The 288,358-nt window shown below is 40.1% G+C and overlaps 1 long non-coding RNA gene across 1 annotated transcript; it reads left to right on the forward strand.

The window, feature by feature from the left end:
* The first annotated feature begins 11,287 nt into the window (after positions 1 to 11,287).
* On the forward strand, positions 11,288 to 223,592 carry LOC116663773. Its single transcript, XR_004320102.1, has 7 exons — positions 11,288 to 11,464; positions 30,521 to 30,599; positions 73,830 to 73,941; positions 77,639 to 77,684; positions 122,405 to 122,502; positions 220,434 to 220,485; positions 222,714 to 223,592. It is a non-coding gene; the product is annotated as an uncharacterized LOC116663773 (long non-coding RNA).
* Positions 223,593 to 288,358: the final 64,766 nt, after the last annotated feature.

Raw genomic sequence — 288,358 nt, forward strand, 5'->3', positions numbered from 1 at the left:
GTCTTCAGTTTGTATCATTTCTACCAATATTTTTGGAAAATACTGCTTTAATGTGCATGAATTTATTAATGAAGTTGTGCCCTATTTTTTATTTGCTTATTAGCTATACAATTTCATGTGTTGTGTGAATTCTTGTTCATATTTTTTTGGCCATTTTTATATTGATTTTTTTTTATTATTCATTTGTAGGAATTTTTGTGCAGAGATATTAACCCAGATCATTATAGGTGTTACAAATACTTTTTGCGTATTCTGTCATTTGCCTTTCAACTTTGACCACAGAATCCATTTTCCTAGCAAAATTATTTTGTAAATGTCATCTCAAGAAAGAATATAATCTGTTATGAATGTTGGCCTGCTAATAACAGTATTAAATAAATATGTTTAATGCATGAAATAATAGTCACAGAACTAAATTATCCTCTGGAAAAAATACTGAGTTCAATATATGGGAGAGCTCACTCTAGAAGACATAACAATATAATTTTTCACCTGCCAGAAGTATAGCACTATATTATAAACAGCAAAATAATGTCTGGAGAAATATATCTCAAAATAGAATGAGATAAAGTAGTTCTGTACTTTAGAAGTACTTTAGAACTACTTTAGACAGTAATAGCAAAATATTCTTAGATTCTAAAGTTGATATATAAGAGGAAGTAATTTGAGTAGAAAGGAAAATCCTGCTTTAGTGGCTCAAAAAGCCCCATTCCAAGAAAATCTTCTTCCCTTTTGCTAAACAAACCTACAGGACAATTTCCGTTTGCATGACATGAGTTCTTCCACTGTTGTCTGTTATTTGTCACCGCTGGCCCAGGAGGGGTATTTACTAGGCAGTTTGACTGAGATGGCAGCAGTTGGGTAACAGGAAAAATCTTGGCTCTCTCACTTATTATCTGTATAGACTTGCACAGTTTACTGAGTTCCTTAGCCTCAGTTTCCCACTCTGTAAAATGGGAATAAGAATGCCTACTCACAGTGCCTACTCATGTGAAGATTAACATGAGAGAAGATGTATGAAATTGTTTTACAACCCATACATGGCTACAGATCATAAATTATTCCATTTGACTGTTCCTTCATAACAGTACTTTCCAATCATGAATATATTAATCAGTTCAGGTACCTTTTACTGAGGAAATGAGTTATGGGAAGAAAAGAAGACATGGCTTCTGCTTTAATCAGACTTCATATCTAATAATTATACTTTGCATTTATATAACACCTTTGGGTTTACAAAGTGCTTTTACTCACTGAATCGTTTACCCATTCATTCATTCAATCATGGAACTGGAGGATGGAGTCCTTGACCTCAGGGTTGGAGAAAACACAAGTACACAGAAGAGTAAATGAAATACGTACAAGTTAGCAAACTTGCTGTGGAAGAATGAAGTATAGGGCAGGATGGAGAATGACAGGTGTGGTGGGGGGATGACAGGTCTATTAGGAGGGAGGTTGGAGAACATCTCTGAGGCAGTCACAGTCAGGGCACACTGGGAGTTCCTGCAGCAGGAAAGGATTTAGTAAGATCAAAGAGCAGAACCAGCTGGGGGGTGTGTCCCCAAGACAGAAAGTGCCACGAGCTCAGAATGGAGAGACAGCGTGGGGCTGGATCCCGGAGGGCTCTCTAAGCCACACTAAGGAGTTTGGATTTTATTCTGAGTGCAGTGTGAAACCACTGGAGGCTTTTAAACCAGAGAATTTCCAAATGTGGAGAAGATCACTTTCCTGAGAATGGATTGTATGGGGTAAGAACGGAGGTGGGGAAACCACTAAGGAGGCTGTTGGATTAATGAGGGGAGAAAGAATCTTTGTGTAATGACGACCAGTGGAATTTGTGGAGACTAGAGCAGACACATAAGCTCTTCACCTACCTAACTTCGTCTCGTCCGTCGGAGGGGCTCAGGGGAGGAGATGGGATTTCACCCCGTTCTTAGGATAGCAGTGCTCTTTATTTCAGTGGTTCCGAGAGTTGAATGGAAATGATCGTGGCAAGCAAGTGATTGTACTGCGGGTTTATTTCAGCTGAATTGCCTTAGAGTTATCCATATCGAACATCTACAGTTGTAGATTCTGTGTTAATGTGTTAAGGCTACCATCGCAAAGTACCACAGACTGGTACTTAAACGACAGAAACTTATTTTCTCCCAAATCTGGAAGCTGTAAATCTGAGATCAGAATGTCAGCAGGGTAGTTTCTATCTGAGGCCTCGCTCCTTCCCTTGCAGTTGGCTGCCTTCTCCCGTTGTCTTCGCATGGTCTTCCCTCTGCTTGTGTCTGAGTCCGAATCTCTCCGTATGAGGAGACCAGTTATATGGGATTATGTCCACCCTAATGACCTCATTTTTATTAATTTACCTCTTTAAAGACCCTGTCTCCAAATACAGTTATATTTTGAGGTACTGCAGGTTGGGACTTCAACATATAAATTTTGGATGGAGACACAATTGAGCCCGTAACAGAGTCTAGGACGAAATTTGGGCAATCAGGCATGGTAATGAAAACCAGGATCTAGTTAGCTTATTTCTGGCATGTGCTGAAATGGCTGTGTTTCTGCTAAGTCTGAAAGAAAAAGACGTGGTTTCCTTTTATAATTGGTGCCAACTGTGATGACTTAAATACCTCCTCAAAGGATGGTTTAGCACATTCACTAAGCCTCAGTTATACCACCGGCTTACCTCTCATTAATATTTATGTGATTTGTGCTCTTTCTTTAAGAGTAATATTTTAACTTCTCTTCACCTAGGTACATTTTGAGGAAAAAATGCAGTAAGAACAAACATGAGCTATTGTTGATCCTCTGCATTTGGCAATTTTGTGCTTTCCCCACTTTCTGTGTGAAATCTAGCTGTGGGAGTCGATTTCCACGCACATTCGTAGCTGTGGTGTTTGGAGGCACCGCTTCCTTGGCTGAAGGGACCAGGGACCAAGCCACAAGCTGTTCAAAAGGGATTAGCACCGCTCTCCCTGGACACAGCTTGAGCTCAGGGAAAGATGAAATTGTGAGGAAAAGACAGTCAATGTGAGGGGTGGGTGAGGTTGGTAAAGGATGGGGAAACCCCAGTAGTCTCCCTGTGGGCACTCTCTGGCCCCATGGCTACATGATCACTCATAGGTAGCAGTTTGAACTTTTCTTTGCTAGGGGGAGAGATTGATTGCTATATAGAATTCAGTTGGCGTTTTGATATTAAAGTGCCTCAGGCAGATTTTGCATGAGCTGGTTACAAAGCTTTGAGACTAACAAGGTACATGAATGTTTACCACTTTGTGTGTAACATCGAGTCCCAACCTATGAAAAATCTCTCTGTCCTCTGTCTGAATTACCACGATCAGAACCGGGAATGACTACTGGAAGCTTCAGGAATCGAGTTCTGAATCCAGAGAGTTCTTTTTGGATCTTGGTGTTGGACCAGGACCTGTGGTTTTGGGAAGATGACGAGATGAAATGGCCTTGCCTTTTCATCAGAGAATTTCATCTGGTTCCTTAGAAAGTCCTTGGGGCCTTTGGCTTCCGTCACTCTAGGCTAAGCAGAAAGAAAGCTGGCTTTGGACTCAGACGTTGGCAGGACCACTATGAGTTGTGTGAACTCTCTGAGCCTTAGTTTTCACACTTGAAAATAGGAATAATAACTCTCAGATGGCTTGGGTCATAGAAGAGCTTGATCAATCCTTGTGGACTGAATTACTGTTTCCTTCCTTACCTCAGATCAGCCTTCCTCTGCCCCACTTCCTGATCCTCTTTATTACCATGTCTGTATCAGAAGCATTTCTTAGGGATGGTTTTTGATATTTTAATGTAGCTTCAAGTAAACTTAGGACGCTGCTACTGTCTTAGGGCTTCTTTAAACTTTGTTTCTAACCATGGAAAGGTCTATGACCTCTTAAAGGGGTTTTAAGTATTATTAAGTGGAAGTAGGTGGTGAGGCATTGGTAATACCATCCAAAGTACGCCCCATGGGTGACCATACAGCTGTGCCTTAACACGGGGATGGTTTGGGCTGCTATAATCCTGGCATCATTATAATTTTTATCATCATCCTCATCATCATTACCATCCTCACCATCGTCTCCTCCTCCTCCTCTTGGTTTTTCTTGATCATGATCATGATTTGCGATCATAAGTGTCCGAGTGGTTTTTCTGTTACTGGGTCACTTGGAACAATGAATGTTTCATAACGGTAACTGCTTTCATAACCTCCAAACTGTTGAGCTTAGGTGATTGTCATTGACACATTCCGTGTTATACCTATCAGTCTTCTGTCCCTATTGTCTGTACTGTCACTTAACCCTTGGGAAGAGCTCAGTTTTTGTATACAGACAAAAACTATTCAAACTCTGCTACTACTGTATGAATTTGTAAGCTGTGTGAACTTGGAAAAATTCCTTACCTTCTCTGAGCCTCAGTTTTCTCATCTGTAAAATAAAAACAATAAATAAATGACAACATTGAAGAAGTACTGAACTAAGTAAAAAGAGTATGTTTAGAGCACTTACAGTTCTGGGCACATGTAAGTGCTCAATTAATGGTTATTATTATTATTAATACTGATTCTAATAGAGTGTAAAAATCCCCCAAGATAACATCTAGCATAAAGTAATGTTCAGTAAGTGGTAGTAATGGTTGTTATTTTCATTATTTTTATTGTTACAAGAACCCATCAAAACTTAACATAAATCTTCCACCCATCCCTATACTTTCAAAGGAGCCTGACTTGACCCAGCCTGAGCAGGTGACATCCAATAAAAATGAGCCTTTAACTCACAGCTCCAACGTCGGCAGTTGCCATGGACTTACCATTTTCATCCTCCATTTTGCTCCTCCATCTCTGCTCTGGTCCTTGTCATCTGGATTCTGATTCCTCCGTTTGACCTTGCTCACCCAACTCTGTGCACATCCCTAAGACTCATGGCCTGCTGACCGTGCTTTTTAACTTGGAAACTGAACATGGCTCACCCCATCTTCTGCCTCCCCTGTGCCACCTCCCAGGTCTCTGCTTTTCCCTGGCTTCTGTTGGGCTCTGAGATTCCCAAGGGGGCCTTGGACAAAATCTACCGTGGTCTGGATTTGGTCATCAGGAAGTCTTTGATCAATCAAATTGCCTTCTTATTTATTATCACAAAACGTCTGTTTGTCATGAAATTCTATCTTGCATCCTGAAATCTGCTCCATAGATAATGTCTCATCTTCTCTACTAGTTTACTTGGCTTGTAAGAGGATCCTCAAGTTAATGCACCTTTCCACCATGGTGAGAAGGCTGCCAGCAATCTCCTATTCTTATAGTATTGGCAATATTTTGTCCATTCTGACTCTCACTCTCTGGCCCCTATTTTTATGAAGGTTGCTTTACAGGGCTCAGCCTAATTATGGGGAGGGTCATTAGTCCAATGGGTAGAGCACATTCAAACACATTTGGCAGAGCTGCTCTGGGTCTGTGCCAGAACGTCTAGAGAGGAGAGACCACAGTTCTTGCCAAAACCCTGAGTCCCACTGCTGGCCCATGAATCCCGCTACTTAAGGGTTTTGCCAGCCCTAATTTTAATTAAAAGTTTGGTCATACAGTTGCGTGATGCCTCCGCTCTTTTTTACCAGAATTCAACAGACTTCCATATCCTATTGCTATGGACTATTATATATATACACTTCAGCCAATTCTTACCAAAATAAGCTCAATAACTAAACAGGCAGGTTTAGCTTTCTGAACTGTGAACTTCTCCTACAGAGGCTTCCCAATAACAATTAGTCAACTGTGGTCATGCTGTTAATGTTTTGTTTTGTGGGATCTGATTTTCCATGCAGAGAAGCGGACAGGTAAAAAGCTTATGAAGAAAACAGACACACACACTTCAGTAAAACAACCCAACATTTATTTCAGGGTCGTTTCATCCGGTGAAAAAGGCTGCCTTTTAGCTGCTCCAATGCTTTCTGAAACCTTTCAAGCTACAAGGAGAGTGATTCTGGTTTGTGTGGCTAAAATGTGAGAGAGGATGATTGGTTTCATTAGCCAGGGAGGAGTGATAATATGCTGCAATACTTCTCCAGTTATTGGGCACTTTATATTAATAACTCATGATGGCTGGAGTGTTTAGGTGTATATTTCAAACTCAGTGTAAAATACCATGCCATTAAGAATTTAAACACATTCTAATTTAATTATGGCCAAGAGCTGGTTCCAAGTGATCCTGTGTTTTTGTTGGCTGGTTTCAACATTGCAAATTTTGAATATGGAAAGATTTATTTTCTTTTACTCTTTGCTTCTTTTATTCTGAATTGTGAAAAAAACTTAATCATTTAAAAGAGCACACATTTGGAAAATGAAGTGCCATTGAAGTTACGGAAAATTCTAGTTTTCTTCAATACTGTTTTGTTTTCCACGTTGAAATGTGCCAATTTTTTTCTCGCCCGTGATATATTGATTACTCACAAGTTCTTTTAACCTCTTTTTTTGTCCTTAAATGACTTTTCCATTCCTCAAATGGCAACACTCTTGTTACGTAATTTTTCCATCATGGACTAAAATGGGACCATCCAAGTCAACTTGGGATGTGCTCAGTTATCAGTGACATCTGGGGAACTAGGGGAAGATGTGACTCGAATGCCTATGGTCAGCTTATAGACCTGTCAGCCCCCTTGAGAGCCAATTCTCATTAATCCCCTGCCGTCTCCAGCCATGGGGATCTTGCAGTCTCCAGACATAGCAGGCTGTCATCTCCCTAAGTATAAATCTGGGGTCTCTGAGTTCTCTAGAACTTCTAATTGTTTAGGAAAGACAGGATGATAGGGTGGGGAAGTGTGTCCTAATGATTTTTGTATTATAAAAGTTAAGTTAGGAAATACATCCAATTTAATTTGGAAAAGGAACAAGCACACCAATCCAGTTTTCTTATATAAACTACAAAATGGAGAAAAAAAACAAGAATTGTTTGGTTGGGATAGGGTGCTGAAAGAATCCAAATGGCTCAGATATGATTTTCGGGGGACAGTGAAATTAGCTTTTTGGATTTATAATTTGAAAAAATACGTATGTCAACAGATACATGGTTTGAAGGTATCTTTCTTGCTTTGATGGTTCTGAGTGGCAGGGAATCATTTTCAGGAAGTGTGTAGCCAAAAGGACTGTCCCTTGGGAAAAGACTCTGGTCTCTACAGTCCTTTGCTGCCCTCTCGTTTCAGATGTTCCCCTCTGTCTTGCTCTTTCTAGGGAGATTAGAGCTGGCACTACACAAGTGGCAGGCCATCCAGGAGTGTGAAAAGATCTGTAACATTTTTGTCAAATAAAAAAAAAAAATCCAAAAATAATTAGACAAAAATACTAAATTTACATCTAAGAATTATTTATTGGCATGTCTCCTGGCCCCATTAGGCTGTGAAAGCCCTTCAAAGAGGCGTTATGAGCTAGTGCATGGCTCGGAGCAAGCTCACAATCAATATTGAATAAATGAATTAATAAACAACTTGGATTTAAAGGAAAGACATAAGAACCATATGAAACTGCCCACAAATGAAGTTACAGTGCTAGTGGAGAGAGGTCAGTACCTATGAGCAATGCAGGGGAGAACTGAACCAGGTGTATTCCTCTAGGATGACACCCATTAGTCACTTGCATTTTGCCTATTTGTATTATTAATGTATAGGATGATGCTTTATCTTCTGATTTTTTTCTGGTTAACCACTCAACTATCTTCCCATATGGCCTCAAAGTCCTTGTGTTTTATTTTTAATAGATGATTACTCTTCCACTGAGTTGCTGTAGGATGATTTTCTTAAATTTGATGTCCTGTTGAATTATTAGTGTGATTGTTGACTCAAAGGAAGTGGACATTGTGATGACTTTTGCTATTGATGGCCTTATTGTGACTTAAAAAAAAAAAAGCTAGCACAAATTGACATGGCAATCAGCACAGAGGAGTGAACCAATTTCCAGTCTGAGTCTACCAGCAACCTCTCCCAGACCCACTTTGAAAATACTACCTCCCACATTGTACACTCCCCTCACCACAAACACCCACAGCCACTTCCTGAGGCTTGCCTCTATAGGACACCAAAACATTCAGAGGGAAAGAAAAACGCTCCAAATGCTTCCCAGATGTCTGAATGTGTGGCATAATTTGGCATCGAAATGATCGGAGTTTTCATTTTTCAATGAGATATTTTGGCAACATGCAAACACAATCTTAATGTAGTAAGTAAATTTATCCTCCCAGCCCCTAAATAGACTTAAATTCATAAAGTTTTTAATGAGCAAGTATTATGTGCCAGGTACAGCAGTGGGGGTTAAGAGAATGTAAGGCTTTAGGAAGTTTGGGAGCCGATCTGAAGAAGTTTATACTTTTAGGAAGGGTAAGATAAATATGCGTATTGTCCGTTTGGGCAAATGTCTTATAGCAAATACTCACACTTTCAAGGGAGGAGGTTGTACTTCTCACACACGTCTTTAGTTTGGAAATTTAGTATAATAATTACACTCTGGACAATATGTCCCTTGTCTACCAAGATGTTTTTCACAAGTCAGAAGAGAGAAAATGGAGATGCACAGGGGTCTGCCTAAGTCCTGAGAAGAGGGTGAGACAGGGTACAGGGTACACTCTCCCTTCCCAGAACCTCATCCTTCATCCTCTGGGCTGAATGAATAGACTCTTGTCCTGCTGGTGTGGACGCAGGTGGAAGAGATACAGAAGAAAGTCATATTCACCAAATCTCCCGGTCAGGGTTGTCTGTAAGAATTCTGATTGTTTCAGTCACATGGACTCAGCGGTAGAAGCAGACCTAGCATAACTCAATCAATTATTTTTCAGTGTCTGTCTGAATAAGGCACGATTCCAGGTACTAGAGAAGACACCTGTTCTGTAAAGACACACACTTTAAGTAAGTGACCAATTAGGAAGGTCTACTGGGAAGGATCTGATTTGAATACAGGACCTCCAGGTGATAAGATGCTTTAAGATTAAGATAAGATACATCTTTTCTGGTCAACTCATCTTTGACAAAGGAGGCAAGAATATACATTGGAATAAAGACAGTCTCTTCAGCAAATGGTGTTGGGAAAACTGGACAGCAGCATGTAAAACAATGAAGCTAGAACACTCCCTTACACCATATACAAAAATCAACTCAAAATGGATTAAAGACTTAAACATAAGACAAGATACAATAAACCTCCTAGAGGAAAACATAGGCAAAACATTATCTGACATACATTTAAATAATTTTCTCCTAGAAGAAATAAAAGCAAGAATAAACAAATGGGACCTAATGAAACTTACAAGCTTCTGCACAGCAAAGGAAATCAGAAATAAAACAAGAAGAAAACCTATGGAATGGGAGAAAATTTTTGCAAGTGAAACTGACAAAGGCTTGATCTCCAGAATATATAAGCAGCTCATACGACTCAATAAGAAAAAAATAAACAACCCAATCCAAAAATGGGCAGAAGACCTAAACAAGCAATTCTCCAAGGAAGACATACAAATGATCAAAAAGCACATGAAAAAATGCTCAATATCACTAATTATCAGAGAAATGCAAATCAAAACTACAATGAGGTATCACCTCACACCAGTCAGAATGGCCGTCATTCAAAAATCCACAAATGACAAATGCTGGAGAGGCTGTGGAGAAAGGGGAACCCTCCTACACTGCTGGTGGGAATGCAGTTTGGTGCAGCCACTATGGAAAACAGTGTGGAGATTCCTCAAAAGACCAGGAATAGACTTACCATATGACCCAGGAATCCCACTCCTGGGCTTGTATCCAGAAGGAAATCTACTTCAGGATGACACCTGCACCCCAGTGTTCATAGCAGCACTATTTACAATAGCCAAAACATGGAAACAGCCTAAATGTCCATCAACAGGTGACTGGATAAAGAAGCTGTGGTATATTTATACAATGGAATACTACTCAGCCATAAAAACCGACAACATAATGCCATTTGCAGCAACATGGATGCTCCTGGAGAATGTCATTCTAAGTGAAGTAAGCCAGAAAGAGAAAGAAAAATACCATATGAGATCGCTCATATGTGGAATCTAAAAAACAAAAACAAAAACAAACAAAAACAAAGCATAAATAAAGGACAGAAATAGACTCACAGACAGAGAATACAGACTTGTGGTTACCAGGGGGGTGGAGGGTGGGAAGGGATAGACAGGGATTTCAAAATTGTAGAATAGACTACACTGTATAGCACAGGGAAATATACACAAAATGTTATGATAACTCACAGAGAAAAAAATGTGACAATGAGTGTGTATATGTCCATGAATAACTGAAAAATTGTGCTGAACACTGGAATTTGACACAACATTGTAAAATGATTATAAATCAATAAAAAATGTTAAAAAAAAAAGATACATCTTTTCTGGATGAGAAGTCAGTGATTCAAAGGAGGAAAGTGATTGACTCAATGTGACACAATTTATTGATGTCAGGATAACAGGCAAGACTCAACCCTTCCAGCTCATGGTCTCCTAGGCTCCTGTTTTCTTTTCTACTCTGTGTTCCATTTCATGTTCATTTCCTAGCTAGGAAAAGGCAGCAAATAGAGGAAAAGAAGTGAATAATTATCTGGAACACATTCATTATTGAGTGACCAGTCTTCCCCAGATTCTGCTCTGATGGTAGATCCCAGAAACGGCCACACTTCTTCACCCCTTCCTGTAGCTATATGATTTCCTATGCAACTTCACTGCTCCTCCCAGTGAGATGTGGAGTTCACTTCCACACTGCTGTAATTTGAACTGGCCCTGGGGCTGGTTTTGGCTAATAGAGGTGGCCTAAGTATCAGTGGGCCAGGACCAAACTTAAGCCTCCGAGGCTTAGGTGCTTCCGGTCTTTCTTGCAGACATCTTGAAAATTGCCCCGGGCTAGCTGTGGAAGATGCAGTCACCCCAGATGATGACTAGGCAACTGTCAGACCTGTGACTGAGGCTATCCTAGACTGTGGCCATCTCCCCACCTGCCACCTGGCTGGAGACCTATGAACCAGCCCAGAGGAAGTCAGCTACGTCTGCCCCAGGTCAGTTCAGTTGCCTGACTGGGCAATGCTAAATGCTCAGTTTTCAGCCAACAAGTTTTGGGAGTGGTTTGTTACTCAACAGTAATGATACAGCTGTGCTGGTTTCTATTTAGTCATGTGACTCTGTTTTGCTCTGGAATTCCCAGCTGCGTGTTTCCCAAGTCTCTACCACCTGAATGCCAGGAAGTATCTGGAATGTTTCCATCCTGACTCAGCCAGTCTGGATTTGTGCTGAGCCCAGAGCAAGCTCTCAAATGCCAAAGCCTATGGCACCAACATGGGAACTGTCCCAGTGTGGCCCCCTCAGAGGGCGTCATTGGAAGATGAGTTGTGCGGCAGTGGGCACTAGGAACGACCAGGGGCATGGAGTTTCTGGTGCTGTGATTCACTGAACCTTTGCCCAGGGCATCCCCCATGGACACCCAAGATCTGACCTACTTAATGCTAGAGGTAAATCTTGCTATGGACTGAATTGGGTCCCCTCAAAATTCATCTGTTGAAGCCCTAATTCTTTGTGTGACTGGAGCTGGGGACTTTGGAGAGTAATCAGGTTCAGGTGAGCTCATGAAGGTAGGATCCTCATAATAGGATGAGTGCTCGTATAAGTAGAGACAGCACGGCATGCTTTCTCTCTTTCTTTCTTTCTCTCTCTCTCTCCTTCCCTGCCACATGAAGATACAGCAAGAAAGCTGCTATCTGCAAGCCAGGAAGGTAGTTCTCACCTGGACCCGACCATGCTGGCACCCTGATCTAGGACTCCAGCCTTCAGAGCTCTGAGATAACACGTTTCTGTTGTTTAAGACCCCCAGTCTAGGGTGTTTGCATGGCAGCCCCAAAGTGATACACAGCTGTTTCTAGTTAGACAGATGTTTGGCATGGCTTCAGGGGAAAATAATCGGAATGATTAAATGCATTTTTCATTCCAGATGTTTTGGCAATGTGACGACCTGGCCCATCAGTGCTTGTGGGATGGCCCTGTGGCTGTCCCAGGGAGTAGCTTCTGGACAAAGGGGGAGATGCTGGGAGGGGCCAAGGGAAGCTCCCTTCTCTTCGTTCCAGGAAAGCACATGTTCCTTTTTGGAAGGAGGGTACGTGAGCCTTTCGTCCATGGAGATTTATGAGATACATACAAACCCTTCCCTTTAGTTGCAAACAGACTACGTTAAACAAGCCTGCCTGCTAGTATGTCTTTGTCCTCCTCCTCTGTTCGGTCTGCTAGCAGCCACTACTGAATTTGTGGTTGAAAATGGCAAGGAGTAAATTCATGGCAAGGTCAAATGAGTGACAAAAACATGTCAAAAGATGAAAGTAGGTGACTAGGACTTGTCCTGGAAAGGATTCCCAGTCCTGACTATACAATGATGAATAGCATGTCTTAGTGCATAAATATGAGGTGTGGATAACTGAGCTCTTATTTAAACTCCCCCCACCCCACTTCCCCAAACCAAGAATTCCATTAATAATGATTCTAACTTTCTCATGTGTGACTCGGAGAATCAGGTTTGCTGATCACATAGAGGGAAATTCTCCACTGCAAGGTGGGCAAACTTTCTATAAACACCAGGTAGTACGTATTTCCGACTTTGCTAGCCATCAATGCTGCAACTATCCAACTTTACTATTATTGTGTGAAAGCAGCCAGAGATAACATTTAAACGGATGTGTTTATCAAAAGAGGTGGCAGTCTGGATTTGGCCCACGGGCCAGGGTTTACCAGTGTCTTCTCTACCAGGTTCAAGGAGTCAATGTTTCTAAGGTGCTTTAAGCAGCACCTGGAATATGGTAATATGTTTGGAATTGTTGGCTACTGGTTTTCTTCACTTGGTCTGGAGCAAGGCTGCAGGAGCAAAGTACTGAGAAGAGGGTTAGAATATAGTGAGTCTGAGACTCAGTCAAATGAAAATAAAGACAGGGGCTTGGTTGAAGGGGAAGTACACAGAGCCCCAGCCCTTGGCAGAGAATTGCCTTAGAGATTGTGTGTCTTAGTACGTTCAGGCTGCTATAACAAAGTATCATAGATTGGCTGATTTATGAACAACAGAATTTTTTTTCTCACAGTTCTGGAGTCTGGAAGTCTGAGATCAGGGTGCCAGCATTGTCAGGTTCTGATGAGGGAGCCTCTTCCAGGTGGCAGACTGCTGCCCTCTCTCTGTATCCTCACATGCAGAAGGAGGGCCAGAGGGCTGTCTGGGGTCCCTTTTATAAGGGCACTAATCCCATTTAGGAGAGCTCCACCCTCATGACCTAAGTACCTCCCAAAGGCTTCACTTCTTAATACCATGACATCAGGGGTTAGGATTTCAACATTTGGATTTCAGGGGGACACAAACATTCAGTCCATTTTTGTGTGATTCTCTTGCCATGCCAGGAAACTAACATGTCGTGTTCCATCACAGAGCAGGCCCTCCTACCTTTCTCTTCTACATCAGCTTCATGAACTAACAGTCTATAGCTATTCTGCATGCATAAGCTACCTTGATATCCTGTACCCCACAGTATCCATCAGAATGTGAGGTTGTCACTGTGACAAGACAAAGCAAACAAAACTCTGAATGCCAAGTCAGAGTGTCATCTTGCATGATCCAGACTAAATGTCCACACTAACAATCTTCCTACAAGATTTACAAATCTTTTCACTCAATCCTGGGTACGTTGGCTTTTCCATTGCTATATTAGCTTGGTGCAGGTGTGGGAAAAGATTTGAGCATGATGAATTGTTTCTCCAAGAGCCAAAAGCTAAATGATGAAAGAATTGGATAGAAAACATGTTAACAAGATATTTTATATTAGCTCCAAGGAGCTAGACCAATTACTATGATGTGTTACATGTTCAGAAGTCAGGAAATTCTAAATTATGGTTCCCAGTATGAACGTAACTCAGACCCTTTGCACATGCAATATTTTATATGACTGTATATGGTGTTAACTTTAATGCTTTAACATCTATTCTTAATGTGGCAACTATAAATTTGAATTTCTTGACTTCAGAGGTTATAACATTTAACCATACAGCTGCATTGACATACTTATTGCCTTCAAGTATTTTTTGGTGTAATGTTTTGACAAATCAACTCTCTATATGGATAGGTCTGGTCTTTTTTGTTATCATACAAAAAAAAAAAAAAAAGACTGTGGCCTGTGGCCTGCCACTGTTTAGCTTCATGGCCTCTCTAGGTTATTTGAACTAAGTGGGATGTAACTAAACCATTTTCACTTTCTAGTGGTTTCTACATCAAGTCACATCTTGAGGAAGAAGGATTTTTCTGAACATTGTTGTAACATTTATTTCAAGAGGTTTGGTCACCCTAGAGATGGCATGGAAAATGAAAGAGAAGTGCAGAGTTTGATTCCAGGTTGCACTATGCACATTGTAATAACTGTGAATGGAATCCCCTTGAGTTTAAAATCTAACGTGAGAGTCCAATGGGAGATTTATAAAGGAAAGATTCTGCGCTCTGGGAGTATAAGCAATTTTTTCTTATTAAGAAACTGGCATCAGGGCCTCTTGTTCCTTCTCTCTATATTTCTTTACTCCTGTGTGCACATTGTTTTAGGCAAATGGGTTTCTCTAGTTTTGGAGACATCTATCTTCCTTTTTCCCCCATCCCTGTACTCAGGGCTACAGCTTTCTCTGGTCTTAACAAGTAGGTTGTGAAGCAGCTGTCCTGACCATGGCAGGCAAGAAGCTAGAAGGGCCAGGAGGTAGTCTGTGTTCTTAACCACTTTGCTGTTATAATTAGTCCCAAGTTCCTTGTTTTGGGGCCAGGTACTCACCACACACACACAGACCTCCCCCCCCCCCCACAACACCTATGTGTAGGTGCAGTGAATATGGATCTTTTCTCATAAGTTCAGGTGTGCAGGAAATCTACCTCTTTAAAATCTTTCTTTAAATTGACTTAGTTTTAACTCCTGGCATCCATCCTACCAGGCTGCATTATATGCTGTTCACAAGGGTCATACTTAAACTAGTATAAGGACATTGAAAGGTTGAAGGTAAAATATTGGAAGAAGATATACCACACTAACACTAACCAAAAGTAAGCTGGTATATCTATATGGACTCAGACAAAATAGATGTTAAGGGAAGAAGTATTACAAGAGACAAATGGGAACATTCAGTAATGTTTAAGGGGGTAATTCAATAGATGCATAATAATAACCAAGTAACTTAAACTTGCAAAATATAAAGCAAAATATAGCTGAAGGAGAAGGAGATATTGCCAGAGCTACAATTAATTGTGTTTGTTATAATAAGCAGCCAAAACTGTTAGAAGAAGCAGTTATTCTAATACAACTTACTCTAACAAAACTGTTAGAATCTGCGGACAAAAAATATGCGAGAATATGTGGAATCTAAAAAAAGGAAAAAGAAGACACTAATGAATTTATCTACAGAACAGAAACAGACTCATAGGCATAGTAAACAATTTTATGGTTATGAGGGGAAAGGGTGTGGAAAGGGATAAATTGGGAGTTTGAGATTTGCAAATAGTATGTGTAAAACAGATAAACAACAAGTTTCTTCTGTACAGCACAGAGAACTATATTAAATATCTTGTAGTAAGCTATAATGAAAAAAAATATGAAAAGGAATATATACATATGACTGAAACATTATGCTGTACACCAGAAATTGACTTAACATTGTAAACTGACTACACTTTAATTTTAAAAATTTGAGAATATAGAAGAGTAATTTTATCTACCAACTTGACCTAATTAAAATGTATAAAACTCTACACTCAACAACTGTATAAATAAATTCCTTTCAAGTATACCCACAACATTTGTTTATCAATGTAGACCCATATGCCAGGTCATAAAACAAGTCTCAAAAATTTCAAAAGATTGAAACTATGTGTAGTATATTCTCCTACCATAGTGGAATTGAGCTAGAAATAAATGCAAAAACATAACTAGGAACTCCTCAAATGTTTATAAATTAAGCAATACATTTTTTAAAATAACCCATGGGTCAAAGAAGAAATCACAATAAAAATTAAAAACATTTTTTCACTGAATGCTAATGAAAATACAACATAATAAAATTTGTAAAATAAAACTAAAGAAGTGCTTTGAGGAAAATATATGGCCTTAATTGAAAATGTCTGAAAAGAGGAAAGGCTGATAATCAAAGATCTTATCTTACATCTCAGGAAACTAAAGAAAAAAAAGACAAGCAAATTAAAAGGAAAGACAGTAGAAGGAAGGAAATAATACAGATAAGATCAGAAATTAATGAAATACAAAAAAAAAAAAAAACCCACAATAGAATCAACAAACCAAAAATGGGTTCTTTGACTATACTAGTGAAATTGAAAAACTCCTGAAAGTTTGTTTTGTTTTTCCCTTTCGAAGTCCTGAGTTAAAGTGTTCTCTGGATATGCTGCGTGTCAATATCTGAGCTAGCTAGAAAAAAAATTTAATTCTTCAGGTGTAAAGACAAAGTTTACAGTGACTGCTACAGTCTCCTATGGAAACCTAAACTGTAGACCAAGGGATCTTAACTTGGAGTGAATCTTCTTGGATGAGGTTTACAATACACGTTCACCACTGTTAGTTCACTGGGGTCATATCCTTTGCAAAAGTAAATGACAATGAAGGCTTGTGTATTCCAATGGACAAGTGTGTGACCCCAATGGTGAGTCTCAGGGAATCTGAGAAAAGCTCACTGTGGGCTAGAGAAGACTTTGTAAAGGAGAGGGACCTTGGCCAGGGACCTGAAGGGCAGGTGTCTTAGTCCATTCACGTAGACACTTTCTAGCCTGCATCTCAAAACTCTTGCAGCCCCTACCCACTACCCAATTCCAAAACCACTACCGCATTTCTAGGTGCTTGTTGCAGCAGCACCCCTACTTCTCAGTACCAATTTCTGTCACAGTCAGTTTGGACTGCTGTAACAAAAACACCACAGACTGGGTGGCTTATAAACAACACAAATGTATGACTCACGGCTCTGGAGACTGGGACGTCCAAGATCAAGGTGCCTGCAGATTTAGTGTCTGGGAGATCTTGCTTCTTGGTTCATACATGGCCAGCTTCTGTCTGTGTCCTCACATGATGAAAGGGGAAAATTCAGGTCTCTCCAGTCCCTTATAAGGGCACTCATGCCATTCATGAGGGCTTCCACCTTCAGTTTCCTAATTGCCATCGAAAGGGTCCACCTCCAAACACTATCACATTGGGGGTTAGATTTCAACATAAAGACTTTGGAGGGACACAAACATTTCAAACTCTAATGGGAGGTAAACCTTAGTTAAAAGGAAGGAGGGGAAGACATGATCATTAGAGGTAGCATCCTGGAGAAGGATGCAGGGAAGAGTATGGAGGACCCAAATTTGCCATTAGACACCTCTTGGAGTGCCTGCTCAGCTCCCCCAATTCTGTTTTCTTCTCAAATTGCCTTTGGAACAGAGGAATGGGTCCCCAACAATGAGGTCTAATACATGACCCTGACCCTCTGTCTAGGGCCGATTAGACTCAGAATGGAAAACTGAGAATCACAGGAAGTGGAAATGCTTGAGTTGACCCTCCATACTGATAGATGTACTAGAGCGATGAATGTTTCTCCACCTTTTAAGGGGCTTTTTTAGACATTTCCCCCAATGACTCCCACCCCTGTGAAATTTTAATACCACAAGTAAACTGTATATCTGTGCAAATATTTTATGTATAACTGTACTTTATATATAAAAGAATAAGATTTTTTGGTTTCGACCCACTCCAGGAATCAACCTTCATCCATATTGGAATATATTTTTCAGAGAGGAAACTCCTTAACTCTTCTAGATGGTCCCTACAATAGCACTATTTCCCAGCTTTTCTTAGTCTTGTTTGTTCACCTCTTCCTTGAAATTTTTAAGATCATTACTTAATCTTTTAAAAACATTCACTTTCTGTTAGTTGCAACCAAAATAACCTAAAAAGGAAAGCAAAAATATCAACTAATACATGCTTTAAAGACCATCTATCATGTTTATACCTCACAGAGGGCCATTTCAGGGACTTTATCCCAGGACACTCCTTATCAGATATGTTTTCATATCAGCACCTGCTTTTTGTATGGAAAAAGGCAGATACGGGTTTTTAATTCATAGTGAAGACACTCTGAATACCACATTGAAATCTACATGTGATAGAAAAGGCAACAGGAAATTGCTTTGAATAACAGAAAATACATCTGTGTCTGAAAAATTTAAAGACACTGAAGCTGCTTTCATTTGCATTTTACACATGTATGCCAGCCATCCCACGGAGAGCTGAACAAGTGGGAGAAATCGATAGCTGAATTTAATTTTGCACAGGAATTTGAAAGCTGGAGAAATAGAGGATTAGAAGAAGGATCTCGTCTCATCTCATGCACTGTTATACCATCACATCAAATCTGAAATCAGTGTGTGATTTGTTGTTCAAGAAACGTTTTTAAAAAGTATATGTTTTTCCTTGAAAATTTATTTTAAGTTCTCCTTGAGAGGACTCAAGTGGTGATTTTTGGATTAGATTTTTATTTCTGACCCTTGGTGTTTTTTTGTTTTTGGCTTTTTCTAATAGTGAAAATGAAAGACACTTTTTTTTTTAAAAAAACAATCTTTATACTTCACTAATATGGTTCTTGATTGTCTATATCAGTGTTCTCTTTAGGTTGTAATTCTGCTAGATTTCATGAATCTTTATTGCAACTTTTAATTCCTGTACCTTAAAAATGTGTGTATGTATATAGTCTTTATTGCTTCCACATTTTCAGTGATATTCTCTTGAAATCTTTAAGTTATTTACCCATTACTCTTGCTTTTAAGTATTTTTTTCTCAGTGTCAAGTGCTTCTTTATGTTACATTGTATTATTTTCTCTAATATGTAAATGCTAACAATCATAAAATAGAAAGTAGAATCAAACATCTCTGCTCTACATGCCCGTTTTACACAGCTTCTGTTGAAACTTCACAAATACTCTGCTTTCAGTGAAACAGATGGATTCCAATACTTTATTAACATACACATTTAAAGAAAATCTGACTGATTCTTCCTTTGTGATGAGGGGAGCCAATTTTAAAAATAATATTTAGTAATGTAATGGATTAAAATCAAAGTCTCAACAGACTCGCAGACATGGTCAACAATCATGGTTACCGGGAAAAGGGGCTAGGAAGGGATAAATTTGGGAGTTTTGAGATTTTCAAATGTTAGCCACTATGTATAAAAATAGATTTAAAAAAACCAAATTTCTTCTGTATAGCACAGGGAACTATATTCAATATCTTGTAATAACCTTTGAATATGAAAATGAATGTGTACACATACACATACATGCCTGGGACATTGTGCTGCACAGCAGAAATTGATACATTGTAACTGACTGTACTTCAATTTAAAAACTTTAAAAAATAAAATAAAATAAAAGCCTCCATTAATTGAGTACTTTCCTGGGTATAAAGTATTATGTAGGCTTTTCACATACGATCTAACTTAATCTCAATGCTAAGATGTAAAGTGATAATTCTGCCAGCTCACAGGGTTGCTTAAGGAAACTGAACCTTATAGAGGCTGGCAGTGAATAAATGTCATAGGGTTGGAGAATGGCTGAAAACAAAACAGTGCTTAAAATGAAAAAAAAAATTGAAATAAAATTCTAAGTCTATGTAATCCCAAGGCCTAAGCTCTTTCCACCCAGGGAAACATTTTTCAAAAGTTAAAAAATATTAACTTAAAGGATAACAGATCCATGCAGATTTATTAAAGAACCTGAGGTGTTTAGGGGATATACATGTGCCTGGAGCACACTGGGTACTCACTCCTTGTTTGCTTTTGAATAGATGATTGATGAATTAATTAATAAATCAGTGATTTAGAAGATACACTGTATCTTGGAGTTTTTGGAGCCAGACAACTAGTCAGGTGGCTTCTTTTTGTGACACACTTTGCATGTTTGTGCAACCGGTACTGCAGAGATATTTCAGTTGGGTAAGGAAATTTGTGGTTTAGTGTCAGTGACTGTGATTGACTGAGGAAACATTTTGCTCTTTCTTTTCTGTGTGTCTTGTTTTGGCTCCCACTCCAACCAAGCATGCTAATGGTCAGGGCACCTGCAGTCTGCAGGCTCAGAAATTGCCTTGGGGGCTGACAGCAGCTGTCAGCTGAGGGCCCAGGGGGCTCCTCTCTACCAGTGATCAGATGGTCTCATCATAAGGAGGGCATCGGAACTTTGTCTACTTCCTGGGCACAGAAGAGCTCTCTCCTGGCTAGGATGTAATCAGGCACCCTCTTCTAATCAGACCGTGCATGGCTGCTTCCAGTTACTGAGCTGGTGTCTCTGCACCCGTCAGCATAGTGACTGGATGCAGGCCCAAGGCAAGGGGCCTGCATTTCCCACTGAAGAGAGCAGACTTGGCTTCTCTGCAGCAAAGAGACAGTTTTCATTTTTACTTCACAGACCAAATGATTGGATTCTGCAGCAATGGGGAGGGTTGGCTAGAGAGGTCGGGAGGGAGGCCGGTGAACATCGTAGGTATCTGAGCAAGTATTGTAGGTCAGATGGGCAAGTTCTTGTTTGCTGGAGGCACAGGCAGGAACCACAGGTGTGCGTCCTGGCCTTCCAGCCAAATCCCTGGAGGGACGGAAGCTCCGCCGGCTTCCTGTGCTGTCCTTTCTGCTCTGTGTCCATTTGTGTTCAGATCAGTGATGTGTACACGACACCTACAAGTGGCCAGTCCCTGAGCTGGATAATGTTGTGGGCAATACAAGAGAAGAAAAATTCATGAACTTAGTGGAATGTATAGGCAGAAAAATCTTACATGCATAAAATTTTAGACATGTATGGCATCTGAATTATGTCAATTGAACTATTAGACCAGCCAAATAACCTAGCCAAGAAGAAGGGAAAACACTTACCCCCTGCAGCCTCCAGTTCTAACATCCCCACTGTGTTTGACCAAGATGGCCTTAATTTTTCCCTCAGCGTGACTAAATTTTGGTCAGGGTTCTTCTTGACTCTAGGGCCCTAATCAACCTTTTCTTACAGGATTTGCTAGAAAACTTGCAATTATAAATCCTTTCTCTGCCCCTTGACATGTAAATATTTTAAAAAACCTCTTGCCAGTTTTATAGCTTTGGCATGTCTTTCTCAAGGACCTGGGAAATCACTGCCATCACTTTGAAATGTAATCTACAAAGTTGATGACACTCCAGTCTCCCAATTTCCGTGGGAGGGTGGAAACCTAACTTCAGTGAGCACCTTGCTGCAAATTGCAGAACTGCCTTGGTCAGAAAGAAGAGACACCAACAAAACTCATGGTAATATAAGCTGGCAAAAGTGGAAATGATTGATATTTTTTAAACTGATGTATGGTTGATTTACAATGTTGTGTTAGTTTCAGGTGCACAGCAAAGTCATTCAGTTATACATATATTTTTTCATATTTTTTTCCATTATAGGTTATTACGAGATAATGAATATAGTTCCATGTGCTTCACAGTAGGTCCTTATTGCTTATCTATTTTCTATACAGTAGTGTGTATATGTTAATCCCAAACTCCTAATTTATCCCTCTCACCTTCTCCCCACCTCTTTCCCCTTTGGTAACCATAGTTTGTTTTCTGGGCCTGTGAGTCTATTTCTAGTTTGTAAATAGGTTCATTTGGATTATTTTTTTCTAGATTCCACACATAAGTGATATCATGTGATGTTTGTCTTTCTCTATTTGACTTACCTCAGTTTAATACAATAATCTCTAGGTCCACCCATGTTACTGCAAATGGCATTATTTCATTCTTTTTTATGGCCAAATAGTGTTCCATTGTGTATATATATACCATAAAACTTTTTTAGCCATTCATCTGTTGATGGACATTTAGGTTGCTTCCATGTCTTAGCTATTGTCAACAGTACTGCTGTGAACATTGGGGTGCATGTGTCTTGGAAATGATTGATCTTGATAACGTGCAGTCAGTGACAACTGTCATAGCCTGCAAGCTCTCTGAGGGCAGCCACTTTGGATCTTCACTGCTGTATCCCCAGCTCCCAGAACAGTGCAGGGCTTATAATACGGGGTTGCCCATTTGTTGAATGAATGAGTGAATCAGAGCGTGGAGGAAGGAGAAGCAGTATATGCTGGGCTTAGGATATTCCATCATGGGTCTGCTCCTCACTGGGTGACACTGGGCTGGTGTCTTAATCTCTCCAAGCCTCGGTGTCCTTATGTATAAAACAGGGTTAACGTGAACACCTAATGCATAGCATGGTTATGAGAATGAACTGAGATCACATATAAAAGGAGATTAGCATAGTGCCAGCCAGGTTTATAGTAAGGGCTCAGTACATCTGAGCGGTTTTTCATGTTAATGGCCCGAGTGTCAGTTGGGGTTGATTTTACTTGGAGATGAAATCGATGGATTAAGGGAAGATCTGGAGTCTATTCCCAGCTCTGCCACTAGCAAGATGTGTAGTTTGGGGCAAGTCACTTCCCTTCTCTGGATCTTCAATTCTTATTTATAGAAGGATGTTGTTGAAAAAGATGGTCTCTGAGATTGCATCTAGCTTCTTCAGTTTGAGGTGGAGTTGCAAAGTCAAATGCTTACAGGGGACAGCAGGTAATAGAACAAGCTAAGTAAATGTATCTGATCCAACCTCATAGCATCTGGAAGCAATGGAGATGACTAGAGGCAGTAAACGGAGCACTTCTGCTGAATGCAGCCTTGGGGAATATGCCTCCGCGATATTGTCTATTCTGAATTTTCCAGAAAAGCTGGGAATCCACACTTTCTATGAATCCTCATCATTTTTGAAAATTAGCAATTAATTCAATTTTATTTGTTGTTAATTAGTTTTAAATATTGTTTGGGCCACTGTTTTGTGAAGCAAACAAAGTACATCTGTGGGCCACTGGTTTGCTGCTTCTGGTTTGGGTCTAGGAAGATGAGAAGAAACCAGGATCTGAAAAACAAGAGTCTTCAGGACAAGTTTTCACAAAACCAGAATCACTTACTGACCCCGGGATGTTGTGGCTTGTCCTCTGTGTTGCTTATAAAGGATTCTAGGATGACCACCAACCCAGAACATTGCCTGCAGGTTGTCAGAGGACTCAAATTGAATCCTGTTCTGAATTGGGTCAGAAATACCACGGTCCTCCCTTTGATAACTGCAGCTACATCCAAGCTGTTTTCGTTTTTCTTTTTCTTTGTGTCCCTTCTCGGTTTTATTTTATTTTGCTTTTTTTAGTTGCTTAAGAGTGTTGAGCATGGCTTGGGACTCCTTAGAAGGACAGGAAGCTAAAATGTACCCAACGTGACACTTTTCATGGCCATTAAAGCTAACTCTAAATGGGGGATTCTGAATCTGGGAAGGGGGATGAGTTCTCAGAATTTCAGTCTCAGTAGAAGGCATAGCATGAAGATGTGTCTAGGGGGTTTTGATATGTCCTTTGCAGACTGGAAGCAGGAGCCGTGGGATTTCCTTACATTGCCGAGAATCACAGTTGTGAGTTTGAGGTCTTCGGAAAGACAATCTCACTCAGTCCATCAGTCCAGCCTGGGCCAGTCAGGGGTTGAGTGAGACCTGGGCCACTGGTCCAGTAAGAATGTCCCTCTGGATGGTTGGTGATCAATTTCTACAGATGGAAAGTCCGTGTTGATTGAACTGATTGGTTTCATGGAGGCATCAGCAGGAGTCTAACTGAGCACGATGCGGTCTTTTGATTATCCAGCAACTGACCAAATCAATTGATTTTTCTGTAACTGCAGCTTTTCATTTGACATCATAAAGACACAACCTAAATAAAGCATTAGCCTCTAGAATGTGTTTAAATTGAATTTCTGGATACTTTGGCATGTGTCCAGTTTTAAATAAGTTCTGATCTAACTGTATGTAATCCCTAATCAAAGATCCTAGTATATGGAACATTCTCGTTAATAATGATACCTTAGACATCCATTAAGTCTGGACATTAATTTTATGGAAATTCTCCAATACATCTCCATTAGAATTTTTTTCTGGGCAAAATTAGTAATAAAAGCTTTTAATAAATGTCATGAATATCTATGTTCAATCAGACCATTACCCAAATTAAAGCCAGACCAAAATAGAAAATAGTTACTTCTGCTAAAAGTTGTGACCTTCAGAGGACATTTTGAAGAATGAAATTATGTGTTCTGTTATTACTCAAAATGTGTTTGTTGCAGAGAATAATTAGCAAGAGGGAGCAGATTAGTAGTTATTTTACTACTGTGTGGATTCCCTGGTTTTACACACTTCGTGGCTCTTGCAATAAACTCTAAGGTCTATCCACATTATGTCAAGGTTTGAGTTCTGTGTTCCATGGCTAGTTCTGAGACCCTGAGCAAGTTAGTTACATTTCTTGAGTCTTGTTTTCATCATCTTTGAGATGGGTTAATAATTCCTCGTAGGCCTATGGTGAGAATCAAATGAATTTATGTATGGAGAGCATCTAGTACTACACTTGGCCCATAGGTGGCGCTAAAGAAGTGGAAGCCATTATTGTTAACATGGTGAGGGGTAAGTTGGGGCCACCTGCACAGGTTTTCAGAGGGTGGGGAAGAAGGGCAATAAGGACCAGTGCTGGCTTTTATTCTCATCAGTATATCTAAGTAAATAAAGACTCTTTCCTGCCCTTCTTTGGCACTTTCTTCCCCTCACTCTTGGTTATTACCTAAGTGAGAAGTGACAGTGAGATGGAAATATGTATGTGCTCTAGTCTTTTTCTGTCCATGTCAAGCTTAGAGAGTAGAGTAAAACTACACTCCAGTATTTGCCCCATTTGACCTGGCCTATAAAACCACAGTAAAGCAAACCCAGTGCTTGAGAAACATGGGCAGTAGGAGTTTACCTGGAGAAGTGGAAAGACAGGATGCAGAACCAGATTCCCTGGCTTCCAGCTTCCTAATGTGTGCTCAGTTGCATTTGTCCTGTGTTTCATGGCCAGTGCCTTTGTCCTCAAGCTGCAGGCATCTGGTCCTTGAATGCTGGGTTTCCTGACTTTTTGGCTACCACCTGAAGTCCTTCTAGGTGGATGGTTATAATGTGGACATGAGTGAGAAGTCATCTAGTCAAGGAACTTTCAAATGACTTTTTAAAGACAGTGGAAACCTTTCTTTAAATGAAATCTTATGAGGAAATGTAAATGAATAAAAGAGATAAAAATTATAATTGCCCTGGTTTTGAGCAAGAGTGGAAGAATGAGGATTTTTTCCATTTATCCCTTGCTTCAAACCCCTGCTGTTTCCAAGAATAATAGTTAAAGAACCATTAATTCTAGTCTGATCTTCTCTGAAAATAAATTCTGAGAGGATAACTGATCTGCTCAAGGTCACATAGTTAATTAATGGAATAGCAGGTCTAGGGCACAGGTGTCCTTACTTGAGGATCATGTTATTTGCAGGGCTTTTGTTGGACTACAGCATCAGGAAAATCTTTCCCCTTTATCCCCTGGGCCCCTGCTTATCATGTCCCTGATATAATCTTAGGTCAATGCTTTTGATGCAACTGAAGGTACTGTTTCTACATGTAAGTGCAGATGGGGAGAATGAATGCTAATATCAACAATGGCATGACACAGAGTAAGTATCAAGGCTTTTATTCAGAGACCCCTTTATTTTAGACACCTCTGTCCAACACTCAAGTTCTATCTGCACCCAACTCAGTATTTAAAAAATATTTTTTAGCCTTTTTGATTATCCAGAACCTCTCCAAGCTTTTCTCTGGCTCCTGCTTGCTTCTATGTCTGGCTTAAAAGTAGTTCTTGGACGCCTGAGAACAGGAAAGCTTTGCCTCCTTCCTGACCCTTCAGGTTCAAGAACCAGCTGGCTCACCTGAGGGCAGGCCTGGCCAGGCAGTGTCCTGAATGAACTTGCTCATTCCGTGTTGCAATGTCAAACCCACAATCGCTATAGGTAAACAAACAAGACTGGATTTGGCTTATTACAAAGTAGAAAACTGCAGAACATTTAGAATATAAGGCTAAGCAAATGGAAAAAACAATTACCCATAATTTACCATAATTCAACACTGTTAACATTTTGTTATGTTTCTTCTCTCTTTTCGTTGTCTTCCTTTTTTTATTTTTTTTACCAACAAATATAGGTTTGGTTTATTTGAAGAGTTTCCTACAGTAAAACAATTTGATTTTCACATTTTTTTTCCTTTTATCAACAATGCCATTATAAGCACCCACATAGCTGAGTCTTGGCGCGTATCCTTCAGGTGTACTCCTGGGTGTTTGCTATCTGGGTCATATGATCAATGCAGTTTTAAGGCTTTTTATATCTACTGCCTATTACATAATTTTGATCTTTCTTCTGAAAGGTATGATTCACTCAATCTCTTTTATTAGGCACTCTTTTAACCTATTACTAATGCTGTAAGTAATCCTTCTGTCTTATGACATAAACTTCTGTTCTGATCATAGCTTTAAAAAAATCAACTGGCATATTGTTTCAATATGATCATAAAGATGTCTTTCATGCATAGGCAATGGACAAATTAAAACAATTTCAATGATAAAACCCTTAGGCCCCTCGCATCGTTCTCTGCTATTGGTGTTTTGTGTCTGTTCTTAATACTATTGTGAGTGGCAATTGTGGAACACTTGCTCTGTGTGCGGGCCCTTGGCTGAGTACTCCGTAGTCATTATTTGATTTAATCCTCAAGATAACTAAAGATTCCCACTTGACAGATAAGGAAACTGAGGTCTATCAAGATTGCACCTTGCCAAATGTCATATAAGTAATGCAGCTGACAGAATAGTGGCCTCCAAAGATTGCCCAGGTCCTAATCCCTCGGACCTGTGAATATATGGCAAAGAGGATATGGCAGATATGATTAGATTAAGACTCGATTTGAGGAGACTGTCCTGGATACCTGGGTGGGCTTAATGTAATCACAGAAGTCCTCATAAGTAAAAGGAGGCAGGAGCGGCAGGGTAAGAGAAGAAGTTACAGTAGCAGAGGTCAGAGTGATGTGATTCCATAAGCCAGGGAATACAGCGGCCTCAAGTAGCCAGAAAAGCCAAGGAAACAGATGCTCCTTTGGAACCTCCAGGAAGTTAAGTAACTCTGTCCCAGGATCTTGTAACTTCATGCAACTGTCACCCAGATGGCCCCAACGCCTGTGTTCTTTTTATTTTCAGCATACTGCCTTCCCAGACCGTTTCAACTACTTATGGAGAACCAAGAATGGTTTTTGAGCCAAAGCTCCTGCTTCAGACAAAGCTTTGAACTCCGGGTTGCGTGAAACTGGTTTGGATAGAAAAGCTTTGCTACCCACACCTGTCGAGTTTGATCTGTTCCTTCGAGATGTGTTTTAATTGTCAACGAGAGTGGGTGCACAACTGTCAAGCTAGCTTGCTGAAGTGACACGTGGATAAGATTGGCATTCTATGCCTTTCTGGCTGAATTTAATTGTTCTTTTGGTTGGAGTGAATACAACTTTCGTTCTTAAGCTGATAATGAGAGCTTTCTTTCATTATTGCTCGTTTTATTTTCACGAGAGATATATCTACATTTTTTTTTAGTCCATTACATATACATCTGTGGTTACTTTCTTATTTTTTAAATGTAATTATCCAGCTAGGCTAAATTATGGAAAAGAAATTATAAAGATCTTTTCCTGCCAACAGTCTGAATCTGGCCAGCACATTCTTGCTGGTTTGAATGCTGGATATAGTTTCTCTCTATGCTTTCTTCACCCCAGTCTCCAGAAGCCCTTAAACTCCAAGGTGCTTTTTAGTGGAAGCGACATTTCTTAAAGTAGTTCCTCGAGCAAAGCACTATTGCCAAGTGGTGGATTTGTTCATACTTCATAGGGATAGGTATATTTTAGCTTTCATATTAATTTTGAGTTCTTGTTCTATAGAAAACAAAAATACACATGGTAGCTTTTATATATTATGAGATATACACAGAATGAAGTCATATTTCAAATCATAACTGGAATTTGGAATGTGGTCTTAACTAGCCAATGTAATACACAATCAATCTATTTTTAGTAAAAATAAAAATAATTACAACAATTCTTAAGAAAGTTGGCTTGAGCTAATAGGGGGTTAGGTAGAACTGTGGCACTTAAAGAATAAGAGACTCTAAATTCTGTTTAGTTATTCATTTTTGCTTGGTCACAAACCCTGTACAGCACTGTTCTTACTCAGGCACCACTGGTAAGAGTGTAAACTGGTCTACTGTTCCTGCAAAGTAAACTGTCAGTGGTTAATAAACTTAACCGTGTGATTGCCTTACATCTCAGAAGTTTCACTCCTGATTTGACACCCTAGAAACTCTTGCAAAAAATCGCAAGAGATAAATGCAAGGGCACTTCCTGTTTGCTATCTGTGGTAGCAAGTGATGGGGGTGATCTGCGTCTCCATCACGGGAGGCATGGCTTTGTAAAAACCCATTCTCTGCTTATGTCATCCAAACAGGAAGGAGGAGCCACAAAAACTGAGAAGTGTGTCTGGAGCAGTTAACTAGGGTCATGTGGTAGAAGATTCTACCAACTTTGGGATTGTCACTGAAGAGCAAGATATTAAAGCAAAGGTGTTAGCAACTTTCCTTTGATGGCATGGATAAGTTTAACATTGAGCAGAATACACAGCTCCGAGCTGGATTTTACCAGCTGGCTAGAATGCGTGGTAAAACGTTTCTCTGGGTTTCAGAGAAAATAGCAGCCGCCCGCGTCTGCCTCCTGGCTGCCTCCACACACCTGCTTCTCTGAAGTCAAGGCTTGTGTGCCACCAGGACTTTGCTCCCAGGTGTCTGGTACCCAAGGGAGGCATCCAGCAGTGTCAGCAAAGGCGGGTAGATGCTCGGGAGGACCCAGAAAAAGTGGAGAGGAATGTCCTAATCTCAGACGCTGTCTCAGACCCCAAAGAGGGTTTTGTGACTTGATCAGTTGCTATCTAAGTGGATTGAAATCATTTCTACTAGGGTGCTGAGAGACCCAGAGGCATCTCAGCATGTTCTTTTTTGTAGGCTTTGTGAGAAGGATTCACCCAACCCTACTCCACCCACAAGACTGACTATGGCATTGTGCACAAGCAAATTACAGCAGTAAATGGGCCTCTACTCAGATTGCAGAGGGTTCTTTTATCTTCTCCCTAGTTCTTGGGAGTGGCTACCTCTAAAAAGCCACTGGAGATCCGTCTGGATCCATTCCGACCAAGTAGAGGAATGAAATGTTTACTGACTTTAGTTTTCGTTTGTTTGTTTGTTCCTTCCTTTACCCAAAACCAGTGGTTCTGAAGTTTGTTGGCACATTGTAGTTAACTGTGGAGCTTTAAAAAGTACTGATGCTGGGTCCACCTGCAGAGATTTTGATTTAAATGGTCTGGGATGGGGCCTGGCATCAGGATTTTTTAACAGCCTTCTGGTGGTTCTGATATGCAGCGAAGTGTGGGAACCACTACTTGAAACAGTGACCCACGTGAGCTTCTCAGTGCAGGTGACTGTGGCCTCACATCCTAATTTAAAAGGAAATATGCGCTTGGATACACATCGTGCAGTAAAGGCAGCCATCATCCAAGAGCCCCAAGTTAACCCTCTGTATGAGCTTTGGCAATTTTCACAAAGTTCAGCCCCATCACTGGGGAACTGGGAAGACAGGATGAATCTTGGGGTTCCTTTTGAGGTACAAATAATAGTAATGGAACCTGAATCTTAAGAAATTCTAGCTGGTCCATAATTGCGTGATTTGTTCTTTCCACTAAAACTCTGTTCAGAGAAGGTCTTATGGGGGTTTTTCCTGAGAGGGGGAAATATTCTTTTGCTTTTTGTTAACAAATATTACAATGGGTGTAAGATTATAAACACATATGTGTAAACACACACTCACACACACACACACACACACATTCACACACACATATCCTAAATTGGAGACCAGGAACAAAGACCTGAAATGCTGAAATGGGTGGGGGCCAAGTACATTTCTATTTACTCCTTATAGTGCATATTTTAAGAAGCAAGTTTAAAAGAAAAGAGGGTTTTTCAGGATCTGTTGGAGTTGTGGAGGTGGTTGAACACATGAGGATCCTGTGTGATCCTCATGGGTTCTGATGAACTGTTGCAGGAAGTTCAGCTCATGTAGATTTCATTTAGTAAATTGCCTTTCTTTTATTGTTTTTATTTTCCTGATTGGGTATATTCAAATACTACTCCATCTGCCAAAGGTCATGGATCCACCCAGGCGCCGGCAAGACATCCCCTAGAGGAACCAAGTTATTGATGTGCTCTGCAGGGGGTGCCCTGCCTCTGATGCTGCCAAGTCAATTACTGGAACTAACACCAGAATCACTATTTTATCATTCTGCAGCCCATGAATACTGCTGCAACTTCCAAAAGTCGTTTGAGGGCCTCCTCGGATACTGGTAGCCCTGTGTGATATCTAATACCCATCCAGTTCCGAGCATACACCCCAAGAAATACAGAGATGTAAGATGAAGAGGCTGTATGCTTCACATGTGCTGTTTAAACACTTTAGTATTATCCAAACTTCTGTTTTACAGATGCTTACCAGAATGTGTAACCAATTAACCATTATGGACCGTGGATTTTAGCATCACCAAATAGACCTGCATGGGAAAGGTAAGTTTTTTCAATATAGGGACATTAAAACAAAACAAAACAAAACAGAGTACATGCTGTGTATGAGCAGATACACTATTTGAGAAATGGGACTTACTCTGTGAAACCAGAAAGATTTCATATCATCTGAAATGCATATTCTTCCCCCCTCTATAAACCTATTTTCTCCTAGAGGTTATTTTTATATTTTTGATGGCATTCCAAACGTCAATGGTAGTTCCCCTGATCCATACATAGGTTATCGAGAAATTGAATAGAATACATCATCTAATGGCTTAATCCCATTTTTAATACAGTGAACTACAAAATAAACCAAACTTGTTATTTTAAACACAAATCAGTTTTGTGCTTAAGAAAAAAAAAATTCCATTTGGAGGAAGGTTTCATAAAATTATAGAGCTGGGAAATACTTGAGATCTATGTCTGGCCCAGCTTAGTCTCTTCAAAAACCTGCCTTAGCAATGAACTGTAAAGGCCTGTGCATGAAGGGAGCAGCCTTGTGGATGCTCTGCATTCCAGGGTTAGTTCCACAGCTATCCTGTGTCACCTGCTCGTAAGTCTGTCTCCCCCCCCCCCCCCCAAGTCAATACCTCTTACTTGTTTTCTGGCTCATTTTCCTAGAGCTTTCACTTTATGGATTGACTCTCTGCCTTTCAATAGCTTCCAGCCTGGGGGCCTCCTTTCCTGGCTTCTGAGCTAATTGCTTATCCCTGGAGTTAATTATTTTCTTCATGGTGAGAAAGAAAAGTGTCGCCCCTGACTGCTGTCAGCTTGAAGCTGTCTGGCTCTAACAGCTAGACTGTGGAGTTCTGTTGGACATAAACAATTTCACAGAATATCAGTATCAGACAATACCACTCTCTGATCATGGATGGAGCAAGACAAAAACAAAACCGCCACGTAAAGTTGTCTGCACACAGTCAAAAACGAGACGTCTGTCCCAACCAACGTGGCCAACATTCCCCATTCTGGGCTGAGACGAGTGACGTGCTGCTGCTTTAGACTCACTCTGTTCCTCTTGTCTACCAGAAAAAAATTAAGATACTACCCAATGATAGAATTGCTTCTACTTTCTGACAGCATCCAATTTAAAACAAAATGATGCATCCTCGAGCCTTCTTTAACATTACCTGGAAGTTCAAATCCTAACACAAGCTCATCCTAAAACCTCTTCATTGAGATGCCCGTCTTATGCTTCTCCTTACAGTGGTGTCTCCTTCCTTGCCATGAGCCAGTAAACCTCACCCCGATGGATATAGGTGTATTTCTGGTAGTTTCAGGCTGGAGGACATTGGCAATGGACACTCCATCTCTGTGAAATATTCATTCAATGACAGCAGCCCTTCTTGACATGATCTGCAACCCCAGGAGGGTTCTGTCCTATAAGCAGACCTGGGAAATCTAACCTAATTCCTTCAATGTTCATATTTAAAAAAACAGGAACAAGCAAAGTTGTGATTTTCCCTCTCTAAGGGCATCAGGTAGTTAACGGCAGAGCCACGATTAGCACCCAGTTTTCTCATGCCGGTTTAGTGCTCTTCCTGCTCTACCAGGCTGACCATTTAAAGAAATACAGCTCCCAAGTATAATGCACCTTTGAGCACTAAATTCAATTTGCTATCCATCTCTACTTAATTGAGTTTGGTTTCCATTCTCTCCTTAGAAAACACTTTAACCTTCAAATGCTGGGCACTGTCCAGTGCATGGCTACCCGCAAGTCACTTTTAGCTTTAATTTTGAAAGCTCCTTAGGGTACTTCTGGTGAGGGCATTAGTTTCTTAGGTGCGAGAAGCTTATTTAGTTGCAAAGTCTTGTCAAAGCTGCTGTTTTCTTTTCTGCTAATATTTGGCAGTTAGCTCCTTAGAAAAGCTAGCCAAAGAGAGGTTTTTTTGCTTTTTATTGTTTTGTTTTGTTCTGTCTCTCACCTTCCATAGTTAACAGAGAGAAACCTTCATAAAGGGAAAATTGAAATGAAATTTTAAAATTCTCTCCCCTGGATTCCCTGTGGCCTTCTCTTTGTTGTGGAAATGGTTATCAGTAAGCCAGACTTCTCCCAGGTGCTGTTCCTCCCTGTAGCCTAGTCATTCCCTTTTATTTCTTAATCTCTAAATTGTCCACACAAAAAGAAAACTCTTTAAATACATGGTCATTTTACCATCTGGGTTTACGTCAGAGCCACTTTGACTCTTGAAAGGATTTTCTTAAAAAAGTACACATTTGAGGAGACACAATAGCTTATTTGCTTATTAGGATCACAAAAATTAAATCAAGGCATTTTTAAGCAAGGAAAAATCTGAACCCCACTATCAGAATGAAGCTATTTTTATTATTTTCATGTTGCAAGCAAACATTTTCAACACTTACCACACCGGGTAGGTACTAAAAATGGATATCCTATTTTTCCATTTAGCATAACCCCATATTTTCAGATGGTTTGTGTTATGTGTAATTTCAAAGAAGCAGAATATTCCATTATGTTAATGAATCATAAACCTATTTTGGACATGTAGTTGTTTCTAATTTTTGAGTTTTTTGTGTTTGGTTTGGTGGTATAGACAATATGTAAATATGTTTGTGCACATAACTATTTGCTTTTCCTGAATTCTTTTTTTAAGGTTAATTCTCAGAACTTGGATGGTAGTGTTGCTGCTCAGAGGACTGGGGACACCTCTGTGGCTCTGGTTCTGTAGCACCTTGTTGCTTACCAAAGCCTTGTAGGCTGCCAGCAGAGAGTGTACTAGCATCCCTGGAACCTCATCAGAATTGCATATTATCATCAAAAATATTTGCCCCTCAATTTTGAAACTATAAAGTAACACCTCCATTTTACTTTTTTTGGTATTTTTTTCCATTACAAGGGAAAATATCTTTTTTCATGTGTTTGTTATTTTTTTTTTACAATGTTAATTTTCGGTTTTCTGACCTAAGGCAAATAGGAGATTTATTATTATTATTATTATTATTATTATTATTATTATTATTATTATTATTATTATTATTATTATTACTCTATCTCTAGATTTGTGCATGGCAGTAACTTAGTAGACTTCTTCCCAGGTTGGAAAAAAGCCAGACTTCTCTGGAAGTGGGGGAAAATTTGAGGTGTGTGAAGTAGAGATGGTATAATATTTGTCTGAAAAGGAATGGGGCCCTCAAATATATTTCTTTGTGCCCTGAATTATCATATGAAGACCTATTCTCTTCTCCTTGCTTTTAAGGGCATTTTAATTTTTGATCCTAGAATAATTTTCTCTCTTTCTGGTTTTCTTTGGCTGTAATATTTATATTGGGCCTTTGCCTTCCCTTTATAAGCTGGGACTAGTGTATATGCAGTAAAGCGGATTTTCTTTTTATTTGAAAGGAGGCCAAAAGGAAACCTGCCTTCCTCCAAAGCAAGTGGGAGTCACCTTTTGTTGGAAGAGAGATTTCAGTTACTGTGGGAAGCCTGCATTATATTTTCTACATATTTATCAATGTTTCCTTTTAGTTGCGAGGAATGTGATGATTATTTTCTTTAAAAAATTAATCATTTCTGAAATGGTCATGTTCTCTGGATAATAGTCATCATTTTCTAAATGAAAATCAAGATTATGAGGACAATGGAATAGACTATTTGTAAGTAACACTGGCTGCCTCTGAAAATCTAGATACGCTGCCATTATAACTCTGGGCTATCTACATGCAGTGTTTCAGCTAGAGAGGTTCCAAAATGTGATTTTATTTTTCATAGTTAACTTCATCCTCAGCTTCATTGATGGCGGAATGGGGAACTTAATCTCATCATTTGAAGATGACTCAACCTATGGCATTTCTAATCGTTCTTTCAAATAGTTATTCAAACTCCCAATCAGAGGTATTTGTCTTTCTTGTAAGCGATCTCCTCTTCCTCTCCTTCTTCCCAGTGGTGCTTAGTGCTGCTGGGTCCTTGCTGCATTCCTCTGAGAGGTCCTTCATTCCCTCTGATAGTTGGTATCCACCTCTAGTGCCTCCTGGGTGTGACTGGACTCACCTGGTTTTGGGGTGTCACGTTGGCTCTTGTTGCTGAAGACCAGTCCATGCCATGGTTTACAGATGCTCTTAGTAATCCCATGCTGGTCCACTGTCCCCATAGCAACCGTCCCCACCAGGGCTTGCTGAGATCTCTGCACTCCCAGATGCCCACTTAGCCGCTGACAACTGCGTGGATGCCCACCTCATCTGTTTGGCTTTATGCCCATATCTTTTCTTCTCCGAGAAGCTAGTCTTTCTGGAGTGTGTGAAAAACAAGGAGCAGACCTCTTCCTGGGATCACTTGATCCAGTCTGTGAGTTTCCACCACTTCTCTCCACGCCATGGTGTGGGGAAGAGCAATGCCCCTTACCTGGGTCTGACTGCTTGCTTCCTTCCTCTCTCTCCTCTCATGATCTTCTACCAGCACTGAAAGAGCTCTATATTTTCCGGTCTCTTCTGATAAGAGCTGTCCCCACATTGTAGCCTTCACTTTTTCTGGGAGGTTTGTGCCCTCCTCTTTCTTTAGGCAAGAACAATTAGGAGTAAGGAGAGGGGAGTCAGATTATTGAAAAGGCAAATATATCAGAAGACATGTCCAAAATATCACTCCTGCTTTAGAGTTTTAGAATAAGAGGAGAACATAGAAGAGTTAGGTAAAGATTAGAATGAATGGAAGAAATGAACAGATGAATTGTATGATATACATTTTGGAGAAAACAGAAAACTGCCTATAATATTTAAAAAGGCTGTTTTTATAGTTGTCTATAGGACCAGTTTATCTATCTGTCTGTCTATCTATCTATCTATCTATCTTATTAAACTGAGGTATAATTGACATATAACACTGTGTTTGTTTCAAGTGTACAACATAAAGATTCACTATTTGTATACATTGTAAAATGATCACCACAATAAATCTAGTTAACACCCATCACTATACATAGTTAAATTTTTTTCTTGTGATGAGAACTTTTAAGATTTATTCCCTTAGCAACTTTCAAGTATGCAATACAGTCGTATTAGCTATAGTCACCATACTCTACATTACATCCCCAGGACTTATTTATTTTATAACTAGAAGTTTGTACCTTTTGACCCTCTTACCCATTTTCACCCATTCCTTATCCCTTTGCCTCTGGCAACCACCAATCTGTTCTCTGTATCTATGAGCTTGGTTCTTTTTTTTCAGTTTGATATAGTTTCACTTTATTTATTTATTTATTTATTTTGCTTTTCTTGCCTTTGCTTTTGGTGTCAAATCCAAAAAATAATCTCCAAGACTGATGTCAAGGATCTTACCCCCTATGTTTTCTTCTAGGAGTTTTATGGCTTCAAGTCTTTAATCTGTCTTGAGTTATTTTTTTGTGTATGGTATAAGATACTGATGTAGTTTCATTCTTTTACATATGGCTGTCCTTTCCTCATTGGATACTCTTGCCTCTTTTGTCTTATATTCGTTGACCATGTGGGTTTATTTCTGGGCTCTCTATTCTGTTCCATTGATCTATATGCCTGTGTTTAACAAGTACCATGCCCATTTGATTACTGTAGCTTTGTAATGTAGTTTGAAATTAGGGAGCAAGATGACTCCTGCTTTGTTCTTCTTTCTTAGGATTGCTTTGGCTATTTTGGATCTTTTGTCATTTCATACAAATTTTAGCATTGTTTGTTCTATTTCTGTTAAAAATGCAATTGGAGCTTTGATAGGAATTGCACTGAATCTGTAGATTGTTTTGGGTAGTATGGACATTTTAACTATATTAATTCTTCCAATCCATGAGCAGGAAATATTTGTCCATTTATTTGTGTCTTCTTCAATTTCTTTCATCAGTGTCTTATAGTTTTCAGTGTATAGTTTTTTGACCTCCTTGGTTTAATTTTTATCTAGTTTTTTAATTCTTTTTGATTCAACTGTAGGTGGGATTGTTTTCTTGATTTCAATTTCTGATAGTTCATTATTAGTGTATAAAAACACAACAGACTTTAGAATATTGATTTTGTATCCTGCAACTTTACTGAATTTCTTTATTAGCTGTAGCAGTTTTGAGTGTGTATGTATGTGTGTGTGGTCTTTAGGGTTTTCTCTATATAATATCATACTATCTACAAGTAGTGACAGTTTCACTTTTTCCTTTTCAATTTGTATGCCTTTTATTTCTTTGTCTTGCCTAATTGCTCTGGCCAGGACTTCCAATACTGTCTTGAATGAAAGTAGTGAGAATGGACACCCTTCTCATTTTCTTGATCTTAAAGGAAAAGCTTTAACTTTTCACCACTGAGTGTGATGTTAGCTCTGGGCTTGTCATATGCAGCCTTTATTATTTTGAGATATTTCCTCTCTATACCCATTTTGTTGAAAGCTTTTATCCTAAAGGGATGCTGAACTTTGTCAGATACTTTTCCTGCATCTATTGAGATAATCATATGATTTTTATCCTTCATCTTCTTAATGTGGCATATCACATTTATTGATTTGTGGATGTTAAACCATCCTTGGATCCCTGGAATTAATCCCACTTGATCATGGTGTATCATCCTTTTAATGTCTTGTTGAACTTGGATTGCTAATATTCTGAGAAGTTTTTTGCATCTGTGTTCATCAGAGATATTGGTACAGGCCTGTTTTAAGAAGTTGGCATTCACACACATATAAGCACATGCTCAAATACATACACACATGGTATATGCCAGTCTATAAAACTAGGAGGGCATGGCCACATTTTTTTTTAACATTTTTTATTGATTTATATTCATTTTACAATGTTGTGTCAAATTCCAGTGTAGGGCAAAATTTTTTAGTTATACATGAACATATATATATTCATTGTCACATTTTTTTCTCTGTGAGCTACCATAAGATCTTGTGTATATTTCCCTGTGCTATACAGTATAATCTTGTTTATCTATTCTACAATTTTGAAATCCCGTCTACCCCTTCCCACCCTCCGCCCCCTTGGCAACCACAAGTTTGTATTCTATGTCTATGAGTCTATTTCTGTTTTGTATTTATGCTTTTTTTGTTTTTGTTTTTGTTTTTGTTTTTGTTTTGTTTTTTAGATTCCACAAATCTAAAAAATCTTATATGGTATTTTTCTTTCTCTTTCTGGCTTACTTCACTTAGAATGACATTCTCCAGGAACATCCATGTTGCTGCAAATGGCCACATTGTTTTTATAACTGAGTTTTTAAATATTGGTATTTTACAGTCAATTGCACACTTCCTCCGTGTTTCAGGTCAGTCAGTGAACTGATTTTCTCATTCTCTCCTTGTTTCTAGGAATTTGAAAGGCAATTTTATGATATCTTTGGAGAGACTACTGGTACTCCAACTACCACTAGTACTTACATGATGCTTTCTGTGTAGCAGGCAGTTCCAATCCCTGTCATTTATTAACTCACGAATCTTCCCAATAACCTCATGGGATAGTGCTGTGGTCTGAATATCTGTGTTCTCTCCCAAATTCATATACTGAAATCCTGATCTGGGGAGGTGCAGGTACTAGTGGGTGTGGCCTTGGAGGTGATTAGGGCATGAGGGCAGGGCCCACATGAATGGGATCGGTGCCCTTATGAAAGGGACACACAGAGCTCCCTCACCCCTTCTACCTTGGAAGGACACAGGGAGAAGGCCCTGGCTATGAACCAAGAAGAGGAACTTCACCAGAGCAAAGTCATGTTTGCACCTTGATCCTGGACTTTCCAACCTCCAGACTATGAGAGAGAAATGTCTACTGTTTATTAGCTACCCAGCCTGTGGCATTTTCTTATAGCAGAATGAACTAAGACAGGTACATAATAGTCAGTGGCCAGAGATGATTTGAGTGGCAGGTTTTTGGTTCTTCAGAAACTCTGTGAGCCTAGCACAGGCTAAGAAGCTGGAGCAGTCTATAGGAAGGGGAGCTGGAGACCCTTCTGTCGGCTCTCATCGGGGCGTCGGCTCTCATCTGGGGCATCGGCTCTGAGCTCTCCTTTGCCTGCCCAGAACACATTCGGGTGGTGTACGGCGGGGCTGACACCCCTTCAGGCTGGGTCTCATCTCTGCCCATGCAGAGACTCTTCTTGCCATAATGAGTGTTCCTTTTGATGAGTAATTTTAAATACAGGAATTCTTGATTTAGGATTGCTGCTTTTGCTTATGGCAAATCCTTGAGTTTGAAAAACAATTGGATGTGGTTTGGGAGGGATGGTGGGAACAGCTCATGTATAAAGATGTAGACTAACCCTTAGTCTTCCATCACCACGATACCAAATTAGATTCATGCTGCAACAACTTGTTATTCTTTTGAGGCTAGAGTCTCAGGATGACCAAAATGTCTCCTCTTGGTTCTCACCTTAGATGGACTTCTTTCCCAACTTAAAATATAAACTGTTCCAAAGAATGGACACATTGAGCGCATTAAGCAGTGATTCCCAATGTTCATTTACAGTACTTAGCACTTGGGAAGCACTCAAAATATTTGTTGAATAGATGAATTTAAAAAAGATCTTTCCTCCTAATGCTAGAATTCAGTGTTCTTAGCTTTTATATTGATTCTTTTTGTCAGTGTTTCCACCATGTGTCTGAATTTCCTAAATAATGGAGTTTCTTGAGGACAGAGACCTGTCTCTTATCAATTTCTGTCCTTATTCGCTTAAGTCCAGTACTTTGTCCAGTGCCCAGGATAGAGTGAGCCACCCAATGTAAGTCTGTTGAAATTAGATGAAACGAAGGCATCCTGATCTGATGCTTTGGCTGGCTTTCAGAGAAATCCTCCAGTGTAGGGAGAGAAAAAATAAATAAAGGGATCGAGGTTTACACTCCCCGAGAGTGATAAACTGAGAAGTAAAACATGCCTGCATTACATTTCAAAGCAAATTGGTAAGACCCGTGGGCCACAAGCACACATCTCAAGGTCTGTGTCATTCCTTGGTGAAATTTTCAGAGGCTGCCCGAGCCTACAGTGGTCCCTTCCTTCCCTGAACTCCTGTTCGTGTATTAACTTATTTTGTTTGGTATCGGTTTCCTGTCCTATGCTATTTACTGTGTCTTCAAGTGTTCCTAGTTTATCCTTCCAGCTTAATCAGGAGCTCTTTGAGGGAGCTTATTTCTTGGGCTTCCTTTGTCTTCCTTTCCTGCAGAGCTAGGAGCCGGCTGAGCCCCTTTACTTAACATCCCTCTCTCACCCTTAGGGGAGGCTGTGGGTGCTTTACCATGAGCTGCAGGGAAAGCCCTCATCCTCCAGCTCCCTCTTCCCTGACATTCTTCTTGGGGCCTCTGGCTTCTGTCTTGTTACTCTCTGGTTTCTTCCTGCCTTTTCTCCTTCTTCAGGCTGAAACTTTGGTTCCATACCCTGTTCTCCTCTAGTCTCCAGCCTTAGCCTTGCTCTGGATTCCTTTGCATTCTTTGCTCCTAAAACTTTTGTCACAGGCCAGTCCTGCTTCTTTGCTGTACTCCATCTGGTGCAATTCCAATGACTTTTTCCAGCTTCATGGGCCCTGGCTTGTGTTGGAGAGAGTTTACACAAAGCAAAGTACTGAGTAAATATTTGTTAACTAAGGAAAAAGATTCTCTTCATGACTCTATCTTATTAAAAAAGCTGTTTTATTATTATTATTATTATTATTATTATTATTATTATTAATTACTATTATTTTAATCAGAGGACTGTCATCATTATCCTTAAAATGACTTATGTTTATTATTTGATTCAGTCCATATGTTAGGAGGACGTGGGTTACTAACATTTATACGTGGGTGCAAATATTTTGCTGCCTTTTTATCAAACATGACTTGGAAAAATAAATGTATAGAGTCAGCAGGATGACCGTGACTGTTATCTTGGACAAGTCATTTCCCTCTCTGAGCTTGGTCCTTTTCTGTAAAATGAGAATAGAAACAGAGGTTGTTGATTTGGTATAGAGGTTTGTTTGTTTTCTTTAAGCATAGAAGTTTCGATTTAACATTTGTGAAAAAAAATAGAGAAGCAGGAGTATCATGCACATGTAAATTATAGCATTATTACTATAACATGTGACTTAACCTGTAGCCAGGTGCTCTAAGGGGAAGATTTACTACTTGCTTGAGATATCAAAATTGAAAACAGTGCTTTTTTACAGCTACCTAAAACCATTGAAGAACTATGAACCCGAGTGACTCCCTTATACCAGTCCTTCTTGAACCTATCTGAAAACTCTTTTTTTTAACTCACAAATAGCAGGTCATGTTTGAACAACTGTGTACACTGCACCAATCTACCGACTCCTGCAGCCCTGCCCAGAGAGCTAGTTTAACATAACCACTATTAACATCTTTTTTAGAGCTTAAAACTGCCCGACTTTGAACCTCTCTGCTAATTTGGTGCATTTCTTCACTGGTGGGTGTTCTCTTGCCTGCAGCTAAATAGACTTGTGGTATATACATATCTATATATAATTATTTAATTTCAATGGACTTTTTCCAAAAATTCAGTGTTTAATTTTTGGATAGTAATATTCACCCCTCCTGTCCTCACCTCTTCGTGCTTTAGTCTTGGGTTTCATCTTGCTTTTACACACTCACCATCTAATTCAGTGCTGTAAATCCTACTGGACCAATCTCAAGTCCCACCTTTTCCATGATTCTTCATGGATTCATGTCCAGGGATTTCCCCCTATGCTGAATTCCTTTCATAGGAATTGTTGGCAAAGCTCATTTGCCATCCTGTGGTGGCCCTTCCTCCCTCCTGATAGCACCTCAGTGCCTGTTTTTGGGACAGGCTCATTGGGTGACTCATTGGGTGACTCACTGGGTGGAGTCACAGAAGAATGATCAAAGGACTCTGCCCTCCTACAAGAGAGGCTGAGAGACCCTGAGGGGCTTTTTCTACCACACTCTTCTGATTATTAGTTCAGTATGGCAAAGGGGACAGGATTAGTCTAAGCTCAGCCAATGGGGCTCCCTCATCTGGGACTTTGAATTTCAAACAGAATCAGGGAAAGATAGAAATGGCTGGCAATTGTTCATTCATTCCAGCCGTGGTGGTTGGGCTAAGCTTTCAAGAAGCTCCTTTCACTAAGGTGCTTTGGGCTTCCTGCTTGTGCAGCTTTCTTTCCCAACCTCTGACTCTCCCTGTGCTCGCATTGTATGTCTTTTCTGCTCTGTCCCTGTTGCGTGCAGCAAAAGATTCCTAAATGCTGCATTATTTCTTCCACTCGGTGACACCTGCAATTTAATGCTGTGTTGGGACTTCAGTGTTTCCTCATTGTTTGTCTTATGCCCTCAAGTAGATTCTTCCATGAAATAGGGACCATACCTTATTTTCCTTTGCATACCTCTCCCTGTCAAGTCCTAGATGGTGCTCAAACTCCATGAGCATGTGTTGCTTGGTGGATTATAGACAGCTGGTGATTTTTTTTAAGTTTTTTTTTTAATTGAAGTATAGTCACTTTACAACATTGTATTAATTCCTGGTGTATAACATAGTGATTCAGTTATACAAATATATATATATATATATATACATATATATATATATATATATATTCCTTTTCATATTCTTTTTCATTATAAGCTATTACAGGGTATTGAATATAGTTCCCTGTGCTATACAGTAGGACCTTGTTGTTTACCTATTTTATATATAGTAGTTAGTATCTGCAAATCCTGAACTCCCAATTTATCCCTCCATCTCCCACCTACCCCCTGGTAACCATAAGTTTGTTTTCTATGTCTGTGAATCTGTTTCTGTTTTGTAAATAAGTTCATTTGTGCCTTTTTTTAAAAAAATCAATTTTCCACATATAAGTGAAACTATATGGTATTTTTCTTTCTTTGTCTGACTTACTTCACTTAGTATGACAATCTCCAGTTCCATCCATGTTGCTGCAAATCTGATAATTTTATTCTTTTTTATGGCTGAGTAATACTCCATTGTATATACCACAACTTCTTTATCCATTCGTCTATTGATGGGTATTTAGGTTGCTCCATGTCTTGGCTATTGTAAATAGTGCTGCTATGAACATTGGGTTGCATGTATCTTTTTGAATTAGAGTTCCCTCTGGATATATGCCCAGGAGTGGGATTTCTGGATCATAGGGTAAGTCTCTTTTCAGTTTTTTAAGGAATCTCCATACTGTTTTCCATAAAGGCTGCACCAAATTGCATTCCCAAGAGCTGGTGACTCTTAATGCCAGACTTGCCCATCTAAACCTTCTGAGCCATGTGCTCTTAGAGCTGGGGAGAGGACACTGGATCCACAGCTACATCTTTGTGTGCCTCTGGGCAAATCATTAGATGCTTTCCTTTAATTTGCCTTTGCTTCCTCCAAGGGGAAAATGAGATGAATAAGTGGCCTCCATCAACCACGTAGGGGTAGTCTGAGGTAAAATTTAATGTGCTAACTTTGGTTATGCTTTGAGCTTCTTATAGGTATGTGCCCTATAATACCATATGAGTGTAACCAGGAACATTTCTTTTTAATATTATGGGGGTTTATTTGTGAAAAAATATACTCTTTATCCCCGTCATAAACCTTTGTTAAAGCATGTACTTATTAATCTTCCCCAAGGACATGTTTCAATGCGAAGAATGAAGCTGTAGTTTGTCACACCCGCTATTTCTTCTCTCTTCTCTCTCTCTCTCTCACATACAACGTTTCTCTTTACTGCATACAGACACATTGCCTAGTAAAGTCGATTTATCTGCCCAACATCTCTTTACTGAGTGCCTACACTCTGTGAGGGACTGTACCGGCTCTGAGGACACAGTGAATAAAAATAGTGTCCATGGTCACTAGGGGAGACAGACAGACAGGTATTCATTTATTAATTCAGCAAGTATTTTTAGAGTTGACGATGAGCCAGGCACTCTTCTAGATTCTGGGACGCAGTCTTGAATAAATAATACAAACAAGTCTTTTCATTCCCTGGGACAGATGCTGTGATGCAGGCATGTGCAGGGTTCAGTGAGAACGATCTCCCAGGGGAGCAGTGCTAGGGCTGAGTCTCAAAGGACATGCATGACAGCAAATAATAGAAGTGGAGGAAAACGCAGACAAACTTGTGTGGGTCACAGGGACTCGAGTTCCATGTCATTCCAAGGGAGCAGAGGGATTCAAAAAGGAACAGACTAAAGACCAGGAGTCCGCAGGCAGGATGGATTGATTATTTTATGAACAGAAAACGCATCCCTGATAATCTGAAAAAAACATTTATCTGGTTGAAGCTTTCTCCTTAGAGATTTGACCCACTGTTGGGTGGAAGAAAATTTCCCCTGCTCGGTTTGCAAGAGGCATTGGATATTTATTATCCAGTGTTTCTGTGTGAGCAACCATTGCAGGATTGGAAACACTTTGCATTAAAAGCAGCAGCTGCATGGTGTGGTATTCCTGCATTTCTCTCGTAGGCAGCAGCAGATGCACACCAAGTAGGATCAGAAGGCACAGGAACTGGGCAGTTACCAAAATTTCTAATGATTCACAAGCAGACTGTTACAGACTGTGACATCTTGATTTAACACTCCCCTGGCTAAGAAACAAACCCAAGAATTGAAAAGAAACTGTGCCCATGACTATACCGGGGTCACTTTTAAACCATTTGTGTGTAATGTAGGATTTATTAGATTTTTTTTGAACATTCATATGTAATTCCAGGCTTAACAGTTGCTCTATAAATAATAAAATATTTATATTGTTTTTTTCCAAATGTATTTATTATTTACTGTACAGGCTATGAAATATTTACACCGATTTTTAAGAAAAGATATACATTATTTACATTTCCTTGAAGTTTCCCTTGATGCAGGTAAAATGACAACACAGAAGGCTGAAAGACTCTGAAGTTTGTCAGTAACCACACGGAGGCTCTGTCTCTCAGGGAAACACCTGGAAATAGAATTATGTAATTAAAACCTATGTGAGGGACTACCCGGATTTCCTTGGAGCCCCAACTTCCTCTTAGCTCTTGAGTCTCAATTGGCAGGAGGGAAAGTTGGAAGAGTTCCAAGCAAAGTCTCCCCTCATTGTCCCAGGTTTCCAGGTGCCTTTCTCTGTAGGATGGGCAGCACCTTAATTTTCTCTCTGGGATCCAGACCATTTCAAGCTACAGAAGGGATGGTTCTTTTCTAGGAAAACAGAATAGAGTTGAGGTCCCTAGATCCAACGAATCATCAAAGTCTACTCGGCGATATTGTTAATAATATGTGTTCTCAGCCTCCTCCTTATCCTGTGAGATTCTGCCTGGTAATCTGTATTCTTCCAAAGGTGCTTATTGATTCTGATTATTGGTAAAGTGTGGGGACCTTTAGATGAGAACCTGATTTATGTGTTTTTTTCATTTGAAATATACTTGGATGCTCCTCAATCACGTGTCTGTCCACCCTCTTTTACCTTGTTTGCCAATGTCTGATATCCATCCACTAAGTCTTGGCATGACTTCTTGTCCCCATTCAAGATTGGTTCTTGATAAATTTGGACATTTCCAGGCTTACCATTGGCACATAATTCAGCAGAACAAAGTGGATTTGTTCTCTGGGTTATATGAAATACTCTAATTTTCCTACAAGTTGTCACATGATTTTTTCCAGGAGAGCTATGATCTCTTTGGGCCACACAAATTTATCTTGTAGGAATCTGAATGGCATCAGAAATGTCATTGGAAGAACAAGCAAATAGTCACCTTCTTGGGCAGATGGCCTGATGACTAACTGATTTCACATTATGATTCTTACTAGTCTTATCCTCAAAACTACTCCTGAATCTTCTTTCCTGACAACAAGGTCTTAAGTCTATGCTTCCCTGAGTCACATGATCTACAGCAGCCTTATTTATAGCTGCTGACCCTGGTTTCTGGGATTTTTCATCAGATACTCTTAGGGTCTACTTTGAAAGAAACTGATAAATGGCTTTAGGGTCCCACTCTAGTATGTGTTTTTTGGATGACTGTTTAGTTTAACACACTTTCACTTTAATAACTAGGAATCAGTGTTAGGGAGCATTCTTCTTTTTATCTCAGCTGTAATAGTGAAACTACTAGGCTGGCCCCAAGTCAAGTAGAAGATATTTACTGGGTCCAGGTCTTTTGTGACTGGTGCTGTAGGGTACAGAGAAGGGTAAGACTTTAGCTTCTTCTCCTTATAGAGTTTACATTCTAGACAAGAAGGTAAAACCTATATATATGTATTTATCACGAAGCCATTTTTGATGTTTCCTTTCAGTTTTTACAAGTATGACCTGGTAAACTAATATTTAGAGATGAACAAAAATGCTAGTCACAAGTCAATAAAATAGAATAAATACAACTCTGTCAATTTGGTCCATGTAGTCTTAGCTAATGAATTGTTTTCTTGTTGAGCAGTTTACTTGTTTACTTACACTTCTGGGCTAAAATCTAGGGTGTTCATATATATGTGTACATGTCAGGGTATCTGCAGTAACAAACAGCCTTCCTTCCCAGCCTCAGAAACTTAAAATGCAAAGATGTCTCATGAAACTACAGACACAGTATGGATGTCAACAGATTCTGCTTATTGTAGTTAACATCACTCAGATCTAGGTTGATCGGACCTTATCTCAACAAATGCTTCCAGGACCTACAACGAGGGTTGAGGAGAAGAGCTGTAGATGGTCTGTCACCAGCGATTAAATGCCATGACCTGAAAGTGGTATGTCACTTACATTCACGACTCATTGGTCGGAGCTTCTCATGCGGGCCCCCCCGTACGGAACAGCAAGGGAGGGGGTGTGTGTAATCCTCTGTGCCTAAAAGGAGAACTGAGTATTGGCATACACCTCAGTATGAAGAGTACTAAATGTGCGTGTGTATCTGTATATTTATACCAAGTCCTAACTGATGTTCATTTTATATTTGTTATATTATTTATGTATTTTATATTTGTTATATAGTATATATTTAATTTATTGTTTTATTATTTATTTTATAATTTTAAATATTATGTGATAATCTCTATATACAAACACACTGTGGTGTTTGTATATATGTATATTATAGATAGTATATGTTATATAATTAATAATGTGCTATATAGATCATATGCAATCATGTATCATGGTATGAAGAGTGCTGACCAGAGTACAATCATGTGAAGAGTGAACCCCATACAAAAGATGGAACAGTGACTGGAGAAACTCTCCGGGAAAGACAGAGGGTGAACTGGTCCTTTAATGATGGGTGGGTGGGACAGACAGCGTAACAGCAGCAACAGCGTCTAGTTGTCATGAAGTATATGCCATGTTAATGCCGGAAATCGGGCCAAAGAATTAAGTCATCGTCTCATTGAATTATTATAACAACTCTTGGAGGTGCATACTATTTATGTCCCCATTTTATAGATGAGGGAAAGTTAAGTAAATTTTTCAAAGTTTCTGAGCTAATGAACAGCAGAGCCAGGGTCTGAAGCAAGAGAGCAGTGGGTTGTTACAGAGGAAGGAGAAAGTGTGAGTCAAAGCAGGAAGATGGAAATGAGCATGGCATATTTGTGGTGCAAGGAGGAGACCGCCCTGCCTCGAGCGCCAGGGTGCTCTGCAATTAGGAGAGTGCTAAAGTGAACATTATTTCCAAGTTTACTTACCTACAAGCAAATCTCCAAGACCTTTAGGGAAGTAAGCATGTTTGTGGGCTTAACAGAAATCAAATAAGATTTCTGCCCTTGGAAGAGAACTTTTGACTTTTGGAGACTTGACCTTTAGTTTTTAACGTGCTTTAAGGCATTGCTGACCTATGGGATGATGCAGAATTTACTCCTGTCACCAAATTGTAAACCTCCCCTTCTCTTGCTGAAGCTTGTTGGGAGTTGAGAATGACTGAAACTGATGGATGTAGAAATTGAGAATCACGGTTCCTTTTTTTCAAGAAGAACATCATGAAGCTTGTTTGTGAATGGAGACAGCGTTGAGTGATGGACACATGGAGGAATCTGGAAGAGTGAAAACAGCCATGTCCATCAATTTTTGAAATATTTACAGAGGATGAAGTCTGCTGATGTGGTTTTAAATTGGAGTCCCTGCTGACTCGACATGTGTGTGAGTCACCCAGCCCTGAATTACTGGGCACCTGAACTACTGGCCATTTCTTTTCACACAGAGAGAAGAAAAATTGAGGAAAAGATCAGCATAATTCAGAGAAAAGAGTAACACAACACCATACAGAGGCCTCCAAAGGAGGCCAAAAAGCTCCCCGCTAAGAGCAAACACCAAGTAATTCTGAAAATGCAACTCTTGAAAAATATAAATATTAGAAGTCGAAGAATTGACTTCACTTTAATTGTTTAGTTAATCGTAACACCTAACATTCATTTAATTCTGATTATATGTCAGGAACTTGGCTAAGCCACTTTCTAGGCATTTCCTTATGTAATTGTCACACATTACTCCCATTGTGAAGGTGAGGAAATTAGGACGTTGATGGAAAAGTAACTTGGCTCAAGGTAACAGAGCAAAGAGAGTTAGGTTGATTTTATGTTTCAGTTTCTCTCTTCCAAGATAAGCCTTTCAAGGTACTTCATTTAGTCAGCCTATATTTATTAAGCTCCTAGTATGTGCCGAAGGCTATGCAGGGCTTCAGGGTGGATAGAGAAATAAGGCACAGTCTCATACTTTGAAGACCTCACCGTGCTTCAGGGAAAGGCATAAATAAACAGGAGAAGATAGTAACAACCTAACTAGAATGAGAGACCTATAGGCAAGAAATTACGGGAGCGAAGAGAAGGAGAGGAAGTCTTCTGGAGGACAGGTAGTTCAGGATTAGATGTTAGCCTGGGGAGGGCGGGGAAGGGGGCCCCAGGCAGATGGGTGTCCCCAAGCCAAGGTCCAGGAGTGAAAACAACTTGGGGGTATGTGGGGTCCCCGAAGAGCTTACTTTTGCTTTGATGCACAAAGGGTCAAGGAGTGACAAGAAGCACTGGGCTGAGCCCGGGGCACAGATGCCCTCATGTGCCATATGAAGCCCTTGGCACTTAATCCTGGGGTGAGAGAACCTTGTTACCGGGGCCAAACTTACTCTACTCACTGCACAACAGGCCAATAAATCGGGAGATGAGATTTGGGGACAAGAAATAATGACTTTATTCAGAAAGCCAGCTGACCAAGAAGATGGGGGACTGACGTCCTAGAGAATCATCTTCCCCAAGTCAGAATTCAGGCTCCTTTATCCTAAAAGGGGAGGGAGTGTGGTTGGTTGCTGCCAACTTCTTGGTGTTGGAGAATCCTTTGTTCTTGCAGCTGTCCAGATAGGTCAGGTCATAATATTCCTGTAAACCTCTAACAAGACAAATGTTACTCTCTGTTCTGCAACTTTTCATCTCTATATAAGTGGAAAAGTGTGATAGCCTTAAAGGTCAGAGCCTTGAGAATGGGCTGTCCTGTATATTTGAGGCTATTAGGCAACGTTCTTTTACAAAAGGTGCGGAACCAGCATGACTGAGCCCAGGAAACAGAGCACAGGGTTAGAGCTAGAGGAACAGATCTAATATGGAGTCAGATTTGTTCTTCCCTATTACAGCCTTTAAGGCACTTTCAACAGGGGTTTTGTGAGAATGACCTCAGCGTTCAGGGGCTACTGAGTTTAAGTTGAAGAGGGACAATATTTGGAATTTCCTGATTGCTGTCTTCAACAATCTGCCCTTTGTCACATTCGATGATGTTTGAACAATTTCAGTATTGACACTCCCTCCTTTCCTTACTCAAAAACAGGGTGTGTGTCATCTTCCTTTTGTGCTTTCTTGCCCTAGCCCATGGGAACATGACTGTGGGAACACACCGCATTTGCTTATAACGCCGGGTGGGAGTGGGAGTTGAGCAGTTAAGGGGCAGGGTGAGGAAGGAGGAAGCTCGGTCGTGTTGATGCCATCCGACCTGGCAATCCCTACCTTGTCCTGAGAGCAAGGTGCCCATTGTCTATGGCAATGAAATTCAGCCAAGGATTGACAGCAGGATTGATGAGAAGGGACCATTTCTCAAGCCAAAATACATTCTACAAAGTCACACATGTATGTTACCATGAAAAATAAGTGTAGTAACACTTTCTGTCAGGATTCAAGGGCTATGCAGTATGTCCAAGAAAGAGGGAACCATTGATGTGTTTAATAGCATTATCTAAAGTAGGAACCTCGTATCTTTTCCCGGAGAGGACATAGTTTTTAATCCCTAAATGAGCATTCCCCCACACCCTCATACAAGTATAATAAAAGGTTTAGTGAGTTTGCAAAGAAAAGTCATTGTCCTATATTTGCTTCCACAAGGTCACACAAAGTGTCTCTGGGAACTGGTCCTGAATGAGCTTAGGATAATCAGCTGCAAATTTGCTAAAATGTAGACTAGCCTCACACAATAAAAAATGTACAGCAAAGCTGTCCAGAAGAAATAAATTCAGCAAACTGGAAAGAGACATCAGACACACAGTCACAAAGAGTTGTGGGCACTTCAGATTTTAGCTGAGACAAAATCCCAGTGTAAATACTGTGATGTTGAAGTGAGATTTTATATTTCAAGCTCACACATTTGCAACTGCAAAAAGTCATCATTTAGTCAAGCATTGGATACAAGGTCTTGTAAATGATCATAAAACAGTTTCCTGTTTTGTGAATAGAAGGCATACACACACACCCCCACACCCGCACACCCCTTCTTCTTTTCTTTTCATACAAAGTCAGTTGTTCTGGTAATCATGCTGCATGCTATTCACAGAGCAAACACCTGTCCTGTTGTCCTTGCATGCTGAGTTGGTCCAAATTCTCCTGAGTGCAGTGGTCATGTGAAGGGGAACGCAGGTGCTGTGTGCTGAAAAGCTGGACTCTGAATACAGGAGAGACTGCCTGGCAGACCCACAGTTTTGCATTTTAAGGCCATGAATCCACTGGACTAAATTAGGAGTCACAAAATTGTTGATAGCAATCACCACCACAGCCACGTAATTCTTGAGGAGGCCTAAAATTGTGCTGCTACGGCACCGGCGCCATATGTTTTTCCCTGCTCTGCTGCCTTGAAACAGAGAGAGAGTTCAAGGGCAATCATTTCATTTAATCAAACTGCAGCAGTAATGACTTAACAGAGGCAAAATGAAACCCAGAAAGATGAACACACACACACACACACACATTTTTTGTTAAAGTGGAAATATATCATAGAAAGTTAAAAAAATGTAAATTAATTTTATCTATGCTACAGAAGCCGCCATTTGTGTTCCATAGAGAGCTAGTCTGTGTCTTTGGGGCATATGTATGTTTCTGAGCAGTTTTGCTCTTTACAAGTGTTGTCACCTGAATTTACCGGCATGAATTTTGGGGATAGAGAGGACTTAAATCATGCCTCAGCCTTTTTACCAAATGTGTGAGCTTGGATAAATTGCATTATCTCTTGAAGCCCCTCAAGTTTTCCTGTTTGCAAAATGGGAGAAATAATAATTGCAGTGTCCTGGAGTTGGGAGGACTAAATGAGACAGGGCACTTCTATGGGCTAACATGTAGCGTAGACCGACTGATGCTCTGATACTGTATATCCATTGATACTACAAAATATATCCCAATTGGTAATGAGTAGCAGCTGGCTTGAACATGCCTTAAATGCTTATTTTTAAAAAAGTAACCAGTCATGATCCTTTTATAATTGTGAGGTCAGTCAATTTTAACCAACTAATTATGTGATGAGAATCCACCTATTTCTAGAATGTTCTTCCAATACTAGACTGTAAACTCCATGAGAGCTCTTAGCTCACCTTTAAATTCCCTAAGTTGGAACTCAGTGAAAATATATATATTTATTTATTTTTTATTCTATTAACCATTTTTCTTTGATTATATATGTTTTCCCGACAGATTTATAAGGACTTTTAAAGTATTAAAGCATATTAACCCCTTTGACTATCATATTGTTGCAGATGCTTCTTCATATTTTTCTTGGCTTTTATAATATTTAGAAAATCCTTCCCCAACTATCAATTAAATAATTCTTTACAGTTTTTTTCCAGTTTTGTTTTAATTTTTATGTTTATCTTTCATCTGTCTGGAATTTATTTTTATATTAGATGTAATATGTAACTTTATTTTTTCCCCTTTTTTCCTGGCAAACCTTATTGGCTAAGTATATTATTCCTTTGGTTCATGTTGCTTCCTTAACTATACACAGGTGTCTGTTGGGGTCTTCTAAGAAATATGTATATATGCATATGTATGTAATTATATGTATATATTATACATATATATGAATATACATATACATTTTCTTGAACTAGTTTTATTTTATTTTTGTCAAAGTGCTAATGATTGTACAAAAGGAAATAAAAAGAAAAGGTAGTGTTCTTCAACTCTACACCACCAGTCTTCCACCCAAGAAAGAAATGTCACTATTAACACTTTCTTCTGCAAAACTCTCCCTACCTAAATGAGTATTTGTGTGTGTGTTGAGAGTGTGTGTGTTTACAATGAACATCTTTATGTATGTAAGTGGAAAAATCCTGTGCACTCTATTTGACAGCTTATTTTTTTCCTTTACTACATACCTGAGAGTTTGTTTCAACAAAAGCTCTATCTCATTGTTTAAATAATTGTATACTATTCCTTTATGTGGATATTTCAAAAGTTAATTTAAGCAGCTCCCTTTTGACAGCCAATTTCTTTTGTCTCCTGCTATTATAAACTATACTTCTGGTATTTTTATTTTTAATGCTCATTTGTTCATTTCTTTTACATCTCTTATTATTTGGTCTGTACTGGTTTATTTTATTTTTAATATTGATTTTCTTCTATGATTTAAAATATTTTATAACTTGCATTTATTATCTTTTAGTATTTTTATTATCTATAATAGATGAGAAAATTAATATTGATAATCCTTCCTATCTTTCTTCCTTCCCTTCCACCACCCAATTCCTGTTGTTTATATAACTGTTCTTAGTTTTCCTAGAGGTTATTTTGTATTTTAACATATTATATGTAAGCCTGTATTATCTGCTTTAAACTGCGTCTTCAGACCCCCAACTCTGAAAGAAGAGATCAGCAAGTTTACACTCTCTTTCCTGTCTCCTCCTTTCCTTACCTCTCACTTTTTTAGGCATAATATTTCTATATTGCCATAGTTTATAACATTTATACTCTCTGCTCCAAGTTATTTAGCCTTGATTCTATATTTAAACTTACTACATGCTCAGACTCAGTCTTTTCACTGTGGTTTCTTCATTTACGTCTTAATTGGCTGGGACTCACCTTCAAGTCATTATTTCCCCCAAGCAGTGTCTGTGGGTCCTGTGTTACCTGAATTTTGGAATATATGAGAATGTATATCTTTGACCTTTCTAGTTTCACAATACCTTGGCCAAGTATAAAGTTATTGGATCATACTTCCTTTCTCTCAGAACTTTGTAGACAGCTTACCACTGTCTTCTAGCATTGAGCGTGGCTCTAGGAAAACCTGAGGTAGACCGGATAATTTTCTGTGCTCATAGTTGGTTTGATGTTCTTGACACAATGCCCACAAGAGTCTGGTAACTTAATCAGGGCAAGTCTGCATTGTTCATTTAGTATTATCCCTCCCTGAACATCATGTGGCCTTTTCATCTATAGATTTTGGTCCTATTTTATTTCAGGAGTATTTTCTTCTCTTAAGCCATTGGAAAAATTATTTCAGTTTCAGATTTTCTAATCAGTTCAAACACCAATTATATATACGTTGGATCTTTGCGTGTCTTCCAAATTTGTCATTTTCTATCTAATTCCATTTTAATAATCCTCATTTTCTTTTCCATTTCACTTTGCTTCATTTTTCTTATTTTCTCATTGATTGTCCTCCATGTCCTTACTCTTTCTAGCAGGATTCCTTAAAAGTTTGAAGGAATTTGCTTGAAAGACTTCTTGATCTCTGTTTTGTTTTTAGTAGTCACTGCATTTTGGTGTCTACTGAGTACCATTTGAATCTGTGAAGTAGGGGGAGGGGAACACCTGAAATGCTTGGCTCTGCTCTTTCCTCCATTTAGAGTTTATTCTTTTACAAACACCTCTGCTTTCCACGTAGCACCTATTAAATTTCAGCAAAAGTCTTAAATATATATATCATGAAAATGATCAAGTGATGTCAGTGATATCTTTCTCCTCCTTTCCCAGGATGTAGAAAATTTATGTTCACTTAATATTAATGAAAGGAGATGTACATTCTCTCTATCCTAAATGATTAAACACTAATTAAAAATGACCAATTAAACAGTGCAGGTTCTCATTTACTTAACATCAGGGCAGCTAGGTCGCCTCTTGTCATTGCCCCTGGATGTCATTTAATAGAACTTACAAAGCCTCAGTCCCTTTGAAAGCCATTCTATTTAGTTATGTTAGCATTTCTTGTCCTTGTGTATACTATCAACTAAAAGAAAAGCTGCAAATTTTTCTTTGAAATAATGGGTTTTTTTTTTAATTATTTAAAACAAACATTCTCAAGGATGCTTAAGTTCATTTAGGTGGCAGATTTCGCATGCAGCTTTTGATTTAAGAAGTGGTAATTGGACTATTTATCAGCATAATTTTTTCACTATTAGAGTAGCTAAGCCAATCAACAAATCATTACTGAATGGTCACTTTGTAAAATATATTGTACCATGCAGCATAACTAAAACTTGTTTTCCAGAATATGTCGTCTGTATCCCTGAAAGGGGTCATCAGCTCATTTTTAAACAATTGATTGGTTGTGTGCTTGACCTGATTTAGTCAATAAGACAACAGAAAAGTCAAGCAATGACATATGAATGAATCTGACATACAAAGGCTCACACAATCTCCCCAGATTATAGTTAGGTTTTGCTATTTCTTGTATTGTTTTCTTTTTGTTTGGATTAATTTTAGAACTAGACTTCTGTCTTTACTTCTTCCATCTTTCTCTCTTTCTTTCTTTCTTTCTTACTTTCTTTCATCCTTTGCTTTTATTTGATTTGCTATGTAAATCTAGGTTGTGTATTACAATGTTTTCACATTGGTAAAATACATAAATAAATACTCTAGTTCAATGGGACTGATGAGTTAATTTTGCTAACTGAAAAATACTAATGTCAATGTGCTTTTTATTTAATGAAATTATGATCTTTATCTGGCCTTTCTCTGCTGAACTTCATGCCTGTCAGGTATATTTTATCAAGTTATTTTCAATGAGGAGCCAGAAGTCAGGTGGTCATATAACTCACTAAACTGTTGAATATATTCTGGCTTGAGTTTGGTTGAAATCTGTGGCTGTGGGTTGATGCTGCCAAATTGTGAAGACATCTGTGTGGGATATAGCACTCTGGTCAGGGTTGAGACTTAGGCTTTGGCCCAGCATTCCCAGGGTTATAGCAAGGCCACTGGTGGAGCCAAACCCTCAGGGAAACTCTGTGAATGACTCAGTTGCATTTAGCACCTGGAATGTCTTGGATTATGTGGAAAACTCCAAGAGTGGCTATGACTGATGGAAACACTCTTCCTGGGATTCAGGATGGTACCTCTCTTAATAAGACCTAATTTTTGGACATGACAAAATTATGTATACAAGCTACATTTAGCCTCCCCAAATTGAGTCTCCAGTTGCATTCCTTCTGGACCATATTAAAGAAGGTACTTATATAGGTACAAATTAAATATGAACCATAAATAAACATAGAAGTGAGAGTGAAACCAAGCAATAGTATAAGATAGTAGAAGCTGGTCTTTTATTCATTTGTCTTTCCCTTGCTCTATCCTTTATTTATCCCTTTGTTCTCCTTCCTTCCATCAAGTACTCTTTGTAAATTGTCTATCTTGAATAAATTGATGAGTAGGTAGAAGTTATTTATGGGGCTATGAATGCAAACTGGTGTATTATCATCCTCCTTTTACACTATAAAAGCAGTTTTGACATTAGGAAGTAATATTTACTTGTTTTGTAGGCAAAGTTTCTCTTCTCCTCTGTATCTCCAGAAATCACTCCACCTTGTCCAGTCTGCTTCTGGCCACATGGGTGTGTGGTAGATTCTGCAGAGGAAATAGCCTCTCCCACCACCAGGTGCATAATTCACATCATATCAGCAAATCTTGGTTGCATGTTCACTCTGTCATAGGCACTATAACATGTGTTTCATGTTGGTTATTTCATTTAATCTTAGTACCTGTATGAGAAATCGGAACAATTGTTATCTCTATGTAATAGACGAAGAAACTGAGACAGAGATGGCTTAGGTAGCTTGACCGAAGGCACACGGCTAGTGAGTAGCAGAGGTGAGCCTGAACATGGGCAGTGCGATAGGAGACTCTTACTGCTCTTACTATTAATAGGAGACTCATACTCTTAGCTACCACCATTTCTCTCGCATAACAAACCCACCACACATTAACAATGGCCCCAAACCACTTCCTAGGAAAGGGGATACACATTTGAGAAGAATGAAGAGTCTGAAGGTCAGAGTGGAAGAGACCTCAGTGATTATCTAACGCAGTCCCTTCATGTTATACCAGAAGCAAAAGAGAATGAGGAATGCTCACTTATCTGCTCAAGTCTACCCAGCCTTCATGGGTGATTAGGCTCTGTTTCTGCAAGTCTTTATCTACTGTAAGAGTTATAGGAATGAAGTCTCATTAAGATTCATGTTCTACAGATAAATTTCCCTTCAGTCGTTTATTTAATTTGGCCAAGTGCATCTAGGGAATTGACTAATGTCACTGTAAACATTAGAAGGCTTAAGATACCAATTATGGGAAAGAAGGAAATCATTATTGATGAGAAGTTGGAAAAACTGAGCCCTGAATTGCATAGTAAACCCCAGTGTCTCCAACTTCTGTATTTCAGCTGAATTTGTGATACTCTTTATAAGCAAAAGGCACCCTGGATGAAGATGCAGATTTCCTGGGTTGAGTTATAAAAGCAGTTAATAGTCTGGGTGCCAGAATACAGCCACCGATGTGAATACGGCAGTTCAGTTGAGCCCCAAGCCCAGCCTTTTCTCTGAGATCTCTTGTACTGCAGAGAAGTGGGCTTTCCTTTTTACTTTCCTCCCAAAAGGCTCTTATGATGGGCATTTTTAATTAGGACACTTCTGATGCACGAACGGGATGTACTCCTGACAGCTTCCTTCTCAACACATGTTTTCCCTCTCATTCATCCATCTTACTTGTCAGCCTCGTTTTTCCTCTGTGACTATGTTTGAAATGCTGTCCCACACATCCTTCCATTACAGAAAGGAAATTTGACACCTGGGGAGGCAATATTTCCTCTTACTCTCTAGCTGTGTGGAGGGCACGCTAGCTAGTTCTCAAAACAGCACAGTCAGCAGTACTGAGGACATTAGTGCTTTTCAGAGGAAACCAAGGAATTTTTTCATTTTCTGATGAGATGCAAATTGTACATTCTATATCTCCCATCAGGAAGAACATCATTTTGCCTTGAATAGTTACAAAGTACCTTCAAATCAATTAAGGGGCTGTGATGACACTGCTTTGACATCCCATTAGCCCTTGCCTTTAGTTATGTGTCTATTAAAAGCAGAAATAAAAGGGATTTTGCTAGCCAGAGGTAGAATTTCAAATATCCTGGCGTTCCAAGTCAGATAAAGAATTATGAATTTAGGTGCTGTGTTCTCCATGGCTGTTTGTCCTAACAGCTAACATTGGGTTAAATGTTGAATTCTGTGAGGGCCAGAACCATACCTTAGTCATTACTGCAACACCATGGTGCCTAGGGTAAGTCTTAGTCATAGTAGAATCAAATATATAGATATATAATATTATATTATGTATATTTTATATAATGTTACATATAATAAATAATAATAGTATATGTATACTGTTTCAGTTATTTATTCATGTGTACAGAAAATATGCAGTGAATGGTAGTCACACACAGGCCGTGGGCAAGGTGCTCTCCTAAGAGAAGGACTTTGGGGTTGACCTAACATAAGCTCTTTGCCACGGAGCCATTTATTCAACAGAAAAATGATGGAGTGCTTAGTATGTGCCACATGGTGTGCAGAGATCAAAAAGACCTAGTTTCTGGCTTCAGGGGGCTTCTAGTCTAGAGGAAGAAGCTGCATGAAATGTCCAGTGTCACGTCTAAAGTTGCATCCTTACTACACAGATAGCTACTAGACTTGGGATCCTTGCTCAGATACTTAATGCTTATCTGAAACTTAGCATTATAGAAACATGGGACTCAAAGGTCATCCCGCTCATCTGGGATTCAAACTTTTCAACAATTGATGTGATAACTTATTTGTCAAATTGAACATTCATGGTGTATTGGACAAGGGCTAGATTGGTTCCATTTACCCTTATAAATATTTATCAGATAAGTTGGTCTTAATTTTCTGCTTATTAAAGAGAATTGGACCTATTTTAGTGTGGTTTAAGTATAGTAGAGATCTTAAGTAATAGCAGAATTGGATAGTTTATGTGATGTAATTTGAGAGCTATGGAAAGGTCCCTGAGTCTGAAAAAAAAAATCTCCTTACTGCTATACCGTGCCTAAAATTCTACTATGGATGTATTGCTTTGGTTGTCGGCATGAGGAGGACAGGGCTGAAGGTAAGTGTTAATGTAGGGGAAATAGATCGGGAAAAGATAGTGGAGGAAGGCTGGACACTGCCCACATTTAGAACATAGCAGACACTCAATAACTGTTGCCCAGGTGATTGAGTATCTTAAGTGTAAGTCAAGGTACAGTCAAAGTACTACAGAAGCACGGAAAAAGAAGGAATTCTTATTAGAGATGGAGGAGAGTCTCTAAAAAGTGACACTTTGAACATTGTTGAGTTTTAATAAGAAGAAATTGAGGGGGAAGAGCACTCTAAAGAGAAGAAATGTCACAAGGGTAGGATGAACTTGTGTAAAAGCAAGATGTAATTTACGTCAAGCAGTGGTTCTCATAGTGTGGTCCAGGGACCCCCTGGGTGTTCCCACAATCTTCTCATGATAATGCTAAAATGTTATTTACCGTTTTTGCTTTCATTCTCTCATGAAGATACAGTGGAGTTTTCTGGAAGCCCATATGATGTATGGTATTTCAAGAGCTTAGGTGCAAAAGCAGATATGAGAATCTACCTGTCCTCCATGAAACTAGCTGTTAGAGAGATTTGTCAAAGTGTAAAACAAAAACACTCTTTTCACTCAATATATTTTTATTTCAGAAAATATAGGTTTTTTAGTAATGTGTTATTTATATTAGCATATAGCAAATTCATTTTTATTTAAACACTAATGCTACAGTGTTTTAAAATTTTCTGTTTGATTTTTAACATGGTAAGTACACAATCCACTGAACCACTAACTCTGGGGAGGGTGTGCTGGGCTGTTTCTCAAAATAGCACTGTCAACAATATTGAGAACAGTGTGATTTGAAAAGGAAAGCAAAAACTTGAGGGTCTTTGATAGTTTTCACATGTTAAAAGGGGTCCTGAGACTGAAACATCTGAGAATTACTGATCTATTCTGAGTGCAGGGTAAGGTGTGTAGTGTAGAGGAAGATAAACCTGGAAAGGTAGGTTAGGGTCTTGAATGCCGTTAGCAAAGTGTGGATTTTATTTTGTAAGCAAAGAGGAGTTCTAAAAGGTTTGTGTGGAAGAGATTGGCGTGATCAGAGTTGTGCTTTGGAGGACAATTCTAGCAAGGGTACAAAGGCTGGATTGGAGGAAGGGAGGAAGTAAAGACCAAAAACACCCAGTAAGAAGCCCTGGCCGTGTCCTGGAGCAGGAGCAGTGAGAGGGTAAGGAAGTAAGAGAACTATTCAAGGCATTTATGAACTTGGTGATTACCTGAATATAAGGTGGGAGGAGGGATCAAAGATAACTCCAGATTTTCTTGCTATATTAACAAAATTATCAGACACATTATTTGGGGTCCTATGGACAAAGCCCTGGGCGAGGTGCTGTAGTTAAAATGCCAGGCTGCCTGGTTTAAAACCACGGCTCCTGTGGCCCCTAGCTGTGATAGGCAAGTCACCTCTTTTGTGCTTTACCCTCCTCATCGGTAACATGGTGATGACATTAGAACCTACTATACAGGGTTGATGTGAAGAGGATCATTACTAATCCAGTGCTTGGAAAGGTGGCTGGCTCACAGTAAGTCCTTTATAAATGTTTGTTAAGGAAAAGATGGAGTGTAGGAGAAAGGAAGGTGCAGACACGAGGCATGAGAGGCGTCCTGCCTGGGCGTGGGAGCCCAGGAAGGTAAGTGACTACTGCGTTGTATCATTGAACAGGGGTAGGGTCCCCTAAAGCCCAATCTCCAGTTCCCATAATGAATGTTTATTTGACAGAGGGTGAGGTTGGAGAGAGCGGCTGTTGGAAATCTTAGGTGAATCTTTCAGAAGAAGTTTGTTTTTGTTGTTTTAAGTTTTTGCTGGCAGGTTAGCTAGGTGCTTTAATTAACCTAGGGTTTCAAAGAGCAGAGAAGAGTGTCCATCAGTGGGCTGGGGGTGTGTGGGGAGGGCGTGGGGAGTCACAGGAAATACAGGGAGTAATGGTAGCTTACTTGAGGTGGCTTTATGTTCTATCTTTAAATTCATGTGAATTCTGCATTTCATTCTGTAATATATATGCATTTATTTTGGTATATAGAGATGTTTTAAATTACTTACAATTAAGAAAAAATGATGCTTCAGAAGGAGGCTCCACGTTTATGGAGTACCCCCAGCACACTGCCTCTACCAGCAGCGCTACACTGAATTGAGTAGCACTGATTTAACCCAATTATACAACCCCAGTAGGGGAAAAAAAAAATTCAACTCTGTATATGCCTTAGTTCTTTGCAGGCGAAAACAATGAATCATAAAGATTAATTGTGTCTTTTCTTGTGAGTTTCATAAATAATACCAGTTTTCAGGAAGGATGAAAAGTTGATATATGTAATTAATGCTGAGTGAAAAATGCTGTAAAGATTTGTACAAAATGCTGTCTCTTAAAATATATGGAGGGGATGCTTTTATTTCAAAATTCATGGAGACTTGATTTTAAGCTAAGCAACATTTTCTGCAAAGGTAATTGAAGACTCCCTCCCACCCGACCCCATGCAGTCATCCTCCCTCTAAAAGGAAAGGAATAAAGAAGTTCTACAAATAAACTAGCTTTTTGAATAGTAAATCCCATAGAAAGGAATTTAACTCGGATTTCAATTATAAATACATTTTTAAAAATTTGCTTGGATGAGTTCCTGCTCATACAAGGGGGAAAATACACACCAATATATAATAGACTGATCAGACAGTCATAATCTTGATCACATGGTTAATCCTGGCACTCCAAATGGTGAACATGCTAAAATGTGTGTGTCCCCGATAAGATGCAATATGACCTAAGAAGCATCGCCTATCAGTTATTCTCAGAAAATAAGTTTAACCTAATCTAATCAAACTTTAAAGCCTGACTTCTAGTTTTCAGGCTATAAGGGACCTGGAGGAACAAGTTAAATGAACCAAAAGGAAACAAGCAGACAAGTCCAGAATATAGAACATTCTACAAAACAATTGGATTAGTTCTTTAAGACCTCAGATATTAAAAACACAAATTGTAATATGTGTGTGTGTGTGTGTGTGTGTTTATGTCTCTCTGTGTGTGTGTGTGTGTGTGTGTTTAGAAGTGTTTCCAGAATCTCGACTAGATACTGGTTAATAAAATAAAACAGCTTTAAATATCAGGATATTTTAGTATCTGCAAATCAATCAATGTGATACACCGTATTAACACACTGAAAAATAAAAACCTTATGATCATCTCAATAGATGCAGAAAAAGCTCTTGATAAAATCCAACATCCACTTATGATAAAAACTCTCCAGAAAGCAGGTACATAGGGACTGTACCTCAACATAATAAAGGCCACATGACAAACCCACAGCTAACATCAGTCAGTGGTAAAAAGCTGAGGCATTTCCTCTAAGATCAGGAACAAGACAAGGATGCTTTACTCATGTCACTTTAATTCAACATAGTTTTGGAAAAATATTAACAATTGAATTTAGGTAGTTCATATATGGCTGTGTATGGTACAGTTTTCAATGTTTCTGTGTGTGGGGGCTTTTTCATAATTAAAAGTTGGTAAAATTTTGCTGTAGAGAAAACTTGGTGATAAGTATAATGTTTACTCAAACATTCACAGACTATAATTTGTAAACCCATCACGTGTTAAGCACTGTGTTAAATGCTGAGGGGATAATGGTGACAACAAGAAATAGGACCTCCTTGCTCTCATAGAATTTTAATATGAGTGAGAACAATGTTAGACAGTGAGACATGCAAGCAAATGAATAATCATGTGTTACAATATATTACGAAGGAGAAAAAGAGTGAAGTGTCATGGGAGAGAGTGATAATTTGCATGAGGATGAAGTGAGTAGCTGGAAGGTCCTTTCTGGGGAAGGGGCTCTTTCAAAGGGGCTCCCTGGGACCCTGTGGCCATTAGCAACCTCTCTGACCCATAGATGGCTCTATTTTCACACTGTTCCTTCAGCGTTTCCTCAGGCAGCCTGGTAGCACTTCACTCCCTGTGAATCTTGGCATCTCAATTAGATGGTAAGCGATTTGAGGGCAGACCTTTGATTTATTCATCTTCACATTCTTCATGCGACACAGCGGTTCAATGTTTATTTAAAAAAAAACTAATATTTGTGCAGCTCTTTATATATTTGAAATTCCTATCCTGTATATGATCTCACTTGGTGTGAACTTTAAAATGGCCTTGTGATGGTTAATTCTGTGTAACTTGGCCAGATTATGGTGCCCAATTGTTTGGCCAAACACTAACCTAGATGTTGCTGTGAAAATATTTGTGGATATGATTAATTTACAATCAGTTGACTTTTAAGTAGAGCAGATTACTCTCCAAAATCTGGGTGGGTCTCATCCAATCAGTTGAAGGCCTTACAAGTATATTGGATTAAGGCTTCCCAAAGAAGTAATTCTGCCTTAAGACTGCAATATAGACATCTAGCCCATTGCCCTATGGAATTTGGACTCAAAACTGAAACATCAACTCTTACCTGAATTTCTACACTACTGATTTGCCCTACAGATTTTGAACTTGCCAGTTCCCACAATTGTGTGAACCAATTTCTTAATCTCTTTGTGTGTGTATATGTGTGTGTATCTGTCTGTCTGTGTATCTATCTATCTGTCTAAATCCTTATCCTACTAGTTCTATTTTTTGTGAAGAAACCTGAAAAATATAAGTCCTGAAAGATAAGGACAGTCATTGTTCCCATTTTACAGATGGCTAAAGAGAGGCACAAAGAGGTTAGGCCATTAACCAAGAGCCCATACTGCATATGTAAGATTAGAAGGAAGTCAATTCCCTGGTCTTCTAACTCAGGGCTTTTAATATGGAAGCAGTTGCTTGATAAACATCCATTGAGTAGTCAAGAGCTCAGACGTCTGGGGGTGACCTTCTAAGAACATCTCGTCTCTCTGGCGCTGTGTTGGATCTAGAGGCTAAGCCGGGTGACACTGAAGGGCTTCCACACACACATTTAACACCCACTGTTTCAATGGACTGCTTCAGAGGCTGTATAAGCCTTCACCGGAACAAATCAGTCTCCTCACTGTAAATGTGTACCGACCGGGACACCAAGCCATCAGCAACTGAAAGGTTTTTATCCCTTGCAGCCAGTAGTAAAAACCTGGAAAGGATTTCTCTTAAGATATCCTGCTTCTGATGGATTTTCTTTGTTTACAGTGAACCTGGGACTTAAATATTGCAGTCTGTCCTTGCTCACTGGAAATAACTGAACCACAATACCTGGAACAGTAACTTGGGTGTTATTTGAAGTACGCCGGCCCAAACCTGGACTCTGTTCACACGAGATGGACAATTAAAGGAGAAACAATTACAGCCTGGTGACCCCCTTAGTGGGGGTTTTGGAGTCTTATGGGCACTGGAGGGGTTTTGCTCCACAAGCCCTTGGCTGGGAAATCCCGCTGTAGGTGGCCTGGGAGACTTCGTCTTCTCTTAAGTTTCCCTTTGATGCCAGGGCTGAGCAGTCCCCTCATGCCGAGGGTGGAGTGAGACCCCACAGCACAAGGGTAGACCTAGGTGTAACTGCATCACTCTTCTGCTCATTTATCAAAAAAATCACAGGAGTCTGAATGTCTGTAGAGAGGCTGCCACCAACAAGAAGAACAGGGTGCCACGAGCAGCAAAGCTTATGTGTACAAGCTCCTTTATGGTCTGTACCTCATTGTGCTCATCTGTGAAATGGGAATAATGCTCTCTTCACAAGGTTGTTCAGAGGATTAAAGGACACATAATATTAATCGGTGACATTTACTGAATGTCAGATTTGGCTCAGTGCTGGATCAATCACTTGATATTCCTTATCTTGCTTAAATGTCACAACAGTTCCATGCAGGGAGGTGCAGTTTTGGGTCCTGTTTTAAAGATGAGGGCATGGCGCTCTGCTCAGCAAGTTAAGCACCATTCTTGGGTCCCTTGGTGAATTGTCAGCAGACGGCACCCTACAGCCAATCAATGGCTCAGGAGGAGCTTGCCAGCCACTGGTGCTCAGGATGGGCTGGTTTTCCTTTCTTTGTGTGTGTGCTGCTTTTAGGGTCTCTTAAGTAGAATTCCAACCAGAAGTAGCAGAAGGGGTCAGTGGTTTTGCTCCAGCTGATGGGCTCTCTCTGAGCTTGGTCTGAAAGCAGTTGAGGACGTGTCCAGGCTGGACACAGGGGGAGGATATGTCTAATGCAAAGAGAAGTAAAGTCCTTGAGACCTGCAAGTGCCACTCTTGTTCTGTGCTCCTGAGAAATTATATATTCCTAAGAATTTATGGATCTGCTGGCGGTCGGGGAGCAATTCTGTTAGCTTGCAGTAGGCTCCTGGGTTTTATGTTGAACAAATGATTTTTGATGAGGAAGTTGCCATTTCCTCCGACAATAATCTGCCCTATTCACTGCTTGTCTCATTGTCCAACTCAGCTTGTAGGGGTTTGTCAGTTCTCATGAAAAGCTTTCTTTCCGGGCAGGGAGAAAGTTTAAGGTCAGAAGAAGGACAGAGCACTGAGAATGTAAAAAGCTCGCGGGATGCGTTGAGTGACGACACCCTCGCTAACGCATAGTAAAATAGAAAGCCCTCTCTCGCCGTCAAACTTAAAACGTGTTGAGATGAGTGAAAAACAAACACTGGAAAAAATTATTCCAAAAGCATTATGCGTTCAGGCTTCCCATTCCACTGAAAAAACGTTCTCCGTCAGCAAAGGGGAAGGAGAAGATGATTTCTGCAGTGAATGGGATGGGAAGGAAGGAGCCACCCAGTATATACAAGAGAGAACTGAACGAGAACGCACGAGACGTGGCTGTCGTCCTTGTTAAACCCACTGGAGCTGTGAGAGGTGGCGCTGAAACGTTCAGCCAGTGAATAGCGGCGTCTCCCTAAGGAGCAGTCACCCCTGCTCTGTATCTAGACATCACATATGCGGAGTAATAGTCTCCCAAGGGCATAGCTGGCTAATTGTCTGGATGCTGGATGAAGAGAGAGAGGATTCTATTACATGCCCCGGCACATTACAATAAGCTGAGTCCTGATTCAGGGCCAGTGTTTTTGTTGAGTAATGCTTGTGGCCTTAGATCTCTGCCTGGCGGAGTTTATTCCCTCTGAGGAAACATGGGGATAGCTCTAAAGTCCATAGACTATTAATCAAAACACTGGAAGACTTTTCTGTCTCAAGATAGAGACGTCTTCTATGAAAAGGAGCACTAGACCGAGAGTCAGTTGTGTTGTACTCGGGACCTGGCACTGCCATTGGGCCGGTGTTTGACTCAGGGCAAATCAGTTGTACCCACAGCGACTGCCGCTTCCTAGTCTATAGACTAAGAGAGAATGAAGGCTTTCTTCAAATTACAGTCAACCAGAAAACCCCAACATGTGTAATAGATAAATTCAGAGCAGCTCTGGTTGAATAACAGCCAAGGTGCCAAGGACCCACTGCTCACCTTATCCTCAGTTCCTCCCGACCACACCTCCAAGTGGTTTCACCAAATCTTTAGGCATCTGTAGTTCCCCAAATAGCCTCCCAGAGATCACAGAGCGTACATGTCAGGCTTTTATTACTCTGGTTTTAGACCTGTGTGCGTTCTAAAATTTTCATAGGAGAATGACCCTGAGAGTGATTTTGCAAAGAAGATGGAAACATACAAGAGAATGTCTGTGTCCTGCAGTGTCCATGGTTTTAAAAAATGTTCAGTCCCTCTCTGCTATGTGGAATCTGTATTGATGTTTGTTCAAATTAAACTACATTGATATTGTGCCATTGTGTGGGTCCTGGTTGTATACCGTTGGTTAAAATAAAATCCCCCATGCCGGTCAGTTTCAAAAGGGACAGTGTGTTTTGACAAAGACTTATCCGGTAGTTATTTTGTCCTGACTAAGAGAAGGAAAGGAGCAGTGGGGGAAAAAAAAAAAAAAAGCAGAGGTTTATGGAAGGAGTTGTGTAATATCTGGTCCTTGAGTTAAGGCTCTCCCTAGACCAAACTGTCAGGTGAAAAAATAGGAAGCAGGGAGATGGACACATTTGGACTTTTGGTTTTTGTTTGTTTGTTTAAATAATGTGTCTAAGTTAGGAAGAGATTTTATAGAATCATATAGTATTGAAATTTTAAAACTAGAAGGGATCAAAATAATTTTATCCCAAGAGTAGCTTTAGTTTTTGAGAGAAGAGCTTTTCCCTTTTCTTTAATGAATGTTCATATATAAGCAAAGGGTTCTGATTTTTTGAATAGCCACTTAGGGAATGTTCTTCGCAATATACATGAGGTTTTGGAATGACTGGCAAAGCCTTTATGGGAAAGAAAATGTTATAGTACATTGGATAAATGGATAAATTGAAATAATTACCCTAAATTTATCAAGATAATTTAATCAACACTGGTCATTATCAAAAGTTGTTTTTGAGATCACTAAAACAGTCTTCAGTTGAATTGGAATCACTTATGTACTTCAGTGATGATATTTTTATTACCTTTTTATTTGAAAAACAGAATACAATCAATTAAACCACATGTCTAGGGGGAAAAAGGTCACATTTTAGCAATTATTTTAACATAAAGAAGTGTTACATATAGAGTCACTGTCAATTACTAGAAATAACTACATATTTTCTTGAATAATTTCTTGGTAATTAAAGTGTCACTGAAGCATGAGATGCTTTGTTAATGAAAAGATTAAAAAACCTCACAAGAGTTTATCATATTTTGTTGAAATGTGGTTCAGTGTTTATTATCATAATTTCAGATTGTTACTGCATAACCTTGAATGGTATTAATGCACAAATCATGAGCGTAAGCCAAATAATTGCTCACAAAGTTCGAAGTACATCACATGAGGTGGTTCAATAGCAATCAAAATTATGATAATAAACATTCAACCATGTTTCAACAAAGAAGGAACAAAAACACTCTTAACATATTTTTCTCTTGATTTTGAAAGAATCCATGACACTAATTACAAAAGAATTACTGAAGAGGAAAAAGAAAACCCAAATATTGTACTGTTTGTTTCCAAATATTCTATACTGAATAGCATAAACTAAAAACTATAAACAGAATTTTTACGAATAAAAGGATTTCCACAATGTCCCAAAAGACTTCTTGAGTACATTTTTTTTCACATCTAGTGTATTATAGAAAAGGCAACACACTGTTTTCTGTTTTGAACCTAATAATGTTAACCCACCCTTAGCTAAGCAAAAGTTTTTACTTGTTACTTTAGAAGGAGGAGATAGATTTAAGTTGATTTATTCTTCCATTTCCCATTCATCTTGTGACTAGTAAAGATGTGAAATAAGAGAGTGAAGGGGTCAATGTGCCCTTCTTGTTTCCAGATGTTTCCTGGGAGGAGCAGGAGAAACTCAGGAAATCACATAGGAACACAGGCAAGTTGATTGCGATGCTCAAAGAGTACGAACCTAAGAAGATAGGACCTAACATAGATCCATTTCAAAGATGGAAAAATTAGCAGATTGTGCAGTGGTGTGTGCTAGAACTGACTCTCAAAGTAGATTTTATGCATCTCTTTTCAACTCTAGAACCTTCGTTTCAGAAGCTTGAGATCAGCCATGGTTGCTAAGCCCACGTCTGAACATCTGAATTCTTCTTTCTCATCTCGTGTTGTCAAACTTTTCCGAAAGCCGATTTGTGTCCTGGATGGAGTCTTGTTTTCCTTTTGCTGGGGGGTGGGGGTGGTGGCAGCATAAAGCATTTCTGGCTCCTCATTCTGCTCGAATGTGTTTCTCTGGGCAGGAATCCTAACTTGGCTGGATTCACTTTGGTGTGTATGTGACCTCGGTTTTCCTTCAGCCAGTATTTTGCGTGGCCATGCCAGTCTGGAGAGCCAAGTTCTCTCTCCTGACCAAAGATCACAAGAAGGCAAAGACAAGTGCTCAAGGCACTTTCCAGAGATGATGATTTAAATGATCATGCTCTCCTGGGGTCCTTGAGAAATAGGCCACTCTGATCATTTTGAGTACTTGCCAGCATGCCTGAAATATGAGGAGAGGGAGAAGATGTGTCTGCTTTTCTAATTAGTTTTTTTCCTCCACTAAGTCATATCCCATTCCTTTTAAGTGACGGAAAACATTAGAGTTCTTAAGAGATGTCTATTTTCCACTGGGGTTTACATCATCAGTTTTATCTAATTATTTCCCAATTACGAATAATAATTAAACCAAATGGTGATGCAAACTGGCGCAGTAACAGTATATCTTTTTAGAAGAGCTCCCTGAAGGAGTTACAGAACACCGGAGTTGAAAATTCTTTGTTCAGTCTCAAATGTCAGTCTTGAAGAATGCGAAAGTTACGAGTCTTGGTTTTTAAACCATGTGTGATGCCCCTTGTCCCTGACCTGGGAGAGAAGACTGACAATTTCAGTCTTCAACTGTTGTTGTTTTTTTTTAACTGATGTATAGTTGATTTACAATGTTATGTTAGTTTCTGGTGTACAGCACGGTGACTCAGTTATATATATATATATTCCTTTTTATATTCTTTTTCAATATAGGTTATTACAATATATTGACTATAGGTCCCTGTGCTATATAGTAGGACCTTGTTGTTTATCTATTTTATATGTGGTAGTTAGTATCTGCAAATCCTGAACTCCCAATTTATCCCTCCATCTCCCACCTACCCCCTGGTAACCATAAGTTTGTTTTCTATGTTTGTGAGTCTGTTTCTGTTTTGTAAATAAGTTCATTTGTGCCTTTTTTAAAAAAATCAACTCCACATATAAGTGATAGTATATGGTATTTTTTCTTTCTTTGACTTACTTCACCTAGTATGACAATCTCCAGGTCCATCCATGTTGCTGCAAATCTGATAATTTTATTCTTTTTTATGACTGAGTAATACACCATTGTATATACCACAACTGTAAATCCTGAACTCCCAATTTATTCCTCCCCATCCCCTTTCCCGCCTGGTAACCATCAGTTTGTTTTCTATGTCTGTGAGTCTGTTTCTGTTCTGTAAATAAGTTCATTTATGTCATTTTCATTTTTTGTAGATTTCACACAAGTGGTATCATATGGTATTTTTCTTTCTCTTTCTGGCTTATTTCATTTAATCTTAATCACTAAGTCTGTCCATACTGCTGCACATGGCATTATTTCATTCTTTTTTAAGGTTGAGAGTGTTTTACTGAGTATACATATACATCTTTTGTTATACAATCATCTGTTGATGGACATTTGAGTTGCTTCCATGCCATGGCTATTGTAAATAGTGCTGCTGTGAACATTGGGGTGCCAAGATGCCATAAACCTCCTAGAAGAGAACATAGGCAAAATATTCTCTGATGTGAATTGTAGCAATATTCTCCTAGGTCATTCTACCAAGGCAATAGAAATAAATGCAAAAATAAACAAATGGGACCTCATTAAACTTAAAAGCTTTTGCACAGCAAAGGAAACAATAAACAAAATGAAAAGACAACCTATGGACTGGGAGAACATATTTGCAAACTATGCAATTGACAATGGAGTAATTTCAAGAATATACAAACAGCTTATACAACTCAATAACAACAAAAAAACCCACAAAAAACAAATAGCCCAATCAAAAAATGGGCAGAAGACCTAAACAGACATTTCTTCAGTGAAGACATACAGATGGCCAATAGGCACATGAAAAATGCCCAATATCATTAATTATCAGAGAAATGCAAATCAAAACTGCAATGAGGTATCACCTCATACCAGTCAGAATGGCCATAAGTAAAAAGTCCACAAATGATGAATGCTGGAGAAGGTATAGAAAATGGAACCCTCCTACACTGTTGGTGGGAATATAGTTTGGGGTAGCCATTATGGAAAACAGTATGGAGATTCCTTACTGTGATCCAGCAGTCCCACTCTTGGATGTGTATCCAGAGGGAACGCTAATTTGAAAAGGTACATGCATGCCAATCTTCAACTGTTTTTGACATTTCAATTAGTGTTTTAGTAGTTGCAATAAACAAAGGCATGCTACAGGAGAATTTATTAATTACATCACTATTAATGGAAAATGTCCAAGGATGATTCTTAACCTGGAGTCAGGACACCTGAATCTAGAGTGACCATATGTCAGAGTTTGCCACAAACAGTCCTGGTGTCTGCCTCTTATCTTGGCATGATTATGACTGGTACCCCTTTTCACTGTCAGAAGTGTCCCACTTCAAATTATTTTACAACTTGCTAAATGGACAAACAAAATGAGACTTGACTTAGACATTCTTTATTGATCTCTAATTGCAAGATTCTAAGTCCTAAATCAAGCTGTCCAAGTGGTATTTCTCAACCTCAAACATTTTATTTCAGATCAAATAAACTAACAAATGAAAATACACACTTTTCAGGACAGCCCTACATGCAAGCTAAATTTGTAAAGCTTCTGAAAGAAGGAAGAGAATACTTTTAATACTGTATAGGCAAAGATTTTTTAAACGAGACTTCACAAAAATTAAAACTTTCTGCTCTTCAAAGACACTATTGAAAAGTGAAAAGACACAGACAGGGAGAAGATATTCACAATACATCTAGCTAATAAAGGACTCTTATTCAGAATATATAAAGAATCCTTACAAACCAATGATAAAAAGACAAATCACCCAATTGAAAAATGGGCAAAAATTTGAATAAACACTCCAAAAAAGAGATATTAGAATGACAAATGCTTATATGATAAGTTGTTTAACATCAAGGAAGTGCAAATTAAAACCACAAGATATTTTGAACCCACCCATTAAAATTGTTACAGTTTAAAATACTGACACCATCAAGTGCTAGTGAACTGTTGAAACTCTCATACTTAGCTGGTTGGAATGTAAAAGGGTAGAACCACTAGGGAAATTGATTGACACATGTATTGTGAAGTTAGACATGCACTTACACGATTACCTAGCAATTCCTCTCATAAGTATTTATCCAATAGAAAAGAAAACAGATGCCTGCAAAGGGGCGTGAATACAAATATTGATAGCAGCTTTATTCATGGTAGATCCAAACTGGAAACAGCTCCATAGATTGGCAACATGTGAATGGACAAGCAGATTGTGACATATTCGTGATAGAAACTTATGCAGCCATGAAAAAGAATAACTTCAATTGTATGTAACAGCATGATTGAGTCTCACAGATACTATGTTGAGAGGAAGAAGCTAGATAAAAAAGAGTATACATACTATGTGATTCCATTTATATGACCCTCTGGAATAGGGAAAGGGGTCAGTGATGATAGAAATCAGATCAGCAGTTATCTGGGGTCAGTCTTTGTGTATGAAAGGGGCGCTGTTGAGTGAATAGTGGATTGAAGAAACTTTCTGGGTGAAGGAAATGTTTATTCTTTTTATCTGAGTGGTATACCACCCATCTTTTTGCTCTGGCTCTGCACCTCACTCTTTAAACAACTCCATGATGGAGGCACTAATTTTTTTTATTATATCAACTATACAGATGAAGAGACTGGGGTTTAGAGAAATTGTGGCTTGCTTAAGGTTACATGGTTAATAAGTAGTGAAACAAGGACCTGAAAGTCATAACTTCTGATCCATGACCCTGCTGCCACTGGATGTCCATGAAGCTTAAAGCAGTGTTCCAAACATTGTGAAGGGTATAAAGTAATCTGAAAAATGTGCCCAGCTGCCAATGAGTTTGCAGTCCATTTGGAGAGGTGAGATGTAGATGCACACCTTGAGTGAACAGAGAGGCGTGGGGGACCGGCACTCAGAATCCTGCTCAAGCTTCATCTGGCTGGAGGCGTCATTCTGATCAATAGGGAATACCTGTAGGCGAGAAACCACCACTCAGCGCACAAGTGACCTTTCTGGTCATCTCAGTAACTCCACCAACCAGGTTGGTGCTGTCTTTTGCTCTCCTAATGATTGATTTTTGTGGATTCTTAGTAGGAGATGGAAGTAGAAGAGAGTTGGTCAGAGTTATCCTGCCCTTCTTTTCACTGTCTAGTTTTGGTGGCTCATCTACACAAAGTTTTAAGTTTTCATTTTGGTGTGGACATCACTCACTGTTGCTGAAAACCCCCTGGCTGCCCCATTTACAGTAGGGCCACATCAAAAACACTGACTTGGATGCTTTCAGATCATTTGATGCCGAGATTTCCTTCCTCATAAACGTCCCTCTCACACATCTTTGCATTTCCCATCCTATAGCAGCTGCTTTGATTCATTTATTTATTTTACAGTTTAATTTGTGATACAGTTAGAAGAGACTGTCAGCAAGGGAGAGTCAAATGGGAAGTTTATTTTTTCCCCCCAGCGGGTAAAAGCTGGACAAGAAGGGGGACTGCTGGCAGGGGGCTCATTGGATTTATTTGGTTTATTTTTTTCCAAAAGTCCTTCCCTTGGAGAGGACAGAGTTCTTTTCTCTTGAAGTGTAAAGCCCAAAGTGGGAAAATTTGAAATTTGATTTAAATGTTTTTTATGTGGAGCAGACTAAAGAAAACAGTAATGCTGACTGTGAATTTTCTTTAATTTAAATGGAAGAGAGGTTGGAATTCCCACGAGGTGACTGATTGTTGAGATTCATATATTTTTTTTAATCTGTCACTGGGGATATGCTGATTTCGATGGATAAAACACAGAATTAGGAGCTTGGCAAACACACGTGGGATTGGGACACGAGAGGTTGAGAAACTAAAGCCAGTGATGTCCCCACCAGCAGAGTGAGGATGGTTCATGAGGCCACGTACGAATCCCCTGCCTCAATGATTGCCCTTACTGGGCCTCTGTTGCACTTTATATTTCCTGGATTAGACATATTTCATGATTTGTGTATGAGTTACGCAGAAAGAAAAAGAAATTATAAAACTACAAACCAAAAAAAAAAAAACAATTAAGAAAAACCCCCATGATGGGAAAAGTTTGGGAAAACTGGAATAAACAAAGGAAACTGATGTCTTTATTGAAGGTTTCCCTGGACCTATGATGGTCTTATGTACATTATGAATCTCCAAGAAAAGCTGTAGAATTAGCCACGTGAAGAGACCTAACCATATAAGAGAGGGGGATTTCCCACTCACTCCTCAACCAACACCTTTAGCTTCTCTCAAAATTAAAAAGCTTTGAGGAAAGCACTGAAAAATGCTGGTTAAAGTGCAAATCAGAACAGGGATGTGAGACTATTTGCCGTCATAATTAACCAGCCTAACTCCTCAGTTCAAATTAGTTTATCAAATTAACTGCAGGTGCCTTGTAAAACTCCTGTTAGAAGGAGACTGGACTGAAATAAAACATGACAAGGGCCAGAGGGCATCACCAATCTAACCGGAAGGCCAGGAAGAGATGGTGGATTGATGAAAGAGACAACATCTCTGAATTTTAAATATTTACTCTATCAGCTTTAATCCATGTAGCACTTATCAGCGTCGAACCAAGTAAGAGAACAGGATTATTCGATCAATTTATTTAAACACAAGAAGAATCATACAAATCGGATTCTAAAATTTCTATATTAATTTAAAGCATAAATTCAAATAAATGAATTTTGCAACAAGCAAACAAGTTGTTTTTGCAATGGCAAAAAGTGGAGATGTTTAACGTTTTATCAGCATGCAAATGTGTCTTCTGGCATATGGAGAACTGACATAGAAAGTCAAGATTTAGCTGGTTTGTGTTGACAGTGGCACCAAACCCATTTCCTTTCATTTCTTTGCACCCAGTGGAGTGGTATTTCCCTGCCTCTCCTCCAGCTGAATGAATCCACCTGACTGAGTGCTGGTCTGTGCAATGTGGTCAGAAGTGATACACTCCACCTCCACTCCTGGGGCCTACAGAAAGTCCTACATGATCTTCCATCTTCTCAACCCTCCCATCTGCCAGGTATATGCCACCAGGGCTTCAGGAAGGCAGAACCACAGATGGAAGCAACCCGGGTTCCTGAGTCATCATTTGGAGGACAGACCCACAAGCATCCATACTGGACTTCGTACAGGTTAGAAATAAATTTATGTTCTATTAAATTGCTGAGACTTTGATTTTGTTTTGTTAGCACATTTCATGTTAATTGCCCTGGCCAACACAAATTCAGGGAATAAGAGCATGTTTAATTATGGAAGCTGAATCTAGGGTAAGTGACTGGTCATAACTCATTGTTTTCATATTGACTGTAACAGGATGCCCCTTGGCTTACTCCTGCCTTAGCCCATGGAAACTGCTTTAAAATCAGATTAGGTAATTTAGCTCTAAAGTGTTCCAGCTTTCTAATATCTCCCACTGGTATCCTGCTCTTTTCTCCCATCTGCCGCATTGGAAGTGACCACCCTAAACTCAAGTGCTCCAATTCCACTGTGCTGTGTGTTGGGTCATATACAGCATATGTGGCTGTGGGAGTCAGTCTCCCCAGCTATGAGGTGGAGAACCGCCCCTCTGAGGATGCAGCCTGAGCCCAACCCAGCCAGTATCTGCTGACCTGGTGACCCCACTCATATTTACACACATTGGCCCTTAGCCCAGCCCTGTACAGCTGGCCGAAACAGTCCTCAATACTTGAGGAACTCCTCCCAAGAGGATTTCATGAAAGTAGGAGCTGGTTGGAAAACAAAGATGAAATTAATGTAAACCTTGCTTAGGAATTAAATGAATTTTCAGGAACAGGAACTTCAAAAGGCACAATAGGATTCAGTCTCGTAACAGTCAGGATGAAGAGATTAGGGAATATTTGCATGCAGGTTTACATCCGATGAAAGTCTCATTTGATAAGAATATATGTATTTATTTGAGTCTAAGTGTGAATGACTCCTTTTGGGGAGAAAATACTGTAGTTCCTACCCAAAGGAACTCATAAATCCATGTCTGTTTTCATAGCCAATGACGAATTTCAATTGACAAGTCAGTTATATTGAAGTGTGTAAGACGTAGCCCCATAAACAGGGATAGAACTCGGTTTTGTGAGCCTGGAAGGTTATACAATTTTTAAGACTTTCTTTAAAAGAAGAATACAAATTAGAAATGAAAATAAACGTTTATTTAGATTGAGAAATGAAATCACAGTATTACAAACTTCTTAAGTTGACTGCCATAAAAATCACAAAATCCAGAATCATTATAGGTGTATTAATAGACTTGCTAACGTAACTCTCTAATACTTTTTCTTACATTTTTGACTGCGTAGTCTTTGATCATCTTGTTATGTGATAATGAGTTTGTAACATTTTCTGTATAGAAGATAAAAAGGTAACTCAGTCTCTTCTTTAAGAAATTTAATATTAATAGTTAAGAAGCTTCTTTGGTACTTTTTATTGGTAATTTTACATGAATTATTAAGATGATTAAATTTGGGAAAATTTCTCTATCAATATTCATATGTCTCATATTAATATATTTATATTAATACATAAGCTGTTAAGATTGAAAAAATTTTTCTATAGATTAACTTTTGGTTGCCTACTTTCAAACCTACTTCTTGCCACTACCTACATTCTTTTGGCTCAAGTGTCATATCATTACACAACCTCTGGCCCTCCACCTTTGAATAGGAGTGTTCCTGGAAGCCATTTCTGCATTGGGATGTTTAGCCATAATTTTATTATACATGGAAATAATGGCAAACCAAATAAATATATTTCAGCAACCCCTAACTAAATGTATCCTGTAAATCAACATTTCTTTTTATATATATATATTATTAAATTATTTTATTTTGTCAGGGGGAGGTAATTAGGTTTATTTATTTTTAGAGGAGGTACTGGGGATTGAACCCAGGACCTTCTGTATGCTAAGCATGTGTTCACCACTGGAGCTATACCCTCCCCCAACATTTCTTTGATTACATATTAAAAATGCTGTGGCTGGTATTACCCTCAGACCCCAGTGAGCCAGGCTGCCACACTGGTGGCTGTACCTCAGGGGGCCATGCCCTTGGAGTGCCTTCCTCAAAATTGTCCAGTTTCTCTGGGATTGGCTGGGACTGGCAGCACCTTCTGGATGGGGCACCTTAACACTGACCCTGGGCCTGTATGGACCCTGGGCCTCCTTTCAACCATTGGGATGCTCTCTGACTGTCCAGCTTATGTACGGGGTTGACCAGATGTCCCAAAGATCTGTGGGACTCCAGTTTAGGGTGTTGTTGAGTGGCTTACATTCATTGGCCAGTGTGGCATTTCTTTCATGGCATCTTGTGATATTGGGTCAGCAGCATAGGACTGACAGACTGATTTGGGGTGACCCTCACTCCCCCCTGGCACAGGACGAGTTTGGAGCTCTGAGAGACCGATGGCCCACTGTTAACCTTTACGCTTGAGCTGTGGAGGGAGATCTATGTATTGGCTCTCACCAGACCTTGTTCTAACAGTTCTGACTCTATATCACATAGGCCCTTGGACTTTATAACATATTTTTAATAAAATAGTTTATATAGACAGAGGCCCCACAAAAATATTTTCCTGGGGCCCTGTGTATCCTATAGGTAGCCCTGCCTATGGCCATTCACACACAATCTAACAAAAGAAGAATGTAAAAGAGGGGAAATTTGTTGGAGTGAAATGCCAGTCTAAACTGATGGAGGTAAACAAAAAATTTTTTTGGTCATTTTACAGAACCATGTGGCCACGGAATACCATACTGAGTCCCCTTCCAGTGCCTTGGGTGGGGCCCAGGCAAGTGAGGGGCCCTGCAGCTTCGCTGTAAATCTACTAATGGACTTGATTTTAAATCTGCTAATGGACTTCATTTTTGCAAAATAGTGGTATTCTTGAAGACTACTAAATGATGCCCCATAAAGATAATGGGTTTAGGTTTATTTAAAAATGAAATCATTTAAAGAACTTTTGTTTTTGCATAATCCTGTCTGCTGCATCCTACTCCAGATCCTGCAGAGAGTAGCTTTTTTTTTTTTTCCCATACAGTTGACCCTCATAGCAAATACAGCAGAATTTGATTAATTCATCTTACACATCCATAATTAATGTAAAAAGGCCAACAGTCTCTCAACTCTCTTCTCAGAAAGTATCTAATAATGAAGTTCAAGTGCAGTTTAATATGACCTAATTTTAAGAAATATAATAGCTGGAGAATTACTTTGGAAAGTGAGAAGTGCTATGCAAGTGTAAAGTATCCTCGTTATTATTGCTATTATTAGTGAAGCATCTATAAGCTAACATTCAGTTATTTGCTGCATTACAAAATTAAAAAGTGGAATAGTCTCTTGACATCTGGGCTCCCTGAGAGATCACACTGGCCTTGTTAACTATGGTCTCTTCTTGCACCTAGCCCTGTTCTGCTGCTTCGTGGGCACTCGTAAGTGTGTGTTGAATGAATGAATAATTTCCAATGATATGTTTAGGTTATTTTCTTTTTTCAAATTTTATGCTATAAATAAGCAGTTCTTTAAAAACTAAATTTTACCCAAAACAAAGTATTTTTAAGGATAAATTTCCAGAAGTTAAATTTCTAGGCTGTAGGCTTTACACACTTTTTAAAGCTTTTGTTACACGTTGCCAAACTGTCTTCCAGAAATGTTCGTTCATTCAACATGCATTTATTAAGTGCTGATTAAGGATCAAAAACTTCTAAGTATCAGGGATACAGTAATAAATAAGACATCCAGTCCTCATTGGAGCTTATATGTTAATCAGGAAGATAGAAGATAAAAGGTAACTAAATAAACAAATAAATATTTGATGTAATTTCAGGGAGCGATGAGTGTTATGAAGAAAAATAAAGAAGACTAGAAAAGTGGTAAGTTTGTATTATTCTTTTTAAACACTCATTTAACTCTTCCACTTACCAGAGTGACTCTGGGAAAGGAGATGGGAGGAGGGAAACACTGGAGAAAGGGAAATATTCATAAAATAGGGAATTAATCAATACTGTCTCTAAATTGATGCTAACTCCTGGGGGAACCCAAAACAATTCCGTGGTAGGTCAGTCAACTGAGGGCTTGTGTTCTCAAGCGAAAAATGAAATTTTGGCTCATGTTTTTCTCACAATTGGGCCAAGTGGGTCAATGAAACCTCTTGTGGTTATTTCTCCAGATGCCTGAGGTATAATTAGAATAGAGGTACTCAGTCACATGAGCCCAGTCACCTGTGAAGTAAGGTCCGTTATGGTAGGAAGGCAGATTGAGGATATTAGCTCTACCATCAAAGCCTTATCACACACTCTACCACTCAGAAACAACTGGCCTGCTAGAATAGTATAATGACCAACTGAAGATTCAGTTTACTTTTCCGTAAAAAGTAGGAGACAACACACTGGGCTTCAATCTCAGAGGGCAAAATCAGTGATGGGTCTATGGTGCTGTTTCTCCCAAAGCCAAAATATATGGGTCCCAGAATCAAGGATAGAAACTGGAATGGTTCTTCCATTATTTTTGGTAAACTTCTTGCAGAATTTTTACTTCCTATCCCCAGAGTGCTGAGGTCTGCAGTTTTGATGGCTTTTGTTCTCAAGGGACATATGCTTCCACAGGGAATATAGCATTGGTTTCACTGAATGGAAAGTTGAGACTGGCCATTTTGGCAAAGGATGGGCTATCCTGTTGGCTGGGGTACTTGATCCCGTTGGGTTGCTGCTATGTGATGGAGGCAGTGAGCAACAGACTGGAATCCAAAGGATTTTGGGGGGTACCTCTTAGTCTTCTCATGCCTTCTAATAAAAGTCCAAGGGAAATCACAGCAGTCAGTAAAAAGGTGGGACCACTGAGACTCAGGCCCTTCAGGAATGAGGGTTTGGGTCACCCTACTAAGTCAAGAACCCCAACCACCTGAGGTGCTGGCTGAGGGCAAACAGGGAAGGGCTAATCAAAGAAGGAAGTAATAAATACCAGCTATAACCTTGTGATCAATTACAGAAATGAGGATTGTAGCTCATTTTCCAAATGCATGGGGTAGTGCCCTGTCTTTTCTGAGTCTCTCCTCTCCCAAGTCTCTAATTTATTCTAATCAACTTCTTTGCTTTGTTCCCCAACCCAAGGGTGGTGCTGCTGCTGCAGCAAGTACTTTTGTTACCTCCGTGTTCTCATTCTGTCTTTTTAGTTTTCAAGAATTCTTTTAACACTGCAATTCACTATATTAAATTGTCTTTTCTGAAAAAACCTAATGTGGTTTCTATTTTCCACGTGGGATCCTGATTGTTACATAAAATATGCATCCTTATCCACAGCCATGTGGTTTGCTGGGCCTCCTTGGGGGCAGATAGGTTTCACTGCCTGTCCATGTGATTTGTGTTGGCCAATGGAATGTGATGAGATGTGATACATGCCACATCTGATGAGGCAGATACTTTTTTTTTTTAAATTACACTTTTAATTTTGAGGTGGGTATAGGTTCACATGCAATTACAAGAAATAATACAGAGTGATCCCATGGCCCTTATACCCAGTTTCCACCAGTGGTAACATCTTACACAACCAGGACATTGACATTGGTAAAATCCAGCATTCTTACTCAGATTTCCCTAGTCCAGGGCAGACCTGTTTAGAAAGATCACATGGTTTAGTGGAGACTCTCGTTCTTCTCCTCAGTCACATGGACAAGCCTGTGGACCAGGGCCACAGCCCACCAGAAGCGTATGTACCACGTGAGCAAGAAAAATCCTTAATTGTTGTAAGAACTGAGAATTTGAGGTTGTGAGTTACCTCAGCACAACTCATTAATAAGTGAAGGAGGGGGATTATTCTATATTGAAGGGTCCTCTGGGAAGAAGGGACACTTGAGCAGGAACCTGCCTGGAGTGAGGAGGCCACTCAGGGAAATGGCTGGAGATGACCCTTCACACTGAGGTGGCAGCAGGTGTGAAAACCCTCGGCGGAACGAGCTTGGTATATGTGTCAGAGAGAGAGCAGAGCTAGCCTGTCAGGAGGATGCAGTGAACAAAGAGGAGGCTGGGTGGAGGTGCAGAGGCCTGGTATTATCCAGGCCAGAGGCAAAGAATGGATTTTGTTCTCAATGCAATTCTGATAATAATTTTCAGAGCCACATATTTAATACCATGGTTGGTTCTAATTATCAGGGACTTCTTCCTTAAATGAAGTTGAACTCTGCCTCTTGGCCACATCTTCCTTTTTACACTATCTTTGTCTTTTGTTTTCCTTGCAGAGTTAGTCCCTTGTCCTGTGACCAGTCTGACATGTTGGGGGTTGGCAATGATGCCTTCTCAGGTCTCTTTACTTTGGGCTGAACAGTTCTGTTTTGTTAAATTATTTGGGTTGCTTTGTGTTTCACATAGTCTTTTAAGAGAACATTTTAGACTTAACTCTGGTAATTGGTTATTCACATAATAATTATAAGTGGTTCATAAGGTGAGACTATCTAGAATCTTAGAGGTGTACCATATGTACTTACAGGAGTGTATCATTTGTGTATGTCTGTCTTATCCACTACATGATTCTGAAGATATGGCTCCAAGGGTGGGTATTTGCAAGTGGTATTTGACTGACTAAAAATGCATTTCCTATTTAATGAAGAAATGGAAGGGAGTACAATTCTGTAAGCCAAAGAAGGCCATCCTTTAAAGCAGCAATAGCTACCCAAACTTAATGTGTATAGGGAACACTTGAGGATCTTGTTAAAATTCAGATTCTTAATCAGTGGGTCTGGGGCAGGACACCAGATACTAGATTTCAGTGGATGCTGCTAGTCTGTGTACCATTCTTTTGAACAGCAAGATTCTAAAGAACTCAACTCAGCAGACAGTCACTCTGACTGCCAAAGAAGATGGAGTCTCATCAACCCACTGGGTGCTTAATACAAGTGGATCTCTTCAATCATTTCAGGGTGCTTGCAGATGCCAGCGGAACCGTATAGGACACCTCAGAAAAGTGGTCTTTCAGCCATTTCTAGGTTCAATACATAGAGACTTTGAAGAAAGTGACTGACTCTCAAACTGCTCTTGTTCAATTTCCTGTGTAACTGCTTGAGTGTCTCCATGGGACAGTGATGTGATTGATGGTGAGAGACCAGTGGACACAGTGATAGCATATAATGTTTCTATAATGGCAAAGGGTATGGAAACTGAAGATTGTTACAATACCAGGAGACAATAAGGTGTGATCCCAGGTGCAGGCTTCCTGGGTCTCCCTGTGTCCCTAGGAACATACAGCTGCTGATGACCCCATCTGCAGGGAGCTGGAGTTCTCATGTTGATGAGAACTGCCCCTGTCCCATTACTGAGCTGCAGTTGTATTCTCGTGTGCTTTGCTGATGGTGTGGAGACTACGCCTGCCTGTGTGCTAGCTCATGGTACAAAGACAACCTGGGAACCTTTCTTAGTGTCCTAAAACTGATTGAATCAAAGATCAGTGTCTCAGGTATAGTGTCTCTTAGCAGGTCCACACATTAGGTCTACCTAAGGTTCATTCTTGCACTTATCATGTGGACAAAAATTGATAGATTCCAGGGTATGATGCAAAGTGTCTCCTCCTAAGACAGTGAAAGGCAGCGTAGTCAGGACCTTGTGGTTCCCCTTTATTCTATCACATTTTCCCTCCTAAGTCACCAAGATGGCCACTGATGCAGACTTAATAGTGCTTTATTAGAAAAATTCTGGTATATGAAAATATTTCCCTGGGAACATTTTCCCTCTGAGAAATGTTAATAAAAATTGAATGAATATATAAGATCATAGAATACCAGAAATGGAGGTTAACTTAGAGATGTTCTAATTCATAAAGTTTATGGTGAAATCATTACAGCTTATGATTATTCCAAAGGCAGAATATAAAAATTGGTCTCTCTATAGGCTTCACCTATAGCCATTTCTAAGCCAAAATACTATTGTGGACTCTGATTAACTCTTGAAATATCATTGCATCCCGGATGACTCTCAGTTTATGTCACTATTCCATGGCTGTTTTTGGTCTAGAGTTGGGTATGTGTCCTAAGTTGCCCCAATTAGCCTGGAATGGGGATTTATATTGTGATGAGTGGTGAGAGCCAAGTTTTCTTTCTCATATCTTTTCCAAATGCAAACAAGGACAACCTGTGTCCACAAAGGAATCTGTCTTAGGGCAAAATCAACAATGCATATGGCAGAACAGGTAAATCAAAACGATTTAGGTCTTTTTGAAGTAAAAATATTGGTCACTGATTATACCACCTTGGAACTTATTCTACCTTTGCACTTCCAATGCTTTTCTTTATCGTTTAAGCCAATTGGAGTTAAGTTTTCACAAAATACAGTGGTTATAGTGTGGATCCTAGTACCAGGCTGCCTGGGTCCAAATCCTGTCTCTGCAACTTACTGGTCATATAGTCTTGGGCAAGTTACTTAAAACCTTTGTGTCTCAGTTTTCTTATTTGTAAAATGGTGATGAAAATAGTACCCAACATCCTAGAGTTACTGTGAGATTAAATGAGTTAACGCACATGTGAAGTGCTTGGAATAGTGCCTGGCTAATGCATGCACTAAAAAAGTGTTCATTATTAATATTATTACTACTACTACTAATAATAATCCTGTTAACAATCTAAAGGTTTTCATCCATTTACTCATTCATTAGTTAAATACGTATTGCGTGACCACAGTATACACAGTTGTTGGATTGAGCTGAGATTTGAACACACGCTCATGCTCACCATTTAAGCATTTAAACCCCCTTCTCTCCCTTCTTTCCATCCTTCCTTCCTTTTCTTCCTTCTCTTCCTCCTTCTTTTTCCTTTTTTCTCTTTCTCTCTCCTGTCTCTCATTCTTTCTCTCTTTACTTTGGGATTATGATGTGGAAATAGTAATTTTTTTGGCAACCAAGATATGACAACGTTGTAGGAACTTTATGACTGAATTTAGCTATTGTTTACTTTCCGGAAGCATGGTTTTTCTGGGCCAAATAGATTTTTTTAATAGTCTGGTTTAATAAAGACTTTGCTAATGTGATTCATTCCCAAATTGATCATATGAAAATGCATTCTTTACCATCTAGAGCACTTTGGATACGAAATTATTAGGCAAAGCTTCAAGAATGAAAAAGCAGACCCTCTGGGTCTAGAGAACCTTAAAAAGAACAGCACAGGGAATTTTGGTTAATGAAATAACTTCTGTGCCGATGTGATGTGTTCTAAATGAAGATAAGTTCAGTCTTTTCTTCCTGGTCTGTTGATAGGTGTTTTTACTCCAAAATGTACTTCCCAGTAGGAGTCCTACAGAGCATGGTGGTTCTGTTGATCTGTGGCATCATCGAAGTATTTGCTCGTTGGTGGTCTGGTGAGTGACTCTCTCAGAAGAAGCAGAGAAACTCCGCAAAGTGGGGTTCCTAGAATCATTAACATGAAACTCATTCCTCCAGGAAATTAAAGCATTTTAACTTACACGGTGTTAGGTAGCTTACCTTCAATCCCTATCAGATGACATGCCAAATTTCCCTGGATTTAGAGAAAATAATATAAGTTTTGTGAAGAAACTTCCTCTGGATTCCCTTAGGAAATATGGAAAACCATTCTTGGACTTAGTTCCTTTGACTGTAGGTGTGTTTCTTTTTTGGGGCTGTGGTGAAGCCATGTGAGTCCAGCATACATGGCTTACACACCCTCTGCCTCTGTGAATAAGCTGCTTGAACTAGCTTTTCTAATGCTGGAGTGGTAAGAGAATGTTATTTTGAGGGTGGGAGATTACTGAGTAGGAGCCTGGAAATCATGATCCCCTAAGCCCTGAATTCAGCATTTTTCATTATTCCTCGATGCCTGCTCACAGGTACTAAAGTAGATGTGGCAAAGGTGGGCCCTGCGGTGTTTGAATTTCTCCTTTATTTCTTGTGGCCCTGAAGCAATGAGAACACTACTGAGAGACTAACGGGAACACCATATGTCACAGTGGCTAGTACTGTGCAATGGGGACTCCACAGGAAGAACCAATAAATCCTCACTTTTTAATTTCCATTTATCATAGCATTTCCTATCTTGCAATATAAACATCTCAGGTGTAATTTTCTCATATTATTCTGGAGATGCCAGAAAAATCATTTCTATGGAAATTCCTTTTTCTTTTTGTCCTTAGGGGGAAAAACAGACTCATACAAATTTTCCATTTCCCACCTTCCATAAAAATGGTTGAAGTTGACCACTAGGAAACTATGTAACTATTGTGGTCCTTTATCCCCTGATATTCCTTGGAAGCACAGGGACTGGTTAGTATTAATCATAATTTTTTAGTTGGTGGTGTTTCTTTGTGAATAACTTGAAGGCTTTAAAAATGGCTTAGAAGAATCAGGGAACAAATGGTGCAACTGATTAAATAATTCAGTTGATAGGAGACCAAGTTTAGTATCTTTCAGTCACATTCTGGAGACATAAAACTCTAAAATAATATTTTATGTGACTTTATTTACTGCTTCCCATTTCTCCTTCATTGTGCTAACCTTATAATGTATGATATTTCATTCATGTCTCAAATGACTATATGAGTTTTACTATTATCAACTCTTATTACTACCATTATTATTAACATTTTAGAGAGGAGGGAACTGAGATCTTGTGAGACTACATGACTCACCCAACTCTCACAGCTAATAAATGCAGGAGCCAGAATTTCCAACACCTACAATATTCTTAACCAGTGTGACATGCTGTTCCCCAGTGCAGATACAATTGGCAATTTCTCTACCCAATGTAAACTCACTAAGGAATTGTATACATGTATCACTTTTCCATTAGTTGGTTGGTTTTTGCATTCTTCTACTTGAGGTTTGTTCTTTTTTGGAGTGACTTGAGCAAGAAAAGGGAGTCATTAGCACATGTCTCCATATGGGGATGTGACAGATTAATAACTTTCACACTACTGGGTCTATCTGCTTTGAAGTTTTCAATCTGCCCAATGAATGTTTTGGAGATAAGCTTGGTCTCATCCTGTTCAAAGTAGCTCTAAGTGAGTTAGGTAGGGTTTCAGTCACACAATCAGCACATTTTATTTGCAGATAAAACAGATGTTTAAGAATAGCAGAGAAAAGTTGAAATGGAGGTGAGAAAATTTGTTGTAGCTTTGAATTTGTTACAGGAGTGTGTGGAGGTGTAAGGAAGCGTTAATGGTGAAAGAGGAAAAAACTTAAATCAGAACTGGGTTCCAATCATGACCGCTATTAATTCCCGTGTATCTGGGCATGTTTCTTAGCCTCCCCGTCTGAATGCCTTTATCCATAAAAGTAATAATAGTAATCACTTGATAGGAGTGTTGTGAGTGCTTAATGAGATGCCATATGGCACAGTGGCTAGGACTGAACAACTGGGGCTGAATGAATAATATTGGGATCTTGGCACTTTTAGCCCAAAAGGATTTGGGCACTTTTATAAAGTTGTGGGGACATACTTGATAACTCTTCTTCTTGAAAGCCCATTTCTAGTAATTGCATTAAATTTCTTTATTTTTGTACTGAGATATAGATGAAACATGAAATGAGAGATAAAAGGTGATCTTGGTAGTTAGTTATATTAAATTCACACTTCAGAAAATAGTTCTTGGTCAGGCAGAATGCTTAACAACAACAGCAACAACAACAATAATAAAGCCCAGAGCCACCCAAATAAAGTTTTGGAAGCCCATTCTTACGATTTGTGATTGAACACTGTTTTCTTAGAATAACAAACTGCTTGTACCAGGCACCAGCAGAATCCTCTGAAAATCTGTAGTCAGAGGGAGCCAATTTTTCATGAGTTAAGAAGGTGAGGAGGACAGGGAACTGTGTCTGTGGAATTCTTTTTGCATAATTCTTCATTCTATTAGCTGCCTAATGGATGCTTGGTGACGGTGGTAGACAAGTTGTCCCTTTGCATGTGAGCCATCAGTGGTGAGAAAGGAGTCCCACCTGCCGCTTTCAAAAGTGCACCACGTGTTATGGTTGATCAGGGTTGGTCTGTTCCCTTTTCAAAGGGGGGAGCTACTGTATTGTTAAGCTTTTTTTCCCTTGAAAATTAAACTGGGAGTTTACACTTCAGGAAATTGAGTTTGATTCATTCCAGAATAACAAAATTAAAAAAACAGATCCTGCTGGGCTAAAAGTACTGCATTTATTCAACAAGAGCTGAATTCCCTTAACTCAGGGCTTAGGTCTGTATTCCAGCATTGAGAGACCAGTTTGTTGTCAGCACTCTCTTACATCCTTCACTCACGACCCAGTGGATTACCTTGGATCCCACAAATTAAAACTTCAAATTTCCTTAATTATATGAGATGCATGTGAAAGCACTCAGCATGGCTTGGGACAGAGCAGAGCAAATGTTAGTCTTCTTTATTTTCATTTTCCCCTTCTTTCTTCTTGGCCTTTAACCATGATGTAAAACTTTCATATTAATATGCACTGGTTTCTAAGACAATGTTCTAAAACAATACTTTGAACAAACATGGAAGCAAAAACAACAACATCTCTTTCACTCTGTGAGCTATTTTTGTAAACCCACAAGATGTCTTGGGTCATTATGGCTTTCTGGTGAGTTCTTCTTAATTGGATCTCAATGAGGTTCCATTTTGTTCAATCAACACCTTAGAGAGAAAATTATTTGTATCAATTTGTGGTTTATTTTTGCTGTTTGTTTTGATTATCATAAGCTATTTACAATTTTAAAATATCATTGATTGATGGAGAACATTCATGAAAAGCTGAAATTTAATTACATAGTACAACAAAACATATTTACTTTTATTTCTCTTCTCTTGGGAAGAATTTAATAAAACATTTTTCTTTTATACTCAGATTGGCAGAATATTTTAGGATGATATAATAGAAAATATTACCTGGAAATTGATACATTTATTCAAATTTCTTTTCTTCCTTCCCTCCCTCCCTCCCTTCTTTCCTTCCCTCCAGCTGGCTGTGTGTTTAGAACCTGGTATAAAAAAAATCCATATTAACTACTCTCAATATATTAGCAAAGATAAAGCAAGTTCCTAAAAAGCAATGACTAAAGAATGAATGTGTTAAAGGCCACAATGAAGGAACTGAGGGACCAGTTGGTAAAGATTGAGTGAGTGCTACTATGTGCCAGTCACATTATCTTGGTCATTAAACACATAAAACTGATAATTTAATCTTTACAACAACCCTATAATGTCAATATCTTTCCTGATATTTTATAGATAAGAAAACTGAGGTACAAAGATATTAAAATCAAAACTTGAACCAAAAACATGTCCAGCATCACATGGTGAGTTAGTGGCAGATCTGGGATATAAATCCAGATATATTTACCTCAAATATACTCTTTCTACCACACATGATTCCCCCTGTATTAATTTCTTATTGATGCTTTAACAAGTTACTACACAATGTGTTAGAAAACACAAATTTACCTTTTTTTAATTGAGGTATAGTTTATAATAATAAATAAGTTGTATGTGTACAATATAGTAATTCACAATTTTTAAAAGTTACACTGCATTTATAGCTATTATTAAATATTGGCTATATTCCCCATGGTGAATAGTATATCCTTGTATCTTATTTATTTTACACATAGTAGTTTGTACCTCTTAATCCCCTACAAATTTATTGTTTTGTATTTCTGAAGGTCAGAAGTCCAAAATGGGTCTCATTGGGCTAAAATCAAGGTGTCCACAAAGGTGTGTTCCTTTTTGGAGGCTCAAGGGCAGAATCTGTTTTCTTGTCTTTTCCAGTTTCCAGAGGCTGCTTGCAGTCCTTAGCTAGTGGTCCCGTCCTGGCTTCAAAGCCAGCAATGACTGATCAGGTTTTTCTCATAATACGTTTCTCTGACACTGACTTTTCTTCCTTCTTCTACATTTAAGGACTCTTCTGATTACACTGGGTCCACCAGGCAATCCAGGATAATCTTATTTTAAGGGCAGCTGATTAGCAACCCAAAATTTCATCTGCAACCTTAATTCCTCCTTGCCATATAACATAACATATTCCCAGGTTCTGGGGATTAGAAAGTGGATGTCTTTGTGCGGGGAGTATTATTCTGCCTAACACAACTCCCCAAACAAATGAGGGAATATGAGAATTTAGAAGAAAGAGAGATATTTTGGGCTAGGAGCTAGGGAGGGGCTCATGGAGAAAATGATGTTGAGCTGAATCCTGAAAAACAGAAGAAAGAGGAAATTCAAGAGATCATACAGGTAAAGGAAGCCATATAGACAAATATATGGAGGTGGATACTGGATATATTTGAGCGTGGTGGGGGCAAGTTTTTCCTAAAGGAGCAGAAGGAGCAGAGCCCTAGGAAGGCAGAATATGGCCAGACTCTAATTGATGCTGAGTGCCAAACTGAGAGGTCTGGGTTTTATTCCACGGTAAGTGTGGACCCTCTGGAGGATTTTTAGCACAGACCGGCACGATCAGATATCAGTATTGCTGCAAGGTGGAAGAAGCTGCCAAAGGGGGAGATGGGATATAAAGAGATTTGCTGGGTCCTTATTGAAATGGTACTGGCCAGAGACAAGAGACACCATCCCTTAGGTTGATGGCAGAGGGTATGGAAGGAAAAGCAGGACCAAAAGATATTCTGGAGGAGAAGTCACAGGATTTTGCATTTTGTTTGATACAAAAGGTAGGAGAATGACAAGAGTAAATGACCGGGTGAATTGTAAGCATGTACTGCCAAAGGGGTTGTTGGCACTGAGAGACGGCAAGTCAGAAGGAGTTTAATCTCAGTTTTGTGAAGCTTGAGTTTGAAATTCCAGCCAGGTGGATGCTAATAAGCAGAGGAGTAACTGAATTTTTCATTATCATCCTGAGGTTTAAGTGAAGGGAAATAGGGCTTTGGGGAGTGAAAAGCGTGACCCCAAAACCAACGCATGACTTCTAGACCCTGCTGGTGGGGCTGTAAGATGATCCAGACTTTCTGGAGCAGTTCAGCAACACGGCTTAAGAGCTTTGAACTTTTGCCAGCTCCATGATCCTCTAATTCTTTATCACTACTTATTACAACTGGAAAGTTATAAACAACTGAAATATCCTATAAAGGGAATTGTTAAAGAACTTGTAGTAAGTGCAAATAATGGAATATTATGCAGACATTTAAAAGTTATATTTTAGAATAATATTTATTAATATATACAGATGATCACTATATTTAGCATCCAAAAAGGAGGCTACACACAGAGCAATGGCTCTCACTTGGATTATAATAATAATAGAAAAAAAAACTACTTAGCCCCTTCTGTGTGGTAGACATTGTATTGGGCGTGTTTTATAAATATTCATTTAATTTTCACAATAAGTTCATGAGACAGGCAATCTTATTAGTTACTCTGATGATGAAGAAACATACTTAGAGTTTGACTACCTGGGTCAAGGTCGCACCAGTGGGACAGGGTAGATTTGAACACAGGAAGTCTAACCTGGACTCATAACCATTATGCCATGTTTCCACCTACTATTTCACATTGTTTCCCTGCCTCAAATTTGAGAAATGGATGCAGTTATTATGGGAATTGTGAATAAACCAAAAGCTATTTCTTGCATGGTACAGTTTGATTGTCCAAATCTGAGTAAGCCCATGGGAATGTCCTTCATGTAAAAGTGTCACCGAGGGAAAGCACAAATGCTGAAATCACAGCCAGATGAAATAAAACTTGCCCCAAACCCTATTGCTCAAAGATACCCACTGTTCACATTTTTATTATTTTTACTTACCTGAGTTTTCTAAATTCTCTAAATAAATTTTCCGAACCCTTAGTAAATACAGATTACCTTTTCAATTAGAAAACACTTACTGGAAATAAACGCTAAAACAGGGTAAGAAGAGCATCTCCACAGAATGGAGCTGTGTCTGTACAATGAGAAATAGCCACAAACTCTAAAATGTAATGGTTGTACTACTCCAATTTAGGGTCTCCCTTCCCACATAGCAATCAGAATTTTTAGGGCCATGTAGACTGTGGCTGAGATAAACCATAATTCAATAAGGAGACAAATGCCCAAGAATTGAGCAAGTCCAAAAAAATGTTTACTCTTGTCCACATGATGGGCTAATTTCCCATCTGAAAAACATTCAGGAAGTAGAATCCTTATAGACAGACTCAGAAGGGATATGGGAGGCCAGGAACCATCTCCTTCATGTAACAGGGGCCCTAGCCAAAAGGGCTTATTGAATTTTCAGAGTTTTACAATGGAGATTCCCATTTAAATCCTGTCTTAACGTTGACGCTCCCAAGCATTGTCTTTACTTACACTGTTGTGCAGTGTTTAGACCCATTTAAAATAATTTCCACTCTAAATAAATGGAAAACAGCTGGTTACCTCCATTAGGTCACTCTTAAGGCTGAAACCCTCCACTTACTTTATCTTTTCAGTTGAAGCCTTACCTCTTAACCCTGTTTGTTTGGTGCCTCTCCCTCTGTAGTCTTTCAAAATCTCCATGCTTCCTCCAAAACTGAGAAAAAAACTTACTGGGTTTTAGCCCCTAGTAAAATATATCCCATTATCAAAAACGATCTGTTGGAAAGACAGCATAATGGTGCTTATATTCACGTATCTCAGCATCACAGGGGCTGGCTCAGAGTGAGTGCCTGATAAATATTATTGAATTAATAAATGAATGGTTTCTTTTTAAAATTGAAGCACCGCTGTTGGGCCAAGGTCATCATATCTTCAAATCTGATTCTTACGTCACCTTTTGGTGGCTGTGGTTTTTAAAGACAGGTAGGTACTCTCTCCTTTGTGTTTGTTCAGGCGGCTGCCCACGTTGTTTCTCTCCAGCGACGCTCTCCTTCATTCATCCTTTTCACGTTCAGTTCTCTTTATTTCCGAACACTCTTCAAATCCACAGGGGCATTTAATCTTCCAATGCAAAATGCCAGCCCCTCTAGATTTGTGTCACTTGAAAAGCTTAATGTTGTACTAACTATTCCATCATGCAGATCACTGGCAGAAGCATGGAATACCAATACCATCAAGTCAAAGTCGAGATGAAATCCACTAGGGGTCGGTCCCCTTCTCCTCCTCAGGCTGGCACCGATCTATTGATTATCTTTCTGAGTGCAGCCTCTGTAATAACACAGTGGATTACTCCTGCTATCTATCAAGCATTGTGGTCTCCCAAGGAGCCACAGATGATGTATTAAAATAGTTTATTGGCATAGAACATCTTTAGTCTCAGGAGAACAAGACATTTTACACAATAAGTGGGTGGTAAATCACATTTTTGAAAATGGAATTATTTTTGAATGCTCTTAGGTACTGTTTAGAAGAGACTATAATAAAACTCATTGTCAAATGAAAAATCTGAAAGAAAAGTTAATAATTATCCCCTAATGTATTTCGTAGAGAGATTGGCTATTTTACAGCAGATTTTCTCAGAGGAGATCACCGGTACTCATTTCGCCCCCATAAGCTTTATACAATCCATAAGGCCAAATAGCTCTTGGAGCTGTATGTGACTTATCTGAGGATTAATGACGTAACCTCAGCGCTCCTTTGCGGCTGTCCTGGGCTCCCCTCTTGTACCTCACAGCCTCAAATGCCTTGAAGAAAAATGGCTCATCTACCCAAATCATCCATTACCGAAGCCTGGAGCTTTCCAGTTTGCTTATCTTTCTCATGTTGAGACTTTGTTTAAATATAGCATGGCCAGAAGAGTTGCTGGTAGAATTAGTTCTAATTCTGTGCGCTGCTACTGGAAAACAGAAAACGGACTGGATACGTTCCAGTGAAGCATGATACATTTGTGATTTCTCACTTAACATTAATTTAAGGCAGCCACCTCTGTGGACATCATTAAGCCCATAGATAAACTGTTGGAGACTTAGGAATTATATGCAACTTGTTAGTGTCTGTGCCCCAGCCAGTGGTTTTCATCAAATCCAGAGTGGTTGACAACCCAAATAACTTTAAGGACCACATTGTAAGTATATTTAGTTTTCAGCCCCTTACTCCAATGCTGTCTACAATATATGTACCTTTTTAAAAATATCTTTTAAAAGCTTAAACTTTATTAGTAATCAAAAAATGTGAATATATTTGATGAAATACTACATTTTAGTTATCATGTTGTGAAAATAACAAGAATAAAACAGCGTTGACAAAGATGTAGGAAAACAGATACTCTCATACTCTGCCGATGGGAGTCGATACTCTGGGTGGCAATTTGGCAAAAATCTTGGAATATACAGATGATTGGATGAGCCATTGTGTTTTAAGGAATTTATCCTAAGGGAGAGAATTGGACAAGTATATAAAGATACTTATCTCAAGGTGTTTATTATAGTCTTGTTTACAGCCGTGAGATGTTTTAACTGTGCAGTAACAGGGGTTTATTTAAGCCAGTTATGGTATACTCTAAATGGATTTCCACAAAATAACATAGCTGTGAATTTAGCAATATGGCATGATACTTGTATCGTGTTAAGTAAAAATGCTGGTTACAAAATAATATGTGTAGTATTGAACAGAAGCTATATTGGTTAGGCACAAATGGAAAATCTGTCTGAATACGCACTGAAAAGATAGTCACAAAAATGATATTTGTGTTAACACCTAATTAGATTCTAGATGGTTTTTCTTACCCACATTTAAACTGCATGTTCTGTCAACAAAGATACGTAACATAAATTTTAAACTTATATGCAATAAAATAGTAAAAGTTTATAAAATCTTCAGTGAAAAAAGGTATGTTTTGAGAACAGACAAGAATTTTTCTACGATGATCTAATGGGTACAATTTCATCATCTCATTATAGACACTGATCATCCACTTATTTAGCAATTGATTTGTAGAAAGAACATTTCATTCTAAAGAGATCAAGTCATGATCATGTGTTTGTTGCAGAAATATCACCTGCTGTGTGCTCTGTGTAGGGTCACCAAATGCTTCACAAAAAGCAAGAAGGATGACAAGAGCTTCTTATAGTGTCTTGTAGAAATTCCTCTTTTCTTCTTCATAAACCCCAGCACAGGGGAGCTCGCTGAGTTCGTGTTTGATTGGCCTGTGCTAATAATAAGAGCTGAAAATTTACTTATTTCTTCATCAAAACTTTTATTTTACTTACTAGGTTCCAAACCCTAGTCTAAGAACTTTGCAAGTATGAACTTAATCCTCTAAGCCACCCTAGGAGTGAAGGGTTAGTATTATTCCCATTTTATAGATGAAGAAACAGATAGTTCAAGTAACTTGTCTGAGATCAAGGAGCCGGTGAGGTGAGTGAACATTGTTCCTCAAGCTGGTGATTACAGTCATCTATATGACATAAGGAATAGAAATAACTTGAGTGTCTTTCAATAGGGAAGAGTTAAACAAATGATGACAATTCATCATACTGGAATATCATGCAGCCACCAGAATAATTTTTATTAGGATAGGAAATGTTTCCAATAAAATATACAACAAATAATTCAGATATATAATTGAAACATAGCAATGTCACAAGTTTGTGCAAAAATGGCCAAATATATAAAACAGGAAAAAAAAGACAAGTAAATATAATCAGATGTTGATGACAATTACGTCAGGAGGCGTCAGACTATGGATGGTTTTAATTTTTTAATATCACTTTCTGATTTTTCTAAATGAGTAGAGTGAATCACGTTCCTTTGAAATAAGGGTTGACATTTTTCTTTAAGTTACTATCTAGCAAGAAAAGCAGAACATATGAGGACAAATGGCAGTAAGATTTAAAATCTGCAAGTATGATGTCTGATTTAATGGTGGTACCAATATGTGTGACCCTGAGCAGGTATCTTAGGGACACTGACTGTCAGTGAATTTATGGCTGGTCAATGAGTCCTGCCCAAACTCCACCCTCTGGGGAACATGGGTCATTTCTTTCCTCCAGTGCTGAAATTCTCTGTTAGGCTTCTCACTTAGTAGAAGTGCAAAAATTGAAAAGTGCAAAGTAAGACTGAAAAGGGCTGTTGTAAATAGGAGTGGACCAGCTTGCTGGGAAAATATCTCTTAAAAAAAATAGAGTGTATGAGTCTACCGTTAAATATTAATTTGTTTTGTTGCTTTTTTTAAAAATCTATCCAAAGTTCTGATGCGTGCAGCTAATCCACAATGATGTTTTAGTGGGAAAGGTTCAACATAAACAGTAAGGAATTAGATCTGTTTTTCTCTAGCCAGAAACACAGACAGCTGGAAATAGCAAAACTGAGAAGGGGTCTTTTGCCTGAAAGAAAAATCTCTCATTCCCAGATAGGAATGGAATTCACCCTGGAGACTAAGGTGCAGGGAACTAGATCTGCTCTAGAGCTGGGATGGGGAGGTTGGGAGAGGTGTTTTAGGCACACAGTGTACCTGAAAGACCCAGCTAGGAGTATGGGTATGTATGTGTGAGCATGTGAGTGAAACACAGTAACACCAGGAATACTGGGCACTGGGGAAGATTGGACCTTTGACAGTGGAGTGTAACTGCAGGGAAGTGAGATTGCTTTCTTCTCCGACAGGTAAGGAGAACACTGCTGCAGGACAGTGGCGGTGGTCCTCAAACTATCAACACATCCCTTTCTTAGAGAGGGATGGACCAGCTTGCTGGGTTAGCTAGAAGGTTTCACTGACAATGCTTCAACACACCCATCATTCATCAGCATGTGGAGGCCAGTCTGCTGTGTTCAATTGCAGCACTGTAGGGCACCGATCTTCCTTGTCAGGCATGAGTCAGTCTTTATCTCTCTCTTCCTTCCTTCCTTCCTTCCTTCCTTCCTTCCTTCCTTCCTTCCTTCCTTCCTTCCTTTCTAATTAGATTTATTTATTTCAATGGCAGTTCTGGGAATTGAACCCAGGACCTTGCACATGCTAAGCGCCTACTCTACCACTGAGCTATACCCTTCCACAACGAGTCTCTTTTTAATCCCATCTATATCAATTTGTCTTGCCTCCTTTTCTTCACTGTCAGGCAAACTGGATTAATCCTCACCATGAACCTTTTAATAATTCTGTCCCTCTGAAGTTCAAAGGTAATTGGGCTTCTTGAATGACTAAGCAGTTGTTGTTGTTGTTGTTGTTGGGTTGTGTTTTGTTTTGTTTTGTTTTGTTTTACATTCTCTTCCCAAAACCCTAATACCTACAACTGATCCCTTCGATTGAATAGACTTTCCTCAAAGTCTTGGAGACATCATGCAAGGAAGACTCTAGAGAAGAAGAAACAAGGACATTACTAGACTCACTTGGCATTAGAACTGTTAAAAGAAAGTGGCTTCATTTAGTACTTTAGGTTCTTGAAGGGGTGCCAGCTGCCAAGGTGGGGACGTGGTGGACCACCCCTCTACTGCTGTCCTCCAGGACCCCTAGTTCATACTTGCTGTCGTTTGGTAATGATTCTGCTGTTGTTTCAAAAATCTGTCCTCACTTTCCCCCTCTCTTTTCCTTGGAGAGCTTACCCAGATTCATAGCCTCACTAGGTTCCCCAACCTTGACTTTGGTCCCACGATTCAACACTCAATGCCAATGCCCTGATATTTACTTGTAGATGTTCTGCTAACTTCAAATTAATAACATTACATAGTCTGACAGTCCCATCCCACCTTCAGATGTTCTCAACCTCATTCTGTGTTTCATTCTCCCAACACAAAAACTCAGAATAGCTTTTGTCTCCTCTCTCCTCTTTTTCCTATAATTAGACAGTTCCTTAGCCTCTTAGGTTCTTCGTTTGAGCTACCTCTTTGCTGAATTACTGTAACACTTTCTATCTAAACCAATAGGGTACTTATGTGAGCCCTTGTTTTATTAATTTCCATTTAAAAATAGCAGAATTTCGATATCGTGTGCCACTTAGCTCTGCCACATGAGAGCGTATCTAATAGCATAACAGTATATTGGCATTAGATGTGGCAGAAAGTGCGTTAACTAAGCCCCATTTACTCAACTTACTGGGCTAACTAATGTTTTCCATTCCTTCTTGCAAACATTTTCAGTGATACCTGTGGTCTGCTGAAGGCTCAATGTTTATTTCTATGTTTTCCAAGTGCCAGCTGTGTTCCTTAAAAAAAAAACCAAACCTGTTTATGCATGTTAAAAATACTTATTATTGTAAGTATGTGGACCAGTGAATCATGAGCCCCCAACGAAAAAAAAAGTGACTTGGTTTTTGGAAAACAAAGTTGAATGGTTCTGAAAGATTGAAAAAAAGGGAGTTGCTAGAAAAATGCTGTTTTAAGTTAAAATAAATTCATGGAATAAATGTAGGTATGTATTTCTCTTTTTAATGACTTCCTTATTTAGTGAAAATTTTCAATTAAACAGCTGCTGAGCCTGACCATGTAGGTTTGAGAGTTTTCAGTGTGTGTCTTGAGGGAGTACAGCACGGGGATTCCTAGCATGGGCTCCGGTACTCGTCCAGGTTTAAATTCTGTCTCTATTTCTAACTAGCTGTACTTGACTTTCCTCATCTATAAATAAGGATGTTACCAATTTCCACCTACTATGAGGATCAAATGAGTTAATTCCCTTTAAATAGTGCCTGGCATATAGCAATCTTTCAATAGATACCATTTATAGGTAAAGTGGGAAATGAGGGAAGTTAAGATGGAGAAACAATCTAGAAGAAAACTGAAGCAATGCCTTTGATGTCATGTAAGTCACAAAGTAACTTTTCTGAGAAAAGACCATCGAGAAGATAATTCTAGCTGCTGTTATTAATAACACTGACAATATAGATAATAATAATAATAACAGCATTGTCATGGTACCTTAGTAACTCTTGAGTGTTTGTGTGACTTTTCTCTTTGGTCTCTTGGAATAACCGCAGAAATCAGAATCAGGTCCCCAGCTGTAATCTTAATTTTGCCACAAACTACTTAAGTGACTTCTGGCCAGCCACATTCCCTTTCTCTCTAGAGTCTTCCTTGCATGATGCCTCTAAGACTTTGAGAGATGCCTATTCCTCAAAGGTTTCTCTTTGAGCAATTGGAGGTAATAGTATTTGCCTGCCAACCTTATCAAGTATAGAGTAGCAAGGGTGGAGAAAGGTAGGTAGGAGAGAAAGAACTGGGGAGAGCCTGGGGGCTTAGAGTAAGAATTACATCACAACATGACAGCTGTAAAAGAGAGTGTTTCATCTGGGGGCTTTTTGGGTGGCTGAAATTTAAGATGTATCCATTCTTTTTTGTAGACCATATACCTGTTCATGACTGTAGCTCTGTGTTCTGTGATTCACATTTATTGTTTGAAAGGGAATGATCTGGGGCTTAAATGACAGGATATGGAGCAGAAAAAAATATGAGAGGAGGTGGTCCTCTTGGGATCTGGACTCATTCTGCATCGCTCTGTGGAAAATTCTAGGCAGAAAATACCTCTTCCGCCATCTTGGGCTGGAATTGCTTTGGATTTAAAGGTGTTGAGAAGCTTGGCTGCCCATTGTTCAAATAAGGTGTATGTCAGTGATGTCAGCACAACATGTTGAGGAAATGTCACATCTGTCTGCAATTGGCTACCTCTCGATAGGAGAAACACCGCTGGAAGCCTGGAGACCAGATGTTGCTTTCAATCACATAGAGGTCAAACAGCTTTAGATGAAGGATGTCTGCACCTCCCCATCCCAGGCCCTAACAGAAATATGCAAAGCAATTTTGGTGGAATCATAGTTGTTTTAGCTCATGTTCCCATTTTTCTTAGTGTATGACATTGCAGCCATGAGAGCAGAGCAATCAAAATGGTGGCCGTTGGTCCGAGGGCCATGAAGAAAACATCAGAGCAGAGATTCTTCTTCAAAGGGTCACATGACCTGCATTCTAGCCTGGGTTTTGCCATTGCTAATGTTGAGGGGCCTGAAAATATCACCGGTTTTCTTTAGGCTTCCGTTTTTTAAACTGAGCAAAAATGAGAGCATTATCCTAGATGGTTTGTGTTATCCTTTTCAGTTTAACATTTTGCAGTTAAGCAGATATAAGGGAAGCCTGGCCTTGGCTAAGCCTTGGGACAGCCACCTGGAAAATAAGTACAGTGATGTTTCCAGGGCGAAAGCCTCTTTTGGTATTTCCTACTAGTCCACATGGGGAAAACCAGTTAAAACAGCTGGTCAGACACATGTCTGGAGCCAGAGCGAGAAATGACTGTGAACTTAATTTTAAAGAACTCTCTAATTAAACCTCTTACAGTCAATAAAATACCTCATGCCTTGATGGTGTGCTGGGGGGATTTAGGGATTAATGTACATTTCAGGAGGGTTTGCTTCTTTGACATTTGTAAAGGTTTTCTGTTAGGGTGACAGGAAAACAGAAAAGGAAAAAACATCTAGGTTTCTTTCTAATTCAGTTTCATGCCAATAACTGCATGTCTATAGAGCATCCATTAAATGAGAAAATTTTTGCCAGGTGCCACTGGTGCCGTGTAGGACACTGGGAAGGGAGGAATGGTTTGCCCCACTCCTGATGGGTTTTTCCATGACCAAGTACATCTCTTGGCTTCTCTCTACCCTGTAACTCACTCCCCATCAGTGAATGTGGGGAGCTTACTGATTAGTAAATTTGGGAAGAATAATTGGCTTGCTTCCGCCCTTCTTCCCAGAAGCCTGCCTCCCTTCCTAGAACATTTGCTTTGGATTGCAGTTGTCCTACAAGGGTATTCTGCTACTAAGTGGCAGACAGAAGTGAGGCTGAAGTTTTCAGGTAATAATTTAAAAATCCTCCAATATTTTTTCAGTGGTAAGTGGCACTAAGAAATTAAAGTCGAAGAGTGAAATCGAGGGGAAGCGAACTATACTTGTGGCAAGGCTTTGAGGGGGCACAATGTATGGCTTTGGCCATAGACTTAGTGTGCAGGCAGTGTTTTGACGTTGGTGATTTGAGGTTTATATCAGCCCAGGTGAGTTTTTATAGTTCTATAGTTGGCATTTCAGTGCTATAACCCAGATGAGAGTCTTTAAGACAGGCACATAGTATTTTGACCTTGGTAAGTGACTGAAGTTTTTGGAGGTTTTTCCACAAGGCAAGAGTCTGTTTTTATAGGGAGAGTTACATATATGAGTCACTTTAACTGGTCTATGTGGGTGCCAGAAAGTTCACACCTTGGGCCCCTGCATAGTCTGGCTGTTAGGGACAGAGCTCAGCCAGATGTGCAACTGCAGAGAAAAGAGACTCTCTACCAGCCTCCTAGGCATTGATGGGCAGAACAGTACTAGCTGCATTTAAAGGACAAGGCAACTGAGTTCCACGCATGCCTTGAAGCCCTGGTGTGGTTCTAGCTTCAAATAGTTAATGTCACCCCAGAGAAACAGGGTTGAGTTGGCAATTTCAAATCCCATTCTGCATTCAAGAGTAAGGAGGAAACTGTGGAGAGACTAACTCTGAATTCATATGAGTAGCCCACAGGTTCAAGAGTGGAAAATATCCAAAGAGCTCCTGGGCGAGTCTCAAGGTGATTTCGATTTTACGGGTGGTCGTGCATCTTAAAAGATCATGGCAGAGCATGTATGGAATTCAAGTCAGAGGAAGCCAGTGTCTTGCAGAGCACTTGGGACAAAGGATCTGGACTTCACTATGTCCCTGAATACTCAGGCATAAAAGTAGCAATAGAGCTGTAGGACTAAAGACAAAGATAGACATAATATGTCAGGGGAAGAGGTGGTGGTGAAGGAAAGGAATGACAAGAATGATCAGAGCCATTTAAGGTTCAGTAGTCAAGACACACTGCATGGAGCAGCTGGTGTTTAAGATGGATCTTGACAAAATAGCAGAGATTTTTAGGCTTCTGGTTCCAGAAGGGTCTCGGCTAAGTCTAGTGCAAGAGGAGGAAACTTGGAACTCTTAGCACCATCTTTGGTTCCCAGTTTCCTTCTCAACCTATGTGGATTCACTTAAGTGATGCATTTGTGACAAGTGGGCTTTCAAACCAGTTCCACTAAGGGTAAGTAGCAGCCATTCAAGGAAACATAATAGAACTCTTCCCTTCTATCTGTTCTTTATCTTCCCGCTGTACCCTTAGGAATTTGCAAGTTTTCAAGTGTTAAGTTTCACTAAAATCAGAGATAAGATGCAATGAAACTGAGCTCTTCCTGGCTAATTTGAGATTCTTGGCTTACTTCCTGTCATTATTTGTCAAAAGAATGGTTAGGTCTCAGACTATGTGTCTAGGATCAATAGAGAAATCCCCTTTCGATGGTCCAGCCATCTGGGATGGCACAAAATGTTTATATTCTCGATGTTCTGATTTCTGATGCCAGAGGTGGAGACAGGTGTAAATCCTACAATGTTTCAATCTCTGGAGTGTTCTTGTTCTTGTCAGATTTACCTGAGCACTCTCCCTGTTACAATTTACCCCTACTCTAGACCCTTGGACCTTTGTTATGTTTGCATACAGTGGGACTTTGAGCATATTGCTTGATATAAAACACCTAGGTTATTTTGATATGTAATGATTAATTTATGATTAATTTACACACATGCTACCTGAGTTGATATGAGATATCTTAGATCCCATGAATAAAGGTAGATACCTACCAATAGTAAGGGATAAAAAAGAAGGTCCTCTTGCTCAATTACATGGAAATTCAAAGGGTGTTAGGAGGAAAAGGAGACTCCGTCCATAAGCAAAGGAGAGAATGGTTGGGAATCAGTGAGAAATCAACTTTGGCTAAATTAGAGTCGGTTCTGAGTAGATGAGAAATAGAAATAAAACTGCAATGGTGGCAGGAGTAGACTTTTGAGCTGGAAAGGTCCTTTGTGGTCATCAAGTCAGATCTTAAAATAGAATCAGGACACCTTTGTTCAGACCAAATCTATGGAATTAGTCGGTATATAACTTAATTCAAGTCAACATCATTTGCCTACAGTTTGCTCATTATTAAAGTGAGGCTTAAATAAAGTAAATTTTGTAAATTGGGAGGTACCTAGTGAAATTCAGATACATATTAGGTGTTCAATGAATATGTTGAATTGAAATCTATTCCCTCTTCTAATTTAGTACATGAGGTACCTGGGGCTCAAAGAAATTAACTTATTTGTTTAAGTTTCCAGAGTTAATAGTGGCAGAGATGAGATTCAAATCTCCTTTTTTCTTTTCTCCTTGTCTAGTGGGCTTTCTACTGCATCATGTTGAAAGTGGCATGATTATTTCAGTAATAGCCTTAGAGATAGCTAGTTAGATTAGGATCACACCAGGGCCCTTGAAAGATAAGGAAAAGAACTGTGCTGCCTTTGAAAAATCACTGATGATTTTGGAGCTGTGGGGAAACGTGAGTCTAGTGATCTGCAGGATGGGTTAAGGAAAGGAAGCTTTCTGGAGGACATTAATTTCTGTTCTATTGTAGCTCCAAGAATATTGGGGGTGAGGCTGTCCCGTTTCCCAGTATATGATCAGCTTGAAGCAATGTCTGGTTCATAGATGTAAAATAAATATATGCTGAATGAATAAAAAATTGGAAGGAATTAATGAAAGAAATTAAATGAATAAATAGATGAATGTAATACATGCATGAGTGAATGAAATAGTGTTTTGGTTACAAGTTGGCTTTTCATATTCTTTTCCTAGTTGAAGAGTAGAATATTCAAGTTAGGGCCTGAAACTCAAAGGGATAAGTCAATGTCTTCTGGGTCATTTCTGTTAGAAATACACTAATTTGACCAACATCCATGCTTTCTTGGAGGTAGAAAATGAGAATCCAGTCTGGATAGGAGTATTAGGTGTAGAGACAGACAGAATTGAATTTGAGTCATGGCTAGGCTCGACTCTACCACTTCTTAGCTGTATGATTCTGAGTGAACACTCAGGGGAGGAAGCAGAGCAGAAGAGGGAAAAAATAGCTGGCATAAGATGATTGACAGGGATTTTTAAAAAATTGTGCTGTACACCAGAGATAGACACATTGTCATTGACTGTACTTCAATAAAAGCAAAAAACAAAACAAAACAAAACAAAACACATATACTTGCCAGCACATGGGGATTCCCAGAAATGCTTAACAGTCCAAAGTCTTCCCTCTGGGCTGAGCACTGTTTTACCTGATGAACCAGTAAAATGCAACCTGTTCATCAGCACAGAGCTATTGTGATGGGAATGTGGCAACAGATTTATTTGTCCACATTCACTGGGAATATAGTCAGTCCCACGCTTTTCAGGTTGTGGATGATTCATTTACTTGCTTCACCTCTATACCTTCCATTTGTGGAGATGAAGCAGAAGCAGTATCCAAACAGAGCTCAGCTTTCTAATTATTACAGAGTTCTGGGAGAAAGACATTTAGCAAAGAGAGGGGCTCTCCCCTCTGTCTGAATTCTCAGACTGCATTGCACCTCCCTTGTCACACTGCACCTTCTACCTGGGGGTGCAGTTGTTTGCTTGCGTTTTATTCTTGTTTTAATCTCAGCCTTCTTGCCCTCTGACGACCCAGATCATAGTAGGCATTCACTTCAGTTCCATCACTGATTTGGAGGAGAGCCTTCAAAAGGCTCAATTTAACTAAAAGTTGTTTCTATTTGCAGATTTTAAATATATTTTTATAGACAATGAATAATCCATGGTATTTGCTTGGCAGACCTAAATTTCTCCTTCTGCTGGAGGATCTGAGCGTCTAAATATGTGACTTGGGGCAAGAGCCAACTGAGAGCCTTTTGTAAGTCAAAGCCGAGGCACACCAGGAAGATGGATCACCCCTTCTGCTCAGCACTTGAGTGACTGCGAGTCCACCGTGTATGGGGGAAAGGGCTGAGCTAAGCTTCTGGATATCGGGTGGCTTCTCCTCTCTTGGAAGTGTCCCAAGTGACTTCAGGTGAGAGGATTCCTTAGAACCAGAACCATACCATGATCCCCATTCAACAGAAGTCCTTTCTGAACAGGACATAAGGAGTGGGGAACTTTTCCCATGGCTGAAGGCATACCTGGGACTATAATTCTTCCTCATTGTCAGAATTTCCTGCTATTTCAACCATGGGAAACCTTGAGTTACCCAAGGAATAGCTATTATAGCTTAAGTCAAGCACATCTACCCCGGAGAGGCAGGGCGTCTGTGCTTTGGCCCTCGTGGCCTACAATGGCAATTAATCAGCTGCGCAAGGAGAAAGCAGGAGAGGACCTGGGCAGAGGCATCCATCTCTTCTCTGTGCCATGCACGTAACGGGGAAAGAAAGGGGAAATTCTTCAAGTATTCCAGGCTGTCTAATGGATTTATTTCAAATTCTGGATGAAACTTTTCCAGATATGGTCCTTGTCTCATTTGTTTTACTTTCCCCCATAGGATTTCTCCCTTATTGCATTGTAAGCACATTATAAACTACTGATCATTTCCCCAATTCTTCCTGCTTTTTCACACACAGTGCCTTGCCTGTGTTTCCCTGCGTCTGATGTGCCCTTTGGGCAACTTACTTTTCTGAGCCCATTTCATCATCTGTTAGATAAAGAAAAAAAGATCTACCTCATTGGGGCTATCATGTGGATGAAATAAGATGATGCACTGGATCCATGGAGAGGGCTCAGCATAATTTCTGGCACGTACAAGCTCGATAGTTGTTACTGGGGATTTTTTGCTTGTTTCTTCCTTTGTCTGATTAATGAATTTCTACTTATCCTCCTGAAGAACCATGTCAAATATACTTTTTGTTTTGAAACCTCCCCTGTCTGTTCAGGCAAATCATTGCTCTTTTTTTTTTTAATGCTTCCATATAATTCTGTATGTATTTACATAGCACTCAGCTGGAATTTATTTAAATGTCTGTCTTCCCCAAAGGACTGTGACCTTCTAAAGATGGGCACAGTGTCTTGATCATTTTATTTTTTTCAACATCTAACCCAGTTCCTCTGCAAATAAAAACTTAATATTTGTCAGATGAATTTTTGAGACCATGAGTAAGTCAGTGAGTGAATGAATAAATGAAAGAAAGTTTCTTAAAAAGATGTACACCATGGCAGAATAAATTGTTCCTAAAGGGGTAATTGAGAGACAGTAGGTTTTGGCCAACTAGTTGGTATTTCATTTTGTCAAGGTCACACAAGCCTTTGTTTTTATGAGAATGTAATGAAGTGAGTTAAGAGAGTTAACCGAGTTAAGCTCACTTTTCTAGACAAGCAATGGAGAAGATGTGCTTGGGGAATCTGAGCACCTTTGACAGTGGGGAAAAGAAGCGTAGTGAAAGTAAATAGAGCAAAGGAGACAATCAAGGGAGAGCCGGGGGAGTCTGGGGAGAGAGATCACTGGGGCAGCTCTCACTTGGGAGGAAGTAAGAGAGAATTCATAGAATTCAAAGAATTTTTGGAAACTTAAAGGCAGATCTCTTTCCTGTCTCTCCAAAGGAGCCATAGTTGAACCAAACCCCAGTTTTACCTGTTCCTGAGATTAGCAAGCTCTCCCATGCCCTCTGGACGAGATGGACACTGCTGCTGGTGACTGGATATTTTTCTGTCATTTTCTTTAGAACCGCAGCTCATAAACTCAGGAGCCCAGTCTTCTCTTATTTGTTTCCTATCTTCCCTGAATTTGGACTCTGGAAGTTCCTTTCAGCCCTCTGCTGACAACTAGGTTTTCATCTGATGATGCTAGCAGGCTAGATGCCTCTGCCCATGGCTTCTGAGAACGTATCCTTCCCAAGTACCTTCCGAGAGCACTCGCTCACTGATGCTGGTCTGTGCTGAACTTCAGCTTGGCCACATGCCCTCAGAACCGGTCCCTGCCTGAGAAGAGGAAGCGTCTCCTGTGCCCTGTGTTTTGTAGACTGTATGTGATCCATCTCTAATCCCAGATCAGTGCTCACTGAGTGTGCTGGGCAATTGACAACTTGGACATTTGGTCACTGCCTTCTTTGAAACATTTCAAAGTATTAACATCAGCCAGCCTCTCACACAGGGCAATAAGGTAAATCTCTCTTTATTTCTAGCCTATTGCTTCACAACAGAAGAAGTAAGAAAGAAAAAAGAAGAAAGCTATTTTCTCCTTATGCACCATCCTATTATGCTGAAAGTAAGTGAGCTTTGAAGGAAATAACTAAAATGGGATGTACTTGGTTAGTAAGTGATTCTGTAAATTGATCAGGTGTCGGTGAGCACAATAAAATGGGTGATTTTTCCAGACGTAGATGGAGAATCACTACAGAAATATCAAAGGGCAATTGGAGACACGGGATTAACAGCCATAAACTCTTTTGAGTTTATCAGAGCATGGGTTTGTGTTGGGAGCTAGGACAGGATCACTGATTTAGTAGATTATTTTATAAAAATTATAAAACCAGACTAGCATCATTCTGAGATGTTTACAAGCTAATATTTGGACAAAAAGTAGGATATAGGGATGAATATATGAAAATGAATTCATCATATTGTTTTTGTATTCTATCATGTGATTTCCCAAAGGCTATCTTGACACATGACATGCGTTTTCACTAGAGGAAGAATTTGATGTGCTGGTGGACTTGTCTTGGGCCCAGGTCCTGGTGGCACAGGTAAAAACAGGCTTCCGATCCTACCTGGTGGGATTCCAGGGGCAGTAAGGGGGAAGATGCTTCTTGTGTTACCCGAGCCTGAAGCACTCACAGTTCATCCCTTTGGTGTTAAGCATTGATCTCTTATGTGACCACCCCTGAAAGGCGTTAAGTCCTTAGTCCCTGACTTAGTTTATTAAGGGATGTTTATTTCTCATAGTAGAGCTTAAAGGTTTTACGGGTGTGGTAGTAAAGATGAAAAGGTCAGAAATTGAATAAATAAATTGTAATTTTATGAAGTTAAAGGAAGTTATTTTAGACACTGATTCCTAAAACTAACATTTGAACCGTCAGCCCCAATCATCTGGGATATGTTTGATAAATTTGATCTCATGAAACTGCTAGGGACAGTATAAGTCAAAGATGCCTTCAGTTCAAAATAAAAGTTGGGCCCCATGATAAGACAGGACAGATGAGCGGGGTCCTTAGTGGACTATTTAATGCATTTTTGCCTTTGGTCAAGACACCTCTCTCTAGCTGAAGCTCTGAATTTTATCTGGAAATTGCAGTTGGGTAGGAAAAGAAAGCAGGTTGTTAGGGAGCTCATGTAAAATGACAGCTATTCCCACGTGGCTGGCTCTAAGAGGCCTGACTCTGACACTCAGCTGAAACATCTGCGGAAAATATGAGGAAAACATACCCACAGACCACGCCAAAGAGGACCCTTCACATGTGGCTGTTGGAATCATTAGCCAGAGATTCAAAGTAAGTCATAGGCCAAAAGTTCATCGTAAACACATGATCGCAGAACTGAAGCATGGTCTCCTAGCAATCTGTGATTTGTTTCAGTGCTAAATAATCCCCATAAATAACAAAAATAGCAACTTATTCTTTCTGGTACTTTAGAATTTACAAAGCACTCATCCTTTCAGGAGAATAAGGCTCTGAATTACTCTCCTCATTTTACAGATGTAGAAACGAAGGCTTTATGAAGCTTAGTCCTTTGTCAAAGTCACACGGGAGAGCCCAGACTTATATGCAAATGTTCTGATCACAAATCCTAGCTCACCTCACTAATTTTTAGAACCCAATTAAACATTGGCATGTTAGTTGACTTTTGGAAAATGATATCCTGGAGGTATCTTCCGAAGGTTCTTTTAGAGGAGGTCAAAACTGATGAACTAATCTAAGGACTGTTGGGGTCAGTTTAAAAAATAAACCAGCCTTGCTTTCTCCGTTTGTCAGTTTCAAATGGAGAAATGGAATGAATGGGGCTGGAGCTTCAGTGTCCATCTGGATGATATCTACTTTGCAGCATTGCTATACATCACCATATGGGTCAGAGAACCAGACTCATCATCTATATAAATATTGTTGTTAAATTATTTCCCATTGTGAAAGTTTGAGCCTCATTAGATCTAGAATAGAAAGAACACCATTAGCTCAGTGTTTACAGCTAACTACTGTTTTCCATTTTAGATTGAGTGCAATAAATTTAGCAAACGACACCGAAAACAGCTCTTACTTGCTTGAAAGATATAATTGAATTGCATTATAGCATTAAAATATTACAACTAGATACAAACTTTATTGGTTACCAGTTCATTTTCATTTTAAAGCTTCTGGTTTGGAGGACCCAATGGGCACAGCTTGGAAAGTAGAAAGAATGAAATCATTAAGTATGCCAACAACAGTGATTTTTTTTTTATTGTTTGTGCTTTATAAAAGAGAGTTGCAAAGGGTTGAAGAGTTTGAGAAAATTGCAAGCGAATTTGTGAAGTCAAGTTTTAAAAGGACAGCCTCTGTCACTTGTAATATTTATCCTATGGGCACCAAGTTTAATATGCTGGAGGTCTGCTGATTGCACAAGCGATGGACCACTTGCATTTGCAATTAGCCACTCACACCCCTGTTTTTCCTCACAACCCAAGAGGTTGATTATGTGATTGTTGGTATTATAATTAGTACACCTGGAAAGAAAAACTCAGCAGAAGCCTCCTAGGAGTGTTTTTTCCTTGAAAGCCTCAAACATGAGCTAATTAGGTTAGAAGTCACAGGAGATGGTCTCCAAGATGTGCTCTTATTGTGTGATAGAAATTGTTCCCCCACCACTCCTATGTGGGGATGGCTCTCTGTTCCAGCACAGAGAGGGAAGGTGACATAAAGTGAACAGGGAGCCACCTTACTCACAGATACATCCTCCTCCCTGTAGGCTGACACTGGGATTTTTAAAATACCTAGACAAAGGATAACCCAGAGGAATATGCAGAAACCTACCCGTCTTTCAGAATATCTTTATCTTTGTCTTTTTTCCTTCCTTTCTCCCCATCCCTCCCTCCCTTCCTTCCTTCTTTCTTTCCCTCCAATTATATTCTGCTTCTGGAAGTGTGGCAAATTCAACAATTAAGCAAATAAACCTTGAAAAACCTTTTGGTAGAAACACTTAGAAAAGTTAGATAAAATATTTTAAAATATTACAAAATATGTAGTTGAGTTTACAAGAAAGAAAGGGCAATTTTCATGTACTTGCCAGCAGTAATAAATTGTTAAGTATATGAACCAATTTCGGTGCTTGAGGTTGGTATATAAACTGGAAGTCAGCAGAATTACAAGTATAATTTGGCATACACCATAACACATATGATTTCAATAGATTAAAAAAAAAGAGAGTTAGGACTAATAAGTTTAGCAAGTACCTTTTAGGCAAGATAGAGAATTTCAGACAATGCAGTTAACAAGCTTGATGTAATGGGCAATATGTATGGAACTGCCATTCTATATTTAAGAATCCACATTCTTCAGAAGTATGTATGGAACTTTTATGAAAATTGATCACATACCAGGTCACAAATGTCAAAAAGTCATTTCATAGCCTATTTACTCTATTCACATGAAATAAAAATAGAACTAAAGAAAATCAATCCTCTTTCCTCTATGTTTGGAAACAAAAGAAAAACAACACAGTTCTAAGTAATTTGTGAGCAAAAGATAAAATTAGAAATCAGAAAATGTGGAAATATTGAGAACTAAATGGCAGTGAAAACCCTGCACATAAAAGCTAGTGGGATGCAGCTAAAGCAACACTCAGAGGTAAATGTGCAGCATTAAGTGCCCATATGAGAGAAGAAGAAAGACAAAAAATTAGTGATCCAATCCCAAATAAAGAGTTAGGGGAAAAACAAAAACAGAATAAACATAAAGAAAGTAGAATGAAGGGACTTTAACCTAAGAATAGGAAATAATACATTAGAGCAAAGGCATGTAAAGGAATGTCAATAAAACCAAAACTTGGTTCTTTGAAGGACTAATGATAGATGAAAATAACAATAAACAAAACCAATATGAGAGACAGAACAAAGACTACATTATATTACATTAATAAATGATATTAATAGGAAAAATAAAGATATAATTAGAGATTAAAGAAATCATAAGATAATAAAATAGAATGACTTTATGATAATAAATTAGAAAATGTAAACCAAATGGAGAATACAATTTTCCATAATTAACTAAAGAAAAAATGGGGAGCTTAAATAAATCTGTAAATATGAAAGACACCAAATTTGTACTAAAGTTTCTAGACCCAAAACTATTAGGCCCAGCTGGTTTTCAGGTGATTTTTACCAAAATATCAAGAAAATTAATAATTACATAAACTCTTGCAGAAAACAGAAAAAGAGGAAAAACTCCATGACTCGTCCAAGAGGCTAATATTACTTTATTACAAAAATAGTAAAGAACAATACAAGAAAAAATAGAGACCAAATCTTACTTAAGAATGTAAATACAAAAATAACAAATAAAATCTGATGAATTAAATCCAACAGTGTATGTCAAAAATTAGTCATCACAACAAAGAAGGTTTTATCCAATGAATACAAGAAGATTTTAACCTCAACAAATCTGTCATTATAATACAACACAATAACACTCTAAAGGAGAAAAACTTTATGATTTTCCCAATGAATTAATAAAAAAAGCATTTGATAAAATTCAACCTGTGTTTATTAGGAAATCCTCTTTGTATACTATGAGTAGACATGACATTCCTCAACTTGATAAAGGGCGCCTATCTTAATCTTTAGCAAATATCCTTGTTAATGGAGAATTTTGGGCCATATCCTATTACAGGCAAGAGAAGAAAAGTATGCTTATTATCATTATCTTTATTCTGCATTGACCAATGGGTCCTAGGTACTGTGGTAAGATATGAAAAGTCAAAAATAAATATTGGAAAGGAATAATTTCTTATATTATTGTCTAGGAGACAAAATGTTTCTACAGACTATTTGAGCTGATAAAAGATCTCAGTGAGGATACCAGTTACATGCTCAATACATACAAAAACAATGGTGCTCTATGTATGAACACCGAATAAATAGGAAACATAAATTGAAAAGAAAGTACCATTAACAACAGCAACAACATCCAAAAAAATTTGCCTATGAATAAATCTAACAAAAGATGGAGAAAATTATTATTCTAAAGTCTAATAGTTGAAAAAAAATGAAAGAAAAACTGAGTAAATAGAAAAAAGTATACCTTGTTTCTTTAGAGATAGAGTCAATACTGTAAGGACAGCAATTCTTGGTCACATTGATCCACAATTACAATGAAACGCCAACCAAATTGACAATAGGATTTCACAAACTCATCACAAAATGTTTCTTTGGAAAAGCAAAGAGCCACAGTAGCCATCAGGATCATAAGAAGAAAAGTAGGGGAAAATTTGACTTACTTGACACAAAAAAGTCTAGAAATGTGAGAAATGTGGTAATGACACAGAAATAGATCAGGAACAGAAAAAGAAGCCCCAGTAACAGACAGGGTGTACAACACGAGTGGCATTACAAATCAGTGGAGGAAGGATAGACTATTCCAAAAAAAAAAAAAGATACCGCCCATATAGAAAAAATAAAGTTAGATCCCTTTCTAACGTACAGAAATAAATTCCAGATGGATTCAGCACCAAAATGTGAGAAGAAAAACTGTTAAGCATTTAGAAGGAAATACAGGAAAGTATTTTTATAATATTATGATAGGGAAGGATTTCTTAAGATTCAAAAAATACAGGCCATAGAGAAAAAGATTATATTCTAACCAGTATTTCTAATAAATGACGCCAGAAACAAGGAGCAGAGACACTGGTTTAGTAGTGATGGTGGGTGCACACTTTCAGTGTTTGAAAAGACTCATAGTTAAAAATGAAAAACAATGAAGACAAAAAATATTTCCAAGAATGTAGAATAAAGCATAGGGCAGCGGACCTGGAGAGGATAAGCTTGTTTTTCAACCTTCTAGTCCGTCTCTTCTCCCCTCTCCGTCCCACTGCAGTGTTATTTATGCTGCTTTATAAGCACTTGCCTCTGGTCTCTTCCCAGTTCAACTCAGGACACAATGCTCCAATGATGCTGAGAGTATCTGGGGCTGACTGTAGACAGAATTATGACTAACAGGTTCTGTGGCAAGTCCCTGGAGGCATTGTTTTCTCTGACATAGCAAGAAATGTTTATTGGGTCTCTGACAAAGTATTTCTTAGGGGGCAGATGTATACCCACTTCCATAAGATGGCATCGTCACTACAGGCCAATTTTTGATGAATGTTGAAAATGTCCGTTCCATCATAACCAGCTTGGGAATTGACGCAGACAATTCCCAGGAGGGTTTGGTTACAACTTACTTGCTGTGATCCTCCCACCCGGCCTCACCCTTGTTTGCAGTTGCCCAAGGCTGCCAGCCCACACATCCCCACTTCGGTAGGGATGGTACATGGGGAGGACCTCATTCTGCCGATTCGTTTTTATTCTCTGAGGTCCCTTCCTTAGCACGCTGGATTTCATAGGGAGGGTTTATCCTCTACACAGATTGAGTTGGCATTTTACTAGGTTCCTGGGGTCTGGATGTCATGAGTAAAGCTGAGTTTATGGTAACACTTGAAGAATACTGAAGCCAGTCTGACCGGAGCTGCCCTCTTTCGAGTGTATCCACAGAGTCATGGAGATGGGGCTGTTAGTTTACTGCTTTGTCCCTGGGAAAGGGCCTCAAAGTACAAAATCAAGTGTAACACTAAGGTTAGGCCAAGATATAATTGGACAAATACTGGCTGGATAAATGAAATGAAATCACACGCAGTTATAAGTAAAAACATGAGCCAACAAAGCAATTCTTATCTATCTAGCCCAGGGTGGTTTCCTGTTAAGCCTGGATGTATTCAGTGCCTGTTTAAAGTCAATTTTGTAGTCTGAATTGGGGAGCTTTGGGGAGCTATACAGATTTGAAAAGATCTCTCAACTCCAAATGCTCATTTCTGAAATTCTAAAGTCATCCCATTAGCTCAAGGATTTGATGGCTACTGAAACGCAATGATGTGTCCGTCAGTTCTGCCACGTCTGTCTGGTTCGAGCTCTGCCTTGACTGCCTGGGGTCACTGTGACCCTCTGTGTGCTTCTGTCCCCCTGGCTTTGATGGGTCTTTATTGCAGTGGCCCAAACCTCCCGCCCCACTCCCAGGTGGCACTTAGCCAATGATGGCTGGGCTTGTGACTTAGGAAGGCCAACTCCCAGCTTCATATAGGATCGGGACGATTCTGAGGGGTCACTTACTCTCCAGAATTCCTCCGTGGGATCAGACTTCTTCCTGATCCACAGCCTGCATCCCTCACGCTTTCAGTGGCTTCTCCTGGGAGTACTTCCTTAATAGGACAGATGCACTGACATCCTTATCTCAGCATCAGCTTCTGGGGAACCCAGTGGAACATGTAGATGGTTTATTGGGGCTTTTCAGAGATGGGGAAGAAATCTGAGGAGTCCCAAGGACAGGACTTGAGGTGGCTGAGAATGAATCCATGGGGGAGGAGGGAGTAGGATGGGAGAGTGAGGAAAGTCCCTTTTAAGAGTCCAGATGGCCACAGAAAACACAGGGCAGCTTCATTGGTTTGCCTTTGGACAACTTTTATCTAAGTTACTGGATGACTTCCTCAGTTCTTTTTATTTTTATTTTATTTTTATTTATTGAAGTGTAGTCAGTTTACAATATGGTGTCAATTTCTGGTGTACACTGTAATGTTTCAGTCATACATATACATACATATATTCCTTTTCATATTCTTTTTTATTATACATTATTATAAGATATTGAATAGAATTCCCTGTGCTATACAGTAAAAACTTGTTGTTTATCTGTTTTATATATAGTAGTTAGTATCTGCAAATATCTAGCTCCCAGTTTACCCCTTCCCACCCACTCCCCCCTCTGGTAATTGTGAGTTTGTTTTCTATGTCTCTGAGTCTATTTCTGTTTTGTAAATAAGTTCATTTTTGCTTTTTTTTTTTTTAGATTCCACATATAAATGATATCATATAGTATTTTTCTTTCTTTTTCTGGCTTAGTTCACTTAGAATGACAATCTGCAGGTCCATCCATGTTGCCGCAAATGGCATTATTTTATTCTTTTTTATGGCCGAGTAGTATTCCATTGTATAAATATACCACAATTTCTTTATCCAGTCATCTGTTGATGGCCATTTATGTTGCTTCCATGTTTTGGCTATTGTAAATAGTGCTGCTACGAATATTGGGGTGCATGTATCTTTTCAAATGAGAGTTCCCTCTGGATATATGCCCAGGAGTGGGATTGCTGGATCATGTGGTAAGCCTATTTTTAGTTTTTCGAGGAATCTCCATACTATTTTCCACAGTGGCTTCACGAAACTTCATTATTACCAGCAGTGTAGGAGGATCCCCTTTTCTCCACAGCCTCTCCAGCATTTATCGTTTGTGGACTTTTTACTGATGGCCATTTTGACTGGTGTGAGGTGATACCTAATTGTAGTTTTGATTTGCATTTCTCTGATAATTAGTGATACTGAGCATTTGATCGTGTGCCTATTGATTTCCTCAGTTCTTTGCATTTATTTTGCTTGTGAAGACAGTCGTGTTCCTTGCTTAAAGATACGCCCTGCCACTCCTCTGCCCTACCTCAAAATGATCTTCATATGTGAGTTTAAATAAGTACAAGTTTGCTGTTTCCTCCAGAGACAGACTTTACAATCTCTGGCATGATAGGCTACTTGGAAACATGTCTCCAAAGTCATCTGGTTTAGAGAAACATCCATGTTTTATAAGGATGTAAACTCTCTCCCAGTTAGGAATCCAGTCATCTGAAGGGCACGTTATAGGCTTTGGCCCACTTGAAGAATTCTGTCTTTGTTCATGAGTACACATATAGTAAAAGTTAAAAGCATGACTGGAAATGATAAACGCCAAGTCAAGATGGTGGTTACTTCTTGGGAAGGAGGGAGAAAAAATGTGACTGGAGAAAAGTTCATAGAGATTCAGTTATACGTGTACATTTCATTTAAGCTGGCTGACAGGACGGATGTGTGTGTGTTTTTTCTTTAAAGAAATTTCCTCCAAGTATTTTCAAGTGAAGGATGATGGGGCGCAGAATGAAGGAGAATGGAGAATGCCATTCCCTTAAACAGCATAGTCAGCGGGCCAGGATGTAATAGCTGTTCCCCACATTCTGGCCCCCTAGTCTCTGGGGCCACACTTCCAATGGAAATTTCTGCAGTGATGGGAATAGTCTGTATCTGTGCTGTCTGATACGGTAGCCACAAGTTTCAGACAACCATATGATTTAAATTAAGATTTTTAAAGATTAACATTTTGCCACCTAATTTAAATTAATTAAAAATTTAAAAGAGTAAAATTATAGTTCTACAGTTGCACCAGCCACACTTCAAGTGCTCGAGAACTGTTTTGGGCCACATAGCTCTGCAATGGAGCCTCAAAGGGCAGATTTTGCAGAACCACAGATGGGAACACTGAGGCCCAAGTTTGAGTTTATACAGATGAGGGAGTTCTATGATTAAGTTCAGTTAATGAGGAGATCAGGGCCTAGTTTTCTGATTCTCTGTTAATGTGTTAGCCTCTAGCACCCACCTCAGCTGAGGAGTGAGAAGGAAGGTGAATGGTGGGGGGTAGAAATGGATGCTTTTCTGTTTCTGCATGAGGTTCTAGGTGGAAGAGATATCTCCCTTTTGCCCTTCAGGTACTTTGCTTGCCTTTCTCCATCAAGAGACTCCCTTGCCCTTGGCTTCTTGTTGTGTTTATGGGGAGCACTGACAGAATTTGGATTGAAGGGAGGAGCATGAGAGTAGGGCATATATTTTCCCAATCCCCTCCCAGAGTGCCTCTGCAGACCCAACTCCTGTAGGCCCGACCTCTCCACGTGATCCTCCCTGAATCAGACAGGGCCCCGCAGGAAATGCTAAGCACTCTCAAACCAAGTGATTTGAGGACAATTTCATAAGGACCTATTTACAAGTAACAGCAGGAAGCTGCTAGCACCTTTGGTCCCAGAAGGGAGAGGTCAGGGAGAGGTTTTGCAATAGAGATAGTGTCTCATTTTCCCTGTCTCTGCTTCTAAGATACATGTGCGTTTTGTTGGTGACAAGAAAATTCTACCTGGGTCAAGGGTAGAGGGGTGGGTTTATATTTTCCTCCAGCCTTCAAATTTGTCTTTCTACAATGCGTAGCTGCTCAGAGCTAAATCGGTTGTTAGTGGGCATGTACAGTTGAGAAGGCAGTGTATTAGCCATCTTTGGGATGTGGACTAGAGTAAGGACTTGTTCCTGCTCTTGAGACCCTTGCCATCTATCTGGGTGTGTAAGACATGCATGCATGATATCACTGGATGATAAATGAATCTCAAATGAAGTGTATAACTCACACATATAAAGTATATTTGCACATTATGTATGTATAATATTTGACACTTCCTGGCTGCGTTGTCTTTGGACAGGTTATGTTATTCCTCTGAGCTTTCATTCACCTGAAAAATTAGATTCTCTTTTAGGGTTACTATGATTAAAGTGATAGTTTTGTAAAGTGTATCCACTTACCTAGTGTGCATATCTACTTAAAGGACCATCTCAAATCTTACGTTGAACTTACTCCAACTGAATTCCTGATCGACTCTCCCAATCTGCTTACAGTCTTCCCATCTGAGTAAACGGTGGCTTCGTTCAGTCAAAAGTCTCATCTCCCTACCTTCTCTTACATCCCACATTCCAGCCACGAGAAAATATTCTTGGGTTTACCTTCAAGTATATCTCATGTCCGCCCACCTCTGATCGTGCGCTGTGGTCACTGAGGTCCAAGCAAGTGGATCATTGGAAAGTTTCCTAACTGGTGTCCCTGTTTCCATCTAAATCTGTTAGCACAAGGCATGGCTGTCTCTTGTCTTTCCTTATTTTTGTTTAGATGGTTTGGAATTATTGAAAATTAGATTCCAGAACTTGAACAATATTTTTCTTTTGGTGATCATATAGGTACCCTTTTTGTGGCTGATTTTCCTAATTTGTGACTTTTATACTTTTTGATAAGGAAAATATTCACCTTTAGTATACATTCTTTTCCATCATGAAAAAGCCATTAGAGAATCAAGCGCTGAGCTATGAATGTTTAAAATAACATTTAATGATCATGTTAATCTGGGCAAGTAGGTGCTTTATATTCATTTTAGTGAGAAATCTCTAAGGAATGGGTCCCAACAAAACTCAGAAATTTGCTTAATGATCTCTGGCTTGAGGCATTCTTTTCCCTTCCAAATATGGATGGTTGAATGTTCTCCGTCACCAGGAGATTCTGAACCAGAACTCAGCATGGTACATCAACCACACAAATCCTTATTCACCTTTGGACTGTGTGTAGAATGTATTTGATAAGCATTCATTGAGGACAGTCTTTATTCAAGGTGCACAGATACATGCTGATCTAATTCAGAGAAGAATACAGTTGATCTTGTCCTTGAAAAACTTACGTTCCTGTGGCGGAGGTAGAAGTGTACACAACTTACTCTAATGTACTGCACAAAGATGGGATCCGTGTGTTTAGGGTGTATCAGAACACTAAGCAGCTATTCATGTCCACAGTATGGAAGGATAATTAGCAAAATGATTCTAAATCAGAGTTCATTTACACTTGCATTCTGAAACAGAGTCATTTGCCAATTTAACTAAAATGTTGTCATTTGATAACAGGTGTAGAAACAGAAAACTGTTAATAGGATCTGGGTTCTTGCCATAAAATATAGAGGTTATGGAGATTCAAACACAGTTTACATTTTTTCAATGGCACTAAAACATTTCTGAGGCAGGGAAACCCTTTCCTTTAAAACAGCTAGTCATTTGCCTTAAGAAGTGACATGGAAACAAACTCCTGATTCTAAATTCATCTTCCCTGTGTCGATATGAGTGTGGCCATTCCTATCTGGGCTGTGACATGTGTATCTCTGTCCGACAGGTCGACATCTACTTCCTTCCCTTTGTTCTTTCTATTTCAATATCAGTTCTCCCATTAATCCCATGTTTCATGTTTTCTGTTTAAGGAACACTTTAAGCCCAAGCTAATACCTCCAGTTATACTGGTCTATTTCTCATGTCTTTTCCATAGGCACATTTCAGACAGCCATATGCTCCCCCATTTCACTCCATTTCAGCCTAGAACTCCTCAAATCTCTCCTGGAGCTCAGGTCTTTCCTGAGATCAATGTGTAGTAAACTTGCCTTTGGGATTTGTCAATCCCTTCCCACCAAGTGCACTGATAAATGCTGCTTTAAAACTTGCTTTCAGCTCTCTGTAAAGAGAATGAGTTCAATTAATTATTTCCAAAGTGAGAGTTGATATCAATGCATGTATAATTTCACATTATGAAGATGGTTCATAGTAAGTGCTAATCGTTGGAGGCCATTCATAGGAATTATCAGTGCTTTCACTAATTTTAATATTTGTCTCTCTTTGCACCAAAAAGCTCACTGGATGTATGTTTTAAAAGAATTTGGAAAAAAAACCCACAAAATCCAAGAGAAGTATCTATTAGGAAAATAATTGATTTTTATGAATTATATATAAATTCACATCAGGGTTTCTCATAAATAGTAATAGTTTCATAGCAAGTTAAAAACTGGGTTTAACAGATACACAATATTTGGGAATGTGTAAAGAGATGACATTGATTCCCAACACAATATATCCTGTCAAAGGAGATAATGGATTTGGGCATTTTAGCCCTCTGATCACAGAGGGGAAAAGCTCTATGGTAGTGACAACAATATTCACCAATTATGTGATTGCTTCTTTTAGTTGGTGTGGCACCGTATGACCAGTTCTGGCCAATGTCCTGTGAGTAGAAGTGATCCTCTCAGATTTAGGGCATGGAGGGTGGCCATGGGTTCTCTGTGCTCTCTTCCCCTGCTGTGCCAGTCCCAAATGTCATGTATTGACATGGTGATGTTATAGGATGGTGGCGTATCATCTAATCAGTGTCCTCGATAATTCCACAATTGGGAACAATGTCTCCTGGAGACTGAAGTTGGATCAGAGTGCGAGCAACTATCTTAGCTTGGGCTGCTATAAAAAACACCACAGTCTGGTGGCTTACACCGCAGACTTTATTTCCCACAGTTCTAGAGGACGGCAAGTTCAAGGTCAAGGTTTCCAGCAGGTTCAGTATCTGGTGAAGAACCGATTCTTGGTTGGCAGATGACCATCTTCTTGTTGAATCCTCACCTGGTTGAGAGAGACATCACCTCTCCTGTGTCTCTTACTGTAAGGGCAGGAACCCTGTTCATGAGAGCTCCACCTTCATGACCTGATTTCCTCCCAAAGACCTCACACCACATTGGGGATCAGGGCTTCAACATCTGGATTTGGGGGAAACACAAACATTCATAGCAGCAACATATAAACCTTTACAGTGTGGAGTCACTGAGATTTGGAGTCAATTTGTTACTCAGCATTACCTTGTCTGATGCAAGTACCTTCTACAGACAAATAATGCTTCTTTTAATATACTACCTAAAGTTAAATGTGGAACCAGGGTGAATGTCCTTTTGCGTGGAAAAGAGAGTCAGCCATGACATATAAACTTACAAATAATGTCATTGCCAAAAAAAAAAGCTGCCCTCATCTGCATAGCTTCTAACAATAATGAAATTAATAAGAAAAAAAACCTAAAATAAGGAATACTAGGAATATAACATATTTCCCATCTGATTTTTCTTCCTTTCTAAATATACTACACAGATGTAAAGACACCTGGATGTGCTTGGACTCAAAATTGTGACCGTCTAATGTGGAAATTCAGCATATTAACATGTAAAAATGCAATGAGATCTGTTTCCCTGCAGCTGTTTCTAATGCATAGTTCATTGTCTGTCTCAATTAGAAACTCATCTTTTGCAATACCATTTCCTTCTCTGTGGCTGATTTGATCAAACATCCTATTGTTTAAGCCAAAAACATAGCCTTACCAAATCAGCCATCGTATTGTTCAAAACCCATCATTCCTTACATTATTCTTCATCAATGCTTATGATACTAATATCAGCAAAAAAAGGAACTGAATCTTAAATGAAGCTTTTCAAATCCACTTGACGAGAAGTAGTCTGTGAGCAGAGTTTTCTTCCCTTTTTATATTTTTTGAAGCAAAATGATTCAGTCTTGTATAGGTCATGACAATACCAAACAGATGCAAATAAATATTAAAGTAATATATTTTAGTGTTGGATCGCAGCCCAAATTCTTTGCCCCAGAAAATTACATAAATGCTCTAGTGCGCATGTGGTTTATATTTAAGGTGTAATGAGCTGTTCAAATAGAGAAGGGCAGGCAACCATATTAAAAATAAACATCAAATTTTAACAAAGACGCATCCACTTTGTTTGCAAATAGCCCTAATGGTTTCAGTTTATTGCAGCATACAACATCTTTGGTTGAAACCCAATTCCCAATTTCAAAGTCTTCCGGGGAATCTGGAAAGGTTGCTGTGTATAATTCTTTTATGGAATAATTGTTCAACTGTGATCACACTGCCAGAGTGAGTGCAGTCTGTGATGAGAGAGTAATAAGAGTAAAATAGGGTAGCAATGGTATACGAGTACCTAAGACTGTCTAACCAAGGCCGCTGGATCAGAAGTGACCCTCAGTACATCTGTGATGTGCATCATACTGGCCCCTTCCTGACCAGTGCTGGGACACCTCCTTCTGGGTTCTTGTGTTGCACAGCACTATTTAGAAAGCCTGAAGAGAAAAAATAGGCAAACTCCTCCCTGATTATTTTAGGTTTAAAACGCCCGCAAGTTTTATTTCAAGTGCTTAAAGCACACACACATACACACACCCCTCAGCATTTGCCATCTTCTCTGTTTATAATGGCAAACCTGCCCTGCTTTTTGCTTCAGTAAGTGCTTCAGTCTTTGTAAGCAGGGAACCCATCCTGATTCTCAGCCTAAAGAAATGCTGGGATGCTGTCTTTGCAAAAGATCAAAAGTGAGATCTATGGTTCCAATAAATCCCTATGTTCTAGTTTATAGTTTATAAACCATAAAATGTTAACTCTCCTTGGAGTCTTCCAAGTTTCAACTGAAAAAAATATGCCAACCAATTTTGAAATGAAACAGCTAACCTCAGAGCTTCACATCGCTGTGGGCTGACAACTTCATCTCCATCTTTGCTTGCTTGAGCCTCGGGAGCGCGTGGCAACTGTATCCGCCACTTGGATGACTTATGAGTAAGTTGCCAAAGACTATTTTGAGGGGCAGGTTTCCAAGTTTGCAGGAACAATATGATGAACCTAAACAACAATAAAAAAAAAAAAAAGCCTAATTGGAATTATACTCTCTGGTCATCTAACACCAGTCAGTGCCTTAACTAGATTTTCAAATTAGTTGACAACTCTAATATTTCTTTCTGTTGGTATGATCATTAAGGTAAGCCTGAATTTCCTATAATATCAAAATGATTTTAAATCCCATCTTAGATGCTTTTATTTCTTGTGGACTTTTCTTTCTAAAAATCAGGTATTACTTTTCACCTACCCACCAAGTAAGACTTTCCCCAACGATCTGAAACTTCTCTGGTTTCCAAAACCTACACTGGAAAACTCATAAAAACAGATTTCAACAACAACAAAAAAAGATAACATGGAAACATGAAATAAAGTTTATTCCATCTCTGAAGATGAATTTAACATCTGGAATTTGCTTGGACCCCCGTTCTGCAGGCGAGGTCACTGAAGGATTTTACTTCATTTCTCTCCACCATCTCTCTCCAGAGAGAAATGGAATTGACCATCCTGAGGTTATTTCATGGCATACCGGACACTCAGATGTCCTGAAAGTAGTTGCATTGTCTCAGGCAGGAAATTCCATTATTCACCCCCAAAAAGGAGGAGCCCGCAGTCTTCTGGGATTCTTACATTTTACAAAGAGTTGGAAGCTGGGGTGGGGGGCTTTATAAGGCCCTGGCTGAAGGTAGGGTGGGGCCACTAGGCAGATGGCTGGAAAAAACAATGAATGAGGTCAATTTAAAGAAGGGTCAGGAAAACATAAAAATGAGGATCTCTAGAAATTTTACAGTAATATTGGAAAACTCATTCATATTGGAGAGAATGTGAGAAACCTATCTGGTTATTACTGGGAAGAGGAAAAAATGTTTTCATCCACCAGCTGATTATTAAAATTGTCTTATTGCTTCATGTGTTAAATGTTTATTTTTCAATTGTTAAAGGAATATGTGAATTAAAAAAACATTCCAACTACATATAAGTGTTTGGGGTTAAACAGCATGGTTCTTCTGCCTTCTAGTTTTCACCTGTAATCTTTACCTCTCTCCTTCATTTTGATAACTATCAAAATCAAAGAAAGTATATGTCCTATAAACTTGCTACTCAAAGCATTGTCCACGAAATGGCAGCAGTGGCATCCTGCGACCTTGGTAGCAATGTAGAATTTTGGTCACATTTTGGACCTATTGAATCAGGATCTCCATTTTAACAAGATCCGTAGTGGTTTGTATGCCCATGCATTAAAATTAGAAGCACTAAGAAAAAAAAAAAAAAAGCTCCCTTATGTGCTACAGAGGAAAAAAAATTAAAAAATAAAATCGAACAGAATTAGAAGCACTGCCCTACAACACTGAGATTTCACTTGCCGAAATCTATTCTATTGAAATACTAGCACATATGCATAAGATATATGTATACTTGTAACAAATATATAAATATTTTATATTTAAATATACATGTTATGTATTTATGTATAATAATAAAAGTTAGAAACAGCCAAAATGTCCATTATTTGGAAACAAATAAATCATAATGCAATCCTAAGGTGAAACACAGTATGGAGCGACTTTTTCCTGACTCTACTCATTTATCATCCAGCTGATGCTCTGGGACTTTCCTTCTCATAACCAAAAGGCCCCAAAATATGTTTTGCTAATGGATGAAGATCTACAGCAATGTTATTTATATCTTTCAGGGATAGAAGCATCTAGAGTCAAGTGTTCCAAGAATATTTTTTTCAAATTGCATATTGTACAACTATACATAATAACTTTCAGATTACATAACACATGATGATCTATTAAGTGGTGAATTAAAAAATGCTAAATTAGCAGGAAATCCAGACTCTCTCTTGGGTCTCTCACTTCCTCTCCATGTCCCAGCCTCAGCCCGTCAGGGGGTTTGCTTAGTTCAGAAGGAGTCAGATCTACTCCCAAATGACAAGCTGAGGAAGAACAAGAGTGTGTGGTCAGCCCGCTGGTGGAACCATGTTTTCTCCCACCCTTGCTTCAGCCGCTGCTCGGTGGAGACAGTGCTGATGCGGGTGCAGACTAACCCGCCTTGTTCATAATTGCAAGGCTGCCTCTCCAAAGCCCGCATCTTGTCTGGACCGCAAGGGTATCTGCAGGGCACACGACCCCTCCCCGTGTTACCCACTCACACGTGGGTTCCGCAGGCTTTCCTTCACAGACTTACCCACTGTTCCTGAAGCACATTTACTGTGTCTGAGTGACTGACTTTAGGAAGAGCTTCCTGCCTACCTGCATGGTCTGCTGTGGCTGTGTTTTTGTAGGTCAAATTCTGTAAGAGAGCAAAACCACAAGATAGATATTTCAACACACTGGTCCTCCACCCTGGATCACCTGGGAGCTTTGTATAATGCTGCTACCCAGGTCCTGCTTCCGGGAATCCAGAGCTAATTGGGCAAACATCTTAAGGTGATTCCATTTAATTATTGCAATAACTGGAGAGGGGCAAGGATGAAGAACTGAAGCCTTACAGGCCCCAGAATGAAAGATCAGGGCCCCTGACTACCGCTGCCTATAAAGGCTTCTTGCTATCACACTACTCACTCTCTCTCTTTTTTTTTTTTTTTTTTTTTTTTTTTTTGCAGGAGGCTTGAAGTTCAAGCACTAGAATTGCCGCCGAGTTCCACCTCTCCAGCATGGATGTGACCACCTGAATGTGTCTGTTGTGGAGTCGGGCTCCCAGGTATGAGTGACGGACAATATGCATATGAGCTGGAAGGGTCTGGATTCTCCATTCAGAGCACAATCTGAGAGCCTCAGACACTCCTGCTGGGAAAGAGGGAAAAGATGGCAGCGTTCGATATTTTTCTCAGCAAAATGTAAAGTTAATGGAGCAGCCTGACTAATATAATGTATTTATTTTGATCCATAACATACAGTTTGATATGTTAGAATGAATTTTAAATTAGCTACAGTAAACAACAAAGAAACATATGAAGATCATTCTAGGAAAGGCTTTTTAAGAAAAATAACTGGAATGATTTTTCAATTCGATATGGAACTCAGATACCAGTAGAAGGAGCTATTGTTGGATGGTTCGAATGTATGAACAGATGCTTTTTCGGGCAAGATCTGTGAGCGCTGGAGGTGAATTACTGAACCATTTACAATTCATGACCGCATTGTAGGTATTCATATCCCTTTCATTTTTATCACATCTTGAGGCCAAGAATTTTTTAAAAAGGTCATTTAGCTTTCAGAAAACTATGAATTATGGCGAAAGCATTGTTCTTTCTCTGACTTTAATGTGCTCATTTAGAGAAAAGTTACAGGAAAATACTTTTGCTTAAGCTCTGCTTCTGACCCTCCGGCAATCCGTCACATAAAATAACTTGTCATTAGTGACTTCTTGTATCCTCTGTACTCATTGCTGATTACATAAATATTTTCTTAACCTATGATAGCATCCAGCGTAAAAGCATGTTTGTCATTTTTAGAATTATAATCAAATTGTGGAAATTCAGGTACTAACTCACAGGAACAATTTAGGGTTGTTTTGGAATTCTTAAATCAATCAAAGAGGGCGGGGAGAATTTCAACTGGTAAGTGTCAAGCATTGAAAATTCAGCCATTTGGTTTTTATAATAAGAATGAAATAAAATGTTGATCTGTTGTCTCATTGGGTGACTTTTGAGGGGGACCTCAGGTAGGGAATAGCTAATGATCAATATAATTTAATAGTAACATAAGGAAACATTTACTTTAAAAAATGTAAAGGATTTAAGCACAACACCTCTCTAACTAGCTGCTAAATATTTTTTTCCCCTTTTCAATTCTATTCCTTGAGAAGTGAAAGTAGGGACTAAAATTTAACCTGGGAGGGGTTTGAGGATGGATTGACTTGATCAACATTCAGCTTTATTTCAACAGCTTGGAACAACCTTGTTCTTAGTAGTCATTACAAAATTATTTGGTTGCCATTATGTGTAATTCTAGAATTGGACTGTATGAATATGATAATCATGATCACATTAAAGAGAACATTAATAAAGAGAGGCTGACAGCCTAATTTTTATTGGAAATTGAGTCCAAACCGGGATCTTCTGGTCAGATGATTATTTAGGCAGGAGTTATGATCTGTGGTCATCTTGGCTTAAGACTGTTACATTTCATAAAGTGAGTAGCTAAGAATATTTTGCTTATGATGGACACTTACATGGGGATATATATTATGGAAAATATTTTTTGCATCATAAATCAATAATGAAATTGCCTAATTCCCATTGATCTGTGGCTAAATAGAAAGTGGGCCAGAGCTGGAGATATGCATGTAGAAGGACCTGGAAGCTTTTCATACTCCATGGCTAATGATCACACAGAGTGGTTTCTATGCACAAGCTCTCTCCCCCTTTTCAGGAGTTCTTATACTCCTGGAAGTAGGAGATGAGCTTGAAGAAAGCATATATCATTATAATTTTTAAAGATCCGAGGTCAGTAAAGTCAACAGACAATACTGAAGGAGAACAGTAAATCTTAACTGAGTTTATATTAATTAATAATGAAGAATGATTAATAAACTCTCATGTGTCTGGATTGTGAATATTTTAAGATTAAATTTATTTTTTTGGAACATCTTATGGTAAGTAAGAAAGAATGTTTCCTTTAAATAATCTATTAATGACACAAGAGCAAAGGAAGGTAACCACAATGACAACATGCCAGTAGAATTCCATTAAGAGACAAGACAAGCTAAATATCTCTGAGATCAGACAATGACTGAACAAGAGAACCCTTAAAAAACACTGCCCCCAAACCTGTAGTCCAGAAAGACTCTCCAAAAACAATTTTGCAGGACAACAGCTGGCCTGTAGGAGGCAGAGCACAAGCCATGGCCCCAGGCAGAGCTGCAGAAATTTAAATCTTACCTCTCAAGTGTATCAGCCTTGTGACCTTAGGCTAGTCAATACTCTAAAGTCTTAGTTTCCATTCTTGGAAAGTGAAGATGATAATGAAATTAAAATAAGGTACAGTTGACACATTATTTGTGGACTCTGTATTAGCAAATTCGCCTAGTTGGTAAAATTTATTTGTAATTCCCAAACCAATACTCAGCAGCATGTTAGTGGTCATTTGTGGATGCGGTCACTCACTGCATGGCACAAAGTTTCAGTCTCCAGACCTGTGTATTCCCAGCTGATGATGAGGGAGATGAGAAGACAATCTCCCTTCTTGTTTCAGTTCTCATACTGCAAACAAGAACCCTTTGGGGGCACATTTAGTGCCGTATTTTCCTCATTTTTGTGCTTTTTGTTGATGATTTTGCTTTTTAAAATAGCCCCAAGCATAGTGCTGAAGAACTATCTCAGCGTTCTTAAATCTGACCTAAAAAATAAGGCAGCCAGTTATTTTACCACCAAAATGGATGTATTTGGGAACAACAATGAATTGCAATGTGGGACATGCAGTCTATGGAAAACCACAGGCAAGTCTGGAGAACAGAGAAGAGGAATGTTCTTTTATAGAGAAGGGGGAGTTGGGAGGGGATGTTATAAACAAAGAGTCCAACGAAGGAAACTGGGAGTTTGAAGTGTAGTGGCTTCTCATTGGCTGAGTTATGACAGTCTCTCATTGGCTGGGCTGTTGTCGGGCAAGGAGAAATTCTTCATTCCTCTTGCCAGATAGTAACTTTCTTCCTGTTGGAGATACAGAGGTACATCTCTTCCTGTTGAGTCTGAAATTGGCATCCTGTGGTAGAGCTTGAGAGCTCCCCCTTCTGGCCTCCAGACTCCATTTCAAATGAGGTTTCTGTTTATTAATTTTCAAACTAAGCACAAAAAAGCTGTGATGTATCTAATGAAGAAAATATGTGTGTTAGGTAAGCTTTGTTCAGGCATGAGTTATAGAGCTGTTGGCCATGAGTTTAAGGTTAATGAATCAACAGTATGTATTAAATAAAGTATCTTTAAGCAGAAACACAACTAAAACAATGCTATATATTGACTGGTTGATGAAAATATTGTTACTAGAGGTTCACAGGCACCTAATCCTGTATTTCCCCTAGAAGCAATGGTTTGGTACTATTTTATGCATTTTTAATATAGGTGTTTATTTTGCATAAAAAAATTAAAAATCTGCCTGAAGCTCTCTATTACATTGCTCTGGATACCTGGTCCTCACAATATGGCCTTGACCTCTCTTGCTAGGAACAATGGTTCAGTCTTCCTGGTGACTTTAGAAAGCATAACTATTGCAAGTGATCAACTGTGTATGAAGAGTGTGTACACTTCGGATTTAAGCTTATTTTCAAAACTACAATTCCTTACATCTAACCTTGTAGACCTAGAGTATGATTGTGTGAACCTGGCTTCCCTCCATTTTCTCAGCCTTCATCTGCCCCACCCCATCTTTTAGCCTTTTTCACAGAGTAGAATGTATCATATATATATTTTTTAAAGCACATTATTAACTACAGAATGTATGCCAAGCACTTTGCTAAGAAATAGATGCCCTAAAGTTGCTTGGAGATTTGCTGAGAAGATGGAGACATAAATATCAATTCACAATAACACATGGCCAGTGCTGTGATGGATCATGGACCAAATGCAGGAGCAGCGCAGAGGATGAACCAGCTGAACCTCTGGAAGGGAACAGATCAGAGGAGTCACAGAGGGCTTAACATGGGATGTGGCATTTGGCTCAAGCTTTAATGAATTTGATAATAGTTACCAAGCAAAAAAAAAAAAAAAGGTTTGAAAAAAAAAAGGTCAAGCAGAGAGGATTTCATATGCAAAGACACAAAGGTGTAAAAGAACATCCTATGGTCAGTGAGGATGGAAGGTAGAATGTGAAGTAGGGGGAGGGGAGGAGGACTGGGGGAAGGGCAGGGAGTGCCTAGAGGTGAGGCTGGAAAGAGAAGCTGGGGCCCTATTATGAGGACAAAACATCTAGAATAATATATTAGAGACTTCTAGCAGATTTTTAAAATCTTTTTTAAAATGTGAAATAAACACATATATTAAAATACATAAAATGTAAATGTATAGGCTTAAAATATTCTTTTAAAGTGAATACTCGCATAACTACCAACTAGTTCAGGAGAAAGACAATTTCCGGCCCCCTAGAAGCCTGTTTCTGCATACTTCTTTCCAACCACAATCCCTTTCTCCCAGGCAGAGGTAGACTCTGTTTTGATTTTCATGCTCATCACTTCCTTAGGCTTCTTTATGATCCTACCACCTGCAGTGGGCAGAATGCTGCCCTCCTCACTGTCCCACTGCAGTTTGGATGTCCACGTTCTAATCTCCAGAACCTGTGCAGAGATTACAAGGCAAAACAGACTTTATATGTGATTAAGGTGAGGATCTTGAGATGGAGAGATTATCCTGGACTATCCAGGTGTGTTCCACACACTCACAAATAGAGGTGTCTCATAAGTGGAAGAGGGAGGCAGGAGAGTCAGAGATTGAGATGTGATGACAGAAGCAGAGGTTGGAGTTATCTGATGGCCGGAAGGGGGCCACAGTCAAAGGAGTATCGGGGGTCTCTAAAAGCTGGAAAAAAATAGCTTCTCTCCTTGAGTCTCCAGAAGAAACACAGCGCTGCTGACACCTTAATTTGAACCCCTGAAGATCAATTTCAGACTTCTGACTTCCAGAACTATAAGATAATAAACTTGTGTTGTCTTAAGCCACTGAGTTTCTGGCCATTTGTTTCAGCAGCAGTAGGATGCTAATACCATCCAGGTGTGCTTCCCTAGACTCTACCTATTTTTTAACTTTCTGGAAGTGGAATCCTTGAGAATGGCTTTCTTGTCTGGCTTACTCTTCTGAACTCTTATTGAAGTTAGGCCATTTCTAAGGCAGGAAAGGGCCATGACTGTGTCTACATTTTAGAAGTTTACCTTGACTTCAGTGTTCTGTCAGTACCTTGAGAAGCCCGGGGGGTGGGTCACAAGACCCAGCAGGAGGTAAACACAACAGGCTTGGCAAGAAATGACCAGAACCTAAAATAAGACAGAATTTGAAACACAGAATGGGAACGAGAGCTCGGAACTGATACGAGTTTGTGACACAGATCTGTTAAGAATTCATGTCCAAATACAGGCATACCTCCTTTTATTGTGCTTCTCAGATACTACACTTTTTACAAATTAAAGGTTTGTGGCAACCCTGCATCGAGCAAGTCTATGGGCGCCATTTTTCCAACAGCATTTGCTCACTTTGTGTCTCTGTGCCACATTTTGGTCATTCTCACAATATTTCAAACTTCATTATTGTTACTATATTTGTTACAGCGATTCGCGATCAGTGATCTTTGATGTGACTACTGTAAAAAGATTCTGACTCCCTGAAGGCTCAGATGATGGTTAGCATTTTTCAGCAATAAAGTAGTTTTTAACTAAGGTATGGGCATTGTTTTTGTAGACATCGCTATTGCACTTAATAGACTACAGTATAGTATAAACATAATTTATATGTGCTGGGAAGCCAAAAAAATTGTGTGACTCATTTTATTACAACATTTGCTTTATTGTGGTGGTCTGGAACTGCACCCACAGTGTCTCCGAGGTATGCCTGTAGGTGTAAGGGATGAATCAGTAGCTGAGAATAATTCCAAGCATTCTAGTTGGGCAACTGTTTAGGTGAAGGTGGTGGACACAGGAGGAACAGCCAGGATGAGGACAGAGATAACAACTTGGGGTTAATATATTTGGAGCTCAGGCTAGTGTATGTTTCCAGGTCTCAAAAAGTTTCTCCTGTGGATAATATTCTCCCCGCTGGGTTGACCTTCTTTTTAGGTCATGTAGATGCAGAGGGAGCAACAGAAACACTGACGAATGAATCCAGTCTTCAAATACAATGGAGATGCCCTGCCTTATCTTCAATAATGGATAATTACTTTGTTGTTCAATGGAAGTTAATTTCTACTCCCCCTCTTCTGCTCCTATCACATAATAGGAGCAATTATATCTCACACTCAGGGTGATATAATTAAATATCAGCCTTTGTAGAGGTGCATTTCCAGAGAGTCTTCTCAGGCAGCTGATTTAGGCACTTGTCAGGTTTATCACACAATAGATGAATGTTTTCTTCATGTTGCTTTAATATAACAGGGTGTCTGCCTCTGAATGGGAGTGTTTCCAGACAGTCCAGGCAAACGGTCCGTTTATTGTATCTGACAGCTTTATTGCTTTATCAGTTATTTGCTTAGGCAGGATTTTATTATATGTAAAATACTGACATAAATTATGGGGAGGAGAATTGATTTTTTATATAGGTTTGATTCATTTTTCATTGTTTGTCTGTGCCAAGTTTGATATTGCACATTTTCGCCTAGTGCATTTATTTAGTTTACAAGGTTTTTCCCCTGGTTCTACAAATACTGGTATTTAGTTCTCAATTCTTTTATTAGTTTTGTGACTGCTTATGTTCTCAAACTAAACCACATGTAGAGTTAATAAATAAAAAATGGCTATCTATACAAATACAGAGATAAAATATGTAACTAATAAAAGTAAGTAAATTGACTCTAAGAAAAGTTCTGAATAATTCTTAGAATTCTGCACTTCAAAATTAAGAGAGATGTGAGACCAATTTCCCTCCCATCAGTGGGGAGAGCAGTAGGGCTGGAACCTGTCTGGGGTAAGCCACGTACAAGGTCAAAGTTAGGTAGACCCAGGGGTTTGCAAAATGGAAAGCAGTCAAGGGGTCATTCTCATGGGGACTGGCATGGAGAGGTCTGGGTCTGCAAGACACATCAGGCTTTCAGGACAAATGGGGCTAGGCATAAAGCAAAACATGGTCATCTTGTAGGTTCAAATAGGCAGATACTGAGCAGGGAAAGTCAGTAAACAGATTGCAAAGATTCAGTCACAGGAAGTTGTAGCAGGCACTGTCGTCAGCCTGCCACAGTCCCTCAGATCTCCTTTACCAGTTGTGTAGACTCATATATTTTTGCTAAAACCTTCAGAGGATTGCTGCTAGGCTCCTCAAGTTGCTTTGTCCCAAGGGAGAGCCGAAATTTCTCAGAAGTTACACCTCCTAGGGGCAGTTACAAATTCCTTCCTATACCTTAACCAATGACAACAGGTTTAAGAGTACAAAAAGCCCAGCGACTTTGCCCTGAGATGGGACAGACTCTGAGGTACACTTGGCACCCCACAACTCGTTCTGTGGTCAGACAAAGGCTCAACTTCACCTGAGACTGCACCATTCCTTGGCTTCTTTCCCTGTCTTATCCTGCTCCCCTAACTCCTGTGTTGGTTTCTTCTGGGAACAGTCCCTTAATAAGGCACTTGCACTCAAAACCTTAGCTCAGACTCTGCTTCTGGGAGAACCTACCCTAAGACAGCCAACAAACCAATAACCAAGACAGCAAGGCTCTAAAGACAAGGATAATAATGATCCTGATAATAATAACTAATCTTGACTGATTCTTTTTTCCAAACATGGGTCTAATTGTTTTGTATACAGTTTTTTCATTAGATTTTTTAAAGAATCAAGTGGGGTAGAGTTATTATTCCCATTCTACAGCTGAAAAAATTGAGGTGTAGGGATATTAAGCAATTTGTTCAAGATGTTTTGGCTAAAAAACAGGAAAGAAGGTTTCAGAGAGAGGTCAGTAGGACCATCATGGCATGTCGAGTGTTGAATGTTAAATTTTAGGACTACTCATCTTTGTCTGCTCTACCCCTCAACCCCCACCCCATTCAGGATATGTCTGCCTCTGAGCCAATATTTGGAACAGTGTAGATTTATCTGTTGAATAGATAGATGAACTCTTGGGATAGGAGACAAGGCTGATCATTTCAGTGGTTCCAGTCAGCAGTCTTGCAAATTAATCATCTTGTGGCTATTAGGAAGCTTAATAAGAGAGTCTGGATGGTTTGGGGGCAAGTCCAATACTATTGTTAGAACAAAACAATGGAAATGTTGCATGGTACCTAGTAGACCGATGTTAATTGTATTGAATGACCATATTGAAAGTGTCATTATATTCAGGTGATTGATACAGGTAATGTGTACGGTAATTAGAGAAAGAGAAGGATGCTGTATGTGTTAGGAGCAGTGTCCAGGTAGAAACCTTGGATTTTCAACCAGGATTGATCGCCTGTCTCTGTAGGTGGCCCAGATGCCTGCCTGGGGGCATGGCACACTCACAGTCTGGAAGTGTCATGATCAGGAGACTTTTCATTATGCAAAAAATTTTGAATTTTTGGATACATATGGAAGAATGATAAATTAAGTTAAAAAGCTTAAACTCTTATATAGAACATCAAGATGTTTTCTTATGCAAAGGAATGTTGTGTAGTCAAAGAATGCCAGCCTGAGTCATAGTATCTAGTTTCTAGTCTATTCTGCTGCCAAATAGATTGTTAACCTTGAGAAAGCCAGTTTTTATTCTCTCCAGGATCTGGATTCCAGGGCTTCCTTCTGTAAAACCAAATTAATAGGTGACATTCAGAAAAGGTGCCTCATCCCCTTTGACCCTTAACCTTCTTCCCTTGATGAGACTTACATATGTTTTGACATCCATATGCCTGATGTAGTGCCATCAATAAAATTTATGTAAACATATCACTAATTTGTATAAATTCATTCAAGTAGTTCATTAATGTATAAAAATAATAGTGAAAAGTGCACAAATCGTAAGAACACAGGTCAGTGAATATTCACAAAATAAACATACTTATGTAACAAGCACCAAGTCTAAGAAATAGAGCTTACTGGCATCCCAGAAGTGCTCCCACACCCTTTCTAGTAATTACCAAATCCCTCTCCTCAAGAGTAACAACGTAGATTAGGACTGTCTGCTTTTACGTATAATAAAGTGGAATCAAACTGTATGTACTCTTTCATGTCCAGCTTCTTTCGCTTAATATTATTTGTGAGATTTGTCCACGTTGTGTGTAATTTTAGTTTGTTCACTCTCTTGGCTATATAATAATTCCATTGTATGAACATACTTCAGTTTAATCCATTCCATTGCAGGGGAACATTTGGTTTGTTTCCCTTTTTTTTTAATATTACTAAGAGCATAACTATGAACAGTCTTTCTATTTCTTTTGCTGAACATGTGTGAGTATTTCTGATAGGTATATGCCTGGGAGTTGAAAGGCTAGGTCCTAATGCATGCAAATATTTAGCTTTGTATATACTGCAAAATAGTTTTCCAAAGTGATTGTACATAAATAATGCACTTTAACACATAAAAGAAGGAACAGAATGTCCCTGGGCACATCAGAACTTGATTGGTAAGCTGGTGGGTGTGAACCAGGGGTGATTAGGACCTATTAAGCTAGAGGTGAGTGCCAGGCAATAGAAATGAGAAAATTATGCCTACTGGTGAAAGAATTAGTTTCTGTGGGGTGACAGGGTGGTTGGCAGTCTGCCTGGCTAAGGACAGGAGAGATGGGCAGTGTCCCATAAGTAAACAAGAGTGAAGTTATACATGCGAGAGACCATTATTGGTTTGCATGGGTACCAGGAATCTGGATCTCTGTGTTAGCGCTGCATACCCGACTAGGTGCCTTGCCTTCCTTTGGGAAGGAGAATCGGCCAGAACTGGCAAGTGAGCACGACAAAAGCAAGCCCAGGCAGAGGGATGCAGGTGGTTTAGGCCAAGGATTGCGCATTAAGATTCTTGAGTTGGCTGTAATCCACTTCGTCTGAGAATCAGAGATGTGGTTAATAAACAATTTGTAACAAGTAGGTAAAACCACCATGATTGTAATTGTTTGAGAATGTTCCTTATACTTTATTCTTCCCGTAATTGCCCTTACTTAATGTCTTTAAACACATGAGTAGCTTTTTGTGTGGTTTCTGCAGTATAGATTGCAGAGTGAATAATTTGTAGACAAAGCCAAGACAATCACCAGGGAGACTTGGTCACAGAGTCGTAGTGTACCTTCTGTTAACCCTGCAGATCTAGGACTTTGAAGGTGAGAAAGGGACAACTTTCAGAGAGAAAACATTAGCAAATAGCAGGAATTAGGCAAAGAGAAGAGTGGGATCTAAAATAAACATTTAGTGGTCTCTTTCCTGACCATACTCTATTCAAATTTATAACACCTGGAGTATATTATTATGTGTTTGTAATGAACTTGTTTTGTTTTGACCTTGTAGTAAATCCAGTAGTATCAATGAGTTCCCACTGATCAGTGACAAATACTACAGTTGACAATTGCTGTGTATTTATAAAACCTATAAAAATAGGACAAATTGAAAGAGAGAAGTGCTGCTGGGGGGTTGGAGTAATGAGATGAAAAACTAAGTTTTGAAAGGTGGTATTACTGAGGAAGAGGCAGAAGCAGTGATTCTGTTTATTCCTTGGTCCTAGGCCTGCCTCCAATCCCAGGCAGAAGGATTCTCCTGCCTGGATTCTCAACACTGGGTTTAGAGCTCAACTGAGACCCCAAAGGCATAAAGAGTGTACGCTTCCCTAGGCTTATTTTCTATGTATAGGGATCTTGTAGGGCCTTCCCACGGGAAAGGGAGATTACTGAAGGACAATGTGATGGCTAATTTTATGGGTCAATTTGACTGGGCCATGTGGTGCCCACAAGTTTGGCCAAACATTATCCTAGGTGTGTCTGTGAGAATGTTTCTGGATGAGATTAATGTTTGAATCAGTAGACTGAGTAAAGCAGATTGCCCTCCCTAATGAGTGTGGGCCTCAGCCAATCAGTTGAAGACCCGAATGGAATAAAAAGGCTGAGTGAAAGGGAGCTCCTCCAGCCTGAGTCTGTGGTCTTTTCCAGTGTTCAGATTTGGACTGAAACACTGGCTCTTTTTTGGTGTCAAACCGTGAGCTTCTGGACTTGAATTTATACCATTGGCTCTTCTGGTTCTCAGGTCTTTAAACTTGGTCTGAAACCAAATATTAGCTCTCCTTGGTCTCCAGCTTGCTGACTGCAGATATTGGAAGTTTTCAGGCTCTATAATTGGTAAACCAATTCCATACACACACACACACACACACACACACACACACACACACACATACACATATATACGAGCAGTTTTAGATTTATAGCAAATTTGGGTGGAAATACAGAGAGTTCCCATGTAGCCCTAGTCCCACACATACACAGCTTCCCCTACTATTGATCTCGTACACCAGATTGGGCTCTACTCAAGGGCTCTACATGGACATGTCACAATTAGAAAATTCCATAATTTACATTAGGGCTCACTCTTGGTATTATACATTCCATGGGTTTTGACAATGTATTATGAAATATATCCACCATTCTAGTCTCATACAGAATAGTTTCACTGCCTTAAAAATCCTCTGTGCTCCAGGTTTTCATCCCCCCACCCCCACCCCTTGGCAAATACTGATCTTTTATTGTCTCCACAGTTGTGTCTCTTCCAAAATGTCATATAGTTGGACTCCCACAGTATGATTCCCTTTCAGGTTGACTTCTTTAGAAACATGTATTTGTTTCCTCTATGTCTTCTCATGGCTTGAGAGCTCATTTCTTTTTAGTTCTGAATAGCATCCCATTGTCTGGCTGTACCATAGTTTATTAATCTGTTCACTTACTGGAGGACATCTTGGTGGCTTCCAAGTTTTGGCAATTATGAATAAAGCTGCTAATATATTCATGTGTGGGTTTTGGTGCAGACATAGGTTTTCAACTCTTTTGGGTAAATACCAAGCAGTGTGATTGCTGGATCATATGGTAAGAGTATGTTTAGTTTTGTAAGAAGCTGCCAAACTGTCTTCCAAAGTAGCTGTACCATTTTGCTTTCCCATCAGCAAGGGATGAGAGTTACTGTTGCTCTGCATCCTCACCAGCATTTGGTGTTGTCAGTGTTCTGGATCTAGGCCATTCTAATAGTGTGTAGTGGTATCTCATTGTTATTTTAATTTGCATTTCCTTGATATCATATGATATAGAACATATTTTCATATGTTTATCTGCCATCTGTATATTTTCTTTGGTAAAGGGACTATCCAGATTTTTGGCTGCTTTTCTTTCTTTCTTTTTTTTTTTTTTCCAGTGGGAGGGGGTTGCTTGTCTTCCTATTATTTAGTTTTAAGTGTTTTTTTTTTTTAATGGATACAAGTCCTTTATCAGGTATATGATTTTCAAATGTTTTTCTAATTTTGTGGCTTATATATTTATTTTCTAGTAGTGTTTTTTGAGGTGCATACATTTTTAATGTTGATGAAGCTTAATTTATCAATTTTTTTCTTTATGGATCATGCTTTTGATGTTGAATCTAAGACATCTTTGCCAAGATTATAAAGATTTTCTACTGTGTTTTTTTTCTAGAAGTTTTACAGTTTTAGACTTCACATTCAGTCCAGAATCCATTTTGACTTAATTTTTGTATATAGTATGAGGTACTGATTAAAGTACATATTTTTTTTTGCACATGTTTATCTGTTCCAGCCCTATTTGTGGAAAAGACTATTCTTTTTCCACTGAATTGTCTTTGTACCTTTGTTGAAAGTTAATTCTGTATATTCAGGTGAGTCTATTTTTGAAACGTCTATTGTTTTTCTATATTCTGCTATTTCTCTATCTTCATGCCAGTGCCATGTTATCTTGATTACTGTAGATTTAAAATAAGTCTTGAAATTAGAAAGTGTCAATTTTTTAACTTTTCTTGTCTATTTCAGATTTGTTCTTGTTATCATAGGTCCTTAGCATTTCCATTTGGATTTTAGAATCAAAATGTTGAGACTGCAGAAAGCCTGTTGAAATGTTGAGACTGCATTGAATCTATAAATCAAATTGAGGGGACTCAATATCTTATATTAACTCTTTCCACTCAAGGAAATAGGATATTTTTCAATTTATTTAGATTTTCTTTACTTTTACTTAGCAATGTCTTGTAGTTTTCAGTATACAGATCTTGCACAACTTTGTGAGATTTCTTCCTAAATATTTAATATTTTTCAAGGTATTGTAAATGAGGTTTTTTTGTTCATTTCAATTTTTGATTTTTCACTGCTAGCATAAAGGCATACTACTGATTTTCTATATTTATCAAATAACTTGTAACCTTTTAAAACTCAATTATTAGTCCTACTAGCTTCTTTTGGGGGATTACATCAGATTTTCTATATAGATTATTGTGTTACCTGTGAATAAAGATCATTTTACTTATGCCTTTCCAATCTGGATACTGTTCTTTTTCTTGCCAGATTGGACTGGCTAACGCTGGTGAAGCGCATTTTGAAAAGAAGCGATGAAAGCAGACATTCTTGCCTTGTTCCTGTTCTTAAGGAGAAAACAGTCAATATTTCACCATTAAGTATGAATATTGAATTTTTAAAAGCTCTTTCTGCATCTGTGTAGATAACATACTTCTGTTTGGTTGGTTTTGGCTTACTAAGCTGGTGGATTACATTACCTTAATTTTAAGAGCTAAAGCAACCTTTCTTTCCCGGGAGTTTCACTTGGTCATGATGTATTATCCTTTTAATATATGATTTCTGTATTTGCTACACTCTTGCTTAGAATTTTTATGTCCATGTTTATTAGTGATATCGGTCTGTAGTTATCTTCTCGCTAATGCTTTTGTCTAGTTTTAATTTCAGGGTGATGTTGTTCACAGAATGAGTTGGGAAAAATTGCTTTTGCTGTAGTTGTATGGCAGAATGCGTAAAATTGGTGTTATTTCTTCATTAAAGTTTTAACGGAGCTCACCAGTGAAGCCATTTAAACCTGAGGTTTTGTATTTGGAAAGGTTTTTAACTTCGTGTTTCATTTGAAAAAGATATATAGGGCTGCTCATGCTATTTCTCCTTATTTGAACTTTGGTAATTTGCATCTTTTAAAGAATATGTCCATTTTATCTAAGTATCAAGTTTATTGTCATAGCGTTGTTCATGATATTCCCTTATTATCCCCTCAGTGTCAATAGAACCTGTCATAATAATCATTTCTCTTATTCTTGATTTTTTTTTGTGGTTAATTTATCTGTAAGTTCTTTGACTTTATCATCTTCTCAAAGCACCAGCTTTAGGCTTTATTGATTTTTCTCCCTTGTGTTTTGTGTTTGTTTATTTTCTATTTCATTGATTACCTTTCTGATCTTTATTATTTTTTCTCTTCTGCTTATTTTGGCTTTTTCCTAGTGTCTTATGGTAGGCTGAAGTTTTGGTTTACCTGAGACCTTTCATTTTTGCTAATATATGTGTTTTGTGCTATAAAATGTCCTCCATGTACTACTTTAGCATAGCCCCACGATTTTGGATACATCATGTTTCCATTTTATTCACTTCAGAATACTTTCTAACTCCCCTTTTGATTTCTCCTTTGACCCATAGGTTATTAGAAGTGTGTTATTCTGTTTCTAAATATTTGAGGGATTTTCCAGATATCTTTCTGTTATTAATTCCTAAGTTTAATATAATCATGGTCATAAAACATATTTTGTATGACTTAAATCCTTTGAAACTTATTGAGCTTTGCTTTATGGCCCAGAATATGGTCTATCTTGGTAAATGTCCTATGGGTACTTGAAAAGAATGCATTCTGTTGTTGGGTGAAGTATTCTATAAATGTCAGTGAGGTCAAATTGGCCGATAGTTTTGTTGAAGCCTTCTGTATCTTTTCTGATTTCTGTGTACTTGTTATTGAAAGAATTGTATCAAAATTTTCCATTATACCCATGCATTTATCTATTTCAGTTTTCTCAGTTTTTGCTTCATGTACTTTAAAGCTTCATTATTAGCTACATAAACTTTTGAGGTTGTTATGTCCTCTTAATGAATTGATCTTTATCATTATCAAATGACCATCTTTACCCATGGTCATATACTTTATTCTGAGATCTCCTTTTTTGATATTAACATAGAAACTCCACCTTTCCTTTGATTCATGTAAGCATAATTTATCTATTTTCATATTTGGGGAAATTTTGGCCCATCACTCACTCAAATATTTTTTCTGTTCCCATGTTTCTGTTTTCTCCATCAGTAAATCCAGTTTTATATATATTAGATGGCTTGAAATTGTCCCAAGTTCTCTGAATCTCTGTTTATTTTTAAAATTGTTTTTCTTTTTGTTTTATTCAAACATTTTCTGTTGTTAAGTCTTCAAATTCACTAATCTCTTCTTCTGCAATGTCTAATCAGCAATTAATGTCCTCCAGTATGTTTTTCATCTCAGGTATTGTAATTTTTACCTCTAGAAGTTGAATTTGAGTCTTTAAAAATTATCTTTATTTTTCTACTTACTCTTTGGAACATGAGACATATTATCATAACAGCTGTTTTAATGCCCTTGTCTGGTCATTCTAACATCTACGTTAATGGTTGATTTTTTTTTTTTTTTCCCATCGTGGTCCTTATTTTTCTGCTTCTTTGCATGTATGGTCTTTTTTTATTGGATGATGATATTGTGAATTTTACTCTATTGGGTGCTGAATATTTTTGTGTACCTATAATTATTTTTGAACTTTGTTATGAGGCACAGTTAAGTTAGTTGGTAGCAGTTTGATTCTTTCAAATCTTGCTTTTTAGACTTGGTAGGTGTTATCAGTATATTATTTAGTCTAGGGCTAATTATTCCCCACTACTGAGGCAAAAAAATTCTGCGTTCTCTACCTAATGGTCTGTGAATTATGAGGTTTACAGTCTAGCTGGCAGGACCAGATTCTGTTCCTGCTCTTAATGAGCACACAAGGTACTGTTACTTCTAATTATTTCAAGTGGTTCTTCCCCTAGGGAAGGCTAGGGGCCTTGGGTAGCTTTTCACATGCATGCACTGATCATTACTTTTCTGAATACTTAAGGGGAATCCTCTGCAGATCTCCAGAGTTTTCTCTCTGCAACTCTCTCCTCCCCAGTATTCCACATGTAAATTCTGGCTGCCTTGGTCTCCCCAAACCCTCAGCTCTGTGTCCTCAATGCAGAGAGTCTGCTGGGCTCCACCTACATTCTTCTCTCTCCTACAGTCTGGAAACTCTCTAAGACAGTAATCAGAGGCAACCAGATGGCCCATCTTGTTTGTATCCTGTTTTTAGGGGATTATCAATCTTTGTTGACTAATACTCAGTGTCTTGAAAAACATTGTTTCATATATTTTGTCCAGTTTTCTTGGTTGGTTTGGGTGGGAAGACATTTAGTCCCTGTTACTTCATTTTTTCTAGAAGCAGAAGTTCTCTATAGAATTTTGTTTGAATGTAACCACTATTAACTCTGAGTTTTTGACTCTTGGGAAAGTTTTGCCAGTTGCCTGATATTGACTTCAAAGACCTACTGTTAGTGGGTCCTTCTCACTTCTTATCCTGTTCTTGTCCCTCTTGGCTTTTGTGAGTTGAACATACCCTATACTGAGGTGAAATATAGCAGAAGTTTTTCTATTTCAGACACAGGAGAGGAAACATAAGACTTCTTAAGGAAGATAAGAATGATTACCCCTTTGCTCCATCCAACAGCATTTTCCATCCAAGGTGATGTTCTTACTGTGTGTCCTCCACGTGTCCTTGAGGAATGCCTGTGTTTTCCCCTGAATTAGAGTTGAGAGGGGCCAGGGTAGGAAGGAAAATGCGGGGAAGAAAGCTGAAGAAAGTCTGACAAGATTCATCTGGCTTTATATTCATCTCTGTGGGAAGAAAGATATTCGAAATGCTGGCTTCTCCACGTGAGAGACTGTCTCAAAAGCCATGGGGAAAATGGGCATGAATAGGTTATCCAGATAGACTTACGTGATAAATACACAAAATGGTTTCTTGATATTCTGAGCATGTTTTAGAAAGGGATTTGTACAGCCAAATAATGATAAAATAGCTGTCCTAAATATGTCATGATCTTAATATTGAAAAAGTATTTTTCCACAGAACACAGTTCTTATCTCCATAGTCAATATTTGAGGCCAGCTCATTGCTATTCCTCATACTCACTCGGAGGGAAAAAGGTGGATTCATCTCTAAGTGATTGATCACAGCTTTCCTCCGCAACATTAGGAGAGAGATAAATTATGGGACAATGGACACTTTGAACAGCCATTTTGTTGGCCTCCCAACGAAGTCAGAAGGATCAAAGTGAAGTTTTCAGAAGCACCGTTGTTTCTTCTGGGGTGTTAAGGGTGATTGATACACCTCACAAAAAAATATAAATACTGCTAGTTTCTCTAAAAAATGAAAGAGAGAGTAGAGAGTGGCTTATTACATGCTTTTGTAAAAGAATCCTAGTTGAAAAGTCTATTTTTGTTTTATGGGGGAGTGTGCTTATTGACTGACTTGGGAATGTCATAAATGATCGTAACCAACAAGTGGAGAGATTAGAATGAAAGCGTATGGACTGATGAATGGCAGATAAGAACAACCAGGTGCTTTGGCAGAAATAAGACCTGGAGGAGGTATCTACCAAAGCCACAGTAGTTTCTCATAAGAAGCATTGTCAGGGTCAATATTAACGTACACTGGCTTTGTGTGATGTGCTGAGCTACAGGATGTCTAAGGAAATATGGGACATTCTTGCTGTCAAGGGGACTGTGATCTAATTGGGGATAGCGGACAGAGCCTTAAAAAGGTCAGTCAGTCTTAAATGTGAGCCTGAGACATTCCAAGAGAGTATAACTACGGAGCTAATTCTAGAAGAAAAAGTAGTGTTTGTGTCTTCACTGTTGCTCAAAATGTTGAGGATTAACTGGATCCACCAACAACTATTTATTGAGCTACCACCACATGCTAAGTAATGTGTTAGTGGTGGTAACACCACAATTAAAATGCAATTTAATTCTAGTGGGATTAATGAAACAACTAGAACCTTTAATTCTTTTTTTTTTAATAGAGGTATTCAGAATTGAACCCAGGACCTCGTGCATGCTACGCATGTGCTCTACTCTGAGCTATACCCCACCTTAAATTCTAAAGGCAGAATTGAAAATAAATTTTGAAAACAGAGTAGGAGAAAATATACCTCTTCAAGAAAATACTTTTTCTCATGGATAAGACTGATACAGCACCTTGAACATAGCTGGCGTTTAGAAACGAGATACTTGAGCACATCATACCTCTTCCTCCTGGAACATACCTCTCCGTCCCACTTGCAAATAAGAAAATAGAGGGTCAGTCAAATTATGTTATTTAGCAAAGGTGGGAAACCTTGGGCTCAAATCCAAATCTCTTTGACACCGACGTCTGTGTTCTTCCCAGGACACCTTGCTGCTTCTCAAATTGAGATCCTCGCCTTCCTGGGTCGTTTTCCGTGGGCATTTCAGCCAGTTCACCCCAGTTCAATTCACTGCATCTGTGAGAGTCCTCTTTCTTGCTCAGGTTCTATTGAGAAGGCATCATAGCTCTTAAGTTGCAATCTCCTTGCATTCTGGGCCAGAGGGTATAAAACAGGAGAGTAAGGAAACGTAAGAGAAAGATGACTGAGCATGTTCTCAAATCATCTACAGAGCAAGGGCATCACTTCCTCTTCTGCGATGTGGCTGATTACAGGCGCAGAGTGCTGAGAGAACTTGGCCTTGGCTCCTTCAGCCTGGAAGGCACTCCAGGGTCAGTTTGAATGATTCATCAGGAAATGAAGCTCCCTCCTGCCAGTGGTTTGGGGAGCAGCGGGAGATGATTGAAACCTTGCCGATCACTTCCAGAATGGGAGAAGTTATTGGGCTTATATTAAAAACTCACACAGGCCAGGGAGTATTTCAAGCTTACTATCTATCCAGAGTTCTGTATGATACAGCTTTGACTTCACCGGCCTCTTGCCTGCTTAGGATGTATTTAAACATGCATCAAACTCTGATGAGGGTCGGTGTTTTCCCCTGAAAGCTGGTGACAACTTTTCAGCAGCAGACTGCTTGGCTCTGTAAGGTGTAAGGCGGGTGGAAGGGACCCCATGGTGGGATGCAGTCCAGGTCTCTCTGTTCTAGCGCCATTCCAGGGGGGCTAGGGGTAGACTTTCAAGAAGCCATGCTTCAAAGTACCCTGGAGGCTCCTCCAACTGAAAAGAGTCCCATGACCTGTAGGAATCTCTTTAAGAAACTGTAAATGTGTGACCTGGAGGAAAAGGTGCACTTTCATAAAGCAAAAAAAACCCCCACAGTAGCTGGCAGGATATTGAAGCGAGAAGATTCTGACAGTGGCATCGAGCTAAACTGTAAATCCCAGATATTCACGAGCCCCGGTCTGCAGAATCTCTCCCAAGTTTTGCTTTTGTTTCCCATCAATGGTGTTAACAGCTCAGCCGATGTTCAGCAATTGTGTGAGGAGGACAATACTCAGACAGAAAAATCAGTACAGTATTGTTTTATTTTTATGCCATATCCAGACAGAAAGAGCTCATCTGTTCATTGTGATACATTTGTCATTTCAGTCTGAATAAATGCAAGGCTATGAGAAAATGCTGATACCAGTTGTCAGAGAAAACTATTTACAATTGTCCCTCCCTTTCTTTCTTTAGGCATTTTCATTATAATCTTTTCAGCTTCACAGAGAGATGAACAAAACTCGTGCAAGGAGTATAAAACAGACGGCTGATCTGCACTGATTGTGACCTTCACTTTTAAGGTTAACAGTGGGGGGGAAAAGCAAACTGTCGACTTCAGTGTTTTGGTTACCGTTTTCTGGGAGAGGAGGCACTCTTTTCCTTCCTCTTACTGGATCTCACTGGCTTGGTTCCTATGTGAAGACCTTAAGTTCATTTGTTCATTCATTCATTCATTCATTGGCTCAGTCAGTGCTGAGTGCCGGCTATGGGCAACACATGGGATTAGTCCCTGGAGATATGGCAACGAACATGACCTGTGAGGTCGCAGAGGCTGGAGAGCCTCGTGCTGGAGGCGGCTCCGAAAGGAAAGAGGAAATCCTATTATCAAATCAGAGTCATCCAAAGCAAAAGAACACACGTCTATGAGGATATAGTCTTCTCTATCAGACAGTTTTATACAGCCCTCCACCAAGTGTCCAGAGAGCTTAAAATCAGTCTCTGACTTTTGACCTTCCATTTCCAGCCAAAATACACTTATTTTTGTAAGTTTCAGTCTGAGTCACTTTGAATGGAATGTATGCGGGGCAAGAGTCAAATAACTCCTTTTTCACTTAATTTTGCTGAACACTTTTTTTGTTTAGGATAAAGGAAACTAATGTGTTTAGTTAATAACAAATGTTAAAAGACACTGTAAAAATAGCCTTTGAAACATCAGGCAATTTTTTCTTTTGGGCTTAATACTGATTTTATTTATGTATCTCTTTTTTCTTATTTCTTTATCACCACACACTAAGGTACTTTGTGTGGTTTTTGACACAAATCCTTGCTAAACTGGCATTTCCTAAACTTCAGTTATTTGTGCAAAATTGTAACATTCTTTCCCCACATATTTGTACTACGATTTTTCCTATTCAGTTACTTTGTTATATCTGGATATCATGTCTGCTACTACCTACAAAACATTTTACTTAAATTGACTTTCTTTTTTTCCCACATTTTTATTTTTTATTGAGTTATAGTCAGTTTACAATGTTGTGTCAATTTCTGGTGTACAGCACAATTCTTCAGTCATACATGAATATGCATATATTGATTTTTATATTCTTTTTCACTGTGAGCTACTACAAGATATTGAATATATTTCCCTGTGCTATACAATATAAACTTGTGTATCTATTTTATATATACCAGTCAGTATCTGCAAATCTTGAATTCTCAGTTTATCCCCTCCCACCCTGCTCCCCCATGGCACCCACAAGTCTTTATTCTATGTCTGTGAGTCTGTTTCTGTTTTATATATAAGTTCACTTGTCTTTTTTTTTAGATTCCACATATGAGTGATATCATGCAATATTTTTCTTTCTCTTTCTGGCTTACTTCTCTTAGAATGACATTCTCCAGGGACATCCATGTTGCTATAATTGGCATTATGTTGTCATTTTTATGGCTGAGTAGTATTCCATTGTATAAATACACATCTTCTTTATCCAGTCATCTGTTGATGGATATTTAGCCATGCCTTAGCTATTGTAAATAGTGCTGCTATGAGCATTGGGGTGCAGGTGTCTTTTGGAATTAGGGTTCTTTCTGGATATATGCCCAGGAGTGGGATTGTTGGGTCATATGGTAAGTCTATTTTTAGTCTTTTGAGGACTCTCCATACTGTTTTACACAATGGCATCACCAAACTGCATTCCCACCAGTAGTGTAGGAGGGTTCCCTTTTCTCCACAGCCTCTGCAGCATTTGTCATTTATGGATTTTTGAATGATGGTCATTCTGACTGGTGTGAGGTGATACGTCATTGTAGTTTTGATTTGCATTTCTCTGATCATTAGTGATATTGAGCATTTTTTCATGTGCCTATTGGTCATTCATATGACTTCCTTGGAGAATTGCTTATTTAGGTCTTCTGCCCATTTTTGGATTGGGTTGTTTGTTTTTTTCTTATTAAGTCATATGAACTGTTTATATATTCTGGAAATCAAGTCCTTGTCAGTTTCATCTTTTGCAAATATTTTCTCCCATTCCGTAGGTTGTTGTTTTGTTTTGCTCATGGTTTCCTTTGCTGTGCAAAAGCTTGCAAGTTTAAATAACTCCTATTTGTTTATTTTTGCTTTTATTTCTATTGCTTGGGTAGACTGCCCTAGGAGAACATTGCTGAGATGTATGTGAAATAATGTTTTGCCAATGTTTTCTTCTAGGAGGTTTATTGTGTCTTGTCTTGACTTTTATTTTTTTAACTTAAGCTAGTTTATTTTTAAAAAGAAACTTCAGTAAGACCATCGTAAATGAAATACCAGCTTTGCTTACCACAAATAGAAGGTAATTGCAAAAACAAATACAGTGTAAACCAATATTCCTAAATTCTATCCAGGTACTATTAAAAGGTTCAGAGTGTTCTCTTCCTTTGTTAAAAAAGGAAGATGAGTGCACGATGGGTGATGTTAAAGAAATATTCAAACCAGCTGAGACTTACCCTTGGATACAGGAAGAAAGACTAAAAATAAAAATAATACTTTCCTCACTACGAGAGCCAGGGTGTTTAATACCACATCTAGGTATCTCCAAAGGTCATCTCCTGAAAAGTTGGTGCATTTCAAAGGGTCACCACTGTGGCTACATCCCACCTTCTGGTGAGAAATTCTTCGGCAAGTTTCGCCTTCCCCATGCCAAGGATGTTCTGTAGTCAGTAGGGGGGCAGTGCTTATTTCAAACAACTGAGTCTTCCCCCTGAGATTTATCATAATTGACTTCACTCAACTCTTCAGAGATGTGGGATAATTTAAGGGAATCCATGTATCTTCTGCACAGACTTTAGCACCTGCAGCTGGTGACGTCTGTCACCACCTTTCTATGTATGCTTCCTGTCTTCATTATTCTTCTCTTTAATTAACAGCTTAATTCTTAAAAATAAACTTTCCAGGATGTGGTTATGAGTGATTGTTTCCAGTCAGCATCACAGAAGGCAAGAACACTAGATTGTGGCTGAGCTCCATCTGATAATAGACTGCCCGGCAATGATGACGACAGGAAGTCATTTATCAGGCCCAGGTTTCTCCTGTTTCATCTAGAAATATAAATATCTTATTTTTAATAGAGAGAAAGATGAGCTGAGAAGATGATGATGGATCAAGTGAGTGACACGGTGGGCCAGCCAAAGCTTTTAAACATGACATTTTTCAAATCATGGGAGGAGAGTCGAGGGAAGAGGAGGAGGGACCATCCAACTGCAATTTTAAACAGCGGGCCTGGCTGCAGTGATTGTGCGTCACGTTCTGTCTCGAGTCTGAGAGCAAATCCGAGGTTTCTTTGGGTCTCTCCGTCCCATGGTATCGTCACATTGCAGAGAAATTGGCTTAGAATCAGCGATGATTGTTGACAGTGGAGGGAAATGGTCAATTCTTTACCACAAATTCATCACGATGGTATCTTTACAGAAGGGCTTTTCGTTTCAGGAAAATAAGTGCAGAGAAGGAGATTGCTAGGAATGACCCAGGTCGGGAAAGAGAAAGACTATTCAGTAAAATACGGGGACAGGTCCTGGACAGAATATCCCAAGCAGTGCTTGATGATGGAGTGCAGACGGTGCTCTGTAAGGGTGCACGTGACACTGAGATGGGGCGTCGGGATCACAGCTTAAAAAATAGAATCATTTAATAAAAAGTATTTTCCTAAAGAAAGAATACTCTGGGAAGTGTGAACGGGGAAGAAAGAAGTTTGGAGCTGGGCTGGTGTTTACAGTAATCCTCCCCCCCCCCCCCTTCAAGGATGAATATCCCTGTGGATAGAGCAATATCTTTCTAAGTGTTTCAGCTGTCTTTTTCTTTTTCCAGGATTCTTGTGCTTAAAACATAAAAACAAGCAAACAAAAGATGAAAAATTACTAGGAGAACCCCTGAGAATAATCAAAGAGAACTTTTTAGGAATTGATCTCATTCCATCATTTGCCATATTGTATCTGTTCCTAGTTTGCAAATAACAGAACCACTGTAGACGCTGATTCTTAACAGTTCTACATGATCTGCAGACTTACCAAGCTGTCGAGGATAAAGGAAGATGGATAAGCAGTTATAGGAAATCTTCATTTGTAGGGAGGGGTGGGGGCTGCTGCTAAATTGTCTACTGATTTTTTTAAAAAGGTGTTATGCAAAGCTTTTGGTCCAAAAAACAGCCTCTAGCAAACAACACATTTTACATAAAGGAAACCTTCCCAGGAAGGATGGCTATGAATTTAATTATGAGCTCTTCTCTTTGCATAAATTTGGTTCAGTCTAAATAAGATTTGAAATGTGGAACAATGTCCATGGAGTACAATTCACCAATTGTTACTTTTAATTATGTTCACATGCATAATTCATAAATACACTGCATGGACAAGAGGAAAAAAAAGATAAGAAGGAACAAAAGAGATGAATTTTCCATCAAACAATTACTATACAAATAGACAACATATTTAATACATTAGTTAGCAAAGTGATTCTTTGTTCTTGCCAGTCTGGGGCTTAAAATGTTAAAAGAATCCCCAAACATAACATTATTGCATTTTGCTAATGTCTCTCTTAAATGAAAGAAATAGGGATTAGCATTCTTTTAAAAAATAAAATAAAATAAGTCCTTCCCCCAAATGTGGCTATCTAGGTATGGTTGACATAATATAATATTACGCCATGTAATACTGTAATAGATTCTAGTAAAGAAACCAAGAATCTGAAAGTTTCGTAATACAGAAACACTTAAGAATGGTATTATTTATTCCTTAAGGAAGAAAGAGTTTTTCTTTTTTTGATGCCAGGTTTGTCTTTTCACATTGCTGCAAAGTGTTTGCTTTGTTTAATCTTCTTAGCAGTATATGCATCTTTCTGGAAAAGAAAGAAGTGTTACAAACAGGTGTGCGTGTGCTGCCTGAGAGTCCCAAATATTTCCTCAATGACATAATTTTTATGAAAGCATTTGATGTAACAGATTCAATGATAGTCTCATTCCTGAGATGCAAAGATTAAATACAAAATGGCTTAGCAAAAATATATGTTAAACAAAGAATTCAAGCTTTGGACTTAACTATGGATTTGCATTCTTATCGCAAATTCTCTTCTACGTAGAGACATCTTTTGGTTGATGCTGCAGTCTTTGAGAAGCCCAGTAAGTAGCACCAGTCTGCTGTGATTTCAGAACCATTGAGAGCTAGACAAGGAGGCAGGCACGTAGGGACCAAAATGTCAATAGAGCTGTTGAAATCTTGCTGGGGGTATGCGGCAACAGTGTCTTACTTAATAATGAATTTCAATTTTAGACAGGTTTCCCCGCCCAGTCATAAGCAGGGCTCCAACTGCAGGCTTTCCCCCAGCTCATCAGCTGGGACCACTATGTTAAACTTAGGTGCTGAGAGCTGAGCAAAACGTGTGCAACTTACAGGCGAGAGGTTATGAAAAGGAAGAGGAAGGCACCAAGCCACATGTGCTCAGATCCAATTAGATACATCATTCTTCTTACTTGGGAGCAGGGGGCGGATGGTCAGGGATGAGACAGTGATAGTCTGATAGAACAGCTTCCTCACAGAGATGATAGTCAAACATCTGTGGGCTGACAGAAGGCTGATATCCTGACCTTACAGATTGTTAAAATTTTTAAGTATCCTGCCTACTTTCATGTGGAAGAAACAATATAAGTATGGAATAGCAGTTTAAATAAGGAAAGGAACATTTAACCACAGTTATCTTATGGAAGTCTGAATCTGTTTAAAACACAGATCAGTCTATATGCTACAGTTGTGAAAGGAAACTTTCTGATAGCTTTTTTTTTTCTTTTTATGATCAGCTTTTGGTGCCAAATTTTCTTTTCCTGTAAAACGGTGATAATTAACAGTATCTAACTCTTAAGATTGTGTCAGGTGTTAAATAAGTAACACATGTTGGTGCTTTGAAGAGTGTATGGCATATTGAAAGTACTCAAGAAATGTTAGCTGCTATTGTCATTAATGTTATCATCATCATCACCACGACCACCATCATCACCATCACCACCACCACCACCATCACCACCACCACCATCATCACTACCATCAATCACCACCATCACCATCAGCATCAACATCACCACCATGATCCTCCTCATCATCATTATCATCATCACCATCATCATTTTTGTGGCTCAGCTGAAGACCTGTGCCTAAGTGGCAAGGACTTGAGGATAGGTGCACAGTCCATGGGAAGAATGACACCCATTCGTTATTTGGGCTCTCAGTTATCAAGGGCCCATTAGATTCTTACTGTTTTTGTGAGCACACAGGCGTGATACCTCTCTGTTCAAAGTTTACAATCTACATTAATTCTATGAGTATTTCAGCCAGTACTCAACAGAATTCAGAATCCGGAGCTTTACATGATCCCAAGGATCAAGGACATTCTAAAGGAAGCGGACTTGCCATCTGACCTTGAAAGTCAGGTAGGATGAGTCCTGGAAAGACCAGCATGAGTAAAGGCAAGGACTTAGGGAAGAACCTGAGTGTTTAGAGGCTGACAAGGGGACTGGATTGATTGGCCATTGTTGGTCTTAAGCCCTAGAAAGAATTCCAAAACCCAAGTTTGTTTGGGGTGATTCTAAAGGGAAAATGCTGTATCTTTCTGCCCTGAAGAAGAGGTTCCTTCAGCTCAGACCCCACTGTGTCCTGATCATGCTTCTGTCTCCCCATCTAGCCTGTGCTCATGCTCTTCCCTTCCTTTTTGCCCTTTGAAATTGTGCCTCTCCCTCAAGGCCTGGTTTGTGTTGTTGTTTACTTGCTTGCTTTTTTTTTTTTTAACTTATTTATTCAGTAAAACTTTTTCACCCTACTGGGTTACATAGACATTTCTCTCCTAAACTCACAAACTAATCTTTTTCTTCATCATTTGACAATACGACCTGTAAGCCAATGTGATATCCCTGGTAAGAACATAAGATCGGAGTTCTGGGCCAGACAAGACTTGCCACAGGCAAGATGCTTAATCCCTCTTGGCCTTAGTTTCCTCAACTACAAAATAAAAAGTTCCATTTGCATGATCTTCAATCTCTTACACAAAGTTAATTTTGGTCCCAGGATTTTTCTATTGCCATTTTCCATGTCATTTTTTATTCAGTTTTATGATAAATCTATCTTATTTTGGCCATGGGCTTTAAAACCCATCAAGAGCAGGGAATCTGCTATCTGTCCATCACCAAATCCAGTGTCTCGTGATTATAATGATTAACTAAACAGCTGGTGAAATGTATTGCTACGTATTCCTACCTATCTGCTAAGTGTGAACCTCATCTCTGTGCTCCGTCCACCGCTCCCCAAGATGTCCTCAGTCTCTAGCCTCAGCGTTATCCGAACAGCAAGTATTCCATACTGACTTTTAATGAGTGAAGGTATTTGTATTTCAAAAACAATGAGAATTAATTAGCTATAACCAAGGCAAGCAGCAAGACGAGGGGCTGCCAAAGTGAGTCTATCATTTGTCCTCATTCAGAAAGTATGACATGGCGCTGGGAAACAATGCAAGAGAAATAAACCTCCTCAAATCTAAATAAGACCTCAAAAGGCCACCTTCCATCATCGTTGATGTGTTTATTTCCCTGGTGTTTCTGCATCGGGAACTGCCTCATCCTTCGGGCACCAAACACTGTCAAAGTTTCAGAGAGTTTTGTTTTTAATGCCATATCCTTTTTATGCCAATTAGAGATAATCTCCTTGGGCTCTTAAGTAATTTGTCTGTGTAATCTCAGGCACACTGAAAACAGTCACAAATCCTTTGCGGATTGGAAGACCTCATGGAAACTCCTCAGGCACAGTGAGAAATTAGTCCAAACTTTTAAGTCAGTATGATGTCTTTTTTTTCCTTCCTTCTGTTACCAAGTAAAGAAAGCTTCCCACACAGACTAATGCACAAATGAATCTGAGACAAGTTCATGGGGACTTTTCTTTAGGCTTGTACACACACATACACACTGCCCGCAATTGAGCAGTCTTAATGAACCTAAGAATTAAGAACTTTTCCCAAGAAACAAAACGCTGTGGTTGAATTTTGAGATGTGTTCACTTTCTCATGGCTCTTTACTGTCCTAAATATTTAGAAGGATTCCTGGCCTGAGGGTCCTTTAGGAGGGCTCTTCACTGCACTGAGCTGCAACTTCTGCAGAAGAATCAGAACAGAGTGGCTTCATGAATTCCTGATTGATGATAATAATGACATCTTTTCAACCTACCTTTATCTATTATTTTAAAGCACCTGAAAATGATCCTATCACCATTTAAGTAGTAATCCTCACACAGAGGAATATTATTTTATGTTAATGAATGACCAGTTTTAACTATCTAAGAAAGGCCGGTTTGATTAGCCTTATGCCGGCGAGAAGGGGCTGCGCTGTGATCTAAGTGACACTCCCCAATGCCCCGTTGCGGCTGTGGCTGTGGCAGAGCTTTACCATGTTTCCTAGCAACCCCTACTCCCAGAACACACATTTTTAGCAGATTTGTTTGAGTTGAACTTCTTGATTCAAAAATATGAATTTGTCTTGCTTTTGAGTCCTGGATTGATGCATATCACCTTCTAAAATCCTAATTGTGTCAACTACACCAGACAGAAGTCACAGATCAGTGCCCTAGTTTGATCAATTAAGCGTGCCTTTGCCTTTTATGGGGAAGTCTTCCTTTTCATCACTCTTTTGTAGAAATGTAAAACTAGTACTTTCATGCATACAATATAATTTTTCTCATTTATTCAAATTCTAGTTTGTAGTCTGTATTTATTCCTTTAACAAACGTTCATTGAGAACATAATATATGACCCACACTTACAATATAAATGGGCATCAGAAGACATGCAGAAACAGGGAGTCAAAAACATTACTTAACTGTTCTTTCTCTCCACCTATACACACACAGACCAGGAGGCTCTCCAGTCATCTCTGGCATTATATTTGCTTTGTCTCTGTCTTCTCTTACTTTTTTTGGGGGGAAGGGGAGGTTTCCATGAGAGATTCTTGTTCTCATCTTACAAAAATATGTGCTTGATGGGAAGCTATTAGGACTATAGAGTTTAGTAAGAAATTAATAGCATATAAAACATAAAAGCTTTCCAATGCACCAGGCATAATTAGTTTAGAAAATGGAAAGATCAGATTCCAATCACAAGAAAAAAAAATTTTTAATGCCTAGAAAAACCTTTTAAACCTAGACACATATTTCTAAGTGGAAAGACTGAATATATTAAATATATAAAATTCTTCCAGATGTAAGTGTAGAATTGTTGCAATTCTTGCTCATTGCATGGGGCTATATTTGACTGGTGTTGGAACTTGACAAAGTGATTTGTCTGTTCACCTCTTTTAGAAATAAGGGCTGGAAGGAAATACATCATCTTTAAAATGATATTCTCTTAATATTTGTTAAGTCTCAAATTTCCTGAAGTAAACCCGTTTGCCTGTTTGCTGTTTTCTGATTATCAAAGCATTTTTGAAGGAATTGAATGTAATTAACCACACACTTTCCAGATTTTAAATTTCTTCAACAGTGGTTATGATATAATAGAAGAGTCGATGTGTCTTGGTTGGCATTATAGAAAGGCTACTGGACACAGGGTCTTCTGAAGAGTGTGCAGAGTGCTTTGGAGGCAATGAATAGAGAAAACATATTTTCAGATCAACATGTGAAGGAATGGAAATCAGCAGAAGACAAGAGAAGTCAGGGGAGAGACACAAGTCATGAAAAACTTCTCAAGGAGACATGCAGTGACATTAACAGGAAGATGGAATCTGTTGCCTTTTCTCAAACTAATTTGCATAGGCCATTAACCTCTGGCCAATCCTTGTGAAACAGGAGTTAAATAATGGAAGGGACAGCAGATCATCTTCCACCCATGCTGCTGTTTCTTGTGGAAGGTGGACAGGTACATGGAGGGTGGGATGATGTTCGCGGGGAATGGGGCGTGCAGGCATGGGGAAAAAAGGGGAGAATTTGTCTTTATCTGGAGGTCTTTTAGCCACAAGAAGATTTTCAGGCAGAACTATTTTAGACTTCCAGAACCGCAACTGTTTGTTCCTTGTACTGACAGTGCTTTGATTATCTTCAATCTCAAATGTCATTAGAAAAAATAAAGGAACTTAACTAAGTAATAAAAAATTCAGCAGCAATTAATTAAAGGGAGAAAAACGATCTGTTCTGCAATGTTCCCCTCAGGAGAGCATATCACTAATATTATTTTGAAAGACAAGAAGTGAATCAATTTTTCTTTCCAAACAAAACAAACAAAACAGAAACAATTTCACTCATGAGCTGAGACACTAACTCCCGGCTCCCCGTGTACAGGTAGGTTATACCAGCAGTGATGTCACTTCTGAGAACTGAGGCTCAAAATAGAAACACTCCCAGAACGTCAAATGTCTCCCACCCCAGCGATCTCCTCTAACATTTCATGTATGAATTTGCAGGCCATCTGAAAGAATACGAAATTTTGTTCATTTCTTTCCCTCCGGGTTCCCAGGAGACCGCTGAGTTTTATGTAATGCATGGACACTACAGTTTGGGGTGGGACATCTTCACAGCTCAAACTGGGCTGCCGTCTCTGGGATCTGGAGCACTGTTTTAGATTTCGGCTTCCTGCTTCACGTTTCTGCTTCAGTTTCCTGATGTTTCACCATCACACCAAATGGCTTTGCAGAACGGAGCTCTGTTTAAGCACTTTCTTTTCATTAAATGTGGGGTGTTTAGTATGGCTGGATTACATTACGTAAAACTATGTTGGCAAGTTAATTAGTAAGCATCATCTTGTCAGGGCAAACTTCTGTGTGCACAAATGCAATAAATCATCAGTGCAGAGTAAACGAGTTGCTGTAAAAAACATAGATTTCTACAGTCGTAGGAGTTGTAACTACTTGGTCATCATAGAACACTTAGGCTGACTCAATACCACCACAGCCGTCTGAACGGTCAGAAAAGCAGACAATCAAACAATTGTGTTAATATACACAAAACAACCCAAAGATATGGTTGAATTATTCTCCACCCACCATCTCAAACCTATCAGGTCCCTTTTTGTCCTAGAAATTACAGCAGGCTGAGGTTGGATTCTCTTTGCATTAAACTTTCCTGAAAGGCATTATCTTTTTTTTTTTAAATAATAACTTTTCTGAATTTATGTTCACTTCTCAAATCAGATCATGGTTTTTAATTCTTATTTTATAATACTTTGTTTTCCTAATTTCCAGAAACTAAAGATAATCAGACAAATGTTGCAAATTATACCCTAATGCTAATAACTTGTCAATATGTTGAAAGTGGCAATTAAAACTGTACACATTTCCAAGTAACCCAGATTAGCTGAAGTCACTTAACAAAGTTAAAAACTCAGGATTACTTCCTATGCATGTTTACTGTATTCAGTACTTCCAATAGCCCCCAAATGTTGATAGAATTTTTTAGACGAGGACAACAGAGTATTGCAAGATTAAATAAGTTACTTGGGTCATATTGCTAGTGAGTGCTGGGGCCAGAGTTAACTCCTAGTCTGCCTGCAGAACCCTGCCCTTAGCCACTGTGCTGGGCTCTCCCATGAATCTGGTACCCCCTGATCCTAACCTTCTTCACAGTGCCTTCACTGTTTACCCGAGTTCCCCCTAGATTACAAACTCTGGATGCAAAGGTTTATACTAGGCACTGCTGTGAATCCAGCCCTGGGACTGGGCCAGGCAGACAACAGGCTCTTAACAAGTGTCAGATGAACAAATGGATGAATGCTTAAAGCATTGTGACTTAAAAAAATTTTTTTTATTGAAGTATAGTTGACTTACAACATTGTTAGTTTCAGGTGTACAGCAAAGTGATTCTGTTAATATATAAATATATATTTTTTCAGGTTATTTTCCATTATAGGTTATTACAAGATATTGAATACTGTTCCCTGTGTTATGCTTATCTATTTTATGTACAATAGTTTGTATCTGTTAATCCCACAGTCCTAATTTATCATTGTGTCTCTAGTTCACACTGTCTGCAGGCTGCTTCTTGCCATGTTTCTGTGCTCAAGGCCTGCAAAGAGAGATAAATGCGATAAAAGCAGAAGGGACTTGAGACCTGGGGAGCCTAGGGAAGTGCTGCTTGGAGTCCTCTGATGTACCCGTGACTGATGCCAAGATAGAGGAAGAGGTTAGAGGACACAGCTAGCCTCTTGAATGCCATGGTTTCTGTGGCACCTGGGGTACTGCTGACTTTGGCACTGAAGGAACCCAGGACCACCGTGCTGGTACCAGCAGCAAGGGCAGCGATGTCAGCCTCTTAGGAAAGCCCTAGCCTGTCAGATTAAATCCCATTGTTGCTGCAAAACCATGTCAAGACAGCACTGGCACAGGTCATGTGATGCTAAGGCATGACATGGGCACTGTGGTCCTTCCCAGGACTCCTGGAGCGAGGAGCACTTTCCTTGTGCACGATGGGTCCGGAGACTCTGTTGGCAGATATTTCCTCTGGAGGAGGAAAAGGGTAGATTCCGTGTTCCAGCAGAGTGGGCTGTGTTTGATGTCACACATTATAGATCTTCCAAGGACTCTCAGAAAAGTTTGGTGGGATGAAGAGACTGGAGGGCCTTTTTGAACAGGTCAAAGCAGAGATAGATAAATACTGACCTCATTTTTACACCCAGGCTGGTGTGGCCTGAGAATATAAAGATTGTACTTGATTATGTTCAGAGACAGATGTCCTGGGGATAACAAGCCAGACCATCAATTTACCTGGTTGTGTAGGTTCTGTGTGTGGAGGTGGAAAGGCCACACAATAAGAAATAATGGTCCCCCCCCCACGGAGCCCAAAGGGTCTTGGGCCTTGGAAACTTGTGCCTGTGTTACGAGCCTATGTGTGGTGTGTTGGAAACATGGTGGCAGCCAAAGATGATGACAGTGTCCAAGGGCAAGGCTGTAAATCAATGCTGCTCTTCATAAAGAGACTGTGGCTGATTTGTGAATGTTGGTTGATTCTGGTCCCTTGAGGCCCCAGGGAGTCTCTATCATGGGTCCTCAATTATGTGACTTATGGGCCACACAAACAAGTGGCCTGCAATGAATGAGAATTTAACCATAGTTCTGGGGAATCCATCAAATTTCTCTCTAAATAAGAGTTGAGAAATTGCTTTCCCTTAATTAAAGTGAGTGGGGAGAGAGTGCATAGGAAATTAAACGGAAGTGTTGGATCCTGGGGGTGGAGTGTGAATTCTAGGGCCCGTCAGCACTGCCCGTCCCCGGGGCTTCCACCTAGGGGCTCTTGAGAGAACAAACAAGCCTTGCTTGATAGGCAAAGGTTGTCCGGACACTCCCCACTCTGGGCAAAACTTTTCTTTAGATTCGAGGCTGATCCAGAGTCCAGGACTTTATTTAGCTGGGTAACTGTGTTTGTGGAAGTCGGTAATGTTTTGGTTCCAAGCACAAAGGGATAGTGTCAGGAAAGAAGATGAAGATTTCAAAGGTAGCATACTTCACTGGGAAAAAAGAAATCTTTATGGAGGCATTCTGAATCTCAAGGAGCAGGAGTCAGTCCCCCCCAACTTTCTTGCTCCAGCCCTGTCTAATGTGACTTTCTACACAATTGCCATCTTCATCCCTGACGTTGGACTTGCCGCTGGTGAGAGCCTGCCTCCTTAAGCAGGTGGTTGCAAAGACCTGTTCTCCACTGCTCCTGCTTTGGCTGTTCTCATTTTCTAGTCTCTACTGTTGGCACCGTGCTCTTGTCCTCCACTCCCCCGTGCTTCTCCCTATGCTGGTCCACAAGGATCTACGGAAGTGTCTGGGTGGTAGACGTGGTTGGAGGTGAAGAGTGAGGGGAAGGGGGCCCCCCATGTCACTACCCTGCCCCCAAGCTTAGTACCCTCAGCAGCTTTCCTGGACCCAACTCATCAGTGCATTCCTAATATTCTAGGCCCCATTCCACGCCCCTCCTAGCGTCTGGCTTTGACTTCTATGATGATATACCTGGAATAGCTAAGTCTGAGATTGCATTTTTTCCTTCATACAATGAGAAAGACTTCACTCTTTTCTTTCATACCCTACCGTGGACCTCTGTGCATATAAAAGAACCTTCCCGTTCTGATCCTTTTCTTCTGCAAGTGCTGTCACAGCCATGTTTAAAAAGTCCAAAGACTGCTATCATGCTGGGAATGGGAGGAAAAGGAAGAGGCTGGGATAAAATATCATGTCTCCCACTGGTCAAAGAAGGAGGAGAAGCCTTGCTGGAAGTAGTACGTGACAAAGGGAGGAGGAGACTGCCTTCTGGGACTTTCTTCAGGAAAAGAAGGATGCGTGGAGAGTTGGGCTTGGACTGAGGCTATTCTGAGGGAGGTGTGAGAAGTCCTCACTCACCCCCTTACCCTCTCTCCTGTTTTCTTCCCTGCTGTAGCGTACAGTTGCTGCTGCCATTGACCCGGGGCTGGAGAAGTTGCAGTCCCCCCTTTGCAATGAACAGGAAGGGCTGGAGGTCTCTAGAAGCCCCAGATCCTGTTAGAAACGTTCTAGACATCCCAGGGCAGAGGAATATGATATTAGAAAGTTGTTAATGTAGATTTTGCATCCTACATGATTATAGAATACATATTGTGGAATAAACAGACTTCTTGAGAGCTGCCCTAAGTAAATATGAAACCTTTGTGCTGCTCTGAGTTCTGAAGAGTTGCCTTTCCAGAGAACATTTCTAAATCAGAGACTGCCTGTGACTGGCAAAGTAATACCTTTAAAAAAGATAATGCAAATTATTATTTTGATATATTTTCTTTATATTTCTGTGTATATTTTTGGAAAAATATCATTTTCATTTTTTAATGACTGAAATAGTTTTACTAAAATATTTATGAAAGTACTTAAATATTTATGGTTATACTACCAATTTGCCTATTTTGAAAGAACATTACTAGACATACTCCAGCTCAACTAATCAAAAGTTGAATGAACCAGAGACACATTTACTGTGAAGCAATGAAAACTTAAGCTTTGAAGCCTCATCCAAGGCCCTGGGAGAGTAAATTACAAGAAGGATATTTAACCACAGCTGGTTAAGGCCACTGTCTGTCCACTCCAGCACCTACTCCATGACATGCCTTCTCATGGCCTGTGAGTCTGGGGTGGCCCTGAGCCTTTTTTCTAAATATATATTGGGGGAGGGTATAGATCAGGTGGTAGAGCACATGCTTAGCATGCATGAGGTCCTGGGTTCAATCCTTAGTACCTCCACTTAAAAGAAAAAAAATTAAATAAATAAACCTAATTACCACCCCCCCCCAAAAAAAACTAAATATATATTCACTTTCATACCTAATTTTCTATTTATAATTTAATAGTATTTTTCTTAGAGTTTTCCAAGTTTTTTATAAGATTCACATTCCTTAAAATCTGGATATGCTCTAATTAAAATCAAGAAGTAGAATTTATTTTTTAATATATATTAGAGGATGGTAAAGTTTCATATGAGCAAAGATAGAATTAAAACTAAATAATTCTCTGAAATATGCTGAAAAACAGCACAGATGTGTACATATTTCTTGAAGAATCATATCTTATAAGACTATTTTGTGTCATGCAGTGAAACAGAATATAGTCTTCTTCATGGTAAGACACCAGTTAAAAGACCTACTTTCAAAATTCTTCTCTTCTTCCTAATCCATTCTGAAGTCATTCAGTCTGTAAACCAACTGAGCTACAACTGCACATCTAGAGGGAACAGGCTGTGCACTTAGAAGATACTGAAGGTTTTTCTTTGTCTTTGCTGCTCAAAGTATGGTCCATGAATCAGCAGTATCAGCGCCTCCTGGGAACTTGTTTGAAATTCATAATCTCCTAACCCCAGATCTATTGAATCACAATCGGCATTACAACAAGATTTCCATGTGTTTCTTATACACGTTAAGCATGCTCTAAATGCCTGCCGCAGTTTTGAGCGACCGAGAGTATTTGGAAATTGATTCTTTGAATTTAGATAAATACAGTGATCTTACTGTTGGAGCACAGCATAAAACTTATCCCAGAGGTCCAAACCTGTTACAGTTATTATATTAAATTGAGAACTTTGTGAACTCTGGCTCATTCTCTCCCCTTGAAATTCTAGTCTCTTTTTTCCTCCAGTTTTCAGCACGAAGAAGGCGGTCTCTTGGTGTCAGTCTTTCAAAGAACCTTCCTTACTGATAAGTAACAAGCAAATGCAGTGGAAGGAGGTACAGTGTCTGATCCTCCTCCCTGTGGCTCCAGCAATTGCTAATGGTTTTCGTGGCCTCTTTAGTACTTCCTCCTTTGTTCTCTGAATTGACAGTAGAACTTTTAAAAGTTGATGTTTTCAGATCACAGAGAAGGTGGCAGTAAGGTAAGGACTGGGAGCAAGTTTGACATCTGACTCGTTCTGAAACACCCATCCCTACTTCCTCTGTGCTCCCAAACCATCTTGCTTATTCCTCTATTAGTAGTGCTTATTTCCTTCTGTCTTTTATGATAGTCATTATAAGCCTGCCTCTCCAACTGGATTATAAACTCCTTGGGGGCAGAAAGAATCCATATTCATTTTTATTCCCTCCATCACATCTATATCTAGAAAAAAAAAAACCAAAACCTTGCAGCGCCACATACTTAGCAAATTCACATGTCAGAAATTTACTACCTACATACCTGTATATGTATTACCAATACCGCACTTTTAAAAATTAGGTTTGTTGTCATGGGGACCTCAATGATTATGGCTCGTAGATTAGAGATAGGAATTGAGCAATAAGTCTTGGTTATTGACTAGCAGCATGTAAAAATTATTACTTCCACAGCCCCAGTTATAGCAGATGGACTATCGCACTCTAAAATTTGATCTAGTAGCATTCATTAAAATCTGTGAATGAACCAGATGGTAAAGAGTTGTGCTGGGGAAAGTGGGCTTTAGACGTGATAGGACAATAATTTTCCTGATAACTTTGTTTTGTTTTTTTTCTTTCTTTTCAAATTTCATGACCTTGCAGAGCGTTTCGCCCATCCTTCATGTCACCATTTCACATCAGCTAGAAATAATCAAGAGACAGGGCAGCCTCCCTGGTTTGAATCTTGGCTCTGTTGCTTACTAGCCCTGAAGCAGTTCTCTGTTTCCGTTCATTTTTGTAACTTTTTTTGAAAACAGTGATTCATTGAGACATAGTACAGTATCTCACACAGAATAGGTGATACAGAACGTGTTTGATGTTACTATTATCCTTCAATGAAAAGAATAAACAAAACGAGCCTGCGGTTCAGCTTAGAAGTGCAAACACCTGCGTATTTTGCATATTCATTGTTTCAGTAAAGCCTGAGGGTACACACTGACAGATAATCCCATCCATTCAGTCAAAACTTTATCCAGTGGGCTGAACACAGATCTGAAGCTTCTCCACAAGGCTGCAAGCTCCAGTGTCTCTGGTTTTTACCTCCTGTTTTTGCAGTCCTCCAGTTGGCATATGTGGCGGACAGACCCTAAGGGATTTCCGGTGGGCTGCCACCTCCTACAGTCCACGCTTTTTTGCAGTTCCCCCTTCCTGAGCATGTGTGGGATGTGTGTCTTGTTTCTAACCAACAGAACATGGCAGAGGTGATGGACTGTCACTTCTGTGATTCCGTTGTGCTGTATGACTCCTGAGCAGACTGCAGAGTTCCTTGGCTGGCCTGATGGAGGAAGCAGACGTGTTGAGGAGGCCCCGCAGCAAGGAGGGGTGGGTGGGCCTCCCTCTAGGACCTGAAGGCAGCCTCCAGCAAACAGCCAGCAGGAAGCCAGGGCCCTCAGTCACACACCACAGTAACCTCTGCCAACAATCTGAACAAGTTTGGAAGCAGATTCTTGCCCTGTTGAGCCTCCAGATGAAAAGCAGCCCATTCAACAGCTGAGAGACCCTGAGCAGAGGACTACCCCCAAGCCGTGTCTGGATTCCTGGCTCACAAAAAACTGTAACCCAATAAAAGTGAGCAGTTTTCAGTCACTAAGGTAGTAGTAATTCATTACACAATCATAGAAAATTAATGTAGTACCATTACCAGCACATACATATATATGGGGCTCCCATTTGGCAATGGGTCCAGCAGTCTAAGACCTTCTTTGCCTTGTCCTATTAGTTATTTTGGGGGCCTTTCAAGTGGGCTTGCATGAGCTGGTTCAAACTATTTGGGGGCCAAATTCCACTTTTCAGTAAGCAGTCAGCTTGGAGTCGTGTTAGAGATTAAAAAATAATTGTTCCTTAATAAGATTATTCTTTCAGTTCCTATTACCTTTTAAAAAAAAACTTAATAAAAATTTTTTGGGAATAGTTTCAGATCTATAGAAGAATTGAGAAGGTAGTATGGAATAATCCCATAACCACTCCTCCGCCTGGTTTCCTCTAGTGTTAACATCTTGTATTAAAGTGGTACATATGTTACCATCAATGAGTCAACACTGACGTATTATTATTAAGTATTTAGTAACTAAAGCATGACATATCCACCTTTACAGTACCATAGAGAGTAGGTTCACCACCATAAACATCCTTTGCTCCACCTGTTCATCCCTCCTCCTCCCCACGACCCCCAACAAAATCCATGACAACCACTGATATTTTTACTGTCTCTATAGTTTTACCTTTTCCCACAACATCACATGGTTAGAATCACATAATGTATAGCCTGTCAGACTGGCTTCATTCACTTAACAATGAGCATTTAAGATTCTTCCATGGTTCTTTATGGCTTAATAGCTCTTTCTTTTTATTACTGAATAATATTCCACTGTAAGGATGTACTATGGTTTGTTTATCCATTTGTCTACTGAAGGACATCTTGGTTGTCTCGAGTTTTAGGTAATTATGAACAAAGCTGCTATAATCATTTGCATGGAAGTTTCTCTGTGGACATAGATCTTCAATTCAGATGGGCAGATATCTAGGAATTTGATAGCTGGATCATAGAAGACTATTTTAACTTTGTGAGAACCTGCCAACTTTCTTCCAAAGTGACTGTACCATTTTGCATTCCCACTGGCAATAAAAGAGTTCCGGTTTCTCCACATCCTTGTCAGCATTTGATATTGTCACAGTTTTTCAATTTGGGCCATTCTCATAGGTGTGTAGTGGCATCTTATTGTTTTAATTTGCAGTTCCTTAATGGTATATAATGTTGTGCACCTTTTCACTTGCTTATTTGTCATCTGCAGATGAGATGTCTGTTCAGATTTTTGCCCCATTTTTAAATTAGGTTGTTTGTTTTCTTACTGTTGAATTTTAACAGTTTTTTGTGTGTGTGTGTGTGTATTTTGGATAATAGTCCTTTATCAGATGTGTCTTTTGCAGCCATACTCTCACAGTTTGTGGCTTGTATTTTGATTTTGTCTTTTGAAGACCAGAATTATAAAAATTTTCATTAGATGTGATATGATTTCCAGTGTCATGATTGGATTATAATAACACTTCCTTAAAGGAATCTCCTGGTTTTGAGGGCTCTGAGAAAAAGTGGCTATCCATTTGCTATCCATACTTGTTCCTGTTGGTCTGCTTCAGAAACCTACTTGTATTTTTAAATACATGGAAGAACAGAAGGTTTTGTTAAAAACTTACATTTGAAGCTCAACATGACAAATATATAATTTCCCAAATGGAAAATATATAAGTGGCAGTTAATTTTATGCCCTCTCATGGGATTTTTTTTTTCCTAATAATTCAACTCCAATATAATCATCTGAAGTAAAACCACAGATAGTTTTACTTGTGTCTCAGGATTTAAGTCATTTTGGCTTTTGAGGCAGTTATGAGAGACAAAGCAAGTAATTTGCTCTAGAATTGTTCTTTTAGGACAATATTAAGAAATACAGTAGCATCAGGACATAGTAATTGCTTGAGATGTGGAATTCACATTTTGCTTTTTGTTTTTAACCAAAGAAATTTACTGTAAGTTTCACTGTGCAGCCCATTTACATAAGTCCCAGATTCTTTTTATGGGAAAAGAAGGTTTTTTCCTATTTGGCTCTAACTTCCTTTCCCAGCATTATTCACTCCATTTTTACTCTCCTTAAACATATTTGGTAATATTCAAGGTTCTCAGTTGAACTTTGGACTTTGCATGTGCTGTTTTTGCTGCCTGAAATGCCCTTTCCATCTCAATTTTTTCTTCCCCTGTTAAGTCCTACTTATCCTTCCAGGCCCATTTTAATGACCACTTCTGGCCAGAGTAGACACTTCCACGTAGAACTTAACCCCACATTTATTATGTCTGATAACCTTTCATGATAATTGCTTACTTGTCAGTCCTGACTCCTAGAAAGTCAGCTCCTAAAAGGAGTGGGGTATTTTATTTTTTCATTTTCTGCCTCTCCAATATCTAGTGTAATGTTTGATTCATGGTAGTTGCTCAACAAATGCTTGTTGGAATATTACAGATAGAATATTACAAATGGCAGAACTATTTCTTGCAGTCCATATCTATTGCTAGGGAAACATCTGGTTCTCTGTTGGGTCATGAAGACTTCATGAGGGCCGATCACAGCAGAAACAAAATTCTTTCCAGTGATTATTTACTGCTTTTGTGTAACTGAAGAAAAGAAGATGGATGGTTTTTCCTTTTTCAACAAATTTGCTCGGGTTGCACATGAATTCAAAGTCACATGCAAGATATACCAGTTGTTTATTGTTAGATAATCTTAAAAGGCAAAAGAAGAAGCTGCAAATGATGACCTTTCTCTATAGATCTTTATATTGGTAACATGATACTATATGATTATATAGATAGATAGACAGACAGACAGACAGACAGATAGATAGATAACATTTTTTTGGGGAAAAGTAAGTAGGCGAGAAGATTCATTCTTGATAAATTCTCTCATTTTAATAGCTGTCCTTTTAAGTACAATGTTGACTGTATGCTTTATTATAATATTGTGAGAATATACGACTCCAGTCCTGGGTTAGAGACAGCTGTAGATATTCAATAGATATTTAATGAGTCAGCGAAGACAAATGAATAAATTAATACATTTAAAAGAGTTTTTCACATCCTATATCCTTTCTAAATAAGTGTGGCAGAATTATTTTTGGATCCTCCCTCTGTTCAGGGTTTTCATGTGTGGTCAGAGGGTTTAGATAAGAAGAGAATCGTGAACAGCCTTTCCTGTCTTGCATATTCAGCCTTGTGCTGTGGATTAACTTTCGTGCACAGTGGTGAGGGTGTGACTACAAGGGCTGCTGGACTGGCTGTACTCATCCTGTAGTATGTGTTCAGTTCTGTATGTGGTCTATGTCCAGTCTTATGATGTGTACTTTGAGGGATCCAGAAGGTTGACACATGGTCACTACTCTCCAGAGTTCATCATTTAGCCACAGAGGACATACAGTGACTTTTCAGAACAAGTAGAAAACCACTGCAGGAAACAGCTGGATGTGGGAAGTACGGAAAGTAGTTTGATTGGCACTGTCCCAATCCTACACATTGTCCATCTGACCCAAGTTCATTGCTGACCACGTGTCCTCTTGTTTATTTATCCATTCATCTGTTCATTCATTAAACAAATACGAATTGAACACTTCTATATTTCAAGTGTCTTGTTAGATGCAGAAGATAGAACACTGAGTAAAAACAGATGCAATTCTTGGCAACAAACAAAGCACCATATCAATAAATGCAAAATTATAATTATGATAAGAGCTGCAGAGGGAGAGGTAGCATTAAGGCCGAAGACTCCAGGGTGTTGACATTGACCCCAGTGTCTTGCATGTTGCCTGGGGCTTAGTAGGTACTTAAAAGGCTTTGGGAATGAACACACTTTTGAGGTAGTGACAGAAAATTCCATTTACTTTGCCTAGACCTTCCTATCCATGTTCTTTCAATGACTGTTCACTATCCTGATTGTAAATTAATATAGCCCTGATTTTTCTTTTAAGAGCCTTTAATTAATTATGAGGCCATAATGTTCAAATCTAGTCAAAGCCATTTCAGTTTGCCTGATATCAGGACTTTAACTCAAATCTTCATTTTTCACTCCTTGACCACTTCAACTTTCCATAAATCCACAACATGTTGAAGGCAATGTGTTGTGACGGAAGAGAGTGGGGCTTACAATTTGGCCAGACAATTGGTAACCCTGAGACCTTGGAATAATAATAATACCCTGTCATTTACTGTTATGAGACTCATTTGAAACTATGTAATACAAACATAGATGTAATTACACTAAACATAAGAGTCATTCCCTAAACCCAACAGTGCATAGGGAGGTGAATGCTGAACTAGCAGAATTATAGCTAAAAGAAAGTGTGGTGATTGTTGTTATTCACTGTATTATTTTAAGTTAAATGCGCAAATAGTTTACAGACAAATAGTATAAAATGTGTTATGGAAAACAGCACAATCTTACTTATTTCTTCACAATTTCCCTACCTCGGAGGTAACCACTTTCAAACACTTTTGGTTGATTATTTTGGTATTTACCTTCATGTTTCCAAATAGCATTACTGAATTGATGTTTTTAAACTTCTTTTCAATTTTAGTCATTTTATTTACTTCCTACTCTGCAAGTTCATTAATTAAAAAAAATATTCTTTCACTGTCCCTTTCTCCCGTGCACACACTTCTCATTCTACCATTTCCCTAAAATAGTGTACTTCCTTAGATCACTATGCAGGATTACATATATATAACTAAGTAAATGTTGTTCGTGACAGAGCCTCACAATGGATGGTTATAACTCTTCTTCACTGTAAAACTCCTTTCTGGTAGTTAAGAATTATCTTGCTTTAATATATGCTAGTTTTCTCTGTATTGATCAGGAATTTAACTTCAAAATCTTTGCCGATTGTCTAACTCGCTTCTCAAGAATTCAGACTCATTAGAAACACACTCAGTTTCCTCTTTCTGAAAATGTCTTTCCTGGAGCCTTCTGACTTGCTCCTGTGGGAACAAGATCATGTCACCAAACTATCATCCCAAGATATCCTTGACTCTTATCCTGGGAATTGAAATCATCTCTCCTATGGTGGATTTTTCCCCCTCTGTATCATTTTAATCTAGAACCAAAATAGGAGTAGTTTCACATGACAAAAGTTATTTATCTCTTATACAAAGTTCTCTGTGAGTCTGGAGGACTTTCCAGGACACCTGTCTTCTTTGTTAGACTTTGCTGTTGTGGGGCCACCACGTTGCCATGTGTTCCCATGATGGCAGAGGCAGGGGGTGGGATGAGAGCATGGAGTTTTGTGTGCCAACTCTCACGTGCTCCAACTCTCACATGCTCCTGTCTAGAAGTGTGCTCGTATCTCATGCTCATATTTCACTGACCACATCAAGTCACCTGGTCATGCTACTCGCAAGGATGTGGAAGAAGAAGATAATCTGAAGTACAAATGTAGCTTAATGTTCCCACCTCTCTTTGGTACCGCTTTGGATTCTGACTATCTGATAATCATCTTTCTTAATCCAGCCACAGTGGGACAGTCTTCTGTGAGTACTACGAGCAGCTTCAGGATGAAGCAACACAGAGTAACTCAGCTTGGACCCGCACTGGTGCTTCTTGTTTCTGGCTCTGAGCATCTTTTACACCTGGGGCTACTTGGTGCTCGTGTGTGTGCCCCTGAAAGGGCTAAGGGGTTGGCACCCTCAGGAGAAACTCTGACCAACACTGGACAGGAACTAAATGACCAGCTCTTCACCACTTCTTCCTAGGATGGATCTTCAGAAAAATATCTTTACCTCTTTCCCTAATTTATTCCCCACACCCCTCACTCCTGCTCCTAGGATCATACTTCCTAATGAAACACTGTTTGCCCCAGGTTTGGTTTTCTGGCCAAACTTGACAAGGTACCATGTCTTCTATTTTCTTGGCTTTCTATTTTTTTGTTGTTGTTGTTGGAGGAAAGGTACTTCCTAAGAAAGGGTCCATGGGGAGTGAATTTTGTGACCTTGATGTCTGAAAATATTTTGACAGCAATTGATGAGAATTTGCCTTTGTATGGGACTCAAGGTTGGAAACAGTTTTGCTTTGGAATCCTGAAGACATGGTTCTACCTTCTGGCTTCCAGCTATTGAGAAATCTAAAATCCATTTTGGAACCTCCTGTATAACTTGATTTTTATATTGACATTTTCTGGAGGCTTTGTGGATTATCTCTTTATCTCAATCTGAAATGCATGTCTCTGTGCTTTGGTGGGCCTGCTTTCATTGTGCTGGGAATTCAGTACTCTTAGATCATTTTATTGCTGATATTTTCCAATTCTGTTTTCTTTGTGTTCTTTCTCTGGAAATCTTACTATTCAGATACTGAATATTCTAAACTTGTCTTGGAATTTGCTTATGACTTATCTGTCTTTTTCCTTTGTTCTGTATGTTGGGAGAATTCTTCAACTTTACCTTTTAAATCTTCTGTTGAGTTTTTCATTTCTGCTCTCAAATTTGAAATTTCTCAGAACATTTTTTCCCCTTGAATTAAAAAAAAAAAGTCTCGGTTCTTGTTAATGTCTGCAATATTTCTTCCTACCTTTGCTAGCATTCTGGGAGTTGAGTAGGATTGTGGTATAGAATTCTGGTAAGACCTCTGCATCTTATCTGCATCTGTTCCCTTAATGCCTCTGTTCTCAGTTCAGAATTTCCCACCTGATAATGGTGTGATGTGTCCCCCTCCAGAAACCCTTTGCTTTTACCTCTTTGCAAGGTGGGAATGAAACAGTGACCATTTGCACCAAGTGAGGGAGGGGATCTGAGCCTCTGATTGTCCCTTTAACAGAGTTCAACCAATCCTCTGTATTTCAGCATTAACTTCAGCTCTCCTTCCAGAGGAGCTTGTGTTGCCAATTTCCCAAACTTTGCAGAATTCTTTGGTGGAAATCTGGTTAGTTCTGTTTTCTCACTGCCATTTTAGGTTTTGGTTTCTTCAGTCTGTTACCATTTACCACTGTTCCTTTTGCTCACCAGCTTCCAAAAGCTTTGCCATGCTCTCCTCTGACATCGTTCTTATTCTTGTAGGGTTATGATTACAAAAAGATCTTTTTACTGTCATTTTAGTTAGCTTTTGAGAGTCTGTTAAAATAGATGATTGTGTTCAATCAGCCATCTTTACACAGAAGTCTTTAAACGGTCTATTTTATGAATTTTTTTGGCATAATGCAATAATATTAAACATAGTGCCCACAAATTTACTTTTTTGGAAGAAACAAATATTTTGAAAATTCTAGTCAATTCTCAGCTCATTGATATGATAACATATATTAAAAATGCCATTAAAATTGTACATTTCATGAGGGTAGGTAATGGGACCATGCAAATTTCAGTAGATAGAGGATTTGCAGTGGTAATGTTTCTCAGTCTCAGCAGTACTGACATTTTGAGCTGAATAATTAATTCTTTGTTGTGGAGGATTGTTCCGTGCATTATAGGATGTTTAGCAGCATCTGTGGCCTCCACCTACTAAGATGCCAGGAGCACCCCCAAGTTGAAACAGCTACAATGTCTCCAAACTTTGCCAAATGTTTCCTGTGGGGCAAAATTGTTCCTGATTGAGAACTATTATGGTAAAATACAGTTCAGAAGCAGGCAAATGTTTTCTGTCAAGGACAAGACAGTAAATATTTTCAGCTTGGTGGGTGATACTGTTTCTGTCATGGCTGTTTGACTCTGCTGTTATAGAGTGAAAACAGCAACAGAGGATATGTAAATGAATGGGTGTGGCTGTGTGCCAATAAAACTTTATTTATAAAACCAGTGGACCATATTTGGCCTATGGGTGACAGTTTGCCAACTCCTGGCATTGCACAAGAGCAGAGACTTTGGAGATAGAGTTAGGTTTAAGCCACTTCCTGGCTATATGGTGTCAGATAAAAATAAAAATAATAAAGTCTATTTCATGGGGTTATAGTGAGGATCGGATGGAAACTTAAATGAGAGAATTTCAGAGATACCTGTTCCAGTCCTTATCAAGAGGTTCATAACTAAAACATTACCCCCCTTTATAATCAAATGCACCTTTTCTCTGCACCAGATGGTGAGCTTCTGGAAGTCAGCAAATGAGTCACTGGCATCTTTTTATGTCTTAGGTCCACTCAGCGCCCAGCACAGTGTTGTTGGTTATGAAGTGTTTGATGAAGAAACAAGTAGCTTGATGTATTCTGTGCACTCAATGCAGTTTTATATCATATTTATATTTGTACTGTTTGTCAAGAAGAATCACATTTTCAATAACTTAAAAAAAATCTCTGCTTCCAACACCAATAGACATGATAAGATATTCTGCTTGACAATTTGTAGAGCAAATCGTTTCACAAATACTTGTAAGAAACATTTTGTACCTTGCCACAGACTCTGAAAGGGCTGGAACGAAGCATTTTTCTATTAAGTGTATGCTATTAGGAGCACAAAAAGATAGTGACATGATTTCATTATATTAGATGTTAGAATTGATTATCTTTTAAGCATATTAAAACAAAATCATGTACTTCTTATTGTTCCTACCTAAATTACAAAAACTCACCCTGCTTTGAGGGTCTAATAATTTACTGCAAGTGTTTGTAGCATATTCTTTTCCTGATGAAATATCTACAATAAAATAAATTATAATTCTTCAGAAGAACTGAGATATTGAGACAGACTTAACATTCTGCCTCCTACAGTGAAACTGAATGAGTCAAAATTAATGGAACTGGGCCAAAGGGTTGAAGAACTTGGGATTCCAAGACCATTACTGGATTTCAATTTTTCACATATTCCTGTATGTCCAATGAAGGTGTGGAATATGAACAATTTAAGATATTGCCAAGCCTTTACCCTGAAACAACCTTAAAGAATGGTCTTTTGAGGGGGCGGGTGGGTGGTCTGCTAATTCTAGGAAGCGTTAAGGGAGCTGTGTCTTGTCTTGGAAATGATGGGAAAATGTTGAGTGGTTCAAAGAAACTCTGATACCTCTTACTTCCTGAACGTGGAAACAAGCTTTGATTTTGCTCACTTCTATTGGTTGCTTCCTTGAGGCCTGTGGAAAAGGATAAATAAGCCACACTAGGTAATGTGAGACATCAGAAGCCAAACTCAGCAGAACAACCACCCATGGTGTGGGGAGGTTTCAGATCCAGTTTAGGGGTGGGTCACCAAGGCAGCTGCCGAAGGCACCAATCTCCTAGTCACACTACAGTATTATTGTAAGGAGATCAGAAATATGGTACCATATTTCTTCATGATAATCTATACAGAGATAGTGGTGTGACCAACAAGAAGCTTAAATTACCTCTCTCTCCTTCTTTCTTCTGTAGCAAGATTCCCATGACCGTCTTTGGGGTCTAGAGTTGGCAGTGTGACTCCTTAGGGAAGAGTAGAAGTTATTAGCCTTCCTTTTCCTAGAAGAACACATAGGCTTTGGGGATGCTAATGCCTAGGAACAAACATTTCCTGGGAGGCATAAGGTTCTGTAATGGGGAAGAACAGTGGAATGGATATCTTTGTTTGGAAGCAGGATAAGAAAAGTGGATTGGCCCATAAGGTAGACAGACAGATACAATGAAGCCCCACGAAGGCACCACCCAGAGTCCTCACCCCCACACCAGGACCCAGTTTGCTGACTGGTCACAGTTGATTCACCCTCCAGGAATCACCCTGACTAAGCAAAGCTGCTTCTCTCAAGGTTACACTTCTCTTTGGGGGCAGCCTGCATCTGATAACTTATCAACATGGGCGTATGACCGGCTCCTTTGTCACAGTTAGAGCAACTCTTCAGTTCTAGAACCTCGTGCTGTGACTGCGTCACAGTTCAGCTTCCTCCTCTGCCCTGTTTCTTTCCGCATCCCTCACAGGTGTGGTTCCCAAGTTCACTTCTCAGTAAACTGCCTACATGCAGATCTTAGGGTTTCATAATCTTTTTCCTGTTGAACTTGACTTACAGCAGTTGACAAACAACAGAAGTGAGTCTAGGAAGACTGTAAAATGGGATTTTGGAGCTTGGTCACTTACCAGCAGGAACAATTGCATTTGTGAGGTTTAGGGGAAATAATAATTATAGGGAGTACGGTATTGGGTGACTATTTTTCGGGGGGTGGGCACTGATGCACTGGAAAAGGATGCTAAAACACCAGAAATGATTAATTGCAAAGAGATGGTGAAGTGTGAAAACCAGGGGGCCTCTATCAGTTTACTGGGTCTACTATAACAAAGCACAGACTGGGTGGTTTAAACAACAGAAGTTTATTTTCTCATAGTTCTAGAGGTCCATGATCCAGGTTTCAGCTAGGGTTGGTTCCTTCTGCAAGGGAAGTATCTGTTCCAGGTCTCTCTCCTTGACGTGTAGGTGGTCATCTTCATGCTCACATGGCACTCTCCCTCTGTATGTGTCTGTGTCCACATTTCCTCTTCTTACAAGAGTATCAATCATATTAGCCCACTCTAATTATGGCCATTTAAACTTAGTTATCACTCTAAAGATTCTATCTCTGAATACAACCACATTCTGAGGTAGTAGGGGTTAGGACGTCATCACATGAATTTTGAGAGGACACAGTTCAGCCCACAGTCATCTCTTTGGCAGCACGTAAAGACATTCTCATCTTATCTGTAGCCAAGGGAATAAAAAACTGAAGATCAGTCTAGAACTTCATTATAAGAGTAGCAAAACTCCAAAGAATGTTGGGTTCTCAGCCATGGCTGATACCTTGTGTCAGCATCAGGGCTCTGCTTTGAAAGAGTAGGGGAACCTGTGACTTGAAGTGAATACATCTAAGTTGAAATGTACTCAAAAATCCTTGGATTCCTAGGACACTGTGGGCCTGTAGGTGTGGACCACTCCACCTTGGTAAAGGCTGGTTCTTCCCTCTTGCTTGAATGTGTTACAGAGGATTTTGCATGCAAGACAGCAAGGAACTCCTCATTCTACGGTCACCAACTCTTCTGGCTATTTGTTCAATAACTACATAAGCCAGCTGGGAATGTGCTGAAACTGCCAAAGGAGGAAAGGGTCTAGACCTGAAAAAGCTGTAAGAGACAGTCAACATACACTGGCAGGATCAGGAGAGAATGCAGAGCACTGGATTGGAGGAGAAGGCAGGTGTAAGGGAAATGTTTCTCCTCTACTCTCAACACTTCTGATGCCAGATGTATGGGTTTTTTCCCCATGCCAAGCAATTCTCCACTTCTCAATGGACACTGACTGTCTTACAAATTTAACTCAATTCTGACATTACCTATCTGGAGTTGGTGTAGACTCCACAGGTTAAGGTCCAAAAGTGTTGGACCACATTAAATGAAATAGAAATGCCAGAACTTTTGTGTAGAGGAAGAGATCAAAAGCCTCAGGGAATTGGGCCTGCTATAATGGATTTACTGCATATGGCCAGAAAACTCACCCATGTTGAATGGGAGGGCCTGAGGATACTTCACTTATCAAAACAATAAGCAATGTACTAAGAAGAAGGGCACCAACATTCTTAAGAAGAACAAAGGGGGCTGCCCTTTGTAGGTTGGCACTGATTTACAGAAATGCTATGGTGCAACTGGGCTCCCTGACAGCAACGTAGATGATATGATTCTGTAAAAATAGATGCCAGCAGATGGTGCTGAACTGGCAGAAGCGAAATGTGTACATATATTACAATGAGGGGCAAGGTCCAAGTGGAACCAGAGGGCCCGGCCTAAAATGATGGTGAAGAAAGCTTGGTATCCCCTGGAACAGAATAAACTGTCGATCAACCAGGGTATTGCTCAGTCTGTACAACAAAAGAAAACAAGGATGGATGCTCAGCAGACAGCAGCCAATTGCTTCAATCAAAATAATTCTCTCTCGACCAGTTTCCAAAACTGAGCAGTTCTCAGAGCCAGGACCCATTGAAAAGAGGGAGATGTTGAGTCCTTGCAAGAAAAGACCCTGTGAAACAATAGCAGTTATGTTCAGTGGTGATTACGTCTATGCTTCCTGCAAGGCAACTATGATCACTTCCTCAAATCCTCACTTAATGAGAATAGAAGAATATCAAGACATTTGAAAGACTTTTGGACATAGGATCTGGGTTGACAGGATAGGGTGGGGACATATGGGGACCAAGTAATAAGGGGCATTTTGGCTCAGGTCTTTTGGCTCGCAGGTCTTCTGAGTCCAAAACCAGGGAGCTATTTACCTTTGGATGGATGGATGGATACTTGGCATGGATACAGTAGGTAGTTTGAAGTTATGGTGTCTAAGAGTACACCCCCTCTAATGGAGGCAGCTCACACCCATAGACTGGTTGATGTGGGGTCTACAAAACCCAGGACCTTGGCCGCAGGTGGACCAAGTCTGATGGGCCAGTCCACCTCCTCATAAGCTTGGTGGAAGTGGCCCCTGCAGCCAGATCACATTTCAACTCTTCCCTCTGCTTCCCACACCCCTCACCAGTGCTATTTTCATCAGCCTGGTCCGCAATAAACCTTCTGCATGCAAACCTCAGAGTCTGTTTCCCAGGGAACCCAGCCTATGATGGCTAGTAAAAGGAACTCTTAAATGTGTTTGGAAGAAGCCTTTGGAAGTATCCCGTGTTAGTTACCTCTATCCTAAGTGAGTGTGAGTGACGAATCCCACCCAGATAAAGGAAAAACTGGTGAAGTGAAGGAAAAACTGTGACATGAAATGTAATTTTAAATAAGTTTAAAATGATATGCTACTTTCAGGAAAATACTTTCATTTGATCACGAAGAAAGGATATAATTTTGAAGAATGGAAAACCAGCTCTCCTCATCAAAAATAAAAGTTGAATAACTATTCAAGTACCTTACTCTCCAGGAGTAAACTCTGGAGCAGGAGAGACCCTGGGCTTGGATGGTACATTGTGGTCCCAAGGTGCCCAGAGCTGGGTCAGCACCTGTCCCCTCCCCCTAGCTCCTAAGTTTCTTTATGGGTAATTACTCCTCTGCCACTGCGTGTTTGTTCCAGGAAGGAGAGAGGTTCCCAGCATCTACCTCCCAATACTCCCAGCATCAGCTCCTTCTGCAGGAGAGGAGAAAGCAGCCCTTAGATATTTGGTGGACAATGTCATCCATGAGAGAGTGCAGCATACACATATCAGAAGGTTATACTTACCTGTGCTTATCAATGTGGACTTTCAGATTCCAAAGACAGAAATATAAACCCTAAAATTGTTCTGCATATATTGAATCTGAGGTCTACCTGAACCTGAGGTCCAGGACTCTGAACACAGACTCATCCCAGAATAATAAAGAACCCAGAAGACTTGGAAGACGGGGCCCAGTTGCCATCTCTGGACTTTGAATACATCCCTGATGACAGCTTGCTTGCTTGTCATTTGTCTCTTTCTCAAAAAAAGAATGTAAAACATGCAAAATGCCTTTGGTTTCTGTTTTTATAATTGTTTCCAAGCCAGCTAAATGGTAATTTACTGCATCTTATTTTCTGTTTGGAGATGCTACAGCTTCTTTAAAGCATTTTCTACATTTTTCTTCATTTGTTGTCTAATCCTAGGAAATAATGCACATCCCCGCGCCTGCATTTTTATCACATGAGGGACCACTAGAAGAGTCTGTTTCCTAAAGAAGGAGGCAAGGATGGGGAGTAGGCGGAATGTGCTAAAAAACACGTTCCAGAGTATGTTTCACCCACACAAATGGGAGGGGCATAAACGCAGCTCTACCACAGAAGCAGCTCGCGTGGTTTTATCTTGATGTGCTCCACCTCCATGCTTCAAAGTTCCAAGACTGAGAAAATTGGATTTGTAGTCTTTATCACACGGTTCATGGAGAGCCAGGTTATTTTTAAATTCAATGATGACATCTGGCCCAGAGACCTCAGATAGCAATATGGTTGAATGACTCCCCTCCTTCTTTGGTCTTTATATTTAGCACCCATCATAAGTAAGCTGGGGATAAATATAGTAAATGACCATCTAGGTAATTCCACATGGACTCCGCAGATGCGGTGCGGAAGCTGCTTCACCTTTCTGGATTTCATGGCGGGAAACAGAGATCTCACAGGAACTCTGCCAAGACTATTTTTAAAAACTGACTTTAAAATGATACTTCTGCCTTCTTGAGATTTGCTTATATCCTGTGATAAGCAGGGTGATTCTATGTCTCTCATGATTAAATTTTGGCATTAGATGCTCTAATTTGTCTGTGTGTCTGATTTTTCTATCCCTAGCCAAAAAGGATGATTATACACACCTATATCTGGAGCCACAGTCCGTGTAGCTTTCCAGAGGGGAACAGAAATGCCTTACATACAAAGGACTTCTAAAACCCCGTCTTCTTTCCTTTGAGAAAGAAGGCTGCTCTGTAGGCTAAGATCACTATCAGAACCAGTGCAAACTAGACAGAGGAACTGTGCTGACCAGAGAGAGAGAGAGAGGCGGGTTAGATTTTCCCCTTACTCTTCATGAATTTCGCTAGTAATGTAATCCAGGTGGTTTATCAGGATATTTATTTATAGATGAAATATGACTAAGTCTCAACTTATAAATAAAGTAGACGTGGACCTTCTAGAGGGATGCTAGAGTGGGGTGCTCAGAGCCCGACTTCGCAACTCCCCATCTTCTTCCTCTTCCCAGGTGGTTTCTGATGCTGTGACTCAAGATTCTTGAGCACTGCGGAACCACTGATACCCTGGAAAACGGTTTGGAAAATGCTGCCCTAGTAAGTAATAGTATCATACGTTTGTAGTCCTAATAGCTTCATTATGTGAAAAGTTTAGAGAGCAGGAGCCTCCTGGAAGGTGTGATTTGAGAAATGCCAGTGATTTTCTGCCTTTTGGGACCCTGCTAGGCATCCTTCTTCCCATCTCTATTTGGCACTCCCATATTGGAGTCACTTCTTCGGCTTAAGGCACTATTACTATGATGGGTCCCAGTTAGAAAACAAAACAAAACCCACAAAATTTTGTTTAAAAGAACCACCATATTTCACTGGAATCCATCATTAAATACGGAATGGGGATTTTTTTTTCCATGACGATACAGAACTGGGAAAACCAATCCTACCAGCAAAGCGGAGTATAAGTGAGAAGCCCTTTTAGGTTATGACCTTGCACAGTCAGCCTGTGGATGCAGAGATGCTGATGTGGAGAGAGGCAGGAGGAAACAGCTCAGACAGTGCGGCAGATTCTGCAGCTCTGATGGGCCATCTTGTGTAACCATATGGCAAAGGAAGAGCTGGGCATTTTTACCAGTAAAGAAGTGAAAGACGAATGCCATAAGGAAAAGGAAGATGGAGTCACGTAGTCCAGGCTCTGTGTTATGATTTTGCCCAGGACTGGCTGGCTGGGATTTCCAAATACCAAGTGAAATTAATGGACATTCATAAACTCATTTGTTACTGATCCCTGAATAGTAGTGAAACAGAGCAGGACCCTGTGGGGTCCTCCCTGTGAACAAAAAATACTGCAAACCGTATCAGTAAACAAAGAATGCTGAAGCCATCAAGTCAACAGCTGCTGCACCCCCCCCCCCCCCCCCCCCCCCGTGAAGACAAGCCTGCAGCCTGGCCTCTGCAGCCACTCACAATGGTGCACCCTGAGGGGACTCGGAATAAGAAAGGACAGGATACTGGCCCTAGATAGCTAGGTGCTTGTCAAAGGAATTAATTCAATGAGCACAAATGTCTGCTTCCTCCCATACAAAGAAAAGTGCTAAATTCTTTAACTTGAGATGCCTACTTTTCTTTAGAGAACAAGTAATCTTTTATTGTTCCAACTCCTGGTCTTTGTTGTAAAGCTCCTCTATGTCCTAGCTCCTCCCCTACTTCTTCGGAGCAGTACCTCAGAGCGATCCGAGAGGCTGTCATCCTGGCTCAAGTCCTCCTGCCAAATAAAGCATAACTCTCAACTTTCAGGCTGCACATTTATTTCAGTCAACATCCCTGTACAAATCCTTTCTGTGTCCCCCATTTCTCTTTTGTAGGTCATAGGCTTCATTCAGCCTCCTTGACCTTCCCTGAGTTCCAAAGGGCAGATTGAAACAGTTGCTAATCAGGGAAGGGAGGAACTGCAAAGCAAGGGAGGAACAGTCAAGAAACAATAGCACAGCCTTGGGGCAGGGTCCTGGTTCCTCTTCAAGGAATATCCATAACAATATCTTTGAGTTCTTCTGCAGAAACTAAGGCCCCCACCCAGGTGGAGGATGGTTGCAGCCCCCACTCCAAATTCTGTCTATAAAACCTTTTCCTGGAAACTATGAAGGAGTTTGGGTTTTTTGAGCACAAGACGTCCTTTCTCTTTGCTCGACCCAGCAATAAACCTTTCTCTGCTCCAAACTCTGATGTTTTGGTTTGCTTGGCCTCACTGTGCATTGGGCACACAAACTTTTGTTCGGTAACAGGATGGTATTGTGTGTGGAATGAGGGCAAACATGGCTGAGAAGCCCCTCAAAACGCAGAAGGAGGTTGGATGACTTAACAGTTAATGAAAAATTTCAAGCTCCAGATTTATTAGATTTGGGGTAAGGCCACTTCTTTTGCATCCTCTTTTAATATTCTATCTTTATTCCATAAAAGCAGTTATCAAATTTGTTTCCTTGTGTCTGCTTTTATTGATTAAAAATGTTCCCAAATGTCAAGACCATGGAAAATGACAATAAACTATCAATTCCTTATGTGAACGAGCACCACATTCACTCCAAAAGACTGTGAGGAATCAGGGAGAAAAGAATCCCCATGCAGATGATTTAAATCATGTCCTTTATAAAGATGTAGAGAAACAGATTTTGGTTTGGGTGCAAGCTGCGTAGATTTGAATTTAATTTGAAGATGGACAGTTTTTCGGCAGGGCTGGCATTTTGTCTTCCTGAAGCCAGAATAGATTCCATCCAGATGCCGCATGCTTTTGCCCTGAGAGCAAACATTTACACGGGAACGGAGCTAGAGGAACTGAACAAAGCAACCTTATAAATTCTACATTTGGGTGATTGCATCATTAAGGTCCTAAACATACTGAGTCAAACCCAGCTTTTATTTTTATTGAGCATTTGCAACTAATTCCCACTGATCAAAGACCATTTAGCCTCTTTTTTTTTTCAGTCTTTCTTTTTGGCAAATAAATAGTATTCTGGAAGGATGGCATGAGAATCCCTCTTCTTTCTAACAGCCACACGATTCCACTATTGCAGTGGGAACGTGGGACGGGGGAAGGCAGTGCATTTGGGGAATTCATTAAGCAGCTGAATTCATTAAATGTTGGAACGAGATAATTTAGACCTTTTTTTTTTCTTTTTGGTTAACACAATAATTTACAACTGTATCATTATCAGGGTTTGCTTTAGTCTGGGACAAAATCTTATATTTATATTAAATGAAAATTATCTCCTTGTTGTTACTTATACTGACAACATATGAGCTTCTTATTTGTAGATATTGGTCAGACGTTGGGTGACAGAATCCCCACTTTGCTCTTTCCTAATTAGCTTGCGAGGTCTGGGGAGTGGGCAGGGAGGGAGATGTGACTCCGGGTGTAGATGGTGTTTGTGGAAGGCAGGGAACTTCAGTAGAAGCTTAAGCTGGAGGCTGAGACAAAGAAGCTCAGGCCTCACTCTCGATCATCTCATTTCTTTAGCTGTAAAATAATGAAGACTCTATCCTTATAGTGAGCCCATGAACAGGTCTATATTTTTGAGAGTTCAGAAATGAAACAATTTGAGAGGCCCCTTTAAGAAAAGGAATATAAATGTTATACGTTCTAAGTTGGGTATAAGGCATTGGAGCGGGCCATTACAATTAAAGGGCCCTGAAGGGTAAGCTCTATTAACTTCATGGTAAATCCACCTCTGGTTGTGCTGATATAATGGGAAGGGAAGAAATGATGACTCTCATGGGTAGCCCCAATAGTCCATAAAAAAGCTGCCATTTGTGCTGGTGGGGCTGCCTTTCAGAGGGAGGTAATAAGGTCTTCTCTAGAACTGGAGACAGTAGAGCAGAAGATTACTGTCTGCTGACAACTCGAGTTGTTACCAGTAATTTTAAGGTCTTGTCCCATCAAGAACTCCCACTGATAATGCAAACTCTGTTTTGTAAACATGATTGTTCCTAGGTGCAAGTTTCCTAGCTGGGGATGATTATGCATTGGAGCTCCGATGTTTCAGACTGTCATAGGTTAGATCGTGCAATTCTCACAGCTGCCCAAGGAGTATTTTCAATCTCATTTTGTAGCTGTTGACCTAATCAACATCACAGAGTCAGTGAGGGAATGTGGAGTTAAGCTTGGATATGCCCAACCCTGAAGTCCACGCTGTGCTCACCCCCGCCCCTTAGTGCTGAGGGGCCGTAGCCTGTGGGAGTTTCTGTCGGTGGTTTGAGCTCTCTGTGTGATCTCACTGGCAAGCTGTTCAGCCAGCCAAAGTGACACCCCCCTTTGGGAAGATGACCCAGACTCACATCCACCATGGAAGGTTGAGCCCTCCTTTCTTGTGTGACAGCTGGTCACTGAAATAAAAAATACTTCCTCTGCTTTGGGCTTACCCAAGTCTTGACCTGGAAAGATGTCAACTTAACAAGAAAAAATGTTGCATTCCTGGGGATAGTAACGAGATAGGAAGGAAAGCGGCAGGGCACAGCCATTGAAGGAATGGAGGACAAACTGGTTAGAACCAAGGATGGCGGAAGATTCAACTTCCAGTGGATCTTGAGCCTCATTATACCTCCACAGACACCATGACAGTCCCCAGGCTGACCTAAAAAGGCCAAAAAGTTGGCGGGGCCCAATTCCTGGAACTCCCTGCCCCTTCCCCAACATAGTTGGAATAATTATCCCACTTGTTAGCATATGAAATTATCTGGCCATAAAAACTAACAACCCCACTTCTCGCGGCCTCTCTCCTTGCCTTTATGACGGCCTGCATTCTGCTTATGGAGTGTGTGTCTCTCCCTTCTGAGTGAGACAGACCGCGCCCTGTCTGTGGAGTGTGAATCTCCCTGAATGAATCTACTTTCACTTAACTATGGTTTGCTCTTGAATTCTTTCCTGTGCGAGACAAGAACCTATTCTCCCGCAAAGAGTAAATAACTGTGAAGGGGTCGCTGTCACTTTCTTGCAGGGATGTATTTGAGCGTATACCCTCATTCGGATGCTGTTTATATATAGAGTCCATTTTGTAGAGTTTTCAAACAAGTTTAGATTCTCTGAGTAATAATGATTAGTCTTGGGCCTTATCAGATGTGAGGACTGCCTGGAGAGAAGGATTGCTGAGAGACAAAAGATTCTAACTCAGGACTTGGCTCTTTCATAGAGAAATTCTCCTCTATCATCTCTGTGCCTTTTTCTCCTGTGCTATTCCCCACCTCCTCCTACTGTCACACACACCCGGGGACACACACACACACACACACACACACACACACACATGCCTCACAGTAGTAATAAGAAGTTAACTAGACTATATTAGCATTCTGATGCTTAAGTTTCTCAAAAGCCTCCTCAAACCCTTGGGCAGGAAGGGAGTTCTCTTTCTCGCAGATGAATCTCCACCAATTTTGTATTTAGAAATGTGATCTGTTGAGACCAGCATGTATCTGCTATGCTCGGGATCTTTTGTGAAATCATTAAGAACCTTGTGGTTACTTCCCCCAAAGGTGGGGCATTTCTAAAGACAATTAAGTGGAGGCTTTTGATTTGAAGGCTTTTGTAAAAGGAGCAGTTCTGGGCTCCCTCAAAGCTTTCCCAGCTGGTAATCAAACCAGACTCACTCCCATTCTTGCCACTGCTCTTTAGAAGCTTGCAAACAATAACTGTGCTGGTGCAGGCTTGGAATCCACTGAAATGGGCCTGTCAAGTGTCAGTTTATACAGGGGGCAATGGAGTATGCGCTGACATCATGTAATCAAAAGGAAAAAAAAGATTACACTGTGTGTCTTGCTGGGGAAAAACAGACTGCAACTTAGCAAGTTGTATCTCATGCTTCCTGCACAGAGCGGCAATGCCTTCCTGTATTTACTCATCCAGCACGTATTTAACTACATGGTGGTGGCTTACAAATAATCAGAGTGTGAGGCTGTTAGGTGCGCTTTTAAAGACAGCCGCTCCGGTGGATCCGATAATATCCAACCCATCTCAGCAGGTACTAACTTGTTTAAGAAAACCAGCTGTCAACAGGAAAGAGAAACTCAGAGGGTTTACCAAATTCATCGTGCTTTTGGCAGGCCTGGGGAAATTCACCGCCTGATTTGTCAGTGACAGGATGGGCAAGTGCAGAAAGGCAGAGCCTTCCATCAATTGGAATCAATTATGAGGCTGATTGAGCTGTTTGTTTTTTAAATCACCCAAGTAGATAGAGTTGGGGGAGTGGCAGATGCCTTGGGTTTTAGCTAAAAGAGCACAGGGTATAAGGATAAAGGGAAGAGGGACTGCGAGCAGACGAGAAGGGCTGGGAGTCTGTTTCTGTTTTGTAGATAAGTTCGTTTGCGTACTTTTCTTTGTAGATTCCACATATAAACGATACTCACAGACATAAAGAACAAACTTATGGTTACCAGGGGCTAAATGGGATGGGAAAGGATAAATTGGGAGTTCGAAAATTACACCTCTTGGGGAGTGATGGAAATGTTAGATACCTTGATTGTGGTAGTGGTTTCATTGGTGTATATACATCTCTTAAAATTCATCAAAGTGTACATCTGTACAGGAACCATACCACAATAAAGGTGTTAAAAATAAAAATAAATGATAAATAAAATAAGAAGGGCTGAGAAACCTGGGTTCTCTCCTCCCAGATAAGTTTTAATTCAGGAAACTCTCTGCCAGGAAGATGAAATAGAATCGTCATAGATGTACCAACCAAGGGCGGTCAGTGGAGGTTGAATTTGGTGAAAAGTGTCCAGCGGTAGATATAATTTTGACTCTGCTGATCTGCTGTGTGTGTGAAAATCAGGTCCTTCTCAACCATATGTCTCAAATTGTTGCTTAGTGAGTAAATCAGGGTGGTAGTTTTTTGTTTTTTGTTTTTAGTCTAAGAAGAGAACAAGACCAAAGTCACAGCCAAACACGGCACCTGGCCAGGACACCTCACCCTGCAAAGTTTTCGTGTAAAAAGCCAACTTGAATGGGAGGTTTATTGGATCAAAGAGAAGTCACAGGAACTGAGAAACAAGGTGGATATATTATAGTTCAACAGGTTTGCATTAAAAAATGTTAAATAGGAATGTTCAGTGAGATGCAATCATAATTTGGCATCTAAAGGCATATATTCTGTGGCTGGAGGGCTTGATTTAGAGTCTAAGTCCGACCACTTTTCTAGCTGCATGACACTGGGTGGTCAGTCTGTTACCTAAGCCTTAGTGTCCTTAGTCATCAAATGGGGGTAGTGACACACATACCACATCAGGACTGATACATGTAGGGAGTCCACGTAAAGTCTTAGCACAGTGGCTGGCACTGAGTAAGAACACGATCAATGTAAGTTGCTGCTGCTACTAGTACTAGTCCTGCTGCTACTGTGGGGCTTCTCAGAGCCCCCGACGTGCTAGTGAGTGCCGTGAGTTTGTAGAAGAATTCTGTAGAGTTCACCCCGTCCGAGACGTAAGTCACTAACCCTTTTTCCATAGAACATCTGGCTGGATTCATGCTTTCTGGCATACCGTTTAGGAAATATTGTGACAGACATATCCCCATGAGATCTGACTCATACTCTTTAACATTTGATGGAGAAATTCCTTTCACTTCTCTCTACCTACTCAAATTCTCTGCATTCTGTTCAGCTCAAATCTGGTCCTATCTCCAGCAGCCCGCCCTCACCTCCCTGGCCAGAGCTCCACGCTTTTCTCTCAATTCTGTTGGCCCATGTCAATTGCCTTGTATTGTCACTTGGACTTTGTCTTGGTATCGCCACTGTTTTGATTTCTTGTCATACTCATCTTTGATTTTACTTTACACAGTAAGTCTTCAGCTTAGCCACCCTTCCCTGACGAGTCTTAGATCTACTGCACTCCCTCGAGACCCAGCTGAGGGCAGGTTGAATAAACAGTTGAAGCCTGGCATTGGAAGTTGATTTCCTCTGCTGGTGAGTCTGAAGCCTCACTCCAGCCTTCCCAGATTCTTCCAGAGCCAGTGTTTTCAGTCTTCAGTGCAGCAGTGGTAAGTTTTCTCTCCTTCTGGTATCTTTCCTGACCCTCAGGACAGGATCTGTTGTACAACAACCAGGATTGGGTGAGGAGACCAGATTTCCCTTTTTGTTACATTTCTTTTCTCCAAAGTCAGTATTTCATTCAGTTTCTTGATAATAAATATTTTCTTTCTCTTTAACTCACTGTATTCCTCTCTTTATATTACCTAGTGAGACTTTGGTTTAACCACATCTTATAGACCATTACTTGACCCACTGTGCCTAAAATTGTGCCTGTGGGAGGGGAGCTGGTTACAAGAATAGATGGAATGCAGTTCACTTGAAGGGATTCAGAACACAGGCTCTTGAACTAAGATAATCTGGCTTTAGCTCCATCATTCATTAGCTGTGTGACCTTGGGCAGGTTAATTAAACTCTCTTTACTGCAGTCTTCCCATGTGAAAAATGGGCTTACCTCATAGGGTTGCTGTCAATATGAAACAAGACAATGAAATTATATCTCTTAGCACAGCATTTGGACCCAGGAAGGCTCACAGTCATAGTCCAGATTGGAAACATGCTCTGCCATCTTGAATCTCACCATCCCGAGCAGAGGCAGAGGGGGCTTTTGAGGGAGGAAGGATTTGAGCAGGGATTGCAGATGTATAAGGGAGAGCTGGAAAGACTGGTTCTACTGGGGGCAGAGTGAGAGATGAGGTTGGCATAATAGATTGGAGACAGATAATGGAGGCCTCTGAATTCCAAAATATGAAATTTTATAGACAAGGGGGAGTCACTAAACATTTTTAAACAAAATAGTTAATATGTTCAGCTCTGTGTTTCAGGAAGCCAACTTTGGGAATATTAAGGAGGAGGAACTGGAGCAGAGAGACCAATTAAGAGATCAAGTTCCACCATTCTTCTTAAAAGTTTTTTTTTCCTGTTTCTATTTCCCCTGGTTCAGTTTCTTTTTACAGAACTGGAAAAAGTTTCTCCTGCAACTTCCATTGATAATCCTTGACAGGACTCTCCTTGGGCTTTTGAACATCTTTCTCTGACTAGGCTTATTTGGTTCACCTGACCCCCAGGAAGGTATCCGGAAACAAAATCCATCGTACGTTTTCTGTTTGATTTGTAATCCTCAGCTCCCCCCGCTGCTCACCACTGCCATAATACTGCTCCAGAGCATCACCGTCTCTCCTTTCTTCTGGTTTGTGCTGTGTGTTCTTGACTTAATGCTCAATTCCAAGAGCTATATTCATACTCAAAAGAGAAAACGCAAAATAAGAAAGATTTAGATAACTGTCAACTCCTTGATTATAATAAATGCTTAACCTCTGGGAGACAAGGCTGGCGTTCTGTTCTGAAATCCTCTGAAACAATAACAACAACAAAAACCTATTTATAGCAGACACAGTTGTACGGTGCAAACTTTCGATTTAGTTAGATGCACAGTAGTGTCTACTGATGACCTTTCACTGCTTGTCAGCACCTTCCTGTTAAACTCTCCGTCTGCTTAAAATAGGGCACCAATACCTCTGGGCACCTCACTTTTTAAAAAACAAACTAATCCATCAGATAAGACCGTGGGGACTTGAGCTTTATCTAATGCTACACTCCTTTTAAAATTGATTCACTTTTCTGCCAACCCAATATGTCCATGAAATAGGCTAGCCACTGCTACAAGAACAATTATTATTCCGCCTGAGGTGGCTCGGATGGTCTCAAGGCCTTGCAAACATCCATTTATACTGAGATGGATTGGAGATAAAGCAGACATGAGTTGTCACTTCAGGCAGACAGTGATTGTCAGACATGCCACACGGTGACAGCTGGAGAGAAGCCTCATGGCCCGACGGGAGAATGCACTTCCGTATTTCCCACCCATCAGTATGCACGGCAGTGTGCTAGATTTTGTCCAAAGACAAATACCGTAAGGGTCCAAAAGGCCTTCAGAGCTGAATTGTCTGAATGTTCAAACCGACAGACTTGAAGTCTGTAAGTAAACAGGGAAGTCCCTATGGAAACTTCAATTCAACATGTGCTGTGTGTCTTTCCCTATAATCGAATGCCAAGTTGCAATTAACTGTAATTCAAGATATACATAATTGCAACTCATCCAGAAGAGATTATTTTTTGAGAGCTTCAAAATGAGAAAATGTGCATATTCCATTATAGGTTTCATGGAAACAAAGTTGATTTAAATACATCCACAGGCATATATACCTTAGGGATTGATTTATCCCAAACAAAATGTACTAATGACATCTGTAGAAATACACATACTAATATATTTCTCAGATTAATATTAATCTCATTAGGGATGTCATTAACTAAAAGGAGAAATACCATTTCAGTAGCCTTTTTGTAATTTCTGTATACAATTCCGGTTCGTGTTTGGACTTACTAAGGCAAAACGTGAGCGAGATGTATTTGTATTGTCTAGTTACAAATTAGTTCCCAATGATTCATGAGGTCATCGCAGGAAAATGTGAGCGATCCCTTTGAGGCATCATAGTAGACTTCCTAACAGGGAAATAAGTATTAACATCTGAAGCCGTGAGAGCGGGGACATCTATATTTCAAGGAAAAACTGACACCAGAAATTTCAATCGTATCATAAAAATGAGTTGCAGCAAAATTACACTCCATTCCTTTCCAGAGTCACTGAAGGGTTTCTATGTGAAATAACTGAATTAACCACTCAAAACGTTAAAGACAAGGTTGGATCCTGTTCAATCAAAATGTTTACTTTGTTTTTAACTCAAACCGAACACTTCAGTGAAATAAAAATAGTGTAAATGTTTGAACTGAATTCCAATTCAGTCAGAATTATCAATCTCTTAGGCTTATATTTTCACGAACCTTAAAAATATCGAATGGTCTTTTGTATACACGAGTCTGGGTACAAATGGTAAGGGCAAAATTACATCAAGTCTTTGATTTCAGTGAGTCATGCAAATCCACCTTTGTCATAAAACGGAAAATCGTAAGTAGGTTCATCACAGATCAATAATTTCAGAGGAGCAAATACTCATTCTGCCTAAACCACTCAGTTCTCAGACTATGTGGAGTCTTGACACTGCCTCTGAGAGTTTACTTGGGTCTTGAGAGAAGAGGCCGGCCTCCCCCTATGGTGAAAAATAAACCAAGTCAGTTGGTTCAGATCCAAGTCTTAACAGTTTCAAAGGTCTTCTGTGATGCTCAGGGAATTCCCAGTCTAGCCCAGATTTGAGCCGTCCAAATGTCCAAGGGACTTCTGGTGACTGGGTGGGAGCCATGGAACCCATGGGAACCTGCAGCCAGATGCTACTGGGAAGTACCCTAGAAACGGCCAGTGTTTGATTTTCATTAATCTGGACCTCAGTGACCTGCCTCTACTTTTAGCATTGCAAGCTGACCGAATTAGAACGTCATTACTAGTAATAAGAGAAGCTTTTTAAAAACTGCATCTTGGACTCCAGCTTCTGCCAAGAATTAGATGCTGAATTGGAATTAACCTCTCCCTTGTCCATAATCCAAGTGCACTTCGTTCCTCCAACTTGTGAACCACTCATGACACTCTGCCTTCATTAGCTTGGAAACACAGATCTGCCCATATAATTCTTCTTCAAACCTTCAATATTTCTTGGCTTGGTATTTTACACACTGCTTGACCTGGCCTAGTCCTGCACCGTGACCATCTCTTTTCACTTTTCCCAGCACAACTTGATTTCTTAGCCACGTTGGGTTATTTGCTGTTTGCAGGCTTGACAGCATTTGATGCCTTTGCTTGTGCTGTTCCCTCTGCCACTGACCATCTCGCCCCTGATATTTATCTTCCAAGGTCTATCACAAATGTTAGCTACTCCCATACACACTTTCTCAACTCCCCGAGACAAAATTAATGAAACCCCTAGCATATTTCTTTAGTACATTGCACTTCTTCTATGGAAGTACTTATCATATTATAACCAGTGAGATAGGAGAACTTAGTGTTTCTGTGCTAAAGCTTGTATTCTCTGAGGTCTGATAACGTTTCCCTGGGTAGGAGGAGATCCAGGATCTGCGAGCTCAGGATGTCTGAAGGTTCCTTCATGTCTATGATGAGTCATGAAAATAATGGTAGTAGAGAGGTGCAGAGGAAGACAGAGCTGAGAGCTAAAGTTTTCCATGCACGGGGAGAGTGAGCAGGAGGTTGGTCGATGACCATAACAGAGTGCAAGGGTGATATATTTGCGTGATGTGAGTTTCAGGAGAGCAGTGGTTTTGGCAGGAAGTGTGTGGGAGAGCTGGACTAGAAGTGGAGATGAGAATTAGGAGGGGTGCTCTGACACGTGATTGAGGAGAGTGAAAACCTCCATGTGAGCAGTCTTCAAAGCTGTACTTAGAGGACAACTGGGTTTTATTTAAGATAAGAAGTGAGGAGCATGTTCTGAGAAAGGATGGAGGTTAGAGAGGCACATTCAACTGACCAAGGGACAGTGGAAGGGTTTGAGAGGGAGGGGAAAGGACAGGGAGGGGGGCAGACTAAGTGCACAGAACAGGATGCAGATGGAGCCTGGGTCAGGAGGTTGGCTTTTAAGTGGCAACCAAGAGGATGGTGGCGTGAGGCATAGTATGATGGTCTTGATGGTCTCTGCTTTGTGCTGAGTCAGCAGGACCAATGACTATGGTCTCAAAAGTGTCCCTCCGAGATATGATGGCTCAGAGAACTGGGGCTCTCTCAGACTTCTGGGAGGTTGATGGTTCATGCAGACTAGGACTTAATCTGGTGTGTACAAATGCAGCACATCGGTGCACCTCTCTGGACTTTTACCCCCTTGTGTAAAATACAAGATTAAATTCAATAATCTTGGAGCTTGGATCCAGCTGTTATTCTATGAAAAGTTCTGTTTATCTTTCCAGTGAGTTTTAGGCAGTTCATATTTTTTGAATTATTTTGCCAATCTAAAGAGGGCTACTTCCTAAAGACTAAAGAATGTATTATTTTCTTCACCTTCATGCAAGAAGAATTCATTGAACACTTACTTTAGGTCTCACTAGATGTGTTACAAAAGACATGAATAAATTCCACGCTCCCCAAAATCTTCCAAACTATTGGGAGAGGTGACTGATGCCCAGGAATAAATGATGTCTGTTGAAGTTGTGTGCCTTCCTGCAAACCTTTAAAATGAGACTCCCCTCGCCCTGGTCCACTTCCTGCTCAGATCAGTCCCTTAGCATTCACCCTTTTTATTTGACCTTCAGTATCTTGTAGAGGCTAATTGGGAAGTTCATGACCTTATGTCTAAAATTCTTGAAGATTCTAGTGCTAGGGTCAGATTTAAAGTGTCTTGGTCTCAAGAGAATGTGATTTGAATGCCGGAGGCAGAACTGGCAAAATATGTACGTAACTACCTCCTCTCCTTTATCTGACCAATTTACTTTCCTCTGAGAAAGTTCAGAAGTAAGAAGTGAGAAGACGTTTCCTGGCCCCTGCTCATAGGAAGGAGAAAAGACCCAGGAAGCTTGCAGCTGGCTGATCCTAGGAGTTCTTGCTTAGGTGACCAGGCACTTTCTTACTACCAAATTATAGCAGAGAAGCCCTGGACAGGAGGCTGTTGTTTTTAAGTTTTGCTCAGACTTTAATCCACTGGGTAATCTTTGAAAAGTCACTTCTTGTCACTGGGTCTTCCTCCTTGGGAAAGTGAGAGGTTTGGATTAGAGGGTCTGTAACCTCTTCCAGCCTGAACATCTGTGGCTCCAAAAGTCCACCTTTGAAGAGCTGGGATAGTAGGAAACTGACTCTTTTTAGGACTTCAAATGATGTGGTGTCCTGAGGGTGACTGATACGTTGGAGTCTTCTATTCAAATTCAAAATTCATTTCTTTAGCTGTAAAATGCTGTTCAGATAATGTCTGAAATGAGTTTTGTTCCCATGCCAAGATATATGTGTCTAGAAAGGGAGAATGGTGAGAAAGGGGTCAAGACACAGAGTTTAGCAATATGGGTAATTTGTACGTAAGGTGGTTTTGTTCGGTTGAAAGCACGTCCCTGAATACCTGGAAAGCTGGGGAAGAAAACACCGCATGTGTTTCAGAAGTGGCTCCAGATGAATTCATGAGCAGCTGGCTACGAGGAAGTATGTGTCAGCATTGTTATCCAGGAGCATCTAGTCCTTAGGGTGCCCTCTGTCACCTCGTGCTTTGCCCTATTCCACAGGCCACCAACTGGTCATCTTAGATCAGAAAAATGCTGCTAGTGAGGTTGTCTATTTGGGTTACAAAGAGGCTACGCCACAATCTGCCTATTTCTAATGAATGATTGTTTATATTTGTTTATTCTATAGTTTCAGCCGTTTGTACTGTTGTTTGTCTAGACTATTTATGCATGACTTTAGGGAAGTTATTCAATTGTTTAGAACTTTGTTCCTTCATTGGTTAAAGTAAGGACATTAACTTCACCGGGTTGTTGTGAGAATTTTATGAGACGATGTTTGTGAAAACATATTTAAACACAGTGGACAGGTGGGTTATTATATCCAGTTGGACAAGTAATGGCCAAGAAATTTATTTTTCTTTCCTAAGCCCCCAAAGTCAATAATTCTCTATACACCAGATTTTTTTCTCATCATTGTCTTGCGAAGCATGATCTACTCCGTCTACTTTTAGTAAATTTGCCAATTTGGTAGCTTTGGATCAGATTGACCAAATTTTCTGTAAATCCATTTTGAGCAGGACCCTTTGTTATTGTTGGAATGCCAGATCATTAATTGATGCTTGCAGCTGCCAAGATTTTACCACAACTGAAGAAATAACTGTGGAAATCAGACTTACACCTGAATTCCTTTAGATTGTTCATTTAAATCTGATCCGCAAAGTATTTGTTTTACTCATTATGCTACCTAATTTGCCTAAAATAAATCAGGAACCAGTCAGCACTCAAATCCTGGGGTAATTGGAGTTTCTGAGGTCAGCAGTAGCACTCACATCTACTCCATCAAGAGTACCTGCTGTTTTGGGGAGAGTGTGTGTGTTGGAAATGTGAACCAAGAGAGTTCTTTTTGCCTGCAATTACAAGTATTATTTGGGGGGTATTTTTAATTCATCTATAAATGGATATAAAATGTTGTTATCTAATAGGGATAGAGGCTGTTTGTTTTCATATATCAATCTTACCTGAAGAAAACAGGGTGAGAAATGGATTGGATGAATATATTCTAATTTATCACCACAGAAATAGATATTGTATCTGTCAAAACTAATACATGCTTTCGATGCAACAACCTTAGGGGACAAACAAGTGTGTGGATATAGCCCTCAGGATGTTAATAGAATAATGTGTATTCTGACATTAATTAATGAATGATTCTTTCTAAGAGCAAGTAAAGGAACACACATAAGACAGAGCACAGTTTCATTGTGTCTACTTGATAGCCAGCAATGGTACCCTCCCTGCTTCAAATCTGCTGTATTTCATTATGAATAACTGTCAGGAAACAAGATGAGGTGGGGATTCCGGCAAGTAAGACTTTCATTCACTTGGTAAAATTGTTCAGGTGTTGGAGGTTAGGGAGCCCGCTTCTTATATAGGGTTCTGAACAGAGGGAGCTTCACACAAAGAATGAGAGACAAGAGAACCCATTCGCTTTCCACCCCGTACTTTGGGAACTGGTCCCACCCCGATGGCTTCTCCTCGCTCACCCTCTTAGTCACCAGCTGGAATAGCAGAGAAGTTGTGAGGTGTGCCAAGGGTTCTGTAACCCAGTTTCGACTTGTGGGTTTTTTCCTTGCACCGTCAGTTCTTGGACACTAGCCGGGGGTCCTACAATTCAGCTCAGTTCTGACCCTCTCTGCCCAGACACCATAGATTCCACAGGCTAAGGGCTCAGTCTCACGAGACTGCCCTCCACCTCAGATGCCAATTACAAATCCGGGTTGTCATCTGCGCTTCTGACCCACTGGGTGGCTATAAATCTGAGATTCCCACAACCCCCTCCTTGGGTTCGATTAATTTGCAGAGTGGCTTCCAGACTCAGGAAACCAGTTCACTCACTAGATCACTGATTTATTACAAAGGACTCTGACGGGTATGAACCAACCCCCAGATAAAGGAATACGTAAGGCGAGGTCCTGGACTAAGGAGCTTGTGGAAGCCTTCTGTTTCCCCAGCCCAGAAGCTCTCAGAACCCTGTTATTTTGTTATTTTTTTGGTGTGGGGGATTTAATCAAGTCTTCCTTACATAGGCCTGACTGATGAAATCATTGGCCATTGGTGATAACTCAGTTTCCAGCCCTTCTCCTTTCCCCAGACCTCAGGTGGTGGGAATGAAGGTTCCAACCCTCTAACCACATAGTTGTTTCCTCTGGTGACCCAGGTGCATCCTTAAGTGGGGTCCAAAAGCCACCTCATTAACATAACAAAAGACACCTTGATTACCGTTCTGGCCAGGAGAGGGGCGGGGACAGGATGGGATGGGACAATGATCAGACATATATTTCGCAGTGCCACCCTGGCCCTGTGCCCTTGGGCTTGTCATAGGTGGCCAGAAAGCAGAGGAAAGGGACTGTTGTAGAGCAGTGAACCCCAGTGAGGGTGGCTCAGGTCAACACCGGCAAGAGACAGAAATCCTCAAGAAATGGTTCCTGCCTTAAAGGAGCTAACCAACCCGTGAAAGCAAACACCGATGTTAAATTTTTTGCACAGAATGAAGACAAAAAAAAAATTCCTACAGGTTCTAAAAAACAGCATCCAAGAAAAATGTCTGTGGCATTTACATGCTTTGGATCAAAGTCTTTAAGAGGGATTGGAGGAAATTCTGAGCGAACAGGTTGGCATGGTAGGGAGAATACACATATGCGTTCCTGTGGTCTGCTCAGCTTCCTGTTGGCTCCCAGGTAACAAGGACAATATTTTCTGTGATGAAATCAGTAGATTCATTCTGATAATGGGATATAATATTTGAAATGAGGACTGACCGAAAAATCCCGGTTTGGTTGGCCTCCCTTTCCCACAGGCCATCAGCATGCCCTGCAGCAGCTGAGCCAGACCCTGTCCCTGCCCAGCTGTTACCTCCAATTATTTGGTCTAACAGGTGAATGCAGAGGATTGTTGCCCTGTTGCTTAGAAATGGAACAGCTATCTTTAACTGAGGTCTTTAAATGACACCCAAACTTAGACAGCCCGACATACGATGCCGTCATCTCTTAAAACAAGTGATGCCTGTGGTTCTGGAAGGAAAACATCCACCAGACTTTCTGAATCCTTCCGTTTTCACCCAGGTAGCCGGTGGTCACGCTGATACTGGGTGCGGTGTAATGAAGTGGCAGTGCTCTGTGCTGCTTTCTACAAGGAGTCTGTTGCCTGGAATCTCAGGAAGCGCCAGACAGCACGCTGTTTCTGCCAGATGGGGAGTGTTTTACGACCCGATGAATCAGACAGAGGCTCTTCATACTATTGGATTTTAAAGGCTGTCCCTGCCATGCGCCCTCTCCCCTCAGCTTTCTACTCTGTGTAGGGGGTGCTGCAGCTCCCCCAGACCTCTGTGATGAAGGATAAAATCCCTGAGATGATTTGACACAGGGCTGCAGCCTCACACACCGGTCACGAGCAGGGTGTATTGAAAGGAACTGAGTCTCTGCAGAAACCCACTGAGGCAAAATGATTTTTCACAGACTGGCTGGAGACACTGTGACCTCAAAGTAATAGACTTTCCAAAGGAAGAAGTGGCCCAGGTCATGGGGCAAGAATGGGCTCGGGAGAGCAGGCAGGACCAGAAAAGTTCAGCTATGGAGACTCACCACTGAAACTAGTGACGGAGAACCAGAGACTGGTATCAAAATCCACCGCATACTCTAATTATGCAAAGCTTGATCTGTCTCCCATTGGGTGTGGATTTAGTCATTATTAACACAAACTTTGGATGGCTTCATCAAGACCAAGTTAAAGAACCCCTTTCAGTAGTCAAAAGGGACACTTCCACTGGGACCCCTGTCCTTTAGAGCCAAGAGCTTTGTGCCTAGAGTTGATGAAGCCTGACAAACAGTTCCCTTGGGGAAATTGGACCTAATGAGGTTTCTGGAAGGGTGGGTAGAACAAGGGTCAGCGAACTGTGACCCATGGGCCAAGTCTGTCTTAAACAAAGTTTCATTCGAACACGTCTGTTCTCATTTACTTATGTACTGTCTACGGCTGTCTTTGTGCTATGATGGCCGAGTTGAGTAGGTGCGTCAGAGAGCATTCAACCCACAAAGCTGAAGATATTTCTACCTGGCCCTTCCTACAGAAAGTTTGCAAACCCTTGGTATAGACTCACACGAAACATCGCTTACCACAAAGCAACAGCCAAACATCTGTGACTAGAACCACAGACATTCATCCATTCATTTCTTTTTATTTACAGCCGTTCATTGGGCACCTACTATGTGCCTGGCGCTATTCTGGGGTGCTTAATTGAATGAAAAAGACACTTTTTCTGTCTTTGTGAAGCTTACTTTTTGGTGGGGAGAGACAGATCATAAATAATAAACATAATAAATAAGTGAATGATACTGTAGAAAGTGCTAAATGCTGAGGCAAAAAAAAGAGAGCAGGTGCGCGTGGGTGGGAGCCCTTGGAAAGGGCTGCAATCTATGGGAATCTACTTGAGGAACGACATATGAATGAAGATGTGGAGGAACTGGGGCTCTGCAGATCTGGTGGAAGAGCGTTTCAGGCCAGTGAACAGCCAGTGCAAGGCTCTGAGTAATTGCTCCAGGATCCTGCCTTATAGCCATCAGATCAGGACCGCAGGTTGGCTTTCCAGATGTGTGAAAATAATCTCCAATCTCTGCCTCCCTAGACCCAGGCAACTTTTAACGACTCCTGCAGATTTTGATCCAGTAAATCTGGGATGGGGATTGGAAATTTGCATTCTGTGAAATGGGGGAGCATTTTCTTTTTTTTTTTCCCAGATGTTTCTTTTTGGAAACCACTGATCTAAATCAAAATAAGAGTGCCCTTCAAATATCTGAGAGTCATTCAGCTTCTGCTGAAACATTTCCAGTAATGGGACGCTATTAACTCTCTCAGAGAATTCACTCCATAAAATATTTATAACATTTAATTAATTTATTCATTTATTCAACAAAAATATGTAGGTCTTCCTACTGTGAGACAGGTACCGGGGATGTGAGAACATGTGTTCTGTGCCTTCATTGATTTTTTGCTTGTTTGTTTTTAATTACAAAATGTATATGGTATTTTTATTTTAGACAGATTGGGGAAAAAGCAGTAATACGCAGAAGAAAAAAATTACTCATCTTACAAGTAGCAATGTTAATATTTTGACGTATTTCATTAAATTTTTTCTCTATCTTTCTATGTTTAAAAGTTTTATATCTCTTTTTCAACTAATACTGTATTATAAATATTTCTGTTTCTACAAAATTTTTTTGCTATGTGCTTTAAAAATAACAGCTTACTATTCCATTTTACATGTGTAGAATATATATTCCATATGCATATAGAATATATATAGTGGCTATTTAGGATATCTCAAAATGTACTCTACTACAAAAAAACCTGCAATAAATTTTCCTTTAAGCTTTTTCCAGCATTTCTAATTATGCAGGTAAATGTCTATAAGTGGAATTTCTGAATTAAAGGATACAGGCTTTTAAGTCTTTTGAATAAATTGCCAAATTGCCTTTTTAGAAAGAATGATCCAATTTCCACCCCCATTTCAATTATATAAAAATACTCATGTTTTCATACCCTTGGCAATACTTCTATTTCATTCTTTTTATTAAAAAGCTATAATTACTAGAAAGTTCTTTTTCCCACTGAGCTCATTTTTGCCTATTCAGATCTTCAACTTACTGATCTGACTTTTGTCTTCTGGAGGTTTGTGGAGTAAGTTCAACCCCCCTTCTTTGAAATGGAATTTCAAATATTTGAAAATAATGATCATGCCTCTACTATACCCTGTCTCCAGTTATCTTTTTTCCTCCAAATAATTACTCCTTTAACTCACTTTCTAGACTCTCCATGCTTCTAGTCTCACTGTTCTAGATAAGCCTTAGTTAATCAAAGTCTTTCTCTTCAAATGTGGTGACAAGGATTAAACTGAAGACTGTCACCTCAAGAACAGTGACTTCTTTGTTTTCAACAGGATTCTTCTAACTGATGCAGGCTAAGCAGGCATTAGCTTTTCTTGGCAACCACGCCACACCGTTGGTTCATAGAGATTGATATCAACCAGAATTCCCAAGCATCTTTATAAACAATCTCGTGGTCATATCAGGCATCTGCTGCACTTCACTGATGCAGTCGTTTTCTGGAACCCAAGTGAAGGACTTTCATAGAAACCAGCAGAACCATTAATTCTAGCTTGTCAAGTTCTTTGGAAAACTGATTTCATCACCAGATGTGTATCTTACTCAAACTCGATAAGGATGTCTCTTGACTTGTAATTAAGAAAAATACAAGCCCATGTCTATTGCAGAGTTCTGCCACACCCTGTTAGTCTGCTATTGATCCATTAATCAACAGACTCTAGGAACAACATTAAGTCATGCCGCTTACAGCTCATCCAGAGTGTGTGTGTGTTCCTGTTGCTAAAGATACAGAGGGAAACTTTGTAAAGCAAACCACAAACAAAACATTTCAAACTTGCTGAATTCAAAATACGTTCTTAGTATGGTATTTCCTTGACCCTCCTGCCTATGATTCCTTTTTTTTTTTTTTTTTAATGGAAATCAGTTTGGCATAACTAGTCAACTGTCCATGTTGGGTTTCAGCTTTGTTCCAGAATGGCTTGGTCAACATTAAGTTCAGCTTGATGAAAGTTTATCACTTCATTTCTCTATTTTGAAACATTGGAGCATTTGCCCATCATCTCATCCCCTGGACTGTCTTCTTTTTGTAGGAAATTAAGTATTAAGTGTTGCTGTTTTATTTTTCAGCTAGTCTGATATTTAACTTATTTGGATCTGAGAACTTATATTTATTTCAAGCAAAGAAATCTTTTTTTTTTTTTAATATCTTCTAGACCTTTTAGCATCTCTAACTCCAGTTTCCTGATGATTGTGCTTGTTACCGACATTTGAAAGTTGGTGTAGAAGATGATCTTAAACAGGAGTTGAGGACCTGTGCTTTTGTCTTATTTGTTAATAATATTTATTTCAATTTACAGACTTAAATCTTCCTCATTCTCATATTATGGGCATAATTTTAATGATTTAATTCATTCAATTCATTGTTCTTAATACTTTTGTCACATCTGTGTTTTAACATAGATTTTATCTTCAGATATGAAATGACTTGCCTTTATCATAGTTCTGTATATGTCAAACAATTCAGATTGCTGCAAAAATAGTTTAGCTCTGGTGGTATTTGTATGTGAACAGATTAGCAGTTAACACAGGCATGCTTTCCTACATGTGTGCTGCTTTTAAACAGTTTCAAAACATTTTGTACTTTTTTGTATTAAAAACTAGGTCCAGCCATAAAATTAGATGGATTGTAAGTCTGAGTTACTTGCTGGCCTAGGCAATATGAGGTGGTGATGAATAAGGTGGAGATAATTGCATTTTCTTAAGAACGAGAAATATATATATGTGTGTATGTGCGTGTATCTCCATTTATACTCATATATATCCATTCCCCATACTCCTTATTTAGAAGTTTCCATAGTTTCTACACAGCTTAAAATAAATATAGAACAAAACTAATTGGCTTTTAACTAAATTTAGGAAGGGAAAGTCACCATTCCAATGTGAGAGTCATCTTAAAATAAAACAGTAATATTTGATGATAATCTTGTTCTAGGGTTATCCATCACCCCCGTTTGCCTGCGACTGGGTGGTTTCCCAAGATACAGAACTTCCAGTGCCCAAACTGGGAAAGCCCTGGACAAACTGGGGTGATTTGGTCATCTAATCTGTCTCTTAGTTCTCCTCAGATGGCCCTCCCTACTTTTTTTTAAACCTAAAATGGTTAACTACGTTCTATTTCCAATATGACCAGGTTTTTTTCTTTCTTTTTCTTTCTTTTTTTGGCCAATTTGATTTTTTACTGATTTCAGATACTGTTGCTGGCTAGTCTGTAGATGACTCTTTCTTTCTTAAAACTACCCTCCCTTTTCTCTCTCCCTCACCCCTCCTCCTTGCTTTCTTCCCCCATGAGAGGGCAGTTAGGGTAGAGTTCACCTTTAATATTCCCACTTCAGTGTTTCGTGGCCATGAAATGATCATTAATCCCTCAGAAAATTTGCACCTCTATTTTCATTGGGAAATTTATGTTATCTCTTTATGGATGGCTCATATTTTTGTGGTTTGGATGCCAAATTGAAGCAAAAAAGAGGAACATAAGTTTTATGAAATACTACTAAACACCTGAAGTAACCAGCACACCAGAGCATCTCGGAAGTAACGGCATGGCCTTGATGCTTATGTCCCCAGGTGCTAACAAAATGGTGGGCCCTTTATGGGGTCGATGCAGCCAAGGTTCACACGCAGCCCAGTTACATGTGTTGACTCCCTCCATTCTTACTTACGTGACATTGAATGTAATAATCAAGGGTTGCAAACTGGGGGCTTGTATGCAAAAAGTAGTCCGTGATCATCACATTGGTTAATGTTTCCAGCCTGGAAGACCTTTGAAGTGATTAGGTGTAACTTCCTCATCTCCTCACTTGGAGAAACTGAGATCTGGAGAGATGAAGAAAATGTCCTGATATCAGAACTCCAGTGCGTGGCAGAGTTGGGATCTCCATCACGCAGGGCCCGCAGCCTCATTCCTGACTCTAAACTGTCAAAGAGGGGAGGTGAGGAGACAAGCTAATAAAGGCAAGAGCTGTTCATGATCCAGTCTCCCTACAGCCATTTCTGGAGGAAACAGGCTTGAACCAGGCTTTGTAAAGTGCCTTCCACCTTCTTCCTCTTTGGCTATTTCAAAGCCCGAGGAGCTTACTAGTGACCAGCGTTGGGGTCACTGGTTTCCATATGTTTATTCTGGCTCATCATCGCCCAGAGTTGTCCCCTAATCTGTGCCTTACTCCTCCCATCCTCATTCCCCTGAGCATACATTTTTAATTTATGGAACTCTCACTTGGGCTTAATGGCTGCCTAGAGCATTTACCCAACTGACAAATGAAAAGCAGAACACAGCCGACGTGGGAGGCGTCATCCTGAAGTGCTTTCCCTTTATCCACAGCTTTTATCCTTGCTGATCAGGTACTGTATTGTCGCTGTTTATCATAAAGCCTCTGTGTAACTAATAATGACTAGTCTTGTTGAACACAGTATGCTTTTGAAGCTCAGCTCTGCTGGGTGTGCATTCCCCCCACCCCCAACCATTTTCCTTATACCATAGAAAATTACATATCTTCTTAAAAAGTTTATTGAAAAAAAAACTTATGCTCTAAAATCATTTTAATAAGATGCAATTGTAACCCACATTTTTAAATTAACTTTTTATGCTGAAATAATTATAAATTACCAAAAAAAGTGGCAAAGAGAGCACAGTGAGTTCCCAATATTCTTTATCCCATTTTCCTCTAATGTGAACGTCTTATATAACCACAGTGCATTTGTCAAAACTAAGGAATGAATATCAGTACGTTATTGCTGACTAAACTGCAGACTTCATTGGGGTTTCACCATTTTTTTCCACCGATGTCCATTGTCCTTTTTTCTCTCCAGGACCCAGTCTGTGGTTCCACATTGCATACACCCTCAGTATCTTCTTGGTCTCCTTTGATCTGTGACAATTCTGAAGGCTTCTCTTGTTTCTCATGATCTTGACAGTTTTGAAGAGTACCGGTCAAGTATTCTGTAGAGTGTCCCTCAGTGTGAGTTTACCTGTCATTTTCTTGTGATCAGCCTGGCTGGTGGGTTTAGGGGAAAATATCACAGGGGTGAAGTGCCCTTCGCATCCCATTATATCAGGGCTGCGTGCTCACCACATGTTTTATCACTGGTGATCTCGACACTTTAAGGTTGTTTTTACCAGGTTTCACCACTGTAAATTTACTTTTTCCCTTTCCATGCTCTATTCATTGGAAGTGAGTCACCAAGTCCAACCCACATTCAAGGCGAGGGAGGATTAAGCTATAACCTCCAATTTTTTACCTTATTTCTTCTACACCAGTTAAGTTGCCGCATTTTGGATTCTAAGTTGGTCCACCACTAGGAGGACCACATTTATTCTAACAGTTTTCCACTCCTTTCGTAAACATTTTTCTCCTTTTTTTTTTTTCCCGCCATGTGACCAGCTCCCTAAAACTCCATTTTTGTATACTCCTTCTCTCTTCTCTGCAGCAGTGATCTGATTTTTTAATTGTATTCATCTAAAAGTTAGCATTGTGTATACCACGGATACTTTGCCTTTCCTGGTTCCCCAAGTTTTGAGTTGAAAGATGAGGTGTGTTGGGTAAGTTATTCATGAAGAAAACAAAGAAGCTAAATTTAGACAATACACACAGGGTTAAAATAACTCTCTTCACAAGTTAACCACCGATGAGACAGCTACTCAGTGAATGTCCTGATGTAACAATTTCGAGGCGTGTCCAGGGGGCTGCCGAGATCCTTGGGGAAGGAGGCACTCTTGACTGAGCTTCTTATGTTTGTCTCCTAACACATTAAAAGGCACCAAGAATGCGCCCAGTACATTTTTGTTTTTTTTATAGAGATATGTAGGTGTAGGTTGATATAAACACATGCCGATTTCTATACAACAAACACAGGCAGAAAAAAACAAAGCCCTAGAGAAACCAAAGCACTGCTTTTGTAGCAAGAGCTCCCAGCAGACCCAGTGATTCAATGTCTGGATTTAAATCCCAGATCTGCCACTTACTAGCTTTGTGATCAGGGACAAATGATTTACCTTCTCTGCGCAGATCTACAGAGTGGATATAGTATCAGTACTTAGGAGACAGAGAGATTGTGGGAAATAAGTGAATTAATCCACGTAAAGCACTTAGCAGAGTGCCTGGCACATAACAAACATTCAGTCAATATGAATTATTATTACTGTTCTTATTTATGAAGTTTTAGGTTTAGATCACACCAAGAGTTTACTTATGTGTAGACTTTTAAAGTAGGTTTTGGTTCATTGGTCAATTGAGAGGGAAGAGCAGAGACCTCCGTTGTACTCCCTCCCTCCCCCCCCCCCCCACAGCCTTCCTCACTAGCAACATCCCTCACCAGAGTGGTACATTTGTTACCACTGATGGACCAACACTGACACATCATGATCACCCAGAGTTCTCGTTTACCTTAGGGTTCAGTCCTGTACGTTCTCTGGGTTTGGACAATGTATAATGACATATATCCATCATTATAATATCATACAAAGTATTTACACTGCCCTGAAAATCCTCTGTGCTCTGCCTATTCATCCCCACCCCCCAACACAAGTTGTTTTTTAAAGTAAAATCATTTCACAATAAAAAAACCAGAAAAATTGCCCAATGAATTAACTGCAAAATATTAACTTGTTCCTATGTAGCAAATAACCCCATTTCTCTCTTTTAAAACAAAATTATCTGGGGGGAGGGTGTAGCTCAAGTGGTGCAGTGCACGCTCAGCAAGCGTGAGGTCCTGGGTTCAATCCTCAGTACCTCCTCTAAGAATAAATAAACCTAATTACCTCCCCTCACCAAAAGGGAAAAAAAAAAAAAAAGAACTTAATGTGTAAACCAAAGTTATCAATTTACTCCTACCTTTTTTTTATGCTAAACTTATTCCTGCACTTTGAGTTCCATAATTAAAAATATTTTAAATAAAATGGCACTGCAACCACTCAATGTGAAAATCAGATTGTAGCTAAAAGTTTTGGCTTTCCTTCCCTTGACAGAGGAGAGCTCCCTGCTCTAGGTGTCCTGGCTTTGGCCATCCTGGGCAAGGCAGAGGCCTGGACTCCGAGTTTAGATTATTCGGATGACCTCAGCAGTGTTTAAATCTTTATCAATGGTGATCTTTAGCTTTGCATTAATTTAGGATTTTCCAAAAGACAGATTAATTAAACCATCCATCTTTCACAATTAGGCTGCTCCTTCATTGGTAAATATAGTCATGAATTATTTGTAGATACAGTTTTTGAGATTAGCTATGAACAACTCTTCCACAAAGTAATTTAGTTAGTGAATTAAAAATATCATGTGAGACCACAAGTAACTGATCCCAAAGAACTGCTGAGTGGGGTCGCCATGTATTAGGTTCATTATGCAAATCGGCATCCCCAGAGAGCCATCCCAAAGACTATTAGCCTCTTTCACCTTTAATAACCTAAGATCTCCAGCTTGCGATGTGTGCAGGTGAAAATACGTTCTGCCTGTGGGTAAGGGTGTTATTAATGCGTAATTCTTTAGCTTCTTTCTCCCTACACTGGAATTCTATTTTGGCAAACCTCTTGGGTTTGATTGTCAGAGAGATAAAAGCCTGTGGGTACTGCAGGAGAATCTTGAGTGAATCTTGGTAAATTTAGAGGGTCAAGTTACCCTTCGTGGACTGCTGTCTCTCTCTGTGAGTAACAGTACATCTCTCCTTCCTGGCTGTACCACTGATGGTGTTGCACGTGCTCTGACTGGCTCTCCCTGGGTTGGAAACCTTTTCCATGTGACCCTCTGTTTGCATCTGTAGACGTGTCAAAGGAACCAGTTGGATTTCAGATGCTACCTCTGGTGCAAGAACAGCTGATTCACAGGTAATGTTTGTCTTAAGCAGATAGTACCTTTATCTAGAAGAAATTCAGCCAGGGCTCTTGGCAGCCTCAGCAAAAGTGTCACTATTTGGGGGCTAGAATGGTCACCTCCAAAAATAAAGTGCAATCTTACAGCCTTTGGGAAAGGTATTCGCTTGATGCCGGCGTCTGCTGACATTGAGAAGGTGTGATAGTTCACAAGTCTGAAATAGTTACCATGCGTCTTCCCAGAAGTGAATCATCAGTAGCTTCAACCTTGGAAAAGTTCAAGAACACTAGCAGTGTAAGGGACTGTTAATCCTGATAGGCAGGACTTTCCAGTTTTGCTGATATAATTCAATTAGTTAGTGACTTAAAAATAAAAAAAAAAAAAGATTATTTTCCCCCCATCCTTTTTGCCTCCAGATCTCTTCTAGGGGTCCCCTGTCACAAAGGAGGGTTTGGGGATTTGAAGACAAACTGTCTTTCTTAGAAGGATCCAATACAGACAGCCTCCAGTGTTAACCTTTAGTGCAGTTAGAAATTCTCAGTGTCTTGTTTCATCTCGTGTTTGGTGGCAATATGTGACATGTGATGGGGCAGTGACCAGAAGGTGTGCTGTCTGTGTGTCCCAGGTACTTAAAACAATGCCGAAAGGCCAAAGAAAAGAACTGCATGAAATATTCACCCAGCATTTTGGAGAAAGAAGTGATTCAATTTCTTTTATTATCTACTTTAAATAATTTGTTGTGTTTCATCCAAAGGTTATCTTATCCTTTGTTTCCCTCATTGTGCTACATCATCTCTTTCTCCACCTCTCTCCGAGGATCTGCCCTTGTAAACTGCCCTTGTAAATTGTCGTCAGTCTTCAGATAGTAAAGAATACGGTCCTTTCAAGGTAGCCTCTGTTCCTCTGTCCTGAAGTCTGACTTGCCTTTGACTGGCTCTTTGTGGGACACTTGGCTATTTTTTTGTTCTTTTTCCATTTTACTTACACTTCTCGTTCTTTCGTTTGTGGTTCTGCCTTCCAATAGGATTGGTTTATTTGTTAACTTTTGATTTTCAGCCTTTAAGACTCATTCCTTCACTCATCTGATGTCTTTCATGCTCTGAAATATGTTCAGCCAAACCTGGTCACAGAACAATTTTCATATCAACAATCATATCAGAACTCTCTTCAAGATTTTATATCAACATTATCTCTTTAACCTTAGTACAGCTTCTTCACAGATGAAAAACTGAGGCCCTGAATGGTTCCCTGAGCTCAGACAGTGGATTCCTGGAAACTCAGTTTTTCTGACTTCCAAGACAAGTGATTAGCCAAGTGAAAGCCCACTCTGAAATGTGTGGCCCCTGGACCTGCTGAACAGGCATCATCTGGAAACTGGTTAAAATACAGATTCTCAGGCTCGGCCCCAGATCTACTGACTCGGCATCTGCATTTTGTCAGGATCCCAGGTGACTCACGTGCACATTAAAGTCTGAGCAGCTCTGAACTTCCCCGCCCGCATTGAGGGACAGCTCTGTGAAACAGACCTCCTAGCCCCGACACGTTTGCTGTGCATTTGTGAGGTTTCTCCCAAGCCCTGGCTGCCCTGATTGACAGTCATGAGAAGAAGACAGACACAGCCTTGGCCTTGGCTTCAGTATCTGTCCGATCTCGATTCTGGAATTTGGGTTTCAGACAAGTTGCATTTGCAGAGAGTTTCAAGTAGCTAATGACACAGCAAGTGGAAACTCCTCTCTAGGCAATTAGTTTTCTTTGTTTTCATCTACTTGTGGTTCACCGGTTGAGTTTAGCGTCTGCAAACCTGCCGGTGACTACCGAGGCATCCTAGCTTGAACTGTCTTTAGCTGACATCTGTTTCTTGGAATATATCGTTTGCAATTTTCCAAGCACAGAGTGAAATACACACAAGTGCTTCGTGGGTTATTTCAATATCCAAAACGATTTTTATTGTTTTCCCAAACTGCAATAAAAGAGGTGTTATCTCCTTCATTCCCCTGACTGGATTTTAAATTTAGAGCAAGACCAGCGCGTGCATTTGACAAGCGGAGGTGTAAAGCAAAATCTATTTGATATCAGAATTGAAATGAATCACTGGCATGGGAAACAGTCATGAATATTTTCTTGTGGCGAGAAAGTGTTGTCAGATTTAACAGCTATCATATCAGCTCATGTATAAGGGACACATTCCAGTTTCGGATTCTGCCGGACAAGAGCAGAGTAATGGTGAAAAATGGGTGTTAAAGCAATTTCCAGGTAGAAAAGAATAAAGGAAATGAAAATGAACCTTGAGGGAAGCAAAAACACCTTTGAGTATTTTTTGTCTTTTTTTCCCCCCATTTTTCATTTCCAAATAAGCTGCCTCTCCCTTTGAAAGGCTCTCTAGAAGGGATTGTAATTTGAGGCAAGCCAGAATCCTGACAATTCATGTATATGTTAATGGTTTGAGACTGACTTTATTTCATGTTCTTGAATGTTTCTGCCAATTGAGTGCAGACCCCCAGAATATATATTTTTTAAGAGGATTTGAGACAGACTGGTAGCCTCTGCCCGACGAGCTTGGAACCTGGAATCAGTGCTGTTGCTCACTCAGCAAGGCGAATTCCACAAACTCATCTTTTGTGATTCTTCTAACTCTGTGTGCCGAAAAATTAGGGTAAGTAGTAAAATTATAACCCCTCCCACCTAAAATTCAGCAAACCCACCACTTCTTTCTCTGATACAATGGAGCCTGAATGTGACCCAGGCCTTCAGACAAAGGTCACAAATATGAGGTTTGAATGTTCAGAAAAATGCAGAAAAGACATCCCCCCAAGCTTGACAAAATCATCCTCCTTAGGCACACATAAGTTTAAGCGACTTCACTAACTCAACGGGTTAGGAAGTAGATGAGGAAAATAGACAACTCGGCAACATCACAGCTGGGACAATGGGGACAGGAGATGATGGTGACATAAGAAAAGAGAACAAAAAGAAGAAAGAGGGAAAAAAAAAAGACCTACAAAAGATTGCATTGGCAGTTTGGGGTCTTTTATGGCTCCATACAAACTTTGGACTTGTTTGTTCTAGTTCTGTGAAGAATGTCATGAGCATTTTGACAGGGGTTGCATTGGATCTGCAGGTTGCTTTGGGTAGTGTGGCCATTTTGATAATGTTGACGCTTCCAGTGCAAGAGCACAAGAGATCTACCCACTTCTTTGCGTCATCTTCAATTTCCTTCATTAATGTTTTACAGTTTCAGAGTATAGGTAACCTCCTTAGTTAAGTTTATTTCTGGGTATTTTGTTGTTTTTGATGCAATGGAAATGTTTATGCCAGTTATAAAATTCTGGTTTTTGAAGTGAAAAAAAAAAGTGAATAAGGGGCCACAAACGGCAAAATATCTTTCTTTCTTATGGGTGAGCTGTACTCCCTTACATATATATGCTGCATCTTCTTTATCCATTCACCTATTGATGTGCACTTAGGATGCTTCTGTATCTTGGCAATTATAAATAATGTTGCTGTTAATAGTGGGGTGTATGTATTTTTTTAATTAATTTTTATCTTGTGGTTAGCTTTATTCCTTTGATAACTATGTAAGTTTAAAAAGCAAAAGCTCTACACATTCTTAGAAACAATGAACAGTACATATATGTAAATTTAAAAAAAAATGTGCTGTATATTATGTATACATACTTACATGCAATATATCGTATATGTGCAGTCAAATTGTAACAATTCTACCTAATAAAACTGAAAAATTAAAACAAAAGAGATGATGGTTGATGTGGTCCTCACCCCCACCCCCTCATGGACTCGTTACTCATGTGCCCACAATGGGGAAGGTAATAATCATTCAGAAGTGGCCTTAGACTCTGGCCATCAGCTCGGCTGACAGCTGTCCGCACACACATTCTCACTTCTGTGACCTTCTGGAGGGAGACCTTCTACTCCCCCTCACCTTTTCCTCCTACCGCTGAAGATTTATGGCCCGAGTCTGCTGAAATTCTTTAGCAGTTGTCCATGATGATAACCTTACAATCACAGAAAGTTCTACAACTTCTGGAAGGCAAGATTGGAATGCTCCCTAGTTCCACTTTGCCACACTGATGCGTTTACCTTCCCTTCAATTTCGACATTCCTGAGCTGTGAGAGAACGCCCATTCTCTGGCATTTGTGGGGATGCTGCTGTTAGCTCAGCTTTTATTGTTCAGGATGTGCAAATTGATGCTATCTGAGAGAAAAATTTAAAATTCCCTGGCTTCTATGCTAAATATATATTACAACTTCACATTTGAAGAAAGAGGATTGTCTTAGTACCTGAAATGAGATTTCTGTTGAAAATCTAAGTCAAAAATTCACAGTGATTCCCAGCAGTATACAGATGATAAGTTTTCTATATATTTTACATTGGAGAGAGCCTGGAATATGTTTATGCCACTTTAATTTCCTTCCTTCTTAGAATTACCAGCTACAAACTCTTGAAAATTGAGGAAACAACATGGGCTTAGAATCATGGCTGCATTGCAAAACAGTTCAGTGTACGTTTAAGGCATTTCAAGCAAAAGGCATTTTAGAAGGCTTCAAGTTTGTATCTTGCATATATTATTTTCCTTTTTGAAGACTTTCATATACCTTTGAAATCTCTTCCTTGAAAGAGAATTGATGAAAAATAACATTCTTAAATACGAATGATTCATTAATGTAAAGCATAGGATTGTCGCTCTTGGGTGTATCTGTAAAAGGGATATTTGCAGAGTGACCTGTGTCCCTCCCACCTGCTCTGTCATTACTTGAGTTCTTCTAATGCTGGTCCTGAGCATGTGCCATGGTAATACCAGCATCTCCAGGCTCCTGGGTTCTGGGGAGAGATATATTTCATGCTCAGTTAAGTTCCAACATGGCAGAGATGTTTAAATGCTGAGTTCAGGGAAGACTCATAGAGTGTACATGCACAAATTGTTTATGCTATGCCACAGTTGAGTACCAGTGGCTTATTTCATTCATTCATTCATTCATTCATTCATTCATTCTTCAACAAATAATGAGTGTCCACATAGCCATATATATTCCTTTTTCTAAGTCTTGAGAATAGAGCACTGAACAAGAAAAATAGTCCCTGCCCTTAGGAGGCTTATTTTCTCATACGGGAGTCAGAGAATAAGCAAACAGATGTTGTGATGCGTGCTATGTAGGAAAATTAAAGCAAGGTGACAGAGAGAGGATGGAAGCTATTTTAGATAGTGTGGTGAAAGAAAGGCTACTTGAGGCGTTGATATTTAAGCAAAGATCTGAACAAAAATTACAACTGAGGGAAGATGAACCATGTAAAGATGTGGGTCTGGAAGAACATTCTAGATGGAGGCAATAACAAGTATAAAGACTCTGGAGGCAGGACTGAGTTTGAGATCTTAGAGCAGTGCTGTCCAATAGAAATATAATGAGAGCCACATACGTAGTTTAACATTTTTTAGGAAAAACAATAAAAAAGTAAAAGTACTCTTGAAAAGTAAAAACACACAAATGAAACTGATTTTAATTATATATTTTATCATTTAACCATGCAATCAATGCAAACATTATGAATGCATTATTTTACATTTTTCTTTTTATATGTTTTTTCCATAACCTGATGGATATTTATATATAAAGTATGTCTCAACTCAGAAGCTAAATTTTTATTGGAAGTAATGGATCTGCATTTTGATTTCATAAAATTTATACTTGATGAAGTAGATTGATATATCCATCTTGTCCAGACATACTTCAAGATTTTCTGATAATTAAATTAGTGCCTACTTTTAAACTTAAATTTAATTAAAGTGAAATAAAATAAGAAATTCAGTTCCTCAGTCTCCCTAGCCACATTTCAAGTGCTCAGTAGGACCGTATGTCTGGTGGCTACTCTGTTGCACAGTAAGAAGGTCAGAGAGGCTGGAAGAGAACAAAGGAATTGGAGAGTTAGACAAAGGCCCGAAGACAGAGAGCTTAGGAGTCTTGGTGGAAATATCTGGATTTCATTTGGCTTGTGATGGGAAGTCTTTGAAAGTACGTGAATGGGTGAGTGACGTGCTCTGGTTTGTGCTTAAGGAGACCCATTCTGGCTTCATTAGGGGAGACATAGGAGCATGAAACCTGAGCGGAGATCATTAGGTGGTTAGGTAAGGGTTGTTTTTTACTTATATCCTTATTGAAAGACATGCTTAACAAGAGACAACAGACTGTCGAATCTGGAGATGCCGAATCATCGTCCATGTGTGCCTTGTTTCTCCCAGCTGTCTTTTCCGCCTCCTTCTTCCGTCACATATTCCACTTAGCTTTTCGTTTTTCTTTTCCTCACTTTCCTCTTTCTTTCTTCTCCCTTTTCTTCTTTCATCGCCCCCCTAACAGCCCCCCACCTTTTTCTCTCTTCTTATTCAATCCTACACGCTCTAATCTTTACCCCTTGTTTATTTACTCAAGTTGATGCATGGAAGCTTCAGAGAACAGCTTAAAAACAAAATAATGTTTAAATGTCGCTCAAATTATCATACAGAGAAAAAGCATCAGTGTCCAAAAATTCTATATGGATCAAGAGTAGATCTAACGTATTTGCATTTTAAAACCATAATTGCTCCTTCGTAGATGAGTGGATGACTGATTCCAGCAAGTATAATTGGAAGAATTTAAATTTATTAGGTTACAGAGAAGATGATCTATAGCAGTTTCTCAAACTTGAGCAGGCATCAGAGTCACCTAGGGGCTTATTAAAACACAGATTACTTGGTCCCATTCCCAGAGTTTCTGATTCAGGAGATCTGGGGTGGGGACCAAGAATTTCCATTTGTAACAAGTTCCCAGGTGAAGCTGCTGCCGCCACTGGCCTGGGGAGAACCACTGATACTTAAAGACAGGAAATAGCAGTAGACCCTGACAGGGGATGGGGAGTGGGGAGAGTAAATATAGGATGAATCACTAGATGCTTTAAGAAGGAGATGGGAGGGTGGTGCTTTGACTGGTGATAAATGCTATGACATTCAGAGGCAGCCTAGTGACTGGCTCAGAAATGTGGGATGAGCAGTAATACACACAGAAAAAAAATCACCAGGGTCCTACGGATTTCCATGGGATGAATACATCCCAAACAACTGGCATCTCAAGGGAGATAAATGCATCAAGGCAAACTAATGGAACACCTATTATGTGCTCATGTCATCCACTGTCTACCAGACAGCTCTGCTAGGATGCCTCATAGGTACTCAAAACTCAATCTGTCCTGAAGGCTTATTATCACCTCCCCTTCATCCTCAAATCTCTTCTCCTTCCTGAACTTGCTACCTGCATCAGTGACCCCACTAACAAAGTCACTATACCAGGAATCTAACAGTGGTCCCCAGATCCAGTATTCCTTTCAATTTGTCTTCCTGTATAACTTGCGAACCCATCTTGTGTTTTCCTCCCCTCTTACGAACACTGTGAGGCTCTCAACATTTCCCACCTGGAGACAGACTCTTGCATCTAATTTTTCCTCCTGGAATTTCTCAACCAGGTTTTCAGAGGAGTTAGGTTCTAAAATAGAGGTCTGACCTCCTTCCCCCTTTCCATCCCTCTCCTCTGAGGTTTCACCTGGTACAAGCAGCCTTCACGACAGGACACCTGTCTAGCCTCCTCACACCTTCTCGCCTTTCCTGTGTTTCTTTATGCCTCCTCCTCAAACTTATTTTCAAGCAGGAACAAATCATGTGCAAATCATCCCTGAGCACACCACATGTCTGCAAGCCTGTGTGATTTCCTTGGACTGTCTACCTTCTCCACTCATGGCTACATCCATATTCTTTCTCTTCCAAGCTCTGTGAAGTTCACCTCCTTGGGGAAATCTGCCCCAAGACAAAAGCAAAATTCCTCTTGTGTGCTTCTTCTGTACCCCGGGCAAGTTTTTATTTTTCTCCTTAGTATATGACATGGTTATTATTATGAGTTTATATATCTGTAATTCCATGAAGTCTGTTGCTGGAGAAGTGAAGCTGTCATCTCTTTGTCTTTATATCATCAGAGCCTGGCAACTTGGTAAAATTTGAGCTGTGGAATTATTTCAGAACACTGGGAAAACTAGCTAGATTTAAAGTAAGGATGAACTGGGAACTAAGGATAAAGATGGATCAGACAATCTGATGTTGGTATGAAGTGTGCCCAGCTCACCTGCACGGGTTTCTGTGTGAGGGACGCTCTTTGACCTCTCATCATACTTCATTCAACTTCCACTGTATTGTGTAGCATTTAGTAGGAGTTCTTTACTTGAACCCAGAATGTCTGCCAACTATCTTCTCCATGCAGTTGACAATGTACTTATGTTCTTTTAAACACCATTTCCCAAGGGTTGTTCTAAACAGTTGGTTTATATCACCTCATTCGATCTTTCCAATAACCAAGCCACTATCCATAGAGGCAGCCAACCTTTCTGGTTAAAACCATACATTCTAGTCAGGTTACCAGGTCCCAGGGAAGGTTATTGAACCTCTTTGGGCTTCAGTTTTTGCATCTCTAAAATGGGACTATTAATAGCACCTACTTTATATAATTGTTATGAGCATGAGTGAGTCAATACTGTAACATACCCGAGACTGCCTGGAACATACCAGGTGCTATGTAAGTGATTGTTAAAGAAATTGTACCATTTTCTTCTTAATTTGCCCATCTTCCTCCCAACCAAACCAAGTGTTTCGTCTCACAGCTTCTTTCATGAGTGATGTTTTTTTCAAGGGTTGTGTGGTTTGTCTGAAAATATGGGATTGGATACTGGAAGGACTCAGATCTATTTCGGAGCCTGCTACTGGTGTCTGGGTCATCTTTAGCACATCATTAACCGCTTGGGTCCTCAGATCATTCATAACAGGGTTGATAATAGTACTACTATCTTTGAAGACACTGGGATGGTCTAATGAGAATACATCTCTATAAAAATTGTAAGCTGTAAGAGGCTATAGCAATGGTAAGTGAAGAGTAGTGAAACCAATAATTATAAACGTAGCTTCCACACCTGGCCCCGCCTTCAAGTCCCTCAGATAACCTCCATTTTGTAGGAGGCGTATTCCCAGCACCACTGTCTGACTCCTCTGGGTCAAGGTGTCCCTATAGCCATCTCTCACTTTTCCTCCTTTACCAAATACAGAGAAATACAGACAATGAAACTCTGGAATTCATTTAAGGTCTGGAATCCTTCAATAATCTCCTTTTCATGATTAAACACATTCAAGTATTACATGACACACACACTAGCAAGACCACACGTTCAGTCACGACTTCTGTCCCTGTTGACTCCTGGGAGCTCACTGATTCCCACGTGGCTTCTCGCTTCTCCCTTGCACCCCGCTCACACCAGTCCATTCCTCCTTCTCCTTGGTCAAAATAGCATCTCAGGACTATAAATGATTTCGCATTTTATCTCCTTGGAGTTCTCCTTTTCCTTTTGCTCATCTTGGATCTTGCACAAAGAAATTAAGAAAACCAATTGGGTCATTTTAAATCTTACCCAATGAATGCTGAATACTTACTTTAAAAATTTACTCCTTCTTATTATTTTGACAATTGGTTGACAGTCCCATAATTTAAAAAATCTGAAATTTGAAAACTGTTATCTTGGCATTCTTGAAAAACTTCTATGGAAAATAGGAGGTGGGGTTTAATTTTATTTGTCAAGTTAGATTTTCCTTTGACTTTAAAGATCACTCTGAGGATTTTGCAGCCCTGTGCAACTTGTGGTGACACTTTCCATTTAAATGATATTGCAGTAAAAAGAGAAAGGTCAGGGACCAGAAGGAGAACAACAAGGAAGTATCACTTAAGATAATATTCAGGCAGATCTTTGATGGAGTCAACCAGTTTTAATTCTGAATATATTCAACAGTGAGTTTTCCAAAAAAAAGTCTGTCACCCATTTTGATGATTATGATATACTTACAAATAAATCACAGTTGAATTCGTAGACCCAAATTATTTATTGTAAAGAAATGAAGATGGCAATATGTTTTCTATGCCTTTCCAATTAGAGTTTAGATCAATTTATCTTTGTGAAGATATTGCCTAGTTGAATTTTTTTTAATATATTATGACATGTTATTGGAGCCAACTAGCTGGAACACAAGGTTCCCGGGACTCAACATTCATTATTTATCCATTTATACTAATAAACCTTTATATCCCACATGTCCCCTGCTCAGATTTGAATGGGGGCCTCAGAAGCACAGCCTGTTTTAAATTTACGACACAACAGCGATTGCTTATGACAAAGAAGAACGACGGAAAAGCGCATCCATTTTCCCCGCAGGAAGACAAATGATAAGATCTTGTTTTCTTCTTAAGAGGTGGCATTCCTCTCCCCTCTTAGAAGAAAAATTAGTCTTAAGAAAAAGAAACTCAAAGATCATAAAGCAGAAAAACGGAAGAAAAATGGATTTGGGGATGCAAGGTGGAATTAAGTCGTAATAGAGAAGTAGCTGGTCTTTTCCTACCGAAGGGCAGAACCAATTGATTTATGACTCACAACTTAAGCTTGCTTTCCTTTTTCTCCTTCTTCTTCCTCCCTCCCTCTCCCCCTCACCCCCACCCCTAGGAAGGGAATGTGGGTACTCGGTACTCGGTGGCATGTCTCTTTTGATTTGCTGCACTACGTCTTAATTACCAGAGCTGGGGGATCAGGAACTGGTCTTCTCGAACTTCAAAGGCTTCAGCAGCCCGAACAGCATGAGGGCCATCAGATGTGCTGGGATGCGGAGTGACAACAATATGGTGTCTTCGTCTTTTCCGAGTGTCAGCTCATTTTTTATTTGTGGCACATCCAAGTGAAAATGAGGACACAAGGAGGGCTTAACTCTTTGTTAGTCTCTTGTTCAGTGACGGCAATGTCTTCCAATTCAGTGCCCAGCCCAGATTACTTAAAGAACAATTCTTCAGATTTTAATATGCCTCCTACTTAGCAGAACTTGGGCAAAAATAGCTATTGATGATAAATGGGGACAGAAAAGCCACATGCTTGTCAGGAAACATGATTAGAGATTCCAAGAGGATGTCTGGAGTGATTTAAGTATTGCTAGGTATTAGTGACACCAGGGCAGGGAGGGGGCTGAGGAGGGATAAATTGGGAGTTTGGGATTTGTAGAAATGCAGTGCTGTGTATAAAATAGATAAACAGCAAGGTCCTACTGTACAGCACAGGGAGCTATATTCAGTACCTTGTAATGGCCCATAATGAAAAAGAATATGAAAAGGAATATATATACATATATAAATAAATGAATCACTATGCTGTACACCAGAGATTAACACAACATTGTAAACTGACTATATTTCAATTTAAAAAAAAGAAAATAAACTTATGGTTACCAAAGGAGAAGGGAGGGGAGGAATAAATTAGGAGTCTAGGATTGGCAGATACGAATTACTGTATGTAAAATAGATAAACAACAAGGTTCTACTTTGTGGCACAGGGAACTGTATTCAATATCTTGTAATAGCCTATAATGAAAAAGAATATGAAAAAATATGTATATATATGTATAACTGAATCACTATGCTGTACACCAGAGACTAACACACTGTAAATCAACTCTTACTTTAATAAAACAAAGAAAGGAACAGTAACGATAATAATAGGGCAGTAGCTGGAGTGACAACAGGAGCAGCTAATATTTATTGTTTGCAAGTTGTCAGGCACCCATGTAAATCACCGTTATACATGGTGGACCTCGGAGAGTTTAAAGAACTCGCCCAGTGTTATATAGTACGGCGTGGAGTTAGGGTTCTAATCCCAGCCATTGGCTGCAGAGCCCCGGCTTGTGAATGCTAACAGTTAAGTGGAGACTTAAATAGGATTTAGGTTCTGAATTCAGTGCATGGGGCGAACATGGTAATAGTCAAAATTACTCTCAAGTGCTGTTAAATTGATCATAAAATACAGCCTACCTTTTAATTACTGGGTGTGGATATGCGCAACTTCCCAGTAATGCTTACAGGAATATTTAATAAATAGAAGAACACAATAGCAAGATGTAATTTTAGATTAACTTTAAGGTGCAAAAACCAGAGTGTACATAGAGAGCTGCATTTGCCTAAATACTATTGATGTCTAACATGACTTCCACATAACATGAAGATGATGATACTAGATGTGGGTTTCTCTATTCTAAAGGAGGCTACAGAATACATAGGTTATAATCACTGTATTTGAGTGGATGTGTGCCCTCTTTTCCCAAGGAAATGCACTTTCCACACCAATCCAGTGACCGGCCTAATGTGGGGAAGTGGAAGTTGGCTGTGACTCTCAAGCAAGGGCTTCATGAGATACCAATACGCTACCCTCACAGCAACTCTGTGCTTATAAATGTTTCAATTTTTTTTTTAAGTAAACGGACATTTAAGGATACTAAGTAGCTCACCTAAAGTCACACAGGCACTAAATTTCGAGGATTTGCTAGGAAATCCTTGGAACATCCCACTCCTGGCTGTCCTTTGGTCAAGTGGCAATCTAAAGATGAGCTTGAGCCACTGCTACCAGGAGAACGTGTGCCACTAGGATTGGCCTCTGATTCCCCAGGGAGACCTTGTATGTATCAGGAAGGGGTGGATAAAGGCAGGGCATCTTCAGCAAAATGTTCCTCTCTTGTCCTGTGTCATGATAAATTATGCATACTGGCTGCAGTGAATATTTCTGTTTGAGAAGAGAAGACACCCACCTCTCAGCATCTAAATTGAGAAAAGAATCATTGTTCTTAGATGTCATCACTGCCAATCACCCTTGAAATAAAAGAGGGAGTCTGTGTCTACTGACCCCCCAGGGAAGTGGTGAGCAGGCTGGTCCACAGAACCTGACAGGTTTCTCTTTCTCCTAATTGAAGGCAAGGGAGAGCTTCGTGATCACTTTTGAAGCAAAAAAGAAACCTTGCAAGCAGAGGGCTGAGAAACCTATGTAGATACGATCTCATTATTTCTCAACACCCTCTTAGAAAATTGAAAGGGCCTTGTAGAAAAATCCTGGTGACTGATGGCTGCCCACTGGAGTTTGGGATGCTTCACTCATGACCTGGTAAGAGGAGCCACTTAATTATCTTCAACAAAAAGGGCAACAGTTATTGCCCACGAAGTGTCCATGTGTCTTGTGTCGTGCTGATCTGTCTTCCATAGACCCTGCGAGGATTGCCTGGTTGATTGCAGTGTGGCATCCCATGTTTCCTGGCGTCTTTGGAAGGAGCCCTGTTCACCAAGATAGATGTGCGTGTAGATAACTCTCAGAACCTATACGCCAGCATTAGAACATCTTAGGGGACACACTGCTATGAGGGCATGGATGGGTGTTTGTGTTTGTAACACACACACACACGTTTTCTAAATCAGTTGACTTTTTGATCCTTTTTGTTGCTCTCACTTGCCCAGCATTAAATCAGCCATATCACCCTCAGTTCATGGTTTATTACCATCTTTGGTCCAAGCAAGACTCCTCCCGTTTTATATATTTATTTTCCCCTCCATTTCCTTTCCTATTTACCTCATCATAACCATCCTAATGTGTTATCATCAAATGTATATGATGTCTTACTTACACACGTTTTAGTTTTTACAAATGCCATTGATTCTAGATCTCATTCTGTTTCTCACTTATTTTTCACCTTTTCCTGAATTTATTGGATTCATGCATGTTTCTTCGAACTGCTTCCTAGTCCACCATAGTCTTACACCAGCACACTGTACCCATCCACTGCCTCCAGTTTCCACCAGCATTAACAGAGCTGTAATAACCATATTCCTACGTGCTCACTGTGTCTCTGCTTGATAATTTCCTTGGAATATATACTCGGGAGCAGAACTGCTGGCTCACAAGTAAATCTACACTTGATCTAATCAAGTACCATGAGCTTGCCACCTAGAATCACCACACAAGTCTACACCCCTACTACAATATGATATATCTTAGTTTAAATTCACAATTTTCTAATACTTTATGGTGCTCTTTATGCACCTCCCCTCCTATAATTTGATGTTTATATATTTGCTCATTTTTTCTATTGTGACTCCTGATTTTTGCTTTCTGGTTGTCTACATTTGCAAAAGTTCTTCGTAAATTAAAAAAATCGTACATATATTGTCTCAAGCTGCCATCTCTCTTTTAAGGTTGTCTGTGTGGTTCTTTCTTGCCTTCACTATAGAGCAAGGAAAGCCGAGTGCATGTGGGATGAGAAAATAGCCATTCTGAGTGGATGCCTAGGTTTTTTAGAGTAGGTCAGCCCTGCTCACACCCAGAATCTGGACATGCAGATTAAGAACCTGAGTTTAGGATTCTCACCACACGTTTCTGCTTTCCTTTCCCTGGGGAACCTTTTAAAATAACCATTGAAAGTTAAGTCCAGGAAATGTTAGTGAGTGAAGCCCCACCCACCTTGTAGGTGATCCGTGCTTGCTGCCCCGCTTTGTGTCTCCTGCTTGCTCACTCCCGACCTGGGATGGAGGACTGCCCTTTCCCCAGCGCCTTGTGTCCCTGTCTCCCTGCCCCCATTTTTGGGATCTGTAAGGATTACATTCTGTGATTTCACTTCCTTTGTGTGAGTGTATTGAAACTGTACCTTCAATCAAAGCAGCCCTGGGGTTTTCACCTCCCCAGAGTGGGAGCTCAGACACTGAGGGAGCTACCTGCCAACCTGCGGGGGTGGCTTGTGCCTCCTCATTCAGCAGGACATAATTTGTATAGTCCTAATACACAAGCTGAGGGACCCCTGACAGCTTGCTCTTGATTCCCTGGCAGCCGAAGGGCACAGGGTGATCCAGTTTTGGACAATGAACTATAAACCAGAGCTTTCACTTTCCTGGTAAAGGGATAGGGGTCATTGGTAGGTCTTGCTCCTTGTAGCCTTGTGCGTGACTGTCTATTGGTGACTCAGTGCCATTTTCTCCATTCTATGCCCTGTCCTGCAAGAGGCTGGAAGCCTGGGAATGACTTTTCTCAGATTTCTTGCCATCAGAGATTCACTTTAGAGCCAGTACTTATGTGAGATCTGGAAAGCAGAAGAGAAGCTAAAGCCATTTTATTGGTCCTTGGACAGCAGTGAGCGGACACATGGACTTCAGCAGAGGAGACAATTTTTGCGGTGGTTTCTGGTCATTTTCTTTAGAATCACCTGCTTTGATGATAAGCAGTGCAAATCATGATCAGTTATTTTCTGTGGTTCCTGCAGCTTCCTAATCCCGAAAGCTAGCTGCAGACTCAGAGTGAGCAATGACCTATGCAGACCTCCATTCTTCCAGACCACCCTCCTAACAATTCCATAAGCACTAAATTCCCAGTACTGAAATTCTTTTTCCATTTCAAATACCTACAGAGTTTTCTGTTTTCCCAAACAGCCTTGACTGATACACACAGAAAATCTGATGCATAGCCCTACAGCTGCCATCCCGTAGACAACACTGCAGAATATTCCAACATGCTGAGATGCTGAGATAGAAAGACAGATTCTTGAGGATACGACTGAACCAATGCACAAGCTGTAGACTGCATTACATTTTCACTGCTTTGTATGTGAAGAAAAATAGACCTGTTTGTCAGCCATATTAGTCATGTGTTCTCATATTTTTAACCAAAGCACTCGCAATGTTTCTCCTTCCTCAGTTTCTCATCTGTAAAACTCAGCCACAGTGAAGTTCAGTATGCACCAACAATATAGGATGCTTAGCAGCTCATAATCACTTGAAATGTTGACGATTAATGTTGAATCATTTTACCAGTCCTCAAGTCAAAAACAAGATACAGATCTTCCTTTGAATGGGATTTTTAAGGAGGAGAATTCATGTAAATAGGATATACTTTTCTAAACTTGAGCCTGGCTACTCAGTGCAGTTAGTGAATGCCAAATGATAATACTTTTGGATGGCTACTTTTTATTAGCATTGACAAACCATATTAGAAGGCGCATTTCACAGAGATTCGTGTATGAAGTGCACAGCATATCTCAAAACATAAGGGATAGATTAGGCTGGGGATAGCCCTATGCGATGTACAGAAAAACAAACTTTAGTGCTATGGGTATGACTTTCTCTCCTAATGGAATGTTCTATAAATATTTCTCATTTTATAATAACTTATTTAAAATAGGGTGACCATTTATAAATGCTCCGCTGGAGACCAAAAAAAAAAAAAAAGAGAGAGAAAATGTTGATTATATCCTGTCAACAGAGGATAACTGGGAGGTCATTATATTCCTTACTGTTCTACGAAACCAAGACTATAATCAGCACCTTGGTCTGAAAAATCTATTTTCCTCACCCAGTGGTTTTACAGACTTAGTGTCTTTACTATGGAAAGGCATTCGGCTCGTCCAGCTTCTCTAGCTGTGTTCGTAAATCAAAATAATCAGTATGAGCAGAACAAACAAGAGAAAAATATTATGATAAAACACAAGGGAGACGTGAAGGAATATTTTCAAAGGCACAATACTAATGAAAACCGTAAAACCATTATTTTATTTTTTTCCAGAGTGACTTATCTGCTTCTGAAGAATCTTTGCAAATTTGTTTCACTCTCAGGATATTCAAGGACTACAAAGATGTGTTAATATTTTGGCTCCAGACCCTTAAAATTACTTATATTTTCAAATTGAGTTTTATCTTGTTTGAGGTCTATAAAAATAAAATGATTTTATGAAGTGTCAGTTCTTCCTAGTTATCTTTGCATTGTTCCTGTTAAAGTTATAATCTCTTCAAGAAATCGAGGCTTTTAAAACGTGGTTTCAATATCTGCTAATAGCAATAATAAAATGCATTTATGTGGCTCTCCTTTTGACTCTTGCCACCTTGAACAATATTCTGGGCTTGGGGGACCGACACCAAATTGACAAACTGCAGTAAAATTGCTCATACGCTGAACCGGGGAGATAAAACGGCTGAGTGACAGGTGGGACTAATCAGCTCGCAGGTAAAAATCAAGATTGGATTTGATGAGGGGATTTCTTGGTCCACGGTGGATTCAATCCTCTTTTCAATATACTGAAAAGCCATTTTTGGCCAAGTTTGATTTTCATTATTCCCCAACCCTAGGTCTGTCAGTGTTCTTCGAGGGGATACCTCCTCACTGGTTTTTCCCTAATTCTACACCTAACCAAATGGCCTGAGGGGAAGATTCAGAGTTAACGAAAGGATGGGGAGAAAATGAAATGCCTGGGCTCCTGTGAAATCTTATTTTGAAGGCCTGCTGTTAGTTATGTCCGTGGTTAGTTGCAAAAACAAAAAGGTAAAAATAAAAGCCACACAGTGAGATGGCACCAAGATGGTTTCTTTTAATTGGTGGCAGATTTACCTCTTCAGACCAGTTCTTGCCTGACCACCAACAGTGGTCAAGAGGGGTGATCATTTTAACATTTAAATTAAGTTGATCATATTGTCAAAAGTCCTGCCCTGATAACATGTCCTTTGCTCTCCTCTAGATCAAAAGTTCTTAACAAAAGAGTGATTCCAGGTCTCTGGAGAAGGAGTTCCTGAATAATACAATGAATTCCCTCTCTGTCTCTTGAAGGGGTTCTGATAGGTTAAGTGCATTTTGAACAAAAATAGAAAAACCTTACAATATCTTGATACCCCACTGTTTCTCCTCGTCGTGTCATGACCCTCACAGACTTTCAGTGGGTTGCTCTGTGTTATGAGGCTGAAATTCGTATGTTGAAGTCCTAACCCCCCCAGAACCTCAGAATGTGACTATATTTGGAGACAGGAACTTTGAAGAGGAAACTGAGGCAAAATGAGAGCCCATGTGGCTGGGCCGGAATCCAGTAGGCTGGTGTCTTTATGAGAAGAGACGAGGACACAAACACAGAGAAAAGGCCATGTGAAGACCCGGGAAGAAGGTGTCCTTCTACCAGCCAAGGCGAGAGGCCCCAGGAGAAACCAGCCCTGCTGAAACTTTGGTCTCAGACTTCCAGCCTCCAGGACTGTGAAGAAAATAAATTTGGGAAACGTAGGCCACCCACGCTGTGGTTCTTTGTGCTGTCAGTCCCAGCAAACTGAGGCACTCTGGGCGGCTACCCTGGTGGTTTAGGTCCCGAGAGCTTTGTTGGTGATAGAAACAGTAAGGTGGGCAGGTCAGTGGGGGAGTCATCACATGATGCTGCCTCTACAGGCGTCAGGGAGGGGGCGTGGGGCCCGTGGGGAGCTTTGTGCAACGTGAGGAATTGAAGAGTGGGACACCCGGGCATTGCCGGCACCAAGTCCGGTCGTTTAAGCTGCCAAGACTTAATCCACCTCCGTTTACAAGGTTAATTTACTTTAAAAAAGCAAACTAACAATTGGGTTTTAAGAGTCTAGTACAAGAATGCTCATGATAAAAACAGCCATCCTATCTTGCCCTGCCCTCACCCTCTCTTCCAGCAGCAACTACCTTCACCTCTGCTAGCTGTGTCCTCTACTATTAACTTCATATTTTAAATAATATGTTTATATTCTTACTTTATTCACTCAATGAATATTTAATGAAGTGCAGTCCTAGTTGCAGGTACCCAGCAGTGAACAAAATAGTCCAAATTCACGGTCTGCATAGAGCTGACATCTCCTCGGGGGAGGAACACAATGAGCAAAATAAATAGGTAGATTGCGTGAGATGTGATTGTGTTACAGTGAAAACATGTAATATAAGAATGTGATGTTTGAATAAAAAAAAATACGCACAAAAAAACTGGAGTTAGGCAAGGGAGTGTGTCCTAAGGACATTCGAGGGTGAAGACTGCAGGTAGAGAAAACACAAAACACAAAACACATCCGTGCGCAGGGACGGATGGTGTGTGGTCTGGAGCCCAACGAGGCCTTCAGCTTTCACTCTGAGAGACAGGATCCTTGGGAGGGTTCTGGGCAGGGGAGTAACAAAATCTGAGATCATACAGATTTAGAAAGAGCTTGGTGGCTGCTGGAATGAGTAGTGATGGAAGAGGAGCTGGGCTGAAAGGAAGCAGTAACCATGCTACTGCAGCAACATGGCTGAGAGGGTGAGGGCAGAGCTTGGGGCAACTTTTGGAGGCAGAGCTGGTTGGATTAGCTGATAGATTGGATGTGGGGGGGGTGGGTGGTGTTGGGAAGAGGAGAGTCAAGGATGACTGGAAGAGTTTGGGTTGAGGAACTGAAGGATGGGGCTTCCACTAACAATGTTGGGTATACCTTTAGAAAAAGCAAATTTAAGAGGGAACAACATGCTAGTGGCTTAGGGCAGTCTCAGTTTATCCTGTTGTCATTGCCTAGTTGTCAGCAGCTTCCTTTCACTCTCCAAAGCATCCCTGTTAGGCAGGTATATTATGGTCACCTTACTGTTGGACATCCCGGTGGGGATTTCAGGGAGGCAGAAGAGCGTAGGATCTGAGGAGAGGCTGTGCTGCATACAGACCTTCAGATCCCTCAACATCTCTATCATTTGCCCATCAAAATAGGTTTTAAATACTTAAACATATCACTTCCATTTTCCACTAGAGATTTTCCTCCAAGAGTGTGCCATTTATTTATGTGTTCAAAAAAAAGACAGTGAAGTGAACACATGAGGTGTCAGGCACTGTTCTAGGTAGGTTGTAAATATTTACGCTTTTTTTTTTTTTATCATCATAACAGTTTTACAGAGAAGAAAAGTGACTACAGAAACTTATGTTGGAAAAAAGATACATACCTTCATGAATTTTGAAAGTCTTTTCCCGTTGTCTTTCAGATCCCAGACTTCGCTGTTGCTGTTGCGGAATCATTTTCATCCTTAATATGTGGTATGTGATCTGCTGATTTTTTAAAAACAACTTCTTGTCCCTAGTTTTCTAAAACTTCATGAGATGTGCCTCAGTGCAGATGTTTTAAGCCACTGTGCTGTGTCCCTACAACTTGGAGACATAGCTTTCATGCTGGGAAATTTAAGTTAGTTCTTTGATCATTTCTTCCTCAGAATCCGTTCGTTCTTCCTTTCTAAAATAACTAATATTGGGTTTCTTGTATTGATACAATTTTAGCATTTTTATTTTGTTTTCCATCTTTTGCTCGAATTTCTGAGAAATTTCTTAGCTTCTAACTCTTCTGTCCAATATTTTGTTTTGGTTATTTTATTTTTAACTTTCAAGAACCGTTACTTCTCCTCTGATTGGCCTCTTTTCTCAGCGATTTGTTTGTGTTTCACTGGTGCAGCATTTTCTCTTACCTCTCTGGAGATGTTTGCTTATTTTTGCAGTTCCTTCTGGTTCCTGAGCCACTGGCTCCTTTCAGCACTGCCATGTGCCTTGTGCACTTGTTGATTTGATTTAGTCTCTCTACATCAAGACAGAGGACTTTTTGCAAATATCTGATGACCCTTGGTTTTCTATTCATATTGAAATATGAGGCTAAAAGTGTACAGTGAGCTGTCTGTGCCTCTTGGAGCTTGTCCACCACTGGAGGATGGCTTTGTGGTGACGTTCCGCTTCATCCCACACTTGTCAGGTCTTGGAGATCTTTGTCAAGAGACACTTTCATTTTTCCAGAGAAAAATTCTGCCTGAGAGATACTGGACTGGAGGTTGAGGGCTGGCTCCTACCACCCAGTGTAGATTTTCCTTTTGCCTCCTGTTTTGACCTGAATCCTGCCCTCCTCGCCACCCCACCATCATGTGCTTGGTGCACCTCACCTTCAGGTTCTATTTCTACCATAATCACACCGCTGGGATTTGTGGTACCAGGAGGGGACTCCTATCGATTCCAAACTCATATGCAGACTTTCAGCCCGTCTCCCTGCTGGGAGCCCCTGGCTGAACGGACCTGCTTTTCTTCTGTGTTCTCTTTTCCAAGCAAAGATGACCTCTATTGGATTTGCCTTTGTTCTTCCAAACTTTTAATATAGTCTCTCATCCACTGTTGCCATCCTTCTTGTTCTCTTGGCCTTTTGGACTTGATTGCTTTTTAGAAAAAGTTTCTTTATGTCTGTTTTTTGGAGTTTGGAGAGGGGCAGGAAATAGATGCATCTTTGCCAGGCAGCTAATTGACCTTTGATCTAAAACCTCTCCACAAAAAGGATAAAAAAAGAAATCCTATTCTGGCTACATCTTTGAGTCAGATTTAAAAAACTGCATTTTGAGTTACCAATCAAATATATGCCTCTGTATTTCATAAGTTTTAACCTTCCCCTTGAGGGAAAAAAAAAAAACAAAACAAATACACAAGTCAGGTCAATATCTTCAGAGTCATTTTTGAAATGCATTGAAAGGCAAAAGAAAGTACTAGTTTAATTTTTTTTGTCTTGAAAACATTCAATAATTCATGGACCTGATATATTATTTTAGGAGAAGCTAGTCTCCCTGAATGTTAGGAGGCCAGCCTCTCTCTGCCTTGTAAGCAATGTTTTCTTTGATTCTGATTTCCTACATGACAGTGGAGCAGGTTGAGAGCATTTTTCTAGAAACAGCCTAGTCTTTTTCCAGAAGTACAGTCAAGTCCCATGATGCATTCATTCCCACAACTTTGCAATCGGATGATGGAATGGTCTGTCTCCCAAGAGAACTGGCAGGGCTTCTGAAGAGACAGATTAGAGTTTTAGCGGCCATTCAGATTATAGTGATTAAACACAGGGTTGGAAGCAGTCTACCTGGGTCTCACCCTGACTCCTACAAGTGTTATCTGTCTGTCTTGGGCAGAAAACCCCTTGGTATTGATTGCCTCTTCCACAAAATGGATAAAATGGTAGCACTATCTCATTGGGTTGTGTGATTATAACTTAGCAGGACCCTACTGGGCCTTCCTTGGACAGACCTCTCCATGTCCTCTGCCTGCCCCTTGTTTGTAGAAATACTCCGGCCTTCCCTGAGTACTAAAGAATAAATTTAATCAAAGAAGTGAGAAAATGCAGAAATAAAGGAAAACGGTTAAGCAAGACCAAATAATAATAGTTTATCTATTAAACAAGTTCAAGGACCTTTTGTTCCTCCCCAAGGACTATAGATAATATTCTGAGCCACATCCTTTGAGCTGTTTTGCAGAGACTGGACCCCCCACCAGGTGAAGAAGTTAATTGCATGAAGCCCACAAGCAGGTGGACCCCAGACCAGTTGGAACCAGAAGGCTGACGATGGTGACTCCCACTTCCTCCACCACCACCCAATCAGAAGAAGGTCCAGGAGCCAGTCATGCACCCTGCAACCCTCTCCCTCACCCTGTCTTTGAAAACCTTTCCCTGAAAGCCATTGGCGAGTTTGGGCCTTTTGAGCATCAGCTGTCTGGACTCCTTGCTTGGTGCCCTGCAGTAAACGCTGTATTATTTTCCTTCACCACAACTCAGTGTCAGTAGATTGCTTTACTGCTCACAGGCAGGGGGCCCAAGTTTGGTTCAGTAACATGATGATTAAATGAATTAAAACATGCAAAACATTTAGTAGAGTGGCTGATAATGAGGATTCAGAACATGTTAGCTACTATTAGTATTCTGTTCTATTTTATTCTTTTTTCTCTTTATTTATTATTCCATTGATCACTAATTACATGGATGGTCTCTTTGACAATTGGCTCAAATCTCTCCCTGAGATACAAACACAATGATGAATTTAGTATATATCCTTTTAGCTCTTAGAATAATTACATACAGAGCATGTAAAATATATTACCTATAATAAATATAGAATATAGAATTGTACATAAATGTATATTATATATGTTCTTATATATTTTTGGATGTATATACCTAAAACTAAAGCTGAAATTTAGCCAGTTGACTTAGTCCCCCAAAATGGACTTCCTGAGATATTTATTCACTTTATCCTTAGAATCGTTCTAAAATCGTTCTAAATCGTCCTGAACAGAATTCAGACTGATAGGCACAAAAGTCACTTTTTCATCGTTTTCACATGCATATTTGTGTACGTAGAAAATATAATAGGTTTCATGTGTGTGTGCATGTGCTTTTTTTTACACAAATGGTGCACTATATGCATTGTTTTGCAAGTTGTATTTTTACTCAACTATTTGTTTGGAGGATTTTTCCATGTTGATTCATTGCTTTTAACTTCTGAATACCATTCCAGTGAATAAAAATGCCACATTTTATGTATTGGCAAGGATTCTAGATCTTCCAAATGTCTCTCGACTTAAGAAACCCACAGAAGGACGTCTGAGTCACCTTACTAAGAGAGGCTACTCCCTGAAACTGAGCTTTCCAGCCCTTTCAGCAAGTTCCCCATTGTCTGCTGGACCAGGTGTGTCTCCTCCTTTGCCAGAACAGAGACACCTGGACGGGTGCCCTCAGACGGTCATCTCTTGCTTATTAATTGATGGGATTAACAGGCCGTCAAAACAGAGATTCTATGCGCCTGGATCTTGCAAATGCCAATGGGTGTTCTGGTGTCTGGCCCACGGCTAATCCTGTGGCAGGGCAGGGTTGTTCAGGGAGGAAGTGGGACCCTGTTCTCGCTCACCGTCTCTAGTTGGACTAGTGTGGAATCAGACACCAAGACGTTGTTCAGGGCATGTTAGGAGCAAGTTAATGCGGTCATAAAATACAAATAACCATCATCGGAATTGCTAGAATGGTTGTGAGCAATAGCTAATGAAACAGAGTATAAAGCCCTGTCTATTTGCACAGCGCCCCATCGGAGGGATGGAGGCTTAGAGGATGGCATCAGGTCAGCACAGAAATCTCCTTTTCGGGAAAACAGACTTCATCTTGCAATTCATGGTGCTCTGAGATTTCTAATTTGAGGATTTGTGAAGAGATGCACAATCTGTTGCTTCATGCGGTCCACGGCGGGGTACGGCGGGGCCCATCTGCTCAGCGGAGAATGGCTTGAGTGTGCCTGGTCTTCAGTATTTTAATTTCAGGTGTAGGTGCTTCGAAAAGGCAGTTGCTAAAATTAAGTTGTATCGAGACAGGGTATGTAAACTTAAAAAGTGAAGCTGTATGTTTGGACAGTGCAAACCAGTAATCCCAGCCAGTTATCTCTGCAGAAGGTTCCAGTGGGACCGATACTGAAGACATAGCTCCAGGGCCCACCTTGCCACGGGGCCAAAGGGGAGAGTCGGCCTGACTGGGCTCATGGTTCCGGAGCTTTGGGTGGAGAAAGTTCTTTGGGTTTTCCCTATCTGTCTCTGACCTTGGATTTCCAGCGTCTTGTGCACCTTGACAGACTACACACCATGAAAAAGTGCTTTTGTGCACAGCAGGCTGAACTCCCCTAGGAAACATCCAGTGACTATGTAAGGGAAAAAGAGTTAATCTCATGGAGAATTATGGTTTTTTCCTAGTAACTTGGGGCTATGTCAAGCAGCTCAATTTCGTCGTTTTGTGTTTGTTGTTATTGTGTGAGAAATTAGAGAAACGTGTAAAGCAATTTTACCTGGAGCTTATCATCACATTTCTATTTACTTTTATATATTAAGCACCCTGCTACTAAGGGAGGCCACATTTTCAAGAGCATTTTATAATGAGCTCAGAACTTGGTGAAGAACGTTTTAACAGTGGTGGTGATCATTTCAAGGTTGAGAGCGGGTTTTATTTATTTACTTAACACATGGTTTTTGTTTGGCTCCTTTATGTCAGACCTGGCCGGTGTCGAAGGCAGGGTTAGGAAAAACCAACATGGTCCTTGCCATTCTGGAACTTTCAGTTCCATGGGAGGCTCAAAAATAAATAATAGTGCTAATGCGTATGTAATTTCAATCCTGGGAGGCTATGGGCTGCTACGTGACATCTCACGGCGAGGAATGACCTTGCCTGGGAATCAGGGGTGGGAGACACCTCGTTTGTCTTGGGATGTGAGTAGGACCTGGATGGGCCAGAGGGGGTGGGCAAGCCTGGAGGCGTGAAGCGCTTTACCTGAAAGGGGACACCACCTTTAAAGGCCTTGCTGTAAGGCTGGCTTGGGGCTTGGGGGTTGGGGTACTGAAAGCCCCCATCCCCTGTCACAGGGAGGGTAGAGAGAAGGGGCAGGTGGGGAGAGAGGAGGCCGAGAACTTAAGGAGGTGGGGCCTGGCGGCTGCACTGAACTTACATGGAAGGTGAGGGGAGGCCAGGGAAGCATTTGTACAAGGTCATCCTGGACGCAGAGTCGATGACTGGAGAGGCTGAGGCGCCCAGACGGCTGCACTTGTCCCGGTGAGAGTTGCTGTGTTAGACACACTGCACACGCATGCGTGTGAGGAGAGAGAGTAAGAGAGACACAGAGAGTGAAGGACTTGTGTGTGTGAGAGAGAGAGAGAGAGAGACCTGAGCTGAAAGCTTGAGGGGCTAGGCGCTAAAGCTGGACCAATGACACAATTGGGAGACAATGGTAAGGCGACAGTAAACTGTGTCCTCGCTTCTCAACATCAAGGGTGTTATTAGAACAACCCACAGAGAGGATGCAATGATAAGCTTCCGCTCAGGTTGTTCATAGATGTTTCTACCATTTTTCATACAAGAACAACGAAACCAGAAGATGAACTTTAGCTCCTTCAGATCCCAGCTCTGCTCTTTCCAACCGTGTCTACTTAAGCAATTTCCTAAAGCTCCCAACCCTGGTTTCTTCATTTCTGTTAACTGGTGCTAACTGTGTGTATACAGGCACGTGTGTGTCTGTGTCTGTGTGTCACCGTGTGTGTCTGTGTGTGTGTCTGTGTGTCTGTGTATGTGTGTCTCCTTGTGTCTGTGTCTGTGTGTGTCTGTGTATATATCTGTGTGGGTGTATCTGTGTGTGTCTGTGTGTGTTTGTGTGTGTATCTGTGTGTGTCTGTGTTTGTATCTGTGTGTGTATATCCATGTGTGTGTCACGTGTGTGTGTGTCTGTGTGTGCCGTGTGCATGCACACATGTGTGTGTGTGTGTGAGAGGCTGTAAACTGGCCTCCCTTTCTCCCAGGCATTGCAAACCAGTCATTTCCCCAAATGACTCTCCGTGCAGACCCCGCCCCTCAGTGACTTCGGTCCAGGCCCCAGACTTCCCTTGTCGCCTTCAGGCAGTGACTCCTCACTTTAACTCCCAGGAGACCTGACTCTGGAGAGAAAGTGAACTCAGACCTGAGTTTTCAAGTGTCTGTGAGCACCTTTCCTTCCCTATGTAACTCATACTTCAAACTCAAGTAGGTCTATATCAAGACTGTAGGAAAAACACTGACTTTGCAGAAAAAGGCCTGAGTAGCTTTGGGCTGTGACTCAGCTGCGCTGGGCCTCGTTCTCTTCAGCTGTCGGGACACAGGGAACTTGTCCTAGAACCGGGGGTCAACCACTGCCTGGCTTGTAGATAAAGTCTGATTGGAACACAGCCACGTCCATTTGTTTATATAGAGCTGAACAGTTGCCACAGAGACCAATGGACTGTCAGTCCTCAAATATTTACTATTTGGCCCCTCACTGACAAAGCCTGCCAACCGCTAGATTAGATGGGTTTCCAAATTTCTTTTTCTCTTCTCCCTCCTTCGTTTTTTCCTTCCCTGCCTCCCTCCTTGCTTCTTTCGTTTGATTTCTTTCGCTGTTCTTTAACATAGGCATCCTTTCTTCAAACAGCATCTGACTCAGAAGCCCCGTACAAGACAGATAAAATGGGCCTCATCTATTTCAAAGGTTTGGATGTGGGGGTGGTTTTCAGTTACTTCAGTTTGAAAATCACTGGACTGAATTATGTTTTAAATTCTATTATAGAATTTACATCTTGAATCTTGAGAGCTACTTACAGTCTTTAGCAAGATAATCAAGTGATAAAATGTGATCTGGTGTCCTCCCCATCCCCCATCACAAAAATCCCTTCCTTTATTCTTTTTCATCTCCTGTTCCCCACCTGCTTCTCATCACCCTGCAAGTCAGTCTGAGGTCCCCAGTGCTGCCGTCCAGCTGCCCAGGAACCCTGACCGGGGCATGTGCTTGACCTCGCGTCTGGCAGCAGCGTCCGGAGTTCCAGATTTTCCTGGATCTCTTCTCTGATGGAGAAACTTCCACTTCACATTCTCCCCTCAGTATCTGCTTTCTGCCCAGTGACAGCTGGTTAATCAGATACGTTCAGGCTGTTAATCGTATAAAGACTGTTAATTTTTACTAATGGCTTAATGAATTTATTCCTCCCAGGTAACACATTTGTATTTTAATCAGGGCTTTCTAGAGGTGGTGCATTAGTTAACCCAAAGGAAAGACTTTAGTGGAGGGAGTGCAGGAACATTCTGAGAGTTTGAAGAGGTGTTTAGAGCAAGGAACATTTCTGATGCTCAAATCACTCTGTAAAAATGGCCATTTGTCCCTCCGGTACTTCCCTCTAACTCGGTTCCCTATTTCATGGCTGTTTTGCTCAGACGTGCGGGCAGCATCATCTATTGTGTCACTTCGCTCTCACTTAATGAGCTGTGTGGCCGTGGGCAGGTGACACAGCATTTCTGGGGCTCAGACTCTTCCTGTCCATTGCAGGGATATTGGGAGATCAAGGCATAGAGTCATCCACATATAAAAGTCTCAGCAAATGTCATTATTTTCCCATTGAAGTGCAACCCTGATCTCATGTTTAAGATAAGAAATTTTCATCTTGGTCTTATGCAGCATGTGTTCCTTGATTTAGAAGAAAAGACATTCTTTTCTTTCTGTATTCTTTATCTCATTCTCCATAAATTAGCTCAGAGAGACAGTAATTGGACTCAGAGAAGTCGATGATATAAGGGACATTAGAAAACATTGAACTTGCTTCTTTTATTTCCCAGACACATGGAAAGGCCGAAATGGTTTATTTAGGGTCACCAGAAGTCTAGTTAGTGGTAGATCTAGAGCGAGAAACCAAGCCTCCAAATTCCCAGCCTCCCCAAGTCAAAAGACAAAGAAAGAAACAAACAGCACATTTCCTCCCCAGAAATTTCTGTTCTACACCAAAGAAAAGGCTGAATCAAAAACCCGCATTTGGAACAACACATATAGAGGTTTGCTCAGGATCTCTCCGAGACTGGGAAGGCCGCATGTTTCACCCTATCTGGACCATGGAAATGGTCAAGCTCCCAAATCCACTTAACGAAGCAAGAAAGTAGGTCATTTTACCTTGCCCACCGTTTAGCGTCTGCTTTTTAAGTCTGCTTCTGTAAGTAGCAATGAGACCTGCCCTCATCACATTTATTATGGGGTGAAAACTGAGCTTCTGTGTGTTGATGGCATAGCTCAGGGGAATCACCCTGCCCACTTAAACTTGAAATAGACCTCTTACTGCTTATGCTGTATTCATGCCTCCATGCAACGCACTCTCTCCTCATCGCTGGAGAGCCTAACGAGAAAGTTGCCAGGCACAGCTGCTTCATGCAACACTAATATTGGGGGTGGTAACAACCTGGCAGGCTGCAGGTCTCTCCCCCTACCCCTCTTTCCAATCCCCACGCAACTGTTTGAGTCTCTCCTAATACCAGCTGCCCCACCCTCCCTTTCAAAAATTACTTTCAGTAATTACTCCAGCTCAAGGATGCTGTCCAATGTAAAAGAGCTAATGAGAACCAGTCCTTCAATCTAAACTGTAATCAGCTTATAACAAGCTCCCTTTTCCTGTGCTTCATTACTGTGACATAATCTATTTTTCATACCTCAAAATGATAAGGCAGAGTTGGGGGAAAGGGATCCCTCTCTATCACCAGGCTTGCATGAAAGGGAGCTGGACTTAAGCATGCAGAATTGATTTATTTGCATTCTTCTATTGCTTTGGTGGCTGCGTCTTTGAAAGGAGTTAATATTGTATTTTTGATTTGGCCCTAAGAACAGCAGGGCCTGACAATCAAGCATGCTTATTACAGCCAGGAAGGAGGGAAAAAAAAAAAAGTGCATCATGATTTATTTGGACATGTGCAGACTTGGAGCAGAAAGTATTTTAAATTCTGCTGGGGCATCTGCCAATGCTGTCTTTATCCGAGTGTTTGTTCTCCCTGCAATGTGTATGATTGTTACTTATAACCCTGTTAGCTACTTACCTGCCTTACTTTTTCTGTGCCTGTGTAAACTCTCCATTGTTTATTTCCAAAGAAAGAACGTGGAGGGCACTGACCCCAGGGCTTCTCCCTAGGAGTTTGGGAAACCTGCTTGGCTAGTATTGTAGAATCTGTTGATAAACACCCAGGCTATTTTAATCTCCTTTCCAACTTTATCCTCTTGAGTTAATTTCCAAACTGTCTTGTTTTGCCTGGTGTGATTAGAGCTCGGCCCGTCGAAGCGGCCACATTCTCCTGGCGTGATTTCCAAGGCACAGAGGCTGTGGCAGAGCACGCCTATTAATCCCACCCTAATGATTAAAGAGGCTGAGGGGCTGCGACATCTGATGGGTTAATACCGGTAGCCGGGTCCTTGGGTTTAATCCAACTCAGCCATCACTTTGAATGAGACAGTTTGATGAGCTTCAGTAAGGCTGGGGCTGCTGTCATTGTCCAGTTTCAGACTCCAAATACCAGGGAAAGATAAAAGCCAGTCTCAAAACAGCTAGACAGCTGCCTAGGAGTATGGGTGTCAATATCATAAAGATATCAAGAGCAGATTGGGGTATTTTTGTTAAGTAACTGTTAATGGGCAGAGAAACCTCACAAAGAACCCCACACACTATTCTACCAACCTTGCTGCCAAAAACAAGGGGGAAAAAAAGGAATCCATTAGCCAGTTGTTAAAAGTGTTTTTCATTGCCTTGTCTAAAAATGTGTAAAAGATGAGGCTAAATTCGAAAATCTTTCACCCCCTCACTTCATTTGCAGAAAATAAATGCACACAGCTCATTTAAAGTGGGAGGCGCGCAGATTTACTCATTAGACACAATAACCGGGAAGCCGGTATCGCCACTCAAGTGGAATCTTGATCAGACTATCAGGGAAGGTGGTTCTCGGCTGCCTCTCCATCTTCAAGCGCGCTGCGATCCAACATGCTTTTACAATTGCGAGGCTGTCGGAGGACTCAGATTGAGCATCTGCACTTGAGGCGAGTCCATAAATTAACTCCGAGTACTTATGGCATTCAGAAAGAATGAAGCTTTCATTGGAACTCACGGTTCGTCTGTTTCAGGAATGTTACGTAACCGTGCCTGTTAGACAGGGAGAATGTTCTACCTCCAATGTTTGCAGGAAGGAATTCTTCTTGCCAAAGCAAGACTTTGTATTATCATTCTCCCCCTCGCCTTCCATCCCTCCCTCCCATCCTCTCCCTGGCTCTTTCTCTTTGAAGATGACCATCTGAAGACATGTAAAGTGGAATGCCTTTATGACTTGGCGCCCAGGGACAGAATTCATAACCTCTTCTGGACTGTTCAATCAGGCCTTTCCTGTTTGAGGGTTAGATTTAAGAGGATTTGAGTTGGCTGGCAGAATACCTGAATTTCTACATCACTGTATTATTTTCTTAAGGGGCCTTGATTTCCAACGTACCTAGCCCCTCCCATGCTTTTTCCACCTGCCAGGGAGCATCACAATTTTGAATTGTACTGCAAGTGAAAACCCCAGTTTGCCGTCTTGCCCATAGGTCCTTGCTGAAGATGAAAATGAAGGCACTGGGTTGTTTCGGAAATAATATACATTTGCCATTCCATATAATTACTTTTATCTTAGCCAACGTATACAGAACACAATAGGCAGTAAATCTTTGTTTTTAACTAAGAACATTTGTTGACACCTTCTCTCTGCTGCGCAGGGACGCTAACATTGGGGATATCAGGCGTGATAGTGCTCAGTCTGAGAGCGGATGGGCTCATCCTTGGAATCGAAAAACAATTTTTCTTGATAATATTAACAGAAAGGGCAAGTCATAATAACAAAAAGCCTAGTCTTAAAGGGGTATTTAGAAAATAATATTCAGATTATATTTTGGAGAGTTGCATTTCTGTTGGTGATGTTAGCAAACTGTTTAGTTTATCCATTACTGAATATTTAAAGATGTTTGCATTGTTTGATAATCAGTTTAGGGTTACAACTTAAGTCTTCTCAAAATAAGTCAGGGAACAGATAAATGATTTTAAACCCCCTGCGATACAGTTTCTTAAGTGTAAAGACACATGAAATGTCCTTAATTGTCAAGAAGCTTAGAATCAGGTAGAAGAACTAGACTCACTGAAATCAAAGCTTAAACATCTTCCATGTATGGTATTTATAAACACAGTTTAAAATGATGCTAATATAATTTTCAAAGGGTTTTAAATAAAAAAATGCTTTAAAATAAGTTATCTGGAAAATTATATTGATTAGAAATATTTCTAAGTAAACTAGTTATGAGTTGTGGCAAAAAAAGAATCCTGTGGTTACATTATGTCGAGGGCTACCTGGAAGGCAGGGAATAAAATCGAGATAAAATAGCTGGAGATAAATGTGCTTGTATTTTAGAGCTTATGCTCCTTTGTGTTTTATTTCGTTTTCCTTTTTCCCATCTTTCCTCCCTCCTCTGCCCCATCCCCTAAACTGGGGTGTATCATGGAACTCATCTGTGCCTTTTTTCTCTTCCAAATTTCATTTCTATAGAAGAATATTATTCAAACAAATACACTTTGTTGTAGAAAACATGATTTCTTAAAAAAGAGCATCATAAAATGTAAGTTTATCGTTGTTAACCTCATCATTCAGAACACTTCACAATGGAATCTTATTTTTATGAAGGAAACTGAAATATCTCCTTGTGTTTTCATTTGCTATTTTTAATATGAAACAATCGTGGGTTAATATTTCAGATAGTGGTTTAATGACAATGGAATTTTAATTATAAAAATATATAAATACTATAATTATAAATGGGTTCTAGTTAGCAAACCTGCATCATCTTGATGGAATTTAAAAATAATCCTCTGCAGGTTTATTAACCTGACATCTAAGTGTTAGTTATAGATTTTCTCCTTGGACTCCATTTGATCGGTTGGCAAACATCAGTTCTTAGCCTGTCTTGGGATGGAAAATGGTGACTCTGAGAAGGCAGAGAGAAATGTAATTAACAAAACGTTACTCATTGCTAAAATTTCTAATCTGGGCAATAAATTTACGTGGCAATTAAAAGTGACAATGCACTGTTGTTTTAGGGCTGGGCAGTGACCTCTGGGCATCTCATATTTCGCTTTTCCACTTGACACTGCTGGGATCAGAGTGGACCCCAGACATGGGTGGCAGGAGATGATGCAAGAGGATGGCCATGCAGGGGGAGGAAGCTGGGAGGCCCCAAGGACCTTGCCTGGTTTTAGAGTTCTGCTTCATGGCAATCAAGCCAGAGGTACACAGGAGTAATAACAGTCCTAGCAATGCTAGCCAGCACATATTTCTTGCTTCTGGTCAAGTCCGGGAAGACTTCATGGAACTGGTGACCTGTAAGCTGAGAAATGAGAGAGCAAACTTTGAAAAGTGGGATATAGAATAAGGATATTCAAGAGCAAAGGAACAGCTCATAAAGAAGAAATTCTCCTGAGTAGTATTCTATTTACAAATTGCAGACAGCGTCTAATTCACTTTATGCATCTTCAATTGACCAACGTGGCAAGGATGTTCTTTCATTTAGGAAAAAGCAGTAGTACAAAGGAGCACATTAGGGAACCTATAAGGTTCCACTGGGGCTCAATCTAAACATGCGGCATCAGTACTGAACATGATATATAAAAAAATAGTTGATAATTATACTAGGGACTGGAAGGTGTCAGTGCAAGTAACCAAATCATGAAGAGTTGTTAAGTATAGCCATAATCAACATTCAATTAAGGGAAAAGTACACTAAAACAATACACATAGAACCACTGATTGTTAATTAAAGAAAGAAGGAAAGAAAGAAAAAAGAAAGAAAGAAAGAAAGAAAGAAAGAAAGAAAGAAAGAAAGAAAGAAAGAAAGAAAGAAAGAAAAAGAAAGAAAGAAAGAAAGAAAGAAAAAAAGCCCTTGTGAGTCAGGCAGAAACGTCACAGTCTTGCAGATTTTCTCTTTTTAGACCACAATAAATCTATCTCTAGGAGGACATTCTCTGTCTGAGTCACACTGATAAAACATGCCGAACAGAGTCAGGAAGATGACACCGGAATAGTTTCTACCCCCTGGGGATGATCAGAATGGGGAAGAAAGAAAAAAATCATGTTTTTAAATGTCTCATCCTGTTTTTGAGTTAAAATAAACCTGGAAAGCTATTTTTTCACAGGAGAAACATGTTTTCTCATCATGCAAGGGTTTTAACCACCTTTCACTCATTAAAGTTGAAATGTTTTAAGCATAATTTTGGTTGGGAGTAATTTTTGCCTCCCACAATAGTTTACTGGTGAAGAAGCGCAATTATCTGGTGATTAACACGTATTTATTGAATTGCTTTCTATGAGCAAAGTAGGATGCTGGATGTTATGAGCATTGCAGCAATTTATTTTACTTTGACAATAACTATCCTAGCCTTTCAGGGCTGCTGGATCTTCTGCGCTTTGGGAAGGTGATGAGTTTGCTTGAAAACGATGCTAAAGGAAGCTGATGTAACAAGTGCCATGAGAGTAGGAAGTCAGGACTCACTGGTTCTGGCTCCCAGGGTCTGAGCGGGCTTCTTTGGAGGAGGCTCGTTTACTGGTTGAGGGAGTTGTGCTCAAAGTGGTTCATTTGCATTCTCACGTTAGCCTTGGCTTTGATTTTATGGGGAGTCAGAGTTTGACCCCAGAATTTCCAGAATTTCTCATTTCCTGGGTAGACAGGAGTGATCACCTCTTCTTTTAACAACACATACTCGAAACTGCTGAATTTTGATGCAAGTACTTGTCAGCCAAACCTATACTCTGCAACTGAGGAAAGGCACTCAGACATATCAAATTTAACACACTCATTCTAAAGGTATAATGGGGGCTGGGAGAGGGTATAGTTCAAGTGGTAGAGCGCATGCTTAGCATGCACGAGGTCCGAGGTTCAATCCCCAGTACCTTCTCTAAAAATAAATAAATAAACCTAATTACTTCCCCCACTAAAACCCTAAATGAATAATGATTCCTCTTGTCTCTCTTTCTCTCTTTTCCTTCATCTTCACCTCTGTCTCTTTCATTCATTTCTCACATGCCCACCTGCCATTTTCAGGATGCTTTGGAGAGCGACTACCCATTCACTAAGTTTAAATGTCTCAAGTTTGCAGCATTTTTCTTTTAAAAGAAATTATCTGTGGATCAGCTTTCTGTCATGTAAATATTACAGATTCCATTTTAGTTAGATCTCTCTCCTGAGCTTCTTAAACTTAGCACTGAATCCTTTGAGAGAGACAATATTGAGTAGTGACTACAAAGGTAGAGTCTTGAGACCCCAGATTTCTGATCAGCTTGGCCACTCACGACCTCAGTCTTTTGATTTCAGAGGATCTACCTAACAGCTCCAAGCCTTAGTTGTCTTATTTCCATTTAACAAAATGAAGATGTTATGAAGACAGAATGATCCACTTAAAATGTTTAGCGTAGTATCTGATACACAGGATGTGTTCAGCAGAGTTGACTATTCTGCATATCACATTGTCAAGGTGCCAAGGGGTGGAATGTGTGTGTGTGTGTTTTTTTTTAACAGCAATTGTGCTTGAAGACTTAAGGGGAAGAGTTAACTGATTTTACTCATAAGTAATTTAAAATATCATTTCTACATTAAAATAAATATAGCCCTATCACAGAGCAGAACACACGGATTTCTCAAGATAAAATAAGACTTAACTGAATTTTTTAACTTGTAGCAGAAAGCCCTTGAAGGAGCACATTTATTTCCTTCTGCCACTTGGGGTATTCCAGGGGAATTCTGGAAAGGTTCTGCTACTGGTTAGCCATCTGGGATAGAAAAGAACCCCAGTCCTTTTAACTAAGTATCACAGCTCATTCTCTTGAATTGCCTATTTGTCAATGTGTTTTACTCAGTAACACATCAATTTTCATATATACACAAAAGTTTTATATATCCACACAGTGGCATATGATGGATTTGTGGTGTGTCAACTTAGCTAAACTCATGCTGCATTTCCAACAGCTCCTTTCACTGCAAAATTCTGAGTTAGTGTGGACTGTTGGAGACACTTTTGGGGAGATCTGGATGGTGGAAGTGGAGTCATCATACTCCTTTTCACTGGTGAGCTCAGTGATAATCGTGAGGCAACACTGCTGTTCCCACCTGTTGTCATTTACCTGCTGGCTCCTCTGGTTGCCACGGGGCAACTAGCTAGACCCCCAGTGTCCCTTGCTGGATCTTCTGTTTCTGTTTCTCCAGCTCCTGAACCAGGTTCATGATGAGGGGCACCAGTGTCTCTAGTAGGCACCGCTAGATACATAATTTCTGAAGCCCAGTGTAAAATGAAGATAAGGGGCCTCTTGGTCAAATATTATTAAGAATTTCAAGATGGCAGCAGAAGAGCATTAAACCAAGCATGAGGTGCTCCTAAGCAGGGGACCCTGGGTGACTGCACAAGTCACATGCCCATGAAGCAAATTCTGCCTTCAGGACAGGACACCCTCCTCCTCAAGGTCTGGAAATAATAGAATATCATTGTGAGTTCCAGATCTATCTGGTAAGTTCTAGCTTAACCTTTCTTCCCGCACTTCATATCCATCCTCCCCAGCTGATTGCCTGTCCTACCGACTTAAGACACACTAATAACAAACTCACTCACATAGACTGGATTAGCAGTTCCCACAATCGCCTAAGCTCACATCCCATGGGATCATTGAGCAAATCATTTGTAATGCATTTTCTGGGTTCTGTGGTGTAGATGAGGAACCCGAGCTGAGAAAGCCAGGAAAGAAGTAGACATTAAAGGGGGTAATCACACAAATATCTCTAGAAGCACCATGGTGGCCACCACTGTGGAAGAAGGATCCAGGACACAGATTCCCTTCCTGCTTTATATGAGTGTTGTTTCTGGATTGGACCTAGAAGTGTTTTTGGCACATCTCATGGGCAGCCACAGCAGCAGATACCTCTCTAGATTTACTCTGAGACCTAGCAGAGTAGAGGATTAGTTAGAGGCAATCAATCACTGATTTCAAGTTTTAAATGAAATTTGAAATCAAAATTTCTAAGAATCTTGATGTATTCTTTGTAAAATTCCTGAGTCTGGAAGCCCCCACCTTTCTTTGAATACTTATGGGAATGAGGAGGTCTCTATACCATGAAACCATCCATTCTTTCATTGTATTATTTCAATGGCACTAGTGGAGTTTCTCTATTTTCTCCCATCTCTTCATTGAGCTATATTATTTTTTTAATAGTGGGAATAATATTTGAACTTCATAAGAAGATCCAAGACTTACAATGAGAATTCTGAAAAGGATAAGATGTATGTCAGTTCCTCTTTAAGAACAAGGAGAAACTGGAAGAGGCAGAGCAGTGTGCCTTGGGTAGTTACAAAGGCCACTGACAGAACAGGGATGGGGCTCCAGGGCAATCATCAGCACACTTTTCCTGCAAGGAGTCAGAATACAAACATTTTAGGCTTTGTGGGTCATATGCTTTCTGTTGCAACTACTCATCTCTGGTGTTTTAGCATGAAAACAGCCATATACAATATGTAAATGAACAAGTATGGCTGTGTTCCAACAGAACATTATTTATGGACACGCAACCTTGAATTTCATATCATTTTCATGTGCCATGAAACATTATTCTCCTATTGATGTTTTTCAACCTTTAAAAATCATAAAAACCATTCTTAGCCTTCAGGCTGAACAGATACAGTCAGTGGACTGGAGTTTGCCCATCTCTTTTCTAGAGGCAAACATCCCCGACTGTAAGTTTGTCTAAAACTGTCTTGGCCTCTAGGCCAGGGCTTAGGGTGGGTCCCCAGGCACTGGAATCGGTGGGGCGTGGTTACAATGCAGAATCCTGGGCTGTAGAAATCATTATATTTGAGATCAACCATATGTACAATAAAGTTTTAAAACCATGTATGTAGAATTTAGATAGTCTTTTCCCTGATTCCCCCTCTTTGCTTATGGGGAGAGAAAAATTGAACAGCAGACATTGTCTTGATTCTAGAGGCCTACACAAAACTACACATGTAAACGCGTTTGGATATATATCTACACACTCATGTTTGCATGATATCCATCTAGGTGCACAAAAATGGGTGAGTATTGATACATGTGCATGACAGCCCATACTTCTACCCGTGAACATGTATGCTTGTCTGTGCCCACACACTGCTACATGTGCAAAGCCTTCCTTGGCAGCTCTTTATTATAGTGATGAAAACCCCAATGATCGTTTGACAATAACTGCCTCCATACCACGCCCACGTTTTAACATAAAATGAAGCAGAGATGCTCATACGCCACTTATCCCCTCTGCTGAAGAGGGAGATAGGGGCAGCAAGTGTTATTTGTTCCAGGCTCCGAGCCTCATTAAGATGTGTTGATGAAGTCCTTCATCACATCAAAGAAGTACCATCTTTTAGAGATGGCTGCTTTGAATGAAAGGTTTAAACATGGGTACAAAGTAAAATTCCTTTAAATATCTAAATGAACCAACAAGTGCAAATATTAATAAATGTATTACTCGTTCATGGACTTTGTGCTGATCCGATTAATTTGAAATGATTTTCAAATGAAGGGCAAGGCCATTTAATCTCCTTTTAGTACCATTCTTTTATTTTATCCTCTTTTTAAATTCCTTTCCTTTGTACGGTTTCGCTTTAAACTCGACTTTCCCTCTTCCATTCAGGGAGATGTTCCCAAACACGAGACTAATTCCTGCTGGTGATGTTGCTCATTAGGAGCGTTTCCAGCAAGAGAGGTGAATAGTGCAGCAAATATCTCTTCATTTCCAGCGTGGCAAATAATCTGTCAAGACAACACCCTAGCCAATTGTCTAATTGTGTATCAGGTTGAGGTGACAGAACTTGGATATGACATGACAAAAGGGCTTAGGAAGAGCTATCCATCTTCCTTCCCTTTAGAACAGCAGAGTCTTCAATAAAGACATCTGTTAAGTCTTTATTTCCTGAGGCATATAGAACCAGCCTTCTTACCTTTCAATTAGTAATGGGAGGACTTCAAAAAGGGAAGTTTTCATTTTCATTTTTGCTATTGCTGGCAGGTTTTAGATACTTGGAGTGTTTAAGGGATTCCATCCCCTCCTCTTCTCTGTTTCTTTTTGTTCATACCCTCAGGATGACTTCTATTAGCTAGAAGTTCATTGGTTTCCTTTGCTTGTTTGCATGCATTTAATTATTTTTGAGATATTGGCCAGGAGAGAATGAAAAGAAAATCTTTTAAATCTTTTTGCAGAGATTATTTTTCTTCTTTCTTAAAAAATAATGGCTGTCTTTTAGAGCTGTTGAATGAATTCATTTGAGCTACATCTTCACCCATCATCACTTTCAAATATATCCTTCCCAAACTCGGTTTTCCTACAATTTTCATAAAATTAAAAACGTGCCCACAAGTAAAAACGGTCTTTCTGTGCTAATCCTAATTTTATTTTAAGGTTTGATCTATTTTGGGGATCCTTCTCTTTTTCAGAGTTCCTAAACTAGTTTTTTTTTCAAACTAGAGATTAAGATTTCCCAATCATTCTTTTTAACAGGAGTATATCTGGAGATCTGAACTGTGGTGCTGGCTGTAGTTACTTGCTGTAAATAATACGTTGCACTCTCCCCTCCTAAATGTGTCGACTGTCCCATTTCTACTTTATACAAGAGGAGACAAGTCTTACTTTCACTTTAACCTCAACTTGACCCCAATGATCCCTCTCCACTAAATCACTCACCCATCCATCCATCCATCGTCCATCCATTTAATATGTATTACTGGGTACCTGCTCTATGCCTTATACTTGGCTGGTTACTGGAGAAAAAACCCAGACATGGTCTCTGCCTCAGAGAACTTGCAGTCTAGTGAGGGGTAAGACACTAACTTTTAAAAACCACACACGTAATTGTATATTTTCAATGGAGGAGATGAACTTGAGACCAGGAGAGCTTTTAATAGGGCAAGTTGACCTAGTTAGAACAGGCCAGGAAGCCTACCCTAAAAAAATGAAGACAGAGCTGAGGAACCGAGGAGGAGGAAGGGGTGGAGGAGGAAGATAGGGAGGAGGATGGTGAACCAGGTGAAGAAAAAAGGGGGGGGTGGTGGAAGAATGAAAACTAGACAGGCCACAAGCTAACGCTTCTCTACAAAAAATTCTCTTATTAAAACAAAACTCCATTTTTATGTGATGTATGACTAGGACGTTCACTGCCTGTGTACGTGTGCTTTAAGTAAGTAGCGGTGATGAGTGTGGGTCTTCCATGAGGACATGAAGGCTTTGAGTCCTAATGAGAAGCCAATATGGAATAAAATGTCTGAGGATGTATTACCGTGGATGAAGCATGCCTCTTCATAAACCATTTGCAAGTGGGTTTCTATTTCTCCTCCTACCCCATCCGTCTTTTGCGTTGGATTACCTGTAGGAGAGGTGTTTGACCACTTTTATGCTTAAACAATTAGGAAAAAATATTCCGACATCAACTCTTACATTTTGTCTCCGGTCTCGTCTGGGAAGAGCTGGGAAGTGACACAGCTCAGATGTTGAGTCGGATTTGCACCACATGCATAAGGCGATGACTCAGGACCGCGCAATGAGCTTGTGCTACAGCGTGGCTTAAAACCCAAGCCTAGCCATGTCACCTCCATGTTCTTTTCATAATGAGAGTGGACTGTGTCCTCAGTATATTTATTTTTTAATTTTTAAGGGAAGAAAAGCCTTACCCTCTCTTGGCATTTTTGATTCTAGAAAGACAAAAGGAAAGAAGGTCCAGAAATGTGAATTTTCTTCTCCCGTATTTTTCTCTCTTCCATTTGATCTTATTTTTCAACCTCTATTTTAGTTCCTTTTAAAATTTAACCCAGCCAGCCCTCCTTGTTGCAGGCCCCGGGCTCGCCAGGGTTGCGACCACTCATTGCCGGCCGACCTTCCATCGTTTAGCATCTTGCACTGCCGAGTCTCCCCACTGAGCCGGAAAGCCTGGACCAGATTGGGAAGGAACATGTGTGAGCGCTTGTCCTTTGTTCTTCTCTTGGCTCCTGGCTCTGGCCATGTGTTCCAGGCAGGACTTCCAATTCAGGCTCCTGAAAGAAACTGAGCAGATTGGAGGTGCCGTGTCCTCCTCTGTCGCCAACAGGGCTGGGGGAGGCATAATATGCCGCCCAAAACTCACTGGGCAGGACTTGCTTCCAGGGAAGGAAAATGTGGCATTTCAGCCCCCAGGTAAAGAACGGGAGGAACAAATGGAAAGTGTGGCAGATCTCAGCCAGGGTGTAGATAAATCAGTGTATCTATATTTCGAAAATAAGCTTACTACATCCCAAAGCTGAGTATAATCTTTGCTTCTAACTATTGAATATGTTGGAGTGCTGTGTCTCTAAGTGAGCTGTAAGGGCATTAAGCCTTCTTTTACTTTTATTATACTCACCATAGATACTATATATTTTATACATGCATTTATTGGCCACAATATAAGTACCATAAATACAGGGTTTGGGGATTTTATTCAGGGCTATCTTTCAGGATTGGAACAGAATTTAGCATGCGGTATCAGGGTGCTGTTTAGAATATTTACTGGTTCATCCTGGGTAGCAACTAATCAGCAGACTTTAAATAATCAGTGCGCTGGGGTGACTCTCAGTCCTGAAAAGCCCTCAGTGAATGTTGGTTGAATGACTTAATGAGAGGTAGTGTTCCCACATAAGCAATGAATATACCTTTGAATTGATTTTTGAGAATTTACCTACTTAAAATAGGTCACACACGTATTAAAATGTATATATGAATATACCTATATGTATATAAAAATTGTCAGTCTGCCTAATAATCAAAGAAATACAAAGTCAACATATTTTGTTGTTGTTTCTCTGAACTTCCAAAACTAAGACAAGTAAGTGTTTCTTGCACGGGCACGAACATGGTGTGTACACAGTTCCAGAGCCCAGTCATTCTACAGGTCACTGTCTCTAGGTTGGAAAACAGTCTCATGCCAGTTGACCTGTAATGGGGTAAAATGATAAAATATTATCAGATTGCTATTATATTATATTATATAATTATTACATATTTATATTATAATATAATAATAATAGAATATAATAGCAATCTGGTAATATATTCCACAAACCTTTAAAATATGTTTGAGTGTCTAGCTGTGTAATTAATCCTGTACCTTTTTATTCTAAACAAATTACTTTATAAATGCACAAAATTATATATATTTATATCCATCACAGCATTGTTAATAATATTAAAAATAGGGAGCTGCTTAAAATGTTCAACAACAGGGAATTGGTGACATACATTGTCTTGCATCCCTACTGGGCTATCCTGTGCAGCCCTGATAAATGTCCCTGGGGCACCTGGTAGATGGGACCTTGTGCATTAGGATAACACACAAAGATGATACAAGCTGATATTTATTCACCAAATTGCTGTAACAAAGATGTCTGGCTACTAAAAGACTACATTCTGTTCAGAACTTACTGAGCAGGAAAAGAATAACAACAAAAAAGCCCCCCCGAAGCAGTACTTATAATCCATTTTTTGTTTGAAAAATACATACCTACATGGAGTACGTGAGAGTTAGAGGCAGATAGCATGGAGTATGGAGTCTGGAACATCTGTGGGGTGCAGTGTAGATATTACAGAGGTATCTATATACCTGGATGTAGATACAGAGGTAACAAAAATCTGAAGGAATATATCCTAATATGCTAACAGTAGTAATTTATTGGGAATTTGGGTAATTATTTTTTCTTTTTTTTTCTTTGTCATTTTTAACCTGCATTTTCTAACTTTTCTACAATTCCCATGTATTTCTTATGAAATTAAAACCAAATAATAATAAAAGAATAAAAAGTAGCCCCTTGGGGTGTTTGTAAGAGCTGGCAACCCTGCTTAAGGAAAGTGGCATGGGCTTTGGACCTGAAGGGACCCCTCTTTGATTCTGCAGTCCTCTCTGTGTGACCCCAACTAAACTGCTTACCCTTGGGGTGACGTCTGAATTGCAGGACTAGTTTGCGAATGAGGGATCATATGCATAAAGGTCTTCGTGCTCTCAGCCTGTGATAGAATCCTCGGTCAGATGTTACTCATTGTTACTGTTCTTGGAAGACTATCCCCTTTCAGGTGGAAAGCAGAGAAGAACTTTTGGCCTCTCTAAGATCCATCTTCATGGACCCCGATTAGAAACCTGTCAATTAGGACACTGGGTGTGGTCATGGGTGCTAGACCCACAATGACATCTTGAGAAAGGAGCCCTTTGTGATGAAAAGGAACCAAACCCAGGAACAGTTAAGGAGGTGGTTTAGGATTTTAAGTTTCCATCCCTAGGTTTGGGTTTTAGTACATATCTGCTCAAGCAGACTGCACTGTATTTATTCTGAGAGGAATAACTCCTCCATGTCACAGGCATGCAGACCCACATATCATACAGCAGAGATCAATGGATTCGTAAACTAAGAGGTAGTGTCTGTTGGGTTCTTCTTTTAAAACTACAATAATTAGCAAATGCACAGACACAAACATAGACCTACACACGTACGCAATGCACACACACATGCATACACCCAACAGCATCTGCCATGCTCTATCTTCTACCCTCACCACTCAGACAGCTGAGTGATAAAGGAGGTTATGCCCTCATCTTCTCTTCTCTCCATCCTTTGTCATGTTTTCTTACCTCCTAACAATCAGGCTGCTATTCCAAAAATATTTTCCAGGAACTAAACATATTCCAGGAAGAAGAACAGGCCTCCGGGAGTGGCCCTGTCAATGGGAACTTGAAGTTGTTCTAACAAAGGTGTACTGGTCGGGAGGAGGAGGGCCCTCATCCATCCTCACTTTCTCACCTGTTCCCCTGTGGCCAATTACAGCCGGTCAGACCAGGCTGTCTATAGTCTGCTGCTGTAGAATGGAATTGACTTTGCTGCAAATTCCTTGGCTATCACCTTTTTAACTTACTTCTAGTTAAACTAACCAACTTAATTAAAATATAAAAGAGCAAATATCTCTCCAGATTAAAAAAAAAAAAGTGCTACGCTACAGGCAAGAATATTATGTAGACTGCAGAGTTGCAACTATTCATGATTTTATATCTTTTTATAACAATGTCTAAAAAGATACGTTAATACTAAAGGGGAGGGGTCCTGCCAATTTTCTGGGCACAGTAAATTTAATTCTGTACCGGAACTTAATACCGCCAACAAACACCTGCATGGAATCTACTTTTTATGGCACTGTTATTAAAACGCTCGTATCATTTGAGGAAATGATTATCAGCTCTTCTCATAGAAAAAGGTCTTCCTCCTTTATGACATAGTAGTTTTGGCTTCTAGAAAATAGTAGTACTTTAGGATAAGTAAAGATAAAATTCTTGAAACCCCTTAAAATATATTTTTAGGGGAGAGGATGGCTTTTATGATTGATTTAGACTCCAGATGTTTCTTCATACACATGAGCTGGTTTGGGATAATATGGTTGAATCTCAGAAAACAAAATCAATACCTTTCTCCTACCAAACTTTTGCATTTATATGCAGGCCTGGGTCACAAAAAATTGGTAGCTAGTTAAAGCTTATATTTTATGACTAAATCTATCTGAACCCTTTCTTTATCCCCAGTGTCCTGCCTCCATCGTGTGTTCCCAACATGTGTTCCATTCCCAGCTGGTCTAGTTCTTAGGAAATTAAAATAATTTCCAGTGGCAAGCTACTCTACTCCTAGAGAAATTTCTTTAGAGGGAGTCTGGAACAGAGAATCAGAAAGCTTAGGTTCAAGGTTCAAACCTGCCACTTGCCAGTTATAGAACCACTGGAAATTAAACCACACTTTCTGCCTGGATTTCTCATTTTAACAGAGGTGTATTATAATACACCTTTATCAGAGGACTGCTATGAAGAATAATTTAGATAACATATTGAAACTATAGAGCATTATGTAATGTAAGGGCTGATTATAATTTGGTAAAGATTGGCCAGTTGCGTGGATTCCATAGATAACTTGATCGATTCTGCTGCTAATTGAATCCATGTAGATGGCACGTTGAATAATCAAATCCTTAAAGAATTACCCAGAAGTGGGTAATTAAGAGTCCCCCTGGATAAAATATATTTTACCTTTTGAGATCTGTTTCCTCGTTTGAGAAAAGAAATCGTTGCATTTGAAGATTGAAGGACTTTCCCAGCACTGAATTCTAGGATGATAGAAACCATTTTTGAAGAGTTATTAAGTCATTTTAAAGTAAGACGTTTTTCACAGTTTTAATTCCTGTCATTTGATGCTTTTTGCAGTGGAACAGAAATCTGCCACTGGGATCTGTTGTGTTGCCATCACAGTGTCAAAAGATACTCAGTAACAGATAAACAGAAAATGAAAACAAAAAGGTCAGAGTGTTGTTTGGGAAGCTGGCAGACAGCATGGTGCCAGTCAGCCTTCAATTACAGGCCGATCTGGAAGTTCAAATGCGTTGGTTTCATTTAACTCAGTGGGAGGCTGGTACCTACCACTGTTTCTTAAACTAGTTCCTCTGTGTCATCCAAGATCTCATGGTTAAGACTGAAGTGGTCAAAGCCAGCTTCACCCGCTGACTCGGGGCTGTAACTGGACTTCCAGCCCCAAAGGCTTGTGTGTCACAATACGGCCCCACTAGGTGACTACAGAATTTTCCCACTGCTGCTTCATGGTGAAGCAGAGTAGCTGGACATTAGATCAAGGAGAGAGGAAATCTCATGCAGACTGATGGGGACGCCCTGTAAACTGCCCTCTAGAAATCCCTGGTAAAACGGCATGATTAGGGTGGATGAATAAGCCATTCTACAAAAGGAGAAGTTGGATAGCGTAGCTAAGATTTATTGAGCACTTACTATGCATCAGGAACTCTCCTGTGTTTCACAGGCATCATTTGGTTTGATCGTCTCAACATCTGTCTATGGAAGGCACGGTTAGCCTCATTCCACCAACAGATGCAGGAACTGAGGCACTGAGAAGTTAAATTACTGGCCCCAAGCCCCGCATATCCAGGCAGCTCCCTCCAGCATGAATGAAGACGCAGAACAGCAGGTGATTGCAGACATGAACCAAAAGCACAAGTTTAACCTGTGCCCAGTGTCACAGGTGCTGAGCTCCCTGCAGCATTTTCACCGCTATCTATACACCTGTGTGAGTCATAACACTTTTAATATCCTAACATCCCTGCACAGAGGACACCTTCCTCCTCTATAGGAAGCGGTCAACACCCTAGATTTCAGGAGGCATCCATGAGCTATTTTTCCTTTTCCACAGGAAAGAAATAAGAAAGACAATTTCAAGTTAATTTCACCCTGAAGGGACATGATACAGGATGATGGATTCTTTTAGTTTCATGCCCTTTGGTACCCCTTCAAAATTTAATACATACTGACCAAAAATTGATTATAGTACACTTTGATAGTTCAACCATTTTTTTCCCTATGAGGAGTGTTTGTGTGTGTGTGTGTGTGTGTGAGAGAGAGAGAGAGAGAGAGAGAGGATGAAACATGTGTGCGTATAAGCATGTGCCTATGGATTCTGAGGTTATTTGAGGGAAAAGTCTCCTCAAAAAAAAAAAAAAAAAAATACAAAGACCAGAAAGAATAAATAGATTTCCAAGAAAGTCTCAGAAGTTTTGCAGTTATATTAAGACTGCTATTTATTGCAGAAAAGTGGGACAGTATCATATTATGCTCAGCATTTCTAAGCAGAGTAGAGATGACTGACATCAAACCTTAACCGTAACAGCTACTTTATGTCATGGAAAATGATGTCAGTGTAGCTTGTAAGAGGTATGTTTGAATGGGATTTAATCCTTAGTGCAGCAATGGTTGGGGTCTCACCTAAGTGAAAAGTTAAACTATTAAATCTGTAGATTGCTTTGGGTAGTATGGCCATTTTAACAATATTAATTCTTCCAATCCAAAAACATGGGCTATCTTTTCATTTAGTTAAGTCATCTTTAACTTCCTTAGTCAATGTTTTGTAGTTCTCCATGTATAAGTCTTTCACTTTCTTGGCTGTATTTATTCCTAAGTATTTTGGAGAGGGTGTGGATTTAAGGGAACCCTCCTACACTGTTGGTGGGAATGTAGTTTGGTGAAGCCATTATGGAAAACAGTATGGAGATTCCTCAAAAGACTAAAAATAGACTTACCATATGATCCAGCAATCCCACTCCTGGGCGTGTATCCAGAGGGAACCTTAATTCAAAAAAATACAGGCACCCCAATGTTCATAGCAGCACTGTTTACAATAGCCAAGACATGGAAACAACCTAAATGCCCACTGACAGATGACTGGAAAAAGAAATTGTGGTATTTTTTACAGTGGAATACTACTCAGCCATAAAAAGGATAAAATAATGCCATTTGCAGCAACATGGATGATCTGGAGAATGTCATTCTAAGTGAAGTAAGCCAGAAAGAGAAAGAAAAATACCATATGATATCACTCATATATGGAATCCAAAAAAAAAAAAAAAAGACAAACCAACTTACTTACAAAACATAAATAGACTCACAGACATACAAAACATACTTATGGTTACCAGAGGGGAAGAAGGTGGGAAGGGATAAATTGGGAGTTGGAGATTTGCAGGTACTAACTAATATATATAAAACAGATAAACAACACGTTCATACTGTATACTGTGTAGCACAGGGAACTCTATTCAATATCTTGTAGTAACTTATGGTGAAAAAGAATATGAAAACGAGTAAGTGTATGTTCATGTATGACTGAAACATTATGTTGTACACCAGAAATTGGCACAACATTGTAAACTGACACAACACTGTAAACTTCATTAAAAATATATATGTACAAATAAAAAGAAAAGCTAAACCAGTTAACTATGGGACATGTTAACTCTCTGAAGTACTATTTCAAGTTTTATCTACTTTAAGTATCTGTGTACTAATGTATGTTCACCTTCGGAGGAATTAGCATCCAAGGTTAGAAGGGAAAGGAACTTTAGCTGAAGCAGTTTTGCGCTGATGCCGTTGGGGCTGTTGGAAGCGGGCCTGTGGGTCCAGCTGTGCCTCATCCCAGGAGGCAGATTCCCCATTGCCGTTCTGATGGGAGTCGTCGCACAACTCCAGGGGGCACCATGCACAGAGTGTATCTCCTTTAGCTGCATACTGTGGCAGCATTGCAGGATGAGGACTGGAGGAGATTAGGACTGTAGCCGAATGAAAAAACAATCATAGTGACATTTTAAATGACAATGCAGATGATGCCGTTCAACCACCAAAACTGTGGCCAGGAAATAAAAATTGAAGGTGCACTTGCTCAAGGACTAGAACATGCCATAAAACAAAAACATTGATTTGGTTACATGAAAGGATTGTGGACAGTTTTCACCTAGATTTATCTTTTCAGTTTAATATTGTTACCTAAGTAAAATAATATTATTTTGAAACAGCCCACAGCCTCCAAATGGCCCTGCACACTTAGTCAGATGAAATTGAGCCTGAACATTTTCGACTCAAGAGAAGAATCACGTAGCTGAGCTCCATCATTTGACAGAGGACGAAATGAGGTCCCAGGTGCTGAGCCCGCTTGGTTAGGTTCATATGAACGGTGGCAAAGTGGGATGTGAACTCACGGGGCTCCTTCCTTACCCCAGGATGCCTTCCTGCCATCACTCACCATTGTCAATGCACCTCCTTCCTTCCTAATCTTTCCTATTCTCATGATTCCTATAATAGGCTGAATAATGGCCACCCAAATTCATCAGGTTCTAGTCCCAAGAAACTCTAAAGCTACTTTGTTTGGAAAAAAGAAAAGTTTTTTGCAGACGTGATTAAGTTAAAAATATTGTGATGAGAAGATAATCCTGATTATTTTGGTGGGCTGTCAGCGCCATCCCAGGTGTCCTTACTAGAAGAGACAGAGGGAGAGTCAACACACACATCGAGGAGTCGTCGTAAAGATGGAGGCTGCAGTGATGCAGCCACAAGCCAAGGGATGCTGGCAGTCATGACGCTGAACAAATACGTCTCCCCTAGACCCTCCAGGGGGAGCACTGCTCTGTCCTTGATTTTGGAATTTTGATCTCCGGATGTGTGAGAGAGTACATTTCTGTTGTTTTGAGCCACTAAGTTCATGGTACTTTGTTAGGGCAGCCCTAGCAAACTAATACAACTTCTGAATTTACTTAATTTCAATTTCCAAACCCCTGCTAGCTATCTCCTCCCCACCCTCACCCCCAACATGCTTCATAGCCCACGTAATCTGTCACCAATTCCTCATCACCCTGGATTTTACCTCTTTTCTCTCATTCTCTCAGCGTCTGATTAGTTACCACATCCTGGTGATGCCACCTTGAAAGTAGGTTTCCTGGATCATCAGCTACCCTGTTCCCCGCCCTAGTAGCCCAGGCTAGATCTGAATCACCATGTCTCAGCTTAGACTTCTGCCATACTCTGTACTCCCCCTTCTCTGATTTACTCTCTATTCTACCCAGAATCACCTTTCTAAAATGGCAAATTTGGTATTTTTCCCTCTGCTCAAAAATCACTATCCGAACATCACTAAAGTGGTGACGGAGTGCATGCTCTGGAGACGGGACCCCCTGGGTTCCATTCAGGGCTCTGCCGCTTACTGGACACGTGACTTTAGGTCAGTTACTTCTCTCTGGGCCTCGTTTCTGCCTCTGGACACTGAGGATCTTGATAGAGCCTCCTTCATAAAGGCAGGCGTCAGAGATAAATGAGCTGAGACCTGTAAATGACCCAGAAGAGTGCCTTGTTCCCCCAGGAAACAAGTAGAGAAGTCATGGCTTGTCAACAATGACAACTCTAATATTTAAAAGCAATATTAGCTGTTTTTAATATGTGTAGGACAACCCACAGATTTTTTACATTCTAGTCATGTTTACTGTTACAACGTCATCTTCTGCCACCCTTTAATAGTCGGGGTTCTCTAGACAACAGAAGCAATAGAATGTGTGTGCGCGTGTGTGTGTGATATAGATAATAGTTAAGGATAACTCTAGTACAGCTAAATATAGATGTAAAGAAACAGATACAGCTTTAGAAAGATTTACTATAAGGAATTAGCTCATGATGATGGAAGCTGACGAGTCCCCAGAACTGCAATTAGTAAGCCCTGGGGACTCACATATAGGTCGTCTGAATGCTGTCAGGCTTGAGATCCAGGAAGAACCAATATTTTAATCTGAGGCCAGGGGCAGGAAAAAACACCAAAGTCCCAGCTCCAAGGCAGTCAGTCAGGAGGAGGTCAATTTCCCATGAGGGCAGGCCAGCCTTTTGGTTCTACTCAGGTCTTCAACCCATTAGGTGGGGACCACTCACATTAGAGAAGGCAATCTGCTTTACTCAGCCTACCAATTTAAATGCTGATCTCCTCCACTCTCACAGAAACTCTCAGTATAATATTTAATCACAGGGAAATATACACAAGATCTTATGGTAGCTCACAGAGAAAAAAATGTGACAATGAGTATATATATGTTCATGTATCACTGAAAAATTGTGCTCTACACTGGAATTTGACACAACATTGTAAAATGATTATAGATCAATAAAAAATGTTAAAAAAAATATTTAATCAAATATCTGGGCTCCTCATGGCCCAGTCAAGTTGACACAGATGAAACATCCTGACTTCCTGACCACCATCTGTGCCAACTAGCAAATGCTCGGTGATCTCCCGAACAAGCCTGACTCTTCCTCATCTTCCGACTTTGACTTGCACTGCCTTTTTTTTTTTTTTTTTTTCCTTAGGTGTTCCTGTATGCTCTCTCCACATTCTTCCTCCAGTCTGGTCTGGAGAAGCCCTATTTATTCTCCACAACTATGCTCAGACATCATCTCCGTCTCTACCTAGCAAGCCACTCCTTTCCCTTCTCATGGTGAGACTGGACACTCTGTGCCCCTGGGCCACCTCATAGCATGCAAGTCGCAGAACAGATCACGTGGTATCACAACTGGATGGGCAGCATCTACTCAAAGTCAGACCTTACGGAGGACAGGAACAGAGCTCCCCATCTTACTCCATTCTTGTGCCTGATGCAGCACCTCCACCTTATAGGTACTCAGTAAATGGCTGTTGAATTAATTCTTGGGTCTTTGGGAAAACAGAAGAGATGAGCCTTGTTGATAAGCCATGAGAGGTCATCAAACAGGAATTCTGGTTTGCTCCAGTTTTGCCGCTCCGTAAGTGAAGTCGTTCCCAGAAGCCATTCTGCCGTTCATCGCCTGCAGAGGGAATCTGAGGACTGCCAGCAGGGCTGCCCTGGCTGAGCTGAATCACTGTGATGGTGCCCAGGGAGCGAGGCAATCTTTGAAGCACCCAGGCGGTAACCTTTATTTAATTGGCAAGATGGAAATCAATGACACATATGGCATTAACAATTTTAGATTCTGGATTAGTTTGCAGTGATATTTGCCGATCCAAAAAAAAAAAAAAAGATTCAAATAATCTTCAAACCGTTTTTTTCCCCAGGAAAAAAAAACCTGGTGCATTTGTTGTATTTCATTATAAAAAAAAAAAATCAGTTCTTTAAACTTGCATGCAGAATTTAAAAAAAGACAATTGCATAAAGCCCACAGGCTGTGAAATATGATAGACTACCCCCTGTATTTTTTTCTTGCCTGGCCAAGAGATTTGTCTATTACTACCTATTATTTTATTCTAAACTTTAAAAAACCTTAAAGGTAGACAAAATATGGGTGCACACAGATCAAGAAGCTGAGGAAAAAAAATCTCTCCAAACCAAAATAAATTGTGTTAGCAACAATCTACACCATTCAGGGTTCAGTACATGAAACAGAAACAACTTTAGGTCGTTTTAAGCAGAAAGGGATTTAATACAGGAAATTAAGGGCTTAGAAGTTTGTTGGGAAGCTTAGAGAAGTGGACATTGGGACCACCACTGGGGCTACAGCTCAGTGGCCAAGATGCCACTGTGGCATTACTGCTTCTGCAGCTGGAACACTGATTCCTGACACCCAGAAGCTGGTGACACTACCCTGGAATGTGTCCCTTGTCACTCATATCTCCATGACCCGGCTTGACAGGACAAACAGCAATAACAGTATAGCCTTAGCTACAGAGTCAACGTGAAACATCCACTAAAAGCCCAAACTAACCAAGACGTCCTTCAGTAGGTAATGGCTAAATGGACTGTGGCCATACGGACAATGGAATATTTTTCAGAGCTAAGAAGAAATGAGCTATCAGGCCATGAAAAGACCTGGAGGATTCTGAAATGCACGTTACTAAGTGGAAAATAGCCAATCTGCAAAGGCTGCATATTTTCTGATTCCAACTATAACACATTGTGGAAAAGTCAGAATTATGGAGACAGGAAAAAGGCTAGTAGTTTCCAGGGTTAGAGGGGAAAGGTGAGATGAATAGCAGGATCGCAGAGTGGCTTTTTTTAGGGCAGTGAAATTACTCTGTATGACACTATATTGGTGATACTTGTCATTATACATCTGTCCAAACCCATAGAATATCAAATATTTGAGTGTGAACCCTACTGTAAACTATAGACTCAGAGTGATAATGAAGTGTCCACAGAGGGCCATCAGTTGAACAAACGTACCCCTCTGGTGAGTGATACTGATACCGGAGCAGGCTATGCATGAGCAGGGACATGGGAGATATACAAAAATCTCTGTATCTTCTGCTTAACTTTACTATGAACCTAAAATACTCTAAGAAATAAAGTCTATTTAAAAAAAAATCACCAACCTTTGGCATCTGTATAAGAGGAACTTACAGATCTAGTCCAAATCCTATATATGAAAAATTAAGAAACTGACACCTTGTGCTGTCTGAGAACATTTTAGCTTGAAAACTCGCTAAGTTAATACAAAGGATCAGATTATAAATTAGATTTTCACAAGTAAGGATCTTTTCCAGAGTCAACCTTTACAATAGTGTTTGAGACAAGCAGCCGAAGGGCACAGGTGAAACACAGGAGAGGTATGGAACCCTGAGTGCAGGCCCCCAGGTCCTTTCCTGACACCCACACACTCTGACCCTGATTAGATGGGCATCCTGGTTGTGAAATTGCTCGATCTGTACCCTAGATGGTCACTTAACTTGTATGATTTTGCTTAGGGATCCATGCCCCATAAATCCATAGATCCTAGGTATGTTTCCCTTAAACAACCCTAAATTAGTCACATCCTGCTAAGACTCCAGACCAATGGATGCCTTTCCTAGGAAATATCAGTAGTATATTTACTAAGGAGTTTCTATTATCACCATATATATGGAGATAAGACCAGCTCACCCATTTTCTCCCTTTTCGTAGGATTGTATCCCTTAGTAATATAAAGAGAAATGGACCGCAGACCAGCCTCTTTAAGTCCTTCCTCCCCAGTACCAAACCTACGGAAAAGTTGAAAGAATAGTAAAATAAAATCACCTAGATTCACAATAGATAACATTCTATACCATCTGTTCCTCTCTCTCTCTTTCATCTATATGTCTTAGACTGAACGTCCCTAACACTGATCCTGAGGTGAGGATTTCTGGGAAAGTGATTTATTAAAAACGTGCTCACCTGGGAAAAAGGAAAGAAAACTGGGGGGAAGGGGAGCAGCAAAAAGCTAAGTAAGGGTGTGATTTCAGGCTAAATTCAAATCCCACTTTAATCTTACATGGATTTCTTGAAACCACAAAACCTTAAGTGTGGGATGTTAGAAGGAAAAAGAAAACTTGGTGGATGGACACACAGAAATGGTAAAAGAGATCCAAGGGGATCTGATCTGGGCAAAACGCCAATGTCACAAACAGTGTGTGTGCGTACATACACATACTCCAGCACATACACGTGTTTTTTGGTAAAGCACTTGAAAGAAAGTTACATGATCCATCACTTGTAAATACTTCAGCATTTATCTCCTAAATAACCAATGTAACCATGGTATCGTTACCATATTCAAAAAATTTAATGCTAATCTGATGTTAATCTAATATAGAGCCCATATTCGATTTAGCCTAATAATGTTTTTTAAACCTGTTAGTTATTTAGTTCTTTTTTTTTTTTTTTTGAGTCAGGATCTACTGAAGGCTCACACATTCACATAACTGCCACTATCTGTTTAAACTCCTCTAATCTAGATAAGTTCCACCAATTTTTTGACTTTCACAAAATTAATATTTTTCAAAAGCTTTGGTTTTATAGAAGGTCCACCAGTCTGTATTTTTCTGATTGTTTCCTCACCATTGGATGCAGGTTAAATAATTTTGGAAAACTACAAATAGGTGCTATTTTGTTTTCTCAAAGTGTCATATCAGGAGACATGTAATATCTGCCATCCCACTATTGGTGATAATAAATTTTGTCACTTGGTTGAGATCTACCAGATTACAACTCCCTGAAAGTATGATGTGACTTAAGCTGTCTTAGAATATCCTGCTCTACACCACAATTCTTCCCCAACTCTCACAGACGATGTCTTAGTCAATTTCTAATTCTCCAACCATACAGTTTTGAAGTCATCAACAAACAAAAACAAAAGTCTTTTCATCTGATCCTACATATTGATAATCCATTCTCTTGCTGATCTTCAGGGGTCTTCCTTTGTGCTGTTTCTCAGATATGTTCCTTTATCTCCACAATACAACCATATTCCTAGTTTATTACTTAAAATTTCATTCTGTGAACTCTTGGAGCAGATGTTCAGTCAACTCTCTTATCTTGTATCTTTGTATTTCTATTCTGGATCTATTCAATAACAAAGCTGACCTTTCCTAATGGTATTTGAGGTGTTAGTAATACCACTGTAAGACATTGCTCTGTCATTTTCTTTCTCTTAAGTTTAGTTGACATAAAAATTATTTTTCAAACACAACTAAAAAATTAATTATGAGATTTAATGTCATTTATCAGTTTCACCCACTACCTCCAACTAAGATTTTGACTACTGATCCAAAAAGACTCAGCTTATCCTATATTGTTTGGACTTCGATCAATGCTTTCCTATTTCGTTATGGCTTTTTTCTATCTCATAGAAGTATTTTTTATCTTCATCTGTTAGTTATCCTTAGATCCTGTATTAAGTTATTGAAGTCGCTGTAACAAAATATTGCAAACTAGATGCTTAAAATACAGAAATTTATTCTCTCACAGTTCTGGAGGCAAAAGTCTGAGGTCAAGGTTTCAGCAAGTTTGGTGTCTTCTGAGGCTATGAGGGAGAATCTCTTGCATGCCTCTCCTTAGCTTTGGTGCTTTGCAGGCAACTGTTGATATTCCTTGGTTCGCAGAAGCATCACCCCATCTCTGTCTTCATTTTCACATGGTGTTCTCCCTGTGTGTTCCTGTGTCCAAATTTCCCCTCATTTTTATAAGGGCACTAGTCACATTGGATTAGGATCCCACCATATTCCAGCATAACCTCATTTTAAGTGATTTGATCTGTAACAGCACTATATCCCCACAAGGTCATATTCTGAGGTACTGGGGGTTAGGACGTCAACATATGAATTCTGGGCAGACACAAACCAGTTCATAACAAACCCTTATATAAACTCCTGTATGCCAGCATTGTGAACTATTACTTTATAAATATTTGATCTAGTCAAAGCATCATTTATAATGTCTTGCCTGAAGCCTCTCTTACTTAATTCTTTCCAGTTACTTGCACTGAGAATATTCCATCAAAATTTCCTTTACGCTTACCATCTGCTATAGTAAAATCATATCCTTACTAATGTCTCTAAGCACTGACTGTGCTTAATGGGGTACCAAACCGTATCAAGTGAAAGGAACCCTTTCATGTAATCACTGGTGGGGCTGGATCCGGGGCCACAAATGACAGCGTGAGGATATTCTCTCTCTCTGTTTCTTACATCTGATTTCTCCCTGCTTTGACTGTATTTTCAGGCTGAACTTTTCCCCATGGAAGCCATTTTGACATGGCCAGTTTCATATTGATATCTTACCCACTGAGCAACCCAGCTGGAAATAAGATGCATATTCCTTTCCAAAAGGAAATGTTCTTGGGGACTTCTGATTCTGCATCTCATTGACCAAGGGTGGGTCATATGTTTGTCCCTAAACAGATCACTCCAGGAATTTGACTGGTTATGCTCTGGAGCTACAGACAGTGTGGAGTGAGGCTGAATTTTACTCAGAGGAAATGCAGGCTTTTTTTTTTTTTTCCCCACAAGAAAATAATGGATGCTGATGATAGAAAACAAACAAACAGAAACCAAATAACTCACCATATGCTCGCTATAGCTTACGTTTTTGCATCTCTTATGTGTTGATTGGCACTTTTAATAAATGAAAATGTGTGCATTTACACAAATATATCTGAGTTTCATAATTTCTGGAGCAACTGTGGTGGTGTAGAAAATAAAGTGGTTGTAAATCTCCAAATCTTGATTAAAAGAGTTTTCAGAAACATGCCTCTTTGGGGGGAAGTGGAGCATGCTTTAATCTTGCAGGGATAACATATGGATTAACCAGTACTTTGAATATAAAAAGTACAATATAAATGTATCCTTTAATTATGCTTCTGAAAATATCTGGATTCCCTATCTATTAAGAATAACATCAGGTAACAGAAGTAAAATATACTGAAAGAGACTGAAATTAATCATGCTGGGACCAAATAAAAGACTGAAGCAAACAGCGAGGCAGCGACTCTTTCTTCTTGGATACAAAACCAAATCCAAACATGAGTTCCACTTGCTAAAAAATAAATCACGTCCACTTTCTTCAGAAGCTTCTTTAGGTATTGCAAAAAAAATGACCTTTAAACTACCTTGAGAGATAGCAGCTGACTAGAAAATTACAGTTATTAGCAGGATAACCAGAGATTAGAGTATTTAGAGTATTGTAAAAAAAAAAAATACTAAGAGACAGATGTTAACAATTTGCAACCTCAAACGACAGCTACAGTAAAACCCTATATTGTAGTGTTTCTAAAGGATGATTGGGGAATTCATGATAATATTCTGTATCTAGAAATCTGAATGTGGCTAAGTAACATTAACCTTTTTTCCCAGAAATTTATCGTAGAAGTTTGATTTGTAAAAGTCATAGAAAATCACTAATTATATTTATCAAGTATTCACCTCCTCTCCAAAGGTTTTTAAGTGTAATGTTTTCCTTTATCATAAGTAACTAAAGTACACACTTACATTTTTTGAAATACATTTCTAAAATAAAGACTACCTAATGATTCTAGTCTGTTCACTGTTAACCCTTTGATAGGAGGGCAAGATGAACCTAAACTGGGTGTTAGAAATCATGAGTTACAGACATCGTGGTTAATTTCCACTCCATCTTGGGCCAATCATTCAATAATCATTTTTCTTTACCTCCCAGAGAGGTCCCACAAAGCTTCTTCTAGGCAAAAACGGAAGGAAAACACAAGTTGTGGCAGCAGCTGGGCTTGAGTTTCCACCACATGAAGACACTGAAGTCTGCAGAGACCATGTAAAGTGATGGGTAAGCCCATGGACCAGCCTGCTTGGGTTCAAGCCCCAGCCCTGACTCTTGCTTGCTGTGTGACCTTACTCTAATGACTGAACTTCCTATGCTAGGGACTCCTCATTCCTCAAATGGAGATGATAATCACACCTGCCCCTGACGGTATGAGAAATAAAAGATTTAATGTTTGTTAAGGGCTTGAAACGTTGCCTGTGGCTATTTGAAAGCTCTTAGATAACCAAGCCCCATTATCTTTTCAGTGAAACAGAATTGGGAACGATGTAGTGAGATAGAGTTTATAAAATACCTCAATGCTTTGTACAGAGTAGCCACCCGATGAATGATAGTTGTTTTCCAACTGATGTGAATTTTCCATGGTGATAGCTGGACATGGCTCTGGGAGGTAGTCTATAAAATGGCACGGTTGTCTTCCTTGATAACAACTTCAAATTTTAGAGTTGGCTCCAGAACTTTCTCTTTCCACCACTGCCACCATATACCTTTAATGTTTGTTATAGATCCATATCAATTCAGTAACCATTTATTAGCTTATTTTGTGTATGACTCTCGGGCACTGAATTGGGAGGCAGATATAAAGAGATGAAATATTTATTTGACATCTCTACTGGGAATCATGTTTTGCCCCCATTCAATGTTTAATCCTCATTTGCTCTTGCTTTAGTCAATGGCACCACCACTCCCCTGGTCTGGAGGGCCTCTCCCTTCCTCTCCCTTGCCCTCCATCAGCGGCCAGCAGCCAAGCCCGGTCAGGTCTCTGTGTCAGGGCTCCTCCCCTACTGCCACTCTCTCAGGCTTGGTCTTCGTTATCCTTTGCATACACTCTTGATGCAGCTTGATGGACCCCCCAATGCACATGAGCCCCTTCCTCTTCTGTCCACCTCTTTTGTGTGTTCAGATTAATGACAGGATACTGTCCAGATTCCTCAGAATGCCATTGGTTTCCAAGCTGCTATTCCCAGTTTTTTATTTTTAACTTTTTCTCTTTATGCATCACATGGTCCCCTGGAACCTACCCTTCTGTTCTTCCTGTTCATGCTGTTTCTCTTACTTGGGGGAATATATACATCCACACATCCAAATCCTTCCCATCCTCAGTGGACAATTTCAAAACCTGTATTGTTCCATGAAGTCTCCTCTGGTTTTTCCCTTTCCACCTCTCTGCCCACTCCCTTTCTTGCCATTGAAACGATCTCCATCTTCTTGGAACTCTCATAACATTTCGTCTTTACCTCCCTTACATCACCTATGTTTATCTTGTATCATATTTATTTTCTACCTGTCTTTTATTCCCTACACTTAGAGATTAAAATATAGTCTGATTTATTGTAAAATCTCCATGATGCCTAACACGGGGAGCATGAACACTCAAAAATACTTATTTAATGATTGAAGACATAGATGGGAAAAAGTCATGGCATGTGCCCTCCAGGGGCTCAACAACCAGTGGACAACCAGTGGAGGTTATCTGTCTGTCTATCTAGCACACACACACACATGCACGCACACACAACTTAGTATGCAAACTGACTCCAAAAAAGCAAAAACAAACAAACAAATAAACAAACAAAAAAAGTACAAACGTTTTGTTAAGCAAGTGTAAAGAAAGGAATACTTTATTCTGACTGGGGAATCTGAAGGCAGTGGGCCTTCTCAGAGGAAATAGAATTTTAGTTGAACTTGGAAGGCAAGATACAAGACACAAGGAGTTTGGAATCAGACACTTTGTACCCTGGGAAGAATTGTCTCCCTTAGGAGAGGTGAGTTAGAGAGGTTGATGAATGCTTCAGCACTGGGGACCTGAGCTGGTTACTGCTTCTCCAGGGTCAAGACGACCTGCCTTCCTCCTTAGGCAAGGAAATGATTGACAAGGATGAAATCAAGTCTGAACTTTTCCATTCTTAATTGTGGTGCTGAGAGTTGGGCTTCCTCATCTTCTAATGGGTAAGAGTACAGGATCACAAGCATGCATTATGTCTCATAATGTAGGGCGAGATATAAAGTGTTTGCAGACCATTGCATGGGTTCGTTCACTCTTCCACCTTGCAAGTATCATCTTCTGGGATTGGAATGAGCCAGGATTTGCTGTATCTGGCTCAGAGAACATCAGTAACATTTTATCAGCCCATCTTTCCCTAGAAGGAAGAATTTTTCTAGGCAAATAGCCAAGAAGACCACTGAACATTGAGGAGACACCTCAGTCCCTTCTAATATTGAGAGTCTTGGACACTGACATTTTAAATCAAGACTTATACTTCCTGCATCTACACATATTAGTCAATTGACTATGTTGAAGTTTGTGAAAGTAGTGACAATTAATTACGAACCTTAGGAATTTGTTATCTTGACCTAGAAAAATTGATATGATCCAAAGTTTTTCCCAAATAATGCTAACTTTAATATTTTATTTCTGCATAAGACCTACTTGAATAGTACAGATCCATTCTGTCATGGGTCACAAAGATATGATTAAGCATTTATATCATTTTTACTTGCATATATAAATAAGCTGCTTGATACTTTGTACTTATCTAAAGTTGAAAACTATTATTTAAGTATTATATAATAAAGAAACAGAAACATGGTCTTATTTCATGCCTTTTAAATTATGTTGTTTAAATTGCTATGTATCTCTGTGACCCAAAACTATACTTGAAATGCAATTAAAAAAATAAGATGCTCCCAAAAGAGACCCTTCAAACTGAGCTAATTATCTGAGCCAAGACCTAGAGGCAGGTGAGGGCAGGGCCATGTTCCAGAAACAATGTCCAGACTGGTCTCACTGGACATGTTATCCATAAACTTGTCTAAGTCTTATGATGGGGACATTCACAAACATATCCCCCCGGGAAAGGTTTGTCTTCTCAACACAGTCTAAGCAGACTTAAAGCGATAGAATCATTTTCTTGATATTGTGTGGGGATAAGCCCATTATTGAATACTACATATTTTTGTGAACTCTAGACCTATTCCTTTACTGAATGTAATTGACAGTTTCTAAAAATTGTGGGAAGACATGTGCTCATTCAACATTTTTATTACCTGCCGTTTTGTTTCATGATGGCAGAGGGAGCATGCAAATCAAACTTAATATGTGTCAGTATTATATTTTTAGTGGTACACCAAATTTAATTTTAAAAGAGTTAATTCAAGTGTGATGATAGAACATGTAGATTGACAAGCATGAAAAGCTGAGTGATGAAATGCCCTGCACATAAAAAAAAAAAAAACTGCTTAATAAATATTGGCTAAATTGAACTGGTAGAGTGGTTGCCCATGAAATCGCCTATGCAGTATCTCCCCCTTACCCATCCACGTGGCTGCAGCAGGAGCCACCACATTTCAGGATCACACACACATGCATTCTTGGCTTCGAGTTTCATGATACACTCCATTATTTAAAAATAAAGTCCTTCTTTTTTTGGTTTAAACTTTTTTTCAGTTGTGTTGCTGTCTTTTTCTACCTAAAGGGTTGAAACAAACATAATTCATCACAGCTTTTTTACTTCTATATGCTTATCCTGAGATTAAAAAAAAAGTTTCTATATGCCATTTTAAAAATCCAAATTAAAATTTTACTTATAGTAATAATTTCAACTTGTAGCAGGCTTCTAAGACTCTATGTATACTAGCTATAAGTTGATGATTATTTTTTTATAAACCATGCATTAGAAGGTGAATTCGGAGAACAGAAGCATTCCTCAAATGGCTAAGTCCATCTAAGCTTGGCGGATTGCATCAGCTCTCCCCTCCCCCTGACTTTTTTTGAGAATAAAGCACTTAGCTCTTCTTTGCTGTGGATCAAAAAAATGTTTATAATATGACTGTCTTCCAACCACTTCCTTTTATCCTGAGTACTCTTCTACACAACCTTGTAGCTAATGTGGAACCTGGTTACATACAAGAATCATTTCACAAGGGTTTCTAAACTTGGGGGTCCATGGAGTTGAAACAAATCCCATTTAGTGGCAGAAGCCATATGATGTAAATCTCAAATGCCATGCGCTGCCACATTCCCTAGATAGCAGAGAATTATTGTGAGGCAGAATGAACTTGACATCCAGAGCAATCAGAAACAAGGTCATGGTTGATCAAGGGTCCTCCTACATCTTTGTCTTTCCACTGGTTTGGTTCTCACTTTGGCTTCTACTAGTCAATATAGTTCCCTTTCTGCTTGAACATGAGGGAGGCGTACCCTTATTGTTTGTAACCGAACTTCTGATTCATGCTGGGGGTCAGGAAGCTGGAGGTAGACATAAGAGTGAGGAAGGACTGGCTTGGAGCCTTGGGATATGGAGTAAATGATAATGGGTGGCCCTGTTTAAGCTTGAAAGAGGCAGACCAAAAGCCAGTTACCTGACCTGAAGTGAGGGGTCTCGAATGGCCATCAGGTTTAGCTAACTAGAAGGCAGGTACTAGGGAAGAGTCCCCTGTGTAGGAAGGAGGGGTCTATTCTCAAATGCCTCTGGCTTCATCCTGGGGTGGGAAGGGAGGGTGAAGACCCTGAGACAGTTCTGACGTTTGAGGACGGACTCCAGTGCAGGGCCATCTTCACAGCGATATGTAAAGGGGGAGGAACAGCTAAGTATAGGTTCTGGTTTGGGAAATAATAGACATGAACACTCGGTCCTTCTTCCTCTCATACCTGGGAAATGAATCAACATCACCCACTGTTAGTCCACCTGAAAGGCCCTGAACAGTGTTAGCACACGTGGAACTGTAAGAGAGCCAAGCAGAGTCCTAGGCTATTCGAGTGATACAATTGGCTTTCTTTCAGAGCATCGATATTTCAGAATATGTTTACATGAAAGGGAGAATTCAGACAAAAGCATCCCAGAGCAGAATACAGAAACCATGCAATCTGAAGTAGACGTTTGGCCCAAGTTCTCTGAATGGTCCAAATACCAGTAATGGTAGGGTTCTCAGGCCCAGCTGGACACTTAGTTTCTGATGCTGGCTGCAAAGGCAGATAAAAGTGTCAGAGGGCAGAGTTAGGTGCCTCGTGTGTTTCAGGAAAGTAAAAGCTGCTCTCTTGCACAATCAGCTGACACAAAATTATGAAACACCTATGATTTAGTTCAGTAGAAACTGCCAGGAACCTCTGTCCTAAAATTCCCATCTTGCCCTGAGAGATGAGGCAATGCAAAGCTTTTTCGGATGACACGTTTTAACTCTCCAAATTAGGTTCCTGAAAGTCTATAAATCAAGACTATTTTTCATTCTTCCCTCTGGCGGGCAGCCTTCTGTCTGGCTACATCCTGGGGTGGAAGACCCTTCCTCTTCCCCAGATGTGTTTGGAAGGCAGTAATTCTCTCACCCTTCTCTGTCACTAATTGCCTTGTCTCTTAAAGCAGGCAACTGCCCAGTGAGTGCACGGGAGGATGTGACTGTGAGGTCTTATTAAATCAGGACCAGTCAGGTTAGAAGATGTGGCATAACGTACATCCGACCCTGAACTTGCTTACCCAGATTCCTGTCCCTGAACTTACTCTGTGGTTCGTTGCATTAATTATGGCTATATAAAATTTTTAAAAAAGAAACAAACAAACAAAAACCTTTAAAACAGTTGGCCCCAGAAAGGGTTTGGGAGCTTTACCAGGTTTCCCGGGTTTGGTTTGTGTCCAAATGGTGAAGCATCTACTTTGTCCACATTCTCCAGTCACTGCTCACTTACCAAGAGAAACAGCCCCTTCCCACAATCCTTAGCGTCTTCCTCCTTATAATACACTGAGGTTAAGAACACACTAGTTTAAAATAAGTGGTAATTTAAATTCCTTCACATTTGTGTGTGATTAGTGCACAAAGCCCAACACAGGCATTACTCACAGCTGCCCTGTGTGTGGCAAGAATTAGTTGCCAAAGTGAGCAGGCTCGCTTGATCATGGTGGCCTCAGATAGAAATTACAGGAGTTATATTCACCCTAAATTCTTTTCTGGGGAGGGAGGTGGGTGATAGGGCTTAAAACATATACAAATAAACTTCAGGCATGTCTGAAAGCCATAAGCCTCCCTTGTACATGCAGAGCTCTACGCTATGCAGACAAAGGGATTGCTTTTCTGCTTTTGCTCTTCATGAAGGAGGCACATGCTTAGCCTGACAAAACCGGCGTTATTAGTGAATATACACAAGCCTAGTTTATAGTCTACATTCTAAACATGTTTTATGTTCTTCCTTTTACTTATGACTGTCCAGAGTGATCGAGTGCCAACCCAGTCCTGGTGAATTCACCAAATTAACCCAATTAGTTGAAGAGAAAAGGGACAGTCATCTCTCTAAATGTGTCTGTAGGATGCAGTACACTTCCAGGTAAAAGCGAAAAACAAGATAGCAAATATTTTTTGAAGATTTGATCCTCTTACACGACTAAGCATTGACCAAGTCCATTGGAGTTTTCACTCCTCTGCGGAGGTTTCCTTTGGTTTGTCTTAAAACTGTGTAGACAAAGCAAATAGGATTGTAATTCTGAACCCCCAGAGGCTTAACTTGCTTTTACCCAGAATTCCACTGAAGACACCCATGATGGATGATGAGACCTGCTTGCCTGTCATAAATCCTCCCAGATGGAGGAGGGAGGCCGGGCTGACACATCACCTCTGCGGACTGGGCTACAGACTCCCAGCTGATTTATCTGCCCATTTCTCCTCATTATGAAAGAAGGAAATGGTTTAACTCAAATGTTTTACAGAAATATTTGGTCAGGGTGAACCTGTTTCGACAAGGGGAGAGATGCCTTTCTCCATCCTGCTCGTTATTCTCCAAAAGCCATTGTTCATCAGTCTAGACAGGCCACCACCAGAACTCCATCAATGGACTTTTTCCCCCCTAGAAATAAAAAGTAAAACATAGAACTTGCTAAACCCTGCTTTTCTTAGAAGTACCTTGGATATCAGAAACTCAGCCTTTGCCGGTTTCAGGTGATCGTTAAAGTGTGTAATGGTGAGAAATCAGGCAGGTGTGTTCTGAAGTTGAATCAGTCACTTTCCAGGTGTGTGACTTTACTAACTTCTATATAATGTTAATAACTATTAAAATTGCTAAATACATAATATATAAACAATATAATAATATCTATTAACATATAAAGTTAATACTTAAATAATGCACATTATCTAACTTCTGAGATTCAGTCCTTCATCTGCTACAGGGCGTTCATCGTGATGCCCATCTCCTAGAGTTAAATGAGATAATACTTGTCACATAGTAAGTGCTAAGTAAATAACTGCTTCACACATCAGCATCATCCTCTGCATTCCCCCAGCATGAACATTAATCAACACAATACAAGGAAGGAAACATAATTTTTAGCTTTGCTGTCTCTCTTTTGTCGGCTCCTGATGCTTCTGTACCCAGCAAACTGGACATGGTCTCCTGGGCTTGGGTTTATACAGACTTAGTCTTGCATTAAATGTTGCCATCATCCCCATTCACCTACAGAATGAATACCAATCTCCTTAGCCTCATGTACACATATATGGCACCCCCATCCTTGACTTGATTTCCTGTACACTTTTTCAGCAATCTGCATGGTTCCCATGAGATTATCAAATTGCTGCATTTAATTGAAATTTATGTGCGTCTTCCCCACTAGACCAGAAGCTCCCCAAGGGCAGAGAGTGTCATACCAGTGCCTGACACAAGGAGGTGCTCACCCCAAACATGATTTTCAGGGCATTTTAAGCTTGGTGTTGGGATGGGAGGAGCTATAAAAATCACTTTGTTCATGTTTATGAATATAGAAAAAGCAAGTGGCCCATGTAGTTACAGGTAGTTCTATATAGAAATATTTATAGATATGTGTATATACACAGATTAATATACACACATGCATTTCTTTGCTCTGTCAATTAAGGAGGCATAGAAAAAGGACAGCATGGTATCAACGTGCACACCTATCACCAGATATTGGTCTCTAATATCTTTCTCTAGTGAAAGGAAACGGGTCCTTGGAAAAACGACTGAGTCTAGGATTGGGGTAAGAAACGTGTAAGATAAACTTAAATCTTCTTGCAGAGCCTGAAAATAAGGAAGTGCTAACACACATACACACACACACAAACACACACACACACAATGGGATAATGTGACTGAAGAATTCATTAAGGTAATATTGTAACTCAAAGAATAAGTAAATATCCATGAGTCTATACTGATACAGATAAATAATTGAACAAATTAATAAGTAGGGGAAAAGGGACAAATGTCCTGAGCACAAGAATTTATGCAGGTACTCCACCCCAAAGGAGTAAGGTGGATTAACTCATTATTCGTTAAGTGTAGGCTGTGTATAGAGACTTCCTTGCAAAGAGTGGAGAATGGAAAGGGAGGGAAAAAGAAGAGTAACCGTAGAGTGGAGAAACCTGACAAGCCCTGCTTCTGCCAGGTGATCAAGTTCAACATGAACAGGGATAAGCCACGTTGACAGTGTGCACCCCTGATATGACAGGATGAAAATGGCACTTCTCTGCCATCTTCCTCTCCATCTCATAACCCCAGTCTAATCACGGGGAAAACATCAGGCAAATTTCAGCAGAGGGGCATCCTTCAACGTACCTGACCGGTACTTCCCCAAGCTGTCAAGGTGCTCAAACCCAAGGACAAGTCTGAGAAACCATCCTAGCCGAGAGGAGTCTCAGAAGACATGAAGATTAAATGTCATGTGGTGTCCTGGGTGAGATCTTGGAATAGGAAAAGGACATTAGCAAAAGCTAAGGTGATCTGAGTAAAGCATGGACTTTAGTTAATAATAATCCAGCATCACCAGTTCATTAACTGTAACAAGTGCACTCAACTGATGTAAGATGTTCACAATAGGGGCAGAGCTCTCTGTCTTCTTAATTTTTCTGCAAATCTAAAACTGCTATAAAAATAAAGTCTGTTAAAAAATGTCTAAATAAAAAAATTAAAAAGCAAATGAAGAATAAAATCAGGATTATCTGAATAATATAGAAGAGACATTACCTCTTTCTTAACACAGGTGCCCTTTTCCCTGCCGTAGCTGGATACTTCAGGTGAATAAATTTATGACACAAATTAATTAAATAATTGCCCCTATCTTCTGCTTTATTACGTGTATGTGACTACGAGTGGAATGAAGAGACTTCACATGGAATCTTTTCAACAATAATAATAATAGGTTTCAACACCAGACAGATTTCTTTTTTTTTTTTGTAATCAGTAGCTTCATGACTTAGCACGCACTGACTCTAGCCCTTGCTTTGTCCAGACTGGTGTTCTGGTCGTGAAGATGACTTCCCAATTCTCGTAAGAACTGACTCAGCATTTCACAAATACTCTTGGTCAGAAGTGTTGCAAGAATTACAATGGCCTTTGACATTTTGGCAAACAGCAAGGGGGATGCGAGAAGTCTGAGTGCCGGCCTGCTTTCAGTGAGTCTGGGCAGGTAGAGGTGCTTCCCTGGACTTACATCAGTAAGAATGAATACGATGCCAGTGCTCAGAAACCACAGCATCCCATCTAAGAAGCTCTATTTTGCTCTGCCGCTGTGCCTACAGCCAGTGAATTATTTCCTGGATGATAAATGTTCTGGTTCAAGCAGGAAATACTGGAGTTAGCCCTCTTAAACCAACTTGATAAAAAAGTTAAAAAGTCAGCTTGCAGCTCTCAGATGATCCTGTTCCTAGACTCATGCTTAATTTTAGATACGTGGTCCTGTCCTTGCTCAGTGAGAGCGTCATCTAAGTCCTTTTGATAAACGGTGGTGTGGGAGAAAGGCAGAGGATGTCTGCATGACAGGGTGACCCAGGTCAGCAAATTAATGTTCCTCCTTGGGGCCAGAGCTGGCCAGAAGGACTGGCTCTGACCTTGATGGCTTTACACTGGAGGCCAGCAGAGGTGGTCCAACAAGGAGAAAAAAGAGAAGAAACCATGGCAATTTTGATAGGGTTATTGGATGCAGTCACCTCCTTGTTGAAACCATCCAAGAGATTGGCTGACTGTCTTAAATTTTCAAACGTTTGTAGATGTCAGGTAAATACATCCCGAAGCGCAGTAACCTTTGGTTAAGATTTCCTTCCTGATTCCTTACACCTGTGCAGTGCTGTCACCTTTCCAAACTGCTTACACCAAACTGCAGTCACCCTCTGGCTCCAGCCAGTATTTTCTCCCATTTTTCTTCAGAAAAAAAAATTAAGGACGGGTTAAATGATGTTAAATTGTCTTGGAAAATCAGCTCCCCACCGTTTTGTAGAATGGATGGGAGTAGGTGGTAGCAGCGGGGAGGGAGGTGCAGTAAACGGTACGGGGTCTGATCAGCACCAGCCACATGAATAGCAAGACCCTAGGCAAAATGAAAATGCGAGCTTCTTGTTGAAAAATTATTAAAAATTTTGAGACAGTGACGGTAGAATATTAAACCAGGCATGTCTTCTATCACTGTCCCCGTCACATGCCCAAAGGGTCTGGAGTAACACAAAGAGAGTTCTAATCCTGACTCTGCCTTTTCCCAATTGTATAACTTTGGGCAAGTGTTTCACACTCTTTGACTCAAGGTTCTTCATCTGTAAAATGATCCTAAGACCATCTCCCTCGGTTTTAGAATGTTAAAGGAAACAGTGAATGCAAAGAGCAAACTGAATTGTATTGTGTAGTGAGCCTCCGATAGACTGACAGTGATGATAATGACGTTAACAATAATGGGATGAACACGGAGGGAGAGGCAGGGAACAGGGCTTGGTCTGGGGGCCCCACAGCATCCCCGCTCCTCCCCGGCTGCACCCCTACCTCAGTGGGCTGCCAGTTGCCGGCTCCCACCTGCAGGCCTCAGAGGACACCATCTGGAACTGGCATTTGACACCACTCATGGCATGGAGAAGACCAGAAAGCGAGGTCGGAGGATGCTCCAGCGGTCCCCTCCTTGACGAGAGCATGTGTTTCCATTTACAACAGGCGTGTTCCTCTAGAATCCCAGTCCCTTACCATGCTCCCAAATTTCCTGAGGGCCTTGTGCTTGACCTCCACACATGGTCTGTGGCGCTGGCTTCCCGCTGCTGCAGCTGCCCGCCCGCCAGTCTGCCCGTCCACCCCCTTGTTGACCTCCCGAGGGCCAGACCGCGTAGCGTGTGTGCCCTGTGGCCTTCTCGTCTCTACACTCTCTCTGACCCGACACCATGACGTCTGTATTTGCCCCCGGGCCACCTGATGACTCTCTGCAGCCCTTTGCATCAGTTGAACACTCTCCAGTTTTGGCTGTTTGCCCAGAAGAGTGACCCTAAGATGCTCGGGGCCTGTCCACCGATGTCCCGTGACACACTGGCAGAATAGAGTCCATTTACTGGCCCAGCCTATCCCTCCTCTCCCTGTGGTCTCACTAGGAGTGGGGTTGCTGGATCATATGGTAAGTCTATTGTTAGTTTTTTAAGGAATCCCCAACTGTTTTCCATAATGGGTGCACTAAACTACATTGAATTAAAAAAAAAAAAAAAAGAAGGAAAAAGAAAAAGAACGTCTAGTGGAAACTCCACCTGCCTTGGGTGGTGCCCAAGCACACGATTCATTCAGTCTAATCACCCACAGTATCTGCCACTCTGCTTCCATCAAGGACACTGAAGAGAGTTGTTCCCCCTCCAATGAGCCGTTCTCCCTTTCCCATCCTTGTGGGACTGCAGAACGGTTGGGGCATTCTTTCCTTTGGGGTCAGCAAGAGTTCTCCATGAACATGCCTCTTTGTTCTTTATGGTTTGATTATATTCTTAAAAAAAAAAAATCACGTGGGGCTGAGTGCAGAGTTGGGATTATATATGAATTGACAATCCTTAATACCAAACCATTTATTTTTCGTTTGGTAGGTATTATGGCAGTGAGCCAACTGCAGTGAAAAGATGAATGGTCAATCTACCTGTATTTTTGCCATGCTTAACACTGTGCCGGAGCAGAGTATGCTGCTCTCCCTCACCGATAGGTGCTTCCCGTCTAGCTGATGTGACCCAGCGTGCTTTAAAATGCTAGAAAATGATTCCAGTGCAAAGGCTTTTCTGACAAGATCAGTGGTAGTTACAGTGTGGTCTGGGTGACCTGACAGTTCCCAGGTATCTCTGAGCAGTCCACAATCTCAGGATCCCTCACGAAAGTGACAATGTAAAAATAATTTCACTTCACTCGTATCAGCAGCATTTGATACAGTGATGACTCCCTCCTTCTTGAGACACTTGCTTCACTGGCTGGGGCTTCCCCTTCTTGTTTCTTCTTCAACCTCACAGGCTCCTTCTTTTCTGTTCCTCCTCATATGCCGGACTGCCACACTCTGGGGTGCCCCTCAGCTCTGGGCTGGGGGAGGTCTTCCATTCCTTGGGGTTCTCGCTCCAGTTTCCTCTTCAACCAGCTCTGCGTCCTGGGAGGCTGACCTTTGTGGATTACGTCAGGATTTCAGCGCTTGTTATGAGTTGAATTGTATTCCCTTAAAGTTCACATGTCGGAGTCCTAACCCCACAGTATCTCAGAATGTGACCTTACTTGGAAATAAGATTCCCTGCAGATGTAAATAGTTAAAACGAAGTCATCCTAGGCTCGAGGGGTCTCTTAATCCAGGGTGACTGATGCCCTAATAAAAAGGGGACATTTAGACACAGCCATACACAGGTACAATGCCTCCCATACACAGGGACAATGCCATGTGGCTATCAAGACGGAAGTCAGGATGATGCAACTACAAGCCAAAGCACAAAAAATTGTCATCATGCACCCAGAAGCTAGGAAAGGGGCATGGAGTGGATTCTCTCTCAGTTCTTAGAAGGAGCCAGTCCTGCCTTGATCTCGGACTTCTAGCTTCTAGAACTATGAGACAATACATCTCTGTTATTTAAGCCACTCAGGATATGGTACTTTGTAACAACAATCCCGGCAAACTAACGCAGAGTCTCTTGTGTCTGGTTGGATTCGGCCAGCGGGCATCTGGCAGGAGACTAGAGGGAGGCTGGAGGGTGGGTCAGGCCATGCTGTCCCTTGGCCTCTCCTCTGTGAGTTGGCTTTGGGTCAGTTGTGGATTCTGGTGCTCATCTCCCAGTGACCTGCTCTGCATGACTCTCCTGTGCGTTCTGGCCATCTCTTTCTTCCCTCCTTGCCTTCAGGCAAAGGACTGTGTTATGGGGTCCCCACACCAGCCTTTTCTAGGATGGAGTGACTATACTTTTGCTAGCCCTGAGTGCCTTTTGCTTACCCTACACCTTCCTACCTTTGAAATCTATTCCTTTGCAAATAAACCATCAACTTACCCTAAATTTGAGCATGTTATCTCTTTGGTGTTAAGGCACTGACTCATACAGATCTCTTTTCTACATATATACTCACTCCCTTGATCATCTCCTCCCTGTACAGGGCTGCAAATACTGCCTCTATTCTAGACCTCTCCATTGAATTCCAGACTTTTCTTCATTGCCCACTTGTTATTCCTCCTTAGTTGTTTAATTGGCATCATAAATCCTTACATATTCAAAATCAAATTATTGATATTGTCCCCCAAACTTGCTCCTCTTACAATGTTTCCCATCTCAGTAAATGGTACCCCCCATTATTCGAGTGGCTCAGGACAAAATCCTTAGAGTAACATAGGTTTTCTCCAACGTTATGTCTTTAACATCACACATTCAATAGATTAGGAAATCCTCTTGAGTCTACTCCTCTTGAGTCTAAAAAACAAATCCAGTATGGCAAAACTGGAACCCTTGTGTAGTGCTGGTGCATATGTAAAATGGTGCTGTGAAAAACATAGAACTACCATATGCTAGAGAAATTTCACTTGTATATATCAAAAAGAATTGAAATCAGGGACTTGAACAGATATTTGTACACCAATGTTCATAGCATAATTAGTCACAATAGCCAGAAGGCAGAAACAACCCAAGTGTTCATCAACAACAGAAAACAGATAAACAAAATGTGGTATATACATGCAATGGAATATTATTCAGCCATAAAAAAGAATGCAATTTTGATACATGCTAAAACATGAATGAACATGGAAAATATTACACTTGGTGAAATAAACCAGACACAGAGGACAAGTCTGATCTGGCTTATATGAAGTTTCCTAGGAAAGGAAAATTCATGGAGGCAGAAAGCAGAAAGAAGGTTTTCAGGGGCTGAGAGGGGGGGGAAAAGAGACAGATAATTGTTTACTGGGTCCAGAGTTATTGTTGGGGATAATGAAAATGTTTTGGGTAGAGATAGCGATGGTGGTTACACAACATTGTGAATGTATGCAATGCCACTCAATTGCATACTGATGAATGGTTAAAGTGATAAATAGTGTGGTATGTATATTTTACCACAATGAAAATAAATACAAATACACATACCCGGGATTTGAATGCTTCTCATCACCTTACTAATACCATCTCTGTCCCAGCTACCATCGCGTCTCAAAGGGATTGTTACAGTAACCTCCTCACGGCTCCCTCTGCTTGCACGCTTGCTCTCCTACCTTCCAGGAGCTTCCCATCTCTTTCAGTGTAAAAGTCAGAATCCTCACACCAGCCGACAAGGCTCTCGTGGTGGGATCCGAGACACCTCCAGGTCTCACCTCCTTTCATTCTCCCCTCCTCGATCTGCCCTGGCCATGCTGGACTCCTTTCTGCTCCTTGAACACACCTACTATGTGCCCCTCTAGAGGTCCCTGCTCACCATTCATCTTGTCACTAAGGGCTTCCCTGACACCCTCCAGGAAATAGTACTCTAATTCTGCTCCAGCACACCCTGGCCTCATTTCTTGCTCTATTTTTCTTCATAAGAATAAGCACATAGAACATATAGTCTTGCCTACTTGCTTATTGCCTTCATTTCTCTCCCCACCATCCTTGAAGGTAGGGGCTTTGTTCACTGGTGTCTCCTCTCCGCCTGGAATGATGCTTGGCCCATGACAGGGACTTGATAAATATTTGTGAAATGAACAACTGAAGGCAAAAATCTATGCTTCTGTTACCCCAGGATAAATAATAAATATAATTAATGAAAATTTAAATATTTCCTCATTGTCTTCTATTTCTGACATTTAGTCTATCATTTTTTTTATCAGTTTTTTTTTTCTTCTTTTCTTTCCAGGGCAAGTAGGAGCACATGGAGGAGGTTAAGACCTAGAGCCTGGAGGCAAACTCTGTCTCACTCTACCTTGTATGTCCTCCTTACCTCTCCAGCCTCACAGCTTGTTTTCCCCCAGTCATCATTCTGGACCCCAGCCAGACTGGATTCTACCTAAATTGCCTCCATCTAGAGCACTGAGCTCTCCCGGCCCTGGCCCTTTATTCAGCTTATTTACTCAGGGTTCTCTAGAGAAACAGAATGTGTGTGTATGTGTTTGTAAAAAGAGATCTGTTATTAAGAATTGGCCCCTATGATCATGGGCATTGAGAAATCCCAAGACAGACAGTTAGCAAGCTGGAGACCCCTGGGTGCCAGTAGTGTGTATTTCAGTCTGATAGCCAAAGTCTTGAGACCCAGGAAGAGTCCAAAAGCATAATAAGAGTGATGTCCCAGCTCAAACAGTCAGGGAGGGGGAATTCACTCTGTAGGGGCAGCCTTTTTGTTCTATTCAGGTCTTCAGTGGATTGAATGAAGCCATCCACTAGGGAGGGGGATCTCCTGTACTCAGTCCCCTGATTCAGATGTCAATCTCATCCGAAGGCACCCTTAAAGACACACCCACAACAATGTTTGATCAACTTTCTGAGCACCCCGTGGCCCAGTCAGGTTGACACACAAAAATTAACTATCATACTCAATTTTAGCTCCTTCTTCACCTATTTAACTCTGACTCTTATGTCTCAGCTGAGATGTACTTTTCGGGAAACGGGCTCTGAGCACCTCTGGTCATGAATTCCAGTTGTTCCAGTGTACTCACTCCATGTACTCATGGAGTCTTTCTTCCTGTAATGTTTTGCACCTCTGCACTTGCAGTTGGTTTAGGGAGTGGCCTCTTCTGTTTATGACTGCATTCTAGAGCTTGGCACGATGCCTGGAGCAGAGGACAGGCTCTAGAATATTTTTTTTCTGACTGGGTCAATGAACAATTGTCCACTGACGGCTTGGAATCCTTTCCACTGAGAACATGAACAAGGGATGCTGAGTAAAGGAAAAGGAAAGGGGTAGTGAGGCTGCTTCATGTGAGAGGATCCTGTAAACTCTAAGGCAAGATGGGAGGGAGGGTTGCAGTTACGTGGCAGTTGTGAGCAGCCATGACACAGTTCATGGCATTAGGAAAGCTTCTAAGAACCCAGCTTCTGATGGGGCTTTCAGGGCCCCCATATTTTAACGCTGGCTTCACTCTTCCATTCCAGCAGCTTCAACATCACAGGTGCTCTGTTAGCAATACAGGCTCTCAGGATCCACCTCAGACTTACTGAATCAAAATCTGCATTTTACTGTGATCGCCCTGGGGACCTGAGAAGCCTGAGAAACTCTGAGCTATTCAACTAAGCCGTTGCATGGATTGGGAGACGTTAATTCACTTCTAGACCAAAACATCTCATTTGTAAAGTAGGGACTGCAACATATGAGGTTGTTTTAACAATCAAATGAGTGGCAGTGCCTGGAATGGAGTAGAGATTCAATAGGTCTGAAGTTTTCTTTCATCAGGGAAGCCGTGGGGGAATGGCAGTGGGCAGAGAGGATCGTTGGCCTCTTTAAATGCTGTTGCAGCCTTGTGTTCCAGCAGTACTGATGTCCTTGGGCTTCTAAGCTTGCTTTTGTTAAGTTCCCAGTGAACTATATGCACAGAACATGATCTGTCCCACCTGGGTTGCCCATATTCTCTGTAGTTTCTTTACTCTGAATGTTGCTTCCTTTTACCTCCTGGGGTCCACTTTGTATGTTTTAATGGATACTTACCAATGTTTATTGTATAGTAATTATGTGTAAAATCCTGAGCTACCTGCTGTTGGAGACTCAGGAGATGAAAAAAATAAGGATTTTGTCCTGGATGAATTAATAATATATTAGACGAGTATAGACACATATAAATTAAGTCAGAAATTGAGAAGTGCTGATCAAGGTGCTAAGAAAGTTAGATGGAAACATTTCTTATTAGTATATATTTTATGTTTCTGCGGTAGATTGTCTCAATGCATTTCTCATTATTGAAATAAATATTTAATAAAAGATACCTTGGCTCACCCTACAGAATTAATGTTCCCTTTTTACTGTGCCTTTGTTTTGAGCAAGATTTATTCTCTTTCATGTTGGAAAAAAATTGGGATTAATACGCTCTTTCTGAACAGTTCAATTTAATTACTACTTTAAAATTCAAAGAGAAACATCATTAAATATTAATAGGCCAATCTGCAAAAACAAATTTCACTGCAAGTTTGGCTTAGGTAAATGGGAATTTGAGAAAGTATGACATTTTTCTAGACCTTCGTTTACTTATTTATAAAAATTTGAATCTTAGGATTATGATTCCTAAAAATTCTATAGGTCTATGCTGGTGGTCATAAAGAAAAAGAGCTAAAAAAGCCATGCAGGTGGTATCAGTGAGGGACGTGGTCTGGTATGATACACACGCAGCGGGGAGTGACAGGGACTGTGGCAAGGTGTAGAGACCTGTTTTGTGCAAGAGGACTTGACTTAGGTCAAGCTGAATGTGACATGTAGGATGTCTGGAACGGCTTTTTCGGAAGGAATTAGAAATTTATATTTTTTTATATGAAGGATCCTATTTTAAAAATATTTTTTGTGATTTTAAACACAATACGTGCCAAACTAAGCATGGCCATGTGCTAAATAAAGCCCCAGGCTTCAAGTGTGCAACTTCTCATCTCTACCAGGGGTCCAGGAGCAGTCAGTCAGCCGTCAATTGCAATTGACTGAAAGAGTCAACCACAGTCCAGTGGTTCCCAGCCCCGCCAAAGCATTAGGCTCATTTGGAACACATTTCACAACCAGCAGGGTCTGCACTCCCGCCTGTAGAGATTCTGATCCAATCAGTCCTGGGGCGATGGCTGATGTTAGCAGGCCTTAAAATTGCATAGGCGATTCTAATGTGCAGCTCGTTTGAGAACTGCTGTCTCAAGGAAACGGTTCCATCTCCACCAGGGATGCCCATGACCCCTGGGGGTCCCCAGGGCTGTGTGAAGCCTTCTTCCAGCTTTGTCATCATTCCAGAGCCTCTACTGGTGACCAGAGACTATGAAGAAGTTACAAATCTCTTCTCTTTTCAAGAATGTCATTGACTTTGGCTCAAGAGCAATTGGCAGCCACTCTGCTCCCAGCCTCATTCCAGACTCCATTGTTTCGACTTCACATCTTTCTATCAGCTGCAGAGTGGGAAGGGGAGATTCAGGAAAGACATCCTCTTGCTATTTTTCAATCTGATGCTGCCTGAACAATATTCATAACAACCCCGGTGGCAAATCTCTCATTTACTGTCACAGGTTTTCTACTGTTTTGGTGTACATTTTATGTTTTACTCCCTCTAAGAATTGAAGACAAATTCAATTCAGCAAGAGAGAAGATCCAGGGAATACGGCAAATAATAATTCCTGCCAAGCACGCGTATTTAGCACCTGCATGTTGGGGAAACATTCAAATTGGTTTGCTTTGTATATGCTGTAAAAGTGCTCCCTGGAGCTGAGGAACTCTCCTTTGGATTTACTTGTTATTTATGTATTTATTTGATTTTGAAAATGTAGGCAACAGGCGAATTAGGTTAGGTTGCAAGGTCTCTGGGTGCAGCCACGAGATTTCAGAACGTCTCATTTGGTCTGGATCTCGTATTGGAGTCAGGCTCGGGTTATTAATCTGTAGACCTGGGGCCGGATGGATTATATTAAAGTAAGACTTTGTACACTTTCATATAACTCACTTTTGTCATGCAACATTATGTTTCTCAGTGGCTAAAGTTTCACAAATGGCTCATAAATATTTTGTGAATGAAGGTTTGGGGATGATAGTTTGTCATAGCCAGGATGAATTGATGTGAGAGATAGACGGGAGAAAAAGTGAGCTGCAGAAATTTCATTGCTCCTACACATCTTGGAGAACTGATTTAGAGGCCTGTGTAGTTTCTCCTTAATTACTTCAGAGATGGTTTTGGAAAATGCAACTCTAAATGGAGCGCAGGATGATTTATGGCATTATTTTATGAGATGGAATTAAAAATTCAAACCAGAATGTGTAACTGTGGCAGCAGGGGGCTACTCATTAAGCGGCAGTGAACGCTGCCATTCATTTGAGTGTACCTGCTGGGGGAGGAACACGTGGGTACCTGCCTGTTCGACTGGGCTCAGTGGGATGGACTGAGAGATTCCGAGATCAGTGATTGGAGAGAAATTCATTGTGAGGAATTAGGAGAAACTCCCCACTTTCTGAAATGAGAACAGCTGGTAACTGACACTGTGCGGGAGAGTCTGGGAATTCCATGAGGTCTGGAATCCAGACACACAGCCCTGCAACTTTAGACCCCGAGGCTCAGCTGGCTTCCTTATCTGCTGAATGGGGTTACTGACAACCACAGGCTGTTCTGTAAGGATGAAATAAAGTCATATGTTGGAGAAGCCACTGGTGAACTAGATAATGGAATGAACATGCCAGGTCTAGTGTGTGATTCTAAAATCTCCAAGGAAACTGTCTCAGGATCTTTTCACACATTGTTAGTACGCAGCAGAGCAACTTGTGTAGAGTCGCTACACAAGTCAGAGGTATACCTAGAGGGTATGCCCGGCACCAGGAAGAACCCAACTTTGAGAAAATTCTCTGGCTTTTGTCCATTAGCATCCATTTACCCTTCAAGGAGCTCTGGCTATGTGTGCCGACTACTTTGTTGGATGGGTACTCACAGTCTGCTTAGATGTGCAAAGAAGATGCAATTTCTTTTATCACATTTACAACTGATCTGCTTTTCCTTATGATCACTCCCCCTGCTAAGTTGTGGGGACAAATCAAATCTGATACAATAATTGAAACCATTCCTTTAGGTTTCCCAGCCTATAGGTAAAAATGGTTAAGTCTCCTAATTTCCATAATTTGCTCTCCAACAACCCCCCAGAAATGGCTTATGTGATCTTGAGATAGTAGAATGATGGGGTTCTAAGCCCAGGCAGAATCCTGTGGCTCCTCTGCTCTCTGAGTGTGATGTCCTGCTCTGTCTGGTGCCTCCCAGCATTTCTGGTCACCATAACTTGGGATGTGTTTGCTCTTGCCCTGTTGGGCTCAGCAGCCCTCCTCTGCAACTTGGCCTCTCTTTGTTCTTTGTGGTCCTCTTTGGTCTCAGCTATGTTCCTTTTCCACTCCTGGCCCTGTCCTGACGTGGGGCCCCGTCTCCCTTCATTATCAGAGAGGACTGTTGTTTCTCATCTCAAATTCTTTGCAGTCACCCCTTGTGAACTGGCAGGAGATTCTAGGTCTTGCCTACATCTCACCAGCAGCAAAGGAGGCTCAAGAAAGTTACACACTGGCCATTCCTCTGATGTTGGGGTTATTAATGACCTTTGATGTCACCACCTCTCCTCACCTACTTCTCATCAGCTTGGTGCAGTGATATTCTGTAATAGAATCTCTTCTGGAGTTCTTTGCCTGGTTGTCGTGGGTGAAGGGGGCCTCTTAGATACACTGTGGAGGACGGTTCAAAGTCTGAGTTCTTCAGGTTTGGTTCTTGATTTGCAAAAATGCTTTAACTTTTAGAGAAATATTCATCAACAAATCCTGGCTTCAGAGCCTGTTACCTTATGGCAAACTCTTATTTGAAATGACAGAAACAGAAAATTAGCTATTTCTTTTTCTTTCTATTATAACAATTCAAATATACCCCCCCTCCCAGGCTGTGTATCAGACACCCTTCTGGGTACCACAGATGCTGTTATAAAGGAAATGGATGGAATTTCTGCTTCCAAGGAGCTGTCATTCTGGAGAAGAAGTGATAGATAATAAACCAAATTAATAAGTAAAATAAATATATAAGGTGATGATATGAGGTATGAAAGAAAATAAAGCCAGAGAGGATGCTGGCAAGTGCTAGACGTGGAGTGCTGGGTTTCACTTTAAAAGTGACATCTGAACACGGCCTGACATAAGCTAGAAAGCAAGCCATATGGATTAACAGGGAGAAGGTCATGCTAGAGAAGGTCATATAAAAATTAGAAGTAGAAAGGCGTGTTAATATATTTCAAAATATCCCTGCTACGTTTGTCATCACCAATCCCAAAAAACAATGCTTCATTTTAGGCAGAAATATCCAGACTGAATATTATCGACAAATTATACTTCTTAAAGTATCACAAAGATGATACCACATCCCTGTTCAGAAATCTTTGGAGAATCTTCATTATGTGTATGACGGAGCCATTCATTTATTCATGCAGAATATCATAAGTGCTGGGGATAAAAAATGAATATAATGTGGTCCCTGTTTCCAGAAGCTCTTGATCAATTAGGGAGGATAGACTTAATTATAAGAGCATGCAGTGAGATCAATGCCAGAAAGTGCGTGGGGTCTTTTGGAAAGAGACGAGGCACTTACCATGCTCCAGGTGGGAGTGGCAGGTCAGGAGAGATCTGAGCTGAGTCTTAAAGATTCGTAGAAGCTATGCCACGGGGGGGGGGGCAATCTGAGAAGGGGCAGAATCAGTTAGTACATGCAGGTGAACTAAAATTGCCTCAAAGCTGCTGGGAGTAAGGTGCGGGGCATACAGTAGAAAGAAATGGGCTGGAGACGTAGACAGATCATGGGAACTCATATTAGGTCCAACTGCATTCACAGGCACATCTTCTGTGCCAGGGTTGTCTCCAGGAGTTCAGCGACTCCAGCTTCGGCTCTACTTAAGCTATACTGGATGTCAGCAGTGTCCTCCCCTGCTGTCCACTCATACAAAGTGTATTAATCTCTCAAGTCCTGATTCCAGCCTGCCATCACCAGGCAGCCCCCCTTCATTATAGCTGTCCAAGGTGATCGAACAGTATTTGCCACATACCCTTAGTTTCCACTCATTTTAGTTCAGTCGCAGCTGCCTCTTGTCATTTGAATGCCTCATGTACGTCTATGTCCCTTTCACAGATATACGTTTGAGGGCACTGACAGCCTGTGTTTCTCCTACGTGGTCCAACAAAGTGGTCTACGAATAGTAGGTGCCTAGTAAGTCCTGGCTGAAAAATGTGTTTTATTCCTTCAGACCTGTGTAGTCATCAGCCACCAGTGGCTGTTAAATTTAAATTAATTAAAATAAAATAAGATTAAAAATTCAGTTTCTCAAACTCATCAGTCACAGTTCAAGTGTTTCATATCCCAAGTGTGGCTAGTGACTACTACACTGGGCAACACAGAGAACACTTCCGTCATTACAGAAAGTTCTATTGGCTATCACTGCCTTCTCTAGAATACTTTTTTTTTAAAAAGGGATTTCCAGATGAGAACCACTTCAGGCCACTTTGAAATCATACTTATAAATTGTCAAAAGAGCACCATTCAATTCTATTTATTGCATGTTATCATATTTGATAAAGCTATGGAAAAAAATGTTATCATTTGACTCCAGATAATTTATTTTCACCAGCTTGGCAATACACAAGGTGTAGATGTCTGTTGAAGAAATAAAAATAGTAGTGATTTATTGATATCTACTCTGTGCCAAGTATTATGTTAATGCTCATATGCTGTATATATTTTATGCTATGCATATACATGTTAATTTAATCTTCTTTAGAACAACCTTTTGAAATGTATATTATTAAAGAAGAAGGAATTGAGGCTATTCTGGTGAAATAACTTGCTTTGGATATACAGCTAGAAGGTGGTAGAGCCAACATACCTACCCAGGACCTGCTGACACAAAAGCCTATCCAGAGAATATTTCACATATATTCCATTCCATATATGTACATATATATGAAGTATATAAATGTGTGTGTGCATACATATGGGCGTGTGTGTGTGTGTGTGTGTGTGTATATATATATATATATTTATAATTTGTCAACATCAGCCACTTAGATCTAAGAAATGTTACCATTTTCTATATTTGCTACTTTTTATAAAATAGAGACGTACAGATTTAAAGCCATATTTAACTCTTCCCAAATTCCATTCCATAACTACTGTCCTGACGTTAGCTTGTGTATTACCATCCAGGGTTTGGTATTTTTGTATGTATACACGTACCTAAAAATAGTATATACATTGCTTTGAGTATCTTTGATTTTAAAAAACAGGAGTGTAGTGTCCCGCAATTTACATTTCATTCAATATTTTATTTCAAGCTTAATTCCAGCAGATGCAGTGACTTTGAGCCACTTCTCTCCACGGTTCTGTACGTGGCCACTGTGTGAATATAGGAGAATGTATTTATCTGTTCTCCTATTCATAGTCATTTCTGTTGTTCCTCACGGTTCTCTGTTATTACACACAGCGCTGTAGGGAAGAGCTGTCCTTAAGTACACTGCAAACATTTCTCTAGGATATATATCTCAGCAGGGAACGCTTACGTGCAGGGTGCTTGGTTCTATGCATCCATATGTTAGTAGATATAGGTAAATTGTTCTCCAAATGGCAATTTCAATTTACAGTCTTGTTGATGGTGCTTGAAATTTCCCATTTTCACATTATTTCTGTGGTACTTAGAATTTTCAGACTTTTTAATTTTGCCATTCTAATGAGTATGCAATGGTATTTCACCGTGGTTTTAATTTTCATTTCCTTGGTCATAGTAAAGTGAAGCCTATTTTATTATATCTAGTGGTCATTCTTACTTCCTCTTCTGTGACTTGCCAAACCATAAACACTGCCCAAATTTCCATTTGGCGATTGATTTATTTTTCATTTTGATTTGTGAGAGTTCTTCGCATGCTCTGGCTCTTCACCAATCGTTATTTATGTGGCTGCAAATACCTCTCCAGGTTGTCTTTTCTTTGTCTTTTTGTTTTCTTAATAGAAGTTTTTAACTTAAATGTAGCCAGGTTTTTAATTTCCTTTTAATGCTCTTGGTGTCTTAAGATTCTTTTTTTCATATTTCAACGTCATAAAGATAATCTCTAATGTTTTCCTCTAAAAAGTTGTAAAGCTTTACTTTTACATTTAGGACTTTCATTAATTTGGATTTTATTTTTGTGTATCATGAAATATAGGTATCCGATTTTTTGTTGTTGTTGTTGTTATAAGTAACCAACTTGACTATGTAGAGAACTAGGTCTGTCATTTATCAAGTCCCCATGTATGTGTGGGCCTGAGCCTGAGCCTGAGCCTGGTCTCTTCTCTGCCTTTGGTCTCTGTTTATCCCATTGTTTGCAATCTGGTAAATTCTTACAGTGTGCTTACTTGCCGTCTTTATTCTTTGAAACTGGCTTGGCTAGACTTGGCCTTTTTTTTTTAACTTCCCAGTTTTTGGAACAGCCTGACAAGTTTCAGTCTATGCTTTTTTTCATTCTGCTAAACTGTTTCTATCTGGAATCCCACGTTGGTAGTAATAAACTTGAAAACTCCATTTTATGCTGTCTCTGAAAGATAAAAGTCTGTCTCAGGAAATACGTGAGCTAAAATCAGAAGGTTAAATGCATTGTCCATCTAGGCAGGGTCAGAATCACGATGGCAGCCCCACCACACACAGGACGGTGAGCTGAGATCTAGGCAGGAGAACTCATCTAGAGTTTGAGATGCTCAGGGTCTGTGACAATTGGCTGGGTACCTTGGGGGGATGTTAGTTACTCAACAGAAAGCTAACTTGAATACGGTCATCATAACTGGAGGTAACATTGCTCTAGTTACCAGCCATTCCCTGGAAAGAGATCTCCTCTCATTGTAATAAGACAGTACAGCACAAGGATGTCAGCCGGCTTTCCAACTCCAACAGGTGTGGCTCTCAGCTCCAACATTGCCATGAGGAGTTGAAAGAACTTGGGTGAGGTTCTTGGTCCTCTTTAAGCCTCTATAAAATGAGGATAATCCTAATTTCTACCTCACGGGTGAGAAAAGCATCAAGCAAACTGCCTGGTAAACAGTAAGTGCTCAAGTAATATTTCATTCTCCTAAAAGCAACCATGGCCTATCAAAAGTGATTGGGTCCCCAAATACCAGAAACTGTATTCTCATCCATCCATCATCCCCCTGTCCTCTTCCTTTGGGGAATTCACATCACTCTGGTGCATGTGTATTTCCATTTCTTGCAAACAGTGGCTAATAGCAGCTCCTCGCTGCACTGGGGGCCACGCCTACAGATGCCTCATACTTCATGTATGTCCTTCTTTCTCTTCCAGGTCTTACCCGGGGCTCAAAACTTGCCCACTCAGCCTCCTGAGTAGGGAAAATGATACAACTTGTCCCTGTCTCAGTTTTCTCATCAGTAAAGGGGGCAAACCATAGTCAGGGTTACTAATATAACTCAATGAATGAAGATAGAAAAGTGCATAGTGGAGAGCTCAATGCATAGAAGTCCTCTGTAAACACTGGCTAAGTAAAAATGAATGAACTAGACAGTGCAGATTGTCTAGGTCAATTCTAGCTCTGCCACCCTTAAATGCGTGCATCTAGGAAAGTTATTTAAAGTTACTTAACTTCTCTCTTATCCAGGCCCCTCCTTGTTAACTGGGAATATAACATCCTTCTCAGAGGGTCATTCTGAGGATTAGTGGAGATGATATATGTGAGCTACTTGGTACATTGGAACAAATACGAGCTTTTATTATCACTACCCTGTTAGCATAGGGTCACTTGCTCAAGGCTTTGTTAATTTTGGGATAATATTTGGGTCAAGGATGAGAGTAACAGCCAGACTAATTTATTGAAAGTTCAATATTTAATAGACATGAGAGGCAAAGCTGGTTTACAGGGATCTGGGTTAACCCCTCCTTCCTCTTTGATACCACCCAACGTGCTGAAGACGTAGCCCATCACATCCACATTGTGTGTGGCCAGCTGTTGGTATGGACATGGGACATAATCTGATGCTTTCCTGGCTTATGTCCAAAGGCTGCTTGGCTTCCTTGAAAAGCAGTGACACATCCTCTCCTTTAGCTTTGCCACGGGGAGGAGAGAAAGTATATTCTTTTCAACTTGAGTTCATGAAACCTAACACAGAAACATCTGGGTTTTCCTCTTTCTCTATATGTATCTCAGGATGGCCACCCCAAGCTCCCTCCCAGTTGTGACCGGAAGACTGAATGGATTGAAGTCGTGGCAGTACTGGCTGCTAAACTAGGTGTGCAAGTTGAGAAAAACAATTTGAGAGAGAGGGAAAGGAGTGAGAGTTTGAAATGACTTTAATCTTGAAGAAGTTAGATGGAATTACCAACTAAACCCTCAACATCACAGCTGGGGTTATCCACCCGAATACAATCTTCACAGTTTGTGAATTCAGCTTCCTGTTCATTAGCGGCTGTCCCCCACCCCCCGCCCTGGTGGTGATATGTTCTAATCACAAATGAATTCTTAATAGCTTCCAACCAAAGGAATTATAGCACAAAGGTCACTGTTTATTTTTTAAATGGCTTTTTGTAATGTAGTACCAAATATCAACGAAGAGAAAATTTACTCTTTCGGGAACTGGTTGGGGATAAAGAGACCACTTTCCTCAAAACTTCAGAGTAACAATGTCACATTACAGACACTGTGGTGAATGGAGGCCCCAAGAGGAGCCCTGAATCCACATGCATATAATCACAGGGTTTTGTTTCAGGAAAAGTAATGTGTAGCTCAGCCTCTGAGGATCTGTATTAGCTAGGATGTAAGACTGGGTACTGTAAGAAAGACCAAATTAACAGTGACTTAAGTAGGATAAAAATTAATTTATTGCTCTTCTTGAAATCCAGGCTGATGCTGGGGGGCAGGGAGGGTATAGCTCAAGTGACAGAGTGTGTGAACTTAGCATGCATGAAGTCAGGGGCTCGATCCCCAGGACCTCCACTTAAAAAAATAAATAAATAAATAAACCTAATTACTTCCCTCCTAACCCTGAAAAAAAAAAAAAAAAAAGGAAAAGGAAAGAAAAAAATTTCGAGCTGATGTGAAAATTCTGTTATAGTACGCAGTCCTCCGGAATCCAATTTCCTTTGTGATTTTCATCATCCTTGGTTGGCACACACCAAGATTCCAGAAATTATCAGGAGTGAAGGGCAAAAGGAGGGCACATGCCTTGATTTTAAGGTCGTGGCCCAGAAGCCCTACACTTCACTTGTGCTCACATGTCATTGGTCCAAACATGGCCGCATGGCACACATTCTGCTAGGGAAGCTGCTCTATGTAGTCCTTGTTCTGGGCAGCCACGTTCTCAACTGGAACGCTAATGGTCACAGAAGTGATGGAAAGATCTCTTGAGAACTCAGGCAGATCTCACGTTCATAGGGCCTGGAGACTTTGACTGGGTAACCTGGGAGAGGTTCACATGTTGAGCCAGCCCTCGAAGCCTCAATCCATCCCCGCAGAGCTCACTACCCGATCTGTTCCCAGAAATATATGCTTTAGCAACAGGTTTTTCAGACAGCATCCATACTTTGGACCCATTTATGCTATCTAGTCTAGTAGAGAAGATAAGAGCTGGGTTGGTGATGAGTCAAAAGTTATACACGTCACAAGAGAGATTATAGCCAAGGTGAAGGGATATCTCCCGTACAAATGCCACATCTTCCCTGACTTGCTCATTTGCCACTCCTTATCCAGTCATAAAGCCCAGGGGCATTATTGCTGGGCTTCAAATGGCCCGCAGAGATGGCAGTGAGGGAGACGATGTTCTAAGCTGAGCAACTTAAAGCATGGCGGTCTCACCTTGCTAGGGCATAAGCAGCTGGGACTGAGAAATGGCAGATAAGAACTGAAAAGGAAGCAAGGAAAGCTGGGGTCAGATCTTACCAAAGACATTGGTGTGTATGTGTCTTCCCAGACAGCTGTTGCTAAAATTGGGCAAATATATGGAATGCCACTTCCTAAGAGTTCTCACTGACTAGGGAGAAAATGAAATGTCCAGTCTATGTCTCACATGTAGATACACAAACACGTTCTCCAAAAGCAGTCAGAGCTTAACAATATATTGTTTGGGGAATCATACAGATGGTAAAGCAAATCACCTAAAATTCAAAGTAATGATTACCCCTGGGGAGTGGACAAGGTGCTCTAAGAGGGGCTATTTGTTAAGTGAGATGCTAAGTACATGGATGCTCATTTTACTATGATTCTTTTAAATACATAGTGATGTTCAATACACAGCTCAGTAAGTGTGAGTACTTCCGGATGAAAATAAAGAGCCTAAAATGGGGATCCAGGAAGCCAAACCTGTAGGTCAGGCAGTTCAACTAAGAACATGTATGATTCTTGGCCAAGTTGCTCTATCTCTCTGAGTCTCAGATTCCTGGTCTGCAATAATAAGATTCTTTTGCATTCAGATTCTACCTGTTTTTATTAAATTTTTATATACATTTGTTTTTGGACCATGTTTTCCCAGAAGTCATAAGATTCCCCAAACATTTGACTAGCATTTAGGGTGGTGGCGTATAAGAGTTCTTCTTCCTCTGTATTTTCAGGGCAGAGCTTTTTGTACACGGAAAGTGCAGAATAATGAAGGCAATCTGGGTAAGGGAGCTCAGGAAGCTGAATGAAGTCACTACAATATCAGAAAGAGATGTGATTAAGGATAGAAGCGATTTCTTTCTCATGTTTTGGAGCTAAAGATTTTAAGAATGTCCCTGGGAAGTTTCTTGTTTGTTTGGTCTTTTGGTTTGCTTGTTAAATTTTTGTTATTTTTTTGGGGGGGGTGACTTTGTTGCATGTACCTGGGACACATTAAGCTAGGAAATTGTTTGCCTAATCTCTCTAAGCCTCAGTTTCCTTATCTGTAAATGGGGAATAATACTATTTATCACATAGGATTATTGTCAGGACTTTAAATGGGATAATGCAGGTATGGTGCTAACCATGGTGCCTGGCACCTGTTGAGTGTCCAGTAAACGCTAGAAGCAGTGATGATGCTGATGATGATGGAGGAGGAGGAGGAGGGGAGGAAAATGATGGTGAATTGAGGTGTCTACATTTTAAACAATGGAATCTTTTCCAGCAAAAACTCTAGCGTGTCCAATTTGTTTTAAAAGAGTTGGATTTAAGTGAATGCAAATAAATCAGAGTAAAAACTTTTGGTCCCTCTGAAGTGGAGTACTTATTCCACGACTGCCTGGAGAACTAAAAATGCCCTCAGCTGGTAAACTGAGTCTTCGTCACTCACAACAGATTTCACAATATCCTTTTTTTTTAATCCTATTGATAAGGGCCAGTTTTTGAAATGTGCTTCTGAATGTCAATTAGACAAATTGGTAATATATCAATGTTTCCTCTTCCTCCTTATTATGTCCCCTCCCCTTCCTCTCCCTCTTCCTCTCTCACCTCCTCCTCCTCCTCTTTTTCCTCCTTCCCTACTTCCTCCTCCCTCCTTCCCTTCTTCCTCTCCCTCTTCTTTCCTCTCATCCTTCTTTCTCTTATTCTTCCTCTTCTTTTTTAAATTCTCTTCTTTCACCTCTGCATCTTTATCATCATAATGATCAACAATAGTAAACACTTTTTCTCTCCAGTATTCCTTCTTTTATTTCTGGATCCTTATTTCCACCATTTTACATAATTCAGGGGGCCATGATCCTTTCTTCCCACTCCTCCCCCAGGCCCAAGACTCACGTGGACACCTGGCCGAGTAAGATAACCCAGTTCCCTGGACATGGGGATCTGTGTAGAGCTGGCATCTGCACCAAGCAAAGCTATTTGTGGACTTGTCAGATGCTGGAGACTTGATATATTGAAGCCATGCAAGAGGTAGGTGTTCTTCACTTACAATAAAAAGTATATAGAGTTTACTTGTGGCTTTTTTCCACATGGCCATTTGGAAGAATTTGTCTGCAAGGGAAAAAGAAGTCCAAGACCAAAATAGAAAAAACTGAAAGCAAGAGAAAGAGAGAAAGACTGAGGCAGATGAATTAGGGAGTGATTCAATAACAGTTTTTGATACTGGATTCAAAATGTCTCCAGCCATATCAGTGCATAAATATTTAATTGCATGAAAAATACATTGAAAAAATTTTTAAAAAAGTTTTTGAAAATTGAGTATTTGAGTTGAGTTTCTCTCCTTTATACCCCAATATTTATTGAACAAAAATTTGGAGGGAATGAATCAGCTTATTAAGATTCAAGGTATAAGTGCTAGCACTTAAATTTTTAATTAAAAAAAGACATGCAACGTAAGATATACATGTCTTTTTCAGAGCACTCTGATTAGACATGGGTAGTTAGAGCAACTAAATTTTTCGGGCTGGTCTGAGTAAGTCATGTTTAGTAGACAACTCAATTGGAGATAAAATTTCTTACTTAAAAGAAGGCTCCTTTCTTATTGTGTGGTCTGTTTGGTGCCCAGTGGTATGTTCATATTTGTGTATGAAATGTGTAGGGTTTATGAGCAGTAGTACAAGTGAAATACTAATATTTACGATCGGGGGATGCATTGAGTGGCTTGGAATAGAGACCATATTTGAAAAAAATGCAACTGCCTCCTCTCCCCATTCATGATTTCACTTTCTGTGCTGTCAGTTACCTGTGGTCAACAATGGTCCAAAAATATCAAATGGAAAATTCCAGAAATAAGCAATTCCTGTTTTCAATTGTGTGCTGCTCTGGGTTGTGTGATGAAATCATGTGCCATCTAGTCCCAGGACTGTCCATCATCCCTTTATACACTGTATCCAAGCTGTACATGCTCCCCTCCCATTAGTACAGGAAAAAAAAAAGCACAGAATAAATGGGATTTGGTACTGTCCTTGGTTTCAGGCATCCACCGAGGTTCTTGGAACGTATCCCCTGCAGATAAGGGGGGACTGCTGTACAGAAAATCAACAAAATCTGTTATTTTCCACTTGCTTTTGGCTTCATATTTAAATAGAACAAAGTGAATATGGTAAATATTTCACATATGTAAATACTGGTATCACATTTCTATTAATCTTGTAGTACAACATTTGATATTCTCAATTAAAACCCTTAATTTGCCTGCTCTGGTGCCGGCGGTCCCTGGGGTAATTGCTCTCTTATTTTCCTGGATAACTTATTTAGGGAAAAATAAAATAATGAAATGATCTTAAAATGAAAAGGACTGAAAATAGCGCTCTTATTTAAATTACAATACTTCACACTCATCTGAGATTTCTGCATCTCTGCAATAACGCAGCTGTTTTCCTCAGGGTGTTCTCACAAGTTCATAAGGAAAAAAATTGTTATGAGTCTCCCGAAACCCCAAGGAAGGCAGCTGTGTTTTTGATAAACTGGGCTACGGTTTCAACACTTCAAGCTATAGAGAAATTTACACGGGCATTTTCTGTGTTATATTTCCATGAGCAATATATTTTCAACAGTAACAATGTCCACTGTAGTTAG

Source organism: Camelus ferus, chromosome 5 (assembly GCF_009834535.1).
Source record: "Camelus ferus isolate YT-003-E chromosome 5, BCGSAC_Cfer_1.0, whole genome shotgun sequence".
NCBI lineage: Eukaryota > Metazoa > Chordata > Mammalia > Artiodactyla > Camelidae > Camelus > Camelus ferus.